The 287,330-nt window shown below is 43.4% G+C and overlaps 6 protein-coding genes and 2 long non-coding RNA genes across 20 annotated transcripts; 4 read left to right on the plus strand and 4 right to left on the minus strand.

Moving 5' to 3' along the window:
• The first annotated feature begins 16,317 nt into the window (after positions 1-16,317).
• Positions 16,318-71,737, plus strand: TRIM24 (tripartite motif containing 24). Of its 3 annotated transcripts, XR_008437253.1 has the most exons (20): positions 16,318-16,769; positions 38,255-38,373; positions 46,307-46,454; positions 48,410-48,542; positions 49,834-49,950; positions 50,970-51,084; positions 51,718-51,864; positions 54,747-54,864; positions 56,117-56,382; positions 57,017-57,181; positions 58,752-58,931; positions 60,651-60,786; positions 61,787-61,859; positions 63,144-63,312; positions 63,860-64,158; positions 67,112-67,244; positions 68,255-68,329; positions 69,264-69,413; positions 70,429-70,713; positions 71,593-71,737. XR_008437253.1 is itself a non-coding variant. In XM_053978260.1 (19 exons), the coding sequence occupies exons 1-19, from the start codon at positions 16,376-16,378 to the stop codon at positions 70,636-70,638; spliced, it is 3,147 nt and encodes a 1,048-aa protein (XP_053834235.1). In that variant the 5' UTR covers positions 16,318-16,375; the 3' UTR covers positions 70,639-71,411. The 3 variants fall into 3 exon arrangements, 2 of the variants coding, with proteins under 2 accessions (XP_053834235.1, XP_053834236.1); XM_053978260.1 differs by lacking the exon at positions 71,593-71,737 and having other exon boundaries at positions 70,429-71,411; XM_053978261.1 differs by lacking the exons at positions 69,264-69,413; positions 70,429-70,713; positions 71,593-71,737 and having other exon boundaries at positions 68,188-68,277.
• An 80-nt stretch (positions 71,738-71,817) lies between these two features.
• On the minus strand, positions 71,818-73,527 carry LOC128807736 (proline-rich protein HaeIII subfamily 1-like). The gene is made up of 3 exons (XM_053978303.1): positions 73,522-73,527; positions 73,010-73,409; positions 71,818-72,565 (listed from the first exon to the last, which is right to left on the minus strand). Exons 1-3 carry the CDS (start codon positions 73,525-73,527, stop codon positions 72,546-72,548), a joined length of 426 nt encoding a protein of 141 aa, XP_053834278.1. The 3' UTR covers positions 71,818-72,545.
• Positions 73,528-75,789: 2,262 nt separating this feature from the next.
• On the minus strand, positions 75,790-83,722 carry LOC128807295 (DNA repair protein RAD51 homolog A-like). Its single transcript, XM_053977571.1, is given in 8 exon segments — positions 75,790-76,685; positions 77,534-77,628; positions 78,285-78,348; positions 78,350-78,374; positions 78,922-79,013; positions 79,015-79,037; positions 79,422-79,559; positions 82,519-83,722. Coding segments are annotated over 8 exon segments (789 nt in total). The 5' UTR covers positions 82,774-83,722; the 3' UTR covers positions 75,790-76,588.
• On the plus strand, positions 77,570-78,232 carry LOC128807298 (uncharacterized). The gene is made up of 2 exons (XR_008437109.1): positions 77,570-77,658; positions 77,814-78,232. It is a non-coding gene; the product is annotated as an uncharacterized LOC128807298 (long non-coding RNA).
• A 10,137-nt stretch (positions 83,723-93,859) lies between the features above and the next one.
• LOC128807296 (uncharacterized) lies at positions 93,860-202,840 on the minus strand. Of its 5 annotated transcripts, none has more exons than XR_008437108.1 (6): positions 202,446-202,840; positions 188,955-189,107; positions 139,871-140,001; positions 134,180-134,291; positions 121,058-121,330; positions 93,860-94,339 (listed from the first exon to the last, which is right to left on the minus strand). It is a non-coding gene; the product is annotated as an uncharacterized LOC128807296 (long non-coding RNA). The 5 variants fall into 5 exon arrangements; XR_008437105.1 differs by having other exon boundaries at positions 201,611-202,840; XR_008437107.1 differs by lacking the exons at positions 188,955-189,107; positions 202,446-202,840 and adding exons at positions 127,206-127,431; positions 153,770-154,368.
• A 16,505-nt stretch (positions 202,841-219,345) lies between these two features.
• On the plus strand, positions 219,346-250,716 carry CCND2 (cyclin D2). Of its 7 annotated transcripts, none has more exons than XR_008437184.1 (8): positions 219,346-219,625; positions 221,080-221,295; positions 223,754-223,913; positions 234,985-235,115; positions 245,427-245,561; positions 247,038-247,129; positions 248,076-248,251; positions 250,503-250,716. XR_008437184.1 is itself a non-coding variant. In XM_053978017.1 (7 exons), exons 1-6 carry the CDS (start codon positions 219,431-219,433, stop codon positions 247,119-247,121), a joined length of 921 nt encoding a protein of 306 aa, XP_053833992.1. In that variant the 5' UTR covers positions 219,346-219,430; the 3' UTR covers positions 247,122-247,129; positions 248,076-249,851. The 7 variants fall into 7 exon arrangements, 3 of the variants coding, with proteins under 3 accessions (XP_053833992.1, XP_053833993.1, XP_053833994.1); XR_008437185.1 differs by having other exon boundaries at positions 250,423-250,506; XR_008437186.1 differs by lacking the exons at positions 248,076-248,251; positions 250,503-250,716 and adding an exon at positions 245,690-245,805 and having other exon boundaries at positions 245,427-245,578; positions 247,038-247,109.
• Positions 250,717-255,411: 4,695 nt separating this feature from the next.
• TIGAR (TP53 induced glycolysis regulatory phosphatase) lies at positions 255,412-264,451 on the plus strand. Its single transcript, XM_053976987.1, has 6 exons — positions 255,412-255,566; positions 256,903-256,940; positions 258,715-258,836; positions 261,435-261,512; positions 262,496-262,606; positions 263,029-264,451. The coding sequence occupies exons 1-6, from the start codon at positions 255,535-255,537 to the stop codon at positions 263,485-263,487; spliced, it is 840 nt and encodes a 279-aa protein (XP_053832962.1). The 5' UTR covers positions 255,412-255,534; the 3' UTR covers positions 263,488-264,451.
• Positions 264,452-270,275: 5,824 nt separating this feature from the next.
• Positions 270,276-273,873, minus strand: FGF23 (fibroblast growth factor 23). Its single transcript, XM_053976990.1, has 3 exons — positions 273,645-273,873; positions 271,276-271,379; positions 270,276-270,713 (listed from the first exon to the last, which is right to left on the minus strand). Exons 1-3 carry the CDS (start codon positions 273,871-273,873, stop codon positions 270,276-270,278), a joined length of 771 nt encoding a protein of 256 aa, XP_053832965.1.
• Positions 273,874-287,330: the final 13,457 nt, after the last annotated feature.

Genomic DNA, 287,330 nt, shown 5'->3' on the forward strand with positions numbered 1-287,330 from the left:
GGCATTATTGTTCCATAAGTCACTTCCAAAATATTCTAGATCTCACGCAGAGGTGGAAAGAGTCTGTGACCAGACTGCACAGTCTAGAAACAACTGAGATTAAATGCAAGGGCAGCAGGCACAATGTCCAAAACAGATAAATCAGGGTGACTGCATAGTTGCATTCTTGTTTTTACACTGTACTAAGAGAGAGGGTAAAATAAGCCTGTATAGCAAATACATGAAAAAACACATACTGGAAGAAATATTTATGCTGTATTAGCATATTCTCTGCTCTAAATGAGTTTGGGCTAATTACTTATCACACCAAAATGGGATAAGCAGGGGAGATAAGCTCTTAATATCACTTTAGGAGAAATTAATTAAGGAGAATAAACATAATTTATTTGATTCTCCTATTTCCTATTTCAATTGCTTTACTTAGCAGTCTCAGTAATGTTCTTTAACAAATCCTTTATTTATTTTCTTAAGCAGAAAAAAAAAGAAAAATTAAAACAAGCTGGAAAGAGATTAATTTTTTCCTGGTTCCTTGCTCTCCTCAGCAGGCGAACAACTGCAACATCAGCACAGATTTCTGCTACTTGAGTTAATGGAGTGCCGCTGCCAGTCATGGATTGTCATCCTCTGAGTAAAGCCCTCCCAGAAGAGGATTGCTGATGGGCACTGGTGAGAAACATGAACTGAGGATTTGCTTGTTGGCTGGGATGGCAAGTAATTGGATAGATGTATATTCCAGATATAAGGTAACCCACTGTGTCTCCTCCAGCCTCTCGCCATCCTTGTCCTTTTTCTTTCCCCACTTCATTCTAGACCTCATCTTCTCCTACAGGAAGACACAGTGGATCCCAGCTCCTGATCTCCCAATATGATTAGCCCTTTGCTCACTCCCCAGTATGACACTTGTGCTTCCAATCTACTTGGCTGGACTGCCCTAACTCCCCAATTCCTTCTTATGATCCCATTTCTCATCTAGAATAGGTTTGGTATCCAGTATCTCTGTCTGAGAAATTCTTCACAGTACATTTGAATAACTCTGTACTCTTGACTTGAACATCTGTGTTGCTGGGACCTGAAGAAGGCAGACACCTGTTTTTCTTTTGTAGACTAGATTCTTACAGCTCATGTCCACCCGTAGCAAATGGGACCTCTTAGGAAAGCGTTCTCTTTAAATCAAAGTCATCTTTATTAAACATGCACCAAGACTTTTCATATACCTGTCACTGACACAAAAGCTGTCTTCTATCAGCTTTTAAGTCCTTACACCAAACTTGCAATATGTAGGTTTTGTCAAAGAGGACACCAGAATTTTTAACCACAGCACATTTTCCCCTACAGCCTGTCAGACACGTCAGAGATGTCTGAGCTGTTTTACACTAGCTCCCCTTGAGAATGTGTGTCAAGTAAAAAGTCCTGAATGATAGAATCTCATATTGTTTAGACAGGACAGCAGTATTAATGCATTTAATCTTATAAAAAGCATTCTAATATATTTAGTGACCACTGTACAGACTTTTATTCCTTAGAGAAGATAAGGAATGTCCTTGCAAACAAGAAAAATTAGATTGTATTGTGCCAAGGCCTATGCTCTAAGTAGTTCAAGGTGACTGAACAGTGTACAGCTCTGACTGTTACATAAAACAATTTGCAAAGATCAGTGAAAATTAAACACAAAAGGACAGCTTCTTCAAGAAAACAAGACCCAGTGAAAAGCCCCAAGGACTATGCTGAAATCATGTCCAGTGAAGATAAAAAAAGTGAGACTAGACTCAGTAGTAGTCTAGCAGAGTAGTTGACACTCAGTCAGGTGTAAGAAGTATGACACTGATTATGTGGGCGTTTATGATGAGATTTATTTCTGATACAGTATATAAATATGGCCCGTGCAGTGTGTAATTTAAGCAGGTCTGAAGGGCTATAACATAGACAGGGTCAGCTGGAAACTGTGCAGGTTTGCAGAAAGCACAAATGCAAAGCAGCAAAGCACCCATGGAGCTGCATTAGGATTTTATCTCCACCTTTTACTCAGCTGTCCAAACCTGAGTGTTCCCGTCCTCGGGCTGGATGTACCCTGCAGGTGTCCCTGCAGGGGTGGGATCCACCTGGAAGCTGCCCTGCAACCTCGGGAGGTCTGTTTGCCATTTGGCCCAGTCTCCAGGAGCATTTTGTACCCTTTTGTAGGCCCACGTGTACCAAGAGCAATCACAACCATCACCACTCCCCCACCCTTGGAATGCATTAATTATGCAAGCATCCAGACAGTTCCTCCTGCAATTCGCACCTGCTGTTCTTATCTTAGGACAGATCATATTCCAAGAGTGCATGGGAGAGGGGGTTAGAGTGTGTGGAGGACACACTCCAAGACCCAACTATTTTTTGTCACCATCACAGGGGCAAAATTGATACAGTAAACTTTGCTAATGAGCAAAATCATGAGTGGTGGGCTATTCTGACTCCCTGGTGGTCCACATCTTGAGCTGCAAGGATACTTAATTTGATCCAAACTGCAGAAAGATAGGTAGGCAGCAGATGCCAACTGCCTGGTTTGTACTTTTCCTTCTCTCCCCGGTTGTTTCCTTTTTCACGTGTTTCCCTTCAATTTCTGTTTGAGAAAAATCTGCTTGAGATACTAAAGCTGTCTTTTGGAGAGCTGCTGTGATGCTGTTAATACACATCCAAAAAGCCATGTTAGAGACAGCAAGGCACTGCTGCAATTCCATGTTTCTGTGTGACCAACAGACAATATGCTGTCCTAAAATTTTCTAGCAATAAATTTGCTATTCAGGGCCAACACCAGAGAGAGAGGCTGAGTTCCCTTCCCCTGCAGCTCTTGAGCTGTCTTTGTCCCTCTCCCATACAGCCCTGCGTCTCCAGGGAAGGATTGGGCTCTGTCAACAGCTCCAGCAGAATTGCCAGCCCATCTCCGTGAACAGAATAACTCTCTTTTCTCAAATAGAAAACCCAATACTTTGTCTTTCTTACTATATCTAAGCCTCTTAAACAGTCGTATTTTTCTCACGTGGGCTTTAAACAGTGAATACAATTTGGAGTTTTAAAATTAAAGCCTGACTTGACTTTTCTGCATTCTAAATATTTTTCTTCTTCTTTTTTCCCTTATATTTTTCTATCTTTAACAAAGGGTTTAAAAGATTTCCTGGGATCCATATTGCCACATTAATAAATGAGCATTTGAAATTTAAAACCCTATCCAAAGCTTGTTCAGCAATATAGTTTTGTTATGAATGAAGTTCTATATGTCTAATAATTAAACAACAAAATTGAATTTAGCAACAATTTTAATTGAACAGCAATTTTATATAAATGAATACAATCAAGTATATTAAACATAATCACAAAAAAAATCTGGCAGTGATTAAGTATGATTAAGGTTCATATAAAGCATAAGCAAAACTTACTGGCTTACGGGGAGGGCTTTTCACCCTGCCTCATGTACAAAACAAAGTAATCCAAACTAAACTTATGTACTGTATGTTAATACATATTCATCAATATTTTTCCATAAATCTCCTCCTATTTTCGATTCTTGAAATCTACGTCACTATACTGCATAGCATGTGCTCCACTTGTTGCTAGGGGGGCTTCTGGCTTTTTGGTGGTCTTTTCAGAGGAAGGCTTGCTGTCTTCCTCGTTGTCCTCTGAATAGCCTTACAGGTTGCACATGCACACTAAGCTTTGTGTTATGTAAATAAGCATTATGTTCCAAAAATAAGCCTTATTTATTTCATAGATAAAAACACAACTTACATTCCATCCCTGGAATCATCCCAAATTTGTTCATTCCAAGGCTGATTCTGTTTTGGGATCTTGCTTATCTCAGTACTACATCCTGTATCCTATTTTCCACATGTCACATCTGCAAAGGGGCCCATATGCTTTGTAACACTAATCACATATACTTTTCCTTTAATACTTTATAACAATTATTTTCTAAACTATTGATATAGTTACAATTTATTTAGCACTGATCATATCCATTTATCACATCTAACAAAAGGTTTAAAAGATTTCCTGTGATCCATATTGCCACAGGAGTAAACAAGAATTTGAAACTTCAAACCCTATCCAAAGCTTGTTTAGCAATATCGTTTTGTTACAGTGACACAGGACTTTTAATTCATTTGACCCTCTGGGTCTGTTTGCTTTACTGAAATTTGACTCAGCAAAGTTAAATCCCCTTCTATCATTCTGCAAGACAACTCATTTTATGTTTGGATACAAACCAATTCACTGCCAAAGCTGCATAATCAACTCCGCCCTAACATTCCAGTTAGTACTCATAGGGCTGAATGGAAAAAGAAATGGTGATGGTTGTGTAGAAATGCACCTAATTTCTATGGGGTGCTTAGTGAGTATCAGAACAATAGATGGTGTATTAACGACTATGTTTACTAACACTCTTTTTCCTCAAGATAGTTTATATATTTATGTAAGGGGATGGCAGTCTACTGTCATTTTATTGTGCAACATTCTTGAGTAGATACCATGAAGTAATCTTTTTTTCCCCCGAATTTATTTTTACTTGATATTTGGGAAACTGTTCTGTAATGATAAGTCCTGGAGCAAAATCTAAAAGACAGGGCATCTTCTGTATTTGAAAGATTTCTCCATAAGAAATTCTCCATAATAAGAAAATTATGGAAAGAGCTATTCTCTTTATATTCCAGATTGTTCAATCAACATGTTTTTATCTTCCCTCTTGCTATACAATCATATGCAGATTTTATTTTGTCTCTGGTTCATTTTTAATACTTATATATATTTATTATCAAAAAACCAGAGCAATCCGTTGTTTAAGGATGTGTTGGAGCAAATCATTACAGGAAAGTTATATTTATTTCCATGTTCAGGCTATGGAAGGCCAGGGACATCTCTTTCCACTCAAAAATTTTAAGTCCATTGGAAAAGAATTAGGGTTGGTCAAAAAAGGATTTTCTCTTCTCTTTTTTTTTTTTCCCTCCACCTCCCTTTTGTGTTAAACATTAGAGTCCATGAAAAGCAGCCTATTACCATAAGCCATAAAGCAGTTCTTTCCCAGTTTCAGAGAAATCTGCTTGAAATGTGTGCAGCCTTTTTGATTTCCAGGCTCCTAGTCTGAGCAAACAGATGGAGTGTTTCTACCTGGGCTATTATTTTCTTTTCCTCTTCTCCTTTTTGAGCTAAGCCATGCTCCCTGTGCAACCTAAGAGGAAGGACTTTTAACCCAACACACAGCTCTGGCCCTGGCTGAGCAGATCACAGAAAGTTCTCAGTACTCTTCAGTCCCAGTGCACCAGCTCTTATGGACCCCAAAGCATAGGTGCACATCTGCCTCATTTCCCTGCACTGCCTGATTGCATTTCTACCCTCTGCCAAGCTGGTGATGGCCACAGGACCTGAAGAGAGAAAGAGTGAAATACTGCTTTCACCAAGGTATACAGGGGAGGTGATTGTTGGTTGCTTCTGTCTGAATCACTCAGTTTTCAGTGGCTTGTAATATCACTAACACAGTTTCTTTTTTCCACTACCTTGTTAAATGGAAGAAACCCTTCTCTTTTATTTGAAACATTGGTTTTCTTCAGCTCCCTATATTTCCTCTACAAGTCCTTAGGCATTTTTCTTAATATAACTCTGTGCCTTGGCTACTGCACCTCACAGGTAACCATGTGAGAAGAGTGTGGTATATCTGACATAACTCCTGTGTGACTCTGATCTGACACAGCCATATAATCCTACTGGGCGGTCATTGCTACATAGCAGTCAGCACCCAGCTAGCACAACACTGGTGGGAAACCTTAGAGGCTGCAACAAGAATGCAGCAATATTGAGAAGAAGGCAGTGAAGTATGGCAAAATGTGAGTAAAGGAATGGAAAGACTGAAATGGCGTATTAACAGTAAATGCACTTGGGAAAAAAATATCAGAGGGTAAAGGCTCCTACTCTCTGCAGACACTGGAAATAGATACCGACAATGATAATATATAATTGTTTTTGCTTTTGTTATACAAAGAAAGTACACTAAAAAATGAGGTAGGAAAATGAAAGGAACAAATTAACAAATGCACCTGAAACTGTGAAAGGTATTGGACTGGCATCATTCCAGTGGTAAGAGCGGGAATCATTAACTTGAGGTATTTAGCATTCCTATCAGGGCAAAACTGTAGAAAACTACAGAATGGAAAAAATTCTGCACTGGTCTATTGGATAACTATAAACAATTTAAAGCAATTTCCATCTTTTTTTTCCAAATCAGTGGACAACTGATTATGCTGTTATGTGGTTTTATCATAGCTACCTCCTTTTATCAGAAAATGGTGGGGGGTTTTAAGCTAATGTACATTTCTTTTGCCACTCCTATTTTGGTTGTTCAATTTTTTTCTAGGGAAAAAGACTTGTCATGTTCATTGCTTGATACTGCTGCTATTCAGATCTGGTTTTACATTAATTCTTCTTGGTTTGTCACTCACCTGTGATTAATCAAGCAGAAACGAAGAAATTAAATTATGTATTTTGTAGAGGTGAACTAAGGTTTCAGTAACTGTGAAACTGTGGATAGGAACACTGTGACAGACTGTCAGGAATTCCAACTTGGTCTAGTTCTAGCTACTTTGGTGGAGTTATGCTGAACCATATTTTCTGAGAATCTGAATTTTAAGTATCCTTGATAAGTTCTTCATAATGCAGTATAATCTCTGTAGGAGTAATAACTTGGGAAAATTTTGCTTTGGTCAATATCTGAAATGAAAATTATGTCATTAACTGTGAGCTGTCTCCCAGGGCAAAAATACACCCAGTTATTACTTGAGACCAGGAAAAAAATTGCAATATTCTCCTTATATTAATCTTTTACTAGATTTTTATAATGGCAAATTAGAAATTACTTCCGAGTTCCAACTTCATTTTAACATTTAGGATATCTGTCTTCTGCACATCTAATATTATTTCCAATTACAACAATATATGAGATATTTCAGTATTTGAGGTCCCTCACAACAGGCCCATGGGACAGGAAAATGCAATTTCTGTGCAAATGCCAACAGAGCTATAGACTTTTTTCCCCAAGGAAGTATGTGGTTGATACATGTGTATATATATAAAATATAGATATGTCTGTTATATGCATGTGTGTGTGTGCGTATCTATAAACTCAAACCAGTTGTGTTTAAGTCCGGAATGTTTCTGATGCATAAACCATAATCCTTGATCCTATATCCTGAAATGTCACATGACACCCTCAAAAATATATTAAAATTCATTATACTCTAGACATATTACTAGAATATTCCTTTGGGGTATGACTTGTTTGAATAGAAGTACAAGAAATAAATTAGGCAGTTATTTACTTACATATTGCCCACAGTTCTATAGATTTATGAAGAAAACAAATCTGGAGTGCTGCATTGCACAACTTCGTAACGCTGCAGTTAGATTTTCCCTTGTTTTTACAGACTGGCTTATTTTAAAATCTATTCAAGCACTGGAAAATTATAAATATGCAGCTCCACAGATCTGGAGGTCAGATTCCTGTGACTGTAATACATATCCTCTTTTGGCAAAGCTCTCCAGTTTAGGGTCAAACTCTGCTTGCTTTTCTCGTGTTTGATTTAGGATGGAAATACACATGAGTGAAGAAACAGGTTTTGTTAGAGTATTGTACGGCTACACAGTGCTGACTGCTCCAAACATGAGCAAAAATATGTACTAAGGCTGTAATCTAAGAGGGGCAGAACATGACAATGTTTGGTAGAAATATTTCTAAGAGGTCTATCAGCACCTTCATGATTTCACAGGAAATCTAACTAAAATATGCCTGATATATGGCTCTTTATCCCTCCTAACCAGAACTTCTGAAGGTTCATAGTTGAAGCCTCATTTTGACTCCTCTATTTATATTAGAAATTTTAAATAAAATGAGTCGACAGATATAAAAGCTGGTGTCAGCCTTAACACCTTCAATTTCTGATCCTAAATGCAATTAAGAATCACCTCTTTATTTTAAATCAAGAACAGAACATGACTGAGAAGCTGAAAAGTGGGCATCATGGTACCATCAATGCTCTGTAACTCTCTTGTGATGGGGCACAGTAGAGCTGCCACTGGCGTAGTCATTGATTTTTGAAGATTCTCTTTCCTGCAGCCAACCAAAGCATAATAACCCCCTCCCCCACCAGAAAACTGGAACACACAGGAGTGCTGTGTTCAGGGCATGACTAAACATTTGAGCAGCTGACGTGGCACCACTTCATCCCTGGCACTGCTGCCAAAAGGGTTGTGTATCACGTCATAACCCCAGGATGGAACTTCTATACAGCTGGGAATTGCATGTGGAAAAGCAAAGGCAAACCTTACCTATCTCCCCCAGGTATTATCCAAATAAAAAGATTTTTAAAAAGGAAATGCTCTTAGATGTTCATCATTTGCCTAGATCCATAAATGTCTTGAGGTAACCGAGAGCAAAATCTATGGAGTTTAGATATTATCTATCCAAAGTTCTTGTACATATACTCTACTCCTTTTAATTTCATTATAATACCCTAAGAATTAATACCATAAATAGTTCCATTATCATGTAATCCCCTAAGAATTAATACCAAAAATAGTGACAGCAGAATGAACAAATTGGAGAGTAGCTTGGGATATCTCATCCCTTATGTTTTGGGGCTAAAATGAGTCATATTGCCATGTCTGCTATGGCAAAGACTTTCATAGCTGAGAGGCCAGGTTAGAGCCTTGAAATTTCTGTGCAGCAGTCTTGAGGTCTGTCCAGACACATATGGTTGAAGGGCTCAGAAGGTGTTATTCCAAGTAACACAGTCCTATGTCTGTCCACTGTAGCTTTTAACCAGGATTGTGATTTGTTTGTCCTGTATTTTGTTGTCCCACCCTCTATTCAGGGCTGTTCAGAGAAGTTGCGTAATGAAACAGAAGAGTTGGTTTGGCTCCAGCTGGTCCTGGTGCCTGTTGTCCAGCGTGGGTTTGGTTTAGTTGTGGGGACAACACTTGGGACACAATGAGAGGGAAACTCAAAATACTCAGAGGCTTTTGAAGAGCTGAATATTTTATTTACTAGCTAGTTACCACTGCAAATAAAATTTTAGTACCCAAGATAATATTAGTTCTATCTTTCTGCTAGGAAATTTGTAGCATGTTCCTTTAACTTAAATTGATAGACTCTGAATTTTCTAATAAGCTTTGCTTCTTTGAAAACCAACTGTCTATAAACAGCACTATGTGAAAGCAAACTAACCCTTCTTATTTTCCCTGTAGGTATAGTCAGAATCCTATCTCCAAACAACCTTAAAGAAAGTTTTTGATGCTACTTTTCTATTCTTGTTAGTTCAGCATAGCCAACAATAAAGGCCTTGTTGACATTAGGCAAATGTGCAGTGATGCAGCAAAATCAATTTAGTCACACTGATGCAAATCCCTCACACAGATGTAATGCCTGTGTGCAAAGTAGGGCATTTCTGAATATACACAATATTTAAAATGAAGTGAAAGAGAGAGATCCTAGTCCTCCCAACTGATTCCTTAATGTGATTCATATAGATGCCCCTGAAAGCCTCAGTTGAAAGAAAGGGACTTTCTGGTCAAAAATAAGGGTTCATTAGGAGTACTGTTGATCAGGAAGGAATATTATGACCTTTAAATTGCAAGTTGCAGTAGTTTGACAGAGGGAATAATACTTTTAAAAATACCCTTTACCTCTAAACCGAGGATATCTGACCTTAAAATCACTAGGAAAATAAATACTTGATTGCATAACTCCATTATATGGTTACTTTTCAAAACAGAAGTGAAAATTAATGTGTTTTTGGTCCTGGGCTGTTTTTAGTAATTTAATGTGATCTGCTGTCAACAAGAGGGAAAACAAACCTCTGATGTTCAATAAGACTAAGAGAACAAAATGTACCTTACTATGGGTATTCAGTTAAAGTTCTATGGGCAAAAAAAAAAATAATGCCTGGGAAGGCATTATTGAAAAACAGGTGAGGTCAGCAAGGAATACCAGTAATGAGGTAATGACCATCTTCCTTTGCAGACTTAAGAGGTTTGGGGATTTTTTTCTTTTTCTTTCATTTTTTTTAATAAAAATGCTTCAGCAAACTGTGAATTTGAAGCAAAAGTTTTAGTAATTTAGTGTCTTTTAGCTGTTATAGAGGAAAAAGTTCTAAATACTTCATGTATATAATTTATTTAACATAGTAATAAATGAAGTATCAAGCTCCAAATAAAATATATGTATTGAAAGCATAGTTTTTAATCAAGTCCAGGCTATGTCACAATACTTTTCTTTAAAAAGTATTTTAAATTGGGGAAAACTCTTTCCCAATCTGAATGGAACCACATTTGGAAACCTGGATCCTTTTTGTTAAAAGTGAATCTTTGATTCTCCTTGTAGGTGAAGACTCACACTGGGGAAGTGAAAAGATAGTCAGGGCTTCTTTTCCATGTACGTTCACCTGCAACCTGACTGTTAAAGTAACATTTTCCTCCTCCACCCTTCCTCAAAAAGGAGACTAGGAAGTCCCTTTTCAGGAATGAAGTCAGGGCAGAATCTCAACCTGGTAGATTAGAGTCTCCCAGTAGAGCCAGGTGACTTGAGGAAACGCTGTTTTGTTCATATATTGCCAGGAGTTGGCAGTGCTTCGCTTTGTTCTAGCAACAATGCTAACAAGATACTGAGTAGGAAACCCTCATGAAATAAGGAATCACAGAATGTGCTGAGTTGGGAGGGACCCGTAAGGATCATTGAGACAGGGCAAGGGAAGTGCTCAGGCAGGTAGGGAGCTAAGCAATCAATTATTACTGAATTTCAAACCCACAAGCAATACAACTATACCCCCTGTTTTGTAATTACTGAGATTCATCAACAGGAGCTGTGGCCCCCGCTGGGTAATTCCCAAGTTCCATGAAATGAGTCTAATACCCAGTGAGGTTACTTGTGCTGCTGTAGAAAGATATTTCTAGCCTTTTATGTGTCAGAAAAGAAACTGGATGTGACAGATTTGGAGCTGGCCTGTGATAATTTACGAATATGGTCTGTTGGCTTGATTATTTGGTTGAATATCTGGGTTTAACTCATCAGAGATTAGTTTACAGTTGCATTCTTAAATTATCAGGGCTGATCTGTGCTCATTACCCTGGGATGCCCCACTTCCATTGACACTGCACAACCAGGGAGCACAGGGACTTGGAAGGGTCCCTTAAAACTTAAAAACATTAAGTTTTGAACCACAGGATCTCTACATGGGCAGGGCTAGCTAGCATCCTACTCATCCCTAGGAGAGATATAGGGTTCCAAAGGTCCATTGGGAATTAGAGATGGGACCTGTAGGTATCTGATAAAACAAGTGGATAGAGCGTTGTTAGGAGACATTAATTGTGAAATGTTCGTGTCTATCTAGGCTGTTTCCATGTGTTTGTGGAATTTTCAATGAAAGTGAAAACTAAAAATGCCTCTGGAAGGAAAAGGGGTTCTGAATACCACAGTCATTTCCATCAGTTTTTATCTAATTCTGGGTGTTCAGAACTGGCATGTTGCCTCTCACCTTAGGCAAGCTCCTTTTCCCTGAAAGGGAATCTAATGGGATGAACCCAGGGTAAATTTACAAAAGCAGAGTGTCTTCTCTGACCACAAAACCAATAGGAAGGTGTGCAGAGGTGATATTATTCCATAGTTTACAGTGGAGGTATGTTGTTTGGAGAACTGGAAACATTATGTGGCAGCTGGCCCACTACAGAGTGCTGGACCCAGCCTTATCTGTGGTGAGCTTCCAGCTGAAACTGGTCAAGCAAATCTCTTCTGAGTTGTGAAAGACTCAGTTGTTATTTGTCAGGTGCTGGAGAAATATGCTCTTGGGTAAAGAGTATAAATAATAGGACACAAAAAAGGTTTCCAAGAAACCATCCTCCAATCTGGAAGAAAAGTTTTATGTGTGTGTCTGTATATGTTAGGTGAGTGAAGTATAGAAAACAGAAAGTTGAAAATCCTAAGAAAATTACTGGAACCAGTAATTTTTCTCACACTCTCCTTACTGAAAGGACAAGTAAGTATAGCTTGATGGGTTCTTGACTGTGGAGTTCCAAAAGGCAGCCTACAGATCTAAGCTATATTCTAAATAAATTCCTATTTCGACCTTCAGATCTTGGGAGGCACTATGCTCATTCATTGCCGGTTCCAGATGTTTTAGTATGTAAAGTTATCCTACTTTACCGTTGCTGGAAAGGTTAATATATTACATTTCCCTAACCATGAATTCCTAATGCATTCATCTTACTTTCAGTGAACATATTTTATATTTTTACAGATTTCAAAAACCAACTACACGTTAAGATGTCCATTTCTCAAAAGGACACAGACCAGTAAAGGCTGTATATTCTGGGACACATCCTCCCAGTGACTGCTTTGTGTTGCTGTAATACAGTCTGGCCAGAAAGCTGCCAGGTCTATTTCTTAGATGACTACTGTGTCAAAAGCATTTTTTTAACGACACAGATGGAGCGCTGACTCTCCTCCCCACTTCCTTCACTCTTGCTACATAAAGATTAAACTGGGCTGGCATGCTGCAAAGCCCCATTGTTTTATTTTAGTCTGTAAAAAAAACTTTGGAAAGAGACTGTTTAGTGTCACATGGCTGTTTTAAGAGGAGGAAATGCACATGCTGATGTTTACCAGCAATCTGGAAAGATTTGCATCTGTTGCATTTGCAAGGCCAAGTGACTGCTAGACAATCTAGAAATACAAGAAAGAGACAAACTGAACCAGGGACAAAAGGAGGAAATTAGAGCCAGCAAGTGAATTCTAAGTGAAAGAAACTTCTAGTTATGAGATCTCCATTGAGAAGTTCTTCAGTGCAGCTGGCAGCCATTTCTTTCTGCAGCTGAAGTTTCTCAATGGTAACTTTTTGTGGAGTATATCACAGGAATATAGATTACAAGATCTAGATTGCAGCCACAAAGTGTATGTCTGAATGGAAGGCAAAATGCTTCTGGAATTTGCTTTAAATGGGATGTCCAGAAGAAGCAGAGGAGGTACTAAAACAAATTGTAAACAGAAATAATGAGTAGCATAGCAAGGGAAGAGAGAAGCCGCCTCAGCTTCTGGATGTTTCCTAGCTAGTCATCTTGACTTCCAGCTATCAACTTGTCACCATTGTCATTCTTTCTTCATTGGTTTGACTCATTCCAGTGAAACACTGGAGAGCCCAACAAGTCATCTTCCATCAGAAACTAGACAAAAACATCAGCTGTTTTCAGACAAAAGCGAGTACAGCACGTATTACCCTGTGGTGGGTTTGTCTACATGACCTTTTCCAACAGCCCCAAGCCAACTCTGCCTGTGTTCCCTGTTGGCCAGGTGTGGTGTAGCTGTGGCCAAAAGCTGTGTATCCAGGTCAGTATAACGGGATGCCACTTCTTTCACTGATCGTTGTCACACTTTGCCTGAACAATGTGCTTAATTTTAAAAGCTTTTTTCCTCACTCCCTTGTCTACATGTACTGAATGGTTGGTTATCTCAGGGTGTTTTTTTTCTGTTCCTCTATGCCCTTTTTGTTTCTGTCCCAAGTACTCCTAATATGATGCCATCACTAACAGGAAGGCTCTACTTTCAAATTCAAATTATGCAAGTTCAATCTTTCATTTTAAATCAGATGCTGTTCAGATGCCATGCAACTACAGATTTTACAGCACAGTTTGAGCAAGCTTTGCAAACATCCCAAGCAAACAAACTTTGCAGGAAACATAATCCTATAACTTTACTAATCTTTGGGACACTGCCTCACGGGGATCATAATTTTCAACAGAGCATCTACTCAGTTCTTTCACAGGGTAATCTTTGTACCATTACTATTGCTATTTTCCTGTGTTGACATCTGTTAGAGAAATAGTTCATACTAGTTACAGAAACTACTTAGTTTGATGATCTTCTGACTTGCTATTACTCCTCACAAATGTATTATTTACTGAGTTTCTGATCATGTTTGTTCTCAATACTAATCAACCATTCTTCAGCTATTGCCTGTTCCTCAATGGAGCCTTTCTAATGGCATTTTTGGTCATTTTCACCTTGCAGAACCTGTACCATCCTCCTTAACTTTAATTCCAGAATCCATTTCATCATTCACACTTGGCACTCAGCCTGCAAGCTCCTGCCACAATGGATTGTTAGCACATCATCATACGGTGTTGGATAACCAAACCGGTGGGGGGAGGAAAGAGGACTACAGGACTCTCTCCTACCACTTGGTGACTCGTAGTAAAGGGACAGAGGCAGCTGGCCTGGAGGGCAGAATGTGTACTTCAAGAGAGTGCTTCTGGAGGCATTTTTTCCTTATGTGTTGGCAGGTCAGGGGTTGAGAATGTATGGTTTGTCCCCTCCACTGATAGTCTTAATCAGAGAATGACATTTCCCTCTTTACAATTCCTCATTGTAAAGCTAAATCCGTTCCTCCTCCCCAAAACAACCTGTAGTATTGTTCTCCTGTTACCATGATAAATTATGCATGTGAGACACGCTGAATCATGACACTGCTCCTGTACACAGTTGTTCCTTGTGCTGAAGAAATTAGTATTTTGTTATGTACAGCTTTTTTATGGTGAAAAACTTATTTATTATGGGACCTATGTTAGGGTCTTAAATAAATTGCAAGGAAGTGGGAAGTATACTAGCTGCTCTGGGAATTTAAGCACAGACATTTGGAATATTCTGAGGAGCCTGGATCTGGTTTATGGTTGATCTAGCGACCAACATGCTAGATCTAGCTTTGTGTCTGCATGCATACTTCATAGAAGCTCACAGAATCACATAACAGTTTGGGTTGGAAGAGACCTTAACTATTATCTGCTTCCACCCCACCCTACCACGGGCCGGACACCTTCCACTACACCAGGTTGCTCAAAGTCCTGATAGATAACACAGAGAAGAGAAATTTTCAGTTCCCCTGAAGTTGCTGGATAGAGCTTAAAGACCAACTAACAAAAAATTATAAAAGAATGTAAAAGTGGGCACACAGGATGATAAATGTAGCTGGAACCAGTAGATAACTACTGGTAGATAATGAGGAATATAGTGGCTTCTTGGGCCAAGTTACGTAAAAAGAGGCAACAGTGCATGCCCTAAGAGAGGTTCAAGGAAAGGCCATCTGTAATTTTGGGGGCACTTGGTGAGTACAACCACCAAAGACCCCTTCAGACAACCCTCTAGGGACATTAAAACACTTTGAGTAGGAGAGTTGGAGGCAGCTGCATGCAAACTAGTTCTATGAAAAGTGATGTTTATGTATTACCCAGAAGTACACTGTAATCAATATGTATGATCATGGTGGAATAAATAACTTATTGTACCTTCTGGATGCACATCAGATTAACAGAGCTATCCTTCTGATGTGTCCAGCACTGTAATAAAGAATGCCTGCTGTCTGATACTCAGAATTGTGTTAGAAAGTTTGTTGTCTGATTTCAGTATCGGTCCAACATTGCCTTGAACACTTCCAGGGTTGGGGCATCCACAATTCTCTGGGCAACCTGCTCCAATGTCTCACCAGCACAATACTTAAGGCCTTTGATTCAATAAAATGTTGTGTCTAAACAAGAATTGTACTTTTCTGTTGTATCTTTTTAATTGTACCAATCACCAATTAGCTTCAGGCAGGTAACATGACTGCATATGGTGGTATTGCTGTGATCCACCAAACCAAACACAGGCCAAAACTTACAGACTCTCACCTGCACATAGGGCAGGGAGAAGGGTGACCTCTTTCAACGTCCTGTCCAAGGGACAAATACCTCTCACAGAATAACAGCATGGGTCAGGCTGGAAGGGACCACAGTGGGTCATCTGGGCCAACCTCCCTTCTCAAACATGGTCATTCCAGAGCACATGGCACAGGACTGTGTCCAGACAGTTCTTGAGCATCTCCACTGAGGGAGATTCCACACCCTCTCTGGTCAACCTGAGGGTTCAGAGCATGGTCACCAACACAGTAAAGAAGTTTTTCCTCATATTCAAGGGGAACTTCCCGCCCTTCCTCTCACCCGGACAGGGCCAGGTAGCCACCCAGCTGACAGCGAGCGGTCACTGGTGCCGGGGAGAGGGCGGGGCTCCCGGGACGGGGCGGGGCTCCGCGGCGGCCGGGCCGGTTGCCGCGGGGCGGGCGGGGCAGCGCTCGCCGCACGTAGAGGGGCGGGGGCGCGGCCCCGGCGGGGCGGGGCGGGGCGCAGGCGGCCGTTGGCGGCGCGGAGCGGCGGGGCAGCCGCTGCCGGGGCGGGCGCACGAACACCCGCGGGGCGGGGGCCGGTAGGCGGCGGCGGTGCGGGCGGGAAGCGGCGGGGCTGCTCCGCCTCCCTTCGGCTCTCCGGCGGCGGCCGGCGCAGGACAATGGAAGAGGCGGCAGCGGCGTTAGCAGCTGCAGCAGCGGCGGCGGGGGGGCCGTGCCCGGCGGACCGACCGGGGACAGCGGCGGCGGCGGCGCTGAGCGGGGAGAACGAGGCCGAGAGCCGGCAGGGCCCGGCGGAGCGCGGCGGGGACGCGGCCCCGCTCAACCTGTTGGACACTTGCGGCGTGTGCGGGCAGCCTATCCAGAGCCGGCGGCCCAAGCTGCTGCCCTGCCTGCACTCGGTGTGCCAACGCTGCCTGCCGCAGCCGGACCGGTACCTCATGCTGCCCCCCGTCCTGACCTCCGCGGCCGCGGCCGCCCTCAAGGAGCCGCCGCCGGCGGCGCCTCCCGCCTCGCCCGTCTCTTCGCAAGCCTCACCCCTGCACTGCACGCCCAGTAAGTGACCTTTCTTCCCTTCTTGCCCGTACCCCCTTTTCCCCTGTCTGGGGGTACTGCCCCCTTCAACCGGGAGGCCCGTGGGGCGCGTTTGGGGGGACGGGGAGCTGTAGGGACCGGGTGCCGTGGGTGGGGTGCGGGTGCCCGGCCGCGGAGCTGCCGGGGCACGGAGCTGTCGGGACGGGAGCTGCTCGCCAGCGCCAAGGCTGGCGGCGGGGTAGTGCTGTGGCTTGGTTTGTTTTAATCGTTATTTTTTTTAAATTTCCCACCTCGGAGGGAAGGCAGAACTACTGTGCTTTCCCAGGACCTCTGTGTTCAGATGGAGAGGGGCGGTGAGAGCCGGTCTCTCGCTCCGGGCCGTGGGTGCGGGGCCGGGCAGCCCTTATCGGGGGAGCCGGGAGGCTTTGGCCCCTGGCCGGCGGAAAACCTGAACACGGGCTGATAACAAGGCGCAGAAGCGTAGCGGGAGGACAGACTCTTTTTGAGTGGTGTTTCGTGTGTGGAGCGCGGCCGGAGGGGAGTCCTGCAGGTGTCATCCGCCGTGCGCGGCGTTCGGCCGGGAGCGACCCCACGCCTGGGCGGAGACCGGGGCGGCCGAGCAATAATAACAACACTTGTCGGGGCCGTGGGCAGCCTGGATGGCTCTGCTGATGCATTCATGCGCCACTTACTTACTAATTACCGCGCCGAAGGGAGAATGCCGCGAGGAAGTTTTGTTACGCTCATGTACTGACACAGTAGCCTCTGTCAATGTGTTTGAAAAGTACATGGCGCTGTAGAAGGTGCGGAATAAACTCTTTCCGTTTGAAACTACTTTCCTAATTTTTTTTTTTTTTTCTCCCGTAGCTCTCTTAGGGCTAGGTCTAATGGATCACTTAGTTTTGTTAAAGGCAATTTCGTCTTAGAAAAAAGTGCAAACAAGCATCCTGTTGTGGAAGCTGGTCAAGGTCTTGGAAAAATTTGTGTAGGAGAGAGGAAGTGTGATGGAAATTGAGCTAATCCATAGGTATTAGTGGAGGTTGTTCGTGTTGGAATGTGTAGTGAGGGTTCAGGTGAAAAGTAGCAGTTCCAGGTTGACCTTCTTAAGTCCTTTAAGTGGACTTAGGAAAACTCCATTCTGCCGGAGTTCTGAGCAAAGATTACCACTCGAATATGTAAAGTGTTTGCAGCAATTCGTAAAGGAAACACCCTCTCTAGAGAAAGAAGTAGTTGTAACAGCTAGAGACTTGCTTCATAATATCTGAGAAACTCCCAAGTATCTTAACAGGATATGCTGAGCCTCTTCATCTGTGTAAATGTCTGTGTTAATGTATTCATTCAGTCTTTAATTTTAGCATGTAAAGTATGTCATAGTCAGACTGCCTAATCAAAAGTTACAGAATGGGAAAATCTGTGAGACCCAAAGCTTATATACTTCAGCTTCATTGATTCAGGACATGTTATTGCTCCTATGTCTATAAGTGGGAAATTCTGCATGGGAGGAACAGAAAAACACAGACTCTGGACTATGATGAGATATTTCAAGATGAGATACTTGGAAATAGGAAAGAGGATATAGATACAAGCTCAGGAGTGTGCAAGGTAATGTAACAGGCAATATCATCATTGTCCTCTGAGATTTGAGGTCATGAACAATACAGGTCCATTTGCAGATGTTCAATATAAATATAGCAGAAATAGGAATCTGTAGCTGAATGAGAAATGAGATGCAACATAAGAATTAAAAGATTAGTGCTGTTCAAACATCTGCTTGATAATGAATCACAGCAACAGTAAGCTTGTAGCTCTGTTCCCTCCTTTTGATTGTGAGTTGGTTCTGTATGCATGATTTCACAGTACATACTCCTCCTCATTCTAAATATTTGCAGACATACTGTATTTTTGGTGACAATTATTTTTACCCTTTTGACTTTTCTCCGAAGCTGCTTTCATGCTCCCATACTAGAGTTCATTGTGCAGTTGGAAGAAGAAACTCACACTCACCCTGAGTATTTTTTTATATCTTTACTTGTCATGTGTTTGCCTTAGTTAAAATGACAGGGACTGTGTATTAGCTAGCTATGGCCAAACTTGGTGAAGTGCATTGTCTACTTTCTGTTTTCCAACTCATACAAGAAAATCTGTGAATTTGAAGCTAGGATTGGGAAAAAACCCACCTGTTACTGTCCAAAACTGATTATACAGAGGAAATTCATTACAGCTGGACGAGTTCTTAAATTCTCACAAGAAGGTAAGAAGGACCAAAGTGCTGCAAAACTGTCATCTCTTCTGATAATATGTTGTGCAAAATGCTTATTAGGAGTGACATGAAGAAATTAACAGAAGAGTATAATCTTAGGAAGCTGGGTAACAAATTACTCTTCTGATGTAAATTATGGAATTACTGTGACTAAACTGAAGAATTAAGCATCAAGGAAGCTGTTGCTGGAAGGTATGTCCTAAGTAAGGAACACAATGGAATTGCAAACTATGAAAATGTCCTGAGAGATAAGCAGACAGGCTGCTTATGGGCCTGTGCTGAGTGCTTGAGTTTCACAAAAAGAAGCCTGAAGAAAGATTGGTAGAATGAAGTCTGTCTTGAACAAAAGAGAGGATGTGATTTGAAAAGTGCTTCACCAAACCAGCCTTGTGTGTTGTATGAGTACTGAAATTAGCTGAAGAGGTTGAGTTTCAGGTATAATCTGGAGAGACTTTTTGTCTTCATCAAACTGTTTCCAAGAAGAAACATTTGTTCACTTTATTGAAATAAAGTGTGCCTTCAACTTCCAACATACAGATGAGTTTATTTGTTGGCTCTCTTTCTGTGAAGATTCTAACAACTAATTAAGGAGCTGTGAAAGAAAAGACTTCAAGCTTAAAGTGAATTAAGAGTTCTGGAGTTGCTCACTTGAATACAAGATTCAACATGGATGACAGCAGACAAGTGGCAAGACATACTGAAGAGTTTCATGTGATAAATGTTAACTATTATTCCTCTTGCAAAGGCAAACTGGTGGAGAGGCAAGTTGGCATGGATATATTCTATACTGCCACATGCACTCAGTTTTGAAGTAGAATAACTTCTATAGAAAAGAAAAACCAGATTTTCTGATTTCTCTACCATTCCTGAAGTTGGAGGTGTTGAAGAGTCAACAGTGTGTCAGACACCAGTGGTTTTAGCACTGGAGAATTCACTGCTTTCTGAATGTTCAATGGTAGTTTATTTGCTATTGATGATAATTTTGGTGTTGCATTGCCAAAAAATGGGTTGTCAGACAGAATATTATGGACTGCAGGGAGTGCGAGAGCAGCTCTGTAAATGTGACACTGGCTTCTGAGCAAGCATCTACAGCCACCTCTACTAGCTATTTGGCTAAGTTCATGTGGGTTTTCTTTTTTTTTTTTTTTTTTTCATCAAATGGCCATTCTCTACTGTCTGGTTGTGTTATTTACAACTGGAACTGCTGCTATTAGAGGTCTGCCATTTGCCCAGATTTTGTCTGGGCTGCACTTGAGTGAGTAGTAGTCTGCACTTAAAGGGTGGTGTTTGCAATGCACAGACCCTCAGAGTACTTTTCTGTAATTTTCAGATGTGGAATAGGTACGTGAAAGTTGTGAAGTTAGAGATTGAAATTCTATCCCTTCTCAAAACTTTTAGAGTTGCAAGTAACCTTGTTTGTTCTTTGTCATAAATTTGTGCACGAAATAGACTTGGAACTGGTGTAGGGAAAAACTTGTGAATGGAGAGACGTAGCAAAGTTTTATGCAGGTATCATCATGAAATCTTACTAGTGTCAATGCCAAAATAGTAGAGAGAAACTTTTTTTATCTGTTACTCCTCTGTAGCAAACCCACTAGGAAACAAATTTATATGAAGCTGTTAGAAGCATATAATGTTTGGACAATCCCATGATCTAAGTTCTTGGAGTGTCTGTACTAACATTTCAAATATGTTCAATACTTGCTGTTAATTAAGGAATAAATACTTCAGAGTTAATAAACAAGGATTCAGAGGTGTTCATGTTTCAGGTTATTACTTCCTAGAAATATTTACTTGGCAATACATTTTGAAGTTCTCTAATGATGCAATGAAGACCTTACCCTTGACATTCCCATAGATATGTGCATGGCATCTGCTTTTTTTATGATGTCCCACAGGAAATCCTTTTACAGATAGGTTCAAATGCTTTCAGCTTCTCATCTGATCTTTATATCTGGACTTTCTGGTGTCATCACTTCATTTGACCTTGAAAATACAGCTTTTGACATCAACTTAAATTTTGTTATTTGTTTCTTTTGTTGCTTCCCTCCTTTAGTTGGATAATAATTGGGATCTTTATTAGTTAGTTTGAAGGATATAATAGCTTCATTTGAAGTTTCTTATGATGAAGTTCCATTTTTCTTCCATGTCTTGGTAATCTAAGAAGACTTAAGATTCTTTTTCTAAATCTGCTGCTACAAATTATTATTTCCATTTCATCCTTGATGTTGCCACTTGCTTAAAGTGAATTCTCTTTGTCTTTGCCATTACAAAAAGCCCATGTTTTATTTATGTGGCTGTTTCAGGCATGGTTGCATCTATGCATCTTTTTCACAAGGATCATCTTGTTTCTGCTGTGGTGCATCAAGAAGTGAATTGTTTATCCTCCAAAATAAGGAGATGTGGGAGTGCTAATATTTGGAAATAGTGTATGTTATAGGAATATGTATAGGAAAGACATGTCTAGTTTTCATTCTGTTTTGAATTTGTGCTTACTTTGAATTGAAAATTCCCAGAGCCCCAGAGATTGCATATATGAAATGCATTTAGCACTGTTACAGGTGAAATACAATATTATTGTTTTGATAGCTTGTAATGAATGAATCTCTTGGTTAAAAAAAAACCCCAAAACTAGTAAAAGCTTAAAATATTAATGTAAGTATTAATGAATAGAGAAAGTTCTTATTTTTCTAGTTATAATACTCTTCTTTTAGAGAAAAGGATGCTCTCAAGATATATATGATGTGATATGATACCTACTGTACAAGTGTAATTTGAAGTAGGGATATATTTGCCAAAGTTACTGCTTCCTCTTCTACCAGGAATTCCATATGAATCTGGAGGCCTGCCTATACAGCCTTTATTAAGGCATGCAACTGCATGTTGTGGAAATTAGCTTGAATCATGCTTGCTCTGATATATGATTAATGTAAGTATGTAATAGATGTTTATTGTTTAATGTATGCAGAGTAGTATTTCTAGGGTAGTTTGGTTGCATTTATGTTCTTGCTTCTTTCACCCATAGAAAGTGGTAGATTGAAAAGCTGAAGCCATCAGGAACATCAGATGAATGTTAAAACAACTGCAGTTGCCAAGCTCGTTCCAGTTGGAAGCCTTAGAGAAATTAGGCTGTACACATTATCAAAATAGCTGTATCATTGTGTGAAACTTCTTTTCAGACAAAGATTTCCATCCTCAGAGGCCAACCTAGCTCTGTTTCAATACAAAATCAGCTTATAATGTCTCTGGTAAGCAATTAGTAGTTTTAGCAGTGGAAAGGAATTCTAGATCATAAGGTGAAAGGATCACAAGGAAAGCAAATATATACTGATGCATTTAACATTCTCAGGTGTGTCTAACTGAAAATGTATTGGGTTGTTTTAATGCTTATAGTAGAGATATCTCTTAAGAAAATGTCTTGTCTGAAGAGCAAGGGAAAATAGTGGTGCATATGTTCATGAAGAGGCAAGTGGAAGAATGTTTTTGTGGGCTAGCTTATTCTTAGGAAAAATGTCCTGAAGAGCTACTCAGTTATGCAGCAGGTTTTTAGCTTGGTCTGCTGAATTCCATGAGTGCTACAAAGTGACCACATTGTCTCAACTTCACCCAATTTGTTAAATCTCAGAAAGAAATTTTGTTGAAACTCTTGATTCTGAATGTTTTGTTAAAGAAACTTGTTTAGGCAAAGAAACTTGTATAGGTCAATCTTGTATAGGTAAACTTGTACAAGAAACTTCTATAGGTAAATCTTTATGCCACTATTGTGTGTGTTTGCTAATGTGCTGTACGAGGAATTTCCATATTATTTAGTGGAATTTCCCAGTAACAGTAAACTTGTAAAGCTGGTATTTTGCCTGTTATATCTAATCTAAAAACAAGCCAGGGGAAAACCAAAAGGAACTTTAGGTGAATTCTAAATAGGACTGTATTTCAGGATGAGTAACTGACTAGATGAAAAAATCCATTATTTCTGAAATTGGAAATTTCGGCTTTTAAAAGGTTTTTGCAGTAAAATGAAATACTTTAATACAGTAGTGCAGTGGTTTGACCTTGGATGGATGCCAGATGCCCACCAAAGCTGCTCAGTCACTCCCCTTCACAACTGGAAAGGAGAGAGAAAATGTAGCAAATCTTGTGGGTCAGTATAAAAGGATGGGGGAATCGCCAATTATCATCATGGGCAAAACACACTCAGTTTGCGGAAATTATTGCATTTATGACCAATCATAATCTGAGTAGGATGATGAGAAGTAAAAGCAAACTTCAAAAAAACCTTTCCCCCTCCCCTCCCTCATTCCCAGGCTTAACTTTATGCCTGATTCATTACCTCCTCCCTGCTCAGTGGCTCAGGGAGACAGGAATGGGGGTTGTGGTCAGTTTGTCACATGGTGTTTCTGCTGCTCCACTGTGGGGTCTTCCTGATGGGAGACAGCTTTCCACAAACTTGTCCAGTGTGAATCCTTCCCACAGCAGTTGTTCACACACAGCTCCAGCATGGGTCATTTTGATGGGGTTGCAATCCTTCAGGAACAGACTGCTTCAGTATGGGTCCTCAGGGCGTCACAAGTCCTGCCAGCAAACCTGCTCCAGTGTGGGCTCCTGTCTCCCCAGGTCCTGCCAGAAGCCTGCTCCAGCACAGGGTTCCCATGGGGTCACAGCCTCCTACAGGCATCCACCTGCTCCAGCACAGGGTTCTCCATGGGCTGAAGATAGGTATCTGCTCCACAACACTGGTCAGGCAGGGTTCTTCAGTTGCATATGGCCTGAAGTGTGGGCTGTGGGCCAGTGCAGATGATCCCACTGAACTGTTAATAGTATCAAAATCTTCTATTGGACTTACTAATTTAGATTTAACTTTTATGTGCATCAGTTTTTTGATGCATTCTTTTTTCTTGGGCAAATTTAAAGGTCACAGAAAAAAATTTTCATAGAAAAATTCCAGTGATGCTTTTAAAATTTACCTCAGCAATTAGGTAGCTATGGAGTTGTGTATGTTTAATGTAGGTACTAGCAGTTCAAATGTGCTTTGAAGGTGTCACTGCCATAGTTGAACTGACCAAATTATCTATTTTTTTGCCTACTGGCCAGAGATTATGTGTAAAACCATAAGTCTTTACCACCAAAGAAAGCATGAAACAGTTGTGTAAAGTAAGTAAGAAAATAATACAAATTTTAACAGGAGAGAGTCTTGTAAAATCAGCTATGAAACTGAGGGTTGAGCTAAGGAATGTCCCTAATTACTTGATACTGTGTCTCCAGTGATTCAAGTAAATGCTTATTTGAAGTTTTTATGTGGGACAAAATTGCACATTACCTTACTTACATTACTAACATGATAGAGGACTGATGTTAAACAAGGTTTCTAGTTATTTTTGAAGTTTATCAGTGGGCTATGGGAAAAGGATGGCAGTTAGCAAGGCTCAGCTCTTTGAACAGCACTCATGGGTTTTGAGGGCCCTTGTTTGTAACGTGGATTTGGGTCATGGAGACATCCTCATTTCAAAAAAGAAATCTGCAACTCTGGTGCTAAATCCTCTGTAAATGGGAGTACATGGACAAGGGAACTAAGTCATTTGCCTTCTGAATGTAGAAAGGTTTCTGCTTCTGATTAATGAATAAGTTGCCACAGGCAACTTTCTATTAAAATGGAGAGTTTCCCTTTCAACTGTAGTCCCTCAAGTGAATATAGTTTGAATTTGACTGAAACAAGACTGTAGTGCAAATACCCTTTGAAGTAAAATGATTGCCTAATTTGAAAAGTGACTGTATAATTTTCCCAATGAGGTAACACATCTGTCTGGACTGTAGCTTTAGAGTAAAAAATAAACAGGGATATTTTAACATACATGCTGACTTGGACCCCCCCCCCCCCCCCGTATTTTCTAGGATGTCTACATGAGGTCAGAAAGCATTTAATAAAATTTACTCGACTGGCTTCATTTGTTTCTAGGCATGTCCTCTAGAGTCTGAGTGTGGTCAAGGATGTGTGGAGCTGAAGTTTGTTGAACTAATGCTCTAATCCAGCCCTTACACCAGTTCATGTTGTGAACCTGCTATGTCAGGGTACTTGTAACACTAAAGCTTTTAGGGGAGGGAATACTGGCAGCTGCACAGGGAATGAGCAGGTGGAAAGAAAGAGGGAGAGAGTTGCAGCACTGCTGGGACAGGAAAAATGAGAAATGAGACATTTTAAAGTGGGAGCAAGGTTCTAATTTTAAATGCAAGGTGCAGTGCCTTGACAAAACAGCCCAGCACCAACAAGTCTGTTACTAGAAATAAGCAGTATGCAAAATTGTCCTGGACAGTAGAAGTGTGAATTGAAACACATAATTTTTTTCTATCGTGGACTTTGCTTTAAAATGAGTAAACTAGTTGCTGAAGTAATGTAGGAGTGTAAATTACATGCCTTTCTCACCTGTTTGTTTAAGAAGGGGAAGCAGCTTTGAATCTTCTTTGCCTTTGGAAAAACTTTGACGATTTGTAACTATTGTTTCAACAGTTTTCAAGTAAAAGTTGGAATTCATAGCATTGCCCAGCTAAGAGTAGAACAGAACACCATTTTAGTCTGATAGAACAGAACAACACAGCCTTGCAGAAATAGGTAGAGGATGTAACTTAGGCAAACAGAAGTCATGCAAAAGGCAAGCAGGATGCCAGCTCAGCTCTGCAAGGCCAACAAAGCCGAAGTTATGGAAAACAATGATATTGTGCTTACTCAAAAGTGGGGGTCGAGGAACAGCCACCTCAAAAGGACACTGGACATTGAGGACCACTGAAAAAGACCACCAAAGAACCCTGTAAGAACTCTCAATAAGGGGTGACTGTGTCAAATAAAGTAATACATATACATCAAGTAAGGGGGGATAGCTAATGAATATGTCTTCAGTGTATATGATGAAAAACTGTTTACTCAGGGTGCTTGATTAGAGGAAGGATCCTCCAAGAGACCTCTGCAATAAAGAGTGCCTGCTTTGTAATACTTAAAACTTTTAAGTTTTAAATATTCTGTTTAAGTATTCGGTTTCTATCTGGCTGATTTCAGTATCACAGCCCTAAAGTGATAAATTAGGGTAGCAGGCAACTCATCAGTTGGACACTGAGATAAAGACAATCTGTTTAGCAGACAAGCTTTGTTGAATGAATGTAGAGCTGTATAATGACAGGTAGTGTCCCATAGCAGGACCTCAGTAATGGCTAAGTGTCTGGGAACTTTGAAACCCCGGGGGTGACATATGTCTGGATTATATTTATCTCTTTTTTGTGTTTACAGATTCCTACCTTTTCTGGCTTAAGCAGTTGTTTTCAGCACTCAATAATTCTATTCCTTATTTGCTTTTGTCTTGTTTAGCAGCTATTGTTCTCACTTGTTTTAGCTTATGGACTGGTTGTTGAGCTTACTAACTACAGACTGCTTGGCCTTCAATAGTTCAGTTTTATCTTTCCTTTGGGAGTAGGGAGAAGGGACTGTGAAAGTGTAACCCACAGGCTGGCGTATCTTGGAAATCACTGAACTTAGAGTACTTGGATTGTTTAGTTTAATCAACTGTTAAAGGAACTTTATCTCCTTTGAGAAGTTCTAAAGTTTTCTTCAGTCCTTTCTCTATGCAAGAAACTCAAATGTGGTTTCAGAACTCATGTGTTAAATGTTGTCTAAGTATTACCTCAAAACAGAGACATAGAATTCTTTCCTTGGATAAACATAGGTGGTGTTCAGATAGTTTATCTGTATGCTAGTCCAGAGATGCTAGCAGCTCTTTCTTCAAATATTGCACTCCAAGTTGTTAAATAGAATGTTTATTTTCTGCTTCATAGCAAAGGCAGAGCCCAGTCTTGTGAAATAGTGTTCAGAAGTTTCTGGAATGGAACATGTGGGAGGACCTGTGGTCTTCCCACATCTAGCAGTGAACTTTAAACAAAAAATGAAAAAAAATAGTCTTATGTTTGTCATAACTTCTATCTGTACCATAAGAATGACTTGCAAGTATTGCTTTTATCAGTAAATAAGTAAATAAGTATTTGATATATAGACTATTGGCACTGGTACGATTAGTAAAATTGTGTGCATCTTGGTGGATTGTGCAGGGAGACAGTACTCTGTTGTCTTTTGCTTTTCAGAAATGGCCTTGTAGCTGGACTAGCTACAAGTTAGAAGCAAAGCCATGATTTGTGGTAGCTCATGTGTCTTCTAGATTATTATCACAGCCACTGACACTCAACAGGGCCAAAGTTTTCCCCTCAAAATAATGATTTTATAAGCTGTTTTGGCAAAATGAAGATGACTTTGTTTATGGGCATCCCAAATGGATTCAGCTGACAGTCCCCTTTGCTGCATTCCACCCTTTGTGCAAGAGCTGATTGTAGTCTGGATTCTTTAAGAAGCTAAATGCTAATCTTGCATCTTTTAAAAGTCGATTAAGCAACAGTATTATTGTATTGTGTTCCAATCTGATTGTTTGTATGTGTGGGCTTTTTTTTCCCCTTTTCCTTGCTCCCAGTTCCATTGAGATGAGGTCAGATTTAAAATGGTTTCTTTGGCTGCCTTTTTGACTGATCTAAATTTTTGAGAATATGGTGTAGGTGTTGTAAGCTGCAGGATGTCTGGCTTTAAACTTTTGCCAGAATCACTGCTCCTCTGGCTTAAAGTTGTGGCTGGTTGTTTTTGCTTTTCATTTGTCATTATGCCAGACAAGTAGGTAAGGAACCACAATGCCATGGTGGAACCCTTGTGATTATTCCTTAAAAATAAAGGAGTAGAAGTAAGGTCCTGGTTCATTCCCAAGCTGCTATTGGATGCCAAGTGTAGTATTTCCAGAACTTCTTTATAATCCTTTGAGGCAGTATGGTGCAAGAAGTTGGGAAGAGATTGAGTGAGTGAAGAACAGAGGGTATATAAATGGCACTTGGGAAGACCAGTTTTGCTAGAAGATGAATTTTCTTAAGCTTCATTCTTAATGCTGAGAGTGTCATGCTGGGAAAGCTCCTTTGAAGGAGTTCTTTAGTTCTGAGAAAATGGAGAAAACCATAGGAATGCTAGATTTCTTCTGTGGATATGGATGTTCATTCACATCAGCCAACAGGCTCTGGCTCATGGTTCAGTTACCTACTGCAGATTACAGCAACAGAAGGAGATACACCATGGGAACATAAGCAGTATCACTGCTGGCTCTGTAACCTGCTGTTTTCTGAAAGCTGTAGGGCAGCTGTTAGAAATCCCTGTTGTTCTTATTTGATCAATTAGTTCATCTCTTCAACCCAGAAGGAATATGTTTTATTAGTTACAGTCAGTAATTTTCGTATTAATACAGTGTCAGAGGAGATGATAACACTACTTCTTAATTAATGCTGGTTCTTGCAGGCTGCGTTGCCATGTGTGAATCTCACAATGCATATATTGCTCCAGCTTGGTACTCTTAAAGCTATGTAGGAACTGGAAAAAGCTGGGCACCTTGCTTTTTGAACCCTTACAACGGTGCTGTGGCATACTGGGCACATGTAAGAGAAGAATATAAAGTGAGCTGGCTTTTTATTCGTGACCATCTGCACCCAAAAGTGCAAGCCCTGTAAGCTGCAGTATACTTGGAGGATATTCTCCTCTCTTAATGACTGGTTTTAGAATATCAGAGGAATTCTTGCAATTGAAGTGGATGCCTAGTAGTGGATAAGCGTACTAATATAGTTACTGGAAAGCAGTGTTTAAGGTGTAATTTTTTTTACATCAAAAAAAAATTTTAAGGTGTTTTTAAGGTGTAATTCATCTGACCAAATGTAAACAGCTGCTTTAACAAGGAGACCACTCATGACCTAACTATTACCTATGTCTGCAATGACTATGAAGGGAACTTCATGTAACATTTAGATGAATCCCACTGAAACTTGGCAACACTGCAAAGAAACTTTGTCCATTTTTCAGGTGTAAAATTCTATTCCGTGGAGTCAGCATAATAAATCAGTATTTGTTTTGTGCTGCCATTAAGAGTTGCTTTTTCATAGATGCAAAAATCCTGCCTGCAGACAAGCTTTATTGTTGGACAGCTTTTAAATATAACATGTAGTCAGAATAGACTGGATTTGGGAGTCTTGGGTTATATTACTTAAATGCATTAAATGGCTTGGAGCTTTATTTTTTTATTCCATTAATAATGTCTTGCAGAGCACTCAGACTTATCTGATGTAAACTGCAGGAAATAGGTATCTTTATTTTTTTCTCCAATTAGAGTGGGAATTTTCATCAAATATTTATTGTACTTTTCATTGTCTCTGTCCCTGTCAACAGAAAGCTTTAAAAAAATAAATCTAGAAAATTTTAAAATACTTCCAGGTCAAAGTATTTGTTATAGAACAGATTTAATTGCAGCACAGATTCAAAATGTACCTTTAAAAATACTCAAAATTTATTGATAAATACATAAATTCCTCTTTTTTGCTGTTGGGTATCTAACTGTTGGCCAGTGTACTTGGATGGTAAATGTGCTATTATCATATTGTCATTGAAGAATGTATTGAAGAGACATTAATTAGTAAAAAATCTCTTCTTAGTAACAATCGGCCCTTTTTTTCTCTCCACCTTCTCACCAAACAAAATAACTTAAATAAAGGCAGAGCCTATTATTTTAAATCAACATATTATTTCTATGTATTTTTAAACATCCATTCCCTGCACAAATACTTAACAGATAAAGTTGATGGAATGTTCCATTATATTTTGCATCACTGTAATCTGTATTTTGAGATAGTTTGAAGGAAACGTAATAGAGATTTGATGACTTCTGAACTCTGTTCTTGAGGAGAATCTCAAAATAAATATCCATGTAGCAGAATATGGACAGATGCCGTGAACACTGCAGTTAACAAGTTGATGGCTCTGAATATTGACACTTTAGCATTTTAAAGCAAGTTTTAAAGACTGCAGTTTGTTAGAGTGCAAAGATCGGTGTGCCTCAGTTGTGTTCTCCAACAGGAATTCAAAATCACAATATTAAAAATACATGGCATAGAATAGGCAGATAAGTTGAAATTCAGCTGTCTGAACTAAAATATCTTCTTCCATGGCTGAATTTTTGGGATGCCTGTAATATTTTAAAAAGGGCTGGTAAATGTACTGCACAGTCCACAGGAGCCCTGTTTCCTTCTGGAATAGCAGCTGGAAGCCAGGCAGGATATTACCTCCAAATTATGTATGTCTGTTTAGGCACCTCAATTGCTCCCCTGAGGCTAGTGGCTGCAAAAATGAGGGCCAAGAGGGTAGTTTGCCAAGTCTCTTAGGTAGTTTCCAGTTACGGAGTGGTGAACTTACTGAGAATGGAAGCAGACTTGTGAACAACAGGTTGCAAGGATGCATCTGAGCACTTGAAGAAGAGAGGGAGTAACATGAGCTAGTCAAAGGCCTTGAGTTGCATTATCACTCCTGTTTGAATGACATTTATACTGAAATACTCTGACTAAAGCCTGTTAACCTACTGTTGCTCCCACTACTGCTTCTAATTTGGTTCCTTTAATATGATCCAGATTCTTAAAAGTTATTTTTTGAGGTTTTTTTTACCTTTACATCTGCTCAGTGTTGATGGGATTATTCTTCTGTTTAGCTGGGGCTAAACAGAAGTGGGCGAAACACTCAAGAGTGTCCCATGTTGGAGTGTAGTTTTCATCCTTTCAACAAAGAATTAAAAAGAACAAACCCTTTCAGTGCCTTAGAAGGGCTTGGTTCTTTGGGTTGTGACTGGCTCTAACTGTCCAAGTTATACTCTGCTAACCTGCTACTTTTATGGCTATGATTTCTGGGAATAGATGCATTGTATTGCCACTGCTGAACTAACAGCTGGTGGTAGATGAGAACTCAAAAAGATGAAGACCAGAGCATGAAATGTTGTGCTCCAAAGAAATGATTATTACCTGTGTTGTGCTGTAAGGCAGGGTCTATCTTCATACCAGAGATATTGACAACAATTTTTTTTAATCCCAGTCATATATATAAAATTAATGTTGATTTTAAAATTTTTAAAAAATTAATAGCATGTTAATATGCTGCTATTTATGGAGAAAGGTACTAATTTCCTTGTTCCAGAAACACACGGATACAATGGACTTGAGCACTGTTGGCAAGATCCAAGACTTATCTCTGCAAAATGGTATTTCACTAGAGTGTATAAATCTAAACAGCATTAAGCCCACTTTCAAAATGAAATATTTGGCTGATCAGAGAAAATGATGCAAGAATATCACAGAATCTTAAACATCCTTGCATGTTGTATGTCTGAATTAATTATCTATCATTTGGAAATACTTGACAATTTCAGGACTGGAAAGAATGTATTTTAATTTTGATGAAAGAAATGCTCATCACAGTCAGCAGTGACAATTGGCTTGTTGGCAGCTTCTGCATCATCGTTTAAGCACGTTCATTGCAAGACAGTGAGACTTTTTGTTCATCATCTTGTACTTAAACATTGTCTATCCCAAATTAACAATGTTTCCTTTTGTTAGCACTATGACACTTCTTATAATTGTGTTGTTGAAGAAAATGCATTGGACAGCTTTGGATGTGAATGTAAACTCTGCCATCAGAATTTCTTAAGGTATTCAGAAATGGCTGGAGAGTCAATCCTTGCAAAATTTACAATTCTTGAAGTCCAATGCATGCTATCTAAAATGTTTGAAGATTGGGCATGTATAACAAAAACAATGAGCCATTTCACAGAGCAGCTGAAATATTTTAATTCAGCTCTGCAGTGCTTTCCAAGAAAGTCAATGTACTGCAGCATAAAAACTGGCCTGTAACACTCTTCCAGAGGGGGGATTACAGCTAATAGTCTTTGTCTGGTTTTCATTTATTTGCATTTTAAAGGATTTAAATTAACAATTAATTAATTATAATTTTAATAAACTTTTTGCTAGATTGGTGGTGGGTTGGAATGTTTATATCTTGGCAGTAGATATATGGCACATCCCTTGAGATGTGCCTGCTTATTGGTTTAACCTATCTCCCCTCTACTAGCAGCAGCAGGCTGTCACAACTAGATGGGAGCAGCTTTTTCTGGAACAAACTGGTTTGAAGAAGGTGCCAATTTTGCAGCACCAGTAGTGGCTTAATGAGAAGCAAGAGGAAAGCAGTAATTATTTTAAAAATTGATTCAGACATTATTTCATAAGGTACTGCCTCTCAAATTAAGTTTTCTAAGTGTTTGTTCTTAACTGAGAAACATGACCTGTGCAAATATAACCTGCTTACCCTCAAACCCCATGCATTTTAATGAAAAGGCTTGCAAGTACTAATGGTATCTATAGAAAGAGCAAGAGGAAAAAAGAATCTGTAGCTCACAGTTGAAACACCCTAATTTTCTGTCTAGTTTTGTTAAAAATCTTCTAGCTGGTGCTGCCTTCAATCTCTGACATACCTTTTATTAGTTTTAATTAGCATGGCCATGTTTTAAACATTTTAACTGGATGTGTTACTTGCTGGTAATATTTTTTTGTTCTGAAATCTGTATGGTTAGAATTTCAAACAAAACATCTGTAAAACTGGGAAAGATTGCTGTATGAAACCCTAATTATTTATTCTGTAATGACTATGCCATTGCAGGTAAAATTGCCAGTTGCTTCTGAGCACTCTATTTAATAAAGAGAGCTCTCTTTTAAAAAAACTAGTGGGTTTTTTGACTGATTTAATCTGAAGAAAGGGAATTATTGAGTCCTCCTTTTTTTAGTAAAGCATTTTGCAGCTACTAACAAAAATACCCTCTTGGATCTACAAATGATTATCCAGTGGCTTTATTAAATTGGCTCTGAAACATGTTTGCAACAGTGAAGACGCAGATGAGTCAAAATTGGGGCAAACCAGAGCAGTATCCTCCTATTGTCTCAGGATGCTTCAATGGTCTTGAAGGTACTCCCAGGAAATTGAGTTTAGAGTTGGAAATAAGACTGTATAACCTATAAATCCATTCTGCTGAATGGCATGAGATGCCCTTGTGGATTCAGCATGTAACTTGTGAAGAAGACTAAGAATGGGCCATGATTTTTCCTACCTAAAATGCAGCTTAACATTCCTTGAAAGAGGTGCACATGTTATGAGCCTGTAGCCAGTGGGGGCAAACACTCTTCTCTCCTGGCACAGCCCCCTTGGCTCAATATTGCAGTCCCTAATCCAGCTCAGTGCATGGTAGCATAAATCTTTCTGTTGTCATGGGATAGAAATGAACGCGCAAAGGAGCCAGCTTTGCTACTTTTGTTAGCATTGTATCCTGGCCTGGTTCAAGCAAAATCTGAATGTGAGATTCCACAACTACTTGGATTTTTTTAAGAATGCTGCTCAGAAGGAGCAGACTGAGAAGACTGCTCAGTCTTCTCTTTTACTCCTCCTACTTAAGAGCCACATGTGCTTGATCCAGCTTCCTTTACAGCTGAAAAAAACAATGCTCCTGATGCTAAGATCCAGCTTTTGAGATGTGCCTCTGCCCAAATTAAGGTTCAAACAAGATCGTATGCTGAAGTCAATAATGCAGACTTTATTTAACATGGAACGTCAGGGAGAAAGGTAGAAAGAAATAGAAAGAGAGAGATCAGATAGTTACCACCTGTAGATCCAGTAGTGTCCTTTTCATTCTTCCTCACCCTGGGCTTCTCAGTAGTGGTATTCCCCTGGTCTTTTCACTATTCATACATTTTAGCAAAGAAACAAATTACTGCACATTGGCTACACGGCGCTACTATTCTGTTGGTTAATTGATTCCCTTGCTTCTAATGCTAATTAGGCCTTGTACTCAGGCTTCCTGTTTGAGTTGGTGGTCGATCTCCCCCTGCCGGAATTACATTTTACCAAGTCTAAGCTGATTTCAGCACAGTTGCTGAGCTGGCTTTCCTGTGGCCCATAAATTCTGCAGTTGTGTCCATTATCAGTGACACATTCTTCTCCCCCAGCTTTGTTAACCTCCCCCCAGATCTAACACCCAGACAACAGCGCCCCTTTTATCTTATCTCGTTCCTGCTCTGGTGGCTTATCTTACAGTCCAAGTTCGAGGTATCCAGGGAGGCATTTTCAGGTGGCTTCAGTGGTCGCAGATTTCAGCTGACCCAGAACTTGGGGTGATCTCTGTTTGACCAGTGACATGCATGCAAGCAGATGCTTTTTTACACACATTTCCACAGTGGGAATTTTTGTCTGCATGCATTACCCAGAATGGGCTATCCTGTCACTCCATTCTGTGCTTATCTCATGGCAAAGTCAGCCTGTGGCTGTAACAGTTTTTGAGACAGGCAACTGTGTTCTTTAACTCCTTACACCTGGAACAAAGGAGCAGCTAAAAATGTGGGATCTGCTCACTCACTATCCTCACAATTAACATGATGATGATTATGAAACTCCTCCCAATTTAAGTCATATGTTTTCACCTTCTTGTGTTTGCTCCATTAAAGAGAATCTTATAGAATTACTTTGATGAATAGAAACCCTGATACTTGAGATCTTTTGCTTAAATTCACCCTCCTGAGGTTGACTAAATGTGGGTTAAAACTGATTTGTGTAGCAGTCATCAATCTAGGATTATCACAAAAGCAAGTTTACCCTTCACACAGTGGCAGAAGAAACCCCTGACATAAGGCGAGACAGCATAAGGAATTCTAGAAAAGAAAATTCACAAAGATTCTGAGAGTGGTAGGCAATTTTTCCTTTTTTTCCCTTTTCCCATCTCACACTAGAAATTCTAAGTGATTTCTTGAACAGGTAGTTGGCAATATTCTGTTGGTGAAAAGGCGCATGAAATATTTGGTTTGTCTTGGTATGTTTCCTAATTTCTTGCCTCCCCTTCCTTGTCTTCCATATTTTCAACTCAAGGTGACTTACAAACCCTGGTTAATGCTGCTGATCGGGTTCAGTGGCCCCAGATTTAATCTTCAGTGGTGGTGTTGTCTTCTTCCCATCCTTGTGCTGCTTCTCATGTTGCTTTACTGTACTCAGTAGTGCATTTGGTCAGTGAAGCAGAGCAAGGGATGAAAGTAAAGCTTAGGAGAGCAGGAAAAGTACATCCATGTCTGAATTGGTTTGCCAGTCCCATTTTATGTCTATACCCATCTCCCAAACACATTCAGAGACCGACTCAGACACCTGTGTTACCTTGATGAAAGGAACAGAACATAATGAAGCCTTACTTGTCCATGTAAGGGAATAATGTGTTTTAAAGAAGTAGATTAAGTAGACATACAGGATGCTTTGTGTAGCTGGAACCAGTGGATAAACAGATAATGAGGAATACAGTGAGTTTTGTGGTAGTTGTGTAACAAGAGGCAACAGTGCATGCCTTAAGAGAAATTCAGGGAAAGGTCACCTGTAACACTGGGGACTCTCAGGGAGTAAATCACCAGAGACCCCTTCAGAGTGTTATGAATGAGGTCCCTATATGTCCAATTCAATAAACCACAAGATTAAAATTCAGCAGCAATTTTAATTGAGGTATAAAATAATAATACAATCAAATATAATCAAGTAGTTACAAAAAGAAATTTGGCATTGGTTCAGATAAAGCATAAGCAAAACCGACCGGGGTACAGGGAGGGCTTCCCACCCTGCCTCCTGTACGAAGGCAAAAGGATCCAAACACAACCTATATACTGTGTGCTAATACATATTCATCAATAGTTCCATAAATCTCCTATTTTTGATTCTTAAAATCTACATCACACTACTGCACAGCACATGCTCCCATTGTTGCTATGGGGTCTTCTTGGAGGAAGGCTGAAGGTCTTCCTCACATGTCCTCTGGATAACCTGGCAGGTGACATGTGTGCATTGAACTTTGGTGTTATATAAGTAAGCATGATGTTCCAATTAAACCTTATTTATTTCATAGATAAGACCACTATTTTAGACTCCCTGTCTGAAATGGTCCCAACTTTATTAATATTCAAGGTCGATCCTGCTCTGGGAGTTGTCTTAACTTCAGTTGTTGGCAATTTTGGTTTGGGAGTCAGTTCGTGACTTCGTCCATTCCCAAGGTCAAATCCAACTCCTGCATCCTGTTTCCCACATGTATTCTTGAAGAAACCCATCTGCTTCATAACACTAATCAAACATACTTTTCCAATTATTTTCCCAAATTATTGATATAATTACAATTTTGTTAGCATGAATCACATCCATTTATAACAAGAGGACCCTGTAGGAACATAAAAGGACTGCTCTTACTAAGAGGTGAATGCATGCAAATTAGTTCTAGAAAAAATGATGTGTATATATTAGCCAGGAAGTACACTGCAATCAATATTTATGATCATGATGGAGCAAATATCTTTTTTGTAAAGTTTTGCAACACATCAGAGTAGAGAAAAGAGCCTCTCTGTGTCCAGTGTGCTGCAATACAGAATGCCTGCTTTTCAATACTTCAAATTGTGTTAGAAAGTTTCCTCCCTTCCTGATTTTCGTTTCAACTCAGAGCACTGTGCTTTGTCAGGGTCAAGAATGAGCAGTGAGGGAACAGGGAGAGGGTGGTTTGTAATTGGTGCTGTTGAAAAATGTAAAAAATAGTCTTTTTTGGAAAGTGCGTCGCTTGAGTATTAGGAGATGTGTTCACTCTTGAGTGTTGTAAATTTATTTGCTTAATTACAGGAGAAATTCAGTACTTGAAATTCTGCTAGCTACTTGACTTACCAGAACTGAATTTCTAAATTATCCTTGCAGATGATGATATAAAAATGTTACAAAAGTTGTAGCTAAAAAATGGAATTTGTATGTCAAAGGAAGCTGCACAAATGTGTATTGAAATGCAGACTGGTAAAATGGCACTTAGAGTAAAATCAGCTTAACATCATAGCTGTTCAGATGCAAGTGAAATGCCTTGATAACAAGTGACAAAAGTGCATGCTGATTTTCCAGAATGAAGAAATGCTTTAGTAAAACGGGTGGACTTTTATTACAGCAGTGCTTTATACTGAATTGCCAGTTAAATCTTGAGCATCTGTTGGAAGAATCTTATGAAAAAGTTACCTAAATCTTGTATGAAGCAATTAGAGTAAGGAATTAAATTCTTCTGCAGAAAGGGAAATATTTAATAGTTTCTGTACTTTTACATTTTATTGTAAAAAAGAAACAGGAACAGCTTTAAGTCCACACTGGTTTAGTTAAATATGCAAGTAGTGAGTTATATACTGGTGTTGAATTCATTGGGTTAAACAGGGTAAACAGATCTTTTTTAAGGCCCTAAATTTATGTTTCCTCTCAAATGGGAGCTGAAGGTCTAGAATCTATGTCAGTGTAGACTTGCATGACTGTTCTACTGTAGGCTTTTTGCATGTGACTTCCATGTCCTAAGTGATTATTTCAGCCTAACTTGCTTTCAATTGCTTCCTTTTTTAGTTGTAATGACTACAGTAATTTTCTTCAAGCAAGATGTCAGTGCCTAGCATTTTAGAGATTTTTCTTGGATGTTAAAAACAAGCCTCAGTGCTAATAGGACATTCTTATTTTATGCAGCTAGAAAAGGTGTCTGCTTAAAAATGTTTATATAGATCTTTTTCATTTCAGCCTAGTCTACACACAGCTCAACTCCAAGTTTTGAACTTTGTCCTTCCCATTCTGTTGAAAAGACTAATTGTTTAACCCTTTGTGTTACTGGTTCTCAGCTTTCTTCAACCTGGAGCCTAATTATGTTTCTGTCTTAGAATTGTACCCCATTGCCTCTTGCAGAGGAGAGGAGGGAGGGAGCCCTGCTTATTTATTCCTAAGTTTTTATTGCTTTCCCTTGCTTAATATGAAGGTAGTCATGATATTAATAGAGGTCAATTCTTCTTCTCTACAAGTCACCTCATTAAATTTGAGTGTTCATGTGACATGGATCAAGGTCAGTCACGTCACACTGCTGGCATGTATGTGTGTGTGCATGTAATACCACTCAGTGTTTCTTATTAATATTCCACACTAATAAGTGTTTACTTTAATCTATTCTGTAGCAATAAATTGTCAATGGGAATATGTTCCCTTTATAGTAAAATAATTATTTCTTTATAAGATTAAGGCAAATTCCATATGGCATTGAAACAAGAAAGTGTTTGACCTTGGGTGATAGAATATGTCATCAGGGAAGAGCAAGTAAAAGTTACTTCAGTGATAAATGAGATTTTGATTTTTCTTGCTCACACCTTATTGACAGGAAAGTAGTATAACATCCTTTCAAAAATATTTATCCTTGCAAGTTGTCTTTGAAGTTGTTTAATATATCTTAGTTTGTGCAAGCATAATCAGATTTTCTTTTTTTCCCCCCAGTTGGTGTTATCCGCTGTCCAATTTGTGGTCAGGAATGTGCAGAGAGACACATCATAGATAATTTTTTTGTGAAGGATACTACAGAGGTTCCCAGTAGCACAGTAGAGAAATCAAATCAGGTAAGTGCATTAACATGTAATCAAGTTAACACCTTTTGGATGTGTGTGCATATCTTTGGCTTCTTGCTGTGTGGCCTTTTTGCTCTTCATAAGCAGTATTTCAAGTACTTAAATACCACATGGGTAGCTAGTCTAGAAAATCAGTTAAAATGTATGAAAATGCATGTGAAGAAGGTGATTATGTTACCCTATACTACTTTTAATTCTTGATATAAACTTGCATCTTAATAGCAAAAGATGAAAGTAAGGCATAGGCATTAGAATGGGAATTTCTGTACATTGGACAGGGTACTTGAAGCACTCTTTGAAGCAAAGACTTGAATAACACTACACCAGGAGATCTAAATGGACTTTATCACATTACTGACAAAACATAGCATTAAATAGCTGGAGTCCTGTTGCCAAGGAAGAAGCTCAAAATGATAATTGGGGAGGATGGTATATTGTAGGGGTTTCTTGTCTGTTTTCCTTATGTAGACTCTCTCTTCTTTCTTTTGCAGTCAAGTAATAGCCGTCTTATAAAAGTTGCTTATCTGGAAGAACAGTAATATTGGGAGTTTATTTCTCATGATGGTTTTTTTCAGGAGGCAAGTACTAGCTAGTGTGGAAGCAATACCAAACAAACAGTCACATCTGTGTGGGATCACAATTGAACAATCTCTTAGCAAAATATTGCATGACTTCATTTTTAGCTGGTAAGGGAGTATCTCATGCATCTCTTTACTCATGGACCTTTATTAAACTTCAGGAACTTATTGTAAATAATTCAACCTCTTTGTATGTTGCTGCATTCTTCATAAGAATAGTGCAGATATCCCATCAATATCCACATCTCTTCAAAGCATACAAGAGTATACTGTGACTCTTCCTGAGTCTATTACCCACCTCCATAAACCACTGGCTTTCAGAGATATTTTGGTCACAGGTACAGCTTTTATAAGCTGTTTAAGCATAACAAAACACATAGTGGTTTATTATGCTTAAACACAAAGCACCATACAAAGAAACTTATTGTTATAAATTCTCCTTATTAATCACCTCATAACGGCAGTCAGTCACAATTGCTTTCCTAATATCAGGATCTTGTGTCAGATCTAAGCTGATGCCCTGTTTTGTTACTACATTCCCAGCATCTCACATAAAACCCAGCCATTCTTCATTCCTAGTATAATATATTAAACTCTCAGGTCAGTAACCGGTAAAGATACAGAAAATTATTCTTACAATTAAAAATATTATTACACACATTCTGTTTTGGACACAGAAGCTATGAGAATTAGAACGTAGACTAAAATGCACTATAGGCTCAGTATGCTGCACCAACACCCATGTTATCACTAAGGTCTTCGCTCTTGCATCAGTCTCACATCTCTCATTTTTATTTTCATGGCTTTGCATACACCATGTTCTTCTGTTAAAGTCCCTAAATTTCCCTCGCTTGTCTACCCTTCAGTCTCATTCAAATCTAGCACTTGCTTCAGCAACATCTCTTAGGTCTGAAGCCCCTTTCTGCTCATTCTTATAATTATTTTTTATCTTCAAACTTCTCTTTAGAAGCCGATAATTTTGTCAAGTCTTTCAATAAATAACAATGTGAAAAAAACCCCCCAATTATATAGCATCTGCTCTTTCAAAGTATTTATGTCCTTCCTAGTTGCCCGCAACCTACAAAAATACTTTCAGGAAGATCTCAACTCCATTTCCTATGTGTTTCTTTTCTTTTGCAAAGTTTCCTATGCTAATAGCCAGCACAAAACCTTTAATGCTACCCAAGAAAGCTCTTGTGGAACATGTAGTAGGGAGTTTGAGTTCTGTACTTCATGCTCATTTCTTGTGCTCCTGAAGTTTTCAGCAGTAATTGCTAGAAAGCACAGCTATGCCAGTAGTGCACTGAAATGCCCAAATCAGGCTCAGGTAAGATAAACATGATTATAGATAGATGGACAGCACTTTCATGGGTTCCAGTTTTCTCTTCTCACAATGCCAGGCTCCATGATATGCCATTCACTCCTGCAGTTTTAATTCAGTATTCTAAAAATTGCTTTAGCATTAGTACCATTTTGAATCTGAAACAATCAAACATTTCATTTGCAAGAAGGCTTTTGCAGTCTCTTTTGGATTGAAATAAAACAGTCCTTCCTGCCAACATACATATAAGGCTAATCACAGATACAGACCAGTGGTTCTAAGCCACAACAATATTTGCACAAAACCCATGCATTGCTTCCAGTTCTAATTTCTTAATCTTTCAAATAAACCTGCAAAACTATTGAAGACAAATCAACTATCTCAGTAGAAAAAAATCCCAAATATCCGCAGTTTTGGAGAGAATTTGGATGATCCCTGATGCAGTATTTCCTGCAAGTGTCAGTATCTTTTCTACTTTAATTTCTCTGATCTGTTGCCTACACTATTGGCAAATTTTCTTTCTTTTCTCTTTGCTCCTTCAAAGGCAGAACAAGACAGGCTGATTAGAAGGCTGTATCATCCTTAAACCTCATAATATTCCCCCCGGACAGTACACTAATCAGTTTAACTATTATTGATTTAACTTTGCTGTTCCACAACAGAGACATTTACAGAACAGTGTAGCTTTTTTCTTACGTTAAGGTACAAAGGAATGCACAAAATCTTCATTATCATACCAAAATAAATCTATTCAAATGAAGAAAACTGCACATCATTCATTTCCAAGAGGTAAAGTACACACTCAGCAGGCATCTAACAAAACATTTAGCTCCATTTTTTTAGAAAAAAAAGTCAGCAAAAAAGCATATGAATGTCCTCTGCTGGTCTGCCTTCAACTGTACAGAAAGTGTGCTGAGTTCAGCCAAGGACCTTAGCTGAAGAATAGACTTGCTTTCAAAGTGCAAACCTGCTGGTTTGTGTCAGGGAGAGAGAGAAACAAATACGGAATTGAAGAGTAAGAGCGAAGTCTAGAAGGGATCTGAAGGAAACACAAATGCTTTCAAGAACCTCCCTGACATCTGCTCACACCACTCAGTGAATGGAATTCTCCACTTAACTTTCACAGGAAGCAAAAAAATATTGTGAGGGGGAAGAGGGGGTGATCAGAGACTTTAAAAAAAAATGGTTACTACTCCCAAGGGGAAAAAAAAAATTCCATTTCTATCACCACTCCCCAAAGCAGTATCGTCGAGGACTTGTTATATAACTAAGCAGAGGCTATAGGACAGCCCCCCCCTCAAAAAAAAAAAAAAAACAACAAACATTTAGGACTGCTTCTGCATAACATTATTTGCTATCTTGCTTCTCTTCCTAATTTTAAAGTCACTATAAAAGTTATGATCAAATTTTCAGCAGGGACCACTCATTTTGTCAATCTTACTGGTACAGTATTGAGAGACTGTGTAAATCTCACAACCATCAGCAAAACTCAGCTATTATCCTGCAATTCCCAGGGGACAAACAAAAAACAAACATTTCCCCTTGCCAAATCCAAAAGAAGCCAAGTTCAAACAGTCCTACATTGCAAGAATACAGCTTGTACTTCCAGCAACTCACAATTCAGTTTCTGGTAAGGTCTACCATTTCTCAGAAATCCAGTTTCAAAATTCCTTAAAATCTGAACAGTTTAATGGCTTGCAAGACACAAGTTCTCTTGCTCAGAGATGAAGACACCACTTATGCCCTCAATAGCCAGCGAGTTGGTATCATGAACCTGACTGGCTTCTGTCATCTGTTCCTAAGAGACGTGGCCGTTCCCACATGCAAACACAAATTCCAGCTAAGCCTTGAAAGGAGCAGAACGCACAATAAAGGACCTCTAAGACACTGCCCCTGAAGCAAACAGCTCAAGAGCCAATGATACAGTCCCCCCTAAAATGGGAAAGTGAAAAGGATGAATATTCAAAATAAAAGGAGACCACCATCCAAATATTAGGGCATGAGTTGGAATGCAAGCCACACTGATACAGCAACCGTACTGTTGATGGGATGGTGGGGTAAGAAGGATATGTTGATCAGATTTCATGCATTTTGAGCTGTCAGTACATGGTTCACATTTGGAATTAGGTATAGTCTCTGACTTCAGTGATTTTGTATGTGCCAGGAGATAGCTGTGTAAGTATTTAGCATCAGTGAGGTTTGGATCCAGTGGGGGAAGGCATTGCATCTAATTTACATTGTGGGGTTTGGAGTTCACTGAATATTCATCTGGACTACCTTGCTCTCTTCTTTGAAACCTTTGCTTGATTATTTAATCTCTTTAATACTCAAAGTGTGTTTAATTGGAAGAGTGGTTACTTATTACAGGAGCTGAGAAGACAGGTCTATTACCTCAAGTCTTGCAAGTAAATGTGCTTTTTCTGCCATAAAAGCTTGTGTATTTTCTTAAAATAGTACTTACCTGCAACATGCTGAGTAATTTCTGCTTTCATTAAATTTGACTGAAGGCTGAATGAACATGTCCTGGGGTTATAAATACTAGAACTCGTAACTGAATTAAATGTAATTACAACGAAAACTCAATTAAAAATAAATGTCTGTCTGACCAGAATAAAGGCTTATAGGTTAACTAGGGAGAGTTTTCTTTGAAATCACTGAAACATTGCTTGTGTCAATCACAAAAATGAGTTTTAAGTTTTGTAAGTGCATAACAAATATTTGCAGTAATTATACTTCCACGTGCTTTAGTTGTATAGCTTACTCTAATAACTAGGAATTCTAGCAAAATCCAACCTATATCTGAAAATGCATATTTCAAATCAGAAGTGGATGGGAGCAAATCTGATGCTACCTGGAAGGCACTGCTGTTTTGACAGCTTGAGTTATGATGTCTATGAAAAGCTTTAGAAATCTGTCTCATGTCCACTTGGTGGATTTGAAGAGTATAAAGGTGGGATATATATTTTTGATGCTACAAAGGAGGAGTTTTGATTCTTTTGGCAGCACCTGATTATTGGTTATTGAATCACAATTTTCATCTCAGTCCACATACAGCAGGTCAAAGCAGCTTAAAAAACCCAACTAAAGCATATGGAAAAAAGAAAATAGATTAAGCTTTTGGAATCTAGGGAGAATTAATAACTTCAAACATTCTTAGAACTTAGCTAAATGTCCTGGCCTGTTCATCTGCATGATTTTGCCAAAGGTGATCTGGAAAGGCTGTTGTGGGGAGGTTGGTTGGTTGGTTTTACTTTTAATTTGATTCCTGCCTCTTTTTTGGTCTTTGTTTTATTTCTTTGATTTAGAGAATGCCTGAAAGATTTATTTTTTGTTCTTTTTCTCTGCTTATTTTGTTTTTAGGGCTCTTTTTTTTTTTTACACTAGAAAACCAAACATCCAGTATGTTACTCTCCAGTCTGACTTTTAAAAACATGTCTGGGTGTTTGGAGGCACAGCACAATCACACCTCTCTAGCCACAAGACTGATGTGAAAACTTTCTTGTGCTGCCTATTCAGTTCATTCTCCAGTCAGCATTGCTGATGTAACTGAGCCTTGGGCTGTGATGGTGTAATCAGTCCTGGTTTGCATCACAGTCTTGCAGAGGGTTGCACTGGCACAAAAAGGAGGAGACAACTGGCTAAAGAGAAAGTAGGGAGAGGATTTTTTTCCCCCAAGAATTAAGAACAGTTTTAAAATTTTTTTTTGTTTTGTTTTTCAAAATGTCATTGAATTTAAGGGTTAATAACAAGTGTTAGTTTTAACCCCAGCTGGTAACCAAGCACCATGCAGCCTTTTTTACTTCCCCCTTTCAGTTTATCTCCTCCCTCCCTCCCCACCTCCAGTGGGACTGGGAGGAGAATCAGGGGAAAAAAAGATAAAACTGTAGGTTGTGCTAAGAACAGCTTCATAAATAAAACAAAGTAATATTAAATAATTATAATAATAGTAGTAATGAGAGAGAAAGAGGGAGGGAGGAAAAAAGCCCAAGACAAACAAGTGATGCCAAATAAATTTGCTCACCACCCACTGACTGATGCCCAGCCTTTCCCTGAACAGAGATTGGTGCCTCCCACCCAACCCCCCAGAGTTCATATGCTGAGCTTGATATTCAGTGGTATGGAATATCCCTGTGGGAAGTTCAGGTCAGCCGTCCTGGCCACATTCCCTCCTTGTGCATGTGCTGACTGGCAGAGAGCATGAGAAGCTGAAAACTCCTTGAGTTTGTGTAAACACTGCCTAACAAACTGATGTGTTGGTTGTTGCCATCAGTGTTATTTTCGTACTAAATCTGAAACCACGGCACTGTGCCAGCTACTAAGGAAAACCCCCACTCTATCTCCGCTGAAATCAAGACAGAAAGTAAACATTTTCAATATCCTGATTACAGTTCACTTCCTTTAATTGCTTTATTTCAATTTTCTAGACTTCTTTAATGATGTCCTGACTTTGGTATTTTTCACTAGACTACTGGTCTGGATAGGAATAAGATTTTTTTTTTGTCAAGAGAAGAAGGGGAAGAAGAAGAAAAACCAAGGAGAAGTTAAATTTTTGAGATTATTTTGAAAAAGAAACTTTCAGGCCTCATTTTTGTAAAGAAACAGAAAGAGGGGCACAAGCCCAATTTTTTCTCCTTTGCAGGCCACCTTTAATGAAAAGAAACTGCTTCAAACTCCAAGTGACAACAAGAGGGGTTAACAGCCCTTGTGTTGTAACTTCATTTCTCAGAAGATACTTGCTTTGAGAGGTGACATGATCCTGAAGAATAAGCACAGCATTGGGAATCTGGAATTCATGTCCAAATTCCAGTTCTGTCAGTAACTTGCTATCTGGCCTAAGGCAAGTTTTGTGCTAATGTTCCTTTCTTTCCTGAAGGGGAAATTGGAACACAGTTCTATGTATATATTTTTTATCTGCATGAGATATAAATATTTCCTTCCTCTTTAACTTAATCTATATTTACCTTGTGTGGGTGCAGAAGTCGTTTGGTTGAGTTTTTTTGATCAAAGTGAAAACAAAACTAAAACCTAAAATTTTCTCCGTGTTGCTCCTGCAAGCAGAAATCTGTCAATGTGATCTGTAGGATGTAGCAATCTTCAGACACCTTGAGGCTTTGGTTTGCAGCAGTGCTGAGCATTGCCAGAAATGGGTGGTAGTTACCTAAACCAGTACTACATAAGCATGTTCACTATTTTTTACTACCAAAACCCCATTGAAGGTAGGACTACAGAGGTATTGCAAAGGAGGGGTAAGAAAGAAATGATATTATGAGTGTGTGTAACAGTGTTGTCCATCATTCAAAGTTTTCAACCTGTTGTTCAGATTGTGGTACTGCAGCAAGTTTTTTCTTGTGTATTTACTCTGTGTAGAGAGGTTTTGGTCTGCTGAGATGTTTGTTTTCCTTAATTATTTCTTTTTCCTAGGTCCTTTGGGTGTAGTCAAAAGAGCCCCAGAAGTTAACAGGCCACAGTTTGAAAATTCTTGTGCCTTGGTTGCAAATCTGTTCTGGGGTAGCTTTTTTGACAAACTTAACTGGAATACTGTCTTTAAGAGGTCATGCTAAGATTCTTGAGAGGAACCTTGCTGCTCAGTATGGTGTGTTCTTCCTTAAACCAAGCAGGTGACTGGAAGCTAAAATTAAAGCTGCTGTGTGAACTGAGGGAGGTTTCTAAAATCAGAGTAGTGCTGCTTGTGTTCTGTCATTAGAAAATATTTCACTACAGCATCTTGTGTACAGTAAACATTGTTTGGCTTCTAAGTGTGTAGGGAGTGGCAGAAAGTAGTGGTCTGACTTTTATGATGTCAGGTTTTAGGGTAATACTTGACAAAATGACCTGTTTCTTTGAAAAATCACATTCAATTACTTCTGTGCTGTTATTTATAATGTTCCTGTACCTCAGGCAGTTTTCTGTTGTCATTTCACTGTTTTCAGAAGACTATTAAACTGCCCTGATGATTATGTATGAAGAATAACCTGTGTGTATATTCCAAACTTATTTTAAAAGCTACCTTTCTTCCTCTTGTCAGGTCTGCACAAGCTGTGAAGACAATGCAGAAGCTCATGGGTTTTGTGTGGAATGTGTAGAGTGGTTGTGCAAGACCTGCATCAGGGCTCACCAGAGGGTTAAATTCACAAAGGATCATACTGTGAGGCAGAAAGAGGAAGTATCTCCAGGTAACATATTTATAATTTCACAAAGAATTTGTGTCTGCATTGGAAAATTATGTTGGACCAACACACTTTTTTAAAAAAGTGGTAACTTGAAAGCTGATTTTCTAATAGTTTTTTGGCTCAGATAAGCTGAATACTGGTACGGGTTGGTTATTTGTTTTTTTTTTTTTTTAATTTAACATGTTTTAAACCAATAAATACACATAGATTTTTATCTTCCACATGGATTGATTGCAAATGATTGTCTAGACTTTGGAGATCACCAGCAGAAAATACTTCTTTAGGCATTAGGCTTCTCTAGTTTTACGAGAGATCTAACAAAAGGTTAATATGAACTTTGTTGTTGTATACAGCAGGAAAAGGAGCACTAATAGATTATATATTTTCAGCATTTTGATAAAAAGCCAGCCAAAATTCATGTTTTAGCTAAGTATCTTTTGAGCTTGAAATATTTTGCCTTAGGGAAAGAATATTATGAATTGGGGCATTTTTCCTCAGTAGGATCTACAATAATTCAGGCTAGAAGGGACCTCAGGAGATCATCTAGTCCAGCCTCCTGCTTCAGGCATTCAGTTCTGAGTTCCAGTTGCTCAGGGCTTTATCCATTTGGGCCCTGGGAACCAGCAATGGTGAATGTGGTATACAGTACAGCCTCTCTGAGAAATCTGACTACTCTGTGGTAGAAAAGGTTGTATTTTTCTGTTCATTGAGAACCTCTTTTGTTTCAGTTTTTTCCCCACTGTGTCTTGTCTTCTAGTGTCATTGTAGGAGAATAACTGTTACAGGATGCTGACAAACATTCTACTGCTATGTTCTAATACATCCATTGGACTTGCATGATTTTTCCTGTAAATACATAATTTTTAGCAGTTGTTATCTATTATTTTAAATAAATGTATTAGAATAGATACTTATTTTCATTCCACCCTATCTAGTACTATGAGGTAATCTATTGCTCAAAGGGTGTCTTCCACCATGGTACTTTGAAGATATTTACTGTATTCTGTATCCCACTTTCACACATGGTTAATCAAAAGTGAGTACTGAGTGTACTTTCAAGAGAGGACAAAAGTGGGTAGAAGTGGCTGATGGACTGTTAGGCAGAACAGGATTTGGTGGTAGGCATGGTCTCAGTGCACTCAGGCCTCTTTGGGAGGCAGTTTGTTGGTGAGTTGCAAAGAATTTTGACCGAAGGATAGAGATCTGAAAATAACTTCTTCCAGATTTTTGGAAAAGAGGTAATGATAAATAAAAGGGTATGAAAAGGAGACCTTATTGATCTGCAGTGAAGGATGGGCTGCAGTGTGAAGCCAGTTTTCTTTACAAGCTGTATAATCCTTATGAGCTCAGTGTCCAACGTAACTCCCAGGAAATCAGTCTTTGTCAGTTAAATTGGTTAAAGAAACAGATTCCATTTCTGTGATCTGGTGGTGTTTCCTGCACTCTTTGATGTTTGCGCACTAGAAACTGAAGTGAGACTTCTCACACATTTAGAATGGGGTCCTGAAGGGAAGTTCATATCTCCTGGTTATTATATTCTGTATGTTCTACATTTTGAATGTCCATGTGTCAATATCCTCAAACCCTTTTCCACCGAGTCAGCTGAGAAAGAAGACAGAGCATGAATTAAGTCAACCACCTCCTCATCTCCATTTAAGAAAGGAGCTTGCTGATTGTGCAATGTCTTTTGCAGCTGCAGCAGTACTGGCTACTCCTTTTGTAAATAGTTTTGTGAGGCCAGAAGAGATGATGTTAAAATAGATTCTAGACATTTTCCATTAGAGAGGGTGCTAGCTCCATGCTTGAGCAAGAAGAGCAAGACATTGCAGTTTGAGCTTATGGCTGTTGCAGTCTCAGTGAGTGACCTGACACACACTTGTACATCTAAAGAAAAACAGGAGAATGCAAATCTTGAACAAGTTCAGTTGACTGTACTAACATCTTCCTTTATTCAACAGAGGCAGTTGGTGTGACCAGTCAGCGACCAGTGTTCTGCCCTTACCACAAAAAGGAGCAGCTGAAGTTGTATTGTGAAACCTGTGACAAGCTGACCTGCCGAGACTGTCAGTTACTAGAGCACAAAGAGCACAGGTATCAAAACATAGCGTATATTTTATCCATCTCACCTACAGGAGGGTAGCCTGAAGTAGATTCAGACAATCTAGCTGTATGGAATGCAGTCAGGTGGAAAAAGTGTAAACTAAAATTTTCTGCTCAGAAATGAAACTCACGAAAAATGAGATTTGGGATTCTTTGTATCCCAAAGAATGTGAGTGATCAGTGTGTTACATTTAGAATAAAACCTAATTCTTCCAGTTGTTAATCTGATGACTTAAGCACAAGACCTTTTTTACAATCAAGTTATTTGGTCAGAATTTGTTGCTATGCAGCTTTTCAGAAAGTGCTTAGAAAACACAGGGGCTGTGTTATGCAACTGTACACTTATGTGTAATTTCTCCATTTGTCCTTCAACAAGATTATATAACAACATTACCAAACCATTTTGGAATGGAGAAAATGGGAATTCTTTTCTCTGTGAAGAGCCCTTTCAGAGGAAGAGTTGACCTACATTTTGGCTAATACTGTACTTTGACAACACTTTAACTCTCAAATATTCATGTTGCTATTCTTTTGGTCATCTCTTACTGGTCACTGAAGCTGAAAAGCAGAATTACATACAACTTCTGAGTACAAGGCAAAAATCTTGCTGGTTGACACATACAGTCATGTTTTGGGACAGATGCACTCTGGTTAAATATTAATATACTTGCTATACCTGATGCAACACCCAAAGAGCTTGCTTGCCTGACTAGGTGAACATCAGTAGGTGGAGAAGTGTTGGCCGCTGTTGCTCCTTGGAACAGGCTAAACATTGCTTTTGCAGAGTTGGCAGTGTTCCTCTCTTATTCTCCCTTTCTTAGGATTGATATCCCTTTTATAATGTGCCACCTCTTTTTTTCCTCAGATTGCTAAAGATTTTGGTTCCTTGATTTAAAATGTTGCCAACTTCTACCAACTCAGCAATCTCTTCTATTTCTGCATTCTACTTCTGCATTAAGTAGTAGCTTACCTGCATTTTCACATTCAAAGTGATGACTACCTCAAAACATTAATTTTTCTTTTGCTAAAATTAGGCTATTTTTTATTTATGAAAATCGTAAATTCTTACCCCAGTATGACAGGAAATAGACTATAAAATTAAATATACTATAAATGAAATATATAAGCATTTCCTGACATATGTTTCCATGATGACAGTTAAATTTCGGATTTCAGTAGCCCCTTTCTTCAATTAAAGAAGTATTATTTTTAAGTCACTCTGCTTTTTAGCAAGTATATAACACATTTTGCATGTGTAAATCCTCACTGCTTTTTGCTACAGGTACCAGTTTATAGAAGAAGCTTTTCAGAACCAGAAAGTTATCATTGAGACACTAATCACCAAATTGATGGAGAAGACTAAGTACATAAAATATACAGGGAAACAGATCCATAACAGGTTTGTATTAGATTGTGAGGTTAAAACTGACAGAAGGCAACTTTACATATACTGTAGTTTCTTGAAATGTTTAAATTGGTGTATTTGGTACCTCCCTCCTTTTATTCTTCCAGAAAGAAGAATTCTAAAGTTCACTGTAGTGACTGTTGCCTGTTCAGTGTGCTTGGCCATGTTAGGTAATTCTTCTGCTCAGCCTGTGGACTTAATGGGCAGCAGTTGCTTGGGTGAAACAAAACAACTTATGCAATAAAGACTGTAGAAGACAGTCTTAAGCGCTTCCCCACCATCAGCAGATTAATTTTCTTAGTGTGGATCCCTCTTGGAAAGTGAAAAGTTATACTCATGTTTTTATAATGTTTGTGACACGTATTTGAAGATTTATGTAGTACTTTTATATTTGGGGCTCTATTCACTGGGTGCAACAAACCTAGGAGAAAAATAAATCTGTAAAATGCAATCTGCAGCAAGCCTTTGTGGCTGCTCCTTCAGCAGAGTTCAGGGGCAGCAGTACCCAGGGAGATTCAGCACAGCTGGGGATGCCAAGTGTGATTTGAACTCTTCCTTCATCTCTGCAGTAGAGGTTTCCCCAGTATAATGTTAAGCTTTGCTGTTATGAGGTTGAGCACTATTGTTGAAACAGCTAAATTAGTGCCATTCTACCTGAGATGGAAATTAGACTTATGCAGTTTTGATTGGCATGGAGCATTCCAGAAAAGTGCCAGAACTCTGAAAATCGACAATTTCAATTACAATGAGCATTTTATTTTTATCAGTGACAGATGTTAGAGTTATAGCATTAGAGTTTGCCACCAGTTAATTAATTTTATCACAGGTCACTCTTACTTGCTCTATTTCTCCCAGTAATTTTCCTGGCTATAAGTATCTGGTGATACATGAATTAATTGGTGCATATGACAAAGAAGTATTGTAATCTATGCAACAGATTTTTTTTTTAAATACTGTTTAGAGGATGGGTTTATGAGCTAAAGAATATTATTTTCTATACTGTCTACTTACAGAATTCTTGAAGTGAATCAGAATCAAAAGCAGGTGGAACAGGATATTAAAGTTGCCATATTTACACTGATGGTAGAAATAAATAAAAAGGGAAAAGCTCTGCTGCATCAGTTGGAGGTAATTTCATTTCTATCATAAGAAAAAATTCAGTCTTAATATTTTTTTTATATTTTTTTCACATTACAGTAAATTTCCTAATGTACTAAAGTACATTAGTCTCCTGTGCATGACCTATCATGATTCCAAAGTGGAGTTGCCCTATACAAGCTACTTGAGCAAGTGGGGTTTTTGGTGGAGGAAAGTTCGGTTTTTGAGGGGTGACCAGTTTCTTTCTCCATGCTTTTGCAATTCATAATTCCACACATCATGCATGAAAAGTGTTCTATCAGATTTTTTCATAAATTCAGTAATCCAGTAGCAAATCATAGAGAATTGTCTAGAATGGGTACCTGGAAAAATATTATCTCCAGTTGTGTTTTAAAAAGAGTGTGTGTGCGTGTGTGTGTGTAGAGAGGCACACAAATACATATATATATAAATATATGTAAAAATGTGTCATTAGCACAGAAAGTCCTGATATCTTGAGTAATGTGTTCTGACTTTTCTGTTTGATAGCTGCACCAGGGGGCAGGAGTCCTTTTTAGAGGAGCTAAGTGAAACCACTTGATCATTGTGAATTACCAGTATGAAAGTTAATGCCTTTTAACTGTGAATTGAACCTTTTGACTTGAACTGCTTTTCTACTTGCAGACTCTGGCAAAAGAGCATAGGATGAAACTTCTGCAGCAACAACAGGAAGTGGCAGGTCTCTCTAAACAGCTGGAACACGTAATGAATTTTTCCAAATGGGCAGTTTCCAGTGGGAGCAGCACAGCACTGTTGTACAGTAAACGTTTGGTAAGGTTAGGAAGACAGCTCTCTCCATTCTCCAAGAGACCAGAGTTAAGTTAGATATGCATGCACATGCTTGTCTGGAGTACTAGGGTATTCAAATTTTTAATGATTTTCTACTAATTGGAATATTTCTATATAGTTTTCATGGTTTTCTCTTAAACATAAATACAGAATGTTTCTCTTAATTTATCTCTCTGGTCATGGTTCTCTCCTGTTACAATGCCGTAGAACTATTGTCGATCTGCAGAAGTAGAAACAACTCCTTTTCTTTGGGTTGAAAACCATGAAGCCATGAAACACTGGGAAAAAATGTTGTGTGTCCTACATCATCATTGTGCTTCTTTACAATATTTGCTACAGCATCTGAGTTCAGTATTTGTATATCTAGCATTTTATTGTAAATATTATTGTATGTCTTTGTTCTGTCAGGTTCATCTCCCACTGAAAGACTTTCAAAATTGATAAAAATTAAACTAAGGTTTTTGTTTGTCCATACAAACAATTACAAATCTAAATATTTAATTGATGTAATGATGACCCTTAAGATCTGAGTGCATGTTGTCTCACTAAGCTGAATGCTCATGATGGACAGAAATCCTAGAAAATTTGAAAGAAAAAGCCCAAAAGCTTACCTTGATTTTTCCAAAGGTTACTAGACTGTACTTGCCTGATAGCAGAAATCTGGGGCAATGTGAGGAAAGATTCTAGATTTCTCCAATTCCTATAAACTGGTTCACAAAGTTTTTTTCTTTATTTTCTCATTGGTTAGTTGAGAACCTACCAGAGTATTTGGTGGGGTTTGTTTGTTTGGGTTTGGATTTGCTGTTGGTTTTTTATGTTTGTTTTTTTTTTTTTATACCCATTATTGATACTGCAGGCTATAGTGGAATATTACTTGTTTTAATCAACTTCAAGTAGTTAAATTAATTTGATCTGCCTTATACTGCCTCAGCCAGTCGTATTTTTTTAATTGAATAGAGAAAAAGGGCATCAAACTGAGTCATGTTGTTTATAATTGCTTAGTGTTGCCATCAAGACTCTGCTACATGAGTAAGAAAACAAGTTGTGGTTCAGACATCTTAATCATATAAACATTAGGCAGCTGAAAGAAAGGACCATCTAGCCCAGAAAGCCTCAGCAAATGAAAAGTATTTTTCAAAAGAACAGATTGAGCTTTAGAAAGTTGGTGCTGCTTGGGAGTTGAGTAGATAACCCATGTGTGGGCATTTGGAAAAATCTATTTCCAAGGAGTTTTGTGTAAAGGAGCATGTGAAACTTCTGCTCCAGCATATCCCGGAGAGAGGAAGGAATGCCCATCAGACTTAAAGGCAGTATTAGAGCTTGGGGGCTGTACTCTCAGGCTGTACTTTTCACTATTACTAACACAAGGTGACCAGTCAGGAGTTTATCCACAACACATGTGTGTGCGCAATAGTAGGAAAATGGAGCAAACTATGACAGGAACTGTGTGTGACCAGTGTTGGTAAAAGGACAAAAGCCTAAAATTTCTGTAGTGTCATCTACTTGATTCTGGTAGTGTACACAAAAATCCTAAGGAAATCTCTATCCAAAATAATAATAATGCACTTAAAATTCTTCCATGGTCATTTAAAAATCTTGAGTCTTGTTAAATGGTTTTTTTTTGAGTATGGTCTTAAACTGACCTGCCTAAAATTGAAAGAAAAAAACTTGTATCATTTTAAACAAGATGATATCGCCAAGTATATCTCTTTTCCAGGAAATAATCTATCACTCAAGAAAAACAAGGGTTCATGAACTCCTCAAGTGTTTGTTATGGTGGTTTTTTGTGGTTTTTTTTTGTTTTGTTTTGTTTTGTTTTGTTTTTGTTTTTTATTTTTGTTTTGTTTTTGGGGTTTTTTTTGTGTGGTTTTTGTTTGGTTTTTTTTTGGGGTTTTTTTTGTTTTTTTTTTGTTTGGTTGGTTTTTTTTGTTTGTTTTTGTTTGTTTTTTTTTTTTGGTTGGTTGGGTTTTTTGTTTGTTTTTGTTTGGTTTTTTTTTGTATTTTTTTGCAGTTTTTTTTTGGTTTTTTTTGTTTTTTTTTGGTTTTTTTTTGGTTTTTTTTTTTTTTTTTTTTTTTTTTTTTTGTTGTTGTTTTTTTTTTCCCAGAATCTGCTGTGTGTGGTTCTAAAATTAGTGCCTGTTTTATTTTGGTATATCAATTCCTGACATTTCTAGTGAAACAACTACAAGACAACATTTTCTTTCTAGGAACTAGATAAATTGTGAGCATTTGGTAGAATATTCTCTTGTGTAATCACAGTCCAGTTCTTTGGAACCAAGGCATTTGGAAAAATCTGAAAATATCTGTGAATCTGATTTTTCAAAGACAGTTTATAAAAATCTGTTCTTTGGCTGTCTGAAGAAAAATTTAGTACAAAAGAAAATTCCCTGTAATCATACTTGTTGCCAAACAAATGGCATACTTTGAAAGGAAAATGAATGGGCTAAAATAAATTTGTGGGGGAAAAAACATCAGTGGCTATGTAAATCTGAACTTCACTTGCAAGTAGCTAAAGTCATTGAATATAATGGCCAAGTTTTTAGAGGCATATCTATTTCTATAGGGAAGAATTGTTATTTTTGTTTAGGCTGTAGTTAGCTTCTTTTTAAAACTACTTTAGGAATAAGGGAAAGATGTTAAAAATACCTCTTTATTTGTAGCTTGGAAAAGTTTCTCTATCTTTAACCTCAATTCTCTAGGGGCTTGTTCAGGGGTGGTTTTGTTAGTGGTTTTTTTTGATTGGTTGCTTTGTTTGATGTGTGTGGGAGTGTGAGGGGGTGTATTTTTGGGTTTTTTGTGCTATTCAGATACATGGCTCTGGCCCCAGAGGGAAAAAAAAAAACATGTTTTTGTTCTTTTTCTAGATTACATATCGACTACGGTATCTCCTCCGAGCAAGGTGTGATCCTTCCCCAGTGACTAACAATACCATCCAGTTCCACTGTGATCCTAGCTTCTGGGCTCAGAATATTTTCAATCTAGGTATGATACATTTTTATTAACCCTTTGGTGTCTTGATCCTATTTTGAAAGCAGCTTTCTTTTTGTGACAATAGCCTCTGCACCATTCATTTCTTCATTTACTCTGTTAAATGTATTTCCCTAACTGTGAAAAACATTCAAAGTGCATTGCATGGCAAAAAGTATTATTTATGAATACTATGATAAAGTATTAACAAACTTATCTTGTTTGAAAGGTATATGTGATGGTGAAAATAGCAGCTTTCAGTTTTCTGGTCAATACTTCTGGCTTCTGAAACAAGGAACGCAGTTTTTAACCCTATTTCACATCCAAAGAAAGAGTTCCTGCTGTCAACCAGCACTCCCAGGTCCTTTCCCATGGGACAGCTTTCAGCCACGATGATAAGCACCCTAAGAACTCAACAGCTTAGCAGTAGGACTTAAAGGTTTTAGAGGTCTTTCAGGATTTTGACTGTTGTTGTGCTTCCTTTCTCTCCACTGTTATCTTGGTGGGCATTTTTGTTTTTCTGTCATGTGCAGAAGGCTTTGTGAGATATCTGTGGGACATTTTCTGCCTTTCATTAGAAAGTGCTCTCTCAGTGTACAGAGGTGCAAATGTGTGATTCTCTACGATGTCAGAGGCAGAAAGTGTTATGGCAGTTCTTTAAGGCAGACAAGCTCCTTTTCCCAGACATGAGGACATTGGATGGCAGCAAGGAAATTCTCTAAGTTCCTTCTTTATAAAGAATTTTCTTAAAGACAGGAATTGAAAGTGAAACATGTTTCCAGAAACCAGCTGTCAGTTTGTGTGGTGATAATTCTGAACTGCTGCTCAGCTGAGATATTTGTCATGAGCTGACTTTTTCCTGTGTTTGGTGGGCTCTTTTTCTTGTGTATGTTTATTTAATGACCTTCTGAAATACGGTCCCTTACATTCTGAAAAGTGCTACAATAGAAATGGCACTTGTATAGACCAGCACTGGGGTGCCTGTAACAGTTTATGTGATAGATAAAACCAAATCATGTTTATCTATCTAGTTTCAGAAATCAAAGCCTTCAGGCCATTTTTTTTATTATCAGACATGTTCAGTTTCTGTAGATAAGCTAGATATAAGAAGCAGTGAAGAAAAATAAAAAAAAGTCTGAATAAAAAAACAAGTTACTTCAGAAATGGTTTTTGAGTTCTAGTCTGACTCCATGTTGCTGACAGTGTGATGGGATTTCTGCTAACTGCCATACTTCAGTATTGGTTTTATTTATTTTGGTTAAAATAGGTTCTTTGGTAATTGAAGATAAGGAAACTCCACCACATATGCCCAAGAGCCCTGTGATGGAAGCAAACTTACAGCCACCAGGCAGCTTACCTCCCAACCAGCTCTCCAAGTTCCCAACGCAGATCAGCTTAGCTCAGCTCCGCCTCCAGCACATGCAGCAGCAGGTCATGGCTCAGAGACAGCAAGCTCAGCGCAGAGCAGGTCCAGTAGTTCTGCCAAGCCCAAGAATGCCAGGAGCCATGCAACAACCTCCTGCTTCTCATCAGGTAAGTTAGGACTGTTTTCAGAGTTTGTTCTTTCCATGGCACTGAAGGAGAAAGTAAAGTAAGATAGGAAAAAAAGGAAAGCACTTCAACCTAGATACATAACTTCAGATATCTTCCTCTTCAGCATGTAGCTATGTAGATGGTTTAGAGGACATTTTCTTTACTGAGAAATGAGTGGGCATTTTAAACTTGCCTTGCAAAATGTGGTAGCACCCAGCCTCTATTTATTCTTAAAAAAAATAAAATCTTGTTGTATCCAGCCATATACAGCGCTTAGTAACATTTTTGTGTTTTTGTCAAGTGATCAAAAAGTTAATGTCATTAAGTTTTTTCCTACGTCTATTTTGCATAATACCCAATTATTCTCTCATGTATCTTTCAAAGTTGGAAACACTCTCACTGGCTCTTGTTATGTCTCTTCATATAATAAAATAATTCAAAACTGTCTACTAGGTAGGTTTTAACATTGAAATTCAATGCTTTTGATCATTCCAATAAATGGTGTGATACTAATTATTTGCATATAATTTATGAGGAGTTTCAGAAGTTTTAAAGGACCATTTAGTAAAAAATGTGTGGAATATAGAACACATCTCAGCTAACTTGCAGAACTATTTTTATTGTTTTTATGCAGGCACCTCCGCGCTTGATTCATTTTCAGAATCATAATCCCAAGCCCAATAGTTCAGCTCTTCCTGCACAACAGATGAGATATCCCCAAAATCAGAACCTACCAAGGCCAGCAGTGAAGCCCAACCCATTGCAAATGGCATTCTTGGCACAGCAAGCTATAAAACAGGTAGCGTGTCTTTCCCTTTTCACTCTCCATTTAGAAATTAAACATCAAATGTGCCTTATATCATCTTTTATACTATACTTCTAGAGTGCTTTTCAATTAAAATAGAGATTACATTATTTTTCTATGACAGTATACCCATAGTTTTCTTAATGAGATAACTGTCAAGTTGCTTTCATTTTGACAGTTCTAATCAGCTGAAGCATTAGGGAGGTGAGCCGCTGTGCGTGCCGTGCGGGTGTTTCATTCCCTTACTTGCTGTTGCTGTGGTTTCTGACCATTTATGCAAAATGTGCAAAATTTATGCATGGCCATGGTCTGCACACTGCAGTCAGTGAGTAGACAAATCAAAAAATCACAGTTTATCTTGATGATAGTGACTTCACCAGGAACCAGGTAAAACCTTGACTAAAAAGCTGGAGCTGCCATGGTTCCACAGAGTATGGCAAATCTGAACTCTTAGAGGTGAGGGGAGAAAAGAGAGTCCACATCTGTGGGACTTATGCTGAATGAGACTGATCAATGCCCAGCTGATCAGCAGCTGAACTGGGGCAGAAGCAAACACATTGTATGTCTTTTTGGTGTGTAGGAAGGCTCATCTTTATTAAAAAGCATATTACTACCACATGAGTTGCTGGGTGCAGGTAAGCACGAAAGAATCAAATCTGTGACCCAAAAAGTAGTGTAATACCAGTTATGTTTGCAATGCTTATGATGTCAGAGAATTAATTCAACTAAATAGAAGAAAGCTGAACAATATCGAAGAGAACTTGTGAGAATAAAAAGTAAGTCACTTCTATTCTGTGCCTCTGAAAAGAAGACTGGCCTGTTTACAAGCCTTTCTTTCAAGATACCTCATTATTCAGTAATGTCTTTCTGAAACTAGAGACCAGTAAATAGAATGACTGACTGAAAAGGAATTGAGCAGAATCAGATTTTGCCTGCAGTTGCCAGGAAATTCCTGTCATTAAAGTCATTGAAAACTGCATACATCTGTGTGAGAAAGAAATTTCGTCTGATTTGACTGTGCACTTCATATGATGATATTAAATGTATATGGGGATGGAGGTCCAGTCAGCATTTAAAATTCTTAATGATTTGATGTTGTTAAGGGAACATCAAAGACTTCAAGGCATGGAGGTTTATTTGGTAAAGCACTGGAGCAGTTGTGCATTCAGCCCATTACCTATAATGCTTTTATTTATTTAGCAAAAACTGTTACTTTTCTTCCACAACACTGTCAATGAAACATGAAATATTAATATATACTTAACACTTTGAGTATAGCTTTGAATTTAAGAATTTGCATTAATTTCTTGTATTCATAGTTTTCTATTACTTGTCATCTTCTGTTGTCTTGTGAGATTGGTTCTTCAAATGAGATAACTTCAGAGTAAATCAGGAAATTCTGTGTTTGAAGTCAGCTTCTTGAACTAAGAGTAAATCAGGAAATCTTGTGTTTGAATTCAGCTTCCTGAACTAAGCTGCTGATTTTATCAGTATATTCAGTAGATTTGACCCGTTGCAAAGAAAAAAAAATGGTGAATTGTGGATTTTTGTCTCTTCTTTTTAGTGGCAGATCAGTAGTGGACAAGCTTCATCCACCCCTTCAACTGCAAGCAGCACAACATCGACTCCATCCAGCCCCACAGGCACCAGTGCTGCTGGGTGTGATGGGAAGAATTACGGTCCCCCTGTGATAGATTTGAGTTCCCCAGTGGGTAGCTCCTATAATCTGCCATCTCTCCCTGATGTGAGTGTAACACAGAGGCAATGCTTTACAGATTCTGTTTTGAAGTCTTAACATTTGTGAGAAATAGAAACCTTTTAGACTGAAATTCTGTTTGTCAAAATGAGACAATTCTAGGAAATAAACAATGCAGAGTTGCCTGCACATTGCTGGAAATACTCAGAACCATTCTGGGAGACAGCTGTTAGGACAACTAAGAAAAGCAGGATTACAAGTTGTAATTTTAATTGGACATGTTTATTTGTATGCTGCATATTTTTCGGCAGCCCTCATAATGATCCTTACAAAAGTGTGTTACCTTAGCTTTCGTTTACCAGTGTCTATAGATAGCAGTGGTTTGCTCATGGCATTTCTGGTAGATTTTTAACATTTTTTAAATCTATTTTTAAATTATTGAAAGAGCTATCTTGGGTAGGTGTTATTGGTCAGCATAGTGGATATATTCCTTACATATTTTCCTTTTGTTACTTCTTTTATTCATATATTCTCTAACATGCCTGTGAGCTGGTGATAGAAAGAGCATAGTAAGATCATAATTTCTTAACCTTATAAGCTTCTCTTTTATAGTATCTTCTGAATGGTACATGTTAGCCAGAGGTCCATGTTGGAGTTACTGAATTGTAGGTGTCTGAGGTATCTAGATATCTGAAGTGTCATGGTTTTCTAATCATAGCTTGCTGTTACTTCCTTTATCTCCCATCTATGCTTTGTTTTTACCTACTGGTAAAAACACACCTACTGTGTGTTCTCTTTATTAAAATGGAGTACATAAACTACAGAATCACAGTATCTGTCAGACTTAAAGGGGCAACTACACAACATGGTCATAAAACTACTGAGTCTGTGAGACATTTTAGCATATTTATTTCTGTGCACGGTATTATGAACACTTCTACTTGTGTGTGATGGAGTTCATGCTTTCAAGATACATGGCCCAAATCACTGTAAATATGCTGACCTTGCCAAGGCTGCTGCATCCACTTTAGATACATCTTATCAAACATTATCTTACATATTGGAAGAAACCAAACATTTCAAAAAGTAATTTTGCCTTATCAAATCAGAACATGTCATTTTTATGGAAAGTTAGAATGTTGCATTGGGAGCCCCTGGAATACAGTTCAGTTATCTGGCCTGAGCCATGGTGGAAAGAACAGGTGTTGGTTTGCTGTTTCCATTTTTAGTCAATATGCATGGATCCTTTCCAGAGGGTATGTGGGAGAGATGGGATTGACTGTCCTTTGAGTTTCTTCCAGTCCTGTTCAACACCCATGGATTAAGGGGTAGTTTGTGTATAGCATATTGTCTTTTTGAGAGTATTTAATGTGAGCAAGTCTAAAGAAGGTGTGGAGATAAACTTACTTCAATGTGTGAAAGCTTGATTTAAGCCAATGTTTGATTTAAACCTTCTCTGTAGCCTGTGGAGAAAAATTGGCACTTTCTGTTGGCACAGAAAGTGTGTGCACAGAATTTTCTGTTCTTAAAATGAAGCACTGTCTTGATTTGGCTATTTCATTTTCTTTTTAGGGAAAGCAAGATTATATGCTTTAAAGTAACCATCTCACTTTTGTATGGGTAAACTTTGGTGAAATTAATTTTGGAATTCACTTTCAAAATAACAGCAGAGCAGAGGCTTTTTAGTTTTATTTGGGTTTTGTTGTTTTGGAGGGAATTTTTCCCTTCCCAACACTAACTGCTTCCCTTTGCTTCCCCACCTTTTAGATCGATTGTTCAGGAAACATCACACTGGATAATGCTGTAAGGAAGAATGGCACGGTAGAGCAGAATCAGCCAAAACCCCCTTCAAACAGGACTGTGCAGTCACCAAATTCCTCGGTACCATCACCAGGCCTCTCAGGTAATTGAATGTGGCGCAATTTTCTCTTTAAGTGGTTCAATTGAAAAATAAAATGTGGCAATGTTAACACTGACATCAGAATTAATTGTGTTTTGTATTAAACATGAGAAATAAGAAAGTGAACGCAAAGTTGTAGAAACCTTAGTAGGAGGTAGAGTTGAGATAATATTTTAGCATTGTGATCAAAAGTTAAGCATCCAGATCTTAAAAACAGGGAGGGGGAAAAAAAGAATAGATTTTAGCAAATTGGATAGAAATCCATAGGAAAGTGACACTCTCAGGTGTACACCAGACTAAAACCTAGCAGCTGTGGTAAGAGAAAAGTATTTGAGAAAGTGAGAGAGGGTGTAACAGTATACTGGAAATGGTGCCTTGGGTGGCACCATGGAGTGCAGCACTGACACAGGATGACCAGAGGAGTTACTGGGATAGGTGGCTGAATGTGGTGGATCTGGAGGATCCAGGGGATTCCTGTCACCATGCTGGTGACTCACCATGCTGGTAGCAGCTGTTCCTTGCTCCCATTTTCTGACCTGAGCTGTGGGAATTCCCAGGGAGCACTCATGCCATGTTGGTGTGCTCACGTGGTGGTCCCGTGTTCTTGTGGGATAGCAGAGACAGCGGGCAGTGCATTCACAAGGCTTTCTCGCCTCTCTGGGCCCCAGATCTTTGGTCTCTCTCATATCTGTCCCCCAGACTTCTTCCTGCTCGCCAGCTCCAAGTTTCCTGGCAGTTCTCCTGAGAGATCTGCTTGAATTTAATAAGACAAAATAGCCTGCAGTGATCAGGTGGAGAGGTCAGCCAGGCAAGGTACTCACCCATCAGCCTGCTTGCATGTCATGGGCCCTTTCTTAGTCCTCTTTCTCTCTGTTATCTCATGCCTCTCAAGATATTTCTCACTGCAGGAGAAATTTTCCCCAAAATGTGTGTACTTCTCTGAGTTGTATCTCAGACTTGGCACAGGCCTGTGTTCTGTTCTAATCTGATCCTTCTCTCCTAGGAGGAATCAGTGTGACAAACATACACCCTCCAATTCGTTCACCCAGTGCTTCCAGTGTTGGGAGCAGAGAGAGGTAAGGAAAGAGTGAGGGAGAAGAAAATGTAACTTCCACCTCCACAGAACATGCCTCAGTCTCTTCTCTCTTTAATGCATACAGATGCTGATTTGTCTCACCTTCTCGGTTAACAGGTCAGGCCTGATAGTTGTTAAGCACTCTTTGCATTCTAAAAGCAGTAATTTCATTTGTAATGTATTAATGGAACATCTAAAGATCTATTGACTCTGTAAATGATGGCTAGGTTTGCGTTATTAAAAGAATACAATTTATAAATTAGGTTTTAAGTTCAGAAAAATCAGCTAAAGGAAAAAGCTGCATATTGAAAGCCCTTGTGGAACTATAAATTACTTAAGATTTAAGGAACTGATGCTACAAAGAGGGTTATTAAGCATTTTCTGCTGCAATACAGTTAAGTGAGTACTACATATCTACTGAGAGTCTACACAAATGTTTTTATCCCTTACTGATGGAATATTAATGAACAAATATATTTACACAGCGTTGTTTAAAGAGTGCAGATCCGTTAATGCGTTGCAATAAATTAGAACATACATCTGACATGAGATTAATTTTTCATGCAGAGAAAAATCAGATGCATTCATCCTACTTGAGTTGGAAATGCAGGTGCTTTTTAACTGGAATACCTTTTGCTCTATTCCATTTACATGGTAAATTCTGTGAAGGACTCTTATGAACAGTTTAAATGGTTGTTTGAAGAGTCTTTACTTGCATTTAAAAATGTGATTTGATATGCTGCTACTTGAATTAATTTTGTTAGATTTAAATTCTTCATTTTTATTTAAAAAGATAAGCAGGTATTTTAAAGTTTGATTGTCCATTCTCATCCTGTTAGGACCAAATACATGAAAAGAGACAGATCTAGTTCTAAAAGTAGGGTCCAAATTTTGGTGGAGCTGCAAGGCTCTAAGAAAGTTTTCCAAGATAACGTAACTATGTGTTTTATCTGCCTTATTCAGTTGTGTAGTTTACAATGTTCAGTGGAGTTGCTTTTTTTGTGTATGATTTGAAAGAAACTGAGATTATTTGCAAATTTTGCAGTAATGGGTCAAACCATGAGTAATTCTCTAGTTTTGGGGCTGCACCATTAAAATTTTCCCATTTGGTAATGCTTTTTTCAGTATACATCAAAGGAAAGAAGCTTGGATGTTGCATTCCATAAAGGGAATACTTCTCAGGATTCAAAGAAATTTGAGGTCTTGCAAAGCATCAGTGTACAAAAGGTGTCCAGTTCTGACTCCCAATTTCCCTTTTTTCCTGCCTCTTTCCTGTCATTTACAGTTCTGGCTCCTCCAGCAGGCCACCAGGAGCTGATTCTACACACAAAGTCCCTGTTGTCATGTTGGAGCCGATCAGAATTAAACAGGAGTCAAGTGCATCAAATGAGAACTTTGATTTCCCAATTGTTGTAGTGAAGGAAGAGATGGAGGAGGAATCCCGGCCTCGAAATGTAATATTTACAGCTAGAAAGATCTTCTTTCTCTTTGGAGAGTATTTTGTATTTATGGGGGAATAAAATAGTTTACTCGTATTCTGTTGGGAACTGTTTCAGGGGAAAGCTAAAAAGCTAAGTAAAAGGAAGAGGTGAAATTCAAAATCAAACTAGCCCTACTGTCAATTCAATTAAATGGTGTAATCAGACTGCTTTTATCCATTCAAAACCTGGGAAATCCAGGAATAACTTGCAGAGATGAAATTTTGAGGTGCTGCTATGAAGTGTTTCTAGTCATAGTGCAGGAATATCCATTAACATGATACTAGATTTTTGGGCCATCTGAGATTAGTTTTTTTATTGGTGGAACAGTAAATAGCCTTTCATAGCTAATTTCTTGTGTTCATTTGCCTGTGTTATAGAGTGTTAGTAATTTCTGCATGCACGTTGCAAGTTAAATGGCTGCTGGGATGTAAATCTGTTATTCAGGTCAGTTTGCATGTTTTTAGGGTCATGTAAATTCATATAAATACTGTAATCTGACTTCCTTTCTTTCTTACTGCAGTCTATACTTACTTCCTTGCTGCTGGATACCAGTCACAATTCCACTTCAGAGGAAGCTATGCTAAGAACAGATGCACCAGACAGCACAGATGACCAGCCAGGGGCACTGCAGGAGAGCACATTTCCTGGGAAAACAGGATGGATGGGATCCTCCCATGCTGGCGAGGGCAGAAAAGAGGATGACCCCAATGAAGATTGGTGTGCTGTATGTCAAAATGGAGGGAAGCTCCTTTGCTGTGAGAAGTGTCCCAAAGTATTCCATCTTTCTTGTCATGTCCCTACACTGATGAGCTTTCCAAGGTAATTGACTATTTCATATCCATCTAAAATTGCACTAAAAGACATTAGACTTGTATTGTGAAGCCCAGGGAAAGAAGTTTCAGTCTCAGAGGAAGAGCAGTGCCTTCTTTAAAGTCTTGTATCCAGGAGTTTTATTAGTTGGAGAAAATCTGAGTTTTCATGAAACTTCAGCTTAACTGTATATTTTTCTACAAAATCTAGTAAAACTCTTCATTTATTTGACAATTAAGCACAATCACATCTAGGGCATCTTATTAAAACTAGGGCACAGAATTAGTAATCTGTCATAAAATGTTTTAGGGGTGACTGAAAATAGTTAAATTTCTTAATAATAATGATTAAAAAAAAAAAAGAAAAATCAAGACATGTCTACAGGAAAAATCTGAATTAATACAGTATTAAATATACTACTTCAGTGCTAAACATGGCTACACTCCAAGCATGGGATGTGTAGTGACTGACATATTTTATAACAGTCAGTGTTGAAACAAGCATTAGACTTTCTTGATTGGCTGTTACAAAACCATTGCTCAGTTTCTTGACTTTCAAAATTGAGTCTTAAGTAGATTATTGTTATAAGCATTACTGGCGTTTGCTTCTGGAATTAGAGTCTTTGATTAAAATAAAGGGCATTTGTCAATGCCCCAGCTGGAAATGTCATGCAATAAGCTTGTTTGTATTAAAGGATAAAAACATTTGTGATAACATGCTCATTGGTTAATGCTTTTATACATATTAGCTTTTCTGATTAAATATCAGCATAGTTTACTGGTGTAAAACATTTGGATAGCAACTTATATTAGCACATTGATAGTCTCTGTGCTACTCTGAACAGGCATAATTCTGGAAGTATATCTTTCTTTTAAATGTCACTTGAAATGGCACATAAAAATGTTTCTCTTACTTTTTAAACTTCAATTTCCAGGGTTTTTTAAATTAAAACAATGTTATGTTTCAGCTTTATGCCATAAGAAAAACCAGTAAGGTTACAGTAAGCACTTAAATTAAGAAGTATTCTTTCTGGAAAGGAAACAAAAAGTAATCTTGAAGCAGGTAGATAACTATGTATTACAAGACTTTGTTTCTGTTAAAATAAGATGTTCAATTGCAAATCTTTAAAATGCTTCATTTTTACTGGATCATTCAGTGGAAACTGAGGTAATGATGTCTGAGGGCAAGAGAGCCAAAAACCACTTTGGGTGGCAGGTGTTCAGGTCTGTCTGCATTGTGTTCCTGGGCTCCAGAGCACAGTTAGGTGAAGTTTTCTCCTGACTTCTGATATATCATGTTTTTGTTCTCATCTTTGTGGGGTTGACTGCTTTTTTTTCTCCCAACTCTAAGTCTGCCAAACAAACTTTAGTCGCTTAGCATTAGTCCTTCAAACACACAAAATAATTGTTATTATTGTGTCAGGGGTGTCAGTCTGCTGCTTTCATGGTTGCTTTTTTTTCCTGTTTCAGGTGAATAGAGAAATTTCATAGGTTCATAGAGTCACAGGGTGTTTTGGGTTGGAAAGGAACTTTAAAGACCCTCTAATTTGAACCCCCCTGCAATGATCAGGGACATCTTCAACTAGATCAGGTTGCTCAGAGCACCATCCAAGGTGGCCTTGAATGTTTCCAGGAACAAGGCATCCACCACCTCTCTGGGCAACCCGTGTTTTTCACAGTCCTCACTGTGAAAAACTTCTTTGTATCCAGTCTGAATCTACCCTCTTTCAGTTTAAAACAATGTTCCCATGTAGATTTATAAGGCTTTTTTTTGCATTTTTTCCCTTCCTTCCAACCTATCACATTCTTCCTGATTATTGGATATCTTAATGCATCATCTTTCCTCTAATTTGTTCCTTGTTTTCTTGTATCACAAGATCTTTAGGTCATAGCCTGTATTAATTTTTGTGTATCTGCCACATCATTTCTGTAAGGCTAGTCATAAATCACTCTGTGAAGTTAAGACAGCAGAAAGTAAAACTTCTTGAAGCAAAATGCCCATCATTCACCACTGCATGCTAAAACTGGCAGATGGTGAAAATCTTTGGATCAGTCTGAATAGAAAACAGTAAGATTTTCTTTTTAAATTTGTGAATTCTTCTGCCTTACTACTGAAATGAAATAAAGGGTGCTGCAGAAATAATTTTCCATTTATGAGGACTCTGTTTATCATAACATACCTCTGGGTACATACATGCAGTTGGTCTCATAACTGCTTATTGCTGGATCCTGTCTCTTGTGTGACGATTCAGCCCTCTGGTAATCACCTGCAAGCATGCAGTTTCTCTTTTTTTAGAGAACTATAGTAAAAAATAGACTCTTCCTAGTTTTTTTCAAAACTTCCAAGTTGAAAAATTGTGTTCAACAATCAGTAGACATAGCTTGCAGAACTAATTATCTTATAATTTCATGCTGACCTTTAAATCCCCAGTATTGTTTTATGCAAACTGGAAAAATCACGAATATCTGAACATTTTAGGGAGTGAAGTATTTTCAGTTTTACAAAGAATCCTGTCTATGGTAATCTCTATTGATTAGTAATGTGCTGTAGATCAAGCTTGTAGAGGGCACGTAATTCTCATCATATAATGCTAACACTTTTCCTTCTGTTCAGTCCATATGACTCCTTCGGTCTTTCTGTGGTTATGGTTGTGCAGAGTTATTCACAGTGCTATCCTTAAATCCTGTGAGCTCAAGTTTAAAAATTCCGTATTGACAAAGGTGGAGACCATTTGTCTGTCTTTCTGCTAGGACACCATTAATGACACCAGTGCCACTAAAAGGAAACAAAGTTGTAGTAAAGCATTTTTGCCAGCAGCCTTTTGTACCACCACCAAGAAAACAACAGAGATGCAGAGAAAACCCACCCCACAGATGAGGGATTTACCCAGAAATATGTGGAAAGCCTTCTGGCAAAGGAGTGCTCCCTCACTGAGGTCAATGTGTCTGTTTGTCTTCTTTAGTGGAGAGTGGATTTGTACATTCTGTCGGGATCTGTCCAAGCCAGAAGTTGAATATGACTGTGATAAACCTGCTCACAGCTCTGAAAAAAGAAAATTGGAAGACACTATGGGTTTGGCACCCATAGACCGCAGGGTAAGGATAAAATTATTATTTAAAATTTGAAGCTGAAGCTTTTTCAAAGCTTTAAAGCTTTGAACTGTGTTAAAAACTTTTGTCAGTGTTTACCTGTTTTCAGTTGGCAAATTGTGTAAATACGCTGAAATTAGTATTTCATTTGGGGTCTTAGTCTACATGTAGAACCATTTATGGAAGAGTAGTAGAGAGGAGACTCCTAGGCTAATGATGTATGACACTGATTATGTGGGCGATTATGATGAGATTTATTTCTGATACAGTATATAAATATGGCCCGTGCAGTGTGTAATTTAAGCAGGTCTGAAGGGCTATAACATAGACAGGGTCAGCTGGAAACTGTGCAGGTTTGCAGAAAGCACAAATGCAAAGCAGCAAAGCACCCATGGAGCTGCATTAGGATTTTATCTCCACCTTTTACTCAGCTGTCCAAACCTGAGTGCTCCCATCCTCGGGCTGGATGTACCCTGCAGGTGTCCCTGCAGGGGTGGGGTCCACCTGGAAGCTGCCCTGCAACCTCAGAAGGTCCGTTTGCCATTTGGCCCAGTCTCCAGGAGCATTTTGTACCCTTTTGCAGACCCATGTGTACCAAGAGCAATCACAACCATCACCACTCCCCCACCCTTGGAATGCATTAATTATGCAAGCATAATTAATTAAGGCAGTTCCTCCTGCAATTCCCACCTGCTGTTCTTATCTTAGGACAGATCACATTGCCCGTCAATTGTGTGTGTCTGTGGAGGACAGACTTTGTCACACCATTCTTTACACGTGCTCTACTTGTATTTTGCATTAAATGTCCTGCAAAGATTCTAATAAGGCATCAGCAAGCATAAAATCACAGAAGTATTTTTTAGAATCTCTTTCAAGGCTCAAGATCCAGCTTAATATATTTGTATACACAAAGAAAAAGGGGGAATACTGAGTTCTGTATTTTCTGTAGTTTGTGATTTTAGAATAAGCCGTGTAGGATTCCTGAATTACCCGGATATCTATTTTTCTTGGCACAGAAGTGTGAAAGACTGCTGCTATACCTCTACTGTCATGAAATGAGTCCTGCCTTTCAAGATCCAGTTCCTCCCACAGTATGTACCTCACTTATTTTTATTTTATGTTAGCAGCATATTTGCCATGCTTCTAGTGGCATTCTAAAGTCCATATCATAAGTCAAATTCCACAGACATTCAATGCATTAAACATGTTTGGTTTTATTCAAACTGTCTGAAGTGGGAAATTAAAAGTTGAAGCATTGGGGTGGCAGGGGATTTACAAGTAAAGTTCCACAATAACTGATTTTACTTAATACTTCAAAAATAGTTTAAAAAAAGTTCTAACACTGCTAACTTCATATCCTGAGTTACATCACTGAGAAGGTAAATTGGGATATATTTGGGAGTTTTAAACATTACATGATTTTGAGAATTGAGGTACTCCATAGTACTAATACAAAATTGAATTCCTTATTAACTTGAATTTTGTTTGTTTAAAATGGTAAACAGTACCTGGGTGCAGTAGAAGTCCAAAGCTATAAAGAGCTATCACTGTGATCAGATGAAAAGATGTTCTTCATGACAAGGCAGTGGGCAAGACAAGTCAATGAGGAAAGAGTTAATCAAAAAGTAGTGTGTTCTTATGCAGCCTTTACTCCATTTGAATGAGTTTACTAATATTTCATATGGTGGTCCCGAGAATGAAACTTAAAAAATAGCTTATTTGACTACACCTGAAAATTACATCCAAGCCAACTCATTTTCTCTATTATATGTAGTTAGTGGAGGTTTTATGTGCTTCTCTTTGATTTTAAAATGGGCATTGGAAAGCATCTATTTTAGCCAACAAATTGTCATACATCACTGTTATTCCAGAAACTGTCTGCATGTTTGTTAAAAGTGCAATTCTTCAATCTTTGAGTTGTACTTAGAAGATGAGACTAAATCTTGCCTACTTCCTCAAATCTAAAGGTTTATGAAACAATAAATTCTGAACATTATTGCATTTTGGATTTTTCCCCCCACTTAGGTCCCTGATTACTACAAAATAATCAAGAAGCCTATGGACTTGTCAACCATCAAGAAAAGACTTGAAGTGACCAATTCATTCTACACAAAGCCAGAAGATTTTGTGGCTGATTTCAGACTGATTTTCCAAAACTGTGCTGAATTTAATGAGGTTAGAAAAGTAGATACTTTATCAGCTTTGTTAGCTTAGTTGCTTTCAGGATAACTGTAATGACGGTACAACTTACAAGAATTTATTGTATTAAACTTACTTTGATGATGAGACTGCAGTGAAAACATAAATCAGATTTGACACTGCTGTGGTCTGAGATAACTCTGCAGTAGACATCTTTCCATAGAAGGGAGGAGGATGGTAACAAACATAGCTGAATGGCCCAACAGCAGCTAAAGAAACGGACAATTTTTTGTCATACAGGTTAATGGTGGGCATTATGATCTAAAAATTGTTTTTGTCCTGCTTGTGTCAGATCTTAAATTCAGTGGGGTTTTCATTCTGGGAGCTCTGTACTCACCCTTATGATTTCAATAATTTGTTATTATCCCCTAGTGCACATAAGGGAACATGTGGTGAAATAGGGATGCAGGTTCTGAATGTACCACAAAATGAGAATTACAGTGAGAATAAAGGCTTCTCCAAGTGGCCTCCATGGGGTTCTCATCCAGTCACCCTTGAGAGCTAGGACTTACTCCTACACTGGTGATAACAGCTGTGGTGGCTGTGGATGACTTTAGGACTGCTCAGTCTTCCATGTTACAGTCATTGTCTACCAGGTAGTTTTCAGTGTTACTAAAAAGATCTGTAAGCTGGAGAAGTTTCTAACACCCTGGGGGCATATCTGTGTGCTTCACAGCACAACACAACTCTGGCCCCTGCTCCCACCCCAGTCAGGATTTAGGAGTCCTTAGAACCTTTGAACAGCTTTGAGTACCCAGGCAGCATGGCTTTTATGGTCAACTGTCAGAGGAAAGAAAAAAAAAAAAAATCATTGGTGGTTGTTGATCTGCCCTCACTATGTATTTTTGTGCTCTTTCGGGCCCTGTGCTCCATAGCCATTCTTGCTGATGAATGATTTTTTTTTTTTTGGTAGCCTGTACCTAAAAGACCTAATGTGATCTAAGTATAAAGCTATTTCACGATGCACTGATGTTGTTAATTCACTCAACAGCCTGACTCAGAAGTGGCTGATGCTGGCATGAAACTCGAAGCCTACTTTGAAGATCTTCTAAGGAACCTTTATCCAGAGAGAAAGTTCCCTGTACAGCCAAACAGCCAGAGTGAAAAGGATAATCCAGAACTTACTGATGACTCGGATGATGACTTTGTACAGCCCCGGAAAAAACGCCTCAAAGGAGAAGACCGTCAGTTGCTTAAATGAACCACATGTGTTACTACAGAAAGTTTTTTAAAAACTGAGAATATTTATCACTGGTATCACTGTTTTGACTTGTAGGTTTGTGAATATTTACTAGACTTTCTACCCCCTGTCTGAAACACAAATCTAACAGATATCAAGGCATGCGAAGAGCTTCTCTGAAGTTCAAACCTTTCATCTCTTTTCTGGAGCAGCTCAGAAATTGCCATTTGTGTGGGGTGACAGCTGTTTAACTTGGCTTTGAAGAAGTTTGTATAGAATTGAACTTGAAAACATGACATGAGTTCAACATGTGGCTTTCTGAGTTTCAAGAAAATGTAATCTCACCAGACTTTTAATTTTACCAAAGCCACGTGGCTGGCCATAATTTGATCGCTCTGTACTGTATTTAATACAAGCCATGAAAAAAAGATGGTGTAATGTTATTGTTCTGCAGTACCGGTTGGTATAATGAAAGTGTAGTTGTCCCCAAAGAAGTTACTGAAAAATTTTAAATGTAAGGGAGAGGGTATTAAAAATGACTTTAAAAAAAAAAAAACAAAGAAGAGGAATTTGTGGGAGAGTTTCTAATGAAGGAAGGACAGAATATTTTGGTTTGCATCATTTTTCTCACCACCAGCAAGAAACAATGGTATTTCTGTACTATTTTGTTTAACAGGTGTCTCAAGTGTGATGTACTTCTGTTTAATGAAGTTGGTGGGAAAGTCTTAAGTGGAAAAATGTTTGTTTGCAAAACCAGTAATTTTTGTGAATTTTTAAAGAGGGGAGAAAAAGTATCCTTTCTGTCTGTAATCTCTTGTTCTTTTCCCACATTTCTAAATATGTAAGAAAGCAAACAGTATTCACTTGGGAGTACACGAGTTTGAAGAGAAAGATACTGCTCTTCAGCTCTCTATCTATCCCTGATCACCAGAAAATAAGGATGAATTACCTTATTTTATTCCATCTACTTTCCAGGAACTCTGAGAACAACCTTGGGATTGCTTCTGCCCTTGGAGCATACCTCCAGTGGGACCCACCTGTGAAAGGATTCCATCAGTTCTGTGGTTCCAGCTGGCTCCCTGAAAAACTCCAAACTTAATGCAGACAAAACTTCATCCGACTCCAACCTTTTATTTAAAGGCATCTCTGAGGGCATTGCTTGGGGTTTCATTTCTGTGGGGGAAGATTCCCTTGGACTTTAACGCTTTAACTGAGGGATGATGTCCCCAGGCTGGAAGGGAAGGGGTTTGGGGGGCTGGGACAGCCTGGGGATATGCGGGAGCTCCGGGAGGTCGGCACCGGGAATTGCTGCCTGAGCCCCTCCGCAAACGCACCGTGCCGACATTCCCAGGCAACGCCAGCTGTTCCAGCTGTTCCTTGGGTAATTCTGGGCTGTGGGCTGGGTCTGTCTGGGCTGAAGCATCTCCAGGTGCCTGTTCAGAGCAGCCCCTGGCTGAGAAGCCGCAGGCAGCCCTTTATCCACGTCCATCCCAGCACTGCCCAGGCATCCCAGTGCCCATCCCCAGGATGTGTGGGTGGCACACTGCCTGCCACGGGCAGGACACTGAGGCACAGCTGCTCCCCTGCAAATACTGAGGACAGGAGGTGCTGGTTCCCTTCCTGGGGCTCCTGGCCTCCTCCTGCCCCACATTCCCAGCCAGCTGGGACACACTGAGGAAACACCAAGGAACATTCCTGGCAGTGAGTGGGAGTCACCAAGGGCTCCCTGCAGCTCTGGGCCAGAAAAGTGGTCCCAGCCTCAGCACCTGCAGTGATTTGGGGCTGTGAACACTCACCTCCAGGAAACGCCCCTCTGCAGGTGGGACCAGCCCTGACACTCTCCAGAAGAGCTCTGGCTGTGGACCAAGTGAACCCTCAGGACTTGTCTTGCTCATTTCTCCTTGGAAAGGGACATGGAATGAGCACCTTTACAGCTGTTGAGTAAATCCTGGAAAGGGCAGGAAACCAAGGTTATTGGAAGAGTCTTGTGCTGTCCTATGAAACACCAGCCAGTTCTGCTCTAGAGCCATTCTAAGGGCTGGTGTGCAAAACAGCACTAGCAGGAAAAAAGGAGCTACATTTGCATAGGCATTCCCTTGCTGGCAGCAGCCATCCCCATCCCGGGCAGGACCTTCCTCATGAGTCTGAGACTGGCTCAGGTACTTGGAGCAGGGTGCTGACAAGGCCAAGATTATGAATCCAATCCCTACATGGGCCAATCACTTATCACCATTTGACTTGATCCTCGTCACTCTTTCCAACTCAGAATCTCCTGTGCTCCAGAAATAAAGAGCAAACAGCTTTCACTGGCTTTTTAACCCCCCGGTTTTTCCACTAGGGAGTGCGAGCCACAGAGAAAGTGGGGGAGAGGAGGGAGACCATCAAGTCTCACCCAGCAGGTGGCGGATGAGCGGCTGGAGCAGGACCGAGCCCCGGCGGGGCCCCGGGTCCCGCACCGGGCGCAGTCCGGACTCGGCCCCAGCGCCTGCCCCGGAGCGGCTCCTCCCGCCCGCGGCGATCCAGCTCCCTTCGTTCGGCGGGGGCGCGGCGGGCGGGAGCCCACGGGGGTTCGGGCACGGGAGAGGAGTAGGAGGACGCTGCTCTGCCCAGGGGGGTGCGGTGCCCTCGGGGCTCCGGGGCGGGGGGGGGCTCCGCATCCCCGGGGCGCTGCGGGGCCGAGACCGCACCGGAGCGCGCTGCTGCCGCCGGGGGGCGCTGCGCTCGCGCCGCCGCTCCGTGTCCGCCAGGCGGCGCCCCACGGGCCGGGGCTGCGGGCGGCGCCGAGGGAGCGGCTGCGTCGGGAGGGTCCCGGGGCCGGTACGGGCGGTGCCTGCGCCTCAAACGCTCCAGCCGCGATCCAGCGCCTGCTCCGGGGAACCGCCGCCCTCCTCCTGGGCCCGGCACCGGCATGGCCCCAGCTCCCCACGGCCACACCGCGAACGTACCCGGAGCCGCGGCGGGACCCCAGCCCCGCGCCAGCCGAAGCAGGAGCAAAGCGGCAGCGCCGGGCTCGGTCCCAGCGCCCGTCCCGGAGCGGCTCCTCCCGCCCGCCGCGATCCCGGTCCTCACCCCAGCCCAAACCCGGCACCCAGCCCGCCAAGCGGTTCCTCCCGGGAGCCCCAGCAGACACCGGCAGGACCCGCACCCAGATTCCGGTGCCGGCCCCACACTCAGCGCCTCGAGATCCGTGCAGCGCTCCGAGCGCCGGCCCCGCCGCACCCCGGAACGAGCATGCACCGCACCAAGCAGAGCAGGCGCCGATCCACCCGGATTTATGGGCAGGGCCGGGCCGGCACAGGTGCGCGGGGCCCCAGAGCGCCTGCGCGGGGCGGGGCCGAGGGGATTTAAACCGCGGCGAGGGGCTTGCGGAGCTACTTACGCTTCGGCGCTCGCTGCAGCTGGGCTTGGATCTGTATCTCTTTTCCTCTATATTTCTTCTACGTTACTTTTCTTCTCCACTTCTTTTTCTCGATACCTCTCCTTTCTCCCCTCCCTTCTTCCCCTCCCTCCCCCCCAGCCGGGTGTCCCCTATCCCCCTACACACCCCAACCCTACCGCACCCCTGCATCCTCTCCTTCCTCCCTTCCTTCTCCCCCGCCCCGGCTCCTCCTGCCCTCTCTCCCTGTTCCACTTCCCCCCACTCCCAGTCCCCCCCCAATTGCCTTCAGTCCTCTCCCTCCTTCCTCCACTTTTCCTTCCTCCCTCACCCCGGTTCCTCTTGTCCCTTCTCCATGATACCTCAGGAGGGTTTCCTGGGTAGGTGGGAGGGGGGTCGGGGTGGGCCCCCTCCTGAGGAGGGCCCCTCCCCGACCCCCCCCAGTGTGATGTGTGGATCCCCGACCCCCCCAGTGTGATGTGTGGCAGCCGGAGTGCCGGCGCTGTGCGTGAACAGCACTGCGGACCCGCCGAGCGGGTCCGGCCCCGTGTGGGGACTTCAGCGAGGGCAGGGGGCGCCGGGCTTCGTCCCTCTGGGCTTTATTCTCCGACACCCGCGGCTGCGGGAAAGAGGGAGAGGGAAGGACGGGGAGAGAGGCGAGATGGGGGAGGTGAGGAGGAGTAGAGAAGGGGGTCAGGGTGAGGAGGAGAAGGGAAAGGATAGGTGGGAGAAGAGAGAGGGTGGAAAGAGGAGGAGGAAAGGGGAATAGAAGGGGATAGCGGGGTAGGGACAGGAGAGGAAGGAGTGGGGGGCGTCGGGTTTGGGAGTAGGGAGAAGGAGGGAAGGGGAAGAAAGGGAATACGGGGAGAAGGAAGGAGGGGTAGAGAGAGGGACAGGAGGAGAGGTCGAAGCCCCCGAGCCTCACCTGCAGAGCCCGCACAGGAGCTCCCGCCCGCACCGTGCTCTGAGTGAGCAAATGGTGGCCGATTTTTCATCCAGCCTAGGCAGATAATTCTCATGGAGAAACCCCAAAAATAAAGGATATAGGGTCGGGGGATTGGGGGGGGGGGGGGTCGTGGCACGGGCAGTGTTCTACTTTAAATTAAAAACCCATTGGGAAAAATAAATCTGTAGAACAGCTCATTTCCAATCCTGGACTGGCTTCTGTGTGATTGCCTGTGATTCCAGCTGCTCCCATGGCATTTTAAGCCTGTGGGTCTCTAATGACGTGTCAGGTACTGAGCACGACAGAAAATAATGGGAGAACTCTCGGGATCAGGTATTGTCCCAAAGAGCTTGCAGTGCCCAGCATTCCTGAATGGATTTTGGGGATCCCAGCAGAGATCTTCCATAGCATCCCCATGGAACTGATACTGTCCAGCATGCCTGCCCAGGGTTTGGGGGTTCCAGCACAGCTCCCCCCCACTGCTTCCTCAAGTCCCCTTTAACCAGAATAATTTTTTGGGGTGGGGGCACCCAAACCCAGCAGAATTGGCTTTAACCAGTTTTGGGGATCTCCCCTCTCCCCTCACTGAATTCCTGCTGCCAAATCTCAGGCTCAGCTCCCCATCCTCTCAGTCCCTCTGAGGAACTGGACTTGGGTTTCCCAATCCAGCAGGGCAGCAACACTGTTTCTCCTCACTGTGGATCTTGATTGCAGGAACTGCTTAAGAAATAATTCAAAGAAATTCAGAGAATGAAGAGACACGAAGAGCTGCCAGCTCCAACCAAGGGCTGCTCAAATCTCTTCTCACTGATTTGCTTTAATTAACCAATGCAAATGAACCAGTCCAAACCACATTGATACGGTTTTATTCTTTTTAATCAAATTATAAATACTGCAGAATATAAAAGAACACTTTTAACCCCAAAACTCTTCTAGGAGATACACAGGGCAGGGCTGCACTGCACCCCCAAAGTGAGGATTGGGAGAACCGGGAGAAAAGAAAATCCAGATTGAGATTCCTGGGAGATTGGTGCAGCTTCTGCCAGCCAGAACAACCCTTGGTCTGGGCACACCTGTGGGATGTCATCAATATCCTCCTGGGCCTTTTTATTAAAAGCAGATTTCCACAGAGAATTAATTAAATACAGAAAATTAAATGGAAACGGAAAGGAGCAGCTCCCCCAGCCCATCAGGCTGCAGCATCCAAAAGAAAATGAACAGAAAGATTATGGAGTATGGATTGGGACCATCCCAAATCCCAAATTCCCCATGTGGAATACCACTCTGCTTTGCTCTATAGATCACCACCTCTCTTGGTGGACAAACCCTTCAGCTTTGCTTCCAATTCACCGAGCTCCCAGCTGTGGCCACCGAGATTGTCTGCACCGTGTCCAGGGCGGGATCCAGGGAGACTGGCAGGGAATTGCTGTGGGAACGCTGCCCAGGAAGCTCCTGGCCCTGCCCTGTGCCTGCAGCCCAGAGGGAGATCTCTTCCCACAGCTCCAGCTCCGCTCGGCGCATCCCGGCGGTTCCCACACTGAGCCGCACGGGTCCCTCTCTCCACTGCCTCGGGAGCGTCCCTGCAGTGCCAGCAGGAAAGGAGCCTCTCTGGGACACGGACTGGGGATCCAGCGGGAGAAAAGGAGTTTTCAGTCTCCAGCCTGACCCAGCAGCTGGGCCTGGCAGTCACTGGTAAAGCCCCGGCAGAGGCCACCTTGTCCAGGGCATTGATGCCAGAGGCTTTTCCTGCAAAATCAGGAAAAAAGGGATGAACCTTGGAGCTCCTGGAGTTAGCCAGGAACTTTGCCTAAAGACTGGAAGGAAATACTCACGTCCCCAGCAGAGATAAAAGCAGAGGGGAAAAATGCAACCCGAGGTGATGAAAAGAGAAGGGAATGATTGGAACCATTTGAAATGGGTAAGAGGAAATGGCCTGACATGATCCCAGGGGAGGTTTAGGCTGGATATTGGGAAGTCTCACAGTGGAAAGGCTGTCCAGCCCTGACACAGCTGCTCAGGGCACTGGTGGAGGCCCCATCCCTGGAGGGATTTAAAGCTGTGTGGATGTGGCACTTGGGGACATGGGACAGTGGTGGCCTCAGCAGTCCTGGGGAACGGTTGGGCACTGTGATCTCAGAGGGCTCCTCCAACCTGAAGGATTCCATGATTCCAAGGACACCCTGAACCTGCCAGCACAGACACACCTGTGCCTGCTGCAAGCATCATTTCCCTTCCTCTCCCTCGCTTGGCTGCCAAACATTCCCTGGTGACAGGGAACACAGGAGCAGTCCTTGCTGTGGGAGAGGCCAGCAGGATTCGATCCAATTCTCTTCAGAAAGAGCTGACAGGATCCAGCCAGTCCTGTCCCCAGTTGCTTGGGAAGCTCCCAGTCCCTTCCAGCAGCAAGAGAGGGAAATCACCTCGTGCTGAGGGACAATGACACGAGAGCTGTAGGGAGAGAGCGGCAGAGACGGGAGAGGAACAACACCAGAGCTTTCCAAAGGGAACACCTGCCAGATCAATCTCCAGGACCTGTGGAAAACATTTTCCAGCTGAACTGTGAGTCCATCTACTCCCATCTTCCACTCACTGACCTTTCAGCCATGGCCAGGAGCTGCTCTGGATGGAAGGTCCCCTCTGTGTCCATGGATGTGGCTTTTCCCTCACTGCCCCCACAGTCTATGGGGAGCTAAAGGAGAAGAAAAGGATTGAACAGGGAGTAAGTATCCATAAATACAGCAGATATGGCCACATGCCCTCACTGAGGTCATATAACAAATAATATCCCAAGCTATTGTGATGAAAGTCCCTTTTAGCCGGGAAAAGCAAGAGGAAACATTCCTGGTCCCCATCTCTGACTCCTTCCCTTTGCAGTACCAGTCACCCTGGAGTGCCAGGACAACAGGGAATGGCTTCCCACTGACACAGGGCAGGGATAGATGGCATCTTGGGAAGAAATTCTTCCCTAGGAGGGTGCTGAGGCCCTGGCACAGGGTGCCCAGAGAAGCTGTGGCTGCCCTTGGATCCCTGGCAGTGTCCAAGGCCAGGCTGGATGGGGCTTGGAGCAACTGGGGCTAGTGGAAGGTGTCCCTGCTCATGGAACTCAATGGGCCTTAAGGTCCCTTCCCACACAAACCATTCCAGGATTCTACACAAGAGGACCGGTGCTCAGCTTTGAGCTGGGCAACTAAATGATCAAACTAAGTCCAAGCCTCTAATATTTTAGGGAATGGCAACCTCTAGACAGTAATAAACACTTAGAAAGTCAAGGGAGGTGCCCAAATTAGCAAATAGCCCAAGGCTGTGGTGTCTGAATATTGGATTGCAATGAGGTGAACCACCCACCTGACCAGTGACTGCCAGGCTGGGACACTGCTGTGTCTTCCCACTATGGAATTCCCCAAATAACTGTTATGGATCCTGTTTCTATTTCTCCTAAAGGGAAAATTATTAATAACAATAATTATTAATAAAAATTAAAAGGCCACATGTTATAAACAGGTATCCATGTAGCTATCCCACATACAAAATATTACGTGTATAGTGACTCAGTTAAACACTGAAAGTTTCAAAACTAAGAGGGAAAACTGCTTTTCATCCTGAGATTTGTTCATGCTGTGTGTAAGAAGTCCAAGTTGTTTCTGAAGATGCTGAAGAGCTGAAATTACTTGTTTTCATTTTTGGATTACTAGAGGAATGGGGAGATGGTGATGCCTGGTTTCGTTTTCCCTAAACACATCACAGACTTAAATAAACCAGAAACATTCAAAAATGGACAGCTCTGAGTCTTGCATCATGACTAAAAGGGTGAAAAAGTATTTCTGCAGCTTTTAAAATAAAAGCAATTATTCAGAAGCAGTTCTAGAGGTTTTTCATCCAAACAAGACTTGTCCTACATGGTTCCATGCAAAGATCGAACTCATGGGAAAACCCCACCCACTAACTGAGCTTAAGCAGGAAAGAGAAATAATAAAATGCTGACCTTGAAGCAACTTTTCCAGCTCTTTGGAGCCAGTGGTGATATGGATGATTTCTGACCACTGCAGGTGGAATTCTGTGCTGTAGTGAAATCCTGGGAGCCAGTTTGGCTGCCTCAGCCTGAGGGAAAACCCAAGTGAGCAGTGCCAGGAGAGATCATGCCATTCATTAACCCCCAGTAATTAATATTTCCTGCCTTGAGGAGAGGTGCCTGTATCATTCCATGCACATTTCACAGACCTTGCATGAGTTGGTATCTCTGCATAGAACTGAAATTCTGCTCCAAGAAAAGCTCCAACATCCCTTTTGTGTGTCTTATGGAAATATCCTCCCCTTCAGCTCAATCCTGTGCTGGTGCATTTTACCTTTTCCCATCACAAGTCATGTGACACCTCCAATCACCTTTACTACCCTTTGGAGACCTTCCAAATTCCCCACAATGCTTTCAGCCAGCAGAAATAAACCTGTGGAATATCTTGGATTAAAGTTCCAGAACATCCTTACGGGGATTTTGTGAGCTTTGGTTTCACTGATGCCTTTAATGTTCAGCAGCTCCTTCTCTGGTGCAAAAGCCACAACCTCCACTGTGTGAAATCCAGCTGCTTCCAGATTCTTCCCATCACTGGAATTTGTGCCACAAAGCTGGCAGGGAGGGGGAAAAAGGACACCTGTTAATATTTTTGGATTGTTTTGGGTTTTTTCCCAGAACACAAGTAAGAATTTAGCAAAGTTTTCATATTCACCTTGTTTTAAAGGAAAAGACTTTAGGCTGGCTATTATGAGGGAATTCTTCCCTGGGAGGATGCTGAGGCCCTGGCACAGGGTGCCCAGAGAAGCTGTGGCTGCCCCTGGATCCCTGGCAGTGCCCAAGGCCAGGCTGGACAGGGCTTGGAGCAAGCTGGGAGAGGGGAAGGTGTCCCTGCCCATGGCAGGAGTGGAGCAGGATGAGCTTTTAAGGTCCCTTCCACCCCAAACCATTCTGGCATTGCACGGCTCCAGCTCTGCCAGAGCCAGCAGCACATCTCGGGTCCTCCCGCCCGCGGTCTGGAGCTCCCCACGTTCCCCGCCCGGGGTCCCCTCACGGTGCCCAATTCCAGCCCCTTGTTCCGTGCCCCTTACGGCCCCGCTCCTGCCGCGCTCGGCAGCGCGCACGGTGGGAGCGGGAAGTGGTGCCGGGAATGCGATGGGAACGGGCTGCGGGGGCCCGGCCCTCAGGCTGTGCAGAGCTTGCTTCTAAGGGCCTCTGCTCTTCCTTTCTTTTTGCCCTTTTCCTTTCGTCCTCCCACCTTTTTCTTTCCGTTTTCTCTGTACAGAAAATTACTCTATGAAAAGCCGGTGTCCGTAAAAGAGACAGAGAAGTCCTGCCACTTTATTTATTAAAAACCCTTCAAAAGCTAGATTGTTTTTCCATGGCTTTCTGTTCTAATCTAAAAGATTTATAAGCTTTACTACAAAAGAGTTCAAACCCATAGCAAAATACCTAGAATCCAATTATATCAGCAAAATAACTTATTTTTCTCATGCACCCCATCAGAGGTCCTGGTGCCACCATCAAGTGGTATGGATGCAGTGTGGAGCAGGGAAAGAATTAGGATCATTTCTCCAATTCCAGTGCTCTTGGTGAGGTTGGGAAAAATAAGGAGAATTTAGTTTACATGAGAAGATTGGAGTCTTTTAGTGACTGGCAGACAACACATATAGGGAAACATTTCCATCTGCCTCAGCACAGGCAAACCATAAATAGCAGGATGGAATCTTGGAACAGAAATTATCAGGTGCTTTTTCCCAAGGTGGCATCTCCCCAGACAGCAGCCAGTGTAAGCACAGCTTACAGGAGAGGAGAGAAAGATCTTTCTTCTCCTGGGATAGATGTTTTCACTGTTTCCCTGCCTTTCACATCCTCAACAGCAAATTTGCCTTATGGGTAACATGTAAGAAAAGAAAAATTCCAAGTGAATTGTTAACTTGCCAGGATGACAGCCTTGGGACAGACATTTTCCCTGCTGTGCTCCTGCTCTTTTCAGTGTAGCCTGAACAAGTTTTCCAGCCAGGAGACCCCAAATGAGCACAAAGAGCCACCCCTCAGTACTAGAGATATTTACACCTCAGCTCTTGGCTGCAGACATGTGTCCTGAAAGCCCCAGCAGGAGCACAACCTTCAGCACAGGTCCCTTTGCACAGTCCAGGTGCACACAAAGCACACACTCAAACCTCTCCCTCCAGACTCAGTTACCTTCTGGATGCCACAAAGGAGGAATTCCAACCTAACTGGGATTTCCTACCCCTCCCGGCCTTCTGGGCACTGCTGGACAAGGGCAGCACTCCCTTCCTGGCCTGCTGGATTCAGTTTGACTGCTCCAAGCTCTCCCCCACTGTGGAATTACAGCTGAAATATTACACATACCACAAACCCTTTTTGAATTAAAAAGATAACACTTCACTCGGCTGGAGAAGGGAAAAAAAAAAGTGAGATCTGCTAAATTTCCCTAAGTCAGGCAACACAATTCAAGACAAACAAAAAAAAACCCTTTTCAGTTTGGGTCAAAAAGAACCTTTCATTCCACCTTTTCATAATTTCAACAATCTACCATATTCATTTTGTCTCTCTTCAAACAAAAAACAATTCAGCTTTGAGAACCATATATTCTGGTGTCCCAAGCTACCATATAAACACATTTTTCTTCCCCTGTGCCCCAAATACATCTCAGAATAGAAACATCCAAACTCACTTTTCCTGGGAACCTGCAGAATTCTGTGTCAGCAGCTCAGTGTTACCTGATGAAAACCCCACAGATTTTCAGTGGGTTCACCTGCTTGGATTTTCAATTCCCTGCCCTGGCATCTGGGACAGTTGTTCCCACTGGGCGGGACAGGGATCACACCTCATGTCTCCCTGAGCTGCCATGGGAGCTTTTGGGTGCTGCTGTGTCAGCTCGAGGGCCTAAAGCAGCATTTCCTTCCTTCCAGCCTTCCAGAGCTGCCTCACAGCCCCCGGGAATGCCCCTGACCAAACCCCACAGCTCTGGCTTGCTGGCTTGTTCCCAGCCCTAAGGGATTTCACTGAAACTCCTTGGAAGGAGGAAGAACATTTAAGTGTGTCTAAGCAATCCCTCAGCTCAATCCCTTTCTCTCCCTTCCTTTTGCTCATCTCCTGCCTCACACGCAGCGCTTGCCTGGCCGGTTCCTTCATGTCGTTCCACAGAATTCCCAGTGAACAGGAGATCCACGTCCCTCCCTCGCCCTGCGCGTGCCCTGGGCGTCACAGAGCAGGAGAGAGCACACCTGGAATGCTCAAAAACTGCTCAGCTTTGCTGCTTCAAGGACTTTCACACCCAGGGAACTGAGCGGTCCCAGATATAAACACCGCATTTGATACAAATCTGATAAAAGATTTGATTTGGCTGCCAGTTCTATGGCTCGTTCCACACACACACAAACACACGAGGCTGCTGCCAGCTGTCATTTCAGCAGCTCCCGGGGACATGAACACCCGCTACACCTCCCACCTTCTCAACCCGAGGCCAGCCAGCACTCCCAGGGAATTCTCCCTGCTGGCCCTGCCTGGCAAACCCTGCCTCCAGCTCCGGCCACCGCCTCTCACCTCCTGCGAAAGAGCAGCTGCATCTTGCTGGTGCTCCCGGCGCCGCTGGCCCCACAGCCCGTGTCCCCACACCGGGAAACGCCGCGGCAAATCGCGCCGAAAGCGCTGGGTTGGCGTGGGAACCGAGTTCAGGCAGCCGAATAGGGGAAGGGGGGGGCTTCCGCGACGCCATTTTTTACTAGTCAAGGCGCATGCGCAGGATGCCGCCATCTTTGGAAGGTCGATAAGTGTGACTGCGCCATTTTTGTGCGGCATCACGTGACTTTCGCCCTTCACCACCACTTTTGGTGCTGGCGGAAGCCATTTCTGGCCAAGCCGCCATCTTTGGTGTGGTACAATCAAGGCCCCCCGCTCCTCACAGAGGTGTCTGTCGTTTCAGCTGCCCCCCCACCGCCGACTCCCACGCCGACCCAGCTCTTTTCAGCACGATTTTTCGCGGTGTTTCCTGGTGTGGGGACACGGGATGTGGGGTCAGCGACGCCGGCGGCTGACGGGAGCTGCGGGAACGGCAGCAGGCAGAGACATGGACGCCTCTGTCCCAGTCCCGCCACATCCGCCATTTTGAGTGTGGCCCAACCCTGACCGGCCATCTGTCCTGTCACGTAGTTTTGCCATTTCTGCCATCTTGGGAGTGGCGAACTGCGGCGTCTTTTCGCGCCGCCATGTTGGGAGTGGCACACGGGCAGCTCTGTCCGCGCTGTGCCCGCCCGGTGTCCCCGGCCCGTGTCGCGGTGCGGCCGCGCCTCTGCCGCCCGGCACAACCGGTGCCACGCCTGGCATTCTCAGTCACCGCCCTGCACTCCTTCTATCGCCACGGCCCCGCTCATGGCACTCCTAACTCTCCTTCACCCCTCCACTCTGATTTCCAGACATCGCCCCGCTCGGTCCTGGCTCTTGCGCTTCCCATGCTCGGCAGCCACGGAGGCCGCCGGTGTCCCGTGTCACCCAGCAGGGGCCAGCAGGGAGGTTCAGGGCACTGTGTCGGGGGCGGCAGTGCTGGTCTCTGCCGCCAGGCGGCAGCACCACCGCACAGCTCAACCGGGGCTGCGGGGTGGAGAGAGAACGGAGAGAAAAGCTGGCATAGAGCCCTTTTACTTCCTTCACCCCATCATCTTTTCTTATGTTTTCAGGCACTTTATTGTTTCGTTGTTTCATTCGTATATAATAACGTTATGTCATTGCATTCAAACCCTACAGATCTCTACTCAAGAGTTTCTTACATTCCTGTATATAATATATTACATACGGTTTGTTTTGAAATGTATTTTTATATAAATTGGTATTACCTGTCAATATATGTAAAAATGAAAAACTTGACAGGTTTTAGTATTCTACACACATCCCCTCCCTGTGAATTTTCTGGCAGTTTTGGGTCCCTTGGGGCGAGGGCACCCAGCGGATTCCCCACTCACCTGCTCCTTCAGAGCATCATGGCTCTCCCAGGGACATTGGGGTGCCCCAAATGACATCAGAGCCCCTGAACAAAAACAACAGCCCTTTTCCCTGTGAAACAAAACTCACCACCCCAGGTTCCTGATGTCAGCTTGCAGGGTGCGCTTGGGACTGTTTGGGACTGTCAGGGCAGCACAAGTTTGAGGCGGTGGCAGGTTGGGTCTGGGACACATCCTTTGCCATTCAGATTTTTTGGAGGCAGCCGCCCAGATCCCACCTCCTACCCAGCCTTTTTTCCTCACCCCTTAAGAAGGGTGATTCAAAACGAGTCCAACTGCCCTGGACAGCAGCATGTTGCTTTAACAATTTACATGTGTACATCCCCCCAAAAAGGGCTCTGCTGGAATAATAAAGGGGGTCAGCCCTCAGAAGGGTTGAAGTTCCCTCCCAGCTCCAGTGTCACAGGCTGGTGGCCACCCCATCTGAGCAGGCAGGGAAAGCTTGGACTGCCTTGGTTCCAATCAAGCCAAACTCAGTCCCTGTGCTCTGAAGGTCCAGAGAAGCTTCCCCAGTATGGACAACAGGTTGATCTCCACTCAAGAATTAATGCATCACCTGCTCCTGGCTGTGTTTCTTGCCTATCTTACATATTTTCATTGGTCATGAACAAATGTATTTCATAACTATTACTGACCAACCATTTTTGCTTTGAAAAACAACCAAGGAAATACCATGGACGGGAGACAATTCTATTTGAAGAGTCTCTGAATTTCTGATATTTGAAAGGAAAACTAATAGGATAAATGCAGGAGTATACAGCCATTACCAATGGAATCAGTAAGTTTCCCAATATTGCTTTTGGTGTTTCAGGGAAAAAAAAATTCATTCAGCCCAAGATTTCTCATCCTTACCTTCTCTCCCTAACAAACACAATTTCAGAACAAAATGGCTCAACTGAGTCACTTTCCCTTATTATCTACCTGTGTCCACAATCCTGGCAGGAGCTTGGGGAGCAGCAGAATTATTTTGTGACTTCGCTGCGTTCAGTTGTTTAAATCGGGCCAATCTCTCCCAGTTCACAGACGGCAGCTTTTGTCTCCCCTGCCCCAGCAGTGACTCCTCCCCTGGGCTGTGAAGCTGCACCTCCAGCAGAGATAGAAGGATCCACCCAGTGCTCTGCTGGGAAGGCCAAGAGGGTGGAGAAGGACGACAGTGTCAGCCCTTGAGGTTAAAAATAGGAACAACAACGTGAGGAAATTACAAAAAGTCAAATTTGACTTAGGCTCCTTCAGGTGGCATTTCATGGTTCTGCAGTCTGTACTTTCTCTGAGTTAAAAAAATAATCCCCTCACAGGACTGTTAACTTCTCCATTAAACAAGCTCCTTTTGTTATTAAGGTTTAGGGATTTATTACATCCAGCTTTAGTTCCTGTAACCTTCCCATTTACTCCTCTGTTAAAAAAAAAAAAAACAAACGGGGTAATAAATAAAGAGAGACCAACTCAACTATAACCATTTTATTGTTTTTTAGTATTTTCTAACAGAGACCAACTCAACTATAACCATTTTATTGTTTTTTAGTATTTTCTAACATCAAGCACCTCACACTGGAGAAGAAAAAATAGCTTGTTTTGACACATCCAAATTCCTTCAAGATTTAGTATCATCTGTTTCCTGGAATTATGAGAAGTGTTTTGTACAGCACAATGAATAAAAGTGTTGAGTTTTCAGAAGACACAATTGCAGGAGGACAGACAGCAACACTACCTCCAGAGGCAATTTGGCCACATATTTCCGTTTTTGCACTCTGAGATTTCTTTCATGTCACACCTGCAATTCTGAGTTTTCTAGTAGACTGCCCCAGTCCTTCCCTCTCCTGTCAGTGCTGCTGTCATATGAAAAGAGAGGAATTTTCTTTAGCACTGGATGTCAGCCTTAACACAAGAAGAACCACAAGAAGTGGTTCAGCAGGCAAGAAACCTGCCTGCTGCTTCCATGACTGCTGAGGCCAAGGATGCCAACTCAGTAAGAGAGCTGTCACATCCTTCCTTTGCTCAGAGCTTGCAGTGGGACAAGCAGCACAACACCCAGCAGATCAGAGCCACCTATACACGAAACTTTCCAGTGGGAACCATTTGAAACAAAAAAAGCGTGCCCCAAAGCCCACAGCACACAACATCCCAAATTGTAATTTAGAATGTTCTGTGCAACACTCACCCTTTACAAAACAAGACACAGACCCGCACCAGGGGTCTCAGGTACATGGCAAACTCACACCATGGACCCATCTCCATAAAGACAACGCACCTTTGCAGGCACTTGCCTCGTGTGACACCGCTCCCAGCAGGCTGGAGAGACCCACCCCCCCCCCGTCCCTCTCAGCCCTCCCTGCCCTGGCTGGGGTGCAGAGTGTCCCCCACACCCTCGTCTGGCTGGGACAAACCCACAGAACACGCGCGTTCGACACCGACCGATCTCCTTCACCATTTCCTGCCAGGAGACTGAACCAGCAGACTGATGGCTTTCAATCCTAAATTAGGCTCTCTAGATTATTTCTCTGCCCCTTCTCCACAACTTTTTCCTTAAATTTTCTCTTCCAGCCCCCCAGTTCTGTCTAAAACAATGCATCTAAACAATAATACAGATAATATATCAAGTTCAGATAAAGGCACTGAAATCAGCAGTTCTGATGTTACAAACTTCTTACAGATAACAGAAGTTTCCTAAGAACTCTCCTGGAACAGGGAAAGGAAGAGGAGAAAGCACATAGACTTTCAATGCAGTACTCTAAAACTAGCAATAGATTTAGTCTTCTCTATTAAATGTTAAAAATCACATGCATAATTATAGAATACTTTAGTATTCTTTATAGAATACTAAATAGAATACTTTAGTTAAAAAAAAATCAAAAACCCATTCCTGACAGTTTACCTGCAACTGCTATAAAATATCTACTTTATCTATATGTGTGTGTGTGTGTGTGTGTATATATATATCTATGTATACATAATGATTTTCTGTAATCTTCTTACAGGCATTTTAAGTCTGCTTTGCTTCACAGGTGCTTTTCTGCTAAAGGAATTCCCATCTTTTTCGTTCCTAAATAAAGTTTTGGAAAGCTGAATTTCATGAGAACTGATTCATATTTTTATTATTGTTAACTTGGAGTTTCAAACCAAAATCAGTAGGTAAACCTAATATGGCCTTGAAGGCCCATAAGATCCCAGATATTCAATCCCCAATTCCCTCAGGATTTGTTCATTGAAGCTTTTCAGGGTTTTGGTGATTTCATGATCAAAACAACAAGAAATCTGTGAAAAAGAAACTTGACTAAAGCTGGCTAAAACTGGTCCCTGCTGTGACTAATTAAAACAACTGATTAAAAAGGAGGTAGGATTGATTCAATACTCACAAACCCATCTTGCCAAGATCAGAGTTCTCTGCCCACCGCGGACCCAGCAACCAGCAGGGACATTTCTCCCACTCTCCAGCAGAGACCTCCTCCCTCCACATCCAGGGAGCTGCAGCCACTCAGGGAACACTAGGGAACTCTAGTCCTGGGCTGGGAACAAGAAAGGGACAAGGAATTGTTTTAAGTCATTCCAACCTCAGCAGTGTCCAGACCTGGGAGAAAGCACTTCCCATACCACTCTTGGAATTTTCTTCCCTGTCCTTTCCAGCTTTGGAAGGTTTCTGTGGGAGCCTTACTTGTGCAGTTCGGAAGCTGTACATCCCTGAAGCATTCCCTTGGGAACATGAAGGTTCCCTCATGCATTTCATTTCTTTATCCCAAATATTCTCCCCAATTATCCACAATTTAGAAAGAAAAGAAGGAGAACCAATTAATTCTGACATAAGGAATGTTGATTATCCCAACACAGTTCCAGGTGAAAAAACATTTCTGCCACTCTAACAAATCCACTTTACATTGTCTCAATTAAATATTAATTATTTAAATATTGTATTAAGAATCTTAGAGACACAACACTTGGAATTCTCAAAAATGGCTCAGCTTTGCTACTTGAAGGGCTTTCAAACCCAGGGAACTGAGTGGTCCCAGATATAAACACCACACTTGATACAAATCTGATATAAATTTGATATTGTTTGGCTACTAAGCTTTTCCAAAAGCTGTATAGTCAAGGCTGGAAATCCTTGCTGAGGATTTTCCATGTCACATCTGGATTTACCCTGGGGAAAACCCCGCTCTGAGGACTTGACTTTAAAGAGGTTGTACTTGATGTTACAGACACAGAATTTCTTTGTGATTTGATTTTTCCTGCACCTCCAAACACATTAAATGAATAAACTGCAGAGTCCTGAGGCTCAGTTATTCCCATTCTCCTCATATCCCTTTTCTCAGCTCCATGTGGATTTGGGCCTCCTCTGAAGGTCTGAAAAGGAATTTGGGAATCCCCTTCAGTTGGTTTGGTTTCCAGCTTTTCCTCTGAGGTGGCCCAAAAGGAAAAAAAAGAAAAAAGAAGCCAGAACAGCACAAAATCCCAGCCCCTCCCAAGATGCATCTCCTCACACCAAACCTTGGGAGAACCCATGGTGGTTCTAACACTGCTCCAATCCCACCTCGACCTGAGCTTCCAAGGTACTCTGCCTAATCCACATCCAAGACTAGATAGCCCAAAGCCTGCAGGAAAAGAGGAGGCAAAGTGAAGGAGAGAAGGGAACAAATGAAGTGTTGAATTTTTCCTCTGTGCACAACAGGATTGAAGGGCAGGATGGAAAAGGTTTTATGGAAAAGAAGTACCAAAGGCTGCTTTCCCAACAATTAGTGCTGCTGAGGTTGAATACAAGAGGACAAATCCACTGGGATCAAGCAGGAGTGGCTGACAGGATGGGTTATGACACAGACCTGCAAAGCTGGAGCCCTCTTTCTTCTCTGCGGCTCTCACAGAAATTCTCCATGTCTGGACGTGCTCCCAGTCTCCCCAGTGGGGAGGATGGACTTGGATATCCCAGGTTACTGGTTAGGCTAAAACAATAAAGTTATGCAAAATGTTTTTCTCAAGGAAATGACATATTCTCTGAAACTGGGATAACCTATCCCATGGCTTTCCCCAGGAAGGGTCATAGCTGGATGCTATAGTCTCCCATAAAGGATTCCATATGGGCTTACCTTTTTCTTGGAGCTTGCCTGAATTCCTCAGCAATGCCAGGGAATGTGGCCATTTGAGGGTTTTGGCAGATTTGGCTCATTTGCCTTTTTAGGCTTTGTTTCCTTCTCTCAGCTTTCCTACTGTATTGTGGTCTCCAAGGAATATGTCAATCCAATTTGATTCCCATCCTTTTGGACAATTTTTGCACGATTTCTATACAAAACGAGTCCCCCTAATAAGATGATTTTCTCTACCATTCCCCAGCAGTTTTATCTGCCAGTCAATTCCCTACATTACTTGGAGTCTTCCCAGATTTCTGAACTCCAAAAGACAGGAGATGGACTTGCCTTGGGAACTAAACACTCCTGAGTAATTGTCTGATAACACCTCCACATTTGACATCTAATTCTTGTGCTGTCCTTCAGACAATTCCAAGGCTCACTCTTTCCATCTGGGAACAGTCCCCAGTCTGGATCTTCCCATGGAGTTTTCCTGCTGGGATCCTGCTCAGGAATCCATGGGGTACAAATTTAGCAATTAGTTCTTCTCACCCGTGCCCAGTTCTAATTCCAAAGGACTTAGTGTCTGCCTTACCCAGCTGGAGTCTGGTTCCAGCTCTGCTCTTCCTGCTTCTGCTGCTTTCCATTTCCCAGTAATTCCACCGACAGAGTGACAGTGTTTTCCACCTCCTCCAGGATTCCCTCTGTTGGGTTATTTGCTGGAAGAATATCAAAACTTGGGTCCCCAGGGCTTTACTATCAGGAATTACATCCCTGGATTTGTTAATTTCTAAATATTATCTCTTCCCAACCAAAGCATTGGGCATCCAAGGAATGTAAAAATGGATGTGCTAGTTACTGGTTACCCCTCTGGAATGTCAGAGCTTGGATAAATGGACTTTTCTTGGTGGTACCCATGATGTGCATTTTACCTAAGAGCCCCTTCCTATGTCTTCCCCTGTATCCACCAAAAATCCACCTGTTCATTCCCCAACTGCTTCCTCCCTCTTTTCCTTTATCCAGCAGAATTTTAACAGGTGAATATTCCCCTCTGGAATAGCACCTTTCATTCCAAACCCAATAACAAATGAATCATTTCCTTTGACCTTCATTATCAGGGTTCCACCAAGAGCTGGTGGATGCAAAATGATCCTCTCCTGCTCCCTGCTGGATTCCTGGAATACTACTCCTTGATTGAGCCTATCAAGTAGCAGTAACCATCACTTATGAAGTAACATCAGGAAAAAGTAAAAAATAAGGTGAGCTTTAGTGGCATGATGATGAACACCGCTAATCTTCATTCATATTTGTATTCAAGTAATTTCTGCCACTGGTGGGGCTAATTGCTATCACTGACAGCATCTCTCTGAGATGAATATCTCACTGATCCAAGACCAATCAGAATTTCACCTGGTACTCACACAGAAGTTCTTAACATGGAAAGAGCCTTTGTGCCAAGAGACAGAGATGTGGATAAGGAATAATTATGCATTTCCATTTTATTTTTTCCTGAAACTGATTCAGGAATCTGATCCACTCCAATTCTTGAGCTGCTTTCAAAAACACCCTGGAAGGTGTTCATTCAGCATTGAAAAGCATATGGGTGATGGAAATTCAGGACAACCATCTGCTGAGGGGTAGTTTCCAACAACGCAGCAGATCACCAGGAGGATTCAGTGTCTGTGGTGAACATATTAAGTGTGGATGCCACCAGATTTTCACTGGAACACAGAAACCACTCCAAATCCAAAGAAGCCAAAGGGCACAGAGGATGAGGCCACTACTTGAAGGCAAGTGAGAGGTAGAAGAGGTTTCCTTTTATCCCAACAGACTCTGTAACCTTGCCATTGCAATGGCACATACAGAGACTAATGAAAAGTCAGATGGCCCTGACCCATGTTTTGTTGTTCTTGGAAAGCCTGGTCATAAATCTCTTGGAATGAGTACAAATAAAGATAAAAATAGTCCATCAGTAAATGTTACTTGTGTCAATATGAAAGAGACTAAATATGAAGAGACTCCACCTTCCAAAAAGACGTTTTTATAAAGCAATAAGCCAATCTGTCAATAGAAATGGAGCTTTTCTACAAAAGAAGGGTAGGACAACAAGAGAAGGAAAAATGCCATCACAAATATGTTTTGGCCAAGACAAATTTTGCAGATAGTTTAAGCAAAGAGATACTAATTTATGCAAATAATGAGGTTTCACTCACAGTGGTCTCATGGAAGACCATGAGGTCAGGAAAGACTCAATTAAAGTTTGTATTGTGCTGAAAACTCATTACTAGGGCTGTGTTTTCAGACTTTGCAGACTCCTGTACAAAAAGCTTATGTGACATAGCAGACAAGCTCTCGAGTAATTCAGATTTTGTTTCTTCAGCAAAGCAAACTCCATTCCCCCCGGGCAATTGTAAGGCTGCGGAAACTGTACAAGCAATGATGAATCAATTTCATTGATGGAGCAAAAACCTGAAGGAGATAACACCTAACAGATGTCTCTGTGAAAACAGGTTCAAGAACTGATGCAAAGGCTAAGAACTGAGGTCCGCAGCAATAAGGACTGGAATGTTGCCAAAAGAAAAAAAATGAGCTGTGCAGATGCAGTGGCAACTACATTATTAATCAAGGGTTTGAACATCAACAGCAATGCATCCAGTATTCAAAATCACAAGCAAGAAGGGAACTGAAAAAAGATCACCAAAGAACATGCCCTGGAGTTCAGAAATTTGGGATGTAGCCATATTGTTACTAGATTAGTGGGCTTAATTGTGACTGCATTATTGCCCATAGATTGTCAACTAATCTAGCAGAAGAATACCAGCAAGGAAGTAATAGAAAGTGGCAATGCTGGCAAAGCAGGTCCCACTGCCTTTGGGTTGTCTTATCAGGGTTCCCATGATAGCACTTTTCAAACATTTTTCAACAGATGTCAATATCCACCAAAAAAATAGCTGAAGAACCAGATTCATGCAAATCAGAACCTGCAAGGCAGAAGCCCAAAAATGACATGTCCAGTGCTGCATTAATGCTAATGTGGAAGTTAATAAAAATAGAAGAGTTTTTTTTTCCTTTGCAAAGTAGAAGGTCTGGAAATCAGTTGCTGATGAAACAAACCAAAATACTGGCAAAAACCCACTAGGGAACATACTGGGTTATTTGAATAATCCTGTGAAGAATCTTAGAGTGGAAGAGACCTGTCAGGACCATCGAGTCCAATACCTGGCCATGCACAGACACTCCAACAACCCCACTCTGTGCCTGAGAGTGTTGTCCAAACACTCCTTGAGCTCTCCTGGCCTTGTGGCTGTGACCATTTCTCTGGGAAGCCTGTTCCAGTGCCCTTTTCCTAATATCCACCCTAACTAACATGAATAAAGAAAAATCCATCATTTTAGCTCAGCACAATTATTTTATATTATTATTCAATTAGCTCAGCACAATTATTTCATATTTATATTTAATTTATATGGTCTATCCCCAAAAATTCACTGGGTCTAATTTTAAAGGTAACAAACATATTTGCTTTTAACATTTATTACATTAAGATGTTTACATTCAGAAATGTTTCTGAAACATTCTAAGAGCAGTGCCATGTAACAAAGAAATATTTACACTATAAATATTATGAGTTGCTCATAAACACTTTTACCCTTGTTGCTGATTTGCTATGTGTTCCAAGTACCCAACTCATAGACTCATAAAATCAAAAAGATCACTCCTTGAACAGTAAATCTAGTGCAAGAAATACTGAAACAATTAATTTAGAAGACATGATAGAGGTCTACAGGATGTGATTTTTTTGAATGAAGAAACATAACTACAGACTACAAGACTTCATATGAATAGACATATAAAATGGTCTCTGCTTGTGCAAGAGATCTTTAAATTTTAAAGCAAGACGGGCATTTATTTAGAAATGTACTAGAAAGCATAAGTAAAATAACAGAGGTAAAGAAAATACCAGTAAGTAATTGTTCCCCTTCATCAAAATTTATATCTGTGTACTTTGTAGCTGATCCTGGCCAGTCATCTGTGTTGTTTTATGAACATTTGCACAGCCAGGAGACAAACATTAAGGTTACAAGGAAGGCCAGTGAATTGAGAGCTCACCTTTCTGTTCCTTACAGCCTATTGAATGTGTATTTGCCCCAGTTTGAGCATGCTTCCACTAGCACTCAATCTGGAATGACTCTCCACCCTCACAGGGAAGAATCTTTTCCTCATACCCAATCTAAATCTCCTCTCTGTCAGTGTGAAGCCATTCCCCCTTGTCCTGTCACTCCACACCCTTGCCAAGAGTCTCTCTCCATATTTCCTGTGGGCTCTTTTCAGGCACTGGAAGGCCACAATGAGGTCACCTCAAAGCCTTCTCCTCTCCAGGCTGAATAATCCCAATTATCCCAGCCTTTCCTTGTAGCAGAGGTGCTCCATTCTTCTGATCATACTGGTGAGACCCTGGCACAGGTTTCCCAGAGAAGTTGTGGCTGCCTCATTCCTGGAAGTGTCCAAGGCCAGGCTGGATGGGGCTCTGAGAAAGCTGGATACTAGAAGGTGTCCCTGCCCATGGCACAAGATGATTTTTTCCAACCGAGGTCATTCTACGATACTATGACTCTGTTGAGTTCAGAGAACAAACTGACCCTCTGAAACCTAAAGGGCTCTGTGACAGACCTGAGACCACAGAGAGGGAACAGGAGACTTGAGAAGCCTGGGCTGTATCCTCCTAGATGGCTCGGCTCCCTTCATGGGCAGATTTTGCCAATCCTGTATTTCTCAGCAGGAGCAGGAAGCTGCCATGGCTTGTGCCAGCAGTTGTGCTGCATTTGCCACCACCGACGGTCTTCAGAGAGGATCACGCACAATGAATTCAGTGATTTTGTCCAACACAGATTCTCTGTGCTTTATCTAGTGAAGCCCAACATCAAACCCTTTCAATAAGGGTTTGTAAGATACAGGAGTAGCAATAAAAAAAAAATATCAGACAATGAAATTCATCTCAGGAACAGGAAAAATTTCATGGAGAAAACCACTCTGCATTGGAAGATCACACAGATCACCTTCATTTGCCACAGTATAGCAAGTGCCTTCATTTCAGTTAATGATGTAGTTAAAACAGGGAGATATAGTTAAAGCTCTGTTTGGATAAACAGTATCAAGAGGAGGCAGAAGGGGAAGGATTGGTTTACTCCATAGCTATCATCTCAATAGAACCAGGAGACAGACTTCCAAGGTTGTACGTCAGTTCCTTTGGAAACATCACCTTCTGTTTCCTGCCATGTGGAGAGGTAAGAGCAGTCAGGAGTCCACGGGAACATCCAGCTGGAATGGTTAGGAAAGAACACAACAACCACAAAGTGAGTATTGGAGGCAGAGGGAACCAAGCTTATTTTAATATCTGGTAATGGACATTGAACTCCTGCACTAAAATGTGCACATTCACTGTGGAGTCCAGAGATCCCCCACGCAGCAAACACAGACTTTGCTGCCATCAGCTGCTTGGACTGCTGCTTATGGCAGGAGCTGCTGAGTGTGCCACTGACAGAATGGAAAACTGTGTTAAAGAAAACATTGACACCAAAATTATTGCTCCTGGAGTCTGTTGAAATAAGTCTCTGAAATTAGACTGATGTTTTTCTCTGTAACTGGGTAAAAAGTGCTGCCACCCATATAGCAGGTGAGGTGTAGGATTTCTGTCATCTCTGTCTAACCACATTTTAAGATCCCTTGCAAGGGCCTTGGAATTGATTGCTTTTATCAGATGGTGAAGGAATTTTCCTCAATGGATTTGCATTTCTTTGTGAACAGAAAGGTAGGGAACAGAATTAGTAGCCAAGGCAGGTAAAAGATACTATGTCTAATAATTTGCAAGAGTTATTGTCAATATCAGTGTATGTGGTGGGGTTTCTTTGCCAGTACTTCATTCTGCTTTCTGTAATTTACCTCATCATTTGAATTCTTTTCTACTTACTTGCCTAGTATTTTCTTCCAACTACTCTCAAAAATTTTGAATATCCAGTATGGGTACAATTCTTTGTCCCTAGAAGCCAGCAAGAGGAACTTTAATATTTACTAATGTCAGGGAGTCAAGATCTTCCTCAAACTGCCTTACTACATGTAAACGGGGGAGGGGTGGGAGGGTGCCTGCTTCCTTGCTCTGCTGGAAACAGTGTCCAGCCTGATTGTCATCAGGCCCTATCTCCAGGCACAGCTGATGGTCTCCAGCTGAAGCTTCAGAGACTCACATTTTCAATCAAACTATAAATCAGCTGGTAGACTCTTACTGTGAGTGCTGGGGGATTTATTTGTGTGCCTCAGGTTGCAGCAGCAGCAAATCTGAATTTGAAGTTCCAGCTGAGCTCCAGTTGTTACGGTTGTGCTTAAAACGCATCTATCTGATTCACTGTCCTCAATCAGCCCAAAGATTCCTTTGTAAAATAAATGATTTCCAGGTTTTGCTTTCCCACTGAGGATATTATTTAGGATTATATTTCCCCAAGTATGTTAGCATGGATTTTCCAGACTGAATCCTGTTTTATTTTCGGCCCACATTTCAAATGCCTGTGTGTTATTTCTCTGTCATCTTTCATTTGCAGTTCTTCATCTCATATGTGTATTTCCTTAAACTTTAGTTTGTATATTAATGGATTTAAAACATTACTGCACACCTTCCCAAGTTTAGCATGTTCTTGGCAAACACTCCTGTTTGTAGGCACAGAATCCAAGAAGATAGATTTACAGGAGACCTGAAGAGGTCTATTCCCCTGCTCCGCCATAGCATCAGCACCACCTAAATTGTTCCTAGCAAGCATTAGCCTGGTCTTTGCTGAGAATTCTCTAAAATTAAAAATTCCATTATTTCTCTAGACAATTTATTCTGAAAATGTATTGCAGTATTTAGTTTAGCTTTCTCATGAAAGATTTAAAATGGCTGAAGAATCACTTTGATCCTTTGTCTTAAGCAGTTTTTATTCCAGTGTCTTCCTTCAGGCTGAACCTAAAGTCTGTGTTTCTGACTAATTATCAGTGAGGGTGGAAACGAGGAATATTTCCCATTCTTTTACAGCCTCATTATTGCTTTTTGTTGTTGTTGTTCTGTTTTCCTGGTTTAACTTAAGAGCTGTCCATAACAGAAAGTTCTCAAGGAAACACTCTGACTTGTCATTTAAAATCTTTCACAGCACATCAACTGCAATAACTAATAGCCACACAAAGACATCTTGGGAAACATTTTACACAAAACTCTCAGTGAGAGCAGATTCTAAGAAATCTCAGTTATGTTTGGCAGTGTAGTAGTTATAGGTCCATTCTTGGATTTTTATTTTAAAGCAGCAGTTCACTGCTGGTAAAGGGAGTCAGCCTGATCAGTACAGCGACTCCAGCCTGCAGCTCCCTGCATCTTTTGGGAAATAGAATGGGGTTTACATCTCAGTGTTCCTCCAGACCCCTCGGTGGGAGCACATGTGGACTGATAAATTCATTATTATTGCCTTCATGCCTCTTCCTTCCTGGACCTCAGACCACTGTGAAGAATGAAAAATATTTTGTGTCTGCCGCCATTGGTCACTAAACATGTTACTGCAACCATCGTTTTTGCTTAATGTGACCCTCTGAGTAGTCGTTGGTTGGTAGCAACTTCTGGTAACTATGGGCCTCAACTGGATCTCATCCAGTCCCTCACAGACCAATTCAACACTCAGAGAGACAGAGAAATCTTTCCATTGACTTGAAAATGCATTAGCTTGGGCCTCTCCATGGACTTCACCTTCTATCACAGTATTCTGAGCCTGTCAACTGTTACTTGCAACCTTCTAGAGTCTATCAGTTAGCCACAAGTAGAGCTAAAGATTTCCTCTCAAAATGCCTGAAAATTGCATTTTAATTTTATTTTAATCCATAAATATTTCACACTGGTGTGTTGCTGAAGACAGCCAGGCCCCAGACAGCCAGAAGGTTTTAGCAGAATTATATTAGCACAGGTAAAAGATGACCCCTGGAGGACTAATGAATGCTGGCAGAGTGGTGTCCTGGGGATATGGTTGTGCTGGGTCCTTAAGGAGAGGTTCCACTGCCTTAAACCAATTGTTTTACAGGTTCAGATTACTGAAGGAGTTCATGAATGGGGAACTAGGATTAGCAGAGGGCTGGTGAAGGGCAGGATGCTCACTTCTGTGTTTAAACCACTTTCATATCTCCTTCTGGACAGTGGGAAAGAGCAGGCATCAGCTGATTTTGGAATGACTATGTTCTGTCTGTGCTCTTCTGCTATTTGTTAACTCCCTTTTCTCACTTTTTAATTTTTCATTTCTGGCCGTTCTTTCCCCCTGTCTTCTCTGCTCCTTCACATTCTTTCACCCATATCTCTTTTCATGCCCATCTGCACTCTTCCACCAGCTGATTTGGTTGGTTTGTCTAAGTTATTTACATGTTATTATTTGAACTGCAGTAGCAGCAACAGGCCTGAACTGAGCTCCAGTTGTGCAGTTTAAATGTACAGCAAGGGACAGTCACCACCCTCAGGAGTTTATACTATGAATGGGCAAGAAAACAGAAGCAAATTGAGTTTCCCAGGTTCTGCAGCAGTTCAGTGGTGGAGCAGGAGTTAGTGCTGAAATCTCTCAGCCTGGTCTCCTGAGTCTCAGCCTAGTCCCTGTCTGTCACCATTCTTCCTCTTTTGTGTGTGAAAGTGCATCATTTGTTCCTGGCAGCCTTGATCATCTGTCCATGCAGGACCAACCTGGGAAATGTTGGTGGTTTTGTGCTGTTTTTATGGTGTTGTTTTCCCAGAGTTTTGTCCCCAGAGTTGAGACATCCTCCAGAATTTGCATACAAAAATGTTATGCTGTGCATGCTCCAAAGTCTTACAAGCATTCAGCAGTCTATGGATGAGCAGAATTGGAATAGTTTCTGCTCCTTGTGTCAGAGCTCCTCTGTGCAAGGCATGGGACACAGGGATAAGCAGGAATAACACAACCAAGGCTGTTTACATACACTGGGTTCAAATTGCAGAGTAGACAGTCTAAGCTCTTGTTACAATTAGTCTTGTGGAGAGAAACCCACTGAGCCTGACCTGCTTAATGCTGTTTCTCACCTCACTATACAGGTTTAACACCAGCTATTCCTCCACTTGGGAATTAACACATTTCTAGAAGGAATTGTTTCAGAGCTGTTTCCCTTTGAGAATGAGGGATGAAATTATCTTGTTAACTGCTGTCTCCTTTGCCAGTTTAGCTTTTGGTAGAAACCCTGCAAATGTTACTTCCAAGAGCTCACAGGTGTCATAAGTAGGGAGGTCTATGCAAAAAAAGTACCCCCAGAAGAGTAATCCTGAGAGATTTACCCCTTTCCCCCTTCCTTTGTCCTAGATATTCTCCCCACTATATCTAAACATTGATCCAATCACTCCAACAGTCACCAGGTGAAAAAAAAAAGGCTGTATTTTCAGTCACTTGAACAAGTGTTTGTATATACATATTTTTTTTTCCAGTCTTGTGGTAAAAAATCTGAATTTCTAATCCCTAACTTTGTCAGTCTGGGACATATTAGGAGAGAAAGAAAGCAAAACAAACCCCAAACCCAGGACACAAGCTCACTCGAGAGGCAAACAGAAGGTATAAAATTAAGAAAGAATCTGTGTGGACAGCCTCCTTTCCACAGAAAATCCTGAGCTTGGAGACATTTTGACAAGCCAAGTGCTGGAGCTGCATGATTTATAGGTGCTGCTGTCAGTAGATTTATTTTGTGGGTCTCTTACGAGATTATCTGTAGTTCCGTGGTTTTATATCCTGATGCAGGGCGCGTTTTGTACTTTGATTGTCTGTGTGCTGGAGATGTTCATTAGGCTTTCAGAGGGATATTCCATAGCTGTAAGCCTTTTAAATCACATACAATGTGTTTCTTATTTCCCTATGGCATTCTGCTTGCATCTGCTTGGTATGTGGGACGTCCAGGCCAGCCGCATTTCAGTGGCCCGTTTGTCTCCCAGGGATGGAGCACGTGGCCGATAATACAGGGACATGCAAGCATTCATGGTGCTTTTCTTTCGAAAGCATGTGCCCAGTGTCTAATACAGTCAATACTTTTAGGGACAAAAATAAGACAGGATTGTCCCCTGTGCCCAAGAAGGCAGAATAAACTGGAGCATTTGCACTTGTGGAAACTTTGCATTTAAGATTCATAGAAAACAGGCTAGAAATTCATCCTCCTAAGGAAAGGATGAGGATTCATAAAGAATGTTTATTATGTTTGCGAGTTTATTTGTTAGCAAAAACCCTGAATATGTCTCAGAGGCTATAGAATCACTGCATTGCTGCTTTACAATAAAATCCTTTAGTGAAGGCTGCAGCAGACATGCAGGGTGAAGCCTGAGGAATGCTGAAAGAATATCTGAGGAAGAAATCCTCCTGCTCCTCCTTTTTTTTCTTTTCTGCACTCATTGCAAATGAGCAAGGAGAAGAGCCTAGGACATGGGCTGGGATTCCTTAAATTCCACAAACACCATGCAGCTGCCTAAGTGCCCTTGCCTCTCCCAAGTGTTTTCCCACAGGTCACTAAGCATCCGAACATCTGCTGCTGGATAGATGTACTTCCTCCTCTCCCTGGCCAGGGTGAGTGCATTGAACCCTGGTTAAGCTCTGTTACTCTCTGCAGGAGCTCTCCGTGTAGTTCAGCTGCAGAGTTGAGTCTAATCCATGTTTTCAGAGCACACTTCCTACTAGGTGAGACTTCCCACAGAGGAGGAGTTTCTTTCTTTGCCTCCTGCTGGGCATTTGGATAAAGCAGTTAACATCCAGAGTAGTTAAAATCTCTCTTCAGCCCAAGCACGTGTGTTCCAAAGCAGGTGGTGAATACTCAGGACAACAACTTCAGAAAAAAAGACTTTCTGGGTGCGTTCTTCAGTCAAGGACTCTGATTTCCATTGAATACATTGGGAATATTAAAAAGCTGAGAAGCCTGTCATGGATCTAGAATGGAAAGCATCCCTACTGGAGTGGTAGTCTTGCTGGAAGAATTCCAGAGTTATTAGGACAGCTGTTCTCCCTGCCTTCCCATTTCAGCTGTTCCCAGTTTTATGTAAAAAGGATGTTGGGTGTATATTCTGCTATTTCCAAAATGAAGATATTTAGGGAGACAGAGACTCAGCTCCATTAAGCCATAGTACTTTATAAAAATTGGGAGTGTCAGTTCATATTCACTAAGGAACTGCCATGGGGTTTAGCCTTTTTACTGCTTATTAGTGTTATTCAAAGACCAAAAAATCTCCATATCATGCTTTTTAATGGAGAAAACTGCAGTGTTTTAGTAACTCAGAACCTTAACAAGACATAACTGTGCCCATTTTGTTTCCCCACTTAACATTTTGCACGGCCTGACAGAGCAGGAGGTGCCATCAAATGGGCTCAGTATCCCCTTTCACAAATAAAGCGTGTATAAAGTGTGTCAGCATTTCAACTGGGGCCCTTCTCCTGAAGGCCTTTAATTAGTGCAGAACGCAGACTTCAGTTCTTTTGCCAGGGTAGATGAAAATGATTTTGGAAGACAGCCCAGACAGAGGAATTTGTCATAGGTTAGAACTGTTCCAACTCTAAGAACCAAGTGTACAGCTTATGCAAATCACTTTGCTAAACACAGATTCTGTGTTAATTTTTTTAAGGCTTTTTCTTTGACTAGCAACAAGAGCTTACTTGCCAGATCTTGTCTGAAATCAAAAAGAAGTGATTCCTTCTCTACACCCAGAAAAAAAAATGTTTCTAGTTTAAAACATGCCGAGAAAGAGCTGGCATGTAAGAATAAGGCAAATGTTCATAGGAAGTACAAATGGAAAAGTCAGATGACATCACCGCTCCATCTGCCCAGAGCCCTCGGATTCCTCAGGACAATGTGCTCCACAGTCCATTGGGGATGAGGCTGGATGAAGCAGTCAGCAGTGTCTCAGACTGAACTGAAGAAATGGGCCTAAAAATGGAATGTCAGACTTTTCTCTTAAGAACTGGCAGGTGCTGCCACTATTTCCCCAAACAGCCCTCTTCAGAATGCATCATGCAGGTAGGTCTGGCACCTGTTTTAAATTATTAGTGCCAAATTACATCAACTGATATCAAGTTTTTTCGATGTTTTAAAATCTGCCAAACCAACATTTGAAAAACTAACAAAATCAACCAGAAAGCAAAGCTTGATTGGGAATTGCCCAGGGGGGTTGGAATGAGATGATCTGTTAAGGTCCCTTCCAACCCGCACCATTCTGTGATTCTCTGATTCTGTCTTTAGTGGTTGCAGTGACAAAAGTCCCAGCAGATGGTGCCAGCACTTCCCTCAATGAAAGAAATTAAACAAAATTCCAAAACAAGGCACTGAGTGTTCACCAAAGAGAAAGTGGATAAAGGCTTTAGGCTTTGTGGTCTGTCTGGTTCAGTGGAAGCCATGCAGTGATGACATTGGTGGATATAATGGCAGAGTAAAACAAGAAAGATACATTCTTTTTAAAAATTTAAATAATTTCAGAAAGATGTTTGGGTTTGGGCTGTTTTTAAAATAGTTTCTTATTTTATTTTTTTTAATCCACAGAATTTTGCTCAGGAAACTGCTGAGTTCAGTGAAAAGAGATGACAGACCTGGCTTTGAAGCAGAGATATTGCTACTGAAAGTATGATTGTCACCACAAGCAGTGTGCCATAAACACATAAAGGGTTAGGCAGAAAAAAGAAATCATTGATTGAGGTTAAATCTTAGACTTAACCATGGCAAAAAAAAAAAAAAAAAAAAAAAAAAAAAAAAAAAAAAAAAAAAAAGTGGATTTAAAGTTGGTACTTTTACACTAGAAGCTGGTTAGTATTTCAAGCTCTATTAAGTAACAGTGCTTAACTATTGCAGGGGTTTATTTGTTTGTTTTTTGATAAGTCCAACTCCAGCAAAACTTCAGAGGTACCATTTTTATACTCTTGTAAAGGCAGTGGGAGGATAAGAACTTTAATCACGATTAACCACAACTCTGCAATGGGACTTTAGAGGAATGTTACATTATTTTATCTGCTTCCTGTGCTGTTTTCTACCAGAAGGGTTAAGTATGTCATTTTTTTCTGCTCCATCCTTCTCAGATCAGCAGAGATCTGAAACAGAACCTCCAGTTACATCAGTAAGACTACAGTTTGTCTCAAGGTCCTCTTAGAGTGCCATGTGAACTTGCCCATCCCTTGCTGCATATAAAGCATTTCAGCTGATTGAACTTACAGGTATGTCAGTCAAAGAAAACATAGGTACTGACTGCTGCTGGAGGCTAAAAAAAACCCAAAGTACACCAGTTGTGCCTTTTGCAAAGGAAACGTGTTGGCAGAGAATAAGCATTCCCAGTCAGATCTTTGAAACTGACACAAAGCATTTCTAGAAATTATGCATGTTTCTTTCGATGGCAATTCAATGCATTTCTCTCTCTCTCTCCCCCACCTGCCTGAATCTTTAGCTTCAGTTTGCCAGAGTGACTGAGAACAGTGGCTGACACCCTTCCCCAGACATATAAATGTAAGGAAAACCCCAAGGCCTGATTATATCTGTCATTTGTACCAAGAGTTGTGGGCTGGGAAGGCTGCAAAAACAATTGTCCCCCCTCCTGTGCCAGGACGGCACAGTTATTGTTTTTCCCGCTGTTTTGTCTTGTGGCAGTGACCCCGGGATCTCCGGCACAGAGCATGGAGAGACACGGAGCAAAACCCAGGGCAAACCGTGAACCGCTTCCAAAGGGGTTCAGTAGATAAACAAGAGGGGGATGATAGTTGTTGTTTCCATTTTGCAGTCAGAGAAGCAAGAGTCAGTGACACCAATGGAAGCCAGAAAACCTCTGGCTTGTTGGTCCCAATCGACTCCTTTGGTCAAAGGTGTTGCTGGTTTCTCCCAAAACATCTCCTGCCTCTCCAATGGATGGTTTCTGCTCCCAGTTAGCACCTCCCAAGGCCTCAGGCCTGGTGCATAAAGAATGCAAAGTGACAAAATCATGGAATCATAGAATAGTAGAATCACATAATCATAGAATCACAGAATGGTTTGGAAGGGATCTTAAAGACCACCTCATTCCAACACCCCTGCCATGGGCAGAGACACATGCCACTATCCCAGGTTGCTCAGAGTCCCAATCCAGCCTGGCCTTGGACACTGCCAGGGATGGGGCAGCCACAGCTTCTCTGGAAAACCTGTGCCAGGGCCTCAGCACCTTCACAGGGAACAATTTTTTCCATATACCCAATCTAAACCCATTCACTATCAGTGGGAAGCCATTCCCCCTTGTCCTGTCACTGCAGGCCCTTGTCAAGAGTCTCTCTCCATCTTTCCTGTGGGCTCCCTTCAGGAACTGGAAAGCCATAATGAGGTCACCCCAAAGCCTTCTCTTGTCCAGGCTGAACAATCCCAATTCCCTCATCCTCTCCTTACAGCAGAGCTGCTCCATCCCTCTGACCAGCTTGGTCTCCCTCCCCTGGACTTGCTCCAGAATCCATGCTTTGTACTCCTTGCCTTGTTCCATGACTGCATTCTCCATGGCTGGGGTGGGAGCATTTCTGCCCTGCCCCATGACCACTCACATCTGTGGCTCCATCTCTACTCTGGTCTCATTTTTCCACATATAAGCTGTACTTTCCTCCTTTATCCAATTTTCTTCTCTGCTCTTTTCAACTTTCTGCCTTGTGTGTATCTGATACTTTTATTAGTCTCTTGTATTTTCTATTTTTGATCTATATGCAGTTTAATTCCTATCATGACTATTTGGGTCCTATAAAAAGTGAAGGTTATTGTTGATCCAAATCTGGAAGGAAAATGTCATCGCTTTTTTTTCTCCCCATCACAATTTGAGGTTTCGTATTCAGGTCTCTGAGTGGGTGGGGGCTTTGCTATTTTCGAAAACATTTCAGTCAAAATCTCCTATTCTGTTGTCAAACAAAATCTGAAATCAATCTGAAAGTTTTCACTGAAGCTCTGAGTTCCAGCCAACTCTATCCTATTGCTGCAGCTCTACAATAATGTTACTTTGTGGCCATATCCTAATAAACAGCTTCCAGTATGGGGGGGAAAACAGCCTACTCTCATTAAAAGGATTGCTTACCCTGCAGAGTCCATCTCACACAATAATAAGACACCTAAAAGAAATCAGGAAGATGCCCCAGCTTCAAGAGACCCAAATTTTGAAGGGCATTTAAAGTTTGTCAACAGAGAGAAAAGGCTCTTTGCAAGCAGAGTTTATTCTGCTTCCTGTCATAGCCAGCTTTGCACATTTAGCATAGGAAAACCCTGATATGTCAACTTGAAAGATGAAGCAGGATTTCTAAAAGGTACTAACAGCAAAACCAACATGAGTTCAGAGTGGTTTCATAGCTCATACCATGGGTTAAACCTGTATTTTCTGCTGTATTCCTATTCTTGCTTCATGACACGGTGGCTGAGATGCCCAGAAAATGTTTGGGCATTTCCCAGGACATGGCAATATCATTTGAGGGTCTACCACAATTGGCTCAGGAGGGTTTTGTTTCCTCCTGGCTGCAACTCCCTGAAGCTCTCACTTCCATGGTTCAGAAATGCACATCCCATGTGGCAGCCTACAAGATGCTGTTCCTGGTAGATACCAACACAGAGGCATTGCACAGTGGATCATTTGAAGAAGTGTGTTCCTATACACCCTGTTTCCAAGCAGTCCAGAAAAAGTGAGGACCTTGCTTATATCTGGTGTAACAACACATAAACACCAGATATTAAGGTAAGGAGTGACAGGCATGTGAAGTATGATGCTCTCACTGCTTTTCTTTGTGGAAAAAAAGATGTGTCTGATACTGCTTACCTACATAATGCTGAGGAGATCTGACCATAGCAGCAATGAAAGACCCAGCTCAGCACTTAAGCACACACTGAATTTCATGAAGGTCCTTAATTATTTTCTGCTGGCTGGATTACTTTTTCAGACCTCTGGATTGCTCTGCCAAATGGAGGGACTCAAACCACACCACTGAGGTGTCCAGAACAGAGACAACAAGAGCACAGTCCCACTATTCCTGTGTATAGAGAAATGGCTGGAAGAGACACAAACCCAGTGGCTGTCATTGTCATGCGAGGCTCTCTCTGGGCACAGCAACATCCCAGCTCTGCATTCTGCATGCGGCTCTTGGGGCAGCTGCTCACAACAATGGGGCCTCTATTCCTTCTGGCCCAGGCAGGGAAACAGAAGCATGGTGAAAACATAAGCTGCTCAGACAAGATTAAATGCAGCCTATGTAGTGATGAATCCCATGAGAAGCATTTAGGTTTCCATTCTCAGGTCTGTGCCCTACTGCCTCAAGTAGATGCCTCTCTGGGACTCCGGAGGCTCACCTCCACCTCTATCTCCATTTATGTTTTCATCATCCCCAGAACAGACATGGAAATGCTGGAGTCCTATTTGAGCTCAGCTAGCAGAAATTCCTTAGTAAATCTGTGAGCAGATTTGCAGCTGAATGCAAAGACATTACCACCATTACTATTGTGAAAGAAGTCTCCAGGACAGACCCCAGTACAGATCCCAGAGCTCTGCTAGTTCATACCATCTAACTATGCTTTCTTCTACATGAGGACACAAAGATATTTTCACAAATAATCAGAGGGGCAGGAGGAAAAAATTCCACTAAGGTAGAAATTTTCAGAGTATTTAATATTCCAGCTTTTGTGCAGAAACAATTAACAAGCAAATACATGCTGTATGTCTGATTCTGGAAAATTCTGATTCAAATCAGCACAGCATTGTGATTAACTGAATGGGTTGCACTGCATAGTCTGTCTTGTAACAGTTGGAAGAACAGTCTTTTCCCTTGATAATGCCTGAGTGTCAGGTTCAGGGAGCCGGTGTAGATTTGGTGGCCATGCCTTCTCCCCTGACTGAGATTAGCCACCATCTGGTAGTGCTTCAGAGAAGAACCTTTCCCCATTGTCACTTCCTTTGTCTGATGGTCTGTAACATCTGACCTCTGCTTCACAGGTCGTGGCCTTCACCTCCTTTCCTTCCAACAGGAGTAACGACAGCAGGGTTAAGTTTATATGATACCTCTGGTAAGTGCTACTTCTGAGCACTGGGCTTTCGCAGCACTCCTCCTTTCTTTGATGATAAAGTTTCTGTTTTGACCTCTGTGCAACATTAAATCAGTCTGCCCTATCTGCCACCAATCTGGCTCCTTGGTTGCAGGGCTCTGCACTCCTGTTTCTCTCTTCTGGCTCATAGTCTCTGAAGAGCTTGTAAGGTGTGTGCCAGTTGTCTTTGCAAAGGTAAACTTTTTTTCTTTTCCCATAATCAGAGCCTTAAATTCTCTCTCTCATTCAATTATATAGCTCTTATTCTTGTTTCATGATGAAGTAAAGGTCCACCAACAATCAAAGCAAGAAACAATCTTGCTCCAAAGTGCTTCCTCTCTGATGTCAAACAGGAGACATTTTACATTTTTCTTTATTAAAGGACTGAATTCCATGGCAAGACTCCCATGAGCTGCTGTGAGAACAAGATTCCATGTTAAGTGATTTCCTTAAATTTATGGCAGAATGTTCTGGCAAGACAAGTATGGAGCCCTACATTCCTGAATGTTGAATCCTGTTTCACACCACTAACAAGAAGAGCACAGAGGCTTCAGTAATAAAAGGAAACCATGGTCTTCCTTCATCACTCTTCCTACCACTGTGGAGTGTCTTCCCATTCTCATTCCCTAGACTGAAAGATTCAGGCTGACAAGGAAGTGAATTTAGATTCCACATAAATGACAAACCTGACAACCTTGGAAGTAAACATTTAGCCACACACAAGAGGCTTAGACATGGAAACAGAAATACAAATATTCCTTGCATGAACCTGCTGATTCCTGGGCTTGGGATGGAAGCTCTCTCTGTACAATAGCAGTTTTACTTTCCCTGAACATCCAGACACATGTTTTTGAAGAATTTGGACAAATGCTCATGCTCTGCTCTCCTGGAAATCAGTTCAGGTCAGATACTTGATGACTTTATATCCCCTAACTGCCATGAGAGTGCCAAGAAGAGCTGCTGAATGCATGGGCAGGTTGGTGATGTACCTGGTAGTGTCCTGTGTAAGTTCCACTGCCAGTCCTTGCCACTGCCTGGGACCACAAACCAAAAGCAACCTTTGGTTCACAAGCTCTGCAAGCACATGGATTCACAGTATTCAGTACCTCTGTGTCTGATTGTGTCCCATGGCACCTCTTCCCTGGCTCTCCAAGGTGTGGTGTTTTCAGGCACACACAGATCTTGGTATCCAGTTCCTGGCTGGGAAAGGCTGGAAACTCCTGATGTACAATTCACCACAATGATACATTTGAGACATAGGGCCAGACAGTGCCATCACTGTAATCAGGGGCTGCTTCAGGTGCCATTTCATTTGTAGGTGCTTTTCAGGCTGGTTCCTCTAACACAGCCATGGAAGTGCCATTACAGGCAATTTACAAAGGGGTTATCACCTATACTGTTTATCCAGAAAGGCCTGGAGTGACAGGACAAAGGGGAACAGCTTCAAACTGACAGAGAATAGGTTTAGGTTGGGTATTAGGAAGAAATTCTTCCTGTGAGGGTGGGGAGGCCCTGGCACAGGTTGCCCAGAGAAGCTGTGGCTGCCCCATCCCTGGCAGTGTCCAAGGACAGACTGGATGGGGCTCTGAGCAACCTGGGATAGTGGAAGGTGTCTCTGCCCATGGCAAGTGGTTGGAATAAGGTGATCTTTATGGTCCCTTCCAGATCAAACCATTCTATAATTCTCTTGAAGTATCTTTTGCATCTCATTCCCCCCTCTCTGAAGGAGCTGGGCTGGAATGCTGCTGCTTCTCCTTTGGCAGGGAGGGGTGAATCTCTTTCAGGCATCCTTTTATATTTTGGAAAATGTCTGCCAAATAATTACTGAAGCTGCTTTAAAAAATTTTTGAAGTCTTGACATAAAACTCTTTCCAGTATTTCAATGGCCATGCAATTAAGTTTTGGGGGAAAAAAGAAAAGAAAATAAAGACTATGATTCTGTCCTGGATATTTTGAAAGAAGACCACTAGGCCTCATCCCTGGCAGTGTTCAAGACCAGGCTGGATGGGGCTCTGAACAACCTTTTCTAGTGGAGGGTGTCCCTGCCCACGGCAAGGGGGTTGAAACTGAGTGTCTAAGGTCTCTTCCCAGCCAGGCCATACCTTGATTCCAAGATACTCCAAACTCTTCCAGCAGGCTCCAGGCGCAGCTGCTGGCGGTGCCGGCAGGGGCCGCGCACGGGCCGCGGTGCCGGAGCGGATCCCGTTCCCCGCATCCCAGAGCGCTGCAGTCGGCGCTGGCACCCGGCTGCTGCTCTAGCAACAAAAAATAGCAACAGCCCGTGCTGAGGCTTTTTAAAAGGCAAGTTTTCTATGTTCTCTTTTCCATCGGGTTTTGCTCCTTCTCTTCCTTCACTTGCCTGTTGAAGCTTGAACTGCTGGGATGGATTCTCCTCTGCAACCACCCTCTGTTCGGCAGAAGATGCCGGCATAAAATACCTTGCCTTTCCTGGAGGGCTCCTCTCTGGACTAAGAGAACCTCAACGGAGAGTGAAGCCCGTGTTTTACAGCTTTTTTAGCCTGATGTCTCAGAGAAATGGCCAACACAGACATGCAGATCTGCTGGAGTTGTGTATAGGTAACACAAGTCAGGCAAAGATTTGCTTGTCATCATTCCTAGGGGATGCCCACTTAAGAATAATTATGTGTGTTGTACTCAATATGCTTTTTGTTTCCCCTCCAGAAAGGAAAATGAAACATTTTCTCTGCACATCCAAGGAGGGCACACGATGTGATTCTTGGACTCGATGGTCCTGATGAGTCCCTTCCAACTCAGCATATTCTGTGATTCTAAGAACATGAAAAACCTAGAGAAAGATATTCCAGGGCATCTCACTTTGGATTTGGCATTGACCGTAGCACTCAGAAGTTAACCACACAGCTAATAAAAGAATGTGCAGCAATTCATTTCTAACGATCGTTTCCTGGGTGTGGCAAGTGGTTTTGTCGGGTTTTTTTTTTTTTTTGTTTTTGTTTTTTTTTTTTGTTTTTGTTTTTTTTTTGTTTTTTTTTTTTTTTTTTTTTTTTTTTTTCTTATGCAAATAAAATCAGGCTAATCTTCTTAAATAGGTAGCTGTAGCTGTGTCAGCCTATTCCGGATGGCAGGAGTGCTGCATAATACTTGGAATTTTCCAAATTGTTCATGTCAGTGGGATATCAACTATCAGCACAATAATAATGATAATAGGCATGTGTTTGCTTGCACAGAAGTTATTGCATAATTAAAGGCCTCATTAAGGGTTTTCAGTACCTCAGAAGAATGCCCCTAACTTTCTGGTTGTTTTCATCCTATTAATACCAACATCACACAAGCCACTCCCCAGGCGACTTGTTGTTTTAATCACTGGTTAGCTGGGAAATTCAGATGCAGCAACATATCTGAAATTAATTAACAGTGCAATTATGGCCAAAGTGCTTTCATTAAAACAGAGAAGTGCCTGCTTATGAGACTGCCATCTCTCCAGAGTGATGCTCTTGCATTCTGGCTTTCTTGGATGGTGTGACCATGCCCCTAATCTGATTCCAGTCATCCCACATAAGTGGTATGGGAACAGTAATTGTTAAATGTAAACCTTCTAGTATTTTCAATTCCATTAAAAAAAAAAAAAAAAAGTAAGCAGTATCAACACTGCCCTACCCCAGCAACACAGGAAGCCAAATGACAGTGCTGTGGCACCCAGGAAAGGTCACCCACATCCACAACTCCAGGGCATCACAATCAAAAGCATCCTGCAGGCTGACAAGTTCCAGGGAGCATCCATATCCCAGTACTCATCACAAGGTGCTCCATCACCCAAAACAACCTGAAAACCTGCTGCACCACAGGGAAAGAACCAAGAGAGAGTTCTAGCGTGCCCAGATTTCCAAATTGCACACTTACAGGGATTTTGTTAAGTGGAGATGCCCACACTACAGGGCAATCTGAAGGATGCTGAGAGCCCTGAGGATGCCCTGTGCTGGAGTCTCTGCACAGGAGCCCAAAGTGGCTGCAGTCACTCTCTGAGGTAGGCCTGAGACCTGCGGGGTTGGATCTACAATTCCACCTGTGGATCTAAAGCCTGGGTCATTAGCATTTCTTAAGATGGCAGTAGATAATCTAGGAAGCCAACCACAACCCACACTGAGAAGCAAGGGAAACAAAAACAACACAGTCGTCCCTGCCAATGTGACCTAGGGCAAAATTCCTTCCTGACCCTAGATCTGGTGATTGGTTTAACCCAACTATGTGAGCCACACCTGCCCACAGGTACTTGAGAAATTTTCCAATACCACTACAAGCATAAGCATGCTTGTCCAGCCTCCTTTTTTTTTTTTCAGCCAGGGCAGTGCCAGTACTTCAAAAGTGAAATTAAACCTTAAGGTGTGGGTGATAAATCATAGGAGCTGTGAAGACTTCTTCCTAATCCTCAGGCAGCCAGCAGAGCATGAAGTCTGTGACTGACTCTAGCTACAGTACAGAAAATGGCACCTGAGTCACCTTCAAAATCTTTTTCCTCTTCCTTCTTACATGTTTGAGAATAACAACACATCAACCCCAGCATCAACTTCGTAGGGGAAAGCAACACCAATGGCACAAAATCCTCAAATGAGTCTTCAGCACAAATACTTCTGGTAAAAACATCTTCAACCACACAAATACTTCTGGTAAAAAAATATCAGCCTACCTGTGCTTTTACCCCTCCTGCTGTGAAATGGTAGGCAACTCCATTTTTTCCTCTGAAATTAGAATGGGTCTATGGATTTTAGCATAAAACACTGCAAAGCAGACAAGGCAATCACAGCACTTTGTGAAAATTGAAAGGTCTGTGTTCTGCATTTTAACCCTGTCAAGCTGTATTAAAAAGAAAGAAAACTGGCTATATCTTTGTTGTTAAACTCCTGTTCTGACAGCCTAAGATAAGGTCAGGGCTGGAAGTAAGAGTAAGGCTGGGGAGAGAATTATGGTTAAGGAAAAAGACACCCAGAACATCAGAAGTGAGGCAAAATGAGCATGTACAGTTATTCTTAGGTTATCCTGAATCCTGGTAATCTTGAATACACAAAAAAAAAAAAAAAAGAGTGGCCAGCAAATAGAAATTGGATCATATTATTTATAAAGCCATAATTTTCACATCTTGCAAACCTGGTTGTGTGTTACAGCAATAGGCAGGAAAATCGGAACCTGATCAGTGCAAGGTGGGCTGGGGACCAGCTTCACCCTGATTGTTATATGCAAGGTGTGAGGTGTTTGGCCTCACTTCCACCTGGGCATAGACTTGCTGCAAGAACTCTGTCAAATCCCTTGTCCAGGCTTCTGCTTCTCCTTCACCTTTGGTCTGGTGTTATTTAGTCTGAAAGCCTGGGAATAGGCACGTTTTTCAACACTGTGTTTTCTTCAGTGCCTGGCATGACAGAGGCTGATTTCACAAGACTTTCCATCCTACAGAAAAGAGACAAAAGCTGCACTAAAGGAATGTTGTTTACACTGTGATTATCTGTAACACTGTGGTCCAGCAATAAAAAAAAAAAGTGGTCAAACTCATGTGCCAGGCAAGAAAGGGGACAGACTCTGCATCATCTAGGAAAATGTTAAATCCCCTTCCCTCCCTTTATCCCAATTTCCATGGCTTGGACAGTCAGGACATGTAATTTCCTCGCTTTTAGACACATGGCTGTGCCAGTTCAGCAAGCCTGGTTTTGCACCTGTTTCCCTCGGATTTATTTAGAGGTAAAATCCTACAAGAACTGTTATGTCGGAGTCCTCCTACTCATCAACCTGGCCAGGGAAGTGTTTTTCACCAGAATACCTAGGACTGCAATGTGCATCCCTAAGGCTTTGTCTTCAAGCCTGTGCTCCGTCTCAGCAGAAATCCTGGGAGCTCAGGAATGGTTTCCTTAGGCACTGTCAGTGGGCCTGGAACGAAAAATATAGGCCAGGTGCCTCTGTAAGAAACTACCACCAGATATCCCCAAAGGAACACTGGTCTGAAGTGACATTTCATGGGGGGCCTCAAGTGCCCATGTCCCATCGTAGAGATTGCCCATTGTCCCAAGTGCCCATTGTGGAGATTTTCCTGACAATGACAGGGAAAGAGCAAAAGGATTTTTAAAGTGATTTCAGCAGCTAAATCTATCTGTAGTTTCTTAGGAGACAACAGGTTTTCCCATGCCAAAATTTGCCTTAGGTACATTTCAAAGGTCCACCATAACAGAGGAAAGCACAGACAGGGGTCATCATTGCTCCATCCTGTAATCTCAGCAACAACAACCAGCAGAAGACAGACCCAGTAAGGTCAACAGACCCAACTTGGAGCTGACAGTGCTACTCTGTTGAAAGCAGTGGAGTTATTTCCATGTAAGTGAGAGGAGAAACCAGGCAGTGTTTTGTCCTGTGGAGCTGAGGCACCACCACCACCATCACTGTTGTCTCCTGCTTTTTCTGCAGGACCACAGGTGACATTGCAGTGACAACAGCTGAAACTGAATCCAAATACTTCGATTTGACAGCAGAATGAAATATGTCTGAAGGAAGGCTCCAGCAACTCAGTCTTTCAGGCACTGAAGGAGTAACAAGCCATTGAGGCAGTACCTTAACATACCGAGATGTTTCTGAGATAATGCCTTCTGAGAAAGAGATCAAATGAGAATCTGTTTTGCATGGCTGTGTTTTGCCCCACTGCCTCCAGAATTGTGCAGCTCTTTCTTCTTTGTTTTTGCTCCAGATTTTACCAAGAGTGTCTTGCATCAGGTGCTTCTTAGAAGCCCTTTCAATAGGAGCAGGATAATTGAGGCATCAAATTGCATCCTGTGGGAGTTCCAGGACTAGGCCATAGAGCAGGTCATGTTATATGTTTGAAAGGACAAAGAGCATTTTATGTTTTGTCTGTTCATTTAGCTATGAAATGGTGAATTTTGAAATACCTATCATTTGCCTTAATGTTGTTCTCCTAGACTGCCACACCCCAAGTGGTTTTTGCTAGGATGGTATATTATACTCATCATCTCCTGACTCAAATCAAATCACAGGGTTTGGGTTGAAGGGGACCTCAAAAATCATCTCTTTCCAACCTCCTGTCATGGGCAGGGACACCTTCCACTAGACCAGGTTGCTCAGAGACCCATCCAACCACTGCCTTGGACACTTGCATGGGAGCAGGAACCTGGCATGAGGGACTAAACATCAAGGATTCAGTATCTGGCCTTTTCAAATTCTAGGCCTGAATACTCAGTGGGTTGGCTCTAGACTTCACTCTTTCCTTTGCACACAATTCAAAGCAGGAAAACCACGATCCCTTTGGAGCACTAAAAGACTTGCCCTGGAGAATTTCTCTTTTCCTCTTGTGCAGCAAGTTAGGCTTCTGCCTTTTACCCTGCCAGACCAGAGACTAGTGGATAGTTATGGTAATTTTTGTGGCTGGTGAAATATCCTGTGGAAGAATTCTTGTACTGTTGCTATTATTTATTATTTGCTGAGTGTTGGCAATATGCTTCCATGCCGAAAAGGAGACTTTAGGCAGGGAAACTTATTTATCTGCATGTGCATATGTACACGAATATGCCCTCACTTCTGCCCCTTGATCCTTCTGGACTTGAGAGCCACAGCCTGAAAGCTCTGGGGCAGCTCCCTTTAAACTCAAACTGGAATCCATTATGAGCATGAAAAATACAAGCTGCACATTAGCCTCTATTGTTTATTTTGATATTGAGGAACATTTATCTTAGCCTTTCCCTAAACATCCTCAGCAGTCTTCCGCTGAAGTGGGAAGAGCAGCACAAGGAATACCGCAAATACCAAGGTAATGTTATCTGTTTTTTCTACAGCAAACTTGGCGGATTTTGAAAGGATACCCACTGTGGCAAATTCAAGGCTTCAATAAAACCTTTTGATAATGAAAATAAGGAATGTCAGATATCAATAATGAGGCCAGATTCTGTGTTTTGTGATGGCCTTTTCAGACTGAGGCAGAAAAGGCTCCATTCAGCTTTGCAGCAATGGAGTGTGGAGAGAAGCTCAGGGATGTGCCCTCCCCTAAAGCATCTGGAACAAGGGACTCACCAAGGAGATACAGTGATGTGCTGGGAACACATAGCTCCAGCTGGTAAAACAGCACATAAGGCTGGGTCAAACTGGCTAGGGAGGCATCAATAAGTGTTCAAGGACAGGTTGGATGGGGCTCTGAGCAAGCTGGGATAGTGGAAGGTGTCCCTGTCCGTGGCAGGGAGTTAGAATGAGATGATCTTTAAGGATCCTTCCAACCCAAACTATGCTATGATTTAGGAGTAATATTTTCATTTTGCATCTCTTTGCACCTCAACTGACCCAATAATTTTCAACTGAACCATACCTGGACACTGGACTGTATGGAAAATCTGGCCATTGAACTGGTAATTAAATATTTCAGAGAACTTTTAACTTTGATCATTCTGCCATTTACTGTCATGGTAGGGCTGCTCGTGAACACTTGCTCCCTCCTCTTTGGGCAAACAGATGCATATGCAGCACGTTATCAAAACACAGACTATTTAGGCCAGAAGACTGAGGAAAATATTATGATGATGATGAGACATATTTGCCTGCTGAGTAGCATCAGTGTTTAAAGATGCTGTATTTGAAGCACCAAGGACTTTAACATTTAAAACCCTAGATGCCTCACATGGATGGTCATGTCATATGCTCTAGCAAATTTTTCTCTCCCTGAATGTGCAATGTAGACAGCTCTGAGGAAGAAACCTCTGTCTCTGTTCCCTTTTGTAGGACTTTGTATCCACGCTGGAAGTAGGCTCTGTTTGTGTTGGCTGGAGATAAAGCAGTCCCTTTGCATCAATCGGTGTGTTTGTTTTCACCTCTACCTATGCACGGGTACCACAGCAAATGTTTCCAAACAGCAGATTAATCAGAAAGCACGAGGTGCAGCTGCAGCAGACTGTGGTTTCTTCTCTCTCTTTGAGGCAGAGAGCATTTGTAACCACTTTCCTGTCTTCACAGAGCTGCTGATGATTGCATCTTCTTGGAATTTGTTACTTGTGCTGGCGCACAGCGACAGCAGAACCATGGCAGCTGCCGGGGGCTTGCTGATTGTCTCTCTTCTCCTGGGGCTTGCTGCGGTCACTCCAGTTCCTGCTTCCAGAGAAGGGGAGCCTGGAAGGGAGGTGTGTGATCTGGCTCCAACTAAACTCACGGAAGAGAGCAAAGTCGGGGCGGAAGGAAATGGAAGTGAAAAGGGAGGAGGTGAAACCCCACAAGGTGCTGAAACCTGCAGCAGCAGCTGATGGGCGGCAAGGCAGGTGTGGGACATTTGGTTGTTACCTCTCCACATCAAAGCTCCTGAGAAAAAAACACAGCACTCTGGAAAAAGGGAGGGCAATTCACCAGTGTGACAGTGCCTCTCCTAGGGAGAGCCGGCACTTCTAACAAAAGGCAGCTGATCAGGGCATGGGGGACTGAATGTAGCTTAGGGAAGATGTCCTGGTGTTGAACTTCTGATGAAATCTTTGTGTGGCCTCAGAGGTCCATGGTCCTCTGACCTCTCCCTGCACAAAGGTTGATCATGGGCTCAGACAGAAGCAGCAGCAGCAGCAGAACACTCATGTAAAGTTTGCCTCTTGCCATCAGCACACCAGGTCAGGTCTCAGCTGGGATGAGTCCTCCTTTCCTGGTGGGAGACCTTTCCCATTTCTCCAGGTGAGGATTTAGCTCACCTCCTGGTATCCATTCAGTAAAGCCACCTAGCCAGTATTTGGAAAAGAATACTCCGAGGAATTTCCCCTTTTTTGATTATATCTTTCTGCATGTAATCTGTCTATCTGTCTCACTAATCTTGCCTGCCAGGATATATCTCTCTATCACTCTATTTAAAGCTGAAAGCTGGTCATCCTTTTTTTTTTTTTTTTTTTTTTTTTTTTTTTTTTTTTTTTTTTTTTTTTGCCTTTTTTCCCTGCCCAGTTTAGTTATATCCAGTCAGGAACATGTGTGCTTGCCCTAGTGCTGCTCTTTGTTGGGAAGCTGCTGGTGGGTGCAGACTGTTGATACTCAGAGTAGAAATAAGGAGGTTGGACCCTGTGGACCACCTTTTGCAGCTCCTCCTGCCCAGGCTGCCTGTGTGACCTCCTTGTAGGCTCTGCCATGACTTGTGCAACCCATGGTCTCTGAAGAGCAGCAGCTTGAGGGAGGGAAGTGGCTGCTCAGTTTTGCCCAGGCCTGCTTGGGCTTTAAAGTATGTTTTGCTTGTTTGCAGCCTATTTAAGCACATACAGCAGGGTGGGTGCCAGCCTCCTGTGCTGATCCATCAGCTGTTTTGGCCTGATGCTTCCAGGGAGGGAATGCTGGAAATGATGTGGATGTCCCCATCTTTCTGGCTGATGACATCCCCTCCCCTGTGCCAGCATCCTGGCTTGAAAAGCTGTGTGGGTGTCAGATCTGTGACCCAATCCATTGACAGATAAACCTGAGATTGTAAATTATTTGTTTTCAGCCAGGTTGGTTCCCCCATTCCCCTTACCCTGTCACAGTCTGAGATCCCATGGAGCTACAGCACAGTGGGCACAAGCAGCCAGAGCAAAGGAAAGAAGGAGTGCCATCACTTTCAGTGGCTTCCCAGCTAAAAATAATTTCATCTCAACTGAGAAAACCACATCCTTGCTATTGCCTTCATTCTGAATGTCCTGAGTCCTGAATCCTGCTCCCACTTTCCATGCAGTCCCATCTGTCCTCTCCTATCCAGCTGTACTAGACACATCACTCTCCCCAAAGTCTGGATCTTCTGCCTCCTCACCTCAGACCTTTTGATGTGCAGTTCTCAGCCTGTGAATTGCCCCCTGATGGTTGATTATCACCACAGCTGACACAATTAATTGAAGCTGCACTGGCGAAATCTCCTACCAAAACCATCCCCATCCTTTCCAAATAAGAGAATACTTAGTCCTACTGCACAAAGCAGGAGGACAGTATGAGCAATTAATGCCAAGAAACAAAACAGGAGGGTAAGATTAAAAAAAATGATACAAACCCCAGATAATGGGCTGAACACAGATCTGTTGCAAAAACAGTGTCTGTGTTTCCATCAAAATCCAGGGATGACATATATTGCTGAGAAGGACAATGGCGAAATCAAGATGTAGCCCTAAACAACATTTGGGAACTCCCTCCTGGAGGAAAAGGGGAGGCAGAACTAGGGGAAAAATGATTCTCATGCTTCAAGAATTTTTTCTGGATTCCTTGGGGCGTGTCAGGCTCACAGCATGCCAGCAGCTGGAAAGTGCACACTCTGAGTGCTCTCCTTTGCCATAACCTCCCATTGCTAATTGGACAAAGAAAGGACTTTCACTTCATCTGACTTACTCTGTAGTGCTATTGGAATAGCCCCCTTGAATTGTAAAGTCACAAAGGGCTCTCAGCCTGGGGAAAAATGGTGTTGTCCACTAGATCAAAACACTGGGATTTCTTATAGAGGAGTACCTTTAGGTCTTGAGAACAGGAATGACTGAAGGAATTCACTGTTCTTCCTCTTTATTCCATTTCAGCCTTAATTCAGAATGATGGCAATGTGTCTGCCTGACTTAGGCACAGAGCCCAAGTCTGGATACCCACAGAAAATCCTCAAATTGGCTGCCTGCTGGCAGTGGAAAACTTGAGATTTTTGTTAGTACACATGATCTCTAGCACAAGCAGCAAAAGCAAATTGAAGAAAAAAACCCACAACCAAAGCCACATTTAGTTCAAGAGTTAAACAGATAAATAAAGAGCAGATTAAAAGTAAAAAATGTGTCAGGTCGAAATATCAGACAAATCTGTGTCCTTTGCACATCAAAGATTGCAATACCCTGAAAGGCAACAGCCACTCCAGTTCTATTTAACCTCAGTAGTGAGGCGAGGAATTCAGGTGTGACTCGTGCAGGTGAGTTAAACCACAAACCAAGAGCTGTTCCACATTTGGAATAAAGTGATTAGTAAAGACCCAAGTGCTGGAGGAGGGGCACACAGACCCCACAGGGGTTTCAGATGTGGGTGCTTGTTCTTTCTGAAGTCCACAATCACTTGGAGCAGTGACAAGAGGCTGGGAGCACTGAAGAGCTTCCTGATTGCATTCTTGAATCCTCCTAAAAAGACTTGCCTTCTCAGGATTGCTATAATCTATAGCCAGAGCACAGGAGGTAGAACTAAAGGATGCTAAAGGATGCTCAGGACAGATAAAGGGAGGAATTTGAGTTCAGGAATTTATAAACAGAGAGTTGAGAAACATTTAAGTATCTAACAGAATCAGACTGAGCTCCTCCACTGAACTGCCTGTGTGTGAGCAGGAGGCTCTCAGGGTCACCACTCTCATTAGGGGGGCTTGGCACCCTCTGTTTTTGTTCCTGTGTCTGTCCTTCCATGCACACCTTCCAGTTTAAGGGAGACCTCATGCTAACACAGGCTCAATCCGACTGGACCACAGCACTCCTGCCAACTGCAGCACCAACACTGCGAGAGGGACCAGGGAAATGACCAGGCAGCAGAACCTCGGGCTGTGGTGTGCCAAAGGGACACTGCTGGGGTGTGTAGTGGGCTGCACATGTGTTGTCTGCTTTGTGAGTTTGTGTGAGTGGGCATGAGCCTTCATGGTTTTGAATGACTTTTTTCTGCTTTGGCCAGCATGGGAAGGCTGCCTCCCACCGCTCACCACAGCCTCTCCCTCCTCCCTGGCTGCTGCAAACCTTTCAGCTGCATCCATCGAACCCATGCGAATATTAAAGCTGTTAAATCGATGGGCTGAGTAAATAGGATTAGCTCTGTGTGCCCAAGGGGGGAGGCCGCTGCTTGCACAGACTGATAGGGAGACAGGGGGGAAGGCTGAGGAGGAGAGGGTTGCTTTCAAGCCGACAAGAATATGCTATCTGGGAGGTACACGGATAGCTTCCAATCTGCCCCTGATTGGATTAGACATGCTCCTAAATGTGAAGTGCCTATACAAGTCTGGGGCTTAGCTGGTGCCGGGCTGCTGAGAACCTGCCGAGGTGCTCCCCAAAGATTGCTGCCACCCCAGCGGGCCCTGGAGACGTCTGACTGTCAGGGGGCAGAAAGCCCCTGCTGCTGGGCCCTGTCTCGCCCACTGTCCCAGGCGTCGGATCTTTAACCCGCTCCTGTGAAAGCTGAGATCCTTTCCCTCCATCTGTTCACATGCGATGGCTTTACAATTCCCCTCTAACCTACCAAAGGGAAGCGTGAAGTGATCTCTCGCTGCCTGGTGGAAGGAAATATCTCCCTCCCGCCATCTCCCCCTCTTCTTTTTTCTCTTCCAGATGAAGAATTTGAATGTCTTCATGGTCTGTTTAAAATATAAAGTGAGTTCTTGACACATTTTTTGAAGCTGTGCTTGTCTGGGCATTGATTATTGTCACTAACAGCAATGTGAGCCACATGCTTTCCTTTTTCCCCAAGCTTTGATAATATTTCCAATAACTTTGGCTGCTTTTTTTGCAAAGTTAGTTCCAGAACCAAAATACTAATAAAGAAGTTTACACCTAGCCTGTTATGTAGGATAGCAGGGGAATGGCAGTGGCTTAGTTAGACCTTTCTTAGGTTTATAGAAGAATAGCTCTAAATATTTTTAATTGGAACAGAAAAAATCTGAGCAAAAATATTGTAGGTGCTGAACAGAGGAAAACTGTACAACTATGATAACTGTGGTTTATTCCATGAATAAACCTTTACTTATTTTCTAGTCACAGGGAAAATACTGGGGAGGGAAATCTTCATTTAACACCTATTTTGGTAGTTAGGCAGCACTCTGATGTCCATGTGCTCACTCTAAATTAAACACTGTCCTTGTTTTGGAAACAGATGCTTGCTCTGATATTCAATAGAGGTAAAAGTTATATATCTTTATTTTCTTTTTCCCCTATTTTTGTTTATTCTGGCTAGAGATAACACTAACTCACCTGCAAGGTCTAAGCTGCAACGATAATTTAGATTAATAGAAATAGCTGAGAAAAATACAGGAAGGACCATGAGCTCTGTAGTCTGATGCAAAAATTATTCCTGTTTTAGCCAGGGAGATAAAAAGGAAAAATGAAGTAATTTCACTTCAAGAAGTGAGCTGTGGAGCCAGAATTCAGGTCCTGGTGCTGGTACTGACTCCTAACCCGCTGCTCTTGTTACTTTTCCTGGTAAAGGCAGGTAAAAGTGTGAGGTGGGAATAGAGCAATGGGAACATCCAGAATGGAACTACAGTACTTATCTCTGCAGGAAAGGTCTAGGCTTCCTTATCATCACCCAAAAGCTGACTGAGAAATACATCTAGGCTTCAGGAAGACATTTGTGTCAGAATTCAGCTATGAATACAGCTGTGATACACCACATAGATACTCTTAGTAAATGATGTCATAAATAGAATGCAAGAACATCCATCAGTGTTAGACACCCTGTTTTCCCCCAGCCCAGCCCACATGAACACCTGAGAACATGAATTATCCCCCCATTAATTTCGGAGTTGTGGTGACAACATTTGGTTGTGCTGTTTTCCCATTAGGCTTGGAGGTATCTTGAGTGGGCCTGATTGCATTACCTTGTGTTAGAAATTGAATTGCTGTGTCCAGTGCCCTTGAACTACTGTGTAAATCAAAATTTGAACTACTGTGTAAATCAAAATTTCTGTCTAGCAGGCAATGGCATCCTTCAGCTTCCTCTGGAATAACTGGATATTAACAAACACTCTTCATAGGAGATGAAATTCCCCTTCCTTCCCATCTTTGTATCAGGTTTAATTTTAACTGATAAGTTAATACAAGTGAGTGCAGCAAATTGATGCTTTCTGTGTAAATGTGTGTTCCTCAGCACTCCCCCCTCCCTGGCCAGCATCAGTCTTGGCCAGACCTCTATGTGGATGTGGCTGTTCCTCTGTGGCCATCCATCCTTCCTTATCTGTGTCACTCCCTTCAGTCCCTCCCCCTGCAACAGACACATCACTTGACAGCAGGCAGAGGTGCATGTCTGCTCAAGGGGATGTTTGCTTACCTCCGTGTGTTCCTGACACCATCTAACTTTAAGGCTCCCTGCTGAAACCACTGAATGCTCTGCTAGTTCCAAATCAACCTTCTGACTCCACCCAGCTTCTTCTGTTTTAGCAGTATTCCCATTTATTTGCTTGAATAGCACCAAAAGGACCTTGAAGTTCCCCTGAGTTGACTCCATTTTTCTTCCTTTTCTGGCCTCATTAAAGCTGTTCTTGATTTTATCACTTCTTCCTGCACTCCTGCACTTGAATGTTGTGTAATTATATCAGATAACCTATTCAAACAAAGGAAGGGGAAATTAGAGATGGAAAGGTTTCTTTAGACTGAGGAGACAAGCCCCACTCCCTCGGGAAGAAGGCAGGAAAGGACCATGCACTCCTCACTCACTCAAGTCACATGGGGTTCATGTCTCCCTTGAGATCCAGCTACACTTTCAGACCTCACTGCTAGGAAGAAGTTCCTGATCCTTTCCTTAACAGTTCCACTGCTTAATTCATTGGCCCACACCTAGTTTTGCCCTTCACCACTCAAAATAGTTTCTAAAAGGTTCATTTTTCACATTTTGTAGTTAAGAAAAGTGACACTGAGTAGGGTTAAATGATGGCTGTAGACCCACAGTACTTGAGACAGGGATCTCTTGGACACTTAAATTTGCTCATTGAAATCCCAGAAAATATGTCCTAAAATTCATTCCCAAAACTCACCAAGCATCACCTTAATTAAACATCTCAATCAGCCTTTCTGCCCCCATGCCTTTAGTGTGGCTGAGCCCCAAACTGTAGTTCAAATGCAGCTGATATAGGGCTTGCCTTATGCACAAAAGTCACTGGTTTGCTGAGCTGGGTTTCAGGTTTCCTGCCATGAATTTGGGGAGGTTTAGCATTTAAGCAGCCATGTTTGCTCTTTACTCAGCCACACTGAGGTGACATTAGGACATGGCACTGCTCTCCACCAGTTGGCTGCAAGGTCCGGCACAGCCTGGCTGAGTGCCCCCTGATTGTTGAGTCACCCTTGGCTTGCTGTGTGGATCCCTGCCAGGGCCACCTGAATTGTTCCTGCTCTCCTGGCCAGGCACTGCTGCCTCCTGCTCCTCAGCCTTCACATTCCACACCGCTGCAAGCACGTGAACAATGCATGGCATCTCGGGTTGTTCCCACCCAGACTCCCTGTTTTTATTGGAAATGAAAGTCTTTCCAGGAGGAAGGAATCCCTTGAGATCCAAGCAGAGGTTCCCTCAGTTGGCTGCTAAGAATAAAAGATCTGAGACCTATTTCCATTCCTGGTTGCGCAACACAAAGCAAGTCACTTAACCTTTCCATGCCTTATTTTCCCTCTGAATGAACTGAGACGTAGTATCCCACATTTTTGGGGGAAATGTCATGGTGTAATACCAGGGCAGGCTTTCAAATGCCTCTGAAGGCTGCAACTGATCCCTACATAAGCTGGCTGCCATCCTATGGGCTATAAAAAACCCACATGAGGGATGGAGCAGCTCTGCTGTGAGGAAAGGCTGAGAGGATTGGGATTGTTCAGCCTGGATAGGACAAGGTTTTGGGGTGACTTTATTGTGGCCTTCAGTACCAGAAGGGAGCCTACAGGAAAGATGGAGAGACTATTGACAAGGGCCTGGAGTGACAGGACAAGAGGCGATGGCTTAATTCAAAATAGGTTTACTTTAGGTATAAAAAAGAAATTGTTCCCTGTGAGGGTAATGAGGCCCTGGCACAGGTTTTCCAGAGAAGCTGTGGCTGCCCCATCCCTGGCAGTGTCCAAGGCCAGGTTGTACAGGACTCTGAGCAACCTGGGATAGTGACAGGTGTCCCTGCAGGGGGTTAGAACTGGGTGATCTTTAAGGTTACTTTCAACTCAAACCATTCTATGATTCTGTGACTCTGTCTATTTTGCCCTTATCACCCTGGAGTCTCTCAGCATTGAATGCTTTCCAAATTCCACCCTCCTGCTGAGTAGTTCGATTTCTGAGTATTTTCTCCCAGATGTTTAAGAATCTTTTTTTTGCCAAACAGTATTTCCAGTTCCCTCTGTACTGTCTATCCATCCCCACTGTGCTGTTGTATAATATGCCAGCATTTTGATCTTCTCACTCATGTCAGCTAGCAATTTCTTGCAGGAGTTTCAGCAGCTCCATCTGTCCCTCTGTTTCCATTCTGTACCATAAGAGCCTTGCAGTACTCTTTAATCCCCCTTCACCTCTTTACAGATACAGATAAAACCAATTTTAACAGCAGCCCAACTCTGACCTCTATCAGACTACTATACACTCTCAGAACTACCCCTTGCACAGCAACTTTCAGTTCCCTCTACATATCTGTCTCCCCAGCTAGGCTGAATTTAGTTTTCACATTTCATTTCAAGCTCTGCATCTCCTGCATCTTTGTTCATTAATTAAGTGAACAGGCTTGGATAGGTTTATTTAAAAGGCTGAGGCTTTGAAAATTGTCCTTCGATTATGAATTTTACATTATTTTAAAGCTCATGGGTGAGGCTTTCTTTGGGATTTGTCAAAGGAGAAATAGCCCACACAGAGTTTTCTACAGCTAGCTAAAATGCAGAGGGCTGGTTTTATGGCTACATATTATCACTGCAAGAGGAAGTAAGACAGAGTGTTCACAGAATCACAGAATCATTTAGGCTGGAAAAGATCTCCCAATAACTGAGTACAACCTGTGACCAATCACCACTGTGTCAACCACATCAGAGCTCTGAGTCTTGAACACCTCCAGGGATGGTGACTCCACCACCTCCCTGAGCAGCCTGTTCCAATGCTTTCAGTGAAGAAATTTTTCCTGATATCCAGCCTCAGCCTTCCCTGACACAGCTTGAAACCATTTCCCCTTGTCTTGTCCCTTGTTCCCTGGGAGCAGAGCCCAATCCCCCCTGGCTGCCTCCTCCTGTCAGGGACTTGTGGAGAGCCAGAAGATCCCCCCTGAGCCTCCTTTTGTCCAGGCTGAGCCGCCCCCCCCCCCCCCCCTCCCCCAGCTCCCTCAGCTGCTTCCTCATATGACTGACTCTCCAGACCCTTCCCCAGCTCCATTCCCTTCTCTGGACACCTTCCAGCCCCTCAATATCCTTGTCATGAGGGGCCCAGAACAGGAGACAGGATTTGAAATGTGGCCTCACCAGTGGCCACGGCAGGGGGACAGTCACTGCCCTGGCTCTGCTGGTCACACCACTGCTGATCCAGGCCAGGTGCCACTGACCTCTTGGCCACCTGTGCACAACTAGCTCACATTCAGCTGCTGTGGTTGAGAACCCTCAGGTCACTTTCATCCGAGACAGAGCTCTAGGATGGATAGCCATGGGATGGACAAGCTTGCAGTGCAATTGCACCTCCCCAGCAAATACACACATCCACACCTTCTTCACTCCATGAGGAAGAAGCGAAACTGTTGCCAGCCAAGAGGGTGGTCTGGGATAACAGCAGGACACAGCTGATGGCAGCTGGGTGTGATGGAAGCTCACGCTGAACCCTCTCGATAAGCCCTTCCATCCCTGCAGGAGGTGTTTCTCTGCTGCTCTGCCCCTGGACTGGAGGTACACAAAGCAGTGTCCGGCTGGCTGAGGTTGTGGCAGAGCTCAGGGAGCAGGGACCGGTTCCTGCCGTTCTTGCGGATGCTGCAGGAGGCAGTGCCCGGTGGGACGGCACCCAGCAGAGGGCAGCGGTGCCCGCGCTACCGCAGCCGCCCGACCCGCGGCTTTCCCCCACACTAACCCCCCCAAAAACCACCCTGTTTGCCTCTAGGCTGGCAAACAGCCCACACGTGTAAACCTGCTCTCTTTCCCTTTGCAGCTGTAAGCTCGACCACCCAAGCATCGACATCTGCCAGCGCTTGCTGACCAGCCAGCGGGGGTCATGGCTCCTGGTTGTTCAACCACAACATGGAATGGCCTGGTTGGGAAGGGACCTTAAAGATCATCTCATTCCAACCCCCTGCCATGGGCACGGACACCTTCCACTTGACTAAGTTGTTCAGAGCACCATCTAACCTGGCTTCAGTCCTCCTGTCACTTGAACAGCCATGTGTAAGAAAGCTTTGGGATGAAGGAAGATAATAGTGGGAGTACTTCTAAACGCCATCTCCCCCTTCTGGGAAAACTGTTTTTCTCAGGGAAAAAAATAAAACTGTGACCTAGTGGTTAATTTACATGCAGAGGAGTCAAGAGTCAATTTTTATGTGGTTTGAACTGGTTCATTCATATCTAATTAAAACAGTAAGGGGAGGAAGGCTCATTTTATGCTCAGTTAATCAAAAGACTGCAGTAGCTACTTCTTTTCCTCTGGGGATATTGATAACTGCTGGATTTAGCCCTCTGGAATTAGGTTGGTTAAACTATTCCTCTCCAAAATCTGTGAAGCTTAAATCCACTTGAAGTCATATTCCAATCCTGAAATACATCTGATCTCAGCCCTCAAACCCATCTCTATTTTGATACATTATAAATGACTGGTCCTGTGCCTACAGGCTATTGCAGAATCATGGAATAGCCTGGGTTGGAAGGGACCTTAAAGCTCATCCAGTTCCCACTCCACTGCCATGGGCAGGGACATCTTCAACTATCCCAAGTTGCTCAGAGCCCTGTCCAACCTGGCTTTAGACACTTCCAGGGATGGGGCAGCCACAGCTTCCCTGGGCAATCTGTTCCAGGGCCTCACCACCTCTCACAGGGAAGAATTTCTCCCTAATATCCAATTTAAACCTACTCTCTATCCGTTTGAAAAAGACATATTAATACATATCAATATTGGGATATTCAGAACTTAGCTAGAAAAGATCCTGAAATTCTTTTTTTAAAAATACAGAAATTAGCTTGGCTCTAGGTGGGGCTTAGGACTTCACAGATGTCTGTGGACCTCAATTTTTCTGTCACCTTCTGAATTTATGGCTCAGGTCTTGCTATTCATGTATATGCTGAATATTCCATGCAGGAAGGAGTTGGTGAGAAGGATCTTCAGCCCTTCCCACCCTTTCTGCCCAGTCTCCTCAGACTCACAGTGTAGCCAGGTAAGCACTGAAATCTACTTCCCTGTTGAACAACTCTGCATTTTGTGATCCTGTTCCAGGACAGGGAACTCAAGATGCTCCTTCATAAAATACTGGCATGTTGCAATTCTTATTTTCCTGGAGTTGGACGCAATGATCCTTGTGAGTCCCTTCCAATTCAGGATATTCTATATTTCTATGATTCTAGTTGGATGGGAACCATATGTCATGTTGTAAATGAGGATCTTGCAGTGTTTCTACAAACCTTCAAAGACCTGCCAGACAGGTCAGCAGTAATTTTCTATTGACAGAAGCAAAAAAAATCAAGATCTTAGGGTCTTACAACAACAACCTGTAATTTCTTATAAACTATAGCATAGAACAACAAATCCTTAGTTCCTGTTAAAATTTGTCTTCAGAAAGATTAAAATAAAAAAACTTTAGAGGTGCCCAACTTGTGTTTTTCTTCTAATGATATCATCTGGACTTACAAAGGGTATTTTCCTTCCCTATAAAACTGACCTCACTTATAAGGACAATCACATGCAAAGCAGCAGAAGTGATCAGTAGACCAAAGTAAACTGATTAACTGAACTGATGAAAAACAGGCTCTAAATTCCACTATATTTTCTTAAAAGCTGCTTCTCTCAGGCATATGCAAACAGCTTAGTAGAAATAGTTATAGAATCACAGGACCTCGTTCTGCTTTCCCATCAGAACAATTCTGAAGTAATTCCACTAAAGTGAGCAGAGTTACACTGATGTGAGATCACAGTCAGTCAGAAATGGAAAATTCCTAATAGCTTATCCAGTTCATAACCCTAGGGCTAGCATACAGTTATTCCTTGCACTAAAACCGCATTTAATTCTTCCAAATATGAATACTGGAAAATGGTGCTTGGGAGGTGTTTTGGTCACTTCATGGAGTTTCTTTCATCCCTCATCCAATTTCTCTTTTTGGGAAAATCCTTGGTTTTGACTGAAAGCCAAAACCTCAGCTAAATTGCCCAATAAATGAAATATGGAACAAAATGGATATGCCACATTATAAGAGTGTAATTCTGGGTGCTTCATGTACCCGTCCTCCACCCTTTGCTGGTTCTGGATTCTCATTAGGCTGGTGACACATGGAGACTTTAGAGAACTTACTGTAAAAACAAAGCAACAGGGCAACGTCAGACACACTGGAGTGTCACCTCCAGGGCTCTCCAGCAGAATTCCTTGTGCATAGCATTGGGTTAACACATGGCAGAGCATCTATCCTTTTGTCAGAGGCATTTTTGCTTTCCAGTGAAATGTCTAAACAAGCAGGAAGATCTTCCTCAATGAATCCACTCTTCTGTGAGACCTGCTCTGTCTGAAACAGCTTTTCCTGCTGAAGAACAATTTCAATAGAAACACTTTAATCAGACCTCATGGGAAAGAGATTTCAAACAAAAAAGAAACTCTATTTTTTATTATCTTTTTTTTTTTTTTTTATTCTGGTAATACCTAATTATATCTATTTGTTTGTTTTCAGGCACAAGGGCATTGCTAATGTGTCTGACACAGGAACACTGAAGTTGGGCAATGTTCCTTTACTCTCTTCTTGCTTACTTAGCACCAGAGGTGTTTTCCAAGAGACATTTCTATAGAGATACCTGGGGCATCCCATGTTTGGTGTGCACTGCTTCCTGAATGTAAAGGGGTCCATGCCAGCTGCTCTGGAAAAAGCTTCGATGCTAAACAAGATTCCAAAAATAAGTTTCTATGAATGAACCATTTGTCTTCTACCTTTAAAAGCAAGGGTCTAAAATCAATCTGCTTGTGCAAGTCCTTGCTGAAGCGTGTGAGATAAATGTGAGAGTAAATCACACAAGCCACTAAACAGAGTCAGATACCACTTCCCTGTGAATGAAAAGCAGTAAGAAATCTCACAGCTGCTGTTCCTGCCCTTCAGCAACTTTTAATTTTTATTGATTGACACGACACCTACGTGCCACATAATCCACAAGAGGCATCAGGTCTGTTTCAGGAAAAGCAAATTATTTGGTATTGTCAACAGCTGGCAGAGGCCACCAGGAACTGCTTCTCCATTCATTTGTTTTTCTCAGACACCTATAAAGAGCTGTCATCACATATCAAATGAAGCAAGTATCGGACAGCATGTGTGTCTCAATGCTGGCACACAGCCTCCATCGCTGGGAGGCACAAACAGAGGCATGTCAGCCATGGCAAGTGAGCAAAGTGGGGACAAAGTGAGTCCTGGGGCAGTTTGGGGCACCTCAATGTAAGAAAAATATAAAGTTATTAATGAGTATCCAAGAGAGGACTACGAAGATGCTGAAGGGTCTGGAGGTGAAGCCACACAAGGAGCAGCTGAGGGCACTTGGTGTGTTCAGCTGGAGAAGAGCAGACTGAAGTCAGAGCTCACAGCAGTTTTGCAGCTTCCTTCCCTCAAGAGGAGAGGCAGGCCCTGATCTCTGCTCTGTATGACCAGGGGTAGGACCCAAGGAATGGCTGGAGCTGTGTCAGGGGAGGGTCAGGTTGGATATCAGGAAAAGGTTCTTCCCCCAGAGGGTGTCAGGCACTGAACAGGCTGCCCAGGGAATGCTCACAGCCCCAAAGCTGCCAGAGCTCCAGAAGCATTTGGACAGCACTCTCAGGGATGCACAGGGTGGGATTGTTGGAGTGTCCTAAGCAGGGCCAGGGGTTGGACTGAATGATCCCTTCCAGTTATGGATATTCTGTGATTCCAAAGTGACCTCAAGTATAAATTTTGCAGAGTTGGTTGCTTTCAAAAATCACTGTTGCTGTGGATGGAATAGCAAGAGGACATCATTAAGGGTTTGGACCTTCTGAGACCAGGAGAAGCCATCTGTGCTGAAGGCTGTTGCCTCAGTGACACTAATACTTGTACTTCAGTGTCAACTGATGGTGTAAAAGGACTTTGCATTATTAAATCAATAGCTACCCCATTGTATTATTTGCCCTGAGATAAACTCGCTTATGAGAAGTGATGCTCTCTTTACCTGTGCAGATCCCTGATTAACAGTTGTGGAAGTACTGTGCATTTGTGAGCAGGATATCCCTTGATATGCATCAAAGAGACATACGGAAAAAAAGTTTTGCAATGTGTGTGCAAGCTATTTTGGCCAATGTTAAAGCCAAAAGGCCACATGAAATACTGTATATCCTTACTGATGTAGTGTGCTGCAGTAGTGAAGAATGAGGTGTTTCACTGGGGTAACAGAGGGAGCTGGAGCTCAGTGAAATACATTTTCCACACTGGAATGTGGTCAAGATAGTGGGTAAATGCTATTGTTGCTGAGGAAGGACCACAGATGCTCCTGAAGAGATTGGTGGTTGGGAGTTTGGTTTCTCAGTTGTGTCCCAAACCTAGCAGCTGGAGCAGTACAGTCCCCCTTAGCACCCCTTGACTCAGCCCTGACTCAGAGGGAAGAATTGTGCCCATTGAGTCACCAGCCCAGCCTCCTCCAGCTCTGCCTCCTTCTCCTGGTGATCTACTCAAGCCCAAACCTGCACAGCAGATGGGAGCTGACAGGGCTGAGCCCCGAGCAGGATGGGTGGCACAGAACAAAGCCTTGGCAGTGCCAGCGCGTCCAGACGACTCACAGGACAACCGTGTTTATGGGGTCTGCTGTGGAATTTATGGGATGGGCACCATGCTCACCTCAAGGAGAGCTCACTCTGGATGTTCACTCTGCTCTCTGGGGCCTCCACAAACATGGCCTGGGTGCTTTGGACAGATTGCTGAGCCCAAGCTCGTGCCCTGCAAGGCCAGGATTGAACAGCCTGAGAAATGTTACTGTCTCCCACCCACCTCCTCTGGAAATGTCTGAGCTTCCCAGAAAAGATGAGAAAAAGCACAAAATGCACACTGTGCTTGATCTGGACTGTGCTTAGCCTATCTCCTTCCCTTGAAATTATACTGAACTCATTTTGGGGTGGTGAGAAGGGAGCTTGCACTAGAAATAGAAGATCTATAATTAACACATGGTCCGAACACAAAATAGAACCGCAGAGGCCTCTCAAAGTTAGTAAACTTTGCTAGGAAGTGCATTCCAAGTTTTATCAAATTTCTCTCATCTGCAGAAACAGAACTTCCTAGATCTGTTATGCTTGCAAGCCCAACAGACTGGACTCAAATACATACTTTAGTTTTATGATTAAAAAATCCTCCACTGACACACATTGTGCATATGTAAGTAATTTCAAGTCTTCAGCTACTAACCCTTCCACCCTGAAGCAGGGGCAAATTCCTCCTCTCTTCTCAGAGGCCTGCTATCATTATGCCAGCTTTCATTCTGAAACCCAAACTCATGTGAAAAACACACAGGTTAGTGAATCTGAAACTCAGCCTCCAACCATTCGGCAACCCAAATGAAAATGTTTTGTGTCTGTTAACCCATTCTTGTTTTCTCCTCTCAAGGCCAGGCTGCTTATTCTCCCAGAAGCCCAGCTCATCCTGCCATTTAGGAAGTTTTCTGCAGGTACAATGACCTGCACACTTGAACCTGTATAACCTGTATCTTTCCATGTCTCCAAGGAGGCATGCATCTGAAGTTCAGCAAGAGCAAATGCAGGATTCTGTACCTGAGGAGAAATAGCCTCATGCACCAGCACAGGCTGGGGGTGATGTGCTGGCCAGCAGCTCTGCTGAGAAGGACCTGGGGGTCCTGGTGGACAATAGGCTGTCCATGAGCCAGCACTGCCCTGGGGGCCAGGAAGGCCAATGGAATCCTGGGGTGCACTGGGAAGAGCATTGCCAGCAGGTCAGGGAGTGATCCTGCCCCTCTGCCCAGCCCTGGGAGGCACATCTGGAGTGCTGTGTCCAGTCCTGGGCTCCTCAGCACAGGAGGGACAGGGAGCTCCTGGAGTGGGGCCAGCAGAGGATGCAGAGACGATTTAGGGCCTGGAGCATCTCTGGCAGGGAAAGGCTGAGGGAGCTGGGGCTGTCCAGCCTCAAAAGGAGCCCCAGCTGAGAGGGGCCCTCAGCCCTGGGTGTCCCTGTCTGCAGGGAGGGCTCTGAGCAGGGCCCAGGCTCTGCTCTGGGGGACCCAGCAATGGCACCAGAGGAACTGGCAGGGACTGATCCCAGGAGGTTCCACCTGGGCAGGAGGCAGAACTTCTGTCCTGTGCAGTGACTGAGTCTGGAGAGCGTGCGGAGTCTCCTCACTGGGGATATTCCTGAACCATCTGTGACAATCCTGTGCCCTGTGCTCTGGGATGGCCCTGCTGGAGCAGGGAGGTGAGACCAGATGACCCTCTCTGGTCCCTTCCAACCTGACCCATCATGTGAATCTGTGGTTCTGTGGAATGAAGTGTCCTTGATCTTCACAACTATTTTTTCTGTATTTCTCACTGTATGGCCAGTGACCTCAGATGCTGCCAGTGGTGCTTTCTTACCCAACTCCCCTCAGGCCCAATGCTGCTGCTGCTGCTGCCTGGTGATATCCACATGAAAAAGTTTGTGGGACAAGTTTCAAGTGATGGAAGATGAAGAATAAAGTAGGGTTGAAGCCTACAGAAGTCCTGACCACAGGATAGGATGAAAGAAACATCAGATCTATTGAAGAATTAATCAATATCTCTGCCTTTAGTTTTTCCCACATATAAAATTAATAGAATAATATTTACTTTTTGAGCTCTTGTAGTATTGTGATTAAAAAGTGCTTATTCTTTTTAAAGCCCTATGGAGTATGTGCTCTGCAGAGATACAGGTGGGAAAGATTGCCAACATACGTTAATATCCAGAGAGAAGACAAAGAAATGAAAGCACAGGTATTAAAGGTACCAGAAAGAATTAAAGATGGAAGCAGGAAGGAACAAAGATTATTAGCGATATCTAACTGCTGGACAAAAAAGGGAGGGGATTAATATGATATGGAAAAGATAAAGGAAAGATAACTTCTCATAAAGATAAATTGACAGAAAAAGAACAGTAACAAACAACAACAAAGGAAAAAAACAGTGAGGGAAGAACTGATGAAGATGAAAGCACTGGTTTCCCTAAGTAGGACTGGTTACCATGTAAGTACCACCCAGTGGGCTGCACATGACAAGGAGAGGGCAGAAAACAAAAAGGAAAGAAGCAGGAAAGCAGATTAACAGGGGAAAAAATGTAAGCTCAGCCTAACATCCTAACAATTTTTTTAAATTATTTTGTCAGTATCTGTGGTTTTCTTTGGGGAAACAATAAATTTTGTTAGAAAGAAATCCCAACAAAAATCTTCAGTGTTGTCAAAAAGAAGTACATAAAACCTAAGCTTGGTAAGCTTTCTGCATTATATTTAAAACTTCCATGTTTTTAGAGTTTTTTTATGAAAACCTGATGTTTCTGTGGGAAAATCATCACTTTCCAGGCACATCTATTTTTAGGCCTGTGTTCTCAATTAGCCTGGTACTCATTTGCAGCACCACAGCAAAAGGGTGTGTCAAAGGGTTACAAAGGAGCCTGCCTGGCATTAAAAACCCACCCCAGTGACCTTATGGTAGCTGCCAGCCAGCCTTTCTTTTTGTCTCTGCATCTCAGAAGAGAAGAATGAGGTGTCAGATATTCTGGTGAGAACTTCTCATGGCACCGGATCATGATGTGAAATAAAGTGAACTCTAAAAGCACAATGTAAAAGAATTATGGCATCATGGAGTGTGTTGGGTTGGAAGGGACCTTAAAAGATCAACCAGTTCCAGGGGCAGGGACACCTTCCACTATCCCAGGCTTCTCCAAGCCCCATCCAATCCAGCCTTGAACACTTCCAGGGATGGGGTACCCATAGCTTCTCTCAGCAACCTGTGCCAGGGCCTCCCCACCTTGACAGAGAACAATTTCTTCCTCATATCCAATCTAAAGCTCCTCTCTGTCAATATGAAGCCATTCCCCCCTGTCCTGTCACTCCAGACCCTTGTAAAGAGTCTCTCTCCATCTTTCCAGTGGGTTCACTTCAGGTACTGGAAAGCCACAGCTGGGTCACCCTGAGAATGAACAATCCCAATTCCCTCAGTCCTTCCTCCCAGCAGAACTGCTCTATCCCTCTGATCACCTTGGTGTCCCTGCTCTGGATTCATTCCTTAACAAAGCTGAATTCTTAATTGCACTTTGGATATGTGATTAATCCCAGCATCATCTGTAAGTAATCCCTTTGCTTCTGCCTTTACATGTCTGAATCATCAGCTAAACTTGCTCTGGGAAAGAACCTGTAGTGGCTCTGTCAGAACAGACAACTGCAATGCTAAATGTGAAGTCACCTGAGCAGAAATTTGTCCTTGTGGCACTGTTCCCAGTTACAAGCTTTGTGCTTGAGGGGATGAGAAAAGCAGTCCAGATGATCCTGGGAAAGTTTGTACACACAGCAACTCAGCCAGCAAAGTGCTGGGCGTAGCACGCTGCCCACGAGTGGGTATTCAGCCTCGGAGCAGGTTGGATCCTGGATCCATGGATCTGCTCCAGCACCTGCTTCACCTTGGTGACCAGAACAAAGCAGCCCTCCAAGAGGAAGGAGGGCACCATGCAAGAAATAAGCCACTAAAGGGCTCTGGAATGTTTTGGTGGACACATGTATCTCCTCCTGCTGTGTGGTTGAGTGTTCAGAGTCCTGATGGGTCCAGCATCTCTCTCACCCCACTGACTACCCTAAACCTCTCCACTGGGCAGCCCCCAAGCTCTCTGGCACTGCCAGAAGATCATAACCCAGCACCTTGCTGTGATGGAAACCCAGAAACTGCTTCTCTGAGATTCACCGACCTGGCAAAAGGGGCTCTTGTATTTGTCATCACCAGTGTTGCTATGGCCATGGCACACAGGTATAAACCTTGCCATGGGGACATTGTTACAGGAGAGCAGGGTGCAGCCCGGGAACCAGTACTGCATTACTGACATGATTTATCTCTGTGACCCGTCCAGGTCTCTGGAGTTTATCCATTCAGTTGCTTTTGCAGGAAGTCTCCTTACAACAGAGCCCTCAGCACATTTAGTAATAATATTTTACATCTATACTGGGCTCTGTGCATTCCAAGCGCAATGCAAACTCATTCATCTTATCTTTTTATCTCATGACAGTTGCCTGCAGTGCTGAGTTGGTTTGATCCCAGCCACACAGGCTTTTCAACAGTGGAATTGTTACCTGACTAATTATCCATCGAAGTCATGATGAGGGACTGGTGGCTGGGCTCCACTCTCAGTTTTAACCAGCAGCTCCTGCCACTCCAGCAAGAGGGCTCTCAGTCTTTCTGCTGCTGAAGAGAGGAATTTAGTTTGTTTTAGGGTGCTCACTAGAGGCAAAACTGTCTCTTCACAAATAGAAATACCTTGCCATTGGTCCATGGGAAACACAGTCAAGCATCTGTTTCAATTTTACCCACAGGAGATAGGCCCAGCTTGTATTGCTCCTGTCCTTTCTCTATCTGCTCCACTAAATGATGCACTAATTCAGTGTGGAGTCTGTGGTCGTGCCTTTAGACATTATTTATATTAAACTGCTAGGTCACTGGTTATAAATAAAAGATCATTTCCATAGGAGGCATTCTTGCATGTTGCATGCAGCTCAGGTCACTCAAGTCCAATAGTCTACCCAGACTAGAGGAGCTGCAAAAAGGATTTCAATGAAGGTATACAAGGAGTGGCTGCAAAGGACGGGAGAAAAATTAGCAAAATGTTCAAAACTGTCAAAAAGAAGTGGGTTCTAAAAGTTACAATTAGCACAAGGTGATAATTTTCAAAAGCTGAAATTAGTTAGCTACATGAAAGGAAATTAAGACAAATGGAACAAGTGATCTCACACTAAAAACACAACAGAAAGTGGCTTATTTAGCTTTTCTTTTTAAATTTAGAGGAAAAAAATCTCAGCAGGTATATGACTTTTTCAGGTTAAACATGTGATTTAAAACTTTGGTCTTTAATATTAATATTAATGCTGACCACTAGCATGACAGATATGAGTAAAAAGAATGCCACAAGCTTAAGTTTTCCAAAATTAGTTTACCTTAAGGAATGGAAAAACACACGGGAAGGATCTCTCACTGGGCATCATCTTTCCCATCATATTGGCTGCCTTCAGGACACTGCTTCATTGCAGCAAAATGGAACAGATCAGGACCATAGTTACTGTTTATAAAGTGACTTCCAAGAATTTTCTTATCAGGACTAAAATGAAGCAAATTACATAATGCTGTGGAGCCTGGATCCAGCAGCTCTTAAGGCTGCCAGAAATATCAGCTGTGTAATACAGATGGGCTGCATTAAGTGAGACTGAAACACATTTAGAAAATGCTTTTTTTTCTTCTTTTTCTGAGAGGCCTCTTGCAACCTCAGTTTTTGCTACCTCAGGCTTTACTCACAGACTTGGAAAATTGTTCACTAGGAGTTTTATGTTCAGTTAATGTATTAAAAGTTCCTTAAAACTTGTCAAGCTACTTTTTGCATAGAATTACAGAATGGTATGGGTTGGAAGGGACTTTAAAGATCACTTTGTTCCAATCCCCTGCCATGGGCGGGGACACCTGCCACTATCCCAGGTTGCTCCAAGCCCTGTCCAACCTGGCCTTGGACACTTCCAGGGATCCAGGGGCAGCCACAGCTTCTCTGGGCAACCTGTGCCAGGGCCTCCCCACCCTCACAGGGAAAAATTTCTTCTTGATATCCAATCTAAACCTCCCCTCTGTCAGTTTAAATCCATTTCCCCTTGTTCTGTCACCACAATTCCGGATGAAAAGTCCCTCTCCAACTTCCCTATAGACCCTTCAGATACTGGAAGGTGCTCTGAGTTCTCCATACAACCTTGTCCTCTCCAAGCTGAACAGCCCCAAGTCTCCAAGCCTATCTCCACAGGGAGGGTCCTCCAGTCCCTTTATCAATTTTTTGGCCTCCTCTGGACTTGCTCCAGCATTTCCATGTCCTTCCTATGTACATTTATCCAGCACATCATCATTACTTTGCAGTAGAAAGGTAAGTTTGCCACAGAACTTGGTATTTAAGACCGTGTGGGATCTTGCACCCTCTCCTGATGAAGTCCTTGTGACCCAGGGCAAATATATTTTTATGCTACTATTGCCAGTTCAATATCTTCTGTTGTGTATGTTGTGTCTTCAGCATCTTCTTTGTGGATCTCCTTCCTCTAACTGAAAACCTGATCTGTGGAGAGGAACTCCAGCACTAACACTGCACTCCCAGCTCCAAGGATTTGGTTGACTTACCTACCCAAAATAATATTGTCTTTCTGGCCTTCACTGAGTAGTTCCATGACAGAGCACGATCTGAAGCCACATTTGCTGTATTGTGTAAGACAATTTGTCAGGTACGTGTAGCCCTAGTGCTTTGGAGACATGTATGGACAAATTTGGTAAGCTGGAAAAAACCCATTTCATGCAGCCAACAAAAGCTGCGGTGATTCAATACCTCTATTTCTTCTCAAGAGAGGCCCTGTTTCTTTGTCAAAGTTATTGATTCAAGTCAATTCTGTGTGCGAGTATCTGGAAACTCTATGGTTTCAACATTGTGAGGAAGCTTCAAGTTTGAAAAGGTCACCTCTGCTAAAACACAAATGTTCCCAAGTCCCACCTTTCTGCCACCACTAGAGATGACTGTTTTTACACCCATAAAAAGGACTGTCCTCACTGCCATCCAGTTTTAGCCTGAGTAGGGGCTGATCTGTGAGACTCTTGGTCTCAAAATGATCTTCCCAGTCTGGCAGAGCTGGGTTGGTGACAGCTGAGCTTCCTCTGGTGGCCTGAGGCACACGTTCTGCCTAGGATCCTTCACCAGGTAGCTCCTGGGCAGGTCCGCTGGCTGGAGAGGCACTGCCCTGCCCAGCCTGTCCTGGAGAAAGGGCTGGCACCATGTTGGGCACCATCTGCTGCAGCCTCTCCTCAGCTGCCAATGCTGTTTGGGTGCCTGTGGGGATGTGAAACTGCTGTTTGCCCACGAGGTGTAACTGTTTGTCAGCCCAGCCTACCACGTCCTTGCTGCTCCCTCAGCATGGTTATTGCTGTCCCAGCCTTTGATAAGGCGAGGGCTGAGATAGCTACTGTACTTTCAGGCGAGGCTCCAAGTCAGCGGCTACCTTTCATCTTCATTTTATTGCCAAGGACAGGGACACACAGGCCAGACCACTAGCTAGCTAATAAGTAATAGGGAGCTTTGCTGAGTCCCACGAACCTCCTCATCAGGTGGTACATTTTTCATCCATATAGATTATATACATTTTCTGGATATCTACAGCTCCCACAGCATGAGGAGCAGGCAAGGGCCAGCTCATGGTGTGTCTGTGTGTGGAGGCTAGTGGAAATGCATGTCTGCAAAGGGACTCAGCTGTAACTGGGTAATTTGACAGGTAGAACAAACTCTTGCAGCCCTTTGCTCTTTTCAGTCCCCAAATATGACAGCTTAATCATTTCCTAGACGCAAAATGTCACAGAGATAAAGCAAAGTTTATAAAGGACGGCTGGTCACATCACAGAAAAATCTGGTGATATATAAAAGCAAAGAAACTCAAAGTTCAGGAAGCATTTGTTTTCCTCTGAACTTCCCTCCTTCCTCTCTCTCAGCACTCACAAAGCTGGAAATTCGGCCTGAAGATTCCTTAAACAAATATAGTTCTGTCCTTTACATCACCATATGGTTCACCATCAATGCCACGTTAGGTAAACTGTGAAAGTCGAAACCCAGTTGCTTTGTTCCAGGCCTTCAAACGTACAGAGGTGCTGAAATTTTGCTGAAATAACTGAAATAGGAGTTTCCTGAAATAATTACCTTGTAACTTTATGTGTCTTATAGTATCATCAAACACATTCAAATTTAGACATGATTTTCTCCCTGCCAAAGTGGAAGCATCTTGGTGCCTTCAGAGCCATATTTCAGCTGACAGGAGAAACACTTCCTCACTGTGAGGGATGGGGTCACAGGCTTTCACCTCCCTTCCAGGGACATCACAACTCCATGGACACTCATCAGCCTCCTCTGCTCAGATTCCCAACCCACTTATCTGGGGTGTATCACTAAATTGCAGCTTAAAAGACAGGGTCTGCTTTTGCCTTTGTGTGTGTAGCATGGCTGAAGCTCCCCCCCACATGAAATGCCACCACACAAAAAATCAGCATGGGCAGGTGGCAATTTGGGCCTTTCACTTTTTGGTTTGTGCTGTTTAGGGTTTTCTTTTTTGTTGCTTGTGTAACTATTTTGCCAAGTATTGGGCAAAGAATACATGAGTAGGAGAAGGAGCCCAAGAAGGAGAATGTTATTCCAAGCAATTCATACCATTAGCACAATAATACCTTTAGCACAGCAGATATTATTTACCTTGAGAGGACAAGGGTTGGTTTTTCTGAAATGGATAATTACATGTGTTGATTGCACAGGACTGTCCCTGAGCTCCAGCATGATTAGTCAGGTGGTTTCTTGTAAGTGCTTTTTGGGTGCCTGGATGAATCACTCCGGTTTGAGGTTTGTCATTTCTTGGTATTCTGGTAACACATCTTAGCCAGCAGAACGATTATCCATATTTGTTTGCTTTTGATTTGACATTCCTTTACCAGAAGAGCTTTGGGGAGTTTGGTGGTTTTCTGCAGCTCACGGTCTGAATGGCAAGATGGGGCTCACTCACTGTGTTTATCTGTAATGTCTTAGCAACCGTAAAAACACCCTGGGACGTTCACAGGCATGCTGGAAGATGCAGTCCTAGCCCTGGGCAACTTTCATTTTCCATCAAGAACCACATGGCGTGGAAAAGCCACAAGAAAAGCTCTGACAACAAGAATAAATATGACCCCATTAGCTGTGGCTTTCCAGAAGGCTGTAGATACCACAGAAGCATGGAATGGTGTGGGTTGGAAGGGACCTTAAAGATCATCTTATTCTAACCCACCTGTACAGGGACACCTGCCACTATCCCAGGTTGCTCCAAACCTCATCCAGCCTGGCCTTGTACACTGTCAGGGATGGGGCAGCCACAGCTTCTCTGAGAAACCTGTTCCAGGGCCTCACTGTCCTCACAAAGAAGAATTTCTTCCTAATACCCAACCTAAACCTCCTCTCTGACAGTATGAGGCCATCCCCCCTTGTCCTGTCACTGCAGGCCCTTGTCAAGAGTCTTTCTCCATCTTTCCTGTGGGCTCCCTTCAGGCACTGCAAGGCCACAGTGAGGCCTTCTCTTCTCCAGGTTGAACAATCCCAATTCCCTCAGCCTTCCTTTCCTCCCAGCAGAGCTGCTCCATCCCTCTGATCCCCTTGGTGTCCCTGCTCTGGCCTGGCTCCAGCAGCTCCCTGTCCTTCCTGTGCTGGGATCCCAAAGCTGGATGCACCCCTGCAGGGGGGTCTCAGCAGAGCTGTGGTCATTGTCCTTTATTTAAGTGGACCAAGTCAGGACAAGTAGTGAGACGTCACTGGAGGATCAAACACTGTATTTAGGGTTTGAAATGTCTATAAAAAGAAAATATGCTTGGATCAGAGAAGTCCAGTTCACACAGTATGTACTGCATCCACAAAGGCAGTCCTCTCCTTTAAAATCCTAATTTGAAGCTACCAAATTTGCTCTCCACTTGGATTATTCTGAACACAGCTGTGACAGTATTCAGGACTTGGCCAGCCAGCCACTGACTTTCACCTCTGGATGCTTTCTTGATCTCCTATAACTCATTGCTGACAATATTATTTTGCCTTTTTTTTTTTCTTTTCAGGAGTGTGGGTGCATATTAGCTGTTAAAAAGCAATTTACATACCTTAGCTGCACTCAGCTAAGAAGCAGCTACAGAACCCAACCCAATAAATCACAACAAGGGGAAAACAAAGAGGAGGTGCAGAGTGAGGGCAGCAGGACACTCACAGTTTCAGCCCAAAGGAAGGGGACTTGAGTGTTCCCAGCAGTTTCCAAGAAACAGTGCTCTCTTATTCAAACTCTGTCACAGTTCTCTGGCATAGTTTCTGTTATCTGGCCACTCTTATCAGTAGTTTCTCCTGGAACCATAAGAAACAACATAGAACATCTTGCTAAGATGACAGAACATTCTCTGATTGCTTTTTAGAAGGGTTTGCTGCGGGTTTAGCAGGATGGATTTACCTTGTGGATTACAGGAAGGGAGTGGGAAGGGGTAAGGCAGCCCTGGTTCAGATCAGCTGCAGTCACTGTGGAAGCTCAGCTACAACCTGAGCCCACAGCACACTCAAAACAAATAATGACACTCAGGATTCATCCCCTTCATGCTGAGGGGAATGTTGGCTCTGGAACTGTGTGGTAGTAACACAGATAAGCTATCTGTCTTAGGGAGTTTTATTAGAAACATCCATCTAATAGGATAATCCCAAACTCAAGCAGCTCTCCCAAGGGTCAGAAGCCACAACTATGCTCAGCCCATACAGAAGAACCACAGGTTTTCTCCATAACAGCTTCCTGTAAAAGTCACATATTTGTCAATACAAGAATCTGCTGGATATTGGAAACGGAGAATGTGGAGAGAGTATGAAACGGAACATAATTTAAAACAAATAACACAGGGACTACCACCAAGTGTACTACTGGCTTTTATATACAGCTGAGTGAAGCCCACTGGAGTTTTCCTGTTTAAAAGAAGCTGACACATAATTTTGAGATTGTAATCCCAGTGTCATATATTTTTGGAATGTGAGAAGAGACTTTGCCTCTACTTTGGCACAGATCACATGTGAGCTTACTGAAAACCCAAATTCAAACACAAAAATGGGCCAGATTAAATACAAAGGGAAAATTACAAATAACTTAAGCCTAAATATTATTTGAGGACAACCAGTGATAAAAAAATGGAAAGTGAGGGACAGAAACCCAATTAATAAAATGATACCCAATTAATAAAACAGACCTCTTTCAGAGGAGTATTAGAAACAAAGCAGAAGCCAGTTGGAAACAGCAAGTGACATTGTCTTGCCTGCTTTACTTTCACTGAGCAAAAGAGCAGAGAGTAAACAAAAAGTTCAGGGAGAAAATGCAAAGGTTAGTTCAAAATCCTTTTAGCTTTAAAATTTCAGCAACACATTGGCCTGAAGCTTTAACTCTCTCTGTGTCTCTCTGAGTGCAAAATTCCATTTCTATTTCCATCAGTGCTTTGTGGGTTTTTCTGGGACTTTGCTCAGCATGCACTTGCCTTTCTAACACAGGACAGCCAGAGGATGCACTCCTTGGTAATATTAAAAGAGCAGAAAACCACTCCAGAAACATGTGGCAGGGATGAGTAAGCAAAGCCTTCCTGGTTGTTGATCTGTAATAGACTCAGCAACTCCAGCAGAGGAAATATTTATCTTAGAAGGGTGCACAGCTTCCGTTAGGTTTTCACTCCAGCACTAAAACCTGGTTCTGAAAGCTTTCATGATCAGATGATTTTATTTCTTTCTTTCTTTGAGTCACAGCAGTGCCTTTTGCTGTGTGCTGTACCTGCTTAAGCAATCAGCCAGTGCTATTTGGTGAACTTTGTGGGCCAGGCAAGAAATTTCTTGCAACAATGCAGTGACAGAGCAAAACATTCACCTCCACTGAAAGTTAGCAACACAGATAAATAAGGAGTAGATTGGCTGGGTCACAGGTAGGAGACCTCCCCTCCTCCAATAAAAGCTGCCTTCCAAGGCTGGGTCCCTGGAATCCTAACAGTGCTGCTAGGCCAAGAGCAGAGATCCTCATGCCTGTGGTATTTGCTCAGAGGGCATGACCACTTTGGGCAAGTCTTTCATGTGAGTCAGCTTTAGCTGATCCATGGGAAAATTCCTTTGTGTTGTCAGGCAGGGTTTGCTCACAGTTTCAAAGGATAATCTGACTGAAAGGAAAATACATCTAAATTTTAGCATATTTTGGTCAGGTCTTTGACTAAACACAGTGCAAGGCAAAGGATGCTCATTTTTTTTGCAGGCCACTTTTAATGAGAAAAGCCCTCAATAAGGAACATGCACAAATACTCCACCCTATCTCTGGATTATATGTCATCTTTGACCACACGAAATGTCCTATGTGCAAATACCGATGAAATAGATTTAGGTAAAAAGTGTAAGTTCCAATAGTGATGCCTGGAGAAAGTGAAGAGCTAATCCTGCAAACATTTATTCATTTGGTTACCCTGTGTCTTGTCAGGTTATTCAGTCACTCAAGAAGGGGCAGCAGGGTCAGGGCAAAAGCAGGGCAGAACATCTTCCAGTCCCCTTCTGCATCTCTGTGTGAGGAGCATCCAGAAACCTCCACTACCTCACTGCTGTGGAAGAGCTGTTCATTCAGAACTGAGCAGGGGCACTTGAAATCTTTGTGTCATTTTGTTGCCACATGGCTGTGACACTCAGGCCTCTGTCAGTTGAATCCACTGCCAATACTGTGCAGCATTAATGAGATGGCGGAATGCAGGTCTGCCTTCTTCCAAAGCCTTCCTGTACCTGAAGGGATTCTGCAAGAAAGGTGGGAAGAGACTTTTTGCATGGGCATGGAATGACAGGACAAGAGGGAGTGGATTTAAACTGACAGAGAGTAGGTTTAGGTGGGATATTGGGAAGAAATTCTTCCCTGTGAAGGTGGGGAGGCTCTGGCACAGGTTGTCCAGAGAAGCTATGGTTGCCCCATCTCTGGAAGTGTCCAAGACCAGGCAGGATGGGGCTCTGAGCCACCTGGGATAGTGACAGGTGTCCCTGCCCATGGCAGGGGGTTAGAACCAGGTGATCTTTAAGTTCACTTCCGACCCAATCCATGATTCTGTGATTCCATAACACACACACACCTTGCCCATCCTTGGTGTCCTACTGCCATGTAAACAAATGATGGTGCCTGTAGGATGGCGAACATGTCCTTTGCTTTCAGAGCCATGCTGCACTGTACCTGCAACCTGGCTTGGTTCAGGTATTGCTTTCCTAACAAAGCCAGTTTCCATGATGCCTGAAAGACAAGTTCAGTGACTAGAAGGGGTTCATATGTTGGCCAGTGAGAAATCCTGCTCTTCTGGCACAAAGAACTTGAGGACAGTTGCAGGGAATGAAGAGCTTGCAAAATGGATATATGGACACAGTAGTTTAATCACAGACCCCTGGCTAATATAAATTCTCCTAGCCTTTTGCCTTCAGTGGATAAAACTACACCAGCTGAGAAGGGCAATACAGTGCATTGTAATCACTTAGCCATCAGCAGTGTCAAGAAAGAAGTAGCTAATCACACAGTTGATTTTTTCCAGTGTAAGTTGCCAGTCCTTTTTTTGTGAAGATAACCTTCAAAATGCCTTCAACCTCACTGCTGCTGGAAGTCTGTCAAGGTGAGCTCTCTGACAGAAATCAGATTAGTCATTACTCTTGCCTTTACTCACAACAGGCTGTGAATCTTCAGAAAGTATAAACACAAGATCCATAGCCTGAATCACAGTCCAGCCTCAGCATCCTCATGAAGTGAAGGATCTGGGTGCTGCTCTGAAGATGTGTCACAGGTGAGGTGAACCCTGTGAGATTTCTGGTGGCCTGCAAATGCAGAGAGAGTAGAGATCCCACTAGATGTCCCTCTGCCCCTTTATGCTCTTGCAGAGCATTAGCATTATGAACTGTCCCAGCTGTGCTCAGGTGCTGGACCTGGAAAATGGGATGGATAGATTCCTGTTACATGGAGCTTAAGGAAGAAGCAATGCATAAACAGCTGGGAGATGCCTGGATACTGCAGCAATGGAATTCAAAATGTGCCCAATGTCTGATGGCTGCCCGTGCAAATAACTACACATTACTCAAATCTGTCACACTTTTTGCTCACAAAAGTCTTACAAAGGAGGAGGAGGAGCCTCTGGTCCTGTAGAGGACATCCTGGTGGGCATTGAAACTCTCCATATGACGCAGCCCTTCTGGGGATACATGCTGACTAAAAGGGCTTCAGTGACTGCTGATACTCTCACCATTTAACAAAGGTTTTATGAAAATCTGTTTCAGCTTCTTGGCTGTTTATGAAGAACTTGTTCTGGCTACAATTTGCATGTTTGGTGTTCCCACAGATGTTTGCAAAGACCTTGTCAGAGAATGTGTGTGTGTTACTTGCTACAACATGAAGAATTTGAAAAGTAAATACCAGTACATAACATTCCTCAACACAAGTCACTGGAAAATTGTTTGCAGGTTGTGTGTCATGTACACAGAGGTTTCCACAGGTGTTCCCTATAAACTCGATTGAAAGTCCTTGTTTTACAAAGGCTCCTGTACAACTAGTCTCAAGTCCATGTGCTCAGACCCTCACAGTTGCATGAGGCCAATCAGGATATTTATTTCAGTACCAAATTTTAGAAGAATGACTGAATCAATCCTAAGCTGCACAGACATCTAAACCTCATTGAAAATACTAACAATTAGACACATAAACACTATAAAGAGTTGGGGGGTTGGATATTTTATCAGGTGGAAGAGGGCACAATTTTCACATTCACAAACAGTAAATTACAAATAACTGCTGACATGGTTTTACCCTAGAATTGGGAATAAATTAATTTGCAAACCAGCAGAGGCAAAACCCACACATTAATAAATGATGTTTGAATCAGATACAGTTATGGAACCAGGGTGAGGGAAGGGATTCTGCCCCTCTGCCCTCTTCTGCTGAGACCCCCCTGCAGGGCTGCATCCAGCTTTGGGATCCCAGCACAGGAAGGACAGGGAGCTGCTGGAGCCAGGCCAGAGCAGGGACACCAAGGAGATCAGAGGGATGGAGCAGCTCTGCTGGGAGGAAAGGAAGGCTGAGGGAATTGGGATTGTTCAGCCTGGACAAGAGAAGGCTTTGGGGTGACCTCACTGTGGCCTTGCAGTGCCTGAAGGGAACCCACAGGAAAGATGGAGAGACTCTTGACAAGGGCCTGGAGTGACAGGACAAGTGGGAATGGCTCCAAAGTGACAGAGAGTAGGTTAAGATTGGATATGAGGAAGAAATTGTTTCCTGTGAGGGTGCTGAGGCCCTGGCACAGGTTGCCCAGAGAAGCAACCATCTTTTAAATGTGATGGAGGCTTTAGACAAGATGTTTTCTGTGATAATCATTGCTTACTTGATTAATTACTGAAGGAACCCATCTCTTCCTGGCAATTTTAAATCACCTGTTGTGCTTTCAATATCTGTTGGAAAATACTTGGAAGTGACCATTAGTGACCATTAGTGACCAATAGTGTCATTATGAAAACACAATAACTTGGCTACTAATACTGCAACAAGGCTGTATTACATGTACTGTTCATCAGGGGAAGAGCAGACTGAGGTCAGAGCTCACAGCAGTTCTGCAGCCTCCTCACGAGGGGAAGAGGAGGGGCAGGCCCTGATCTGTGACCAGGGACAGGAGCTGAGGGCACAGCTGGAGCTGTGTGAGGACAGGGTTAGGGTTAATATCAGGAAAAGGTTCTTCCCCCAGAGGATGTGGAGCACTGAACAGGCTGCCCAGGGAATGCTCACAGCCCCAAGGCAGCCAGAGCTCCAGAAGCGTTTGGACAGCATTCTCAGGGATGCACAGGGTGGGATTGTTGGGGTGTCCTGAGCAGGGCCAGGGGTTGGACTGGATGATCCCTGTTTGTCCCTGCCAACTCAGAATATTCTGTGATTCTATGATGCCATGTTTCATCTCTGATATATGTAAAATTTCTGTGTGACATTGTCAGCCTTAGAAACTCTGAGTAGTGCACTAAGTCAGCTAATCCAAGCCCCCTCACAGGCGTTCTCAGTGCAATTAAAGCTAATGAGTATTTATAGGTACATGCTTACTGGTACTTTTGATACCAAGGCTGAGAATAATTTGCATATGAGAAAGAATCCAGTACTCAAGTTTAGGCCTGTAAAGCACATGACTTTTGCCTTTAGTTTTGAAAGCAGAGATTGTTTTCTGGGGTACCAGGTTTATTTGCACAGAGGGAAAAATAAAAAAGCCACCTGTCTGCCAAGGCCCAGATTCTTTTTGAGGCACTGTTTGCACACAGAACTGCCCAAGGGCTTTGCTATGAGGCAGAACCTTGGGTTCCTGGACCCAGCAGTGAAAATGAGACTTGGGAGGTAGGGCAGGTAGCTGGCAGGGCAGGGAATCACAGGGTAGGGAAAAGGGCACCATCCCAGCACCTCTGAAGGAGGCAGAGGAGAAAGCAGCAATGGCATCAGGAGTCTCAGTTGCTGAAGAGCTGTAGACGGAGTCCTGAGATTGCCATGCAGCTTTTGACATAGCTTTCTATTCCTCAAAAACTCCACAAAACAGCTGTACCCAGCCATCAAAGTACCTGAATACAGGACAGTGTGCCTTCTGCAAGGTCCCTGATCTCACAAAAGCATGTCCTTGCAAACAGAGGCCATTCCACCTGAGCAGATGAACACAGAGGAGAAGACCAACTTCTGGTACTAGTAAAGAGATTTCTGGAAATCTGGAGCATTTTTCTTTCCCCCTTACTTTTCACTTAGGTCACAGCTTGGGCTTTTCTAGCAATGGCTGGGAGCCAAATTCCCAAAAACTGCTAGAAAGGCAGTTCTCATACTATTTACAGCATAACTTGAAGCCAGAATTAGCAGATATCTCATGAGTAAGCTCATTCGCATGAGATTTCTGGTCCAACTTTGCACAATGGGGGAGACAGAAGTGTTATGGCAGGACCATCTTAAGCTCCATACAAATATTACACGCCCAGACTGGTGCATAGTCCTTTAAACTGACGTATTTTAATCAAAGGTGTGCCAGCACCCCAGAAACAGAAAAAGGGAGTTCCCTAATAGCACATTTATCTCATATTCTGGCAGGGAGAGCTTCTCAAAGCCTCTGGTCTGTGTGTTGCACAGATGGGGCCAGGAAACAAAATGTTTACTGGCTGATTTTGGTGGGGCTGTCCTTTTTCAGGAGCTAGGAGATGTGTTTTGGATTTCTGCCACTTTTCCCCAAACAGACCTTCTCCTTTCTCAAGATGAATTATTAATTATTGGGCTATGAGGAAAAAGAAGACACATCCCAAAAAGGTCAGGCTCTTGGGCTTCTGAGGATCCTTCTGGTTTGGACTCAGAGGTGACATGAGATGGAGTGAAAAGCTTCAGGATTTGGGTGTTTGCTGCATGTCTCCTACTGTAAAAACTCCAGTGCCAAGGGAACTTCAACCAAGCAATGCACCTGGAGTGCTCAGGTGCACTAGGCATGAGTATTTCAGAGCCTCATGGTGCCTTGTGTTGCAGTTGAGGATCAAATAAACACATTTTATGGGTTTGGACCAATGTGCTCATCCCTCTTCTAGTTTCTGGATTTGCAGATTGGTGTCTGCATTTATTTCAATTTATTGACAGGTAGCAAAAGTGAAAACTACACCATTATTCTGGGTGAACTCCCCATCTAAACTGTCACTTCCTTTACTCGGAAAACACAAGGTAAACCTCAATTCAGAGGAGCATCTTCTTGCTAAGCAGCTATTTATTTGATGATTCAACAGCACTTGAGGTTCTTACATCAAACTTTAAAGCAATTAAAAATTATGATTTATGAACTAAAGTGGTATGGAAACCATATGTCAAGAGACACAGGGAGCTTCATAGGCCTTCCTCAACAGCAGCAGCAGGATTTAAATTTATTTCAGTGTGTTTAGACTTCAGATTTAGCTTTTAAATTTGGCTCAGTGAAGAGTCCTTTTCTGTTACTGTTTCTGTTAGAAAGGAAGATCTGTTCCTATGCATACTAGAGGCAAAGCCAAAATTCTTTTTCTTTAATATATATTTAAGAGCAGGATCAAACCACTATTTATTTATACACCAATTAAGAAGTTCCATCCTTCCAGCTGGGAAAATGCTGTCAGACCAAATTTGTTATGTACCGTACATTTTATTTTTGGAGCAGAGAGCTAAGAGTAAGTTGAGAGTTTTTTTTTTTTTTTCTTTTTTTTCTTTTTTTTTTTTTTTTTCCCAGCAGAAAAGATATAGTGAATGTTTTCAGGCATTCCTGGAATTAGATCAAGCTTTGAACTGGAGACAAAATCAGTGGCTCATATCATGAAAAACAATTAATAAAAAAAAAAGAACAGAATAGAAAAAAAATAATATTAAAACCTGTGTAATTATATTAGTTAGACTAATATTAACAGCAATTAATGTCACTGTAATTTATTGATCAATGCCTATTGCAATCACCAAGAAGCTGTGGGAATAACTGCTCTATCCCTGGAAGTGCCCAGGCCAGGTGGAATGGGACTTTGAACAACCTGGGACAGTGGCAGGTGTCCCTGCCCATGGCAAGGGGTTGGAAGTAGATGATCCTTAAGGTCCCTTCCAACGCAAACCTTTCCATGATTCCATGACAGCTGTGGTTTCAAGAAAATTGTGGTAATTTTTTCAGCAAATTCTCATTCACTATTTCCAGCACATCAGTCCCACTTCTCCATCTTGCTCATGCTTGGTATTCACAGCAAACAGCTCAGTGAACTTTTTATGGAAAAGTTTTTCTGCTTCAGGGTAAATTTTACCCAAATCCTGCAGAACAGTTCTGTGAAGCAACTGGAATGAACATTTGTGATTTGCTTTAGAAACCTAACTGCAGTATTTACATTCCTCAGGGAACAGGGACATTAGCTCTGATGACATTTTTTCCAATAAACTGGCTGGAAGTTCAAATATTTGCAGCAAAATATTTCTGTGGACCACTGAGATATGTGTATGGATCACAACAGATACACAGATAAATTTTAAATAGGTCAATGAGATAACTTCCAGGGCTAGTCAGGAAACAAGGATTCCACTCCACACCTAAGAAAGAACTGCTGAGAAAAGTATTACTCAACAAAAGCTGAAATTTCACGAAGTTCCATGATCACCATTTGCAAGTCAGTTGAACGAAGGTTCATCAATTAAATTATTTCTTTTATCTCAGTTAATCTTACTGGATATAACACTCAAATTATGGTTTTAATCACATTCTGGAAGAAGTTTTCTCTATCTGGAACAGCTGCCTCTCTCAGCAGGTCTCTCTTGAGCTCAGAACATGAAGAGAAGAGGGGTAGCTCAAGAAATTATTCCTACAGATTATTTTCTGTAATAATGCAGAATAATACAGAAAACATTCTTTTTCTTTGAAAAGAAAATAAAAAAGGAAACAGTTATTTAATTTTCTAGTTTGCTCACACAGAAAAACCCCAAACAACCAAAAACCCAAAGAAATGGTCAAAAGAGCTGGATCTAGAAACTCCACAAACCTTTTGTACCTTTTGATCCCTTTTTGGGATCAAAGCAGCATCCAAAAAGATTTGGCATCAAGGGCATCCCATGGTTTGGGAGTACCTGATGAATGAGCAAGTGATTAGAGGGAGGGATGCCTAAAGCTTTTTATAACATCTACAATAAACCCATATAAACTCACTCTCTGGCTCTGATTTCATTCACTGATACACTGGGCCATCACATAAAGAACTTGATGCAGTAAAATTCTGAGGAACTCCCAAATCACTGTCTGGGACCTGTTAGAACTCGTGGAACTTGACAAAAAATAAGAACACCTTTCATTTTCCTCAGGCAGTGATGCTGAGAAGGCAAAACTTTTCACCAAGGACAGACAGCAGGATTTTTCAGATCATCCTGTGCTCCATCAAAAACAAGTCCTGCAGGAAGATCTGTATGTGTTACACTGTGCTAGTAGCAGGTTAGTAAAAAAAAAGGCAATACACCTGAAAATGTCTGTATTATGAAATACTTTATGTCTTGGCTGGTTTTTGTTATTCCCACAGCAAAACCAGCTCATCCTATCTTTTTCATTAAAGAAGGATTTTTTTTTTTTTAAATGCAAAAGCTTCTTACAAAATTACATGTTTGGGATTTGAAACTTCTAGAAATACACTTTTTCCCAGACTAAGATGGGAAAATATCCTTCTCAGAAAAAAAAAAAAAAAAAAAAAGGTGCTTTGAAAAGCTGTAAGCATTTGAAATGAACATGTTTTAACAGATCATAATTTTTAATGTCAGCAGACCCAAAAGATGCTTGCAACAATCCAGATGAAAGAACAGTGCAATGAAGGTTTATTACAGCAGACTTTTTTCCTTTTTTAAATTTCCACAAAGTTGCTTGCTTTGGCATCTGAGAAAGGCCTAATAGCACACATATCCTAGCTCCTGCTACTTTTTTTCAAAACTTTACATTTCTTTTGTAGGGAGCATGAGCTGCTGGTGTGAGGAGAAGGAGGAGGAGGGTGAGCAGGTCTGATTAGGTTCTGTCCATGTCATTTGGTGTCTTAAGTTCTGGTCAGTTTTGGATGTTATCTTGTTTTGTCAGTGCCAGACATCTCTGTTTATCAGTTTGATTGAAATTAACCCATATGGTCCTTAACTTACCAAATACCCCCGTGCAGGAGTCCAGGGACAGTGAGAAACCCAAATGCTCAAAAACTTGCTCATTAACTTCTCTCAAAGCTGAGCACTGCTCTGAGCAGGAGTTTGGGAGAGACAATAATAGGTAGTTTGTGAGCTAATATCTCAATAGGAAGCAGCAGAGGAGTTGCTTAAATAACCTAGCCTCCAATGTGCTGAATAGGCACTGAGGCTGCTCATTCCCTGCCATCTGCTGAGTGAGGATTCAGAGCACTATGGAGTTTTTTCAGCCTGACAGATCCAAAGACACTTTCATCTGGGAGAAAAGTGCCCTCAAGGGGGAAATGGCAGGAGATAAACCTTCTGCTAAGACTGTGCTTGCTGGCATCATGGCCATCATTCAGGAGCACTGAAGAGAAGTGGGATTAGAGCAAAAACTACTGACATGTGTTTGAATGAGACCTATGCAAGCCTGTTGGTCAAGTAGTTCCCTAAATCTGCATCTATTCCAGGTGCATACCATGATTGGTCTCCACAGGGGGTAGGGATAAGCCAAAGGGAAGCAGATCACAGAGTCTGCTTTTGGCATCCCCACATTTTGGTTGCACAGCCACACACGAGCATGACCTTAGGCTGCCATATGGACAGGGCATCCTTGTGAGGTAGATTTTTCACAGCCTGGGTGGGCAAATGGAGCACCAGGAAAGAATGCCAGCGCAGGAAGCCAAGGGCTTGCTCAGCCCAGAGTGTCTTCAGGGGTGGCTGCTTCCATCCTTGGCCCAAGAGGACAAACCCTGGGCAAGCAAAGCATGGCTGAAGCTGCTTGGGAGACACAGCTTCTTGCGTCCGTTCCACCATTTCCAGTGAAGGGTTGTGGGAGCAGCAGAACCATGTCACCTCTGCACCCATCCAGCTGCTTGCCAGAGGCAAATGCACATCCCTGGGGTTCAGCTGCCTGTGCCCCAGCCCAGCCCAGCTGTGGTGCAGCTATGTGACCTTGGATCTGGCTGCTGGGAAAGAGCTGGGAAAAGCCTCACTGGGAGACTCTCCTCCTCCCTCAGCTTTGATGTATGCATGAGCTACAAAGCAGCTGTGCCTCTGCCTGGCCATGCACCTCACTGATGCACACCAGGGTCCTGCCTCATTCCTCCAAATTTTCCTGGCCATCACTGACCAGATGGCTGCTCCTGCTCACTGCCTCTCAGGTCCTGTGACACTTTTGCATTCAGGTGCTGCAGGGCTGCACCCTGGTTGGTGAGACAGCACCCTGCCCACCCCGTTACCTCCCCATGGGGAGCATCATTCAACTCCCAGCTGTCGCTTCCTGCTCCATCACACCAGTCAATGGTGGGCACTCCAGAGAGGGAATAGCTAAACCATGGTTATTTATCACTGGCTTAAATCAACTGAATTTAGGGACCTGTTTCTGATGCTTGGTAACCAAAAGAGAACTATTGTGCATTCATTATGGGTGGGAAAGGCTTGTGCATTTGTTTTTGCTGTCAGGAAAATACTGTCCCCTGTAATCTCCAGAGATGTGTCCTGCTTATCTTCACATGACTTGGAAACTGGAAAATTCATAATTTCCTAGAAAGACTATCATACAACCTAAAAAAGTCTTAGCATTAGGAAATACTAAGAAAGAAAATATCTTCTGTGAGGAAAAGCTTTTAATCAGAAGCCTGTGAATTGAGCTGCTGACCAAATAACAGATTCTATGCTTAGCTGGGAAGTATTTTTTGCCTTTGAAAGCAATGGACCACTGGAAGTGGGACCCACAAAAACCCCAGAGAAACCAACCAACCAGTATGTTCCAGGGACCAGCTTCCCCAGTGCCAAAAGCACAAGGACCACCAAAAGCCAGAGTAACCAGGACATTTGAGTTGACATGTACATTCTCACCCAATGGAAAACTCCCCATGGCTCCTAAGCAGCCTGGGGATCCCCATGCATCTACCTGTTGCCTCGTGGTTTGTTGCAATTACAGTAAAGCATCCAGGGAAGATTCTATGAATGTCCACAAAGACAGTTTGCTGTTTATAGAGAACTACCTTTGTATAATTCAGAGACTTAATCTCCATTGATTTTTTTCCATGATTTGACCTGTATAAAAGGTCACTATAATATAAAAAAATAAAGTTCTATGTGTGTGGAAAATCACGCTGTGAAAAGCCAGTGTCCATAAAGAAGACAGAAGAGTCCTGCAACTTTATTCAAGTAAAGGGAGAGAGTCCACCGGGGCGCACCTGCGGGTTTTTCTCTCTCTCTCGAGGTTTTGGAGAGTACAGCCTCCTTTTATCCTGAACTCCCGGCTGCATGTTGCCCTCTGCCTTTCCCCTCTGGCTGAGGTACAGGGAAGGTACAGCCTTCCCAAACCACCTGCAACATATCCCCCCTTGAACCTGTCATGTTACCCCAAAGTTCAGGAACTCCAGCTTATGAGGCCCCATTTGTCTGCTTCAGGAGTAAAACTGTCCGGGTTCTGTAACAAACCAGCTGGCTTGAAGTTGATACAGACATTAAGACCTATTTCAAAGACGTTAACACCCATACCTTCACCCATGGAATTGTTTGTAAAGACATTAGCAGACCTCTCCTTTCACATGCAACCACTTGTTTTCTTTTTTCAGTGACCACCCCAATCTGACATGCTTGTCCCCTAATATCCTTCCCCTTTTCAGGCTATAGATTTATTACCTCCTACTGGCACGGTATTTTTTAAGCAGTACTGTTGGAAGACGCAGAGAGAAAGAAGACTTATTTTAAAGGCAGTGCAGGACCTGCCTGGAAGCCCCTTTCCCAATCCCGACCCAAGTGTGGGAGGGTGTATTTCTTTAAGGCTGGTTATGTGGTCATGTAACAAGGCAAGTGCATACGTGAAACGAGCTTCTCCTGAAGCTTTACGTCTGCAGGGAATTTTCTAATGATCGTTTTTAGTTAATAGGCACAAGTTGTTAGCCTGAGCTGGGAAAGCCTTTTTTTTTTTTTTTGTGTGTGTGTGTGTGTGTGTGTGTGTGTGAGCCAATTCCACCCCCTTTTTTTTTTCTTTTTTCTTTTTTTTTTTTTTTTTTGTAATGGATTTAGTTCCCACAGCTAATGCACCTAATAATGAGACTGGGCAAGCGAATGCCAGCGTAATGATATGGAACTTGTTTGGCCCTGACAAAGAACACAGAGCGGCTGGATGGCCTAAACGACAGGCCAAGGGCTCTATTCATCCCAAAGGATCTCTCGCCTTGCGTGCCACCGAATCCCACAGAGGGAAGGCCGCACCTCAGGGCGGGCGAGGTGTCCGGCAGGCCCCACATCGCCTCCCACGGTGCCCCCCTGAGCCCCCGGCGCAGGGCCTGTCACTAAATGAGGGGTGAAACACAGAAACAGTCGAGGGTTAAGCCCTTGGTTGAATATTTTAATTGCTGTTTCGTAACACACATACGCGCCAGCCAGTTAGAGAAAGGGAAAACATCATTTAAAACTTACCAGACAGGTTACAAGGACCTCGCTCAGCCGCGGCTCCCTCAGCTCCGGTGAACAGCAGGGGGTGGTGGTCTGTCTTTTTAACCGGCATTTTCCCCTCAGCGGTTTTCCTCTGCCCTTCCCCTCCTCTTGCAAGCTGAGTTAATAAACACCTAGCAGCTTACTCCGTGGCGTCTGTGTGCAAACAGCTCCCACTGAGCCAGGGAAAACTGTCCCTGCAGGAATTCCATTAGAGCCTTTTCCACCTTGGCCTCCCAGAGCACCGCACAAAGGAAGGTGGTGTTCCTGCATTCAGGCCATGGGATGGAGCAGGCCAGCCCAGATTCTTTACCATCGTTCGTGTCCTGCCAGTTCAGTCACTGACGCTCTATTTCTGTGGCTTGGCTCCTGTTTTCCACTTGTCACAGCTCACCAAATCCTCCTCAACTCAGAAGCTCCCGGCATGAGAGAAGAGCAGGTTAAAATTGCTGTGGACATGAGAGACATCCGGGTGGGATAGGGCTGGCAGCAGATGGAAGCTCAGTGGTATCCTAGAAGACCCTGCTAGGACTCCTCTTTAAAAGGGATCAAACCAGAGAAACTTACGGGCTAAGCCTTGTCTTAGGGCTGTCTTAGGTTACAAAGATTTCTTTTTAAGTAGCTCTATGGATAAGTAATTTAAGAGAAACCATTTACTTTAATGTATTTTACCTCTTACAGATTTTCTGCCAGGAAATGATCAGATTGTCACTGCTCTACAAAAATATCCAGCACTAAGGAGATTTTTTTCATAATTTACATAATATTGCATTATTTTAAACAGATTTCTCTCTTTTATAGAGGAAATAATTTGCTTTGGTGTAGCTGAGTCTATGACATGTTCCTTGTCCTGAGCTGGATGACCATGAACTCCAGTATCCGTATGTGGAAATACTGACCCATCCATGGTGAAATGTGTATAGACCGGTTGTTGGTGATAAATAAACTGTGAATGATCACAGAAAGCTGACCTGAGGGTCATACATTAGTATGACTGGAGCAAATTCCTGTATGGATTTTAATGAACTCTCATGGAGAAATGTTTGCAGAACCAGTTTGATCTGAAAGTGTCTGATGAGAGATGCTTCCATGTACAATCAGTACTTGACATATTGGCAGGATGTCCATAAAACTGCCTTGCACACTCCTTGTAATCTTGTTATCAGGCACAGGGGAGATGCCATTACACAGATACATCTTTGCTTCCCTCAAAAGAAAATTGCTAACTCAGCTTTGCCTGTGGTTATGACAGGCAGGGAGATGGCACAAGAGGTTATGGATTCTGATTTGCTACTGCAGGCTCTAGAAGGAAACTCTCAAGAAGCAATAGTCTCGGTTAGAGGTAGCACTGAGGTGTAGCATTATTATTTTTTAAAATCTGAGCCTTTTACTGTACTCTATAAAAACCCCCATTAGCATTTTCTTTTCAGATGCTCTGCTGCACCACAGCTGCTGTGACTCTGCAGTCAGGAAAGCAGAACTTGTGTGACTGCAATTCAGGAAAGAAGCTGAAAAGAGAGAAGAAAAAAAGTAAGGCTTTCTAAGACAGCTTGAAGAAAGCATGCCAATTAAATTATTAAAGAGAGACAGAGGGTAGGAAGAAAAAAAAAAGGAGCTAAAAATCTGGAGGAACCTGAGGAAAGTTGGGGAGGGGAGAGGGGAAGGAGCACAAGAGAACTATAGAAATGAGAAATGGGATGAAGGATGAAGTGAGGAAAATTAAGGCATTGTGCAGCACCAGCACACAGATTGAAAATAATTACTGAGGGAGAAGAAGGAAAGGAGGACCAGAAGAGGACATGTGATGAAACAAGGAAAGTCCTTACAAGAAAAGAAGGGAATCCACACAGAATGGAGGAGGAAAGCAAAGAGGAATGTGACCAGGACAAGAAACCTTTCTTAGGGCAGTGCTGTGTGACTGAGCAGGCAGGCAGGGAACGAGTGAGACAGGATGTGTGTACAGGATGTGGGACACATTTTCCCATTGTTCCCTTCAGCAAGCATTTGAATTTCACTGCAAGCAATGGCTTTGCACTTGGTGAGGAGCCTCACAGCCATTCACCAGCTCGAGTGCAGTGAGGAACCCTCTGGCACCATCATGGAACCTCCAAGGAAAAGTGTCTCCAGGTGGAGCAGGGTCATCCTTGCAAGCCTTGGATGTTCCCTGCACCTCTTACTGCAGTCCTGTGTATTCCACATGGATGTGACACCATCCAGCCCCTCAGAGAGTAATTCTTAGCACAGTGGCTGTGCTGTGACATTTAAAGCCCAGGATTCAAGTTGTATTTCCTACAAATGACATTTCTGAGGCTCCCTCGCATTTCCCATCCAGCTCAGTTTAATCACATCCTGGGATAAGAGAAAGGGGAGCAGCTTCTCCCCATGCCTCTCGCAGAGATCGTCTGTGTCACAGCTGCTCTGGAAACCTCTCTTCTGGCCAAGGAGAGAAAAAAGTCTTAGGAACATATGTGGGCACCTAGAGGCACAGCCAAACACCCACAGAATTTCTCAGGAATACCTCAGCTGCCTTGGTGCTTTCCTAGTGCCTTGTCTTCATCCTAAGGTGCCTACATGCCTTTGAAAAGTTGGCCTTTAGCCCCTTATCCTTATAAAAGTATTTCCCCTGGGATAAATGACAGGCAATTAGTTTAAGAATGAGGCACTCCCTTTTAAATCCAGTACAAACAGTGAGAGTAGATCTATCACCACAAGACCAGTGACTCCAAATAGATATTTTGCCAAAGTAAATCATAAGAATATAATTTTTTAAGCTGCCTATGTTAATGCATGGATAAAATGTTTAAATCCTGTTAGAGAAGCTTTTTAAATATAATTCTCACTTAGCAACTATTTTCCAAAATAAAGGTACTAATGTCAGAATTACGGTATGTTGAAAAAGAGGTTTTCTGAAAGCTGATTATATGTCCTGAGATACAGATGTGAATGAAGAGTTAGGGGTTAAAAATACTAAAAATCTTACAGTATTTTAAAAACCAAACATAAAATACATCATCTAGCTGGGGCAAGGAAGACAATTCCTTCACAAGTACAATGGTGCAAAGTTCTTCATTATAAAGTGCTTGACCAACCACTTTCAAAGATATCAAATCAAAGAGATAAAATGTGATAATCCCCATAGAGATGATTTTTATGACTTTCTCAATACATTCATGTCTATTAATGCTCATTGACAAAGATTCTCAATGACCACCAGTTATAGAAAAACCTTTCCAGCTAATTCAAGCATTCAGGGATGAATAACTGCTAGGGAGGAATGAAATCCATTAACAAATGAGGACAAGGAAGAGGAAGTTCAAAAGAGCAACAGCGAACTCCTGTTCAAAATGTATCATCTGGACAATAAGTTGGAGTTCTCTGAGAAGGACCGAGTATCCTGTGAATATAAACTGTTGGTAAATGGCAGGAAAGAGACCGCCTGGCACTTGTGAACATGCAAGAAACATCTGGTGCTGGCCATAGTCTTCCCAAATCTCAGCTGACACAGAGTGTAGTGACACCCTGCACTTCAGATGGCGAGTAGCCAGGGGACATTTCAAAATCAGAGGATGAGAAGTTGCAGGAGATGTCTGTGGATTTTAGTCTGTCATGTGCTTATCCAGCGAAATAATAAAAAATCAATTGATCAATCAAATCTTCAATTTTGCTGAAAATTGAATGGTTTTGACTAGACAGAAAACCCACTGAAATCTATTGAGATTTATCTACCTTGTTGTAATTTTAATCTTTTTGGCTGTAAAAAAAAAAAAACAAAAAAACCAAAAAAACAAACAAAAAAAAAAAAAAAAAAAAAAAAAAAAAAAAAAAAAAAAAAAAACAACCTGATGCTGATTTACATCTTTAGAGGTACCAGCTAGAAGGTGTTCCAAAAAATAGTAAAATGCTCAGCGTGGGGAGAGTCTAATGGTTTGATTTGGGTTTGGTTGCATTTCAGTAGTGCCCAAGGGGGTAGAGGAGGAAAACTGGTGCTGTGGTATGAGTTGTGAGTCTCTGCACACTAGGAGAATGGGTGAATAACTGAGGAGAGAGAGAAATAGTCGAAAGAGGCAGTGCTGTTGAAAACAGAGAGGAAATAAAATAACTTTGTTTAGAAACATGCTTTCTTCAATCAAGCCCTTTCCACAGTTTATTTTGACTGATTATGTTACAGCACACCATACAGATGATCACAGTGATATCTTCTGGCCTTGTATCATGACCACAAGACTTTTAGCCCTGTTTCTGGGAATGGCATCCTCAGGTGACAATCCCTGACAACCACACCTCCCAGACCCACACACTGAAAGCTCTTGTGAAGGAACAGGAAACTAGGAGGTCTCCCAGAGGAGGCCTCCTCTGAGGAGAATACCTACACCATAAACTTCATGGTGGGTGCAGAAGACACAGAGGCAAGGGCTGAAAGATCCCGTGCTTGGTGGCCCAGCTTTCAACTCCCTGTAGTGACACCAGGGCTCTACCTATTGAAATTACTGCAGTTTGAGCAGTTAGGACTCTCAAAAGAACATTCCTTCCCATTCCTTAAGCTGTTGCCAAGATTTTCTTCATGCTGTTAGAAAGGCAAGGAGCATCACCAGTGTAAAGCATGTGTCAAGTAAGAGAGAAACCAGACTTCTTAGCATCAGTTTTTGCACTCAGAAAATAGGACAGCTGCAGAGGCTCAGCAGTAAGATGTGGTGTGAGCAGCAGTGGCCCCAAGCCACAGGGGCTGGTGACAGTCACACATCAATGTAGAACAAAGCATGGGTGAAGAATTTTCACACTGGAAATGTGCTTCAACCTCATAACAAAGCAACAACCTTCTGTGAAACCCAAATATAGGTTTGAACTTGCTGTTCCTCCAGAGCATGGGTATGTTCAGTGAGCTCCCCACTTCATTTTGGTATCATTGTCTAGCTAACTAGCACTGGAAATGGGTATATGTTTATGTAAATACCTTGGCTGCTTCTCTGATCCTGTCTTAAGAAGAATCCCAGTTTATTAATTTATTTTTGTGGGTGAGAAGGTATGTCCTCAAGCATCCTTATATTCTTTAGGAACACTGGTTCAGTCCTCCCTCACGTGACAGCAAGGAAATTTGGCTTCCACATTGCAGCTGCAACATTTATTCTTATCCTGTGGTTGTCTTTTTACCAATTCAGCCCAAAGCGTGATATTCCCTTTGCATTTATACCATGCTTCTGGTACAAAAACCATGGCCACCAGCAGAGTTGTGATCCAGAGCTCTGGAGACACAGATCCTCATCATCAGGCTGGGCAATAATCATAGAATCATGGAATGGTTTGGGTTGGAAGAGACCTTAAAAACCATTTCGTTCCAACCCCCTGCCATGGGCAGGGACACCTTTCACTATCTCAGGGTGCCCAGAGCCCCATCTAGCCTGGCCTTGGACACTTCCAGGGATGGGGCAGCCACAGCTTCCCTGGAGAACCTGTTCCAGTGTCTTCCCACCCTCACAGGGAAAAATTTCTTTCTAATATCCAATCTTAACCTACTCTCTTTCTGCTTGAAGCCATTCTCCCTTGTCCTGTAATTATAGTTCCAGATAAAGAGTCCATCTCCAGGAATAACAATAACAACAACAACAACAACAACAATAATAATAATAATAATGATGGAAGGGCTTGCATCCATGTATGCTTCTTACACATAGCAGTGCCTTGTAACAGATTTTCAGACCAGGAAGTTCCATTATGATCATCTAAGACTTCAGAATCCAGGCAATAGTGTCAGTATTAAGGCCAAGCTCTGATTGAGGTAGATCAAAAGATTTACAGTACTTCAAAGAGGCAATGAAGACCCCCTCAATGCTCCCCTGAAAAGCCAAGCCAACAGTTCCTGCCCCTTCTTCTTAAAAAATGTGCATCTTAATTCAGACATGAGCTATCTGGGGAGATTTATGACTGGATTTTGTTATGCTTTTGTCCGCACAAATAAATGGTTCCTGTCCAGCTGTAATTATCCCCTCACATGGAGGTGCTCTCTAAGAGATCACAACTCCACCTGCAGCAGGTGGCTTGTGGGTTTGACCAGCCCTGATCACACACTGGCACCAGCACCTGTGACTGTTGATTATCCCACCTGAAGCACCTTTTTCCTGGGCTTTCCCTGCCAAAACTCCAGCTGTCCAGCAGCACCCACGCACTGAACAGTGCCATGCTCCAGACATGGCTGCGGCTTGATGGGGGGAAAAGGCGCATGAGTTTGTGTGTGTCCATGGGATCTGCTGCTTAAATGTTTTCCTTTCCCAGGGGATATATTTGACATCAAGATAAAGGGGCAGCGTGGAAAACAAACTTACTTTCCACTCCCCCCGCTTGGAGTCTGGTATTGTAAAACAAGCTGCACTAGCTGGGATTCCTTTTGAATGCTCCCAGTTATCTTAGCAGCTGTAATATAAACCACAGTCTCCTTGAAGTATATCCCTGCCACAGATGCCTTCCTGGTGCGGGGTGGAGGGGCAATAACATACCATAGTATTCAGAGGGAATAATGTTTTGGTTTTTTTTTTTGGCAGGTCAGACATTTTCTGAAGCTGGCTAATGCAACCCCTTATATTTTCTTTGGGAGCTCTGCTAAACCCCCTAGTTACAGATGTGTGAAGTGTGATATCGTCCGTCCCCCTGCACCTCATTAACAGTATCTCCCTTGCCTTTTGTTTTGGTCAGGATGAACTGGAGTGGGAAGTAAAAGGGGTGATGGTTATGAAGTGTGTGGGTGAAGGGCATAATCAGAGGGGTTCTGCCTGAGTGTTGCTTGTTTTGGTGTTATGGCTGTTTGAGGTGCCTCCTGCTGAACCGTGTCCCATGCAAGCCAGCTCATGTCTGTGTGCCGCAGAGGAAACATTCCTGTCATTCTGACACCCTGCAAGGAGCATGCCTGGAATACAAGCACCTGTGTGGTTGACAGTCACAAGACTTTTGACTGGTACCTCTTGTGGTTGCCCAAAGGGACCTTTCCTCTTCTTGCAGACTCTGGCCTTTGAAGGTGAGGGGCCTGGCCCCGTGGGGAGACTCTGGGAGGTGTCTGGGCTAGGCTGTGATGTCCACACTCGTGTTCTTTAAGCCAATTAAACCCAATGTTCTTTGACTGAATTTTTTTTTCCTCCTTCTCAGTTTCCTCCTGTGCAGGTGTGAAAATGACTGGAGAGAAAACAGGAAACTGGAGGTGCCAGGCTGGAGAAGACATGGGCTCCCTCTTCTGCAGCTGATTTGCCACTACAAGCAGTAGCCAAAACCTTCCCCCTCCTCTGGAAGCCCCGGGCTCCCTGCCAGGCTGAGCACGATGTTCCCAGCGATGCAGCGGTGGGAGCCCTGAGCCGGGTCAAGCCAAAGGCTCGGCAATAAAGGAGGAGGAGGAGGTCATGGAAACCTGTTTCTATTATGGTCCTTGTAAATAGCCTTCCAGATTATCTTCTTGATTATCGTGCCCTACCTGTGCTGTTTCCATCTCCGAGAAGCTGAGCGCTTTTAAACCTTGAAGCCCCACCCACGTGGCACAAAGTACCTGCAGGGGCAGAGGGCCAGCAGGAGCCCGGCTCAAGGGTTTCAGTGCCTATGGAAGAAGGTGCTCTCCTCCTCTGAGGCAATGTCTGACTTCCTAAGAGCACTACGTGAAGGAGGGAGGGCAGACCGGGAGACTACACCTCAATCGTGTGTGTTGTTGATTATCCTCTTGAAAGCTATCTCTGTCTTATCTCATCTTTCACTGTAATCTGCACCTTAAACTGTGTCCTGCAATTGAAACTCTTTTTCTCTGGAAAACAGATTTGTCACTCTTTCAGTTCTTTCAGAGAAGCAAATAAGCAAGTAATGCTTTCAAAGCTACCCAAGTAACTCAGGAACTTGTGTCCCATTGTTAGCAATTATGATTTATTTGGTTGTTTGTTTTTGTTTTTTTTTTTTTTTAAACTTGGCCCAAAATCTAATTTCCCAAAATAATGAAGGCACTTTGGAGCCACAAAGTCTAAATTGAATTTGGTTTCAGAAGTCACCTGCATGCTTTGGAAATGCTAACCTTGATGTACACACAAACCCAGTATGACTGCCAGCACTTGTTACACGTTGTTGCTTCCTTCACCTAATTCAAGGATGGGACTGAAGGGCTCAGACACATCAGATTAAAGCACCCCAGCTGAACCAAGGTAATTGGGTAGGTGTATATCCTTTTACTGCCTAGCCAGCATGAGCTGAAAAGTCCTTAACTTCTGCCACTTTCTTCTGAGGTTTCACATAACCTGGTTTTCCTCACTTCTGCCATGGACTGGGCATGTCCACAGACACCACTGAGCAGAAGACAGCCATAAGTCATCAAGCAACAGTGACTGCTACATATGTGTTCTCCCCTCCCAGTCTGATCCTTGAGCTGGGTCCCTCTAGCCCTGTGGAACTCACCTCCAGGGATCTCCCAGGACTGCTGCTTCCAGCCTTAGCCAATACATCATGCACAAGTGTGGATGCATTTCAGTACTGAAAAGCAAAAATCCTTTTGTCAGCTCCTCAAATCCAGGCTCTTCTTGGTGGTGCCAACCACTAGAACAAGAGGAATGGGCAGGAACTGATGCGCATGAAGTTCCACCTGGACATGAGGAAGAACTTTTTAAAATTCTCCCTCCCTCAGTTAGTATTTTAAAATTAGAAGTGTGAAAATTAGGTTGGAGAAGACCTCCAAGATCAGCAAGTCCAGCCTTTGATCCATGGCCACGTTGCCATCCAGACCAGAGCACTGAGTGTCACACCCAGTCATTCCTTCAATACCTCCAGGGACGGTGACTCTGCCATCATCTCCATCACTCAGGAGTGATAACACTACTAAGGATTTATTTTACACAAAATAATCATAATTACCAATACTCTAAACCCAAAATCTTTTATGGAAATGCCAGCTATGACAAAACCTTGGGAATGGTTAATGGTTTCTAAGGTCCTGGATGGGGCCCACTGCAGCAAGACAGACCCAAGGGCAAGAGTGGGCAGAGCTCTTGTGCTGTCCTTCTCCCCCTCCCAGGGAGCCATGAAATCCCAACTTTTCCTGGCAGTGCCTCTTCTCCTCCTCTTCTCACTTCCCTCTCAACTTTCAGCTGAAGCACCTCCACAGGTATCTGCAGACTGAGGAAGCCAGGTGATCCTCTTAATAAATGGTGACTTTAAGTTTCTGTCATTAATCCCAAACAAATCAAGAGGTGGGATCAATTTTAGTACAGGGAATTATTGGTAGTTGTTTTTTTCTTATTTCAGAATTAAACATTTCAACTTACATTGAATAAATCATTCCAGGCTTGAAACAGGAGGTTCTCCCTTTACAGTTCAAACCAAACCAAACCAAACCAAACCAAACACAACAACGACAAAAAAAAAAAAAACTCCCCCACCCCCAAAAAAAAGAAAAAAAAATCAAAGACAAAAGTAGATAAAATTATTGCTGAAAACCACTGATCACAGAATGAAGATAGTTCTGTCCCCTCTTTCCCAGTTCTGAGTGGTGGGGCTCGTTCAGACCACTCCTTTTGCCTTAGGGGACTCCCCTCAGGGAAGTGACTTCACCACCTCAGTGCTTTCACCAGAAGAGGAGGAGTCAAAGCTGCTCTTCTCAATCCCTTGGCTGACCCAAGTCTTCTTTGCCTGAACAAATATGCAAGAGATCAGATCCTGTGACTCAGATGCTCCCTCTCTTTGGTAAATATCTTGTGGACAGAGTGGCCACCACTTTTCCTCATTCCCAGCCCTCCCTCCCTGCCCCTGCTTGGTAAATATTTGAGTATTCCATGAAGAACTGGATGGCTCTCTTAGAAGCAGCCATGAACATCACCAACCAAAATAGTCCAAACATGATGGAAAGTTAAGATCATGTCACCTCAGGAAAAAGAGAGGATCCCACATCCTTGGTGCTAAGAGATGAAAAGGGACACGTGATTTTTTCCTTTGGTTTTGTCAGTGTACCTTAATATATTTTTTATCCAAACAAATTTTCAACAAATACCAAGTTTCTGAACAGTTTCTAGACAATAAAACCAGCATTTTTCTCAGCAAAATTCCCATTTGCCACCAAGAGGAAAGAAAAATCACTCAGCTCTGTCTCACTACATGTAGGTGAGCTGTGTTTCATGTGAACTCAAATCCTAGCCTGGAAAAAAAGCTGCAATGAACCAAGACCAACACATACACTTGACCTTAGCACCATGGTCTGACTGTCCCTACACAAAAATCTCATTTTGAACATTTCCTGTGACAAAAGGTGAGGAGGATTCAGGGCAGGGAGAGAGTTGTGTCCCTGCCATTTTCTGAAGATGTGAACAGCACCTCCCTTGCACACCCCCATGTATTATATTCCACTTGTCCCTGTCACACCCTAGATAATGTTGATTCTGTGCTGTGGAGGGTGTCTGGTTCTCCCCTTGACTAATCCCTGGGTGCTGGAGGGTCCTCTCTGGAGCTTGAGAACTTGACCTCTGCTGACACAAGTTTGACAGGGATGCAGATCCATGTGGCTGCCCTCACTCATCCCCACTCACCCCAGGAGTTCTCCCCTGATGCCCTGTCAGCACAGGCATTCAGACAAAAGATACTGGTGAAATCAACAACACCAAAGGAATGTGGCCTTCTGGCCTTTGATTGATACTCCTTATTTCAACAAAACCTTAACTCAGTTGAAAATACAGCGAACAACCTGTTATGGCATTTCCAGACAGGACATGTCTGCAGAACTTGCAGGGTCACTGAGGCAATATGTTTCAAAACAAATAATGGGTCTCGCTTTCAAAATCACAAGGTCACTTTATCTGTATTTCATTCTGCAGTCTGCCAAGCTGCCGCTCTCAAACATAATCAACCCTTGGTTACTACCTGCCTTACAATGATGCCTAGAAATTAAAGGTTTCCTAGTGCCAGATGCATAATGGGACACATCTCCTGCCTTAAAGAGCTCCCTATCCCACTAGGCTGTTTGCAGCCAGGGATTTGGGGAGAGCTGAGACTGCAGAAGTGAAAACTCAGAACACAAGCCTGCTTTGGGAGCCATACCATGCCCCTTGTACATCCCTCTCCAAAACAGGAGTCCCTTTTCCCAGACAGTGACCCTCTTAGTGCCTTCCTGCTGGGAGCTTTCTGCCCATCATCTTGGAGCATCCTGACCACCGTGCCCAGTCTCTCAGAAAGGGGGAAAGCAGCGCTAGCTGGAAAAGCTAGGAAAGCAACTGTGGTGTCAGACAGGCATCATACCCTTCACAAAAGAACCCTTTGAAGGGTGCCTTCACATGCTCTTCCTGCTCTCCACAGGAAATTTCATGGTCACTCTCCCTCTAAGAGAAATTGTAACTCTCTCACATGAAATTGAAAATATTTAAAAGTTCAGGCTATGGCTGGCATCTACTCTAGGCCAAATTTTAATCCCTTGAATGGAGAAGTGAGAGAATTTCTACAAGGGGTAGGAGTCAGAAGAAATTCCATGAGCAGAGACCTCTGTCTTAACAACAATATTTTACTGAAGTATTAACTATAACATCAAGGTATTTTATAGCTCCACCCTTTGGAAATTATTTTCTTAGAGAAGAGGAAAAATGTTTAATGCCCTGGTTTTCTCAGAGCTATTCAGCTCCCACTTGCAAACAACATTTTTCAAAATATTTTTCTTTCCTATCACACCCTCTCTCATTTCTTTGGGTGTCAGCAACTTCTTCCCTCTGATGCAGCAGCCCTGCCTTCCACCAGCATGCCTGGCTCCTGCTGCTCTCACATTAGGAAGGAATCATTTGTTGTCCTTTGCAAAGCTGCCAGGTACTCCTACATGACAAAAAGCCCCAACTGTGCTTTAGGCAGAGCAGCCACTCCCCTCCTGCTCAGTTCTAGCTGGTTAATGAATAGAGTGATCCCAGGATATCCCAATATTTGAAAAAGAAACTTCCAAAAACAACAGACAAGTGCAGTGAAATGTAGTTGTAAATCATGAAGGTGGAGCAGGTTTCTTTGCAAGTCTGTCTTTAGTCCATTCTGACAGAGAATCTCTCTGCAACCTAAAAAACGCAGGCTGCTGACAGCCTCACAAAAGCAGAACTTAGACCTTTATTTCTGCAAATGCTGACACCTTCAAGACCACACAAGACCACACAGAATCACAGAATGATTTAGGTTGGAAAAGACTTCCAAGATCAAATCCAGTCTTTGACTGATCACCACCTTGTCAATTAACCTATGGCACTGAGTGCCACATCCAGTTGTTTTTTGAACAAAGGACTGTAACTCCATCACTTCCCTGGGCAGCCTGTTCCTATGCCTGCCACCCTTTCCATGAAGAAAGTCCTCCTGATGTCCAGCCTGGGCCTCCCCTGGCTCAAATTGAGGCCATTTCCAAACAGGAACACCAATAAATATTGAAATAATGAACTTAACTTTTCTTTATAAGACTGTCTGCTCAGCTGCCCATAACATGTTTTAGGGCTGGGGGTTTTTGGCTGGCAGGTCCTTTGCCCACTTTGATGCCACTAAACATAACCAAATTGTCTCAGCTTTCCTTTGAGTAAATCAGACTTGGTCTTCTCAAGTATAAACATTGCAACAGATACCAGGAATTGTAACATTCATTAAGACACATTAAATACATTGTTTGCACTGGTGATAGTCCTGTGTGGGACTCTGGAGAAGACACCAAAATTTACATGTGAGAAATGTATCAAAGGAGGCAAAAGCTGCAGTTCAGAAACAGCACCCTGGAAGTTTCTGCAATTTAAGATCAGTGAAGGTGTGAGATCTTCAGCCAGTGCAAACTACTGCTGATGGGGCTAAAGCAATTTGTATAGTTTGAAAAGGATCTGGCCCGAGGTAGATGTCATCTTTTAGCAATTCTAACATTAAAAAAAAAAAAAATCTATTAGTTAAGCTACTCCTCAAACATATTACTAAAAATGAACCCTATATTTACCTTGGATGAGCCTGTGATACCGTGGACCTTTACAAATTTTTGTGCCTCAGGGCACAAAAATGGCCTTCTTCTCAGTGTAAACTGAGTATAAATACCCTCATGTCTTACTCCTCACAGACAGGTAACTAATTGTTTAGTGAAATACACTGCCCCACAGCCCTGTAACCAAAAAACAGAGGATACAGCCCCACAATCGTTATTCTGGGATAAGCACACTCAAAGTCAGTGCAGCCTCAGGTTATTTTGTATGTAGAATATCAGGGTCTTCTAAAATGAAAGTCACATTAAATAGAAGAGAACAACAAGCACTCTACATTCCTCCTCTCAAGGTGCTTAAGGAAGAGTGAGATATATTTATTCACACCTATTTACCTCCTCTGCCTTGGCTATATTCAGAGCACTGTGCCAGCAGTCAGTACCAGGGCATATCTCACTGGAAGATCTACTTTGCTATCAGGATTACTTATTGTCCAACACCCTCCTCCCTCCAGAGCTCAGCAGATGAGATATGACTGCCCTGTGCTCCGCAGACTTCCATTATTGGAGCCCCATCTCTGATCAGATGGCATCTCATGAGCTGCCTCCTGATTGTGTGCTGCACAAATCTCACTGCTTCCTTGGGGCTGTGGGAGATGGAGGATTGTCCACTCTGCTCAGCTGAAAGCCTCTGGACACAAACCAGCTGCATGGAGAACCATCACTTTTACAGAGATAGATGGTCAGAAGCTGCTGGAGGCTGGAGTCCAGAACCACTTTGTTACCAGTGATTTATGTGACATCTGCAATTTCTAAAAGCCAGCTGCTTCTAAAACCAGCTACAGACAAAGAGGCCAGGCTCTAATCTTTGTTATGTCAGTTTATCTCTGCAGTTACTCCCACTTTACACCAGGTAAGCAGAGATCAGAATCTCACTCTGTCTCGCTTTGCCTGGGTCATAAATAAACCCATTAGGGTTTGTCCTGGTGATGTAATGCAATACCCCACATCTATTTGTGTCACTGGAGTTGCTGTGGGGGCAGCCAGAGCTGGCATTAGATAATTCCCATGTTTCTCACACAGGGAAAATTAGACTTTTATTCCTAGCCCCCATTCCAGCATCCCAGTGTCTCTTACCTCCCAGCTGCAGCCAGCTGCTTGACTGTTGCTCCAAATGTAGTGTCAGGGGCAAACAACTGGGATACATCCTGCCGACTGAGCCTGGAAAATCCCAGAAGGAGACAGCATGGGCAATGACCATTCTCTTCAGTTGAAAAGTCCGCTACCTTCAGTTTCTATCTATCCTTAGGACTAGAAAAAGGAATGCCTACTGGAGGGACTCTACATAATACCTATATGTAGAGGTCCTTGATTTATATCCAAACACTAAATACTGCTGCTTCCTATCATATACTTGTAAGTCAGAGTAGTGGTTACTGAATTTTTATCTGGAGGTCCTGGATTGCTGTAAACCAGTGTGAATCTCAGCTCTCATATTCCAATATAGTAATATTCTGTCCCTCAGCTGCAGAGAAATGCTTGAAAACAGACTGAGTGAAGACTACTACTGCAAAAGAGTAAAAAAAAAAAAAAGAAAGAAGAACCCAAAATTCGAGCAGTGCAGGAATTGGGAAACCCTTGGATTTGGAAGCAGTGTCCATGCAACCTCTGTCACTCTTATATGTGCTCATGTTTCTATGTCACTCTTGTATGCTCCTCATATTTAGCACAGGGTGGCAAAGGGCTGCTGTGCCCCAATTTGAGGGCACAGCAGCCCTTTGCCACCCTGTGCTAAAATGGGGAGATACATGAAACTGAGGTGCACCAAGACACTCGGCAGCTCTTCAGAGACTGCAGCCCTCACCAGGTTTGCACCAACACTGGCAGCTTTCAATGGATCAACCACCAGTAACTGTGCTAGAGAAGCCAGAACAAAGCTCTGCAACTACCCTGGGCACAACTTTTGCAATGGTTTCAGAGAAGGAACAAAACAACCCTTCCTAGCCCAGCCCCTGTGGGCAGCCCATACAAGAGCAATAAAAGAGGCATCCTGTTGGGATGCTTCCAACCCAGTGTCTTGCCTGCAGGCCAGTGCCCTGTGTTCTTGTGCTACAGCTAGGGCTGGTGCCCTGCCAGCTGCAGGGAGGGCCCCTCTCCCTCTCAGGGTCTTCTGATCCCAATTCTCCAGCTCATGGCTCTTCTGCTTTCATGCAGAGCTGGCTGCTGCCTCCATTCCACTGCTCCTGCTCCCCTGCAGTTCCCACTGACTAGGGCCCTTCTGCCTGGAGATAGTTGGGAATTGGTCAGCAGAAGCAATTTGGAGCAGGAAGACTGGCAGAGATGCAATTCTGGGCTGCTGGGATATTCCCACTGGATATGGGTGAAGCAGTTTCACATCTTTCCTATAAAACTGCCCAAATCATAGTTACCAAATTAGTCCTTCTCAACCCATGCACATATTCATAGATCACAGAATCACAAAATCAAGGAATGGTTTGGGTTGGAAGCTCATCCAACCCAACCACTGCCATGGGCAGGGACACCTTCCACTATCCCAGGTTACTATCCCAGGTTGCTCAGAGCCCCATCCAACTTGGCCTTGGACACTGCCAGGATTGGGGCAGCCACAGCTTCTGTGGAAAACCTGTGCCAGGCCCTCACCATGCTCACAGGGAACAATTTCTTCCTAATATCCAGTCCAAACCTGCTCTCTGTCAGTTTAAATCCATTCACCCTTGTCCTTCATTCCAGGCCCTTGTCAAGAGTCTCTCTCCATCTTTCCTGTGGGCTCCCTTCAGGCACTGCAAGGCCACAATGAGGTCACCCCAAAGCCTTCTCTTCTCCAGGCTGAACAATCCCAATTCCCTCAGCCTTTCCTCCCAGCAGAGCTGCTCCATCCCTCTGATCCCCTTGGTGTCCCTGCTGTGGCTCCAGCAGCTCCCTGTCCTTCCTGTGCTGGGCCCAGGGCTGGATGCAGCTCTGTAGGTGGGATCTCACAAGGATTTCTCAACCTTGTCCCTGAGTGTGACTGTCCAGCTTTATCAATGAATAATGTCACTGTTAGATTGACTCACAGGAAGTTGACTGAAACCGTTGTCATTTGTTAAATGCCAGTCCTTTCTGATCATCTTCCAGCAATTAAAGCTACCCTTCATTTACATATCAGCTGGTTCATAACACCATCAAAGTGGAATGTCAAGGATGCAACATTTTTAGTTATTCAAATGCTTGGGTGAAACTCATGACTATTTCTTGGGAATGCAGGGTGATTTAGAAGTAGACATTCCTTGAAATAAGAAGTGTGTGTCAGAAAGAACACCATCATAACTCTACAGCATTGGCCCATTTCAGCCATGAAAACAAAATCACTCTCACAATCCTATGACAGAGTTTTATACATTGCATAACTGAATAGTCTTGTAAGTTCATGGAGGATGCAGTTTCCTGGCACTGATGAATCACCACAGAAACCAGGAATATACTTCCAACAAAGAGGAACACCTGTCCGCACAGGGTGATGTGTAGTGGCACTGTTTGCAGATCAAGGGACTGGCCCATGTGAGCTTAAGAGCAGAACCAGATACCTTCAGGTAACCTTTAATGTTCAATTCAGAAATCTGAGGCTGAGGGAAGAGTTTGAAGAGCTGTTGTCCAATCATGCCACATTTACAGGTGTTTGCAATGCACGGCTCAATTTTCTTTCTATTTTCACTGCTGTAAAAATAACTCTTATTCCAAGGTTCTTGGAAAACTTTAATTTGCAATGTAAAGGCAAACTGGTTGCACGTCAGTCACTACTTTGAATACCTTTGTCAAATCCATCAATAAAACCTTATCCTGACAAGTGACCATCCCTGCCTCCAAGGTAAATCCCCTTAATGGTCATTAAGATGACCTTAATTCCTAGTGATGGAGTATTGTATTCCATAGCAATTGACACCTAGCTGAATTCCAAATATCAAGAAAACATTTCACTTGATTTTCTTCATGTATTCTGTATTTCTTTTGCCCAATTCAAATGCTTTAGCACAAAGAAGATACATCTAAATTTAATTCAGAAATGTTTCATTTGCAGGCCTGTTCTTCCTGCCATTCTGTCACATAACTACAAACCTTCTGCCACCTTGTGTAACAGAGAGGCAGCTGAGTCCAACAGTTCTTATGGATATTTTGCCATTGACTGCGCAAACAACAACCAAAATACTTTTCAAACTCGCTATAACAATTCCTCCCAAGAACATTGAGATATCAAAAAAATCTGCCTTTTAGTTACAGCCATAATTCACTCAAATGTGTTCAAATGGCTGAACTCAAGAAGGCTCCATGTGTGAAGAATGCATCAAAAATTTTCTACTGAGAAGGGGAAAAGTGTTTGAAAATATTTTTAAACTAATCTATATATTTGGTAAAATAGTTTTTATGGGTAAATCAATTTTATTCTCAGTTTGATAAGCAATATTCAAATATTTATGCTGATCACAGAAGAAGATCAGATTTATTTTTAAATCTGCCATAATGTTTGTGTCGCTCCATAATTTTTCTCAGTAATAGTAATTTGATAATAATTTGAGCAGGTATCTGACAGAAAAAGGTGTTCATTACTCCTGGAGTTCAAAGGGAGTCCCCACCTGCCTCACATGGAATCCCCACCTCATGCCAGTGCCCTCCAAACCAGCATTTGAGGCTTGAATGCCTCTCCTGGCAGAGTACTGGGAGCCTTTCCTTCGGATCCCCAAGTGTGCAGCAGCCAACTGGCCTGCGAGGAGCAGCAGAAAACGATTGAGATAAAGCAAACCCCGCCAAAGTTTGGATGCCCATCTGAATGCTGGCTGCTTCCATGAGGAATAATGCTTTGTGCAGGGAGAGAGCTGGTGCTAATGACCCCTGCTCAGGAGAGCATTTAAACAGAGGCTTAACTCCATCTCTATTCAGGCTGGCACTTATGTCTCAGTTTAAGTGCTGTGCTGAATAGACTTTTCCCCCTGAATCGGGGCCAATTTCAGTTCATCATCCCTGAGGAGCAGATGCATTCTTTTCCCCCTTTCTGACAAATGTGGAAAAACGTGTAGCTAATATTTAAACATGGCAGAGGGGATGTTTTGGGTTAAAAAGAGGAAGCTGCTGGCTTCCTATCAGCACACCTGTGTTCCCCCAAGTCTCAGTGGTACTCACTTCTTGCAGATGGATGGTGGAGGTCATAATCCACTACCTTGTGAAGCAAAAGGATGTGTCACATCAGGCTGGCTTAATGGGGTACACCTCCTTCTAAGTCCATCTTCGTAGGATTACATTAGTAGGAAGCAGGAATTTGTGTTTTTTCAAACTTTAAGACTCAGGGGGGAAGGAGCTCCAAAAATCAAAGTATTATTAGTAATTTTTTAATGAGTTGTGCCTGATTACCCCACATGGATGCAGTGGTAAGAACATATCTAACCTCCTAAGGTTCAGACATGCCTTAGGAATAGGGGAGGGGGGAGATGCAGGAACCTCACTCATCATAGAATCACAGAATGGCTGGGTTGGAAGGGACCCTAAAAGCTCATCCAGTTCCAACCCCCTGCCATGGGCAGGGACATCTTCCACTGTCCCAGGTTACTCCAAGCCCCTTCCAACCTGGCCTTGGACACTTACAGGATGGGGCAGCCACAGCTGCTCTGGGCAACCTGTTCCAAGACCTCACCACCCTCACAGGGAACAATTTCTTCCTCATATCCAATCTAAACTCACTGTACACCTGGGCATGAGATTAGGCACATTTCTGTCTGAGTTCATCCCAAGGAAATAAAAGGAACACTGAGATTTTTGACTTTGCGGAGGCACTGGTGATGCTTCCACAATACACAAAGCAGCTTGCACAGTCCTGGCAAATAAAATGCTGTTTATATTCAGCACAAAGCAGGGGAGGAAGGAAACAGGAAGACTAATTAAAAGTTTTCTAGGTGGTAAACATGATGACTAGAATCCATGGAGCAGCTGTCTGTCTGCTGGAAAATGGTATCCTGATGTCTTTAGCCCCAGTACAACTCATAAGCATCCCTGTCACTAAGATGCCAAGACTGGGTTAAAATTTTATTGAGCTCATTATTCACATGGGAAGGAGAAGAAGAGGAACATGAGGATGGTGCCCCTAAGGTCCCTGGAAGTGTAGTGCTAGAAAAGCTTTGGAATCTGTTGCAGGGAGCCTGGAAAAGTGAAATCCATATTGAACGATGACAATGTTCTCATTACAATCAACATATTTCACAAGGTTCAGCTATGTAAATACAGCGAGTGCTTTCTTCCTCCACACAGGGTGCAGCTTGCAAAGCCTAAGGAATTTCTCATTGCATTTTCTCATATATGATCTTGCAGCCTTCCTTTCTCTTTCATATTATAAACATATTATTACAAACAGGCAGTGAATAGACCTCTTTTTTTTCTTGCATTACTTAAAAAAAAAAATGAATTGTTATCAGATTTAATGATATGATAAGCTTTAAAGTTCCCCTGGGAAGCTACCACAGCCATACTGATTTACATAAGCATTTTCCTACACATAATGCAGCATGCAAGCTCTCTGATCTCATTATTCATTAGAAAATTAATGATAACTCTCAAATGTGAAAGCAGAGCAGTTCTGCAGAGAGTGCTGGAAATTGGCTAGTTCTCGATGCGGTAGTCATTTTCAATTTACTGCCTTGAAAAAAAGATGCTTTTAAGCAAATAAAAGGGTGCTGACATCAAACAGATACTTGTCTTGCTGCCAGGGAACGAGATGCCTTTTAAGGCAGGAAGGTGGGACTTGAGTGATGTGAATAGGAAGAAAAGAAAACAAGCCAGTCAGAGTTAAGCATCTCTAACCCATTCATGAAAAATGTCTAGGCTCATTTCCTCATTGCCAGAGGTCTTTTTTGCTTAAATTCTAAAGCCCGTGCTCTGTTCTTGCCAATAATAAATAGCAGCCTGTTCTTAGAAAAAGTGCAAACTACGGAGGTTTTTTTAAGTGCTTTTCCCCAAGCTACACAAATTGTGACACCCCATAGACCAAGAGACCATGTTAATAAACCCCTCAAAACTTTGCTAATAACCATATCCTGCAATTGAGATTGTTATGGAATGAACTACGGCATATTCACTGCTGGGGAACAAGAGCTGATAATCAAGGATGGCGTGGATTGCCATATGACTGACCAGATCAGATTAAGATCTGATTTTTATCCTGGCTCTATTTAGATGATGGGAGCAGCAATGGGAAAGGATAACTCTGCTCTGCAAGTCTGAGTTTTGGATATAACTAACAAACAGGATCGTTTCTGTCGCTGTAGTAACACAACTGTCAGGGAATTGGGAGGGAAGGGGGGTTCTCACTGCACAGTGTCTCCAAGTGCAACACCTTTGTGTTCATCTCTTCCAGCAAGACGGATGAAACCTGTGCCTGCTGCTTGTTGAAGTAGATATAATCTTTCTCTGTGAGATTTGATTGCTGTTTTTTAATGTAATTCATAGTTCAGATAGCAACAGAAATTGCTCTGGGGTGTGGTAGAAAAGGGATATTAGACATGCACTGCAACATCCTGTTTTGGAACTAGTTTAGTATGAGGCTCACAGGCTCAGCATTACAAAATTCTGCACTCAAGCTGTCACTTGCCAAATTTTTTGCACATTAGTTTTGTTTTTTTCTTTCCTGTGATCGATAGCAACATAAAAGGAAACATCTGGTTCTGCAGGGTCCAAATTAGGGGATGCCATAGGAAAAACACTCCAAAGCAACATCAAATTTGAAATAACCAGGTAGTGTGAGAAATTGTGCCATTTACAAACTTCCAGCAGGGAACCAGAAACCTGGGAATTCCACTAGTACAGAAAGAGCACCACCATTGTATTGATGTTTTGACCACATTTTCAACCATTATAATTTCCAACAAATAGATGATGAAAAAAAGATTAAACAAAAATCATCCAGTTATAGGTGTCATCTGAGTGTCAGCTGCAGTTTAGAGGACAAGACTTTCACACTTTTTCTGAATTGAGTTAAATGTCACCCAGGGGAAGAGATGGGTCTATCAGACATCACTATGGAGGTCTAATCACAGAATTACTGAACAGTTTGGGTTGGAAAGGACCTTAAAGATCATCCAGTCCCACCCCCAGCCATGAGCAGGGACACCTTCCACTATCCTAGGCTGCTCAGAGCCCCATCCAAGCCTGACCTTGGACACTTCCAGGCATGGGACATCCACAACTTCTCCAGGCCATCTGTGCCAGGGCCTCACCACCCTCAGAGGGAAGAATTTCTTCTTAATGAGCATGTATGTTTGGGGTTTAAATTAAAATCTCTGATGGGTCTTTATTAATAATAAGAGCTGAAATATCAAGACACGTTTGCAGAGAGAAGAGATTTCCAGTCTGGAAGGAAAGGAAAATATTACTTATCCTTATGTGCTTCTTCATCTGCAAGACTATTGTATGGAACCCCTCAAATCTGCACTAGAAATTATTGAACACAAAATAAACTCCTCTTATTCACAGCATAAATCTGTGCAACCTCCAATCTTGAAGCTAAGAACAATGTGATCAACACCTACAAATATCTTTATGCTCCAGAAAAGCAAAGGAGGTGTCCCAACAAAAAACACTGCATACAGAAAGTCAGGATAGCCATGAGATGGAAAGTAATTTGCAATATTTTACAATAATCATTTCTCAATATTTTGCAGTACTTTATACAAACATTTTCCTTTAAGTTGCACTTCTGCAAGTCCTTGAGGCTGACAACACTGAAAGCAGCAGATCTGATCTCCTGTACCACTCCCCACTCTTCCCTTCTGCTAGCATGGGTCTTTCTGCAGCCAGGTGAAATGTCCTGGGCAGCTGAAAAAAAAAAAACAACCTATTTTTCTTTAATGTGTTTAAGTCAATGTTTTTCCCTGCTAATCCAGACCAGAGAAAAAGTGGCCAGCAGACAAGAGTAAGAGTGGGGCTGTTTCTTTAGGCAGCAGCGCTAGGTGATTTTAAATGTCTGTCAAACCAAACACTACTGGTTCTATAATGGGAACAGTCAAACAATCCCTTTAGGGATGCCCCTAAAGGGAGCATTATAGGTAAGGATGCTCCCAGGACTAGTGAAATGAAGGATTTCCTCTAGAAATCTCACTGAGTAACCACAAATTGGAAATGGCAATCATAGGTGCCTGGATAAGGGGGGAGAAAAAATGCCCCAGTGAATGAGGTAGTGTACAGAAGAGGTGTAGGTAGCTTCAGAGAGTCTCACTTGTGTCCAACAGACCTAAAGCTTAACTGTGCAAGATAACCTTTAAGATATTACATCCACCTGGGTGGATGACCTGGAGATTTCTGCAGCTGAGGAAAATCTCAGTGAGAATTCACTAAGTAGCCCAATGAAAATGGGTCATTGCAGTCTGGAGAAAATCCTAGAGGACAACTAAGGTAATGAACTGACTCAGGGATGCTCTGAAATTGGAATTTTTTTCTTTTTTCTAGGAGTTTCAAAATGCTCCAAAGCTCTAATCAAGTGCGAGATGTGGGTTTCCTACAATGGGCTTCTCTCTGTTCCTTGTAGGTGGCATTTGCAGCTAATGCAGGGGGCTCTGGTAAATCCAAAATACTTCTAATTAGTATGGCTTGTCCAGTAAAAAGGGACAAATCCTTGGGTGACCACAGCCCAAAGCAAGATGGAAAACTGAAGGCAGTGGGGGAAATTTCTCACCAAACTACAGCCATCAGTTTGAGAGCTGATATTGCCTCATCCCAGTTCTTGTGGAGAATTTGTTTATGGAAGTATGTAAAGTCTTTAGCAATAGGCAAGCCATGGAGGGACGCTGACACAGGACAAACACACAGTGTCATCCTCCTAGCTCAGCCCCCAGCTCAGGAATCTGGGTAGCAATGCATTCTGTGGGCTACACTTCAAAGATGGGTGCCTAAATCCACAGTTCTGCTTCTAAAAGCAGGTACTTAGGAATCTAAAAATAGGTCTGCATAATTATCCTTTGGAAAGCAGTTTTTAAACTGTGCAGCTGACACTTGGGAATTCCAAGTGGCTGATCAAACTGAATAGAAAACTGTAGCTATAAAGTGAATGAGCCACCAGACTATATTGAAAAGACCAGCGTATTATGACGAGAAAAGCCAGTAGCACTTTTCCCATGATCACCAGCACTCTTATTTCCACAGCACAAAGTCCAGAGAAGATGAGAAATTAGTCCAATATCTCACATCTGGGTAGTGCCCGGTTCTGCATTTTCCTTTGTGTTTTTTTCAGGCTTGATTTTTATTTCAGTGGGATGTTGTCTTTAATTTGCAAAGTGTGTAAGGCAGGCTGTGTATCCAGGAAGCTGTTAACCACAAACCTCTGATTCCAGGGGAGAGGGAAGGGCAAAAATTCCTGGAAATCGAGGTTTAGAAGAAAAATGGTGTGGGTATTAGTTGAAGAAAGGAAAAGGTATTGCTGTAGGAATCACACTGAACAGAATAAAACCCTGGGTGTGGAAGTTTATATTCAGGAATCTCACAAAAATCTGTGTTTCTTTCAAGGCAGATGCACCTGGTACTTGCAAAGTATGCGCCACACAAACAGCAGAAATTGAACTGTAACATTAGAACCATAGGGTTGCTTCAAAAAAAAAACCAAAAAAGCCAAGATCAGGTTTAGTGTTGCCATTTCCGATGGGATCACTGCTTTAAGAAGTTTCTTGCCTTGAGTATTGTTGGGGAGCCATTACAGGTGCATGATCTAACACAAAGCTGGACAGCAGCAATGGAAAACACCTGACACAACATAAACCCTGCTGGTGCGGGACTGACATCTCAACAGCTTGAACCAACGAGGTGGGATGATACAACACTGACCTTGGTGTCCTGAGGAGGGATATTTGTGACCTGATGTCACAAATCCTAAAGCAAGATTCATTGTAGCATTAAACAGCAACCATAAATTCATAATTTCAGATGAGCTGAATAATGGAGACAGTTTTTCCTTTCAGAGCAAGGACATTTAAGAGAGATCAGAACACCCAAACTAGGAGTCCATGTTTGTGTCCATTGAGATGGTAGGTAAACTGAATTCTAACTTGAATTTCCAGAGAAATGTGAATTGTATAAGACTTTTTCTGCAAATCATATAAACTTCTCCTTCCTTGGCTCCTGGAAGGTTTTTCTTCCAGCTCTGACTCTGCTGGTACCAGTTAGCTTGGGGTAGAGATATTCCAAAGAGGAAAGAATGCCTGATCCAGTGGTCCTAGTCTGCTGTGGAACCTTTAATAATAAGATTATGAACTAGATCTGAAGCTTATCTTTTGGGACAGAGAAGATGAAGAAAATTTACAGTCTTCTCCACCAGATCTGTGCAGGAGGTGAAGTGTAAAAGGTGCCTTACCCTTTTCTTCTCTTCCTCTCTGCAACCTAAGAAACACCCAGTATTTTTATTCCAGTAGACATACTAATATTAGTTCATATAATTCCAAATGTATCTATGATATATTTAGATGCATATTCTATTATTTTTTTCAAAACACTTTTCACATTTCACTGTGAAAGTTTATGCCATGTATCAAGATGGAGTTCACCATGACTGCTCATTTCATGTGACCATTAAATAATGTGTATGGACACAAGCACACAGCAATGGGAGAATATTAAATGCAATGCAAAGTGATTGATCTCAAAAAAAAAAAAAAAAAAAGGAGTCTTGGAGTGTTTTAATAAGCTCAAACACCTTCTGTACTGGAACAAATGCTATTTTTTTTTCTTTAAAAAGGGTTTTATTTTTGTCATTTAGAGAAGCATATAAAAAGTAAATGCTTTTTTTTTTTTTTTTTTTTTTGATTCCTCAAAGTTCAAATAACTCCAGCATAAACTTTTAAAATTAGCTTGTTTCAAAAGACTTCCTTTTTTAGAACATGGAGATCAATCAAATATTCAGTGCAAACTTGCCATATCCTCAGTGATGGAGGTTATGGAATCTGACCAGCAGTTCTTCCAGGACAATATGGAACACCAGAACCACACAGTTCTCCCTCTTTTCTCATCACATGCTTCTCCTCACTGGTTTTAAGGACTAATTCTATTAGGTGAAGCTTAGAGAATGTTCTGGGAGGCCAGAAAACTTGGAAAACCGTCAGAGTTGAGAGTCAGGGCATGTCAGCTCTGTGCCTACAGGATTTCATGGCATCAGATTCCCAAATATACCCATGGAAAAGGCCTCTTTCTCTGAAAAATGTTCTTTCTTTGAAAATTTTTGCTTTTTGAAGAACACTCCTAAGCTTGTCTTCTCCTCGAGAGCCAGTCAAAGCTGTCTGTGGAACAGCACCACACCCCAGCAGACTCCGTGTCCAAGCAGGGCACTGATGGCAAAGCGGGACAACACCAGCAGAGCACACCCAGGTGCTGGCCCCTGACCAACAACTAATCCCACCCCAAGAGTGCACAATGACAAAACTCCCTGTCTTTCAAAAGGGTCTTCTACACAGCACTGGGCCAGGCCATATGGACATCATCAAAGCAGCCTGGGGGGCTCTTAGGGGTCCCAAAGCAGCCTACCTGTCACAGTGCTTGGTCATCACAACCTTCACATCAGAGACATTTGCTCCTCTGAACAGAGTTGCTAGAACTGAAGGAAAGGCTGAAATTGCCCTTTTTCTAGAGAATTAGTCATATGTGGAGTAGCTGAGGGGGCTGGGGGTGTTTAGAGCAGAAAAAAGGAGGTTTAAGGAAGACCTCACTCTCCACAACTCCCTGACAGGAGGGTGCAGCCAGATGGGGGGTCAGGCTTTGCTCCCAGGAATCCAGCAACAGGACGGGGGGAAATGTCCTCAAGCTGTACCAGAGAAGGCTTAGGTTGGACATCAGAAAGAATTTCTTCACTGAAAGGGTTGTTAAACTTTGGAAGGAGCTGCCCAGGGAGGTGGTGGAGTCACTATCTCTGGAGGCGTTCAAGACATTACAGGCTGTGGCACTGAGTGCTCGGGTGTGGTTGACACAGTGGTGATCAGACAGTTGGACTCCACGATCTTGCTTGAAGATCTTTTCCAAACTAAATGATTCTGTGATTGTGTTTTATGGTTCCTTAGGATCTACACCTGGCCTGACACCTGTGCTCTCTTATCTCTGTGTGATACACCTGCATAGCACTGCATCCCATGACGCTGGCCTTTCCAAGATTCCTGTGTCAGTATGAAAAGCACTGCAGCACCATCACCACCCAGGCACTTTGGCACAAAGAGCTAGGAAGCCAAAACAGGAGGACTTGTCACATGGAATATAGGTGACTGCATTTTTACCTCTCTACAGCTCAGAATTTTGATGAAAATTCTTACCAAACCCATGGCAAACATTCACTGACTGCTATGATTTGCATAGTACCCTTGTTAAACCATTTTAATGCTCATTTTGGCAGAGTGGAGTTTATTGGTTTCAGTTGCAGCAGCAATAAAACCTACACACTTTTACATAATGCCACTGGTGGCACACCAGTTAACATAGTTAACACTAATTGTGTTTCTAAGCATCAAGAGACAAAATCTTGCAACAGGTTAATTAATGGGGGCTAGACCATGCCTTAATTTGTTGCTTACTGCTCCTATGAAACTGGTTCCTTTGGACAGATGAGAGAGGAAAAGAAGTAACTGGGAAAGATGTATCCCCAACTTTTATTCCTGTCACTATTGGCTGAAGCCAATCAAAATACCCTTATCAGTAGCAGACTTGTGAAATAGGTTTCTTCCTTTTGATTAAATTGTGCAGAGTTACAGGATAATAATCTCTATTCCCCAAAACCAGTCGCTTCTCCCCAGTACTCCTCATCTTGGCTATTTTCACAAGTCTTCTTATCTCCACAGCAAGCAATGGGAGTTGGGAACAAAGACAGCCAGGCAAGCTGGTGGTACTGTTGTTTGCCACTCTGAAAGCCCAGCTGATAGCTCAGAGCACATCGGCTCGGAACAAGACCGGCAAGCCTGGGAGTGTTTGCCTCCACTGCAATTCAATCAGGGTGCCTTGCAGCTCGAATTGTTACTATTTTGTGGGTCACTACCTCCTCCAATATTCTGTGTGCCCTCTCTTGTTTTCTTTTCATTTGCTATGCAGGCTCGCAGACCTTCCTGCTAGGTTTCACTTGGGAGGCCCAGAACCCCTGTTCTGCAAATCCTAACAGGACCTTGATGGATGTTAATGTCTCTGCCTTGCATATCATTTTACCAGTGAAACCTTTGATCTATCAGCAGTCTTTATATCAATGCAGTAATTGCATAAAACAGAGAATATGACAAAAATATCTGTTGTGCTAGCATTAGAAGGGTATTTCCCCCACCCCTCATAAAAATACAGTGCTGGGGAGTTTAGTTTAACCTCCAGCAGCCAGATGTGCCACGAGGTTAGAACTGGGAGCAAAAACTTTTTTTCATTTACTTTTTTTTTTTTAAAGCAGTCTGGTAAAGGAAGTTGTAAAGCAACAAGTTCTGTACATTATGATTCAGAGCACCAAGGGACAGCTGGAGAGACTTGATTGGCTCCAGCCCAATGAAACAGAGGCTTCTTGTGACCAGCTGCTGTGCTGCAGCATGAATGACAAGGGTAATAATTGATTACTAACTGGCAGCTCAAAAGGAAGAAAGAATTAACAAGAGTGATGAGGTGCTTTACAGCTTGGTAACTGTAAAATCAGTAGAACAATTAGGGGGAAAAGAAAGGGGTTTCACTTCTTACCTTAGAGTTACAAGGACAGTGCTAGTTAGTGTAAATCGCATGACAAGCAAGCCAGAGGGGCAGGTCAGTGAGGAATATGGGGGCTTTGCACACCCACAGGTCCCGCAGAATCATTCAGCAGATTTGCTGGGGAGCAGCTAAAACCCCATCAAAAGCATCCAGGCCATGCCAATTACATTGGTAGGCAAAGCAAGGTCTCTGAGGCACCAGCCATAATATCATAGTGGGGCTGAAACCTTCAGCAAATGGTGCATTGTAGCAGACCAACCCTTTGCCTTTCAGTGGGTGCTCGATGGCACATACACTCTTTCTGCCCTGAGAATAAATGCATGCATGCCTTTTTATTTTCCTTCTTTTATTTTTTTTCTTTTTCTTTTTCCCTCTTCTTGTAAATGGCTTTTGTGTTTACCAGTAAATGCACTAGATGCATTGTCACTACACGTTTCTTCAAGGGGCTTGCACTGACCTCATGCTCTGGGCCATGTAAAACCTTCTGGCCACTGAGAGCCAGGCACTACCCCTTTTTCATGCAGAGTAGCACCTCACTTTGGGCCAGATCATGGCCAGCATGTCAATGCAAGGAGTAAGGGGCCATAACGTGTCCTGTGTCTTGTTTCTCACACACAGGGGAATAATAGCCTTGTGCGGACTATGCCCTTTCCTTAGCCCAAGTGGGAAGAAGAGAGAGCTTGATGGATCCTTCATTTCCTTTCCCAAGGCATCTGGCAGCAAGCAGCATGTGCTGTGCCAGCTCCAGACCCGTCACGCTTTGCTCCCTTCCCAGAGTAGCAAGGAGACAGGTCTGTCCCAGCGGTAGCTCAGCAGTGGGTGGCTCCTTTCCTGGGGCTGAAGCATGAGGTCTGGTCTAGCTCCCTGTGAGCAGAGCTGAGAAAATCAATGGGACTAATCATGGGGAAAGGTAGCATTCAGCAGGAGCAAAGCTGGCAGCCTCTGCTCTGACATATGGAAAATGCTCTTCTAGCTGGTTGAAGCCTCTTCAGCCCAGCCCACCCTCACCCCTCCTCCCGCTCCTGAATCTGCCATCCTTGTGCTTATGAAGTAGCTCTTTACCCCTGGCAAGGTCTGACACCTTCCAACTCACAGTAAGTAAGGTTTATCTCTCCTATCTTTACCTCTTTAAAAGCTAAATAACCCATCCAAATTGGGGGTTTAGCCATCTTCTATGGCCACTAAAATGAAAGGTCTCCTGCCAGAGCTGAATTCTTACTACCTGTCTCAAATGACTGCTCGAGGATGGTGCAGTATCCACTTCTCACACTGGCCTATCAGCTTGCCTCAACAACTAGTTAGGATCCGATTTTGAATTTTTTGAAGAACAAAGACAGAGAAGAGACATTGCCATGGCCTGTTCAGGGTCTTACTCTGATCTTTGAGATGTGGGAAGTAAAGAAGCAATGCATGAAGGCAACTGGGATTGGTTCCACTCTGCAATCAGAAGCACAACACCTTGGGCTGTGTGGCAGGGAGGGCACTGGGCTCAGGTTGCTGCTGTGGCATTCCACCAACAAGAAAAGCTGCCATGACAGAGGGGAGCTGGGGCTGTCCTTGCTCCCACTGAGTGGAGCATTAATGGAACAAATTTCAAACAGAGGAGATGGCAGTGGAGCTCATGATCTAAAAATGCAAATGGTACCAGAGGCATGTCTTCATCTGCTCACCCTTGAAGACTCCTCTAAGGACTCTAGAGGGAACTTTACTAGAAAGTCTACCAAAAATTCAAGGCCTGGGGGTGGGTTGGCAGGTCTAGAGTTTTTGTTATTATATACACAGTACAAAAATGTGCTTGACTAATCTAAACCTTGTGTTGCTTTCTTATACTGCTAGAGCAATTATAGCTGAGAAAAAACCCCACACATCACCCAATATGGAAATACGTTTTTTTCATGTTTGACATTTTTACATTTTTAGTGACAGGGCAAAGCCTATGATTTAATTGGTCTCCATTTCCCATAACTTCAGAGAAGGGACTGGCCCCTCCTCCACATTTCTCAAAGGACTTATGGTTAGAAAGAAGGCCATGGAAAACCCAAAGGAGCTGACTCCATCTATCATGTAACACTGTTGAATGAAAGAAAAAAAAAAAAAAAGAAAGAAAATAAATACTTTCTCCCAAAACTCTCAGTGTGTGCACTGCAGTGCACATAGGGATTGTGAGTCTCTGTGGCAGAAATGAGATGACTTTGAAGAAACAAGGTGCCACTTTTTGGGAAAACGAGAAGCTTTTCTGCTTTTCTTTTACTGAAGCACATTCCTTCCACATCTCCCTTTTTTATGTTTATTGCTATTTGTAGAAGGAAGGGGGGAAGGGGGGAAGGGGGGAAGGAGGGAGGGAGGGAGGGAGGGAGGGAGGGAGGGAGGGAGGGAGGGAGGGAGGGAAGGGAAGGAAGGAAGGAAGGAAGGAAGGAAGGAAGGAAGGAAGGAAGGAAGGAAGGAAGGAAGGAAGGAAGGAAGGAAGGAAGGAAGGAAGGAAGGAAGGAAGGAAGGAAGGAAGGAAGGAAGGAAGGAAGGAAGGAAGGAAGGAAGGAAGGAAGGAAGGAAGGAAGGAAGGAAGGAAGGAAGGAAGGAAGGAAGGAAGGAAGGAAGGAAGGAAGGAAGGAAGGAAGGAAGGAAGGAAGGAAGGAAGGAAGGAAGGAAGGAAGGAAGGAAGGAAGGAAGGAAGGAAGGAAGGAAGGAAGGAAGGAAGGAAGGAAGGAAGGAAGGAAGGAAGGAAGGAAGGAAGGAAGGAAGGAAGGAAGGAAGGAAGGAAGGAAGGAAGGAAGGAAGGAAGGAAGGAAGGAAGGAAGGAAGGAAGGAAGGAAGGAAGGAAGGAAGGAAGGAAGGAAGGAAGGAAGGAAGGAAGGAAGGAAGGAAGGAAGGAAGGAAGGAAGGAAGGAAGGAAGGGGGGAAGGGGGGAAGGGGGGAAGGGGGGAGGGAGGGAGGGAGGGAGGGGAGGGAGGGAGGGAGGGAGGGAAGGAGGGAAGGAGGGAAGGAGGGAAGGAGGGAAGGAAGGAAGGAAGGAAGGAAGGAAGGAAGGAAGGAAGGAAGGAAAGGAAGGAAGGAAGGAAGGAAGGAAGGAAGGAAGGAAGGAAGGAAGGAAGGAAGGAAGGAAGGAAGGAAGGAAGGAAGGAAGGAAGGAAGGAAGGAAGGAAGGAAGGAAGGAAGGAAGGAAGGAAGGAAGGAAGGAAGGAAGGAAGGAAGGAAGGAAGGAAGGAAGGAAGGAAGGCTCTTGTCAAAGGTGTAGGACCCTTGTTGGTGCGTCAAACAAATTGATTTCAGTATGTACCAAATGAGACACAAACTACCAGCATCCTGGCCCAAGAAAAGAGAAGTAGCAGCTGTTTCCTCCACAGAAGGTGGAGAGATGCAGCTGCAAGCAAGAAAGAGCAAGTAATCAGGTGGTCACAGAGACAATAAGAACTGGAAGCTGAGTGCAAGTTACGTCATTGTTCCTGATAAAGCTTTTAGAGTTTGGAAATAATTAAAGATTAAAAACATTCAAAATAGAAGATACTGATCTTCTCAAATCTGTAATTGTACAATTAACTTTTTCTTTCAGCCCTCCTGGATGCATGCTGGCACTGTGCCCTCATGATGGGAATGGGAGGCTACCACAGGTGACCAGAAGAGATATCACACTGTGCAAATATGGCATAAAAGTGCTCTGAGCATCTGGGGGCAGCCAGAAGTAAGATACACACTTGCTTTGCAGTCAGAGAAGTGATTTGTTGTAACTGCTCTTAGTAGATAAGACCTTGCTTTCAGTGAATTATCACTTTTCCACATTACTAGGTTGATGTGTTACCTGTGCAAGAACTTTGTCCATAGTAGAAAAGAATATTCTGATGTTAAACTGTTGGTTTGGTTTTTCCCTAGACATAAGCAAAACAGTTTAGCTGATTATAAGAACAAAGCGGTGGAAAGGCAGATTGTCCCAACCATGCCTGAAAAAAAGTATCTCTGTGGTGACTTCTGATGTGTCATTTCAGAGTCCAAATTCAAATCCTCAAAGCCCTCACCTGGAACTTGGGACACAAAGAGAATCGAAGGTCCTTCTCTAGTCTCCTCAAGAAAACAGGAATAAACCCCAGCTTTCCCCGGGGCTGCCTCTGCTGGCCAACCTGAGCCACGCCAAGGGAAAGTGAGGGCTGTTTCTAGGGGCAGCTCAGAGGTCTGGCTGCCACTGCAGCACAGGGGGAAACAGAGAGCAGTGGTCAGGAGACCAAGAAAGAGGCACCAGGAGTGAACCAGACAAGAACAAGATTGGAACAAAATGTCAGAGTTAGTTATGGGGACAGAGTGAGGAATAAAGAGAAAAGACTTGAGCTCTGTTTCATTGAAGCTGACATGAAGCTACAGCTTCCTCAGGAGGGGAACAGGCAGGCACTGATCTGTGTGGCGACCAGGGACAGGACCCAGGGAATGGCTGGAGCTGTGTCAGGGGAGGGTTAGGGTGGATATCTGGAAAAGGTTCTTCCCCCAGAGGGTGCTGGGGCACTGAACAGGCTGCCCAGGGAATGGTCACAGCCCCAGGGCTGCCAGAGCTCCAGGAGCAGCATTCTCAGGCATAGGGTGGGATTCTTGGGGTTGGTTCCAGGGCCAGGAGCTGGACTTGATGATTCTTGTGGGTACTCCAACTCAGTACATTCTATGATTCTGTGATCATTAGGAACTAGGAGTTTGCTCACAAAGGTGTGGAATGCAGTGGGCAGGTGCCTTGTGAGATTGTAATCAGATTAAAATTACTTGTGATTCAAATTGAAAGTAAAAGGCACTGATGCACTCAGTACTTGCAAGTAAAGGGGAGTTAGTATTGTAAAGCAAAACAGAAAATGTGGGAGAATAAACACTTATTTTCTGGTTGCACATTCACATTTCTTCACCTACACATGTGCAGGGCTTCCTTCCTCTCTGCTACTGTCACACTTACAGAAGAAAAATGTCATTATTTTTAAACCAAGTTTGTTACAGTAAAAGTTAGCAAAACATAGTGCAAGGGCCTTGGGAAAACTGTTCTGAGAAGAGCCTTGGTTTTATGGGAAAGCACCAGACAGAGACTTCTGTAAAAGGGACAGCTCTGGGGTCCTCGAGCTTTCCTGTGTCTAATCAAGTCATTCAGTGGTTTTGTGCTTCAGTTCCCAACAGCTGGAAGGGGGTGATCTGCAGTGATTGATCTCACACTCAATGTCATCTCAGGACTGTGCCAAGGGTGTGTTTTGGAGCTTGGGTTTGAGATTTCAATTCTTTGTGAGCACCCATGTGCCTCATTCAGCACTAAGGGGGGTTCAGGTGGGCACACAAAGCCTCTGCCTCTCATAGACCATGCACTTGTTCCCTTCCTGCACCTCCCTAGAGCACCAGATTCACCACTCAAGTGCAGAAAAAATTCATGGCAAAAGTACCACAGCTCTGCCTGCTGGTGCTGAGCCCCACATAACAAAGGAAATTCTCAATTCTGGAACAAGAGCACATTGGGGGGAAAATGTTCAAGAATTAGAACTCCCTTAGTGGAGTAAGGGATGTGTCTTTAGTCTTGTGTGTTTTTATGTTAAATCATCACAGTAAAATACAGCAACGGTTTAGGGAGGTCACATGTGCAAAAAAACTTTGGATTTTGGTACCTTGTGATAGCCAAGAAGGCAGGACATGAGGTCAAACTAAGGAGACTTGACCTTTTAAATGTGATATTGACCTGGATCCTTCTGTGTAAAGTGCTTTCTAGATAGACTAGATATGATTATTTCATAGCTCCTGCCTTTCAGAGCTAGCAATTCTTCAAGTGTTTCAGCTGAGCTTCCCAGCACACCTTTCTGCTTCTGTCTCATTCAGGCCAGAGAGAAAAAATCATAGAAAGGCCTGGGTTGGAAGGAACCTTAAAAGATCATCTCATTCCACCCCCCTGTCATGAGCAGGGACACCTTCCACTATCCCAGGTTGCTCCAAACCCTGTCCAACCCAGCCTTGGATGCTGCTAGGGATGGGGCAGCCACAGCTTCTCTGGAAAGCCTGTGCCAGGGCCTCACCAGTCTCACAGGGAACAATTTCTTCCCAATATCCAATTGAAACCTCCCCTCTGTCAGTTTAAATCCATTCCTCCTTGTCCTGTCACTCCAGGCCCCTGTCAAGAGTCTCTCTCCCTCTTTCCTGTGGGCTCCCTTCAGGCACTGCAAGGCCATAGTGAGGTCACCCCAAAGCCTTCTCTTCTCCAGGCTGAACAATCCCAATTCTCTCAGCCTTTCCTCCCAGCAGAGCTGCTCAATCCCTCTGATCCCCTTGGTGTCCCTGCTCTGGCCTGGCTCCAGCAGCTCCCTGTCCTTCCTGTGCTGATCGCCAGGAGAAGATGAATGCCATGGATCTGCAGAACAGTTACATCAGGGCACTCTGCCTGGTGGGAGCAAACCCAACAGGAAGGATGTGATCTTGCAGGATATGTTTGTCACATTACTTGAAGTTCTTAAGATTACAAGGGAAAAGGCAGCTGTTTCACTCAGATTCCAAGTCTGGGGACTTCCCACTGTCTCAGAAGAACAGTGCAAACACAAAAGGGTTTCAGAGCACTTAGAAAAGTGCCACTGATGAGAGATGCAATGAGTGAGCACAGAGCAAAGCTCTCTCAGTTCATTTAATGTAGGGCTTAGAGCTTAGGAAAGGGGAGGTTTGAACCAAACCTATGTAAATCTCCTATGGAATTTAAGAGAAAAAAATTATTACAGATTGTGAAAGGTTATTGGGAATATATGTTCCCCTGAAAATGTTTTGGGGGATTTTCATTAATTTCCTTGAAATCTGTTCTCACATACTTCTGTGGATCCTCCTGGATTCATACCTATTACATTTCCCTAGACTTTTCCATGCAGACATGCAAACTGAAACCACAGAAAATATTTTCATGCACCCTCCACCCTCCAGAGCAAACCCACCACATTCTCCCTGACTCCAGCAAGGTGTGACATGGCAGGCTCCTCAGAGGTGCCAGCCAGCTGCAGCAGGCAGAGAGGCAGCACAGCCTGGATGGAGGGAAAGAAAGCCAGCTTTTTGGGGAAAATCCTGTGTTCACTGCCTTTTCCCTTCTTTCTTTTGCAGCACAGTGCTAAGTTGATAAATGCACAAACCTGACAAAGTTTATAAGCCACTCTTAGCAGACACTGGTGACAATCCTAAATCTGAGGTGTCCACAAGCTGGCAGATTCTGCTCTGGTGAAAGTAAATGCATCTCCTATTGGGACCAGAGGGAACTGTTCCCAATTACATTAATGCTGAATATGGCCCCTTCAGTGACTTATTTTTAATTGTTGGACATTGTTAAAAAAAAAAAAAAAAAAAAAGAAACTGGAAAAATGTGCATTCTATCAAGTGTTGTGAAACTGTGTGGGTTGGAGAAGGCTCAGTTTTTAATAAAGGAAACATTCATTGCATCCCATTTCAAGGACTTCAATTAGATAGAAAGGAGACAGGAAGCTGAAGCTTCGCTCTTGGTAGTTCTCCCTTTGCTACCAAACAGCACTACTTTAAATGAAAAAGACATAAAAGGAAACTGTGTAACTGTGGAGGCCGGAGAGGTTTCTTTACCTTTGCCAAGGTCAAAGCCCGGCATCACATAGAGTGTAAGAGTGTTGGGTGCTTCCTGGTACTGTGGGGATCCTGACTGTGTCCCATTCACAGGAAAAGGTGTCAGACTAGCCTTTTCCAGCTGCTCTCAGGTTAATTTTCATAAGGTTCCTCCTACAGAATGTAAAAAAAAAGTATTTTACAGGCAGATTTAAACAAACCTGAAAACTCAGCATATGCTCAGGCATACCCACAGACTTCAATCCTATTACAGTCCTATTATATTTCCAAAGGCATTTCCCACCAGGATGATAAAGGCCTCTTGAGTTTTAGGTGTCATTCATTCCTCCCAGCTTCCCTCTGCCCTGCTTCCTCCTTATTGTTTTCATCTGCCGGTCCATCCTGGCCTGATTTGTCATAATTTCATGTTGACATACTGGAGTAAGACAATTGCAGTTGCTTCCACCAAGAAGTGGCCATGGTGTGTCTGAGCAGAGGGCTGGCAGATGATCCCCGGTCCCTTAGATCTTTTGGATATCCCAGTTTCTGCTGAGGCTAAACGCTCCCCCATCCAAGTGTGTGTTTATGCAACAAGCTCGGGATGCAAACGGCATTCCTCTTATCATACAGAGAGAGGATGTGAGCTCATTCATAAGGAATCCCCGCTCTGGGGTGCCCCACTCACTTAATCCAAGCATCCCTTGCATGCTCCTTCTTCTGAGAGGGTGGAAGAAAAGCAAAGCACAGTGCTATTGGCTTCTAATAAGTGGGATAATATATTTCAGAGAGGAGCTCAGACAGGAGAGGAAATGAACTTGGCTAGACAGTCACTTAAAATACAAAAAAAAAAAAAAAGGGGGGGGGAATTTGCAAAACTCATCCATTATTTCATGTAAATATACTTGGCTGGGTTAAGACAGGCTGATATAATAATAAGATGCTGAATAAGACAGATTTAGCAGTGCAGCACCATTTATTAGCCTGCTTGATAAAGAAACAAACAGATTCCAGGCCTGGCAGTTGCTGGCTGTCAAAATAAGGAAAAATCTAAAATGTTGTGAGCCTCTGATGCTGGAAAAAGGCCCTGGGAGTGTTACAGCACCCAGATGGGGTCCCTGGGGCTCCCCCTGAGTGGAGGATCTGCTGGTGTGGTGAGCTTTGCACATCTGGGCTCAACACATCAGCAGTGTCTGTCAGTGTCTGACAGGAGGATGTGTGGCTACTGCTTGGGCTCATTCTGAGGACATTAAAAAGCTAGGAATGGTCCAGAAGGGAGCTGCCACGATCCTGAAAACTTGCTGCGAGACCAGAGGTGGCTATCACCATAGGCAAAGCAGGAAGGTACCACCTGAGAGGGCTGACAGCCCAGGCTCACACAAGAAGCCTGTGGAATGCAAAGCACACAAGTCACCTCCGGAGCCTGGAATCAGAATCCAACCCATGACACACAGATTTCAGTCGGGATTTTTGTCAGAAAACCATGCCTGAAATCATAAAATCACAGAATATCCTGGGTTGGAAAGGACCTACAAGGATCATCAGGTCCTACAGGCCCTGCACAGGCACCCCAACAATCCCACCCTGTGCCTGGGAGTTTTGTCCAAATGCTTCTGGAGCTCAGGCAGCCTTGGGGCTGTGGCCATTACCTGGGCAGCCTGTTCAGTGCCCCAGCACCCTCTGGGGGAAGAACCTTTTCCTGATATCCACCCTAACCCTTCCCTGACACAGCTCCATGCCTTTCTCCATGTTCCCATCTTGCTCCTGCACAATGCTGCAGTCACTGTCAGCAGGAACAGGATCATCTCTGTACAGTACTGAGTTAAATTGTTAAAAACAGAGACAGGTACACATTGCAGTGAATTAACTTTGCCAATGCATGGGATTTATCATGACTCCATGATACTTTTCTGTTTAAATTTCCAGCTCCTGGAGAAATGCGGTGACATAAGCAACTCACTCGTACTCTTTCAGTGAATCATCTGTGCCTGCTGTTGATGAGAAAGCTTAGAAGTGTAACAGGAGATGAATGAAAACTGAAAAATGTGAACAGAACTTGAACTACTTCCTAAATCTCATTTTTCAGCCACTCCCGTAAATACTTGCAGCCTGAACTTTTGGCACTGGCAATGTTCTTATGCTTCAAAGTGCAGGGTGCAGATCACAGTTTGACAAAATTAATGGGAATTAACTATTACAAATAGGCAAAATTTAAGACTTGCAGTTTTGTAAGTGGTTTATAATTTTCAAAAATTATTTTAAAAACTTTTTTTAAAAATCTCATGATTCTGTGGAGCTGTTCCATTTTTTACTGTTTTCAGCCATGACACATGACACCTGATAAAATTATTATTAAAGAATTTGAAGGGAAAACAAATTGAAAATTAGGATGATAGCAGAATGTTTTTATCTTTATTTATATTTCAATTCAGCTAGTAATTCTGCATACTATTTTCGAAACCTAATCTTGAATTAATTGAAAGGAGCCTCATTGTCAGAAGAATTCTATTTCAGCTGTGAATAGTCAACACACAGAAAACCAAGTCCCTCTGAGGTATCACATTATGAACATCTGGAAGAGAGGCACAGAAGTTGACCAGGCACCTGAAAAATCCTGGCCCATAATGAATTGTTATTGTTATAGTCTTTAAAGTGCAGAAGGTTGAATATATTGATTCTATATTGCTTTTTCTATGTATGTACATCCTTCCAATTCAAGCCAGATTTAACCCTAAAAGGACGCCACATATCTGAAGATACCTTTGTAACTTCAGCTCTGAGGCAGAAAATGCCTGTGGTGGTAGATGCCTTTTCCTGGAGATATTTCCATCAATATTTGTCAAGTACTCAAGGGACTGGGATGGTGAGTGTGACAGACAACCACAGGAAGGTGGCAATTGTCTCTCCTCACAGCAGGGTTCAGATGTGGATGGTGAGTTACAGGGCTGCACATTGACTCTGAGGATAAAACAAATCACAGGACCACTAGGGGTGGAAAAGACCTCCAAGATCAGCAGCTCCAACCTTTGGCCTCTTTCACCATCTTGACAGCCAGCCCAGAACACTGAGTGCCACGTCCAGCCACTTCCTGAACACCTCCAGGAGTGGGGACTCCTCCACTTCATGGGAAAATCCTGCCTGTCTGCTCATTGAACCACCAGCATGCAGGGATGGAGATGGATGTTCTTGTTTCCAGTCACTTCCCAGTCCTCAGTGTGCCTGCACTCAGCCTCAATGGCATTGCTTTCCCCATAAAGCCTGTGGCTTATAGCTGTCTGGGAAGATCTCCTTTGCCCTTTAAAAATAATACATAATACTGACAAATTGAGCATTTCTCTTCTTCATTTAAGAAAGTAACCTTTAGTGCCTCATTTTCATTAAAAAAAAAAAAAAGGCTCACTCAAAGAAACATCCCCTTCACTTTGGAAGGAAAAACTCATAAACTTTCTAGATACAAATGTTGCATGCAACTTTGTACAGAATTAATAAGCTCTGTCAAATACATTAAAAAAAAAAAGAAAAAGAAAAAAAGAAATCCACCATTTCCTCTAAAAGCACTTGTACACAAAATTTCAAGCCCGTTTCTTTCCATTTCTATTCAGTTGACTTGTAAAGGTCTAAAAGGCTCGCAGCCACTTCTGTGAATGAGGATAAAGAGGAGAGCATCCATTTTACAAATGTGCAGCAAGATTAATCAGATTTACTCAAGAACTCACAAGCAGTCTGTGCAACAGCTGGAAGAAAACCCCAAGTCCTAGTCATATGTTCTAGCCACAGAATTATCCTTACTCTTGGAAAAGCAGAGGGGTGCTTTTGTGAAAAACAATGAGTTGTAAAGCCTGAGGAAAATGAACTCTCCCAGGCTTTTTCTTAAGCAGGGCTGGAGAAAAATTTTGGCATGGAGGGGCTGCTTGTAGGGATGTTTAAATGCGGGGTTTGGTCCCATTTGTAGCCTGGTTTGTTTTAGTAAATAAATATGTACATGTCTTTAGGTGGCTTTGGATAAACCTCCACCAGTGAAAGAGTCCTTCACAAAATCAGTGGAGCAGAGAAGAGCCTAGCTGCCCCCACCCGCTCGCATGCGACTCCATGCCTGTGCCACCCCACTGATGTCAGAAATGCTAAATTCTTTCATCGTGGTTTGAAACAAGACCTCCATTATAAACCAAATTTTGATGCCCTCTCTAGAGGAAAAATAATCAGCCTGAACTTTCACAGGCATGATATTAACTCAGGGTAGAATGTCCTTTTAGGAAACTTGAGGCTGACTGAAGAAAATGTTCAAGAGACTTGGGGTGAGGGAAGCAGGGGGTGCGGGGGTGACAAGGAAATACACAAAACTGAGCTGTTTTTAAAATTTCCTAGTTTACTCTTTAGGAAAAACAATCTTTTAGTCAGGAATAGCCAAGAGGACTAGGCAAGTTTTCTTCATGATATCATGAGATGCACACACTGACCAAGCAACCCCTGGAGCAGCAACACAGGGTGGAAAGTGGCTCTGGAGAAACTGGAACAGCCTGCATGGACTTTGAGACTATAACACTGCTTTGACTGAACAATTCAGGTGGTGAAGCACCTCTGCAAGTCCATAGTCCAATCCTGTGCTCACAGCAGAGCTAATTCCAAAGCTAGATGAGATCCTACAAGGCCTTACCCAGTCAAGCTTGGATGTTTTCCAAGCATGGGTATCCCTCATCTTCCCTAGGCTCCTGCTTCTGTGCTGCACCACTCACACAGGGAAGAATTTTTTCCAATCAAAAATCAGAATTTTTCTAGTTGCAACATGTGCCACTTGCCTCTGGTCCCTTCTACATGCACCTCTGAGGAGAATCCAGTTCTGCCTTTTCTACACTTCCCCTTTAGCCAGAAGTCTGCACCAACCCACCTGAGTCTTATCCAGGTAGAACAAACCCTTAGCCTCCCTTCATACAGAAATACAGACTGGTTGAGGTTGGAAGGGAACACAGGGAGTCATCTGGTCCCACAATTCTGCTCAAGCAGGGCCATTCCAGAGCACACGGCACAAGATTGCTGGGAAGCAGCTCTGCTGAGAAGGACGTGGGGGTCCTGGTGGACAACAGGCTGTCCATGAGCCAGCACTGCCCTGGGGGACAAGATGGCAAATGGAATCCTGGGGTGCACTGGGAAGAGCATTGCCAGCAGGTCAGGGAGTGATCCTGCCCCTCTGCCCAGCCCTGGGAGGCACATCTGGAGTGCTGTGTCCAGTCCTGGGCTCCTCAGCACAGGAGGGACAGGGAGCTCCTGGAGTGGGGCCAGCAGAGGATGCAGAGACGATTTAGGGCCTGGAGCATCTCTGGCAGGGAAAGGCTGAGGGAGCTGGGGCTGTCCAGCCTCAAAAGGAGCCCCAGCTGAGAGGGGCCCTCAGCCCTGGGTGTCCCTGTCTGCAGGGAGGGCTCTGAGCAGGGCCCAGGCTCTGCCCTGGGGGCCCAGCAATGGCACCAGAGGAACTGGCAGGGACTGATCCCAGGAGGTTCCACCTGGGCAGGAGGCAGAACTTCTGTCCTGTGCAGTGACTGAGTCTGGAGAGCGTGCGGAGTCTCCTCACTGGGGATATTCCTGAACCATCTGTGACAATCCTGTGCCCTGTGCTCTGGGATGGCCCTGCTGGAGCAGGGAGGTGAGACCAGATGACCCTCTCTGGTCCCTTCTAACCTGACCCATCCTATGATCCCTGTTTCCTTTCCAGGCTTCTCCATAGCCACCAGAGATTTCCAGCTCCAGAGGCAGACACTGGTGTTTTGAGCATGTGAGGTATCTGAACCGCTCGTTCAATAATTTTTCCAGGTGGTGGGCACAGTTTCCAGCTTGTCCAATTCTGTCGTGGTCCACTGGAGACCTCAGCTTTTCCTCAGCAGCTGCACAGAAAGTGCAGTGAACAGCCAGGAGAGCACAGCTGAAGTGGGCATTTGCACAGCTCTGAGAACTGGCTGCTCCACACCAGAGGACTGGGGGCTTGGGGGGTGAAGTTATGTCTGCAACAGACCCATGATACCACATTATCTACATGATCCAGCCTGGAGGGAGTTCTGGGGAATAAAGGTGGCCACATTCATAGAATTATAGAATCACAGAATATGCTGAGTTGGAAGGATTGTCAAACCCAACTCCTGGCCCTGCACAGACACCCCAACAATCCCACCTGTGCCTGAGAGCGCTGTCCAAACTCTCCTGGAGCTCTGGCAGTCTTGGGGCTGTGACCATTCCCTGGGAAGCCTGTTCAGTGCCCCAGCACCCTCTGAGGGAATAACCTTGTCCTGATATCCACCCTAACCCTCCTCTGAGCCAGATTGTTCATGTTGTTCAGTTCCTCCTCACAGCAGCAGGGTGAAAGGGAAGGGAGGCATGATCAAGATGTCCATGAATGACAGTCAAGCCTTCCTGACAGGATGACATTCTGTGGTCATTCATAGCTGGACTAATGACTGACTTCAGAGGAGCTGCCCGGTCCTGGATCTTAGAAGAGAAAGAATTTAATGTCTTTTTTTGCCTTTATTTTTGTCTTTTTTAATGTCTTTTTTGTCCTTGTCTTTTTTCCCTCTATAATAGAGGCTGTAGGCTCTGACTGTTGGTGAGGACTTGGAATTTGATGTCTTCTATAATCCTTTCTTTTTCTTAAATAATTCAAGCAAATGCTATTAACACGAGTTTTCTTAAGGAAATTGAAACCTAAGTATGTCTGGTATGTGGTAGAGATAATCAGAGAAATACTGAAGCAGCATATGACAAATTTTGTCTTCCATGCATCTTTGCCTGACTCTCCAGCATTTTGCTGTCTAATTTGCCCATCACAGGACCTCTGCCAAATATCTGGGTGGCTTCATGGTGCCATCTTTGAAAAAAAAAAACCCAAACCACAAACTTGTCACACGAATATTTTTCCTTTTTTTTTTTTTTCCACAAATGAGATACTGCCTCATCCTAAAAGGCACAGCAGCCAAGTTCTAAGCCCAATGGCAAACTGAAGACCTGACATGCTGAGGCAGATGATGAGAGAAGTCAGAGCTTGCTACTGTTGAAAACAGGAAATTTCCAGACCACCAGCAGAGCTTGTGTAATTTTCTGCCATCTCACCATCTCCAGAATACCCACTGACACCAGGCTTCTAAATGCATTATTTAATTCAGGTAGAAAATCTATTTTGCCTTTTCTTTCTGACAGACAACACTGGTAGTATTTTTGTCATTCTGAGGTTTATCCAGTAGTTATCCCTGGTAATTAAAGAAAATTGGCTTTCCAAGGAATAGGTCCTCTAAAATCTCTGCTGTTTCATAAGCTTTTTAAAAACTCTTTTTGAAAGCTTTTCTTTAATAAACAGAAACCTTGCTGACATGACCTGAAAGATGCAGTAGCACTTGTACAGAGCAAATCCATACATCAGCTGCATGCCTTCAGCATCCATGAGTAATGAGGCATCTCCAGTCCCACAATAAGAGTTTGATGTCAGACACCACTGTCATGTATTTTCCCCCTCTCAAATATATGCATCTGTGTGTGAGAAAACCCCACCTTCAAATATGGTATGTCTTTTTAGAGACATTTTCACATGAGAGAGGGAGGCTGAGGTAATCTTATTATCACGAAAACATTGTAAAAACAGCAGAGCATTGGAGAACTTTAATCCTTTTCTAAATTATGGACTGAGAACATTACAATCGTGCTGGGCACAAAGGCAGAGCTGTAACTTGACAGGCTTGTATAATTTACAGCCTTCATAGTAAAAGAGGTGTTTTTATTAAATGACTGCCTGAATTTCTACAGCCACTTCAGACTGATGATACTGGGGAGGCTTGCATTCTGCTGCCATCATTCAAATCCTTCCCTTTCACCACAAGAATATGGCTGGGATTCCAGTTCAAACCCCATATCCAGTTATTTATCTATTACTGCTCGTCAGTTCAGAGCTGAGGCTATTTGTGCTGGTACCTCGCTTCACACACCTTAAATAGCTTTTGTTTCTCTTTTTGAAAAGCTTTCCTTTATCAAATCAGCATAAAACATTAACTAAACAATAGCCAAAATCCATTTATCACCAGGAAAATGCCCCTTTCGTAGAAGGCCTGTGTTTTATGGTCATGTATTGAAATTTATGTTTAAACTAAACTAAAATCTGACAAAGAACTGATGCTTTTTTGCTGACTGCAGAAAAGCACCTAACATTATTTTTCCCTTCTGTACTGTACAGAAAAGAAGGGCATTTGTACAGTGAAATACTTTTATCAGACTCCACTAAGGAATATTTTTGCACTGATAAAATAAGAGAAGGCAAATAGGGAAAGCGACTTCAATCTCATCATTACAGTGCAGACTCTAGAAGGATGTTTACACTGCTGGAATGAAAACAATTCATAACCAAGCTTTTAACTTAAAATAAGTAATATAAATATTTATCAGAGTAGTGTTTTAAGGCCTGTATTACTAAACTATTTCTGTATTATATTGGGAGTGACAGCTATTGTTAAAATTGAAATGCTTTCATAGCAGAAAATTAACTGAAATCCATTTAGCCAGCATGGAATTTTGCATTAGTATCCATTTACTGGGCTTAGAAAACTCAGGTCAGAATTTCAGACCGATAGACCTTATCCTGAGAATGTGTTTTGTCTTAGCTTGACCTCTTCTGTGGATCCCACTTATATTTAGTAGAGTGTCTACATCCTTCTCTGTTTTAAGGCAGGTCCTTGAGGATGAATTCTGGATATCATTCCACGGTACATAAGCAGATGCTGAGCCTGGGAATGCCACCATTGACTCCAGTGAACCAGATACACAATTAAATTGCCCTAAATGCTCTTTTCTTGGGGAGAGGCACAGCCCTCAAACCCTTGCAATGCCAAGGCTTCATGGTCACCCTTGGATATCCATCCTCACTCTCAGGAAGCAGCACATGGCTTTTCTTAAGCACCTTTGAGTGACATCCCTCAACAGTCTTTAAAGTTAATTTTTTAATCTGCCTGCCGAGCACTCTGTTGAGGCAACCTGAGGTGGAGCAGAACAGCTCCAGCCCAAATCCACATGTGAAAATGCATCTTCATGCCATCAATTCACATAGACACTCTCTCCTCACCTCCCACCGCTACCAACATGACACACCTCCCACACACTGCTGTGGGGACCTGAGCCCCACTCAGAAAGACAGTGGTGATCCATTACTTGCTTGGAAGCATCAATTAATTCCCTTTCCACCTTCCCTGCTCTCTCCACACACCTTGCCTAGAGCTACTGCTGCCATCTCCACATGCATGGCAGCTCCCACCATGTCAACACTGAGGTCCAAAGAATCACAGAACCATTAAAATTGGAAAAAATGAAGAAGGTCATCAAGTCCAAACATTAAGCCAGAACCCACCATGTTCACTACTAAACCATGTCCCCAAGTGCCATATCCACACATTTTTTAACACTTCCAGGGAGAGTGATCCCACCACTTCCCCAGACAGCCTGTTCCAGTGCCTAACAACCCTTTCAGTAAATAATTTTTTCTTAATATCCAATCTAAACCTCCCCTGGTGCAATTTGGGGTCATTTATTCTTATCCTGTCAGTGGTTGCCTGGGAGCAGAGCCTGACCCCTATCTGGCTGTACCCTCATGTCAGGGAGTTGTGGAGAGTGAGAAGATCTCCCCTGAGCCTCCTTTTCTCCAGCCTGAGGGTCCCCTCACCCCCCCCCAGCTCCCTCTCATAAGATTTGTGCTCCAGACCCTTCACCAGCTCTTTGCCCAGCTGAGAAACATTTAAGTGACATCAGCCTTAATTCTGCCCCATTTGATCTGCAAATCTTTATCAGGTTCGTTTTCTTCCTCCAGCTCTGCTACATCTGCTGCAGGAGTAAAATGTACTCAGAAATGCTTTTTTGGAAACAGGTGATTGAGGAGGAGACATGTAAGAGAAGAAAAAGGAGGCTTTGCCAGAAAAGGCACAGATCAGAATGAAGAACACACCTCCGAAGAGTTCCAGATCAATGCTTCTGCCTCTACAGCAACAACAGGAAATCCCTGCTGTGAAACCCAAGGTTCACCAGTTAAAGATGGGTGCAGTTATCCCCACCCCAGTCAGAAGGGCTGTGTGCACTCAGCCCTATCAATAACACAAGGGTGGTGTTGCTTAATTACACTATGGATAATGGCTGGAAGTGAAAGGAAATCCAATTTCAGTTTTAAATCAGCTGTTAAACCATGAAAACTCAGCATCCAGGATGATTACCTTTTTTAATTGACTATGTATTTCAACATAGATGTAATCCACCAAAAAAAAAAAAATCCATATGTAGATGCATTTATGAATTTAAACCCAGAAGGGTTTAAATTTCACACAGCATCTGATTTCAAAGATTTTCTGTAAGATCTTAAGAGAAGAAAGAAAAAAAACTCAAAAAATCCAAACTGCAAAACAAATGTCAAAGGACATTAAAACTGAATCTCACTCCAATCGACCACCTAGATTAACCAAGGAATTTATGTTTCATTTTCATGACATGAATATAGCTTCAGAGTAATTTCAAGGTGCTGCTTTCATGTACTTGATCAGAGAGAGCTGGATTTGCCCACAGAAAGCCACATTCCTGATTGCTTTTCCAGGTGGCAGCTCCGATATTGTGTCCAGCATTTATCTGTGTTCCAACTTCAAGCAGACTTTTAGGACTCTTTCTATATTTGAGAGCTCTGATGTTTAATAAAAGTTGACAATTTTGGTTCATTTACTGTTATTGTCACACCTGAGCATTTCATGGTGGTTAATGAAATTAAAAAAAAAAATTTGGAGAACTATAAAAATCAGGTTGGAAATTCGTTAAAACACATTTTTTCAGACAAAGGACTAAGAGCCTGAGGGAAATCTGGACTCTGCCAAACTTTCAGGAGTCTGGTTAGGCATCCAGATCTATGAATAAAAAAAAAAAAAAAAAAAAAAAAAAAAAAAAAAAAATTCCACTATCCATATGATTTTGGGAAGGGGAGAAATCAACTGATTTTGTTGCCTTGTGTCTCACCTATGACAAACAATAATTATAATCTTTGTCACTCAAATTTCATCTTTTTAGTTCTCTTAATGTGTATGTTGCTCAGAATGAGGATTTTTCTCTGTATCTCTACTAGTTATGAATCCAGTAGTAATTATTAATAATGAGGAGATGGTTCTGTAATCACCGTGCCCTCAGTAGGAAGAATGGGTGACAAATTAATCCAAGCTCAAAACAAGACTGTTATCAGTGCAAGGAAAGATGGCAAAGCTGCAGTGAATGCTGTGGATCCATGTGATATCCCAGTAGCTGGAGTTTATGTGGAGATAAGTAATTTTTGAGTCAACCACAACAAACTCCACTGCACATCTTAGTTCTTTCTGGGTGAAATGTTTGGTTATTCAAAGTGGACTCAACTGCACAGAATATCCTGAGCTGGAAGGGGCCCATGAGTATCATGAAGTCCAACGCCTGACTTCACACAGGACAGCTTAAAAATTAACCTATGTATCAAAGAATGTTGTCCAAGTGCTCCTTGCACACCAGCAGGCTTGGTGCCACTTCCCTGGGCAGCTTTCACTGCCAGATCACCTTCTCAGGGAAGAACATTTCCCTAACATCCAGCCTGAACCTCCCCTGATGCAGCTTTAAGCCATTCCCTTGCACCAGAGAGAAAAGATCAGCACAGCCCTCTCCTCCCCTCCTCATGAAGAGGGGAAAGGATCAGGCTCATCTGAATTTGCAGCTGTCCAAAGACAGTTCAGATCTGTTACATGGAGGAAGATGTGCACTCCACAGTTTACATCTTAATACTGGATTTTACCAGTTTTTCTGACTCAGACTTGTAGCTGCTGCCACACTGCTTTTTATCACGTTTCTTGAGTCAGCCTATACAGAAACTGAGCAGGTTTAGTCGGGTACGTAACCTGACAGTGGGAAAAGCCATGTTTTAAAGAAAAAAATTAAGGAAGAAATACTAGCTGGCCTACCCTACCCAGTAAGATCTTTGTACTTTTACCATTCTTTCACTTCCCTCATCCCCACTATTAAGGTGGTGAAAGTAGAGGCTGGGATAAAGCCTTCATAGAAAACATTTTCCAATCAGATTTAACGTATCAGGCTGGCACGGACATGTTTATGTAACACATTTCATGACCAATATCTCTAACCAGAGAAAGGGAATCCACATGTCCCTCCAAATCTTTCTGCTCCAGAAAGGAGCAGAAGGAAAAGTTAAGTCCATCACACCAGGCCACTCCTGATCCCACTGCACTGGGAGCTATAGCCACCAAGTGCTCCAGCCAAGACAGGGTGTCAAGTGTTGAGTTTTTAATGACACCTACTGCACACAAAAAGCCATGAAAACTGCCCTGGGCCATCCAGCACACAGACAGCCTGTGCACAAGTGCCTGTTGTCCCTTGGTGCTTGGAAAGGGCAGCAGGACACATCTCTCCTCACACCTGTGGTGTAGCTTCAGTGCCACTCATCTGGCCCCATAGGCATTTTCCTGGGTGTAAAACACCAGCAGGGATGCATGGATTTCTTTTTATTTTTAATGCTAGCAGTATGTTGCCCTCAGGAGCAAAGTGCAATAGAAAATTAATCCAGGGTTAAGCAGCAAAGAGGAATGCAATGAACAACAGGCTGCGAACAACAGCCCCAAAGGACAAAAAGGCAGGGGCAGTGCAGGCCTGGCCCAGCTTACCTGGGATGTGTAGGCCGCAATCTGACCTTCCTTTCAGCTCCAAGCTCAAGGCAAACACCCATCAGCCAAATGCTCTGGGGATTTCCACAGTGTAACAGGTCTGTTCAAGGCTTAACTGGGGTTATTAAAGGCTATAATTTCACAGCTCATGTGCAGAGGTGCTTCATTAACCTGCCTCAGGAAGGCCCTCAGGACCAGCACGGCCTGGAGGCAGGGAAAGGCCTCGGCCTATCTGCCAAGGTCTGTGTGCCACAAGCTCTGGAGCTCGGCTGACCTCCCAAGGAACTAATCTGGGGGACAGAGGACACGCGTGACCTAAACTGCTGCCATAGTGCAGCTGCCACAACTGAACAGCTTCCTGATGGGTCAGGCCTTGGTGCTGGCTCCCTTCCTGACACAGGAGTTTCACCACTGGCACCAGAGAAGACTGAAAGAGAATCTCATCAATACATGCAAGCATCTTGAATATGGGTTTGGAGATGGTACCAGGATCTGTTCAGTGGTGCCCAGGGACAGCATGAGGAGCAATGGACATAAACTAAACACAAGAAGTTCCACCTCAGCATGAGGAAGATTTTCTGCACACTGAGGGTGGCAGAGCCCTGGAACAGCTGCCCAGGGAGGGCCTGGAGCCTCCCTGTCTGGAGACATTCCAAACCCACCTGGATATGCTCCTGTGTCACCTGCTCCAGGTGTCTGTAGGCAGAGCATAATGTCAGGCATAATCATAAAGTTTCAGATAAATTGTTGTCTTGCTTTCTCTGAAATTTATGCAGGTGCTGGTTGATTGCTGAGAAGGAAAAAGAAAACCAACAAAGGTTAAAATATATTTTACCTTAGTGATATAGGAACAGGGGAAAGTCATGCTGGAAATCCAGTGGTTTATCCTTGCAGACTCTGCTTTGCTAATGCACTAAACTGCAGGTGAAGAAGAAACCTGTTTTGACAACAGAGCATTGGATCTTCTGCAGGAAATAAAGCTCTTCCTTGGGCAGAGAGCAAATGTTACCAATAGGGTAGGCTTTATAAAGGAAAGGCCTTGTAACATGGCTCTGGCCTGTTACTTAGGCTAAGTACAAGGGAACTATGGGAGAGTTGCTTGGTTGGAATAGGGGTAGAGAGACATGAGAGACGTGGGACATGTGGGAGACACGCTGCGTGACTGCCACATCATGTCCACATCGTGGTGTATGGTGGTTGGTTGACTTGGGCTTGTTGTGCCTTACAACTATGTAAACTGATAACCAGCTAACTGCTTAAAAAGGCCGGGTTTCTGGCAATAAAGAGCACTCCTTTGCACCTGCCTGAGGTCCCTGCGTTGTCCATTATCACAACAAGCAAACACAAAACCTATGCCCAGTCCATTCCCATTCCCTCGTGGAGAAACAACCAGGCAGCCTCAGGAAGACAAGCAAATCCAAGATTCGTCAAAAGAGTGAAATGGATTTAGCCAGCTGGAATTGGGTCATGGGGGGATTGTTTTAGGTCTGTATCTAATCCGACTGTGCTGCATAAACACCTCAATTTAGTAAAAGTGTAGAGGAAGTGCAGTAAAAATTCTACACATGTATTTTCTACAGAAACCTGAGAGGTCCATGAGTTCCTAAGATTATAAAGCATGTATCCCCAAAATGAGATGGAGAAGTATAGCTCTATTTATAGCCCTGCTACAGTGACTTTTCCCAGAAAATACCTTGTACGTATTGGTTGAGCGCTGTAATCCTCCCATGAAGGGCAAACTTAGGCTACAAAGTATTGATTATGTATCAGCTTTCACCAAGCAGCCAACAGTGCATCTGTCCAGGTGCAGGCTTTTAGGGGCTGGTAAGCAAAAAATACCAAGGCATGTTTCATTTTGAGCTGGGTCAGTACCCATAAGCCCTTTCCAGTGGTGCCAGAATGCTGCTTCCTGGGAAGTGGCAGTGGAGGAGCTCACAAGTTTCTTTATCACTATGGGCCACCCATCCCTGCTCTCCTGCCACCTTGCTTAAAGAGAAAACATGGCTGGGATTCTGGGTCTGGGAGAAATCCTAGCCTCAGGACTGCACCTCTGCTTCCCAGGAGGCAAACATGCTCCACAGTTTCATGTGGAGTCTCTGCTAGTCAAAGCATCTGGGGCCATCTCAAAATCACACACACCTGAAACACAGCACTGCTGGGAAGCCTGCTGGAAAGATTCAGAGAGTTTTGAAAATCTCAGCAAGATTTCTCCCCCCTCCCCTAGAATTAAAGGAATATTTTGTGGTCACTGAATTGCTCTCAAGTATGCAATGCAAGTAGCTCTGTTGGAGCACCCACACACATGGAGAAAACTCATAGTACAAAATGCCAGATGTATGATCATCCAGTTTTGGTTTTCATTGTTTTCTCTCCCAGATGGTTTTATATCACACCCCTGACCCTGATTTGAAAAGCAACGAAAACTTAGCTATTAAAAAAATAAATTTATTATTTTCAAAGTCTCATTTTACTGCTTGGGTTGTTTTTTGTTGTGGTAGCTTCTTGTTAAAGTTCATTCTCTCCTTCCATACAATCTTTTCTGTTCCTCAGCACTTGCAGCACTGTACATTCACCCGTTTGATTCAAACACATGTATCTCCATTATGGGCTCACAAGGCTGTTCCTCCTCGCACTACAGTGGCACTTCTCCTAAAAAGCCCTTTTGTGTGTGAGGGATAACTCGGAGCCTGGTCACTCCAACATACCTACTTCCGAAGAATTATGGAATGACTTGGGTTGAAACGGGCCTTAAAGATCATCAAATTCCCACCCCCACCATGGGCAGGGACACCTTCCACTATCCCAGGTTGCTCAGAGTCCCATCCAGCCTGGCCTTGGAAACTTCCAGGGATGGGCCAGCCACAGCTTCCCTGGGCAGCCTGTGCCAGGGCCTCCCCATTCTCATAGGGAACAATTTCTTCCTAATACCTGATCTAAACCTCCTCTCCATCAGTGTGAAAGTTCCTGTCACTGCTGTTCCTGATGAAGAGTCCCTTCAGACACCAGAAGGTTTCTGTGAGGTCTCCACACAACCTTCTCATCTCCAGGCTGAACTTTCTCAGCCTGTTTCTATAGGGGAAATGTTCCAGTCCCCTTATCAGCTTTGTGGCCTCCTCTGGCCTGGCTCCAGCAGCTCCCTCTCCTTCCTGTGTTGGGCCCCAGGGTTGGACACAGCCCTGCAGCAGGGACTCAGCAGAGTGGGGCAGAGGGGCAGAATCCCCCCCTCCCCTACTGCACTGGAGACTTGGATGAGATATCCAGGGTTTTCCAAGGTATTTTTAGGTGTAAGAGTTTAAACAGAAGACTGTCAGCCTTTCCAACACTGATGGCCGGGTCATTTCAGACCATTAGTGAGACACACAAATGTCCAAGAAATGTGATTTTGTTTGCTTTCCTCTGACAGCTTTGGAGTTGGTGCCATTCTTTTCAAAGCACCCTTTGGACCCTGGACTAAGGATGACACCATGTGAAAGCACTCCCAGTCATTGCTCATTTGGCAGGGAACTGTTTCATCTGGTTGTGCATCATGGAACACACCCTTCCCAGCAGCATTCCTTCTTCCCAGGACAGCCCAGCATAACACAGGGTGGCCCCCCTCATGCCATAAGTCCAGCTTCTATCCAAAATACAGCATGGAAGCAAAGACGGTGTGGCACAATGGGGGTGGTACATCCTTAGATATCTCTGGGGTAAGTGAATCATGAGGAATAGGCAGCAAGAGGTTCAGAAAACTGGATTTTGCCAGATAAATTTGATTAATTTGTGGATGGATTACACAATTAGGGGGTGAAGGCAACACAAGCAGCTACAATGGGCTTGGATTTTAACAAAATATTTGATCCGGTGTCCTATGAAACCAACAGTGGAGAAATTTGTCCAAATTGGCTTGAGGAAAAAACAAACCAAAACAACTAACATGTGGGCAGCAAACAGGCTGGAAGAACAGAAACAAAGGGGGATGACAAAAAAACAATGAACCATATTGGAAAGGCTTTGTTTGTTCCATTCCTGAGGTGTGAAAATGATCAGTGTTAGTTCCAGTGTTATTAAATTGCATTCAAGAATTGATGGATGATCTGTGCATGAATGAAAGTTACAGCTGATAATAAATACAAACACAAGTTGAATAAAAAAAAAAAAAAGGGAAAAAAAAAAAGCAGAGGTATTTGGGAGTTTCTGGCAGGACCTGGAAAATAAGGGGTGGGAGAAGATCCAGGTGGGGATCTGGACTAGAGCACAGAAACTGAGGAGGACAATGGTCTTGAAGTGGTGAGTTAAAAGCAGATCACATCCCAGGGGTGCAATTCAGAAAAATCCCTGAGCAGGTGCTTAACTTCAGGCATGTAAATTGTTACTGAGTCACTGAGAATGAAACTAAGCCCGTTAAAAGCTGTGCTGATCTGAGACCAGATTGCTCAGCACCTTGACTGAGCCCATCTATTGCCCAGATCTCACCACAACTTTCCCCCACAATGCATCCTTGATCTACTTTGGACTCATGGATGCTCCAAGGGCTCTTAAGGAAACACATCCAGCAGCTGTCTGTGGATTCCACTCACACAAAAGTATTTTGGAAGCCCAAATTCAGCTCAGCTTCAAGCAGAAAGGAGACAGAAAATTCCACACTTCTCCACAGACAAAAATTACATCAGCAAAGGTAAAGTTCTTCAGAACAGTCCTGAGCCTTTAGTTTCTGCTCAGATTTTCTTTGACAGATGGGTCACACAAACTCAATATAAAGTCTCACTGAAAGAGTTTTTCAAAGAGAAAAATTACACTATTTTATTTTTAAAATGATCCTGGGCCTTTTCCTGAGTTTTCCTATACAGGATTTCAGAAAAACTGAAACCAGCTTACAAAAGAACTGAACATTTTAAAGGATTGCAATTTTCTAATGAAAACTGTCTGATCTGTCCTTCTCTCCTTGTATTCACCCTTTTATCTTTGTGATAACAAACACTGATATGATATTACTGATATGATTGTCTGCATGCCTAGCACAAGAAAGTCTCATTTTTTATTCTTGCCAGCAATTCCTGTGCTACCTTGCGGGACTTTGATGATCCTTGTGTGTATCAGAATATTCTGATACTCAGTGCATACTGTTTCTACTGCTGTCCAAGAGACTTGCAAACAGCCTTTCCTTTTCCACCTCATCAGAAACTTCCCCTCCAGCTCTGCTTGGCAGTGACAACTCCTTATTCATCACCTTTTTCTGAATATTTCTGATGGGTCAATTGTTTGGGAGAAAAAATAAACCAACAAAACACCACAAAACAACAAACATAACAAAACAAACAAAACCAACAAACCAGAAAGTTGGGAAGTTGTTGATGAAGAAGCACTTTTAAGGGACAACAATGAAGTAAAACTCCCTGTTAGGTCAGCAGGAGCTAATCATCTCAGCAAGGTCCTTGATCTATCCACTTGCCCATGACACAGTTCTCACATGCCTTATTGGGGTGGGGGGGGGTGGGGTTAATGAAGGATTTTCTTATAGAGTAGTGAAAAATCTCCTGAGCTCTGATGGGTTCTTGGAAATAAATGGTGGATGAACCCCTTTGGGCTCAGTACCTTTGCTCAGTGGTCTGTGATTTGCAGAGGACTTTCCTAGGGGATGAAGATGATCCCTTCTAATCCCATACTAGTTTTAGAGCAGAATGTTTGTTTCTATTGTTTACAAAGTACTGTCCCCATTTATAAGTTTTTATAATAGTTCCTCTGTAATTTTGCACTAGTAATAATAGTGCAAAATATTAAGTCACTGTGTGAGCTATCCCTCCAAGACACATTGTTTTCTTTAAGTCTTTAGCTAAAAGCCTTTATAGCAGTTGGGTTGTCTCTGATACTGTGTTCCTTCACCTCAGCTCCTGGGTTTGCTCAGATTACTGCCAGATTTCTTAATTCCCCCTTGTGCCAGCAGAGATGGTGCAGTATGTCTGGGCCAGTACTACGCTGCAGCCTGTCAAAATGTGATGGGAGATGGCCCTGAAGCCTCCCTGACTTAAACTGCAGCTGTCATTTTCCATCAGTCCCCACTGCTGGAGCTTAGCTCCTGCTGGCACAGCACCCTAGGCACAGTTTAAGCCTTGCTTTTCCCTGCAGGTCTCCACTTTTCACACAACTGACACATTTTACTCTCTCCCCCTTCTCTCCCCTGCAAAATGCTTCCTCTTGTTCCTCTGACTTTTCTTCTCTGGCCCTGTTCCTTCTGCACCTGAAGTCCTGTATGCTTCCTTCTCCTCACTCACACCCCATCCATGCTTCCACCACAGTATTAAGCCATAATTAGTAGGAATAGAAAACAAAAAAGCTTCTTAGGAACCCTTCCTCCATCCTTGGTGTCATATGAAGTGTATTTGCAACAAGGGTAGGGTAAGCAACATGTCCCCAGCATGAGACCCCACTCTCAGGATGACACTTCATCCACACTGCCTGGAGAGCTCTGTCCCTGAGGGGCTGGAAACCACAGCCCATGCTCCCATTGTGTGCCTGGCCACACAGGCAGCAGGACAATGAGGGGCAGCAGGTGGGGCTGCAGTGGAGGGCAGGGAGCCCAGGGAAAAGATGAGCTGGGACAATCATCCGGGAGCATTGCCACTGCCAAGTCTCTGGAGCAGCCCAGGAGACAAGAGCAGCATGGAAAGGTTTGTGGGATGGTGAAGAGGCTCGGCACCTTCCTCTGCAAAGATCAGTACAGGGGAAAGTGCACATTTGTTGGGAAGTGCCAAAAGTGGACCATTTGTATCCCAAATACCACTTACCCCTTTGTGTTTCTTTTCCTCAACCCACTCAGTTACAGGTGCTGAACTCACTGATGGGATGAAGACAGGGAATAACTTTTCCAGAGCAGAAGCTGGCACTCTGGCTTTGTTGCAGTTCATACGAGAGCTAACTCATCAAGACTACTGCATTTTTACCAGCTGGCCACAGGATAAACCTTCCACAAGTCCATAGTGCCCAGAGTCCTGCCCCAACAGAACAGTATGTCTGGGCAGGCTGATATTTACCCAGGGCAAGCTTTGCTGTTTAAAGCTGCTAAAAATCATGTCATGCTTTCACTCTGCCCTTCTACCACCTGTAGGAGGGAAAATGCCATGGAAGCCTTCACATATTTCACCACAGGTGTGTAACACTGGGGCTGCCCTAAAAGAAGTGGAAATGAGCCTGGATCTCCTTGCTGGCACATGGGCAGCATTTCCTCAGGTGTCTGACTGTGCCCAAACACAAACCAATGGCCCAAACTTTTAACCTTGCAATGCTTCCTTAAGACAAGAGACAGATGAAGCAAAGTGGGAAAACAAATGGACACAGCTGAGCCAGTCCAGCCTAAGGATACACCTAACCCTGTCTTTTGTCTCCAGCTATTCTCAAATTTCTTTTATTGCTTTCTTTTTGTGTTCCAATGTCAGGCCTGGGTTTGGTGCTTCCCCTCCCTCTCCCCATGTTCACCCCAGAGCCCACCCCTGGCAGTGTCCCAAGCAGCTGTGACACAGGGAGGCTGAGCAGAGCTGGCCAGAACCCTTCTATCCTCCCTTGTCCATCTGTCTGTATTTGCCTCCCCCATCCTGAGCCCACACTCCACACACAAATGTCCATGCTGGCAAAGCCCCTTGGCAGAGAGGGCAAAGTGTGGCCAGCTCTGTGCCAAAGCCATTGTTGAACACCCTGACCTCTCCTTTTCCTCCTCAAAAAACCCTCCTGTACCTTGCTTGGGGTTAGCTGGACAGAGAATTCCTTGTGATCCCCTTTCCCATTGCACCAGGATCTGTCTCTGTCCTTGTCCCACTGTGTGCAAAAGTGGACACTGGATGGTGGCAGCCAAATGGGTCAGTTGCTGCTGATTTGCAAATGATTTTTTTCATATAAGTGGAACAATTACTTCAAGAATGGAAAAAGAAGCTAAGGACACAGGAAAAACAAACAAATAAAGCTGCTGTCCCCAGGGTCCTCAGGCAGAACCCAAAGGAAACATGAGAGAGCTGCAGGAATGGGACAAATGTACATCCGACTTCCCCACACATTCCCGTTGCCATCCCCTCGGGACACAATGGCAGCCACTGTGCCTGGCTGGGCCCAGCAGCTGAACAGCTGGCAAAGTGCATAGAGTCCAGCCTCAGAGCAGGGCTGAGATGGACATCCATCCAGAGAAGTGTATCTGCTTCTCTTGGAGGCACAGGGAAGCTCTGGGATTTGCACATGCCCCATCTGGAGCTCCTGGGAAAGGCCTGATCCTCCCTGGAGCTCTGAAAACGGGCTCCCCTCAGAGGGCCACCTCCAAGTCAAATGGCAAATAGGAAGGCAAGCATTAGGCTGGGAGATAGCACTTCCCTTTCTGTCACATGAAAGATGAGTCCATTAGGGAACATCCTCTCTGGAGCCTGTAGGGAAAAGCTTGGAGGCTCCCAGATAAAACAGCTTGAGTTATGTCTTCCTTGGCTTTCAGTGAGGACAAGCACAAGGATTTCCATTGTCCACACTGTTAGCAACATTGCATCGTCCAAAAGACCTTGTTCATTTATCAGTTTCCTTTAAAATCTTTTGTTCACAAGCTTGCTTGTGTGTGAACAGAGAAAAAAATCCAGCTCTATCTAGTATCAGCCTGCAGCTGTTCACTGACAGAAGGACTCAAAAACTACAGATATGAACATGGGAAAATCCACCCAAAGCAGAAGGAAGACACAGTAAGCAACAGCTGCATTGACAAGAATATGCTGTTTCTGTAGTGTGAGGGGGGGAAAAAAGCTACAGTTACAGTAAGCATCAGAAAGTTGTCTGCAAACATCATATAATTACTATTCAGCTCAGAAGATAAACCAAATTACCTCTACTTCTAACTTTCTCTGGGTATCTGATGCTCTTCTGGACATATGCTCTGATTCCCAGCAGGGTTTGGAAATTCCAAGCCAACTCTGAACCATCTTCTAAGTGCTGGAGTCAGCAGATTTCAATCTGCCCCTGACTTTCACAGGAAAAAAAAGAACAAAATGAAAAAAAAAAAAAAAAAAAAAAAAAAAAAAAAAAAAAAAAGCCCAAACCTCTGTCCCCAAAACCTGCTGAGTCCTCTCAAAACCCTACATATAATATTTTGAGTATTCGTAACAGGGTTGTTTGTGGGACATAGCAGATGGTTTTTATGATGTTTTAAACCAAATAGATCCCAGGAACATGAGTTTTCTAAGTGTGTTCTCAGGACATAGCTCCTCCCTTGAGTCCTCCTTCCTTAGACCCCACAGCCAGAAACAGAGATTAGTACTGGCTTTCCCAGCTCTCCAGGAGTTCCAACTTATATTTCTGTTTGCATCCCACCCTTGCAGGCCCTCTATTTTATAATTTACCACCTCAGGGATAAATAACTATTAAAATACATAGCAAAGCGATTGTGTAATGTTTGTAAAAATAATCACGCTTTACTTGAGATGTGCGAGAAAATCTATAGAGCCAAAGAATGCACCAACAGAGCCTATCTGCACTTCCTTGCTTCTGGTCCTTCACTGCCCTTTGTCAGCCCTTTCCAAATCCTCTTAGGAGGACCCTTTTCCACTCCTGGACAGGGTGTTGCAACATCAGCTTTAAGCCTTTCTTCTGTAGCTCCCCTTCACAGGTACTTGACTCATTAAAAAGGTTCTCTTCTGCAGAGGTGTGTTCCCTTCTTGATCTTTTACCTTCCCAAGCTTTCTTTGCAAATGCCTTCTTAGCCCTTCTTCTAAGGGAATGCTTGTCCCACAGTTCCCAGAGAATCTGCATAACCTGACCTTCTCCAGGATGGAGCAATTCCTTTGTTATCTGAAGATAACAAACCCATTCAGGTGCCAACAGTCTCTAATAGTCCATCTATTCATAGACAGAGAAACCAGTTCCCCTCCCTTCTTTCCAGTGCAACATTTGTGAGATAGGGGCACAAGAGAAGGTGGTGCTAGAACACAAATGTGGAAGCCATCTGTAAAATGAACCTTCCTCTCTGATGAGGGAGGTGTTTCTGTCCAGGAACTGCTGGGACACTGGAAAGGCAGTGCCACTCCATGATGTGCCATGGAGCTCATGTAAGACGTTTCTTTACAGCACAAAGCCTCAAATATTTGTGAAACAGAAATGGTGCTTTCCTAATCTGTGGGAAGCTTCCCTTCTGAGGATGGTGCTTGGCATCAATGAGCCTTATTAATAAAAATTTGAAACCCAAAAAAGAAACAGTTCATGTCTGGGCATGAGAACCCACTCAGAGAAAAGGTCTCCTAGCTCAGCCAGCAGACAGTACCTTGAGAAGAGCTAAAGGACAGGATAAGGAGCTACCAACATCAGGAACCTGCTCTAAGAGGTTATTGCAATGTCAGGATGAGGTGAAAGCCCAGGGAAGACTTCCAGCACACAGAGAATCAGACAACAGCACAACAGAGTTTTGCTTGGGGTACAGATTTGCACCACGAGGGATGAAGAAGGACCAAGAACAGAGCCAAGGGAGGAGACAGTGCAGGAGATCTGGAGGTTTCAATGAATGAGAGCAGTGTGGGACATGTGTTAGTTATTTTTTTAATTACTTAAGGTAGTTTAGTTCCATTCAAAAAAAGCCATATTACAGGTCCTGCATGCTACACCCTGAGCTATGTATATGCAATTATGCCAGTGGCCAGAAAGCACCCACTGCTGCTTCCTTCTGCTTTTCAGATACTCAAGAGACTTCAAGAGGATGGACAAGAATTACAGCCAGGCAAACTCTGACCAGGCACAAGGATTCTTAGCAAAGAAACAGAAGTTAAGTTCTTAAACTTTCTTAAAAAAGGTTCTTTACAAGGTTCTCCCACCTGATGCTGGTGTAGCACTGAGGCATTACCCAGAGAGACTCAGGGATCTCCATCCTTGGATGTTTTGGCTGCACAAGGACCTGAGCATCCCAATCCAGCTTGGAAGGTGGCCCTGCTGTGAGCAGTGGACTGGACTAGATGAATTCCAGCCTAGCTCTTTATAAGAGCAATATTTCCCTCAGACCTGTGTCTAGTTACGTGCAGTAAAACATCTGGAAGGCAGCATAAGGTTGTGCATAGGAAGTTGTGTCTGCCTGTTAACTCCAGCTCCAGATTCAGGGAAAACAGCAAGAGGGCAAGAGGGTGTCTTAGCTGAGAGTAAAAAGCCAGATGCTGCCGGGGTGAGGTAGCAGAGCTGCAGAGAGGGGAGGACATTTCCTTGCACACCCCTGGAGAGATGCAGCCCTTGAGAAATCGCTCACCATTGCCCAGCTGCTGCTGAAGTGTTCTGCTCCTGTGGAGTGATGGAGGAGCTTTGGGAGCTCTCCAGGGGCAGCAGCAGTGGATCTCACAGACACCTGTAAGAATTTCTTTCTACTTCACCAGGAGGGCAGCTATCACTTCACCAGCCTTCCTGACTCTGCCCAAACAACCTTCTCAACCACATCAGGAGTTTTGCCCAGACCAAACAAGAACCTCCTCAGACTTTGGATGGAACTCAGACAAAGCAGACATGACTTTGACCATGCCTAACAAGACACCTCAGTCAGCCAAAACCTGACTGTGTGTAAATGCTAGGAGCTGAAATATGAAATAGCTGAGGGATGAGCTTGGAACAAAGATGTTTGTCATCTTCCTGCACAGAGGGACAGTGCCTGAGCTCCTGTTTGCCCATCGCTCACTCAAATGCCCAGCAAAGCCTCACCACAGGCAGAAGTGCTGAGCAGAGGGACTTGGGAAAGCCAGGGTTCCTGAGGAGCTCATAGGAGACAGGGTTTTCTCACTGTCCACACTGGCTGAATTCTTGACAAAGCCATTTATTCAAAAGCCATGTGGCACCTGGCCAGTGACTGAAGTGCCACTGTGAAAAGGGGCAACACCTTTCAAAATGCTTCAATTTGACCGCTATAAAATGCATAGTTGTGAAGCATGCTGGTGCTGGAAAACTCCATTATAGGACTAAAATGCTGCATTCCCAAAATAGAAGCAGAGAAAAAAGAAGCAAATTATATCACTTTATTCAGATGATCATTAATATTATATGCAATGTAGTATTTTAGGCTATTAATATTTTAAAAGCAATTAATTTTCCCTGGTGTAGATGTAATCAACACAGAGCTGAGTAGTAAAATACCCTGACTGTTTATCCATGGGAATAGCTTTTAATTCAGCAGTTTTGAAGGAGGAAATTACAAGTAAAATAGTTTACCTCAGTAGAGAGAATTTATTTAAACTGTTTTATTTTGTGATACTATTGTTTTGAGGGTTTTATGTGTTTGTCTCTTTGTCAGGCAATAAAAGTTTATTCTGTTTGTTTTTCTGATCATGTTAAGAAGACAAAAATCAGCAGATCTATAGAGTATTTCATTGTCCCTGGAATGCAAAGGGGACATCCAAAATACCGGTTGAGAGCCTTGTATTTCTTCATGGACAATTTTTGATGCTTTCACAGAGGTAACAAGACCAGCAATTCTTCCCTTTAAAAACACACCTGTTTTCAGAATTTGGATGTGCACTACACATCTACACACAATGAGAGGTCCAGCTTATCCCCATCCCACAGTCATTCACATGGCTTCCAAACCAAAATCCCACCCTGATGAAGCACCATATAAAATATCTCACTCTTTGGCAGACAATATATGCCTCATACATTTCAGCAAACTATTCAGTGTGGGACCCTTTGTCAGGATACTTCTGTCACTGCAGATTAACAGAATCATTGCACTTACCTTTCAAATACAGCTGCTCTCCTGGGAGTAAATACCATGATTATTTAGCAGTTCACAGCACTGTTAAAACAACTAAAATATGCCCTTCCCAAATCCCCATAAAAGGAGCAATTTTCTGTTAACATCTTGCTTTCCTATTCCTTGTTTTTATAGACCTGGACATGCTACACATGTGTATGAAATGTAAAACCTTTGCCTCAGTGTAGACAGAAAGCACATAAAATGGAATTGAAGCTCCACATTTGTTTCAGTAAAAGCAGAACCACCTGAGAGACCACACAGAAAAGACTGAGCATTGCTTTTGAAAGAAGGAAGGAAGGAAGCTATGTCACAGCAAGATGCTCTAAAAATTGGAGATCAGATGCAGGTTTGGGGAGAGAAAGTCTTTTTTTTATAAGTTTTAACAGTCTGAAAAGAAAAAGAAAACCTTGTGCATTAAATGTTGAAGCCATTCTTGAACTAAGGATTGATACAAACTTGCCAGCAGGTAGGGAATGCAAGAAGTTAACAGCAAAGCAATTTTAAGCAGAAAAGGAAGCTGATTCATAGGCAGTGAAGAGAAGAGGAAAAAACAGGGGGGGATTGTCACCTTGAGATTCTATCATATTATTAATGATGAAATAGATATCAGTGGTTCATACCTGTAATTTATCAGAACCGTGCTTGCTCTTTCAAATATCTGCTCCAAAAGCAAAAACAAACAAACAAACAAACAAACAAAAACATGAAAAGAATGACAGCGTTTCTGTACAGTTCTGCATTCCAGGGTAAAAAATGTCACTTTCCATTGACTTCCTGGCGCGTGGGAGGCACCTGCTCCCTGTTCCTTGTCCGAGTAAACGAACGCAGCCTTATCACCCTGCCCCCCAGGAGAGGAGAGCGGCGGCTGCAAGGGACGTGGTACCTCTGCCAGATAAGGCAGTAATGTCAGCCTGGGAACTCTTTGGGCTAAATGTGATGAACTTATCGAGTCTAAGCAATAAAACATCAATCCCAGGTACATGACCATCCTTGTAGTTTTTTTTTATTCCTTTCCCATCTCACCTAATAAAGAAATCTGACTGGAGTCTGAAAAAGTTTAAACTAGGGAATGAGAAAGGTTAAAGAAGAAACTTTGCACAAAACAGAAAGGAGCAATTAATTAAAAGTATATTAACCAATCACACAGAATCCATTATTTAATGCTGTTAACTATTGAGCCTGCATAAAATCACCCTTTAAAGGTGAGAATAGTTTTATTACAGGACATGTTTCACCTGCTCAGTACTTATGTTGTCTAATATGGCTGTTAATCATAAAGTTGCCACCACACAGTTATTTAGAGTCGAAAACTACCCTGTATAATTAAAATACTCCTTGAAAATACGCAGAATATCCTGTGCTATTTACATCGTTTCCCAGTCTTTCACCAAAAACCAGAGGAAATAAAAGATAATTTTTATCATGTTTTTCCTGTTGAATGCATAAGCATGGAATTATGTGATTTACCTTTGAGCAGCTAAAAATCAGATAAATTAAGGAAAAAAAAAACCCAAACAAACCCAAACCACCAAACTAGACTCCTTCCAGTGACTGAAGCTGGAATAATTTTATTTCAAATCTATTGCACATTTTATTATTCATTGTGTTTGTTTGCTTTCAGGGCTTTCCTCATCTTGGACAGTGGAAACACGTTCATCTGTTTCTTTTTTGGCTTCCAGTCGGTTTCACTTTCAGATTCTCATGTTTCACACTCCAGCCTTCAGGTTTCAAGCACTGCAAAAGAATACTTATTCCATTTAAATAAACAAAGACCCCGCGGTCACCGGGCGCACTCACACCGTGCCTGTTGCTCTGCAAAGCCTGAGCCCATCCTGTCCCCTGAAGCATCTCCCTGATGGTTCTCTGAGATTTGCTGGGGAAAGAAATTAAATAAATAGGAGTGATGACGAATTTAGGATTTATTAAAAAACCCCAAGAGCTCTACAGCGCTCTCCAACAGAGGCCAATAAAATATCATTACATATTACCAATTACACGATAACCGCGCGTCGGGTTCCTGATGAGGAGCCGTGACACCGGACTTGGTGCCCTGCAGAAGTGTCCCAAGACGTAAATAATGCCGGCGGTGTTGCCACCCGGCGGCTGCGGTGGAGGTGGGAGCAGCACAGCCCCCTTCCCTCGGGGCTGCAGAGATGGAAAGAAGGAGCGGCTGTCCCGGGAGCGCGGTTTCCCCGCGGCAGCTCCGCGGCACATCCCCGCGACGTTTGATTTAATAATTTATGCTTTTAAATGGGTGAGGCAGCTCAGCAAAAGAAGGGGAGTGAGTGCGAAAAGGGTGGGGTTTGCTGCTGTACTGTTGTATTATTTTTTGTTATTTTTTGCCATTTTTTTTTTGGGTGCTGTTTTTTGGTGGTGTGTTTTTTTTTGTTGTTTTTTTTTTTTTTTTTTTTTTTTTTTTTTTTTTTTTCCGGAGGAAGGGTGGTATTTAACATATGGCACTCGGTAATCTCTACACGGAGGCTGTTAAAACATCTGCTGCCTCCAAACGTATGCAACAGAGCCTGTGGGCACGGGGACAAGGCGAAGGGGCAGCTCGGGAACGCTGGCTTCCGCGGCCGCGGGTCCCTGGCTCCCTGTCCGCCGGCCGCGCTTCCCAGCGACGGTGTTTCCCCGCTGGAAACGGGCACCGAGCACATAAAAGCCGTCGCACCAGGAGAAAGTGCTTTGGTTGTTTTGGTAGGGTTTTTTCTTTTTCTTTTCCTTTCTTTTTTTTTTTTTTTTTTTCCACGACGTTGTTGCAGATCAGCGGCACCTCCGCGTGCAGAGCTGGCACGCTTCCATTTATTATTGATTTAGGGAGTTGTTGTTTTTTTTTTTTTTTTTTTTTTCCCATAACGGGACATCCCCACCACACGCCTAGCACCGTGGCCCGCCCGCGATGCCCTCGGCTGCTCTCCCGGCTGCCGCCCCATCGCGGGGCGCGGGGGGCCCCGCATCCCTTCCCTGCCGTGCCCCAGACATCACCCCACTTCGGAAAGTCGCTGCCGGACAATCGGGACACCCGTTGTCCTCCCCTCCGAAACCCACATAAATCACAATCGCTGCATTGTCGGGTTACAAAGCCAGACGGGAGCGCTTATGAATTTAAGTTTGGAGAAGGAAAACGTGCGCTGACACAACACGCTCCCTGTTCGCAGGAGCAGCCAGGAAGGGGAAATGAATGGTGGAAGTTAAAGAGCCTTTCATTGCGGAGCGCGCCGCAGCGGGTCCCGCTCGCCGCCCTCGCCGTGCGCCGGGGGGTGCCCCCTCCTCGCCGCCCCTCAAACGCGAGCCTTGCCTGGCACAGCTCTGCCCGGGTCCCGGGAACCCGCGGCTCGGCCGCGGGGCCACACACGATGCCCGGCAGCTCCCGACGTCTCGGCTGCGCCCGGGAGCTGCGCGTTCCGCAGGCGGGAGGAGGGGTGCGCGGGGATGAGTTTGTGGGGAAATGCTGCTCTCGGCCGTCCCCCGCTACAGGGGGATGGGGCGGGCGACACTCCCGCTGGCTTTCTGCTGCCCAAGTAGCCCTTTGCTCCGACGGGCGGGTTCGCTGCGGAGCCGTGTCCCAGCCAGCTTTTGCCGGGGCAGCCTTGCTCCGGCGAGAGTCGGCACAGCTGTTCCCACCCCTCTCATCCGCTCTCATGCAGAAGGGCGAGCGCTGGCGTGGGAGGGGGCGCCGGTGCCGACCGGCGGGCAACGACGGCCGCTCGCCCGCCTTGCCCCCGGTGCCGGCAGAGCCCGTGCGGCTGCCGGGGACAGCGGTGCGCTCAGGTGAGAAGGCTCCCTCTCGCCCCATCCCTACCGGATTGCTCTCTATGCCCGGGCATCATGCGCCCTTAAAATATAATCTGCCCGGTAACAATCAGCGCGCAGCGGCGAGAGCCCCAGAGCTATTGGCTATGCAAATAGCGGGAGGGGAAGCGGCGCCCCAAAGTCCCCGCTCGCACTTTTAAGGCGGTATTTCCGTGCCCGCCGCCCCCGGCCCACCCTCCGCGCCGGCCGCCTCCGGGGGGCTGAGGGGCGGCCGCTGCGGGGACCCCGCACCCCGCGGGGCTGCGGCTGCTCCGCGCCCGCCCCGGTAGCGCCTTCCCCTTCGGGAGCCTCCGCTCTGCCGCAGCCGGCAGAGACTTCGCAAAGTTGTCACATTTTGCAGGCGGGGAGCGACTACCGGCAAAGTGCGAACCGGGTGGAAGTCACCCTGTGTGGGACATAACTCCTCTCACCTCCCCCCTCCTCCCCAGCCAACCTTTCTCCCTCCTCCCTCCCTCCTCGCTCCCTCCTCCGCTGCGTTTCCTAGAAAGTTGTATCAGTGTGGCCATGCAACGCTAAGACGGTTCGCCTGCTCGAACCACGAATGTGTGCCGGAGGAAGTAGTGTGGTGGTTGTGAGATTTCGCCCCGAAGAGGCCGCGGAACCCCCACCCCTCAAGGGTTTTTTGGGGGGTTTGCTGTTAGCAGGGAGCTCTGTCACCCTCCGTCTGCAGGTTTAAGGAGGTGCCGGAGCAGGGAGAGCGAGACATGGATCTGGCACCCTGCTATGCCGGGACATTTCATACTTCGACCCCATCGTCTGGGTGGGTACCGAGGGGCACCCACAGTTCCTTGCAATAAGAAAAGGAGAGGGAAATTGATCGGGTCGGGCTCCTTCAGAAGGCAAGTGTGGAACGGGTTTAATTTGGTGCTGGAAGGAAGCAAAAGAGAAGCTGTCATTTGTGTCTGTGTGTCCCTATACGAGGGCCTCCTGGTTCCTTGTTAGCTTATAGAGAGGGAAAAAAAAAAAAAAAAAAGCGTTTGATGTTACGTCTGACCAGCTGCTGTTCTCCATAATAACAAGAGAGAGAACTGCCTGCCCTGGCGAGTTGCGTCACTTAGCTTCAACTTTAGGCTAGAAATCAAGACAGGGAGAGACAAGTTTCAAGGGAGGCAGGAGCGAGCTGGAAAGCCCTGCCGTCTTCCTCCCACCCACCTACCCCTCCTCCTTTACCCCTCTCCTATCCCCACCCCCTTCCCCCCCCCCAAAAAAAAAAAAAAAAAAAAAAAAAGGGAAAAAAAAAAAAAAAAAAAGGAAAACCTTTCCCATCAGAGAAAGAGGGAGATCTCTTTGGAAACATGGAGCTGCTGTGCTGCGAGGTGGATCCCATGAGGAGAGCTCTGCCTGACCCGAACTTGCTCTACGATGACCGCGTTTTGCACAACTTACTAACCATAGAGGAAAGGTATCTGCCCCAATGCTCCTACTTCAAGTGCGTCCAGAAGGACATCCAGCCCTTCATGAGGAGGATGGTGGCCACTTGGATGCTGGAGGTTCGTACACCCCGGCCCCTCGGAGCTGGGGGAGGCAGAGTGGCCGCGGGCAGCACCCCGGCCCCTCTCCCCCTGCAACCCCTCGCTCTTCTGATCACCGGATGGCTTCTTCTTGTCGATCCCCTCTCCTCCTTGTCCCCCTCCGGAGCTCAGCCGGTGCGGAAAGGGGCGCGGGGGACACCGACAGCCCGCGGGGGAAGTCGCCTCTTCCGGGGGGCTCCGGGAGCGGGGTGCAGGAGAGGAGGAAGCGCGGCGTGGTGGTGGGGGGGGGGGGGAGAGATGGAAAAGTCATTTGCAATTAAAAGCAAAGAAAATCCGCCTCCGGGAGCGCTTGTGATTGAGGCATTCCTGGGAAAAAGGAGCAGCACGCGGGGCAGGGCGAGGGTCGGGGGGTGCCTCGTGTGCCCTGCGTCCTGCCCGGCGAGGGTTCCGTGCCCACGTATGCAGTGGGGAGGACGTGCCTTCTTCTCGCCATGTTGCGCTGCATGCGGACTCTGCTCGCAGGCGCCGAGCCCGGCTGCCCCCGCTGCTTTCCGGGGGGCTCGGGAGTGGCCCCCGCCCCCGCGGAACGGGATCCCCGGTGTGTTGGGGCAGTGGGGCGGGCGCTGAACCCCCTCTGTTCGCTCCGAGGCTTCAGGCGCAGCGGCAGCGGGCCCGGAGCCCCGCAGAGTCGCCTGCCTTGCGCTGGCCCCACCAGCCATCCTTTGCCCCTTCCGATCTCCTTTGGGGAGGACCTTTCCCGAGCCAAACTCCGTGGATTGGAAAGCTCAGACTCCCTGCTTGGTTTTCATGTGCGATTTGTGCTTTTTCTACGCGGCTCCGATTTTTTGTAAATTTTTAAAATAATTTTGCTGCTCCCTGCCTGCTAAAAGGATCCAGGCGGCTCGGGCTCTCTCCACCCCACCTCGCCCTCGCTACGTCTCCCGTCCTTCCCCCACAATGCGGGATTGGGGGCGCAGGGCTGGGGGACAGCCGGTGGGGGAATTTTTACAATTGTCGGAAATGATAGGGGATCGTCCCGGGATGCCACCAGCCCCAAAACCGGGACCGCCGGGGAAGTTTTGATATTTTTTATCGATTTTTTGAAAATATGACGAAATAAAAAAGAAAAATTGGGTCGCAAAGAAAAAAAAAAAAAGTCTGAGGCCGCTCGCTTGCTGCTGGATGGGGCTTTTCGGCTCTCCCACACAGTGTCTTGAATTCATTTCTTACTGAATGAACTAAAGGAATGTGAAAGCCGATTGACAGCCTTCCCAGCCTCTCCACATATCTCCCCCTCCCCCAAAATTTAGCTCCCCGGGAAACAAAAATAGGAGCAAAAGGAAGGGAAGTAGTGGTCTGTTTGGTGGGTTCACTCATTTATTTGTTTTTTCCTTCTTGTCTCTTTCTCGCTTCCCACCCCCGTTTTCCCCCCGACTGCCCCATCGTTCCCTCCCCACTCTCCTCACTTGCAGGTCTGCGAAGAGCAGAAGTGCGAAGAAGAAGTTTTCCCTCTGGCCATGAATTACTTGGACAGATTCTTAGCTGTAGTGCCCACTCGGAAGTGCCATCTGCAGCTGCTGGGGGCGGTGTGCATGTTCCTGGCCTCCAAGCTGAAAGAGACAATCCCCCTCACAGCCGAGAAGCTGTGCATATACACGGACAATTCCATCAAACCCCAAGAGCTGCTGGTAAGCAGCCCCGTTCCTCCCTCCTCTCCGGCACAGCACCTCTCTCTCGCTGGCACAGCACCCAGCACTTCGCCACCCAGCCCCTGCCTTTTAGAAAAACCCACGCTTTTCCCGCCTTTCTGGACGGCCAGAAGGTCTCGGGGGCCAACGCTGAGGGCAGGGGACGCCCGCGGGGACATCCCTGTCCTCTGAAGCCACCCGGCAGTACCATGCGGCGCTCCGGCCTCTGCCCGCCACGTGCGCGGGCCCGGGGGTTCTGGGGCTGGCGGTGCCGAGGGTGGGTCTGTCCCCGCCGTGTCCCCACGGGGGACCTCGCCGGGCGCACGTGCGCGGGCGGGTGGCGCGGCGTCGCCACCTGGCGGCAGACACGCGGCGGTGCGGGGCCGGGGACGGGGGGGCCCCGGGATGCCCGAGGGGGGCCCGGGATGCTCGGCCGTGCCCAAGAGGCAACGGCACCAACTGATGCTCAGGGAGTTCCACCTGAACACGAGGAAGAGCTTTTTCACTGTGCAGTGATCGAGCCCTGAACAGATTGTCCAGAGGGGGTGTGAAGTCTCCCTCACTGGGGATATTCCAGAATTGTCTGGACACAATCCTGTACCATGTGCTCTGGGATGGCCCTGCTAGAGCAGGGAGGTGGCACCAGGTGCCCCACTGTGGTCCCTTCCAGCCTGACCCATCCTGTGTGATCTCAGTTAAATCATCTCATGTCTGCTGCTTCTCTCAGTTCAGACACAGTGGAAGCAGAAGCAAATTGATAATTACTGAAGGGAAATAAGTGACGTGTACATCATGGTGTGGAGCACTGGATGTGCATCAGGGCCCCTTGGTGACATGGATGCTAGGTCAGAGAGATGGCCATAGCTATCCCGAGTTGTTGAAGAATTTTTCCTATGAATCACTGGGAATTCCCCCTGGGGCGGGGCTGGGGTTGATATATGCTTCTTCATGTTTCTTCAGAGTTAAAGAGCCTTGCCCTCAAACCCTGCCTGGCTGTCAGGGCCACGAGGTGTCCTGTTGGGTGGCACAGATGGGCAGGGGAAGTGTCGTGGTCCCCATGTGCAAATATGCAGAGCAATGTCCCTGCCTTCTTATGCCATGTGGATTTAAGCATATGTTTAAAGTGCTTTCTTGTATTTGGTCCTCTGGGTTGACTGTTCTCTCTCAAAACCTGTCACATCAGTAATGCTGGCAAGAGCAGGCCTTGAGTTCACATAATCACTGTTACGTTCCAACATTTTACAGGTTGAGAAATTAAAAAATCCTGTCTGGTTTCTGCAGCCTTTTGCATATATGTGAAATTTTTCAGACCATGGAGGACTCTGTTATAATCCAGCAGGAATGTCCATAGGAAAGTAACTTGCTCTTAAAGTGGGCATCTATTCAGGGAAACGACTGCAGAAATGGCATTGTGGGGTCCATGTTTATGGTTTCTCAGCAACGCTGGTTGACGTCTCTGCGGCTGCAGAATTAAAGGACTTTTTTTTTTTTTCTGTCTTGCCAGCTCTGTCAGCTCAGCTGGGGCTCCCCACCACGCTGGGCTCCATCAGGCATCATCAGGACTCAGGAATCAGTGCGTGGAATTTAGTTAATGGCTAATAGTTGATGGATGAGACAAATGTGAGCTGGAGGCCTGAGCTTTGCTCACTCTGTGGGGCACTGAAAGGTGTTCAGAACTCGGTTTAAATGTTGAAACATGCAGGTCATGCACCCCATGGCTGGATCTGGCGATCCGGTGCTGTTTGCACATGGAATCCCATTTCAGGGAATGGCCGGTAGTTACACACACGCCCAAGCTTTCCTTTAATTTCAGTGGGAGTTTTGGGTGTGCAAAGAATCTAGGAATGGCTCCTACATGATTTACTGGCAGATAATTTACACAGGCTACTTCCTGGCTGTGTTGTTTGCGTTTCCTTTCTGCAGAGCCTCTCTTGGAGTAGTTTAAGCACCATCAGATTTATCTGCAGGATCTTTGGAGTACAGTTTTGGGAGGGAATGCCATCAAGCCAACTTCTCCAGTTTTGAAAAAAGGAATGTATATCTAGGTTATTTTTGTGCATGGCTGTCCCTAGGGCTTTAAATGGCTATAAAGTAAGGACTATAGCCATTTAAAAGAAGTTACTAGGAAAGGACCACAGTGACCTTGGCAATATCTAATTGTAGGCTAAACTTTCTGGGTGGGCATTCAACACTGGATTTAAAAAAAAAAAAAAAAGAGTAAAACCTTGGCAGAAGCCACCAGGTCTCATTATTTTCAGTAGAGCCTGACATTTCTGGTGTTCAAAAAAAAAAAAAGAATATAAAGTCAACAACTTCAAAGCAGTAGAGGTGTATGGAAAAAGGGTTTGAGCAAAACAAATTTAGCAGTGATAAAGTTATAATAAGAAATAAGAAGAGGTTTTTCGCAGGCTCGCTTATGATTTTCTTCTCTTTGGCTTTCCCTGTCCACCCTTTGCAGGAATGGGAGCTGGTGGTGCTGGGGAAGTTGAAGTGGAACCTTGCAGCCGTCACCCCACATGATTTCATTGAACACATCCTAAGGAAGGTGCCTCTCCCTAAAGATAAGTTGCTTTTGATCCGGAAGCATGCACAAACCTTCATCGCCCTTTGTGCCACAGGTAGGCTCAGCTGCTCTGGCTGCTGCTGCTGCTTATAGTGTGTTTGGAAGGGCAGATTTGTTCCTGGTGGTGCTTCATCTCCTCCATCCTTACATGATGTGGGAAGAGGAGCTAAATCACATGGGACTGTTTGCAAAGGGTGTTGTGAATCAGGCCACAAAACTGCATTAGGCAAAATTCTTGTAGTAGTGACCTGTAGTGCAGCTGATGTGTGTGGTGCTTTTGCAGTGAAGTCTTGTAAGGCTGGATTAGACCATCCTGGGTTTTATTTTGCCCATTCACTGCTGCTTTTAGAGGGCCACAGATCATTTGTAAGGACAGCTCCAAATACAGAAGCTGTTATGGCACATTAGCCCAAAATGTATTGAGCTAATGCATTGCATGAATGTGCTCATAAACTTTTCATTAATCTGGACTCTGTCCAGATAGAAGATAAAATTGTGTATTTTAGCATTTATGTGATACTACCGCATCCCTGATGCACGGGGAATGACAGTTGAAAAGGTAATTGCTTTTTTTAAAAAGAAAATTTGGATTCTTTCCTAGCTTTACCCCAAGAAAGCAGTGAAACTGTTGTGTTTTGTAGGGAACCATTGCACTCCCTTTTTGTCACACAGCTGATCACAGTTTCTGAAGATTTCTCTGAGAATAATTGCCTCTGTGGAAGAGAGGTTTTTTAATTTTGACCTGTCTGCAAAACACTGTTTTTTGTTTGTGTGTTATTTTGTTGTTTGTGTTTTTCTTCCCTCAATTACTTTTACAAAATTAGTTTACTCTGAATTTTCATCCAAAGGGTTAATGGTAAGACTAATTTTTAGAAGCTAGATCTGGACTAGACAAGCAGCATGCAGTGTTTTCCAGAGTCTTTATCAAGTAGTGGATGGCTCTGTTTGAATTCAGCAATTTGACATACCTGGTCCTTTGTGATAGGAACTGTTCTGCCTGTGTGTTTGCAGAGGGGAAGGGAAGATGGCATGCAGCTTTTGGGTTTGAATGCCTGCTTCTTGTATATAAGATGTAGGACTGCTTTTACAATGTTGGCCAATTTTTCCTACCTCAGTTGATGTGTTTTAGAGATTTGTATATGGCTGTGTTAGGGTAATTGATTTTTTGGTTGCCATGATGCTCAGACCTTCCCTTCTTTTCCCACTGCTGCATGATCCTTTTCATGCAGCTTGGACCATGGAACTCAATAGAAATACTGCTCAAATACTGCAGGATCACTCTTGGTGATTTCTTTGCCTTTTCCCCTTACTTAGGATGCATTCACGTGTTCTGCCTTGTGTGACATGAAAAAGATGGTCTTTATCGTGGACATTTCCCTGGATCTTCATGCTATCAGCCATCAAACTCCAATATACAGCTCTGTATGGCCTTCCAAACAAGATGGTCTTCCCACTCTTTTGTTGCTTTCACTTCCTCCAATAGTGTTTTGGTTTGTTTTCTTTTTTATCCAGCACATCATTTTCTTGAGAGCCCTAAAATTTCATTATGATTTAACATCTCAAATTCTGGTCCATAATCCTTTGCCCTTTAAATTTTCCCTATAACTAAACCATTGCAAGACTGTGGTCCATGAAAGAGTCTCCAAAGTCCATGGCTTCTTTCCACTCCATGGATTCTTTGGTGGTTAGCTCCATGCTCTAGAAGTCCTTTTACTGAGATCCGGAGCAGTGCCCCCTTTCCAGCCCTCAGCCCAGTCATGCAGTTCCCTCATGTGTGTCCCCCATGTGATCTGCCTCTCATGTTACATGTCTCCTATGCATGAAATTAGGTCCTTTGTGTAGAGTTTAAAGAGGCAACAAATCAAGAGTTTCTTCCCTTGAAAGTGAAAGACATAATTGCTGAGTACAGAGCTTCCCAAAAGTGAGGGCACTGTAGTGCTGGCTGGAGATTTTCTTTTCTTCTCATTCCATTGTCCACAGACCACTGTGTAGTTTTGAGGAGAACCCACAACACTTTTTCATTTCGAAAGCAGAGATCTTACCCAGGCACTCAGTAGTACCACATTCCCACATAACCTGTGAACTGCTACCTCAATTTCCATTGTGGAAATGTTGTTCTTACTACAGAATTTCCCTTTCACTGCCACTCTTTGAAGAAAAGCCTCTTCTCATCAGACTTCCTTCCAGATCCAGTTGTCATTTCCTTTTCTTGCCCTGTTTGTTGCAGAGCTCTCATCAGCTGCTCTATTTCTCCTTTCTCTTTTTCCCTCAGAGCTGCTGCTCTGCCAGCCCGGGTTAAGCCTGGTGTTTCATTTCCCCATTTGCCTCCTTTCAGCAATAGGACCTCCTCTGACATGTGGCTCCCTCTTCCCTTGCTCCCCATGTGTGATTTTAGCCTGGGTTTGACTCTACTATTCCCAAAGCTGATCTGGCTGCCTGGCTAATAGCTCTGGTCTGGAGCACAGCAGTGAATCTCTTTCCATTTCCTGATTCATCTCAGCACAGCTTTCTCTGCTTTCAAGTACTTTTCTTCTTTAAACTATCATGCTAAATCTGGCATATTTTGAACTTTTCTCCCCTAGCCTTAGTTCTTCTTCACCAACTGCTCCGTTTAATTTCCCAGCAAAAACATTTTACCAGAAATTCCCAGGTATTCCCTGCCTGTACAGGGCTGGCTTTGATCTCAGTCCTGCAGCACTTAGTGTCAGCAAATGAAGAGGGAAGCAGCCATGAACAGTTACTGAGTGTTGTGCTGGATGTGTAAGATCACTGTGATACTCATCCTGTTCTCCTTTCCATCTGAACATTCCCCAAAAGGAGGCGATATTCTGTCTTCTGCATATTCCTTTCAGTCATATTTGGTCACTTTGGCACTCTGTTTCTCTGCCTTTATTTTGAGCCCAGTTCCTGAACGAAGCTGCGTGGATATAAACCCACGGCCTCTCCCCAGTCCTTGCAGTGATTAATGATTCACATGAGCATGACTGGAACTGGAATGTTTCCCTCTTTGCCCTTGGTCCCATCGGAACATATGGCTGCTGAGCTGGACAGAAGCTTGTATGTCCTCCTGAATAAAGAGTTTTCTCTTTCATTGCTCTGCACTCACAAAGTTTTCAGGAGTCTCCTTCTCCATTAGGAGGCCATGGAAGTGGCATTTTCCTCCAGCTGCCATGCTCACTGTACAGTAAGAGTGCATAGATGGACATTATGCACTGGCATGGCCTGATCTGCCACCATGTCATTGTTTTGTCATCCGACTGGTGGCTCCCTGTGCAAGCCAAAATCTCCTTCAGAGCACTTCTGGATTTTCAAGGCACCAGAGGATGCATCTGGGGCCTTTAAGAGGTGCTTATGGTTTCTCTCTTATGAGGAGAGACTGAGGGAGCTGGGCTTGGTCAGTCTGGAGAAGAGAAGACTGAGAGAGGATCTCATTAAGGCATATAAATATCTCAAAGAGGGTGTGAGAGGATGGTGCCAGGCTCTTTTCACTGATGCCCAGCAACGGGATAAGGAGCAATGGCCATAAACTAAACACAAGAAGTTCCACCTCAGCGTGACAAAGAATTTCTATACATTGAGAGTGGCAGCTGCCTAGGGAGGGCCTGGAGCCTCCCTCTCTGGAGAGATTGCAAACCCACCTAGACCCATTCCTGTGTCACCTGCTCCAGGTGACCCTTCCTGGGCAGGGGTGCGGACTGGGTGATCTCCAGAGGTTCCTTCCAGCCCTAATGATTCTGGGATTCTTCAGAATGGGATGTTCTTGTTCAGCTATGAGCCCAATGGGGATCATCCTTGTTTTGCTCACTGGGATTGTGTTGCTTTTCCACCCTGCCCACACCTCCATCTCTTTATTGCTCTGCACCCTTTGTTCCTCTGTCTCTTTGCACAGCACTGCACAGTTTGGAAATGTTCTCTCAGGGGTTGGCCATTCGCCTGTGCTGAGCTGCAAGCCAGGGAATCACTGCTGGAAGGAGTGGGAGAGGGCAGTGGTTACAGAGGTGTGTGCAGAGCCTGCCACGCTGCTGCTGGAAAGAGAACTGCATTATTTCCTTACACTTGGGTGTGCTCATCGTTTCTTCTTGCAGCCTGTTCAGTCTTTCAGATGCACAACTGCTTCCTTGTGTTACACTCTCCTCTCAGAGCCTGTACATGCCACAGGATGCCCTTGTGCATTTTGGTGCAGGATACCCCTTTTTATGTGAGAGCCTGTAAGGGAATGGTTTTTGAGGGAGGGTGGCCTGTGTATGACAGGCATTCAGAAAGAGGAGCTGTAATGAAGATGCTCATCTCTGTGGGGAGCTTCGCAGGATTTTAGTTGAGTGTCAAGCAAAACTTGGAAGCAGAAGCCTTGCAGACTTGCAGAGATAGAAGGCAGCTTGTGTAAAACCCCGGACTCAGTCCTTTGCATGGTCTTTTCTATGCCTCAGCTGAGTCCTGTGGCAGGTGGGATGTGCCCATGGTGGATCCAGCATCTCAGGCCTCAGAGCCTGTGTCAGCACAGAGGCCAAAAAAGAGTGGCAAAATGTCAGCTTTAAGTCAGTATCATACAGTGTGCCAAACCTCTGCCCACTGTTTCTGGGACATTAATCATCTACACTTGAAAGCTGAGAAGGCTTTTTTTAACTTCTGGGCCAAATCCTGCATCCTTCTTCAGACAGAAGTTCTGTGGAAATCAATGGGAGTGTTGTCTGAGCGAAGACTGGAAGATGAGGTCTGCAGCCCTGGTAGTGGTCTACATGGTGACCACACAGAATGAGGCCTGTTTGCTCTTCAGCATTCCTGCTGGGAAATTCAACTCTGCATCCCCTTTTCATCTGGTATAGGTTACTGGAACCTGGAAAGTATGATACTTTCCAGTTTTGTTTGGGACCTGTTCTTTGCAGAGGGGAAGAATGAAGCCTGTAGAGCTTCATTATGTAAATGTCTTAAGAAATAAAATACATGTTGCAAAGTGACAGTGTTTGCAGGAACTTCTTGCATAGCAGAAAGGAGAATAATTTGCACTAATTTATTGCTAGACAAAAGAAGGCTCTTGCTTGTTCCAGCTCATATCAGTATATTGAGCTTTGCAGCCAATGGAGCCATAAGAACCAAGGAAGTGCCATCATCAAGTAGTTAGGCCCTTGGGAATGTTTCATGACCAGTCAAGTCTGGCAAGAGGAGGTGGAAAGAAATAGAGAAAGAGAGCATGTGCTGATACAAGCTGGCATCACTCCGGAGCTGCCAGAGGACTTGCCTTCCTTTCTACCAGCTGCAGTTCTGACATTTTGGTGGTTCAGGCACTAACATCATCCTAATCCTTAGATAGGAAGGTGTAAAATAAGTGCATATAAAAACCAATGCAAACAGTTGCTCAGAAATAATATTTACCATCAACTAACGAGCATATTGTTGTGAGTGCTTCTCTACTTTGCATAGGTTGTTCAGCGTGTTTCCGTGTTTACCTCTCGTGGATGGTTGTGATGAAACATTAACATTTAGGATACTTCAGACCCATTTGTATAAAGGCCAAATGCTGTTTGCTTTACAAGAGGAACAGAGTTAGATGTCTGCCCTCCCACCTACTCAAAGGATGGAAGCACTTCTGCATCCTGGTTTACTTGAAAGTTTTGTGTTTGCTTTGAAGGGCTGAAGAGTCATCTGGTTTTGCCTTTAAAAGCAGAAATAGTTAACATAAGGAAAATTTGCAATGTCTTGGAGAAATACAGGACGAAGAGAAAAAAATGGCCACTGCAGATACAATCAAATGTATTAGGAAAAAAAAAAATAGTACCACACTGACCCTGGAATTGCATTTGGATGAAAGCAGATGAGAATTAAATTCACTACTTCTGTTGTTTATCCTAGACTTTTCTTTTAAACTTAGTTGGTTAAATATAGATCTGTGCTTGTCTTCATAGTACAGGCACTGGCTGGGTGAAATCTGAGGCTGGCTGTGACCATTATCTACAAAATTTTAATGTATCAATACCTGCTTTTCTGATGGAGGTAACATACCATTTTTCCTCCCTTTTTTCCTCCCACAATGGGAAAAATTACCTTCCTTATGACAGCAGCTTCCAATTCTGTAAATAAACATCTATCAAATGACAGAGATGAAAACTGGCTGCTGAAAAAAAGCCCAACCAGCAGCCAGATCAGTAAAATGGGTCATTTTAAGTAGGTAGAGTTCCCCCACCTGACTTTGACACACTGAGCATGTTCAGCCTGGGTATTTGTCAGTGCTCTTCTCCTTCTGACAGTTTTATTTGTTGGCTGCAAGTTAAGGCTTCCCCTTGCAGGACCTCTCTGGGTTCCTTCCTCCAGTTCCCTTCTGCTTTGGACTGACTGTCAGCCTTGCATTTTCCTGGCTTGAAGGCAGTGAAGACCACTGGATTGGGAGAGGGCCAGCAAAACAGCTCAGCCGCAGTGCTCACAGCCCTGGAACCTTGGCATGGATTACGTGTGCTCCACTGGCAGAAAAACCTCCTCGTGCCCTGGCTGTGTCTGCTCCAGGCTGAAAGTGGGGGACAGGTTCAGGGTACCCTGAATTTGCTTGATGACTCTGGCTGGCTGGTCCACAAATGGCTGTGTTTCAAAGGATGCTGTTTCTTGCATTGCCTTTTTTTGTTTCCAGTGCTGAAGTCAGTGGGATTGTGAAGGGCTGGTCACTTGTTTTTGAGGTCGTTTGGGAAATAGGTGATATTAAAATAGGGATGGGATGGTTTCTTGTGTATATTGCCTGGGAGTAGAAGGTAAAACAAGTTTTGCTTTCTAACAAACCAGTGTCTTCCCTTGAGGTGTTCATGTGCTCAGATTCTCATAGACACGTGCTGTGGCACTGCTTCTCTAACTTATAATGAGACTCTTTTGTACTTTTCCCATGGAATGGCATAATCACAGCATCAATTAAGTTGGAAAAGACCTCTGAGATCATCGAGCCCAACTATAAACCTATAAATCACAATAAAGTTAGAGTCAGAGCCATGCTTTAGATGCAGGCTCTGGGTGTGTGTTAACCAAGTTTGCACACAGAAGGATTTAGCTCGTAGCCTTGCTTCAGCTGTCCAGGGAGAAGTGCTTTTTATAAAATTCCAAGTGTCCAGTAAGAAGTGCTTTCTATAAAATTTCCCCTGTAGTTCAGGTTTCATCATCTCCTACAAGAATTTGCAGTAAATGCATGTGCTTCAGCTCACATTTTTAGGTTCTCTCTCTGTGCCCCCACCTATTTTTTCTTTTTTTTTCTTTTTTTTTTTTTAATTTTTCTTTAATCTCAGGGCAAATTTTTGGAGGGGGGACAGTTTTACCTGAGTGAAAACTGAGTGAGGATGGCGAGGCTTGTCTTGTCATGGTAGAAGCAGAGATAGAGATTTATAATTGAAAATAACATGTAAAAAGCTTGTTTTGAATTTCTCAATGGAATCTAAGAGACTGAGGGGGGGGGGCAGTTCTGCATCCCCTCAGATATGGTACTTAATATTTATGCTTTCATTGCACCTTGACAAACATTTCACGTAGTTATTGCTTTGCTTGAATATGGAAATATGTTAATTATGTCCTGTATTGCGCTGCCTGCTCTTTTCCTCAGCCTTTTCTATTCAACCCTCTAGGTGGCCCAGCACAATGTGGCTTCTTTTCTTTCAATGAGCTCTTTCCACACTAATAGGGTCCAGGGTGATGTGGAGAACCATGTGCACAAAATTGGTGCACCACCCCCCATTCCTTTGTGGGCATGTCAGGTTAAATTCATATCAGCAGGAGGGTCACTGCCATGATTTTCAATAGCTCGAGATGAGGTGATGACTTCAGACAATGGTGCCACACTCTCCAGTTGGAGACACTTGCCTCACCAGTTGCAGTAGTTAATTAATATGCTAAAAATAGAAGCCAGTGATACAAATCGCTGCCTGTTGTACAACAAAGACTGGGCATGTGTAGCTTTGATAGCCAAGTTTATGGTGCTTGTTATGGAGGGAAGTTAGTTTAGAGCTAGAGGCAATGTAAGACTTTCTGGATGCTGAGCTTTAGTCACTCTGGGCCTCTGGCCATTCGCTCGCTGTCTCATTTGCATTATGAATGACATTAAGGGAGCTAACAAGGTTATTGGGCATGGAAATGTTCGCATGTGACCCCACGTGGAAGCAGACCTACAGCAGTGCTAGTTGGCAGGGACACTGTGCCTCTTTATTCAGCTTCCTAGGAAGACAGTTTCTAGGAGTGGATCTAAAATCAGCCACGAGAACACTGGCGCTTGGATAACGTGGAGGTTGTAATGTGAGGCCAGGAATTTCAGAGGGCAGGTGGAGCTGTGTCCTTTGCTCAGCCCATTCTGCCTGGACATGGCACCTCCCTGCACCATCTTTTTACTACATCCTGCCTGAAACTCAGGACAAGGAGGGGAAAATTATGGAAAATCAATTGCTGCTCGTAGTCCTCATGCATAAGTGAGAGATAGTTTGGTATGTCCAAGATCAAACATGGAAGTTGCTTCCCAGCTTAGGGGTGTGGTTATCCCTTACGTGTGTTTGTATAAATCCATGTGAGCTAAACATGAAAATGGTTTTGATCATAGAATCATTAAGCTTGGAGAAGACCTTTAAGATCATGGGCTCCAACCCTAACCCAGCACTGCCGTGTTCATGACTAAACCATGGCTCCAAGTGCCACATCTGCAGGTTTTTTGAACATTTTCAGGGATGGTGACTCCACCACTTCCTTGGGCAGCTGGTCCAATGCCTGATCACCCTGAAGAAATTTTTCCTAATATCTAATCTAAACCTCTTCTGGCACAACTTGAGGCTGCTTCATCTTGTCCTGTCCCTTGTTCCCTGGGAGCAGAGCCTGACCCATCCCTGGCTGCACCCTCCTGTCAGGGGGCCAAAGAGAGCAATAAAGTCCCTCCTGAGCCTCCTTTTCCTCCAGGTTAAACACCCCCAGCTCCCTCAGCCACTCCTCATCAGACTTGTGTTCCAGCCCCTTGCCCAGCTCTGTTCCCTCCTCTGGACACGCTCCAGCCCCTCAATGTCTATCTTGCAGTGCCAGGCCCAGAACTGGACACAGCACTTTGGGGTGAGGCCTCCCCAGTGCCCATGACAGGGGGACAGTCACTGCCCTGCTCCTGCTGGCCACACCATTGCTGACCCAGGCCATGAGCCACTGGCCTTCTTGCCCTCCTGGCCATGCACTGTGGACCAGCAGGCCCAGGCTCTTTCCTGCTGGGCTCTTCCCAGCCACTTTTCCCAGCCTGGAGGTGCTGGGGGTTGTGACCCAGGGGCAGTACCTAGCACTCGGCCTTGTTGAACCTCATCTCTCTGGCCTGGGCCCATCAATCCAGCTTGTCCAGATCCCTCTGCAAAGCCTTCCTGTCCTCAAGCAAATCAACACACCTGCCCAACTTGGTGTCACCTGAGAACTGACTGAGGGTGCACTCAATCCACTCATCCAGCTCATTTATCAAAGAGAACTGGCCCCAACCCTGAGCCCTGGGGGACACCACTGGTGACTGGCAGAAAGTTCAATTCCCAATCCCTTGCCATGTGCTGAGATCAGCATACTCGGGGCTGAGTCCTGAGTGAGAATTTGGGAGTCAAGGTTCTCCTGTTGTCTCACTTGTTAGTGGGAGGCAATATAATTTAATTTCCAAGAATCCTACGTACAGTGAGTTATTACTATTACCATAGTGCATAAATTATTATTTTTATAATAATGGCAGTCCATATTCCTTACTTCAGCCAGTGGGAATTTGTCCTTCAAAAGTGTCTGTCAGAGTGTGATGTCTGGTAGGAAGCAGCGTGGAGTGTTGGGCTTGCAGGTGGGAACCTCCTGGTGGCTTTGTGAGACAGAGAAATCCATGCCAGGGTTTCAACTCCTCCTTTGGTCTCCCCACTTCTGACACCTCTGTTCTGGTCCATCTGGGTGAATGTTATGTCCCAAGTGCCATTCTTACTGGACTGCTTCAATCCCAGGGATGTATTCCAGCCTGGAGAAGAACATGCTGTCTCCACAGCTATTGAAGTATGTGCCAGCTCAAGAGTTTGGGAGGCTGAGAACAGCTCTCCATGTGTCTAAAACCTCAGTGGTTACACAGACATCAGCAGGGTTACAGAATTTGTGAACAGAGGGGATTTGGGATCTGCAGCAGGGCAGTTTTCTGTAATCTGTTTCTATTGATGGAATGTATTGCTTGTAATTTATTTCTTATTATGTATTACTTTGGTTTACTCGTCCTTCTACTCCAGTTCCCCCAGCTGAGAACTGGTAGAGAAAGGTTTGCTAATACTGAAAATTGGTAGAGAAAGGTTTGTTAATGAGATATTGTTGAACCAAAGAACTTACAAATCAAGTTTTATTTTAGGAATATATCAAGATATGGGAGATCTGGTATTCAGCAAGATAAACTAGTGCTGATAAACCAGTGTCTGTGGCAGTATCATAAACTATAAAATTGCCTTATAAAAATCACAGGATTTTATTTTAATTTCTGTTCTGATTTGACAGATGTGTGAGAGGAAGTTCTGAAGTGTATTTTCAGCTTGTTTATTAAGAAGTAGTAGTAATGACAAATGTGATCTTTGTTCTTTGATTTCATAGCTGTGGGCTGTAAGTGTTCTCACTTCCTAATTGCTAAGGTAGTAAAGATGAACCGTTAATTAAAATCTCTTTCCTGGACAGGTCTTTAAATGCTCGAATTAATTAACTCTTTAAAAATTGACGTGACTAAAAATCACATTTTGGTCCTTTGTGATACCTTATTCCAGTTAGTTTTCTGGTTATACAGAGAGGTCTAATGTGACCAAGGCCCAAATTTCTGACATAAATTACAGAATGCCTCCTTCTTCTCTTTCCTTTTCTTTAAAACTAAGGAAAGACTATTAAAAATTGTCCAGGTTTACTTTATGCATCAGTGAGAATAAAAGACTGAACCGCATTTCCATTTTAATTTGCAGGTCTGTTCCCCCTCCTTTGACTGCTTGTGATGAGCAGTGTGACTAATGAGCTCCATGGGACCAAAAAGAGTGGCACTTTTCCCTTTCTTCTACTTCCCCGGGTTTTATTCTTGGGTGTGGTTTTTTTTATGTTGCTTGCCTCTGATGTTTTGCAGCTTTTCTGGTCTGGGTTTGGACTAATTCCCAGATCTGTTCTTGCAGATTTTAACTTTGCCATGTACCCACCATCAATGATAGCAACTGGAAGTGTGGGAGCAGCCATCTGTGGCCTTCAGCTCGATGATGGGGACAGCCTCACGGACCTCCTGGCCAAGATCACAAACACAGATGTGGTGAGTGTCCCACATTCCTCTTCTCCTTTCACTTACCAGGGCGTACTGGAGAACTGGGCCTGATCCTGAAGGCTGAGTGGAGCATAGGAGGGGAGTGCTTCTGTAGGGAGTGAGGTGTGGATCCAGCACTTTGGTTTGAGTCTCCAAAGCTCCTTAATTTCCTGAATTCAGATTTTATTCAGGCTTGGTGGGGAGAGCCTGCTTTGCCTGCCCAGGCTGGTGGTCCAGCAGGCTGAGCCTCCTCAGGAGTCCTGGGTGACGGGGTGAGCAGGCAGCATTCCCTGGCATAAAGCAAACCAGGAGTTGTGCTGGTGTTGGTCCTGTGCTTGCAATCATGAAATTGCTCTTCTGGCCCTCCTTCAGGTATCACCTAAAAATTCTTGGCTTGGAGGAAGTGAATAATGAGCTAATTTCAAGGCAGGACATGAGACAGGCACAACTCAAGCTGGCCTTAATGTGTGCTAATTTATTGGTTTTGATTCATAGAGTAAATATGTGGCATTATTACATTCGTGATAGCATTGTTAAATGAAGATTTGGGTATGTGATTTGGTTAAAAAGGAGTAATTAGTCCAGGTTACTTAAAAGGGGATATTTTTGTTACTTCTTTTTTTTTTTTTCCTTACAATCTAATTGATCTAATTTTCAAATGCAATTCTGAGGTTTCCCATTTATTTTCATTTGAATTGGATTTGCACAGAAAAAGGAATATTTCCAATTCAGAGTGCTTGAAGTCTAAACTGTAGAATCACAGAATGGTCTGGGTTGGAAGGGACCTTAAAGATCATCTCATTCCAACTCCCCTGCCACAGGCAAGGTCACCTTCCACTATCCCAGCTTGCTCAGAGCCACATCCAGCCTGGCCTTGAACACTTCCAGGGATGGGGCAGCCACAGCTTCTCTGGAAAACCTGTGCCAGGGCCTCCCCACCCTCACAGGGAACAATTTCTTCCTCATATCCAATCTAAACCTCCCCTGTGTCACTCTGGAGCCATTTCCCCTTGTCCTGTCACTCCAGGCCCTTGTCAAGAGTCTCCATCTTTATTTGGGCTCCCTTCAGGCATTGCAAGGCCACAGTGAGGTCACCCCAAAGCCTTCTCCTCTCCAGGCTGAACAATGCCAATTCTCTCAGCCTTCCTTTCCTCCCAGCAGAGCTGCTCCATCCCTCTGATCCCCTTTGTCCCTCTGAGAGGAGGAACACGTTTTCTGCCTGAGAGAATTGTGGGTAAGCCCTATAAGGCCCTTTTGCCGCATCTTGCAATTTGGAAAGATTTTATCTACTGTGCTTTTCTAATCTGATTGTTTAAGTCTGAAAGAAAATACCTACAAAAACATCTTAGTAGTTCTTAAGTGGTTAGAAGATGGGGCTTTAATTTTGCAATTAAAATGCCTTCACACCTTTTCTTTTAAATTTAGCAGGATTGTTTTGTCAAAAGCGTGTTTTTGCCATCTTGGTGAAAATCTTCCCAGATCTGACTGAGCCTACATTCCTTCAGAAGAAAAAATTAATACTCTTCCCAAATAACAAAGGACTCCTAACATTTTACTGTTCCCATCTCCTCTCCAAGAGTCTGTCAGCATTGGGTAGAGACCAGCTTCCTTTCTTTGCTCCTGGTCTCGGCCTACAGCAGCACAGACTATAGAGTAGGGTCTCACTCATCCCCCAAATGAGATGAGAACAAACTCATCACAAAAGGAGCTTCTGGGTAATTTAATTGCTAAAAAATATAAGCCTTTGCAGAAATTAGAGGTGCTGTTATTTTTTTCAAGATGTTTTCCTTTGTGAGGCAGAGGTAGCCTTAACTCCCTGCAAGCTTTGAAGCCTCAACCTAACCAACAGTTGCCAAAATTTTTGAGTTTGGGCAAAATACTGTCTTTTTCATTAGCCTGCTGTTTAAATTTGGGAGAAATATTTTGCTAGGTATTTTCTCTGTGAGTTATGCATTGGAAAAATACAAAAGGGCCCAAGACTGGGAACTTTCATCCCACATCATAAAGCTTGAGAGAGAGAGAAGCAACTGAAAAAGGGAGAAGCACTGGGCAGGCTTAGCAATAGGTAGTAATACCAGCCTCATGTAAAATGTATTGTTATTGTTGGAAAAAACCTACTGTCTGGATTGTGTAAGAGTCGGCCCAAGGCTATGTTAATAAAGAGTAAAGACTATTGTAGTACATTTTACACTGGGACTTAATTAAAGTTGAATGAAGAGCTTTAGTTCTCTCACTTCTGAATTTCTGATGCCTGAGAGCTGTTCCTGCAGTGGCACAATTAATTCATTGTCACTTTGTGAATGATTTTGTTTTCCAGTGGGGGCTTAGGGAAGAGGGAGAAATGAGAGTTCCTGGTCTTTAGGACCATCATGCGGGAGAAAAATGGGGAAGTCACAGAAATTAACAGTTCTGCAGAGGAAAACCTTCTGGCCCCCTGTGCCTCATGGTAGCCCACAGGAACCATCAGGCAGCTGGGGAAGAGTCCTTCCCAGCCAGAGGGTGCCAGGGCTTCTGCTTCATTTTTGTTTTGGAGTGTATGATTGCTTAGCATGGAAACAGATGATAGGACTTTGCCACTGGCTTTTCAAAAAATGTCACTGTCTGAGGTGAAGCATGAAAAATCTCAGCTTCAAAGCTGCAAGCAGATGAAAAGGAAGAATGGTAATGAAACCCTGATGCAACTTAAGTGCAGTGAGCTTTTCTGAACTTTCACTGTTTCATAATGATAATTTAAGTGTGCAGTTTATTTGCTGGGAAATAGCAGCATTAACCAGAAGGCTGAAATCAGTGGTGTTATTTTAGATTTACATTAGTGTAACTGAGACTGGAGTTTGGCATTTACAGCTAAAATGAATGTTTTTAATGGATGTTTCATTAAGAATTAGACCAAAAATACGTTATTAATAACAAAACATGTAATTTAGAGCCCAGCTGTTGGGTAGGCAGACAACCAGCACGAGTGTTTCTTTCAAAAACACGTTAGTGTTGGATATCCTTGTATGAATCCAGAGCAGTGCCCTAGACTTGAGATGGGGCTGTCCAAGGCATCCCAGACTGTTATTTTAGGGATAACAGTTACTGCTGGTAAATAGCTGCCCTGGGCTGTTTGGTGAGGGTTGAATCACAGGCTGGAGAAAGTGTGACAACAGTGCCAGGCAAACCCTGGTTTCATTACTCCTTCCACCGACCGAAATAAACGGCAGGGAGCTGCTCTTGGAGAAGCTCAGCAGCCTGAAGGGTAGTGAAAGTAGCTCTGTGTGGTGCATCTGGGCTGCCTTCTCCGATTGCTACTGTCCCTAAGAGCCACTAAGAGCTAATCCCACACAACTGAGGGAGAAGATTCTCCCCCTCTACTCTCCACCTGGAATACTGCATGCAGTCCTGGTGCCCCCAACATAAGGAACTGTCAGAGTAAGTTCAGAGCAGGCTGTGGAATTGATAAAGGGAACTGGAGCAGCTCCCCTGTGGAGACAGGACAGGAGAGCTGGGGCTCTTCAGCTTGGAAAAGAGAAGGTTGTGTGGAGATCTCAGAGCACCTTCTAACATCTGAATGGGTTACAGGAGAGCTGGAGAGGGACTTCTCATCAGGAACTGTAGTAACAGGACAAGGGGGAATGGCTTTAAATGGAAAGGGAGTAGGTTTAGATAGGATATTAGGAAGAAACCAGGAATTAGAATTAGAATTAGAATTAGAATTAGAATTAGAATTAGAGAGGGTGTCGAGGCCCTGGCACAGGTTTCCCAGAGAAACTGTGTCCTACGCATCCTTGGAAGTGTTCAAAGCCAGGTTGGATGAGACTCTGAGCAACCTGGTCTAGAGCAAGCCCATGGCAGGGGGGTGGGACAAAGATCACCTTTAAGGTCCATTTGAACCCAAACAGTTCTGTGCCTCTGATTCTGACTTCACACAGCTCTGAAGGATGGGGATTGCATGTTCCAGTCTGTTCTCCTGCCAGGGGCTGGGAACATTTCCTTTGTGGTTACTTGCAGAGGAGAGGCTAGTGAGCGAAGAGTTAACAGACCTATTGGCAGGAAGCCTCAGAGCTCCCTGTGCATCTCTTGGTGGATCATTGCAAAGGAAAAAATAAACAACTCAGGAAGTCAGGAATTCCCATAGCATCCCAGACCAGCACTCCAGTACAAGCAGTATCCTGTCCCTGGTGGAGCCAGATGCTTTGGAGGAGGATGCAAGCATCCCTGCTGTGCACAATTACGGGATGTGAGGAAGGATAGCTGAATGGGTAGGGCACATTTTAAGACCTTGCAATCAATATTCTGCTTTGCTTGAGACCTTTCTTGGGTAAATCTCTTCCCTCACCTCCTGGAAGAGCAGCCATCCAGGTTGCATCTGGATGACACACGGAGTTGGTCTCCCCAGCATCAGCAGCCAGGAAGAGGTTTTCAGGCAGAGCCAATGCCTGTACGTGGGCAGAAGTCATCTCTAAAAGTCTGTTCCCAGATGGTAACTGGTGTGTATTGAGTGGTTTGGAAAATCTAAAGCATATTTAAGGGCCCGAAGTAGAAAAAAAGCAAGGAACCAAGCATTTTTTAAAGGCTTGTCGAAACAGCTGGCTGTGATCCCTTAAAAATGTGAGTGGGGCTGTTTTGAAGACTGGATCCATAATAAATGGCATTTAAAATATCTCCACTTACATGTGCCACATGTCAGTGCCGGGATTTTTTTTTATTATTCCCAAGATCAGAGACATCCTTTCATAAAGATCTGCAGATTTCTGCACAGAAACGGAAGTGAAGAACCACCATGCTCAAGAATTCAGAGCTGCAGTAAAAAAATCATGGAAATCTATCTTGAATGGATTGCATTTGAACATTGTCCCTAGAGCACATACACCATTTATCCCCTCCTTTGTAGTGTCTAGGGCCTGTGGTTTTGGAAGCAAGAAACAGAACTTGCTCTATCTTATCCTGCCTTATTTGTTGCAGACCGCATTTTGTATGCAAGGAAACAACAGGCGAAATAGCCTCCCAGAGAAAGGAAGAATGAGATAGTTTCCTAAGTTGTCTTTGCCTGAGTTGGCAGCTGCTCCATTTCATTCAGCTTTTTGTTCCCCAGTGAGTGCTGTGCGTGTGTAGCAACAATGGGGTGATGCAGTGACACCACGGGCTCATGGCGGAGTTCCGTCGGGTCCATTGGCAAGCGTGGCTGCGGCTGGCGCGCCGAGGGGAGCCAGGCCCCCAAGGAACAGCTCCCACAGATCAGCCACTCCAGCAGGGAATCATTGCTTGGCTCTTGCAGCTCTGTGTAATGCAGGCAGGTCCTCCCAGCTTTTTGAAAATCCCCTTTTTCACTAAACGCTCAGAGGGTTTGTTACAACAGCATCAATCCCACACCTTTTCACCTTTCCACCTTTCCACCTTTTCACCTTTCCACCTTTCCACCTTTTCACATCTTCAAAGTATTACCTGGTAGAGATTGCCAGAAATCCCAAGTCACGCTGAGCAAGGAGTATCATGGCGTCTGCCCCTGCATTGCCCTGCTGTTGTGTTGGCTTTACTCTCTCTTTTCCCAGTTCTGAAAACATTGTTCTCTCCTGTTCGCAATGAGAAATACCCACAGCAGCAACAGGAAACCAGCACACTGAGTGGTGAAGCAAACAGTCGAACTGAATCTAGAAAGGACACTGTTGAAACTGCTGAAAAGACCAAAAAATTGCAGAGAAAAATGCCTTGTATTTCAGATTCTTAATGTTAGTCACCTTTTTTATTGCATTATTGCAATAATGTGGCAACAGTAAGTGGAGAAGCTCTAGCATGAATTAGTTTTTTGCGTTTTTTGTGTTTGTTTTGTTTTTTGAATGAGATGTCCTTGTTAGTCCACATGAGGTGGGTGTCCTTTGAAACAGCAAATTATTATTTTCTGTACTTCCAGCTGGAAAAAGAGATACTTACCTGTGATTGATGCTCTTTGTTGCAGTAGCAAAAACATACATTCAGGAGGGGAAATAGTTCTGGGTTTTAACTGCATCCATTAGATGTGAGATCTCTGTAAATACGGTAAATGGATAAGATATTCCCACAGCAGCTTTCCAGGCTCTTGCTTTGGAGGTCAGTGAGGTAAAGGTCAGCACTCAGCACACAAAGGCTCTACATTGGGAAGGAATCCCTGTTTATGTCAACAATGAAGCATGTGCTTTGGAGAGGTCTGAATTGGGGCTTCAATATGAACCAGTGGAGGAATCCAGCCAGCTTTTGTGTGTAGGAGTACAGATGACATGTTCCACACTGGAATTTATGTAAATCCCAACTCTTTAATGCATGTCTGATTTCTGCTTTCTTAGATTATCCAAGCAATGTGTACATGTCTGATGAACGGTACTGTCATTTTGGGTATCTCCAGCATCCTTTCCATTTATCAAACCAGATCTTGCATCTAAAAGAAGTCCTTTTCTAATTTCCCCTTTGCAATTAGTTTAAAGAAAGAGGAAGAGATTGGGGGCCTTAACACTTTTTTGTGAAGTAATTAATATATATGTGGAAAACTAACTGCCCTTTAACACAAGAATGCCAGAAGGCTTTTTTAGTATTCCCAGCTTTGGGATTTTGGGCAGTGCAAAGCAAGAGCCTGTTGGTTGAGTTGAGTTGGGTTGGGTTAGGTTGAGTGGGAGGCCTTACCTCATAGCTTGCCAATGAACCATAAATGCCAGTTTGAAACTGGAAGCTGGCGACCACTGTAGGACATACATATACCACAGAAGTGCTGAAAAGTTCAAGAAAGTGAATTATGTGTCATATTCTGCAGGATCTTCCCTAGGGCTTGTGCTTTCTTTCAAGATTGTCATGAATGGAAATTGAAATCTTTTGAAATTTTTGAAATCTAATTGAAATTATTGACTTGAATAAGCAGCTCATGCCATAGAGCTGCTGATTCCTCCTTACAGTTATTTTCACTGCCAGCATTTCCATTATAGCCATGAGGCTGTCCCTCATCAGACACAGGAGAGCTTTTCTTTTCCTTCAGATGCTTTTCAAATGTGTTAGTAAAATCACCTGGGGATGAAAGAGTTTCAGAATGAAAAAAAAAAAAAAAAAAGAAACCCCAAAGTTAATTGCCTTTTCAGTTCTGTACATGCTGAAGTATAAATAAAACTATGGAATGGAAAGTACCAGAACTATTTTAATTGTTAAAACTACTAGACCATATAAAAGAATGGGGAAGTTGATCCATGTGACACACACTTTAAAAAGTTTTTTATAAAAACAACAAAGGCAAACCCTGCAGTATTCTGAAGGAATGGCCTAGTCCTTGTATTGTAAAATCTGGGGTCATATTGCAGTGCATTATAGTGTTCTTTCAAGGAAGATTTCTTGAAAATAATGCAATTCATGGGTTTTTTCTTTGATATGTTCTTAAAACTTAGTTCTCTGTTGTCAGAGCCATCTAGAACTTGCAAAATGAAAGTCCACCAGTAAAATATATACACATGCAGTAAATCTCCATGAAACTTGGAGGGGTTAAAAATACTGTGTCATGGGAAGACTGGGCTGTTTGTCCTGATGGGTTTTTAGTAGTTTTTTGTATCATGTCCCTTAACTTCAGATTGACAGAAAGTTCCAGCGATGCCGTCATCTATACAATAAAGCCACTTACTTACCTTATCATGCTGTGACAACTGGGTTGATAAGATACTCTAAATTAGGGTTTTTTTTCCTTTCACCTGAGAGATTTAACATCCAAGGAGCTTTAGTATGTAAATAGCAACACTTTTTTGGAAAACTGTTTCATGCTGAATGCAGTGTGCTGGTCATTTTTACCGTAGGTTTCTTTGTTTTAAAGAATTTGGTGATTTTAAGTGCAAAAATTGTAGACCAGAGAAATAACACACAGTGACCTGTGGATTCCCATATGAATTAAAATCCATGTGACAATTCCAGTCGAGGCCACTTACAGATTTTATGTAGAAAATGAAGACACCAGAAATGACCCATTTCTCTATAGGGTTACCTGGAGATTTCAGCATCTTCATATCTGAAATGAATCATCATGCTGCCCATCAGAAGTTTGAACAGTGATGGTGTAAATGACCATATATGAGGGTGTTTAAGAAAAGACAAAGCTGACTCCAAATGCTCGAGCCTCATGTTCGGCATGTCACCACCCTTCCTTCCCCAAGCCTGCCTGCAAGGAAATTGCCTCATTAAGCTTTTCAGACTGAAGCTGCTTAAAAAAAAATCTGGCTTGTTTTCAGAAGGACACAGTGCTTTGAAACTGTGCTTTAAAAGAAGAGGTTCTTATATCCAAAAAAAGCACATTAGGAGTGTTGTCTGTTACAAGAGTCTCCAAGCTGGTGCCCCCACACTTGAAAATGCCTTGACCCACGCAGTGATTTGTTGTCACTGCCCTCTTACACACAGGTGAATGCTTACAATGGACCTAAAGCCATCCCTAGCTGATAATAGGGGATTTTCTTTATCTGAGGACAGGATTTTGCAGCCAGCAGCTGCTGGCTGGTAGCCAAGAAAAATGGGTGTTCATTACCCACCAGAGCTAATTGCGCCCATCACGAACAGCAGCGTCGCCAGCAGAACAGATCCTCTTCACTGGATGTGTTTTTCCCAGTCCAGCTGGGATGACAAATCAATCCTCCACGTATGAATATTTCAAACTCTCCCCAATAACCAGGTACTGTGTAGAAAAAGGGGTGTGTTGGTCAGGGCCCAGCTCCTCAGTGTTGCAGGCACATCCCATAGTGGGTTGACAAGTGCCTGTGGAACCCTGTGGAGGTCAGTGCCTCGTCCTGTTCTTCAGCTCCCCTGCCTGACAGTGGGAATGGTGATGCTCCATCTCACTGCCCCAGCCAGATACTGTGGGGGCTCTGGTTAAAGCATTGTGCTGTGAAAATCCTCCTGCCAAACCCTGTGTTGCTCTATTCCCTGAAGACTTCTGGAGAGACCCAGCTCTTAGGCTGAGGGCGCAGGAAATTTGCAGTATTAGTGCCTTTTCCAGAAGAACTCCTCAGGGCTGCCTTTAGAAAATGCCATTTCTTGTAGTGCCACGTGTCCCCCTGCACAGTGTTGCATTGGTACTCCCAGTGCCAGCACACTGAACATGGTTGGCATTGTGTTCATACAGTCACAGCTTGGGTTTTATTTTTAAGTTTCTCCTGCAACTCAGGGTTTGTCAAGGTTTTCTCACAATTTTTTTTTTCTGGCAAAATAACCACAATATTTGGTCTTCCAGTGTATTATCAAGAGTGTGGAGCATTCTGTAAGTATTTTAATAGTCACCTTCTTCGTTGCTGTGTCTGGTTTAAATGTGGTGAATCCTTCACATTTATTTCTGTGTTTATATTTCATGTTTATTTTGGGACTCCTGATGGACAGGCTCCTATATTTACGTTGCTCTACTGTACCGTGCTGTTTCTCTGAATGTTCTGTAGTTTGCAATGCAGTGGTCTCTGGGAACTGGTTCTATGTTCAGAAAATGATGGGACATGGTACTCAGTGCTCTGGTTGTCAAGGTGGTGTTTGCTCAAAGGTTGGGCTTAATGATCTCAGAGGTCTTTTCCAACCTAAATGATTCTACAGTTCAGTAATGCAGCTGCATGTTTGGGGCTTGTGTGAATTTTCTCTTGTGTGAATTTTCACAGATAAACTGACCTTTGTGCCTCTGCCGGGGGACCCAAATGTGTGACAGATAAAACTCAGCCCCAGAGCACCATGCTTGTTCGGGGACCTCAACACTTCTCCAATTGCCCAACAGTTTGCTTTGTATGAAGTGTGCCTGTCTGTGTGATCTTGATACAGCACGTGGAGGTTATTTCAGGATAAAATTGCAAATTTTTTTGTAGAGAATACCAACTTAGGTGGCTGAACCCTGCACAGGAAAATGAAAAATAATTTCTCTGTAATACTTAGGTTCTTGATCAAGCAGACCACATAGATTACATAATCATAGTCATGGAATGGCTTGGGTTGGGTTGGAAGGAACCTTAAGGATATCCAGTTCCAACCCCCTGCCGTGGGCAGAGACACCTCCCACTATCCCAGGTTGCTCAGAGCCCCATCCAACCTGGCCTTGGACACTGCCAGGGATGGGGCAGTCACAGCTTCTCTGGGCAACCTTTTTGATCAAAGACCAGTAAAGTATTAAGATTTAGAGCCTAAATACAGCATAAACAGTGTTTAACCCAGGGAGTTTGTACACAGTGATTACCTCTAAGAATTCAAGGTTGATTCACGTCAGAGCAGGCACTTCTCGGAAACACCCGACCAATGCTCTTCCAACTTCTGCTAGCTCAGTAAGATAAAAATAACCACCTTTATCTTTACTAATAGATAAATTTGCTTTCTTTTCTCTAGGACTGCCTTAAAGCTTGTCAGGAACAGATCGAGGCAGTGCTCGTGAACAGCCTGCAGCAAGTCCGGCAGCAGCAGCAGCAGAGCAACCCCTCCAAGACAGTGGATGAACTGGACCAGGCCAGCACTCCCACAGATGTGAGAGACATCAACCTGTGAGGACATCGGCACACAAAGTCACGCTTGCTCCCCAGACCCTTTATTTTTGTTATTATTTTTAGAGTGAATTTTTTTTTAATCTGCTCCCACATAGAACATATTTAAAGCTCTTTTAGGTATAAAGAAAAACAAAACCAAAAAAAAAGTACAAAAACTGAATAATGAAAAAAAAAGCGTTTGGTGCCTGTGATGTTCTACAGAAGGGAATCCCACAATATATTTGGTAATTGCTATTTGATTATGTATCAGTGATATTAAATGCTTATAAAAGCATACAAAGTAGCTAGATCAATGTAAGCCTGCATTTGTGGGAACAAAGTAGAGTATGTCTGTGTATTATGAACTAGTGCATACACCCCTTTTTTAGATATAAGAAAGGAATCGTGTGTGCGATTTTATGGCTTGACTAGATTGCAAAGCAATAGAATAAGGGGTTTAGGGCAAAGTGGGAGAAGATCCCTGAAGCAATTGAACCATTTTGAATGCAGAAGAGATTTGCTGATCTGTCACCTCTGTTATTAGTCAGAAGTGTTTGTTGGATCTCTGTATGTTAGTTTTGTTTACTCTTGCTGTCTGTGGTAGCTGCTACCTAAGAAAGAAGATGCTTTATTTTACCAGCCAGAAGAGCAGGTGTCTTTTGGGCTTTTTTTTTTTAGTTGATTTATTTTTCTTTTTTTTTTTTTTTCCCAACTTCCCCTCTGCCCCCCTTGACTTTTTATCTACTTTTCCTTCCGAAATGGTTCATTCTAAACACAGCAGCATGTTTGGCATGAGGGCAATTCCTTTTACCCAGCCGTGGGCCGAGCCAAAGTTCCCAAGTGTTCACGGTCAGTGGGGGGAATGCACACATTAATCCCAACCTGTTGGCTGGGCAGACCACCTCTAACCTTTGGATTGCAAGATGTGGTGGATCATCTAGGAAAAGCACTATATTCCTTTACAGTGCTAATGCTTCACATCCATGTTAACGTCTGGCAGCTTCTTAGCTTGGCCACAAAGACATTTAAATGATGCTCTGTCCATCTTCCCTTATAATAGCCCCTCACTGTGTTAAAGAAGATGAGGTTTGGTTTGCTCTCTTGTCTCTCTTCCCCTCCACTCCCCCACACACCTTTTCAGCATTTCATTAACTTTATTGATCCACAGTGAGCGTTTTTGTAAACCATTTCATTCGAAAAGCACTTTGAAAATTGTTCCTAAGGGATTAAATGAGATGGTTTATGACAATTTTGCCAAGAAAAGAAAAACAAAAAAAAAAGAGAAAAAAAAGAAAAAAGAAGAAAAAAAAAAAAGAAGTCACAAAAGCAAGGCTTTGTATAGCTTTTTATAATCAATATTTTCCAGTATCTGGTGTACTCAGTTAGCTGTGGTGTTGCTGGAAATACCAACACCTGCTTCAGATGACATTCCTGTCATGACATTCCGGATAAAAGCCTGACCATCTTTATTGTTCAGTGTCACAGAAGGATCTTAATACCACCTGCGTGTTTATCTATGGACAAGGAAAGAAAATTGCTGATGCAACAGCCATGGTGGTAAACATCGAGGTGCGTGACTTGGAGTTTTATTACAAAGGTGTATTCAGTGTACTTGAATTTATTTTCCTGCTCCACCTGTAACGAAGAGGCATTTAGATGGCAAAGGAGTTGGAGCAACTTTTGGTTTTTTTGGTTCTAGTTTTTTGGTTTTGTTTGGGGTTTTTTTTGGTTTTTTTTTTTGTTTGTTTTGTTTGGTTTTTTTTTTTTTTTTGCACAATTGTATTAACAGTTTGCAGATATACAATATGAAGCTGTTGGTTGAAATGTTAATGTTCACATGTTTAACACAAAAATCCAGAAAGAACGTGCTACTTCGAAGAATATTATATGTATGGACTCAGCCTATTTGGCTAGATGAGGGTAGAAAATGGAGTAAGATTCTAAGGTTTTGTTGTTTTTTTTTGGTTTTGGGGTTTTTTTTGGTTTTGTTTTGTTTTGTTTTTTTTTTTTTGCGCTGCTAAGAAGCTATGATTTGTTTCATTCTTATTCACATTAACAGTACTTAGCTGTATTGTTTCACTGAGTGTGCTGCTATTTTATAAACATTTTTATAATATATTATTTTACTGCTTAAATTTCAAATCCTGAAGTAGATGGTTAAGTGGAGATATGATGAGTTCTTTGATTTACTGGAAATGCCCTGTACAGGTTTTTTTTTCCCTAATAGCGTGTTCATGATTATTTTTTTTATTTTATTTTACTTCTTCCTTCTTTCTTCCTCCCTTTTTATTTTTAATCTCCTTCCTTCCTGATCACATCCTGCAAAGATGGTATACTTACCTCAGGTTTGCTGGACAAGAAATGGTTCCCATTTTCACAATACCTCACAAAGTGACAGTTTGGTTGCCCTGGGGCCCGCCCGGGAGAGGTTGCAAGCAGCCAAGGCGGGGCACTGGCTCCTTTTTGGTCTCTGGTATTCTTTTCATAGTGGAAAAAATGCATTGACTCTCCACAGGTGAGCAGGTCTGTTCTCACCAAAGCTGCTGCTGGGCACAGCCTTGGCCTCACCTCCCGCCTCGACGTTCTGCATTGGGAGCACCCGGAATTCTGCACTGGTGTCTCTGTCCTGGTGGAAAAAGTAGCTGATGTTGTTGAAGCAAGACTGTGGAGCCACACACAGATCCAGATCAGGTTAGATCAGGTCAGATCATTCCTTGGCAGCCCTGCCCCTTGGCTTCATGGGGAGCTGTGCCAGAGTGTCCTGATGGTGGGGCGACCTCTCCAAGCGCTGGCACTATGTCCATCATGTTGGCGTGATTTGCTCCGTGCCTTAGTCCAGGTGTAGGCAGGACCTGTGTTTAGGGTGCCTGCCCCTTCTCTTCATCCAACCTCCTTCACACCCTGGTCCCACAGCAGCCACGGGATCACAGGGATGATCCCTGCAGAGGATCACAGGGGTGATTCCTGCTGTGGAACACAGGGCTGATGCCTGCTGTGGATCACAGGGGTGATTCCTGCCGTGGAACACAGGGATGATCCCTGCTGTGGATCACGAGTGTGATCCATCTGCCGTGGAACAGAGAGATGATCCCTGCTGTGGATCACAGGGCTGATCCCACCAGGTCACCCCTCTGCAGAACTGAAGCGGCAGGGGCTGAGGGCCACCTCCGTGGTCGGCTGCTCTACAGCAGGGTGGGGGCGAGCTGTGCTGGACGGGGCAGCACCATTCAGCATTCCCGCTCTCTGCAGGGTCCTGGTGGGTCTGTGTGTGTCCCCACCAGGGTGAGGAGTGTCCTCAGCTGCAGTGACATGCTCAGCAAGTGCCACCCCTCTGGTTACAGCATACTGTTTCTTTGAAGGCTGCAAGCCCTACAACTTGAGTGCTTTCACATTAGCCTTCAGAATACAATGACTGCCTAGTACTCTCTTTTAACAGATATTAAAGGAAGTGTGTTGTTACTGCAAATGAGGTGTGAGATTTCCCCCTCCTGAATTGCAGAAATCATAAAACTCCCAACTGATTGATTAAAAAAGAATAGAAAATGTGTTGCTGATTCCGCCTTCCCAAGTGCCAAAGGATTGGTACAATTGCTAAAAGTGTTTCTCTCTCAGCTTCATGGTACTTTGATGGTCTTCTCCTCCTTCCTGTTACTGTAGTGTAGGAGCACCTCATAATGTATTTATTTGTATTTCCAATATGCTTGTGAAAGAGAAAAATACCAATTAATCCCATGTCGATGATTTATGCTTGAGTAATCAGACAGCTCTTAATTACTCAGCAAACCACCTGGCCACTGGATTTTTTCCACTATGTTTATTACCATGTTCTCATGTACCTCAGAAATCACTCTTGGTTGCACAGTTTCTGTTGTTTCTGTTCTCAAACTTTTTTGGGTTTTGTTTTGGGGTTTTTTTGGGTTTTTTTTTTTAGGGTTTTTTTTTGGTTTTTTTTTTTTTTTGCTTTATTGAGTGTGATGCCATATCAAGTCAACGTTATTCTCTCACAAATGTGCTCTTTAAGAGGTGTGGATGTTTATGTGGTCAGGGGATGCTAGAAAGTGTGGTAGTAGACATCAGTGTAAACAAAAGTATCTAGAAAGTACATGAGGTTGTTTTTGATGGATAAGACTCTGATACGGTGTAGTCTTGATTGCCTTTTAAAAGGTCTTTGTTCAGTGTTGTCATTTTTATTAATAACCTATTGTTTTGACTAGTTTAAAGATGGTTCTAAGAAAAGTGTTTTGGCAGGATTAGGTATGCTGTATGGACAATAAACTCACCTTGACCTAAATTTACTTGCCTTCCTTTTATTCCTTCAGTGAATTTGGTTGTGTCACTCATTTCATGGTGGTGTTTCCTTGGTGGGATGTGATTCTAAAGCCTCTGATCTGGATAGATGGTGTTAGCAGACATATAAAATGAAGGCTGCAGTCACAGAACGAGCCTGCCTCTAAAATGTTGTAGCTGCCTTCCCACTGGATAGGCAAATTCTGGCATGTAATCCCTTGAGATTCAAGGAGAACAAAGTCCTAAAAAGTGGTAAATTGCAGGATCAAAATACTTTGTGGGAATAAAATTGAGCTGGTGAAAGGCCATATGGAGTTCACATTTTTGCAATGAATTGAAATACGATTTAAATCTTCACTCAGTTGTTTGTTGCACTGGAATGCTACTCAAAAATCAGATTGTTTTTCTTTCTGTAAACCTGGGGAAACTGTGAGTAAAAGGAGTGGGATTTGTGATGAGGCCAGTGGGAAGAAATGAGTCCATTGTCCGGAGTCTGCTTTCTCAGCCTGTGGCCAGGAGGGCAGGATGCTCAACCTCTCCTCTCCCACATCTGCTTCTGGGTGCCTGCTGTGAAGTGACCAGGCTCCTGTGGGATGTGTTTGGCCTGACCTCTCCTCCACTGCCATCCAGTAGCAGTTTTCTCCTGAATTTGCAGCCCTTTTTCACCCCTGGGGAGAGCGAAGAGACCCTGAAGAATGAAGAAGAGGCATTTGGGCAGACATACTGGGGAAACATCATCACAAAGTGAATATACTGCCAAACCCAAAAGACAAACTTCAAGATAAACTGAACAGGGAGAAGGAAAAAATCCCGAAAGAACAAATATTGCTAAAATGAAGAAACATATGAGCAAAAATAAACATAAACAAATAGAATAAATAATGCATGGCAATATGAATAATTATGAATTATGGAATGAATATTAATGAATTAAAATTAATAGGAATTGGGGATTAAATCAGGAGGCTGGGGGTCAGGAGATACAGATCTTTTTAGCCATAATCACACAATCTTGGGACCTGTGGTTTTAGGGAAAGTCTCTGAAGACTTCCCTGCCAAATGTCTTGTAAGCATCACATTTCCCAGCTTGTCTGCACCAGAGTTAGAGATTCTAAAAACATCACAAGTCCAGGGTTTTCTCTGACCACCACTGAACAACGTGACCAGCACCTTTTAGCATTTAGTAGGCTCAGCTTGGAGCCTGTGAAGGACTGGAACTGTGCAGTGACCAAGCCCTGAACAGATTGTCTGGAGAAGGTGTGGAGTCTCCCTCACTGGGGTATTCCAAAGCTGTCTGGACACAATCCTGTGCTCTGGGATGACCCTGCTGGAGCAGGGAGACTGTACCAGATGCCCCAGTGGGCCCTTCCAAGCTGACCCATCCTGTGCTTCTGTGATTGTGGTTCTGTTTAAAAGAGTTCTCAGAGGTGATTTGCATTCCAGCTGGGCTGCTGATGTTCCTGCTGATGCAGCCAGGGGACAACACTGAAAGTTGTGGGAGTCTCAGTGAGGACACTTGACAGGGAGAACATCAGGTCAGTGCTCTGCTGGGCTCCAGGGGCACTGTGAGGAAGGGCATCCCTCAGCAGCAGTGGCATTCAATCAAGACCTATCAGGATTACAAATTAAGGTGAGTAAAGCTGAGGTATTTACACTGAGGTAAGGAAAAACACTGAGTTTTGCTGCAACCTGCTAGAGAGAAAGAGGAACAAAGAAGAAAACAAGTAACAAGGAAAATGTCTGTCTCCTTAAATGCCTGTCATTCTGTGGAAATGATGTGGTGCTAGCTTGGTCTTGCCATTGAGTTTTCTCTAAAAATAAACTGGGTTGTTATTTGAGCTCTTCCAAAATGCAACATGCAGAAACTGCAAGAAGAATTAGGCCAGAGCAGTGAAGGAGAGAGGGAAAGGTCAGCAGACCGGCCGTGTTTGGCTCCTCAGATTACTCAGGAACCCTTCTTAGAGCAAAAGCTCTGGTTCATCTGACAGAGGGCTCACAAGCATCCCTGAAGAGCAATAGATTGAACTTTCTGATGAGGGTTTTCAGAACTTGAGCAAAGCTGTGAGTGGGACATAACCAGCTGCAGGATGAGGGATAAAATCAGCATTGCATCCAGCACAGTCAAACAAAAATTTATCTCAATTTTTCCAGCTTCCTCACATTGTCTCTGAGGGGAGAACTCCTCACATTCTGCAGCCTCCTCACGAGGGGAAGAGGAGGGGCAGGCCCTGATCTCTGCTCTGTGTGACTAGGGACAGGACCCAAGGAACAGCTGGAGCTGTCAGGGGAGGGTCAGTTTGGATATCAGGAAAAGGTTATTCCCTCAGAGGGTGCTGGGGCACTGAACAGGCTTCCCAGGGAATGGTCACGGCCCCAAGGCTGCCAGAGCTCCAGGAGTGTTTGGACAGCACTCTCAGGGATGCACAGGGTGGGATTATTGGGGTGTCTGTGCAGGGCCAGGAGTTGGACTGGATGATCCTTGTGGGTCCCTTCTGACTCAGGATATTCTATAATTCCGTGATTGTAAATTCAACTTGTGTGCTTCTCCGAGAAGCTTTTTATTCTGATTACTTTGGATCTGCTTCTTAGACCCAACCGAGTATTGATCTTTCTGGTGTGCGCTGATGATGTTTAATCTCCCAGGTTTAGGTATTAGGGCTTGGCTAAGGCTACAGAGCTTTGCAACAGGAGTGCCTAAACCGCGGGTGTGAGCCTCCTCGGCGAGCAGCAGCGCCAGGGCGAAAGTGGGATCCGTGATCCCGGGAAAGGCGAGGGCTGTGGAACGGGAAGGGGCCGCGACGGGAGCTGCAGAGCGCGGGGGGGAGCCGCCAGGGGGCGCCCGCGCACCGCGCTCGGCCCTCAGGGCCCCGGGACAGTCCCGGGAATCCCGCGCAGGGAAAGGAACATGCCCGGGGCTCCCACGGCTCACCTCAGCACCCGCCTCCGCCACGCAGCCCGCAGCCACAGCTCCAGCAGAAGGGAAGGTGTTCGGCCTAGGGGATGCCCCTGCTCCCTGCTCGCAGCCCATGTACCGCACTGAGAACTAGCTTAAAAACAATTAAAAACATGCCCGAAGTCACTCTGCGACGAATGAAATTCTATTGAGGCCCCAGTTTGAGGCCTGCCTGCAGCACAATCTCTGTGTAGGATTTGCCAGGGTTATGCCACTCTTCAGGCCGGCACATCCTTCAGAGGAGCATTACACAGGCAGAGAAGTGCAATGACACAGAAATGAAGAAATTCAGCAAAGTTTTCTGCTGGGTGTATTTGTAAGCACAAGGAGCAAGATCAGGTCCCAAATGACAATTGAAAAGGGAAACCTAATCGAGTAGCTAAGCCACGAGGCTCTAAGTCAGAAGGTATAGGCTTTCCAAGCTGTTCTCTTGCAAAGCCAAAGTGGCTTGTGAGTCACCCAAAGTGGGTGACTTCAGACAAAGTCTCTTTCAAAAGCTCTTCTTTGCCTGAAGAGCTGTCATTTTTGCAAAAGGACCTGTATGAAAGCATGCACTTAGAAGAGATGTTAACAGAGTAGGCTCATGTTTGAGACTTGATCCTCTAAACCACGTGTAAGACACAGCTGGAGTTTTATCACTGCAGCAAAACACAGTTGTTTTTAATGGTGATACAAGAGAAAGAGGTTGGAGCTGATTCAGTTGGCACTGGCTCATTTACTGGCAAGACTGTCACTGGTGTCACCCCTTGAAAATGTCAGTTCTGAAATCTGTGGAGGAAAGGCACTGCAGAAATTTGAGGTTAACACCACGCTGTGAAAGGAAGATATAAAGGAAATTAAACAGACACAATTATTGCATTAAATATTTAATTTTGCATCTGCTTCAAACAGCTATCAAATGAAACAAATCATGTTTCAGTCTTCATTTAGAATGTATTTGGTGTTAAAGCACAAACCAGTTTCAAACTGAAGTCAGACCTCTGGGCAACCCAGAAGAATCTCTCTGATTTTTAGATAGCATTTATTCGATCCATTTGAGAAATCCTGAAGGAAATACACTCAGCTGACCAACTAATATTTTGGTTAATCACACTGTCTGTAAGGCATAAAACTTCAGCTTTCTGAGGGGAAAAGGATGAGTTCCAGTCACTTCTTGTGTTACTTTGTCCATTTTATTAGCAGGAATTTCTAGGTTGCCCAGAGAAGCTGTGGCTGCTCCTGGATCCCTGGAAGTGTCCAAGGCCAGGTTGGACAGGGCTTGGAGCAACCTATGACAGTGGAAGATGTCTCTGCCCATGGCAGGGGGTTGGAACTAGATGATCTTTAAGGTCCCTTCCAAGCCAGGCCATTCTGCAGGACAAGACCAGTGTGGTCGCAGCTGGGTGTGGGTGCTGACATCTCACAGTGCTCTGCTTTGGAAACTGCTGCTTTAAAGTATTGCTTGGAACCAACTCACCTTTGCTGATGGTTACTCCGGGGTGTGATTTGGCTGCCCAGGCTTCTAACTTATATGTGAGTAATGTCCTTTATCCATCTATATATAAATATCAATGTTTTGATACTACACTGAGCAAAGCGCTGCTGCCCACCTGAACTTAACTGAACTGAACTGATGTAACCAGACTGAACATCACTGAGTGTTCTGTGTTCTGCAAAGGGGCAAACTTGGTCTGTCCCCTGGTCCCAGTGTGGAGGAACACAGTGCAGGGAGCTCGAGGTGCAGCTGCAGTGGAGCTGCAGGCTGAGCTCCGGAGCAGCCCAGCTGAGACAAGAGGCTGGTAATTGCCAGCCCTTCGCCCAGCACAGTGTCCTGTGGCACCAGGCAGGGGATGAAAAGCCGGACTTTAATCACAGACCCTTAATCTGTGAGGGTGTAAAAGCACAGGGCTTGCCTTGTGCTGCATCCCTCCGGGAAGGCCACCAGCTCGGGCTGTTGTTTTGTCATTTAATAATTGCACCGCGATTTAAGTGTTTTACAGAACTGGACATCTGAGACTCTGGTAAGGGAAACCTGGAATTGAGCCCGTAAGGAAACCGGTCCGACTATGAGTGTGGGGGATGCAGCTGGGAAGGGGCTTCAGTCCCAGCTCAGGCGCTGCGAGTGTCACTCTAAATGGCTCCGGGATGCTTGGACCAGGAAGTTTCCTTAACACCAGCGTCATGAGACGCTGCGAAACCCAGAGTTTTAAGGTGAAAGCCTCCTGACTGCAACTGCAGAGTGAGAATGCGGAACCATTTAGGGTGCAGCAATCCAGGTGTAAACCTCACACTGCCACGCTCACCACTGAACCCTGTCCCCAGGCGCTACATCCACGGGGCGCTGAAATGCCACCAGGGCCGGTGACTCCACCGCTGCCCTGACGCCTGTCTGAATGCTGCTTAGCCCTTTGGGAATAGAATTTCTTCCGCTGTCCAACGCCGTGAGGCCGTTCCCTCGTCCTGTCGCTTGTGGCGTGGGAGCAGGGCCAGCTATCCCCTACCATCAGGGAGCCATAAACATTTTCCGGATCCTCCTTTTCTGCCGGGATCCGCCTCCGGTGACGTCAGAGCGGGACGCGGGGCGGGGGCATGACGTCACGGCGAGGCGCGCGGCGCCGCAGTGCGGGCAGTGGGACGTGCGCTCACCTGCGCTCAACCTGCGCACATCTGGGCACAGCTGTGCTCACTTGCGCGCAAGTTTGGGCGTACTTGCACACGTCTGCGTTCACCTGCGCTCACCTGAGCTGCGTGCGCCATGGTTCGGTTCGGGCTGACGGTCGTGCGGCAGTGAGTACCGCCCGCGCATCCCCGGCCCCGGCGGCCGTATCCCCTTCTCGGTCACGGGCAGCGGGAGGAGGAAGCTGAGCAAAAGCTCTCAGGCGGGGCAAGGGTGGTGTGAACATTTTTTCCGTGAAACGTGAAGGTGGTTGTGACTCGGGTGAAATTCCTAAGGTGACTTTTTTCTCCCACTCTGTTGACAGAGGTTTGTAGCTGTCTGAACCAGGTAGCTTCAGCTTCCTGCAGCTGTCAGGAGAAAACTCTCTAATTTGTAGGAAGGCTGAGCTTCTTTTCTCCTTTACTATAAGCGTCGTAGGCAACAGGGGAGGGAGGATTCTGCCCCTCTGCCCCGCTCTGCTGAGACCCCCCTGCAGGGCTGCATCCAGCCCTGGGCCCAGCACAGGAAGGACAGGGAGCTGCTGGAGCCAGGCCAGAGCAGGGACGTCAGAGGGATGGAGCAGCTCTGCTGGGAGGAAAGGCTGAGGGAATTGGCATTGTTCAGCCTGGAGAGGAGAAGGCTTTGGGGTGACCTCAGAGATGGAGAGAGGCTCTTGACAAGGGGCCTGGAGTGACAGGACGAGAGGGAATGGCTTCACACTGACAGAGGAGGGGTTTAGATTGGCTGTTGGGTAAAAAAAGGTTCCTTGTGAGGGTGCTGAGGCCCTGGTACTGGTTTTCTAGAGAAGCTGTGGCTGCCCCATCCCTGGCAGTGTCCAAGGCCAGTCTGGACAGGACTCTGGGCAACCTGGGATAGTGGCAGGTGTCCCTGCCCATGGCAGGGGGTTGGAACTGGGTGATCTTTAAGGTCTTTTCCAGTCCAGTTCATTCCATGAGTCTGTGATTTCTTCTGCTCTGACTTCCTAGGCTCTTTTTCATCCAGGTGTGCAGCTCTGCTGGTACCCTTGATAATCCCTGGAACTGGTTCCCTGTAAAGTTCAGAGAACCTGCTGCCAACACTTGATTGTCAAAAGAAGGCTCTGGAGTCTTCCTGCAGCTTTGTTCTCTCCAGCATGGAGGTGTACCAGCATGGAGGTGTAGTTGTTACAGATAAATTGTGCTGCATTTATGATAAATTTAAGAAATCACTTCTCTTACTTTTATTCCAGATGGCTTTGCCTCATTAAAAACTGGCAGCATGATTGGAATTTATTTGAAAATGTTTTTTTATTGCTATAAAATCTTAGTGTGCATTGTTTTGAAAAGAATATGTGCTACATTGTGTTACATTTTTTTTTACAATCAGGTGCTGCTGTCTCTTGTTGGTATTTAATACAACAATGTTTTTGAAAATCCACTTAAATGACGACAAATTAATTTTTTTTTTGTTGTTTACAATCTCTTTCAGTGGAGAAACAAGGTACAACAAAGACAAGATACTGCAAGGTTAGTAAGATTTATTCTGTTAGCTCCTTAGAGATGGAAAATCATGGTGAAATCCTGTCACCAGCTGCTCAGATGTCATTAAGCAATAATACTGTAAACCTTTAGAGGCCTTATGTGTAAGCCAGGACATGACTTTCATAACGTTACAGAAGATTTTAAGTCACCCTCCACAGAATATCAACAGATGCTGATGTACATTGTGTTTTAACAGGAGCATTAGAAAAGATCCTTATTCTACAAAGGGAAAAAGTATGTTGCATGTAATCAGATAAAATGGTAGCAGCATCTTTTACTAAGCACTCCATAGCACTGTGTTAAATGCCAGTAATAGGACGTTTGGGAAAAGGGCTTTTGGGAAAAGGAGCTGCAGAAGGATGGGTAAAGATCCTCATGTAAAGGGGGCTGTAGCCTCAAGAAGGGAATCTGTTACTTGCAGTAAAAACCTGCATTAGGGCAAGGGAGAATGAAAAGTAAAGGTTGTTTAAATGCTTGAATTGTTCAATTCAATTGAAGGTCTTTCTAGGAAGGCAGTCTTGACTAGACACACTTAAAATTAGATTTCACCTTAATGGCTGCTGGCTTGTGCACCCAGAACTGAACACACTGAGCTGCCTGGATGTCTGCTGTAGGAAAATCATGGCTGGGGTTGTACTTTGAATAAATGAACTTTCTACAATACTTCATGTTGTGAAGGAGAATTGTGCTTCCAGATTTTCCTTCCTCTGACATTGCCATTTACAGTTTTTACTTGCTTAAAAATATTGATGATGTCTTTTGATTTCCTAGCTCCTTGGGTCAAATGATGTGTAGTGGGTTCCTCTCCAGTGTGGAGAGAACATAGCTTCTGTTTTTGAGCAAGCCTGTTCTGAACTGAGAGGTGTAAGCCTTTACCAGCACACTGGGGTCTCACATGTCTGAATTACAGATGAGGTGCTCAGAACTCAGGTTCTGGACTTCCGTTGTCCTGTCTTTTGCTGTTGGATTGTGCATTTTCTGGGTGAAAATAGTTTATTTTCTTTGTTCTGAATCTGATGAAATTTCACTCTCTCTGCTCTGGCTTCCTGCAGAACTAGAATGGGTAAAAGGTGTGGATGTAGCAATCTGTTACACATTTCTTCCTCTGCCACAGTTAGTTCTGGGTTCTCCTGCAGACTCTGAGCTGTGGCAGGAGCACACCTGTTCAACTCAAGTTGGATTTCCAAAGTGCTGCTTCTCTCCACACTGTCCTAGAGCTCTGTGACCAGTTACTCTCACAGACCTCTTGGCTGGAAACAAATTTTGGGAGGTTTGCTGCTTTTCAGCTGGGTTTGCTCCAGCTTGCATGAGCATTGCTGTCAGTGTGTGAGGTTGAGAGGAAGAGATCACAATGGTACTGTCCTCTTTCTTATTTACATTTAGCAAATCTGTTTATGAAGTTTCAGTTGCAAGATACTTCTTGCAGGAACCCAACTAGTGACCCTTCTAAAAATGGTCACATTTATTAAATGTAGGTCTCTGTTTTGTGTTTGAATTTGTCAAAGGTATAGATGAATGTAATTATTATTGAAAATGATCCTTCTGTCTTCCTAGACTTTACTCCTTTTTATCATTAAATTTGTGTGACTGAGTTTAGGGAAGACCAGAAGAGCAGTGACTTTCCTAATAATTATTTGCTTTAGTAAAGGAGAAAGATTTTCTTATGACTGGGCAGTTTCTTTATTGTTGACATGCCTGGTCAGCTGCTAAATGGTCTAAAATTTGCATGTCTTAAAATTGTGGGATTTTTATTTTGTAGGTCAAGGAGTGGATGAGCCACTTTCTGCAACTGGTTTCAGGCAAGCAGATGCTGCTGGTTTATTTCTCAGTAATGTGAAGTTTACCCACGCCTTTTCAAGTGACCTCCTTCGAGCAAAGCAGGTAAGTGCTTCTTGAGGCAACAGCTGGCTTCCAAATCTGGCATTTATTTGCTGTTGATGATGCAAAAATAATGCAGTGACAGAGCCAAAAGCTACCCCTGGATCCCTAGAAGTGTCCAAGGCCAGGTTGGATGGGGCTCTGAGCAACCTGGGATAGTGGAAGGTGTCCCTGCCTGTGGCAGGGGGTTGGAACTGGGTTATCTCTAAGGTCCCTTCCAACCCAAACCAGTCCATAGTTCCATGATTTGCCATTATTTTATATGGGCATTGTTTTTGCTAAAGGAGTAACGGGGACTTTGAGGTATCACAGACAGAAATGATTTTTTCTCTGAAGAGGCAAACCAGATTGGCTGTGACATTGTTGTGCTGTCCCAGGCATTGTGGCTGCGTTCTTCTGAGGAATGCAGACCAATGCGCGCAAGGTAAATTTTTGCTGTGAAATCAGTACAAGGATCATTAAATGGGCAGAGATGTTGGATTTTGTCAGGCAACTCACACCTCTTGCCTTGATGCAGTAAATATACAATATCCATTAAATAAAGAGGAAAAATTACTACATGGGATCACATGTGACCTTGTGTGCAGAATTATTAAATACTCAACATTAGGGAACCAAAACTTTTAAAGTTAGAGGTCAGCTGTTCTAGGAAGGTCATGTCTCCTGTGGAGGCCCTATCTTTAATTATCTCTTTTGTTACTGATTCTGTGTTTTCAAGAGACATGTAGGGGGTTGAAACTCCTAAGCCATTCTTGTTTGTTTGTTTTTTGCTGTGTTGTCCTGCTAGAAGTCTATGAAACTGTGTTGTAAACCAGATCAACCAAATGTAGAATAAATCGCCTTTTTTTTCCCTCTAAACATACACCATCAACATTGCTCATCAGTTTTGCAGCACAATTCCAGAAACTGCTGTAGCAGCTCAACTTAAACAGAAAACAAAAGAGACAAGGAGGGAAGAGTGCAATAGTTGGGTATTTTAAACATGTAGAATAGCTGCCTGAGTCACTTCCTTTATGTGTGTGAATGGCAGTGATGATATTTTAAAACATTAAGAGTGCTTTCTAACTTTCATAAAACTTTTTGTGCTGTGTGCCTACCTTATGGGAATTGGTTTGGGATTTTTTTTCTTATATTAGAGACAACCTTTTCCATGACGAGCACTTTCAGAATTGCACTCTCCTAATATGAAAGGCCTGATTTTTTCCTTTGCATACAGGAAATGTGTTTTGCCATTTGTTTGACAAGCTGTCCAGATGTTGGGAAAGCTTTCCCAAAGATGTGTAAACTGAAGTTTCCATGTGGTCAGAACTCCCTTTCTTGGCAGCTGCAATTCTATGAAGGGCTCATTACTACACTGTCACTTCACAGCTCGAGTATGGGAGGAATGTACAAGTTCTGTTGCAAAAGAGGAAATTCCTGCATATAATCATACAAATAACTGTGCTATGCATATACACAAGGAAGTGGATTCAACCCTGTCTTTATTTCTGCCTTATTCTTTGTCAGAAGGTCAAAGTTCTGAGACCAAATTTGTCCTAAGCAATATGTTAAATGTGCCAATAGTACAACAAGGCTGCTTATTTGTGCCAGAATCCAAGGAGGATTTTCAAAATGAGTTCTTCAAATGTCAGATTGGGTATGGATGTTTGCACAGCCCAAACTGTCTGTGAAGCCAGTGCAGCCTTCACACTTGGGTGCATGTAAGAATCTGGAGCAGGTCAGCTGTCCTCTGGTTCTCAAGAAAGACAAGGAGAGGACCCAGTGGAGGCCACAGAGATGATGGCGGGGGGAGTCTGGAGCATCTCTTATGAGGGGAGACTGCAGGAGCTGGGCCTGGTTAGTCTGGAGAAGATTGAGAGGGGATCTCATTAATTCATAGAAATATCTCCAAGGGTTGTCAGAGGATGGTGCCAGGCTCTTTCCAGTGGTACCCAGTGACAGGATGAGGAGCAGTGGACATAAACCAAAACACAAAAAGTTCCACCTTCCAATATGAGGAAGAATTTCTGTACATTGAGGGTGGCAGAGCCCTGGAACAGCTTCCCAGGGAGGGCCTGGAGCCTCCCTGTCTGGAGACATTCAAAACCCACCTGGATTTGCTCCAGTGTCACCTGCTCCAGGTGACCCTGCCTGGGCAGGTGATCTCCAGCGGTCCCTTCCAGCCCTAAGTATTGGCTGTGGCAGCTAGACAGGTGTCAGATGTTTTTTCAATTGGATTAACTGAGCAGTTTCTGGGAACACAGCTGTGAATCTGGCCCAGGTACTACATGAAAAGAATGTGTGGACATGATTGCTCTGTGTTCTACTGAAGAGAATATGTGGCTCTTATCCCAGTAAACTCTGCTGGCCACCTCTCATGGGTGCTGTTTCTTCAGCTGTTCTGGACTTTGATTTGGGAAGGAACTGACAGAAGATTGCAGCTTTTATATTTTCATGGTCTGGCCTGGGCCATCTATCCAATTCTGCCAGCTTGGTAGCTGAAAAAATATTTTGTTGATTTGGGTTGTTGGATGCTGCTGATGGGATTCACCTTGGCTGTGGTGGTGTAAGGTGGTGTGTCTATGTTCTGCCCAGTTGATTTGCTGTATATTCACTTTTTAGACTGCTGCTGCCATTCTAGGGAAAAACAGGTTTTGCAAAGATTTGGAAATCAAGTACGATGCAAGACTACGAGAGAGAGTAAGTGCCAAAAGAATTTACTATCAAATATTGAACAATTTGAAAATGTAGCTTCCTGCTGATGGGTATCTTGGCTTATTGAATGGTAGATTTAGCAGTGGAGAGCACTATCTGATGTGTTTTTAATCACTGGAAACTGAAAAATTCACATCAGGGACAATAAATTGTTTGCAGAAGGGTGAAGCAGAGCCAAAATTAAGTGATGAATGTTGTAATTGTGATGCTTTAATGATCTAAACAAGGTAAGGTTTAGTGTTTAAGGAGCAGCATGTGATTGTACATTTCCTGTTTGAATCTTTTTTCTCTCACAAGTTCCAGTTCTTCCCTTGAAATCAGCAAGGCCTTGCTATTTACTTTTAATTGTGAGGGTACTTGTGTGGTTTTGTTTCCTTTTTTTAATGTCTTTTCCAAAAATTCTGAATTGAAGATGGATCCATCCTCTCTTCTGAAGGCTTCACAGGTCTTTAGAGAAAATACTGATTTCTTACATGTGGGAAATAATTCCCTGTAGCATTCCTGCAAGCAAAAGGAAAATGGTGTTTATCCTCATGTGAAGGGCTTCCTACAGAAGCATTTGCACTGTGGCCTCAGTCACAAAGACACTTGAATATTGTATGCTGGGGATGAGTGTCAGTGGAAGAAAAAATCTCCACGCAAAGATCAGGCTGAGGATCATGTTTTGAATGTCTATGCTTTAAATGAGATGCTGCTCTTAGTGTATTTGTCTACTGAACATATATATATAGATCTATCTATCTGAGTATATATATCTATATCTATATCTATATCTATATATATATATCTGCTGTTTAAAAGGGTATGTATAAAGATATTTCCTCACCTAAAACTGTGATAAAATGTGAAAGGTTGGGAATCCCATGCAAACAAAGCTGAAGCTTCACAAAGTGAAGAGCTGTTTGCAGCCTCTGGAAGGAGTACAGGAGATCTGACACATCCTGCCAAACCCCATTTTTCCCTTACAGAAATATGGTGTTGCAGAAGGAAGGCCTTTGGCTGACCTCAAGGCTATGGCAAAGGATGCTGGAGAGCAATGTCCTTCTTTCACACCTTCTGGAGGAGAAACACTGGATGAAGTATGGTATTTATTTATTTATTTATTTATTTATTTATTTACGCCCTCCTTTCTAGGCTTTTTTAGCAGTGCAGTTGCAGCTATTGGGAGCTTCCCACTGAGAGCTCAGCCCAACCAGAGATATTCTCTAAGCTAAAAAATACTGCTTGGTCTGATAAAAGTGGTTGCCAAGTGGGGAATCTCTTTATAACTAAAATACTGATTTTGAGACTGACTCCTCCTGAAGCTCTGGCTCACAGGAGGATGATAGCAATTGTTCTGTGGAGGGCAGAGGAGTTTGCACAGCAATCAGTAACTTATATTGGCTTCTGAGCCTTGTCTGTGAGAAATCTTTGTCTTTTTACTGAAGTAGTTTTGTGTCAGATTTCTGAAAGGCCAAACAATCTCTTCGTTCTTCACGTACCCTTCTGGCTTTCCCTGCAGGTGAGAGAGCGTGCAAGGGATTTTTTTGAATCCCTCTGCCAGCTGGCTGTTGAGTTGGAGCAGAAAGAGCATGGCAAGCCTGGTGCCCCAGGCAGGAGCTCAGGAACATCTGGAGAGCACTTTGTTTTCCCTTGGACAAACCACTGCAGTGAGGCGGAGCTGAGCTCTGAGGGCAGCAGATCTTCCATGGTATTAGATGCCAATATTTTGGTGGTGAGTCATGGAGCCTACATGAGGAACTGGATTGGCTATTTGGTTTCAGATCTCAACTGTACCTTACCAGCAAATTTAACCAAGTCCCAGCTGTCTTCTGTCAGTCCCAATACTGGAGTCAGTCATTTCATTATAAAACTTGAAAATGGGAATTTGTTAAAACCCAATATCACGTGTGTCTGTCTTAACCAAGACTCTCACTTAGTGGATGTGGGAGCTGAATGTGTAGCTTCAAAAGTGTTTTAAGAGTCTCTGTGGGGGGAAAGTGGAAATAGATCACAATTTTGCTAAACTTGGGAAAATTATCTGTAGTAATTACTGGGATTGACTGGAATTGTTGACACTAAAGTGCAAAAAGGGAGACATGCAACTGCTTGCCATCTTAAAAACCACAATTTGCATGGTCCTAGTGCCCAGTATAAGTTGGTAATAGCAAAATAAGACAAACATTCTCTGTTCTCAGAAACATAATACTTGCAGTCAGTTGCATATCTGCTTCTACAGCACATATTTCAAACAACTCCTTTGCATTACTCCATAATTAGTTTGGTTACCTCCAGGTGAAGGGGCTGGGGAAAGGAGAGGAGCGGTACCTCAAAGCTGAGCTATACTGTATTCTTGTTTTATTACAAAATGCTATATTGTAATATGAAACATACATGTTGTCTTAAAATAAATTTTTGAATGCAATAGTAGAACCTAGGAAGGAGCATTGCCCAGTGGGACAGGTTTGGTGCAGAGCCAAGGGATGAGACTCTGGGCAAGTCTCCTTTCCATTTATAAAGCAGAAATGATGATAAACCTACCTCGCCAGGAGTATTTCCTAAGAAATTGTTCAGGTTGTCGAGATCTCTGTTGAAGAGCACTGTACACAAACACAGAGTATTTATTTTTAGCTGTGAGCAGGATGAGGAACCTCGTGTGCATGTAGTAATGGTCTCTTTTCTGGAAGAGGAACTTTCTCTCTGACTGGAATCCTTCTGTCAGCTGCAGTCATGCTCTTGATTCTATGAATATTTTTGCCTAGAATGAGGCAAGTTTGATTGTTTGGTGATTGTTGGTGTTAATGCTACATTCTTTCCCCACGGGGGTGTTTGTGGTGTTACAGTGTGAGCTTGTCTGGTTTATGTTATTTATAAGATTCACGTATTTTTTTCTTCATTTGCATATTTTAAGCCTGTTAAAAAAAAATAAAGGCTACTGAATAGAACTCCCATTTCATCTGTATTTCTTTTGAGGTAAAAATCTTTCTTAATATTGCCTTGTGAAGCTTTGCTTAGATCGCATAACTTTTTTTCCTTCCTGGCCTTTTACTGTGAAAAAGACTCTTAAGGCTGATGTTGTTTAAAGGTTTCCATAGCTCTTTTATAGTAACAAAATAATTCCTTCTCAATACACTGAAGGAAGTAAGTCTTCACAGGAAGCTAGAATGGGAATATGACTTTTGCATGGACTCCTCAAGCTCTTTATGAAATGCATCTTCCTGGAAGGCTTCTCAATACTAAATTGATGGTCACAGCCAATGAAGATAGAAGAGCTTTAATTATGACTTCTAACAGAGTTAATGGTAGGAGAATGGGCAGGAGTTCATTCTGAATTTGCCTGTCCCTGGTAGTGTCAGTTTATTTCAGGCAGGTTCCCTGCTGAAATAGCATTCAGTATTTTATTCACATAATTCCCACTTACATAGCAGGGAATTCTCCTGACAGTGCTTTAAACTGCTGAAACTCCTCTGGAACTGCCACATCCTGATTTTTGCCAGTCATTCCATCAATTCTTCTTGGAACCAATCATCAGTTCTTAATGGAGTTGAAAATACGAGAGGATGAATGGAGATGTGACACATTTTTCTCCCTAAGTCTGTAATTTCATGAAATATTTCAAAACACACTAGTGATTGGGATGCTTCTCACTTTAAAAGGTTTCTTTATCTTTCTTGCCTGCTCTCAAGCAGGTAATTAATATTTTTTTCTTGTTGATGATGCCATAACTTAGGAGAACATCTACTTTATTAAGTGCTTTGCCACTGCTTGGGTCACACTATTCCCAGAGGGTATTTTGACTCTTCCTCTATTAATATGCTTTACATTCTTTTTTTGTATTTATAGGTTGTTAAAATTTAAATCCAGTACCACAGTTTCCTTTCTCTAAAGCAAAGATATTTTCTCTATTCCCACAGTTCTCTGTTGAAGACTGTTGTCCAGACATAGCCCTGCCTTTGCAAAAGGAGGAGGTTTTTCCCTTTTTAAAAAAAAAAAACAAAACATAATTTAAATAGATGCTTTCTCTAGCCAAGCTTTTGGCTGTCTCAGAATCACAACCCACATGCCTGGACTTAAAATAAGTCAGATTTCCCCCAGATGTGTCCTGCTTTTGAGGGCTTTGGCCATGAGCTGGAGGTTTTTTGATCTTGGTAATCCCAGGCAAATGGCAGCTGCATGGCACAAATGAACTGTACAGTGATTTGTGAGCTGCTTCTATGGTATCTGTGGATATGGCAGAACCATTGTGGGCCATCTGTGTGTGTGTGGTGACTCCAGTGCCACTCAGGAGGGTCTCATGTGACAGACAGCTCTGCTGTAACCTGCAAACAGCTCTGGGATTCCTGGGTGCAGGGACCCCATGTGGCAGTGCATTACTTACCTGAGTGCCAGAGTCTGGCAGGAGGGCTCCAAGGGCACAGAGGGTAAGGCACAGGAGGATTCTGGGATAAAATGCGGGAATCTTGAGCAGGCTGTCACCAAAGGAATGCACCTGAGGTCCAGGCAGAACTCCTTTTATTCTTTCCTTCTGGTGCCCAATTGGGTCATCCAGCCATAGCTGAATGGGAGCAGGGTGGTGCAGGACACTTGACTGTAGTAAGTCCTGAATGTGTTTTGGAACAGCTAGCCATTGAAAAGTGAATTTACTGAATTGAAAAGCTGAGGTGAAAAAAGGAATTTTGATTTCAGAGGGCAGAATCACAAAATTAATTTTAGAATCGTGAAATAGCCTGAATTGGAAGGGACCCACCAAAATCATTGAGTCCTTCTCCTGGCTCTGCATGGGACAGTCCCAAGAATCACACAACTTAATTTTACTTCTCCAAAGAAATCTAAACAATGGTTAATGCAGCAAATTCTGAAGGAGAAAGTAATTACAGACAAGAGAGGTAAATGAAACCTGGAATCTAATTAAATGAGTTTTTACCATAAGTAGTTCACACTGTACTAAATGGGTAGTTCTTTGATGAAATAACTAATGTATAGGCAAGGGAAAAATGAAATATGATCTAGGTGAGTCTTAATTGAATGCTTAATGCCACAATGGAAACCATCAACTCAGCTGGAAAAGATAAATGTTGCTCAGGAGAAAAAACGTGGTGAAGAATGTATGCAAGGAATTAGTGGGCATGGTAGTAGTAATGTCCAAGGTCAAGCACTGAGCAGGAGTAAAGCTGCTATTTAAGACCTTTGGGGGCAATTTTTTTTTTTGTAATGACTTTGAATAAAAATACAGGATGTGGAAATATTAGTAAAAAGGCATCATCAATAGCATGCAGAGGAGGAAATTATGAACTTCCAATATTACAACTGCTTGAGTCTTCACAGAATGGGTCAGGCTGGATCCTGACACTAGCTCATGTAGTGCTGCCTCCCTGCTCCAGCAGGGCCATCCCAGAGCACAGGGCACAGGATTGTGTCCAGGTGGTTCTGGTATATCCCCAGTGAGGAGACTCCACATCCTCTCTGGACAATCTGTTCAGTCCTCGGTCACTGCACAGGACAGAAGTTCTGCCTCCTGCCCAGGTGGAACCTCCTGGGATCACTCCCTGCCCATTCCTCTGGTGCCATTGCTGGGCCCCCAGAGCAGAGCCTGGACCCTGATTGGAGCCCTCCCTGCAGAGGTTTTTAATTTACCAAGTATCTTTTATCCCGAGATCTTTGAGCCAGGATCACAAATAATCCCCAGCAGGACTGAACCGACAGACCTGTGGTTTCCCATTGCTTGTAAAAGACATTTCCCAATAGAGGTTAAAATCCCTTCATGGTCAGTCTAGACCTACTAAGACAGTTTTTCTCATCATCTTTCACAGAACTTTTATATTTAGGGTGCATGAAACACTTAGGAAGCTGAAACCTGTGAGGCTGGAAGTCACAGGGGACAGCAGCACACAAACATTTTCAGACACTGCTGCTACCATTTATTTGTTCACTCAAGTACTTCTGCAAGGGGGAGCTTGAGCAGACAATGCAGAATCCACCATTTGGAGAGAATGGAAATATTTATTGGTACTTTTATAAAAAGAAATTGGAAAGAATGGAAAAGTTTATTGGTACTTTTGTAAAAGGAAATAGTCTCTATAATACATTATTATAAATACTTATAAATATTCTGCAGGATTTAAATAAATAAATAAATACTGTGACATAAATAAGTAACGTTTTCTTACTAGCTGGTGATTGCTAGCATCTCCATTGAAGAATAAATTCTTTTAAGTTTTGATACAGTTGCAAATAGTTACAAATATGTTTTTTTGATGGAAAATCCACCATGTATTCAGTCTTAGCTTACTTATCGCTGGCTACTGATAGAGTGAGCAATCCTTCTTACTTTGTTCTAGTGTAGGAATTTAGAGATGGTCTATAGATTTAACCCCACCAATATTTCCCATCAAAATTTAATGTGGACAGAGCTTTTAATGGTTCCAGTTGTTGTAGGGCAGTTGCCTCAGAGTCCTAGAGAGGAGCTCTGTGGAGCTTCCAACAATTAATGCAAAATGCAAACTTTGCTGGTGTACTTGAAGTCCAGAGCTCTCAAGGAGCAAAAGCCAAGAATAATAGTATAGGAATCAAGTAAAGAGATCAAACTAGAACATAAATAAAATCACACCTCTCCACTATATAGACAGCAAGTTAAAAAGTCTTGCTGTATTTTGAATAAGTAAGAAAAAGCACAACTGTCTGCCTGCCTGCAATTCCCTTAATTCCTTAGAATCACACTTTTTCTTCAGAAATTAATCAAAAAAACCATGGTAACTTTAGAAAAACAAATTGCAAGAGATGGAACTCTTGGACTAATCCTGATCATTTCGCTTGTCCTGTGCTCCTAAGTATATATACTAATTAAGAATCTCTCCCTCTAGGAAAACTATTCTAAGAGCAGAATCAGGGACCTATGACTTTGCCAACATAATGAGTTGGATGGGGTAGAGAAAGAGATATCGTGTATATATACAAATATGGGGAAAAAGATTATTTTAGAAGCTGTCAGCAGTCCTGCTGCTGTGCTAAATCCAGTAAAAATTAAATGAAAGCAAGGAGCACAGGGGGTTCTTATTTTGATTTTGCTGCACTGATGTAACTCCAGTGGCTTTAGTGAACTACTTCTTGAAAGAAATAAAGAACAGCATCCAGCATGTATGTTGCTGTGAGCACACTGAGGAGCAGTGTACCACTTCAAATTGTTGTCAGGCTCATAAATACCCTGAATGAACAGAGCAGAAGAATCTGTGTTTTGACATGCAAAAACCCCCCACAAAACGAAGACCTCAAATCTCTGCCACACTGGGTTTTGTGCTGCTCATCAGTGCATTGCACCTGATTTCTGCAGAGTTCATCAAGAACAGCTTTATCAAAGTGAACTTACCCAAAGCATAAACCAAACTAGGGAAAAGGTTTTGTCACCATTAGAGATCTCCTGATTAATAGTAATTTCACTCCTACAAGTTTAAAGCATCTGATACCTGCTCAGACCTGAATACAAACTTGGATGCTAACTGGACATTCCTTTTCTAAATACAAACCTAATTTTCACTCATTAGATGAGAGTCTTCATTATAGTCTAAATATTAATCCTTTGATCCTTATAAAACATATTTTTTTAAATTTTTGCCCTGTAGAGTTCAGTATTATGCAAAACAAACTACTGTTTAACACACTACTGATTATTATTAATCCTGGTACTTCTCTCGGAGTTGGAAAAATGCAAAACTAATGATCTTTATTTCCATATTGGGACTCTAGAATTTAGAAAATGTAGAATTGTGATAGAGAACCACTTGAGAGAGAGTGAGACTCTCTTCTTTTTTTCAAAACCTCAGCTTGGATTCAGTGTCAGAAATTGATCTTTTTCCACAGGACCCTTTAATCCTGTCCTGTTGTCCTGTCAGTTCCTCCAGTTTTCCATGTGAGCTGCTCCTATAACAGCAGAGTGCCTTTTTTTGACTCATGGGTGAAGAGAGAATGAAGCTCCAACTTATAAGCTAGAAACAAAGAATCACAGGCGGGAAGGGACCTCAAGGCTCATCCACTCTACCTCTTTGCCATGGGCAGAGACACCTTCCACTATCCCAGGTTGCTCAGAGCCCCATTCAGCATGGCCATGGACACTTCCAGGGATCCAGGGGCAGCCACAGCTTCTCTGGGCAACCTGTGCCAGGGCTTCAACACCCTCACAGGGAAGAATTTCTTCCCAATATCCAATCTAAACCTACTCCTGTCAGTGCAAAGCCATTCCCCCTTGTCCTGTCTCTGAAGTTTCTGATGAAGAGCCCCTCTCCAGCTTTCTTGTAGCCCCTTCAAATATTGGATACATGACATGATAATTTTTATATAATAAAATAGCACACCACCTGGCAGTTTGCTGTGCTTGGACAGGATGCTAGAAAGAGATTCCCTGTCTCTGCTGGAATCTCAGATGCTCCAGGTCTCTACATCAGTAACATAACATCAGTTTCCCATTTCATACAAGGGATTCCTTTTTTTGTTTGTTTGTTTGATTTCATCATTGATGCAAACTTAAGGTGATTCAGACCTCAAAAGGTTTGGTTTGTGTTATTCTTTTCAAAAGTGGATCTTCTTACGAGTAGAGCCTGAACTGGAAAAATCTGACTTGTACTTACAGACAGCAGTTTACTGACAAAACAAGATTTGAAGCTAGGGAACTTTTCCCAGTGTCTCCCAGGTTTCTAAGAGCCACCTTGGCATTCAGGCTGAATGTGACAGACAGTTCCTTTTGCCCCTGTCTTCACCTGGCGAGCACAGGGGCCGCAGTTATCTCGTAATGTAGAAGCGGGGGCTTGGGTACCTCCTGGCCTCCATCATCGCGTGGGGATCATCGGGGTTCACCACGTCGTTCTGGTTGATCCTCATGGGCTCCCTGGGCATGTGGGGAAAATCTGCTGGCTGCTGCTGCAGGGAGCCAAACACTGGGGTCTTCCTCTGCGGGACCAGGATCTGGTGAGGATCTATGGGATCAACATCTGCGCTCCTGGTGTGTCTCTGGGGCTCAGGGGTGTTGAATCGGAACAGAGGGATCTCATTCTTCCTGGACAGAAACTGGGAGTATGGTGGTGGATTCATACCAGGGGAGAAGACTTGTTTAACTCTGCCTAAGCTCACCAAGAAGTGGTGTTTGGGGGATTGGTACACGTCGTACCCATTTTCCAGCGTCCTGTGGTTGAACACGCAGTCCTCTTGGCTGAAGTAATGCTGAGGGGAAAAGATAGGACACTTGTGAGCAGAGGAGTCTGGTGAATTGCAAACACTGGTTAAAGAGGGAAAGAGGGGTGAGATCTTGCAGTAGGTGTTTTTCTAATCTCCCAGGTCTATGTCTAATCCAAATTTAGATCAGAGTTGCACATCCATGCTTTCAGCAAAGGAATTTTAATGATAAACCTTGTTTTCTCCTGGAGGGTCCCCACCCATGGTTCTGTGCTACAGATTGGTGCCTCACTGGATCTCATTTCTGTAATATGGAAAAGTAGGGTTTTTTGTTGTGGGTTTTTATGTTTGTTTGTTTGGTTTTGTGGTTTTGTTTTGGTTTGGTTTTTTTTGCGCTCATTAACCCAGGCAGGACCTCATATGATTTTTGTTAGCTCTACAATTTAATACAATCAAAGGAGAGAGTAAAGTTTGACCTAAGTGTCAGATCTTCTCTAACACTTCCCCCTCCACCTGCAGCTACCCAGGCTTGCCCTGGCTGGGGAAATGGACACCACAGCAGCAGAATGCACTGGCCATTGAGCCTCAAGGCTTGGGAAAGGTCACTCACCGAGCCAAATATGTTTCCTTTCATGTCCATACACAGGTAGCGTCCACTCTTCACACCTGTGATTATTACTGAGCCAGCACCCTCAGACTTGATCATTAGGGCACCTGTTCAGAACAACAAAAACATCAAATCAATTTCAACACTGCATTTATAGATCCACAGATGCTCTGGCTGGAAATGACCTCTCGGAATTCAAATCAACCTCCCACATGACCTGGGACTGTTGCCCACCCTAAATCAGATTTGCTGTGGCTTTGAAAAACTCCCAGGATGGAGGGCACCTCTCTGGGTGCCCTGTTGCAATGTGGCACCTCCTAAATACAACTTTTTTTTCCCTCTGAAGTCCCAAATTGTGGTCTGAGAACATTGCCCTCAGTTCTGCCATTGCCCACATCCAGGGGGAGTTTGTCCCCCTCATCTTTATGACTGCCCTGTGGTATTTTTTCAGAGGTGCTCAGCAGTGGCACCAGAGGAATGGGCAGGAACTGATACTCAGGTGAAAGTTACACCTGGACAGGAGGCAGAACTTCTGTCCTGTGCAGTGACTGAGCCCTGAACAGATTGTCCAGAGAGGGTGTGGAGTCTCCTCACTGGGGATATTCCAGAACCATCTGGACACAATCATGTGCCTTGTGCTCTGGGATGGCTCTGCTGGAGCAGGGAGGTGAGACCAGCTGACTCCCTGTGGTGCCTTTCAACCTCAACCAGTCTGTGATTCTGTGATTACATTGCCCTTAACATCCTTTTTGCTGGACTAAAACCACAACAGATCATGATCAAGACCCCCTAAAAACCCTGTGCCAGACCAGCTCCACCTTCTACTTATGCAACATGAACTGGGGTTGCTGTAGTGCTCCAAGAGCAATGTCACTGGTGCCAGGTAAAGTGGGAATAACAACTTTGCTTGATCTGCTCCTTGCATTTGATTCAGTGCCTGTTGCCTTGTCCCACTCAGAGATCACACTCAGGCCATGCCACCCTGGTGCAGAACTTGGTATTTCCCATTGTCTGGTCGCTCAGTGGCAGCAAATCAGTCACCCTCCCTCTCAATACCCCTTTTGTTGTCTGATATCCATCTTTCCTGCTCCACCAATCTGAATCCTGCTATGCTTGTTTCATGGCATATATGGGAAAATGTGATATTTTGCTGTCTGTTGTTGTCTAAAATCCACACTGGTTCTTGACCAGCATACCTAAAATGAGTTTTATAAAATCTTTTAGTATGTAGGAAGAATAACAAGACAGTGCCAGCATTTCTGTGAGTGTTTCATTATCAATTCCTTAAAAAAATAGCAGAATGTGATCCTTTTTCCTCATCAATTAAATTATAACTTTAAAAAACATCCTTATTTACTTATGTAAAAGCTTTATTACCTAGGCTTAGATTTTTAGCTGAGTGTATAAAATAGATGTAATAGCAATACTAATGACAATAATAACAAGATTTTTACAACTTAGATTTTTAGCTGAGTGTATAAAATAGATGTAATAATAATAGTAATTATAATAATAACAAGAAGAAGAAGCTGATTTTATAATGCATAGCTACTTGTGATTTGAATGCTGCTAAGAGACAAATATTTTTGAAATGCTATAAAAGAATCCTAAGTCTTAAACCCCTCCCACATTTGTCTACTAACTAAAAAGTTTGGGCCAAGTATTTAGCAAAGGAAGAAGAATAAACTATTCTCTGTTGAAATAGAATAATAAAATATATAATAAAATAAACTGTGAAGACACAATTTGAGAACCTTTTAGTGATACGAGGGCATAGTTTCTTCTCATGGACCTCAAAGGCTCAACACTTCTTTTATGCCAGTCTGGTCTTTCATAGTTTCCCCCTTTTTAACTGATCTTTGCATGCCCATGTTCTGTGCACATTGAAACTTAACTTTTAATAGTTTTTAGCCCTCCACCCCAAAATACAGATTTTATGGATGCCATCAGTTTTCCAGCACTGCTCTGGTGAGTTCCCTCAGTGCAATTCCTTTGGTATCACCATCAGTGGGAAGTAGCTATTTGGAGGATATCATTACCAACCTCTAATAGGAACTTCCACCAGAAACTGGGGATAAAATAATGAAGTGAAGGATAATTCAGGTGGTTTTTCCTTGCAGGGTATTACAGGAACCATAGGACTTTAGTTGCCCTAGGCAAGGCATGAAATTCCCTATCCACTAGATTTCTTTGGAGCGCTTTTATTTGTTAAACAAAAGGAGAATTATAATGATGTATATTTTCCATCCCATGGCTGTGCTCCTCTGCCTGCCTGCCTAATGAGAAGAGGGGATTTTCAATAGGTGGTGAGGAAGTAAAAAATCTCGTTGTCCCTCCCCTTCTCCCATGGAGGTCTGTAGGAAGCTACTTACTGTATATGGTTTGGTGAGGAGCACCGTCGATGTAGCCATCAGCGTTGATCTGGAGGTGGAAGCTGCTCCTCTCAGTGTCAGTGTAGAGGTGCATCAGGTGGTCTCCATTGCCCCAGCTGGGACTCAGCAGTGGAGAGGAGTTGGGAAAGGCAAGGGAAACCTTTAGGCTGCAGAGTAGCAGGAGCAGGGAGCTGCAGGGAATGCCCTGGAGAATGGCTCGCCACTCCATGGTGGGTCAGCGTCTGCTCCTCACCTCCTCTCGTGCCTGGAGTGTGAATCCTCAGACAGGATCCCTTCTTCTCTGCAGGGGCTTATAAAGGACAGCAACATGACATCACACAGGAAAACCTTCTCCACATCCTTGATTTTTGGCAAAGCAACATTTTAAGTGTCCTGAAACCTCAAGGGAAGGATCTCTGGCTAAGGTGTGTGGGGGAAAAATGTAAGGTTTCTAAAGACAGCTCACGAAAGCTAATCATATGTTCAAATGTTATCTACAACCCTGTGACATCTGAAAGCTTCCCACGCCTCTACTGTTGGATCCAGGAAGGGCAATCCACTGCACTTGAACTGAAGGGAATGACCCTTCGGACCTGAATTATCTTTCTTTTTTGCCAGATGTGTTTATTCAGACTCCCACCTCGCCTCACTGTTTCCAAGCTGCATTCTGATTTAGTGGAAACATCAAATACAGCTAAAATTTTGTTGAAAATGTACCAAAAGTTAATATTAAGTTGTCCTGAGCCTGATTCCCCCTTCATTATGGTCTAAGTTCCACACCAAGCCTGTTGGGCTGATATTTGTGTCACTCCATTTAAGTGAAGGGAACTTGATATGAGCAGAGCCTACTTCAAATAAACTGACCCTTTTATTTCTCCTTTTTTCTTCTGAGTCACATAAATAATCTAAAGTTGGCCAAAACCAGCTGAAAATAATGTGTAAAACACTTAAAAGCTGGATGTTTGCTCCTGCATTGCACATCTGGCTGGCAGTTTGTAAAAAATGTTCCATGATCCAAGACGTGCTTCTCAGGTGTCCTGCCAATGTTGTGGGTCTTTACAAACAAATTTTATGATTTAAAAAAATATGGTTCTATTTATTACATGAAAATGCTGTACTAATGGAACACTGTATATGGGTGAATCAATGATAGGAGTGACAGGTTCCAAAACTAGAGTGTTAAGGTTTCTTTCAAAGTTTAATATAAACTTGACAAAAGTACCAAACAATAAATTACTATTTCTTTAATGAAACCTGAGGATTTTAACTGTAGCAGTGTTAGGTTCAGTTTTAGTCTCTAGCTGGACACAGCATGAAAAATTCTTTGTTTCATTAACAAGCTGTGGAGCTGTATCATCAGCATATAATGGATTGGTAACATTAATGGATTGATACAGCTGTAACCCACTGCAAAAGTAGATCTGATTTTGGTTTTTTTATTGTTTAAAATTCGTAAAACCCTGCCAAATTCTGCTGCCACACCTGTGTAAATCCAGAGACTTGCGTCAGAGTATATTCACCTGTGTAAATGACAGCACTTTTTAGCCAAAGTGTATAAGGGTCAGATCTTAAACAGAGCAGGCTGACAAAGCTGGTTGCCCTGAAAGACAAGCCAGGCCTCAGATGTTTTACTGGTTATAACACCTGAAATGCTTTAAATGAATAGGTAGCTTAGAAGGAAAGGAGAGTTACTTTTAAATTAAATATCACTATTCACTGTTCAAATTATCCACCGATATTTTTCACTCTGGTCTTAGAACAAATGTTTGGGTTTTTTGATTGGTTGGTTGGTTGGTTGGTTGGTCTGGTTTTTTTTTCTTTGCCCCTTTGATTAGACTCCTATGGAAATGTGGATATTGATACCTCAGTTGCAGAAGTGTCTCACAGAGGCACTGTACCCTCTTGGAATATTCTGTCATTCTTTTGTGACTGCAGTTTTTCTGGTTTGGTGTTTCATACTCACCATGACATTTTGCTGTGCTTGCCAGCATGCACTGATCTGATCTTTCTCCAGTTGCCTTGGTGGCACAGAAAACATTCTCAGATGTTTGAAAAATTTTTTCAACCTCATTTAAGCACATGCCAGTTGTGATCATCTGTTTCTTGTTTTATAATAATCAGGCAAGCAAAGATTACTTTTACAAGATGAAATTGTTTAGCATTTTCTAGTTTCCCACAGCATCAGGAAAACTCCAGACTTCAGTAAGTTCTGTTTAATCTGGTGGGCTAAAGTGAATTTATTAAGTCCCTGCTTGTGAGAATGATAATACAAATTCTACTTTTTCATAGACTTTTTTGCTTTAAACCTGCCCACTACATGTGGTTTGTTGTGGGTTTTTGGTTTTTTTTACAGTTCATGTCTTCTTTATTTTAGGCTGATCCATTTATTCCTTCTGTGGGTATTTCACTTATCCTCTACCCATTCAGCTGTTGATGGGGTAGCCAGGTGTATGAAAGCTGCTTTACTCCTTCAGCCAAGTCTGTTACAATAGAAGTGATGACAGCCTTTCTTGTCTTGCATGTTATGCTGATGCATCAGCAATATAACAATATTTCTGGAACTGTTACCGCAGGAGTTGGTATTGATTTTTCAGATTTCTATATTGCTCTGTGTGTTTGATGAATTGAGGTGGCTTTTCTCAGTTCTCAGCTAAGAAATTGCTGATAATTAACAGAAATTGCTTGTTGTAGGGAGAAATAAAAGGAAAAAAATGGGACTGAATTTAAAGATCACAACCATTTCACATTGCCACATTTTCCACTTCCCACTGCAGGGGTGCTACACTGCCAGTGTCAGGTGCCACAGCGGTCAAGGGCACTCCTTGTACGTATCCTGGAAAGGGAGCTGGGAAGACAGCCTGGAGGAGCTGCCACCTATTGTCAATGTCAGGAACTAAGGTAAAGTGAGGAAATCCTCACTCCAGAGCAAAAGATGAAAGATGGATAAGAGAGACCCCAGCTTTCAGGATGAAATTTATTTGAGATAATCATTGAGCAACCTGGTCTAAGGGGGACATAGCAGGGATTTGAAACAAGATGATTTTTGTGGTCCCTTTCAACCCAAATCATTCTGTGATTAATGCTCCAGCCCCTAGTGAGTCTCACTTCCCACTCTCCCTGCCATGCCTTTGTCCCAGCTCTGCTCCTGCTGCCTCCCGCCCCCTGCTCCAGAGGCAGCTCAGCTCAGATTTAGCCAGGTATTCTGGGCATTCACCTGGGCCAGGTGCCTCACCTGGAACACAGATGACACTCAGGCCTCCCTGGTATCATTATTTAACTGCAAAAGGGTACACAGAAGGATCTGAGGGTCACAGGAGCAGATTGAGGTCTGACTTTCCCCCATTTTGACTGCTTTGTGTTTCAGCTTTAGGTCATTTTGCAGTCCAAACTTCCCACCTCAACTCTGTAAAGCCCTCAGCAGCTAAATGCCATTACTTGTGCTGCTTTCTTTTACTGCTTATCCTCTCAGTTCTGGAGAGAGCTCACAAGGGAAAGGCAAGCTTTTTTTTACAACAGATTTAAGTTACTACAAGTGACATGCAGTTATCTTTTAGAAGGGCTTTGTGGACCATCAGAAATTTGTGGGTTAAAAAAAAAAAAAAGTTTTCTACTCAATCTCATGGATTTGCCTTCCAGGATTCTCCTACGAGTAAAACTACACGTCCCCTCACAGTGGTGGAGTTTCTTTCATCACGTAGGAGCACCTGTAGTACTCTTGCCTAATAAAGCATATTGACTTATATGTAAACAGGTGGGTGGCTTGCCCTTTTGCAGCATTCTGTGCCATCCAAGTGCCTGTGCTGGCCTCAGGAAGCCTCTTGCTCTCTGCTGCTCAGCTCACATAGGAGTTTGGGTTGACAGATTCGAGATTACCTCTGCTTTTAATAATTTCCTTTTCACTGCATCTCTTCAAAAGAGGTCACAGAAATCAGGAGCCTGTCCCTCTGCCTCTGCTTCCTTAAAATCACTGTTACAAGTGGCTCTGGGATGATCACACCCCAAGCGCTGGAAGCACAAGGGTGGAGTGCCTCTCCAGCAGTTATTCTAGGAATACTGACGCACTGAGCCGAGGGAATGTACAGTGGATGCTCTGTGTGTGTGTGAGTGAGCAGTTGTCTTTGCCACAGACTTCACCCAGTGTTGTTAAACACATCCTGAGTGACCTTATTTGGAGGCCCCATTCTTGTCACACTACCCACGACTAAAGAAAACATCCTGGCTCAGCTCACCTACGTGAAAAAATGAGGTAAGCACAGCCCACTGGGTTCAGGACCGCAGCGTATACCAGCAGTTTCTGCAGTGTGCCTGTTCTAATGAACTGAAATGAAGGGCCTCATTCCTCCTCCAGCTGAAATCCTTGGCACAGCTCCCAGGCAAAGCAGAACCAGTCCCTAAAAGGTTTTGTTTTCTGAACAGAGAGTGTTTCTGTCATTTTAAGGGGTCTGAGTTTTCTTAGGTGTTGTGGGAGAGAGGATGGGTGCAATTTGTGGTGAGAGCTGCTGATACCCTCAATTAAAAAAAAAAAAAATAGAATCACAGAATGCCCTGTGTGGAAGGGATCTTAAAGATAATTTCATTCCAACTCCCTGCCATGGGAGGGGACACCTGCTAATATACCAGGTTGATCAGAGCCCCATCCAGTCTGGCCTTGGACACTGCCAGGGCTGGTGCAGCCACAGCTTCTCTGGAAAACCTGTGCCAGGGCCTCATCAACCTCACAGTGGACAATTTCTTCCTAATATCCAATCTAACACAGCACTTCTGTCAGTGTGATGCCATTCCCCCTTGTCCTGTAACTCTAGGCTCGTGTCAAGACTCTCTCTCCATCTTTCCTGCAGGCTCCCCTCAGGTCTGGAAGGCTAAAAAATGTTCTGGTTTGGTGTTAAGGCTTGGAAGGCATGAGGTTTGTCTGGATTCTGAAATCTGCCCTGTGCACACCCAGTCCTGCTGACCTGCCTGCCCAGGCACTGTGTCTTGTCTGAGAAAGTGTCACCTTTCTCCTGGTGTGCTCGCTTCCAGGTGCAAAGGAATCCTGGGGACACAGATACACAGCCTCAAAAGAAAGTCACTTCAGTCATCCATCTCCTATTGTAATATGCTACAAGGTGCCTAAAAGCAGGCTGATGGTTTCATTTTGGGAAAACTCTTTGGTTTATGTAAAGTTTCCTATTTCCCAACATTGTTATCTCAGCTTGGACTAGAAACATCTAGGAGCCCCTTCTGATCTAAGTATTTCTAGGATTCAACGACATCTGCCACTACATTCATTGACAGTTTCCAATAAACTGAATGGGTATTTTCCCCTTGTTAGGCAGAAGACAAGGATCGATAATAAACTTTGTTGTAACCTAATTTTAAACTTACTCCAATCGCTTGGTTTCACATGTTTCACTCAGATCTGTCTCCTTGAAGAAGAGATTAAAAAAGGCTTGTGTTAAAGAAATTAGGAATGGAAAATGAAAAGAGGGAAAGGGGAATGCAGTGAAACAAGAAGACAAAATATGCAGATGTCATCATCAGCCAAGGGCACTTTTACTGTGGGACAGTAGTAACACAGCATGTGACTGAAACAGTAAGAGCTGCCTCAGTGCAATTGCAGGTGTTGCTCTTTAGCTCTGGGACTTCTTTTTTTGGTGGGATCTCTTCTAAACAAAAACTTCATTGGAGAAATCTTTGCTCTCTCTTAAGTTTTAAGAGTAATTTTTTTAACACAAAAGCCTAAATAATAAATGAAGACAGTCATGACTGAGCATTGTCCTTGTACTCAGGGTTTCTAATGCTAGGAAAATAGAAAGATTCCCTAGACTGCAAGACCAGTCTATGATTCTGGAGTCCTTTAAAGAAACATGGAGATCAAAGTTTGTAAGGGGCAGGGCAATACAAGTAGGAGTGGCTTCATTTTTTCAGCTAAACTCTGTTAGCTCATCTTTGCTCAGAAGCTGGGTTCTGTTTTCTGAGGTATTTCTGTGACAGGGAGCACGTTGAGGAGAATTTATGAGACTGAACAGAAATCTGGCAAAAATATGTCTTGAACTCTGCCCGTGATTCAGATTTTTCCCTCACAAAATGTTTTTTCAGGTAGATGTGCAGCTACATTTTTTTTTTTTTTTTAAAGTGTAGACACAATAGTTCTTCATGTTGCTTTCTCAGACTGCAACATTGCTGGTGAGGAGGAACTTGAGTCACATTGTGCAAAGGTTCATCAGCTGCTGGGACACTGATCCTGCACCTGGGCCCTACTGATCTTTGGCCATTTTCACAGCTGTTACAAGCTGGTGCCATGCCAGGGCTGGTTGGGAAATTAATTCTCTTTCAAATAAGTCAATCAGGCTGTTTTTGTCATCTTTATTGAAGTTCTGGACTCTCATCAAACCTGCTCAGTTCTCCAAAAGCAGAGAGATTTCTTCACACTGAAAATTCTTTCAAAACTTAGAAATACAACTTAATATTTTTTTTTAATTTAATCTTCTTTGTTATCCTTTCCATTATGCCAAATGAACTTTATTACGTGCCATAGGCTGGTTAGCCCATCTGCCTACCCTGAACATTACTATGTCTCTTTGACACTGGTGTCACTTCTTGACCCTCTGCTCCATTCCTCTTGCAGTCTCCACTTCTGGTGGAAGAATGGAAATGAATTCAAGGTACCACCTTCATGACCAGCTGATGACCATCTCAGCATGACCTGAGGTTGTGCAGAATGCAAACCTCATAACCATACATAAGAAATGTCATACACAAGAAATTCCAGTCACCCAGGTGGCCTGTGGACCTGCATGTTGATTGTTTTATAGGGTTGTAGGAAAAAAATCCCTTTGGAGATTAGCTTTTTATTTTAAAATCTGTAGGTCTCTCTTTAAAATGTGCAAACACATCTACAGATTTGCTCAAGATTTACAGAAGGTGACACGCAGACATGCCCCATACATATCCACTTTCCCACAGTTTCTATTTCTGTAGTCATTGCCTTTGTAAAATCATCATCATCATAGAATCACGGAGTGCTGTGGGTTGGAAGGGACCTCACAGCCCATCTCATTCCAACCCCACTGTAATGGGCAGGGATGCTGTCCACTATCCCAGGTTGCTCAGAGCCCTGTTCAACCTGGCCTTGGACACTGCCAGGGATGGGGCAGCCACAGCTGCTCTGGGCTCCCTGTGCCAGGGCCTCACCACCTTCAAGGGAACAATTTCTTCCCAAGATCCAGTCTAAACCTACTATCTGTGACTTTGAAACAATTCCACCTGTGTTTTGACCTTGGGTTAAATGTAAACTGACTTATCCCTCTCTGGATCACTGAGGTAGTTAAAAGTTCTCCTGATCTCACTGAGTGACACCTATGCTGATTAGCATAATCCCCTTCTTGGGGTTTTTGCATAATTTTATTGCCTCTTCAATAAGCTGGAAGATTTGTGTTGGACCAGTGAGTCCTAGGCTCAGGTCATAGGCAAAGTAACTCCAGGAAAAAAGCAAGGCTCTAGCCACCTGGAATGAGTCAGGATGGATAATTTTTTATTTAAAAAAAAAAAAAAAAAAAAAAAAAAAGAAGGAAGCTCTTCTCCAGTGTGCCCTGAAACAAATATAATTATAAACTATCTTGTTTTAGATATTATCTCTAATGATTTCTTGTTTGACGTAAGTTGGTGTCATCTCATTGTCCTTGGAGAAGCTATTCCAGAGCTGTCAGCTATGGTTTTAAGCTTTTAATAAGAGCACAGAATAAAATTGTGAGTTGTAAACAATTAACTTTGAGGGGAAAAAAATTAGTCCTAATCAAGGCATTTTGGTCCACACCCTGTGACAAAAAATAACCAACAATTACATGTGCTTATGAGATCCAGGATTAAATAATATGTTCAAATCTCATGATCCAAGGACACAGCTCGTTCAGCTCATCTGGACTTACTGGCCCCTTGGATTTTGGCCAAACACTTTTCAGCAGCGTATGGCTTCCAAAACAAACATGCTTTTGGACTGAGAGGGATGCAGAGCTTGGCTGGAGAGAAAAAAGAAATCTCTGCTTGTGGCTACATACTTGGTTGTTTGTTTTTATAATTTTTTTCTCCAATGACAGCTGTTTCCTTAGCCAGTTCACTGCAATTCCGGTTTGCATTACATGTATTAAACCTAGAGATTCCCGGTGTTTTGTCTTATCCTGAGTCTCCTCCTCATTTGTCCAGCAGCTGGGAGAGATTCTTACTTCCTCCTTTAATCTTTGGTTCTGACCCTCTTTCCTTTGACAAGTAAATCAAATGTCCTCTTGGCTTCTTCAAGTCATTGTGATTCCAAACATGGAGCACAAGAGTTTGCAGTTGGACCATTTTTTGAAGGAACAAAGTCACCTGTGGTTAAATACCTGGGACCTAATTGTCTCTTCCATTTCTCAAATTGATGCAGAGCAGGATGGCTTCAGCAAATGTCAAAAGTAAAACAAACCAAAAATACACCCCAAAAGACAAATGCAAAAGAGATGTGGGGCTGTTTATTTCCTTTTACAAGCATGTTTTTAATTAGTTGGTCAATACTTACCCCAGGTTGCTCAGAGCCCCATGCAACCTGGCCTTGTACACTTCCAGGGATCCAGGGGCAGCCACAGCTTCTCTGGGCAACCTGTGCCAGGGCCTCCCCACCCTCACAGGGAACAATTTCTTCCATATACCCAATCTAAACCTGTTCTCTGTCAGTGTGAAGCCATTCCCCCTTGTCCTGTCACTCCAGGCCCTTGTCAAGAGTCTCTCTCCCTCTTTCCTGTGGGTTCCTGTCGCCCTGGTTATCAAGAGTTTTCTAAAGCCTTCTGAGTTTACATTCTTGTAGAGAACTTTCCCACACAACTTTCTGTAAACAACCTATTGTTTTGCATTCTTTCATAGAGGCAGAGAAATTTGATGTACAGGTAGTTTGTCCAGTGTCGTTGGAGAGGTGGCACGTTCACCCTCCAATCCACTGGCATCTTTTGAGAACTATAAAAGATTGGAGTCAGAAAAAATGAATTAGTCTCTTCATCGTGACCAAAGCTGTGGTGCGTCGTTTTTCCTTGTGTCATCTGGTGACAGGTTCTCTTCAGGCACTGCAAGGCCACAGTGAGGTCACCTCAAAGCCTTCTCTACTCCAGGCTGAACAATCCCAGTTCCCTCATCCTTTCCTCCCAGCAGAGCTGCTCCATCCCTCTGATCCCCTTGGTGTCCCTGCTCTGGCCTGGCTCCAGCAGCTCCCTGTCCTTCCTGTGCTGGGCCCAGGGCTGGATGCAGCCCTGCAGGGGGGTCTCAACAGAGTGGGGCAGAGGGGCAGAATCTCCCTGCCCTGCTGCCCACGCTGGGGGCTCAGCCCAGCACAGGGGAGGTTCTGGATCCCAGCACTGGTACTGGTGCTGCTCCTTGCTCTGAATGTGGTCTCAGGCTACACTGAAGCCTCACAGTTCGTGGACCTGAGCTTTGTGTACCTGCAGCTGAGTTTATCCTCTACATGTGAGTTATCAGAAAGCCTTTTTTTGCCTTTTTTTTTTCCTTTCTCTTCATGGTACTGGATCCTTCAGATGGTTTCTGCAGCCATTTGTGTTGGTAAGAGTTAACTCCAGCAGGAGGGATGCTTTCTGTCAATGCACAGAGCTAATGTGTCTTGTGTCAAGACCCTAAAGAAGATGCCAACCCCTCTCAGACTCTCAGCAAAGCATGGGCTGCTGTAGTGACCCTTTTGAAACATTTGTCTCTGCTTGATTCCCTTTGACTTGCTATCCAGAGTTTCAACCAGAGCTTAATGAATCATGAAGCTGTTGCAGGGGCTGTTGCAGGAGATGGGTAGATGGGATTCTTCCTGATACGTCTTCCCCTAGCTTTGAATTTGGTCCTGCAGTCATCTAAGAGGTTGGATTCAAGCCCTCCAACAGTCTTTTCCCTTCTAAATGTCTCCATAGAAACAGAGATACTATTAAGTGTCAAATTACCCGTGAGGAACCAGAAAATGAGATAAACTCAGCAAAATGTTTCCTATTCTTCATAGGGATGTGAGGCTTATCCACCAACTCTTGTCCCCAAAATGCCTGAGAGATTTTTCATCCCCCAAGCTGAGAGCACAGAGTGGGAAGGGAGCATGGGAAGTGCCTATGCCTCCCAAGACACCTGGACACTTCCCAGGCAAGAAATCTGAATTACAGTGTACCAATACACACTCTGGTTCCAGAGGTGAATAAAAACTAGGTTTGGAGGAGGAGTTAACACAGCATTTCTGAATCAAATTCAAAAAAACAAGTGTTAAGAGGGATTTAGAGTCAAAACACTACCAAAAATGTATAAAATTTTATTTATGAATACATTAAACTATTGTGCGCAGCACATACATATAAAAATAGAAGCAATTTCACAAACAATTGATTGGACAGTTTTGTGTTTCTTGCAAATTTACAGTCTCAATTGTGAGTCCATATTGAGTCAGAACATGAGGTATATTTTAGTGAAAAAAAAAAAGTAATCTGAGAACTTTGGCACCATTTTACTGTGCAAAATAAAATCTTGGAATTGAAATAGTGAGGTATACAAATATTACTCTGCTTTTCCACTGTGTGTGTATCTGTGTCTCTGCATGTCTGGGAAAAATACATTTATTTAAGAACATGATTCAGTTCCAGCCAAATCTACTTTCTATCAGGGTGAATTAAGTATTAGAATGTTATGGGATTTGCCTGAGGAAGGAGAAACGTAAAAATAGGCATCAACTCCACAGGAGAATCACATGTGCAAAATGTGGGCATGACAGGCTGGTGTGGAGCATTCACAGCAATGCTTTCAAAGCTCAGCCCATGGCATGACCCCTGTTAATGCACACTTGAGATGAGATATGTTTTGAAGTTCCTAATTTGGCCCTGATTTGGGAAATCCTATTAGTTTCATGAGTTTTCTTTATGTAGTCACATACCCTTCTTTGATTCCAGCTGTGATTTCCATGTTGATCTGGCTGGCATTGAGGTGTAATGAGGAAAAAAGCAGTGATGTAAAGAGTAACTCAGCAGAGTGACTGATGGGGCTTTCCAAATGCTCACCAAAACTACATCCAAAAGGGTCTGCAGTTTGTAAGAACAGTCTCAGCCTAGCAGGCCACGACTAAACATATTTATAGAATCACAGAATGACTGAGGTTGGAAAACACCTCCAAGATCATCAAGTCCAACCTTTGACAAATTCCCACCTTGTCAACCAGACCAGAGCCACATCCAGTCATTTCCTGAACACTTCCAGGGATGGTGACTCCACCACCTCTCTGGGCAGCCTGTTCCATTGCCTGACCACCCCTTCAGTGAAGAAATTCTTCCTGTTGTCCAGCCTGAACTTCCCCTGGCACAGCTTGAGACCTTTTCCCTCTTGTCCTGACTTCTTGTGACCTGGTCTATGGGTTGTCCTCGCTTGACCAGTGTGTGCAAAATGGAGCCAGTGAGTCTGATTCCAACCTTTTGTGCCAGCTGTCCCAATGCTTATCAGCCCTGGCAACAATCACTTTCTCTTCACAGGCTGCCCTGGTTTAAGAGGGAACAGACTTAATCCTGTCATAAGGATGCTGGATTAAGCTGTGATCAGAAACAAATTAGTGTGCCAGCATTTGAACTCTGTTTCCTTCTACATCCTGGACTCTTCCATACTTCTTCAAACTTCATTTCAAAGACAATTAGGAATATAACACCAGGATACAGGTTGCCAGCTAATGCATTTCAGCACAGCTCTCTGTACCTCTAGGTACTCTAGGTCAATGTACTGCCTGATACCCTCCAAACCTTTCTTTGACCCACTCTCTCCCCACTCAAAACATCCTGATTTTTCACTTCAAATGCACATTTTTCCAAAGCAAACTGCTGCACACGTTGTGGGTGAACAAAGTGTGTCATCTTGGCTTCTTTCTGAAATACCACAAGACCAGAAAATGAAGAGCAATTAATTTCAACTCCTTTCCTTCCAAAGCATCCTCCAAAGTATCCCATTCCTGTACTGTGAACAGCATTCCACTCTTTTTTTCTCTTCATTTACACTGTGATCATCATTTACATTTGAACCAGATAAATCCAAGTATAAGTCACACCAGAGATGCTGGGAATCTGTATCTTGTTGACAAAACAATTGCCTTGACAGTTTCTCAGGAATGGTGGTGGTGGGTCCATCCTTGTGGGTATGTCCTTTGGGCCAAATCTTCTGCAGCTATAAACTGATAGTTTTCCTGGGCTGATTTACTCCAGCTGGGGATCTGGCCCTGACGGTGTCTCTCATGCATGTCAGAAGGCTCAAATTCGTCACGAATAGACAGCCCCTGCAAATAGAATGGCATGTCAAGGCTGGACATAGCCCCATTTTGGCTGGACGTGGGAGATAATCTTGCACTCAGATATTCACTTCTGCAGTAGCATGGTCCATCTATGCTGAAAATGCTCATGCTCTGACATTGCATTGAATCTAGTTTCAAATTTAGGAGCACGCCACCAATGCAGGAATCCCAAGGCTTCTGGTAACTGACATTTATAGTGACTATTGACTTAGGGCCTCTTAAAATACTCTTTCAAAGGCACAGAGAATGCAGCTTCATTGGTGATCTGGAAAAGGGTTGTCAAAATAGCAAGGCAAGGTTATGTGCCATTTATACAGCTTCTAGGAGAGCTTTGAAGAGTGTTTAATACAGCTTGCTGTGTTGTCTTTGAAACCGATGCTTTGAAAGTGACAGAAATTGGAATTATGGCACGAATTCCTCTGTCCCATGGGAACATGGAAAGTTATGCTTGTGTAGCCTCCTTTGTCTGTCCTTTATACCTCAGGGAGGTATGATAGAGAAGAACCAAATATACTTAAGACAGTGAAAATTCAACACAGAGTTTTCTAAATTAACCCTTTGCTGCAAGCTTCCATGAATTTCTTATATTTTATAAAATGCATCCCACAGACCAGTTCTAGTTCTTAGAGATCAACAACATTCAGGCTAAATGAGATAGAGTGCCTTTAAATATTTCTTTTCTTTTATATAAAGGCACCTGGGTATCAGGAGACTGGGATGACTGATTCATTAAAAGTATGTAATTACATAGATGCACACTCACCCATCCCATGTCTATATATATTCAAATATTAATATTAAAGATGTACACATCTATTTTGGAGGTAAGTCTAAACTAAACTCACAAAATGCCACTCAAAATCCTCAGCTCCAAATCAGTTTTGCATTTGGGACCCATCTATGATTTATCCTGTGGCCCTTCCTATGGGAAATTGATTGTAGGTCTTCTTTTTGCCAACCAGTCCATGTGAGGAGACCCTGGAGAATCCCTTCAGAGACAGAGGGGCTCTGGGAACAGACAGTTCTCTTGTGTAGAAACAGTTGTGGAATTGGCATGTTGGTGATCAAAACAGGTTGAGGACTTTACAGGACAGGACACAGTCTGTAGAGGGGGGTGCAGGCAGATATTCAGATGGAGTGAACTGCCTGAAGTTCTGGTGAAGCAAAATCATCTGGTGATTTGGCCCATGATATGTAAACAGCTCACTACAAAAGGTTATTATCTGAGGTAAATAATATTTAGTAAATCACCTATGATTGATTAGATGGTTGTCCACAGCCATTCTACATCTTCCAAAAACTTCCTTTGCACTCCAGCTTGCATTTTTCTCTGTACAGCACCAAAGGAGGCACACAGCCATGTAAAATTTGTACAGAGTAGAAGA

This window comes from Vidua macroura, chromosome 5, assembly GCF_024509145.1.
Source record: "Vidua macroura isolate BioBank_ID:100142 chromosome 5, ASM2450914v1, whole genome shotgun sequence".
NCBI classification, from domain to species: domain Eukaryota; kingdom Metazoa; phylum Chordata; class Aves; order Passeriformes; family Viduidae; genus Vidua; species Vidua macroura.

Bases quoted from the DNA above. Each gene is read 5' to 3' on its own strand.
- TRIM24 (XM_053978260.1), top strand. From the start codon at position 16,376: ATGGAAGAGGCGGCAGCGGCGTTAGCAGCTGCAGCAGCGGCGGCGGGG. The intron at 58,932-60,650 runs GTGAGTGTAACA...CCCACCTTTTAG, and splicing joins ATCTGCCATCTCTCCCTGAT to ATCGATTGTTCAGGAAACAT. The intron at 69,414-70,428 runs GTTAGAAAAGTA...TTCACTCAACAG, and splicing joins ACTGTGCTGAATTTAATGAG to CCTGACTCAGAAGTGGCTGA.
- LOC128807736 (XM_053978303.1), bottom strand. The intron at 72,566-73,009 runs GTGAGACTTGAT...TGCCCTTTCCAG, and splicing joins GCTCATCCGCCACCTGCTGG to GATTTACTCAACAGCTGTAA.
- CCND2 (XM_053978017.1), top strand. From the start codon at position 219,431: ATGGAGCTGCTGTGCTGCGAGGTGGATCCCATGAGGAGAGCTCTGCCT. The intron at 221,296-223,753 runs GTAAGCAGCCCC...CACCCTTTGCAG, and splicing joins TCAAACCCCAAGAGCTGCTG to GAATGGGAGCTGGTGGTGCT. The intron at 223,914-234,984 runs GTAGGCTCAGCT...CTGTTCTTGCAG, and splicing joins CATCGCCCTTTGTGCCACAG to ATTTTAACTTTGCCATGTAC.
- TIGAR (XM_053976987.1), top strand. From the start codon at position 255,535: ATGGTTCGGTTCGGGCTGACGGTCGTGCGGCA. The intron at 256,941-258,714 runs GTTAGTAAGATT...TTTATTTTGTAG, and splicing joins CAAAGACAAGATACTGCAAG to GTCAAGGAGTGGATGAGCCA. The intron at 258,837-261,434 runs GTAAGTGCTTCT...TTCACTTTTTAG, and splicing joins ACCTCCTTCGAGCAAAGCAG to ACTGCTGCTGCCATTCTAGG.
- FGF23 (XM_053976990.1), bottom strand. From the start codon at position 273,873: ATGGAGTGGCGAGCCATTCTCCAGGGCATTCCCTGCAGCTCCCTGCTC. The intron at 271,380-273,644 runs GTAAGTAGCTTC...TGTTCTGAACAG, and splicing joins TCCTCACCAAACCATATACA to GTGCCCTAATGATCAAGTCT. The intron at 270,714-271,275 runs GTGAGTGACCTT...TTTTCCCCTCAG, and splicing joins AAGGAAACATATTTGGCTCG to CATTACTTCAGCCAAGAGGA.